The following is a 288,358-nucleotide window of genomic DNA, read 5'->3' as shown; positions in this document are numbered from 1 at the left end:
ACGTCCCATGGTATGGAATACCCCTTTGGCCAGTTTGGGTCAGCTGTCCTGGCTGTGTCCCCTCCCAACTTCTTGTGCCCCTCCAGCCTTCTTGCTGGCTGGGCATGAGAAACTGGAAAATCCTTGACTTAGTCTAAACACTACTTAGCAACAACTGAAAATATCAGTGTGTTATCAACATCCTTCTCATACTGAACCCAAAACATAACACCATACCAGCTACTAGGAAGACAATTAACACTATCCCAGCCAAAACCAGGACAGTAGGTTACAACTGCTGGAATATATTTCACTAGGAGCAGAACAGAGGGGCAGAGGGACTTTTTCAGGTTATCTAGTGAGCACAAGCATTTGATGATCACAAGCTAATAGCTCATACAATTCAGTGCTATCAATATATACATCAAATTCCCTCTTTGCTTTAGTTATGCTTGTGTTAAAAAGTTTTCCAGCATCCCACTTACAGCTCCTCCGTGTTTATCTCGCAATTTCCTGCAGTGATAGCAAATATACATCAATCCAGTTATTCTTTTATTCTTTACGTAATAACTATAGCTAAGCTGTATTTATATACATATCTGTAGTATATATTTCTCTTTCAGGAACTTATATATATTATCCTCTGGAATCTATATCAACTTTAATGATATGCTGTGTCTTCTGACCTCAGTTCCACAGGCCTGTTACTCCTTGTGTAAAGAACTACTTCTGTGCATTTTGAATGGGGGTCCTTCTAGCTTCATTTGATGCGCCACCTTTTTCTTGTACTGCAAGAGAAAAATGAATCTTTGTTCCCTTTTCATGACACTCATTGTTTAATAGATATCTATCATACACCTCTCTTCCCAGGCCATATTTTTCTCAGTTTTGGTAATTCCTTTGATGCAGTTGTAGGATCCCTTCACAAAAACAGCTGTGGTAATGGTTATCCAGTTGTATTTTCTATACTGCTCATTTTTTTCCCCTTGTTAGCCCAATAAAAACTTAGAATGCTAAATTCCTGCGTTCCAGGTTCCTTTGTGCTTCTTACCAGTTTCTGATAATTTCAGTATTTGCATTTATGTATTCTGATTTATTCTGTTCATAAAAAGAAAGCAAACAGCCAATGGTGTGTGTGTATATATATATATATATTTAACCATGGGTTAATCTGGGAATGAACAATGAATCAAATGAAACCAAACCATAAAACTCAAAATCCAAACAAACATTCTCATATGCCTACCTCCATTCCAAAATGCCAGTCCATTCTTGCGTACTTTCTGTATAAGCATCAGAAGATACAAGTAATAGTAGCTTCTAAGAAGACCAACAAATTCAGAAGTTTTCAAACTCAAGAGAAAATCAACTCCATAGATATTGCCATGGCACTGTCCATTTCCAAACCCACCATTTAGCTAAAACCATATAAGGGAAAAAGAGGAGGATCTGTTTGGAGAGGTTTTCTAGCCCAAACCCTGCCCTTACATTCAGAAGTGTAATTTCAGTGTCAGTGAATAGGCTCTCCCTGTTGTGAATTAGAAATCAGATTAAGAATCATTATCAGCGAGTGCTTAAAACTGGAGTATAAGAGAGGGAAAGACCTATTTCTTATTTGCCCTTTGTTATTTGAGAAGTGAATCCAAGTTCTTGAGCAAGTGACCCCCTTGGAAGAGCCAGCAGCTGATGAGCCTGGAGTTGGTTGCAGGCCCCACATTTTAGGGTAATTTCCTGTGGCTTTCGCAGAAGCTATGTTCTAGTGCTGCATTAGACGTGCAACCTTGCATTGCCTGAACTCTAGCCTACTCTGCAGAGGCTAAATAAAGAACTTGGAAAACATCGGGTGATTCAGCATTGGTTTCCACAGGCTCGTTTATACTTCAGATTCACTGGCGGGAGGGTGGGTTTAATATGTGGTTGTAAAAGTCACATCCTGGCCCAGGGCTGTCCTTTGGCATTTGTACTGCAGCAGAGCTGTTACAGCACTGTATCACTGAAAGTGTCCTCGACCTCTGGGATTTACAGCACACTGAAGTGTTCTTTTTAATCTCATTTGATTAGTCTTTTTAGATAATGTCTCTATTCTCCCCTCCTTTTCTTAGAAAGGAGAATTTAGTGTGATAATTTAAGTACTGCATCTGTGAACTCTGTATTATGGGAAAAAGTAAGCATTGCCAAGAGGCAACAACAGAGAATCAGAAAAGAAGTGTTGTGGCAAAGGAAAACAATAGCACAGACAGATTTATGCATTTTTGCTTTTTATTTCTGCCTCTTCCAAAAAATTGCCTTAGTCCCGTCACACAAAACTTACTCCCATGGCTTTAAGGAAGCAGAGCATAGGTCACTGCTGAACCACTACAGTTTTCAGTGGCAGAGATGTTATGGACCATAATGTTGTTGCTGCTAATAGATTATGATTAGCCATGATGGTAATTTTGCTAGTAATAATTATGAACAGATTTTGCCCTATGAAACCAAGAAATGGCACAGGACTTAAACCAGGATGGATTTTATTACTTATGCCTGTACTTAGAGGGGTTTTCTATTGCCTGAACACCAAACTGTTTGGTGTCTTGCCCTGAAGAAGACTTCCACATCCAGGAGATAACTAACTTTGTGTTCAGCATCAGAAGAGAGGGGTGCCTCGGAGAGGCTATCCAAAAAACTCGCACACCGAAGTGTCCACTATGGTTGACTTTGCCAGGTGTAAGTCTACCTGACACAAAATACACTAATATGGAGGAAAATAGAGGCTGCTTCTTCATAGTAGAATAAACCAACAAAACAGACACTTGAATGCACAAGGGATAAAGTGGCACTCAGGACAGAATATACAAGATTAAATAAATAGCCATAATAATAAGAAAATGGGGTGACAGTACAGTTTTCTTATGTCTGTTTTCAATTTATTTTTTCTTTTTCATATTAATATGTATTCTCTAAACATTAAAATTTTATCACAATTAAATTGTGTTCTGTTAATTTCATCTTCTTGCCATGGCGATGGTGAAAGAACCTTTTTGTCCAAAAGAGCATCTACTCAAATTAATAATGGGTGTGCAGAAAAAAATAGTATAAGAATACTTTCCTCTAAATTAATCATTAAATTTAATTAGAATTGATTAAATCATCACGTCCTGTTTAGAATGATTTTTCTTTTAAAACCTGCCAGAATTAACACTTTGTAAGAGCAATTGGCAGCTCCTGTAAAAATTGATTACATGCATTATATTAAATAACTGTAATTATAGCCAAATAATGAGTAGCTCTTTGGGCAAAGGCTGTTCTGGGTTTGCACAGTATCCAACAAGGAAAGTCTTATTTTATCTGAGATGTCTAGGCATTACTGTAATAAAATAATAAAATACAGTCAATGTTGCATTGTTTTAACATATCCGCATTGGAGTGAGAAAGTACAAAGGTAGTATGCATCAATACTATTTTCCTTGGGGAATGCTGCATAATTGTAAGTGTGTACTCACCTACCTCAGAATCAATGACATAATGTAGTTTTCCTGCAATATAAGCCTATATTTTTAAAGCAGGGTATATTAAAAGATAATACAACTGATTTTATTCTCTATACCAGCTTGTTCATTGTACCACTCCATCATCTGTTCATTGAGAAGAAAAGTGAAAACCAAAAGCTGTTTCACACTTCGAAGCTGGGGGCTTTCCGGCACCATAGGGTCTGTCAGTCAGTTTTTCAGTACACAATCAGTTCAATTATAAGATGTAATAAATTCTAAAATTACAGATGTTACCATCCTGTGTCGCTTTTAACTGCCAATGCCAGAGCCCAGCAAGGCTGTTTGTCAGGACAGCAGGCTTCATCAGGACGGCGGTATGGTTACACTTCATGCAGCGGGATGATAGTGATCCTTCACTGAATCCTTAATTGGGTATTCTAGCTATATAACATATCGATTCCTGCTTATATGACTTCCAGCATTTTATGTGTGTACTGTAGGCTGCTGAGGTCTTAGCCAAATTAAATTACTTTCTGCCCAGCTGTCCTTATCCTAGTCAGAAATCTGGGGTTTTGCCATTCTCTCTTTGTGACAAAAAACCAATGAACTGGATCTGAATCTCTTCTGAAACATTCAACTGAATAAAATAAAACATCACTGACATGTTCTGGCAGCCTGCAGTGGCAGCATTTACTACATCATCCACTGGGAATCATAATCCAAATCTAAACATTAATCAAAAACATATATAGGTAGTGCAGCTGATCCAGATACGAAACCCATATACACTAATGATTATTTTTGTTCTGCATGACCGCCTGTAGCAAAACCACTGAAATGTATAAATGGTTGCTCTTAACAAGTCACTAACATTTATTTTTTTTTCTGTGATTTTTAACTGCAGATTATTTGTGTAGAAAATAGAATATTCTTCTGTGATTTCTTGGTACAGATGTGAACATAGCGATGGAGGTTTTTGCTTCAGGTGATTCCTAGCTAAAGGTGGAGAAGTTGTTCAGATATAGGGACAATCATATTTCTGGGTAAAAGCATAGGAGCATAGAGAGAGTGTGCATATGAGAAAGCCTGACACTTGCAAAAATATTTTCTTTTTCATTGAAAGTTAAATAAGGTATAAATTGTGCTTCAGGGTTACAGGAGATGTTCGCCAACTGTGGACACAAATGGTAGAGTATACGCTTGGTAGCAAAGACAGGAATCAGTGCTTCTGAAGGCATGGTCTTTCTGGAGATGCCTTCCTTGCTGCAGTCTGAGACTGCTCTCCGTGCTGCGCTGCCTGGTTCCTGCCAACCCTAGAACAATGCAGAGGGTTTGATTTAAAATGTTTTATAACAGCATCTAGAATTAAAAGCAAAAAAATGGATAGCTCTCTTCTTCCCTGGATTGGATCAAGATAAAGGGAAAATCTGCTGCTTGATTATTCTCTATCAATCTATACAAGATTAAAGTCTATCCTCAAAGACATTTTCATTTCAAATCCCAATTACCAAGATTCTAAGCCTATCAGCCAAATTTGAGTCAGGATTGGAAACCAAACACAAGGGGTTTATTTTACTCTTTTAATTAGTCAAAAGGAAATAGATAACAAACTGTTTATGTATATTTTCTGTATGAAATACATTCTGAATTCCCAAATAATATTACAAAATAACAATACTTTGATGATTACGTTTAAATTTATGTATCAGTAACACTCACTTTCTTGAGGCACATTTTAACTACAAACCCAGCTGAATACCATCACCAGTAACCTTACAAGGTTCAGCTGTAATACCAGACAGACCATTTTTTGTTCTCACAACTACTGAAAGTAAATAATCCAGTCTACATAGAAAGCCATAGGCCAAAAGTAAAAGAAATTTAGGTCTGCCTGTCTGTTTGTCCCAATGTAGAACTGCAGCTTCGGTGGCTTAAAGTTGTTCAGACAACCAGTCTTATAATTTCTTTCCTTAGCTATTTCTCAGACATTTAATTGCATGTATTCTGGAATTAAATTACAAACACAGGTCCCCTTTTCCTTTTCCTCCCTCCCCATCTCAGGTCCTTATTAATATCTGAATATTACTAGGGTTATTCCTTTTAACAAAGTTTTCATCCTTAAAGAGATTTAAAGTATTTTTATTCCTGTTCTGTCACCTGCAGCTGGTTTGTGGGATAAGATCACTCTGCCTCACAGTCTGATGAGTGCAAAGAGGTAAACAATTCTGAAGCCCATTTATTTTTTCATACTCTCCCATCCATCAAAAGACTGTCCTCTAAGATTCAGTCAGTATGATTATTGCTGCCAGATGTTTTTAGAGATTTGTTTTAGACCTACAGCCTCTCTTTTCTTTGGTGGTGTTTTCCAAGTCCAGAAAATGTAAGATTAGGATGATTCACTGAAAGTTTAAAAGTGTTTTTTTAAGGGAATTTCATAGAAGAAGTCACTAGTATTTGTTCAAGGATGTACAAGGCAGAGAATAAAGACACATCCTGCCTGAAGGAGCTCAGTTTACAAGTCAGAGTGAAGAATCTCAGAAAAGCCTGGAAACCTTCTCATTTTAATTTTATATATCAACTGTCCAACTGCAATGTCTTGGAAACCTGAAGTGAGGATGGAGTTACGCTGCAAACGTATGTAAAGATAGAGTTAACCTCTTCGAATGCGAATTGCAGGCAGTTTTACCTGAGCTGCTGAAACTGCGATCTTGCTATGGTTGAAGGAGAGCAATAAGCACTTTTAGGGCACAAGTCCTCTCACCCTAATGATGAGTTGTCCTAATCTGAGACAGGACGACTGAATCAGCCCCCAAGGTGCCAGCTCCCTCCAGGAGCCCGGGCCGACTGCTCAGGAGTCACTTTTTCCACGGCTGCCATTTGAAGTTAGGTGAGATGAATCCCACCCCAGACTCATAGCTGATCCTTGCAGACAAAGTGTGGGAAGGGACACAAAGGCATAGCGCGGTGAGGTGATTCACCCAAGTCATGTGGGATGTCAGAGCCAAAGCCTGAAGGAAAACCGAGCTTTGCCAGCTTGCTGTTTAATCCTCTGGTAACTAGCCTACCCCGCAGACTCCACCTGCATCATTTGTTTCTCCTTTCTTGCAAGTGCTGGGAAATACTTCACTTTTTAAGAGGGGGCTGGTGGTGGATAGTGACTAAAACCATTGAATCATGATTATTTCTTATTTTCCATATTGCAAGAATCTTGACCTATAGATCTGAAGACATATTCCTCTTGCTATTTTTCATTTTCACCTTGGATTCTAGAAGAGATTTTACATGAGTCTGTACAAAGCAGAAATGTATATCATCTTAACAGTATTTGGTTATCATTTTCTGTACTATTCCATTTGCTTTTTTTTTTCCCCTTTGGCTAATCTTCTCCCATGCTTGCCTTGGAATATGCAACTGTCCAGTATAATCTCACCATTAAAAGCATCCCCTTTACGGCTTGCATTGCCTCCCAGTGAAGATAATGTAAATCTTAATAATGCCTTTGAGAAGAACCTTTACATACTTTCTCTTCAGATAATTTGATACTTTATTTTAAATTGTTTGCCTTCAGATATAAATTAAGTTTATATACCTGAAGGTTTATTGTTTGAAATAATGATTGTATCTGATTGTAATTGGATATGTTTAATTTCTTGTACCTGTAAATTTTATTTAACTGAATTATCTTGTGATCTCCGTTTCCATGAAATAGTTATAACCTCAATATTCTTTAAAAAATACATCGTAATTTCACCTGTAGCCATCTCCTAATTCCACACACTAAATAAAACTAAAATATTTGTCTTTGAGTGGAATGTTGAAAATGTACAGTTGGGCAGAAGAACAAACCAGAAAAAATGTACTCTATAATTTACTAGTTTGTAGTTTAAGTCCCAGTGAGATTTGGGTCAGGTCAGTAGTACAGTTTATGTTGAAAATAATTTTTATTACCATTTATGTTGTTTAAATAAGGAATTGTCTTGAAAAACACTCTGTAAGGACCTTAAATTACCTGTCCTAAAATGGCTTATATTGGTTTGCTTATAAAATACCCAGTAATGGTTTTAACACTATGTTATTTTTGATCTTCATCCTTACCAAGCACTTGCTAAAACCTCCGCGTTCTGCTTTTTTAATTGGTTTGTCACTATCCAAAGGTAACCTAACACTTTAAGCCTTACAGCCATACTGAGTCCTTTGGGAGAGGGACAATATATGGCACAGTTTGGAGGAAGAGTACGAAGAAAAGGGAAGAAAGGCAGGAATAATAGAATAGTCTGGGTTAGAAGGGACCTTTAAAGGAAGAGGGTCCTTGCCTGGTTTTGCAACCCTAGAAGGTACAGGTCCCTGTGCACACTTTTCCTCAGCTGGGACAGAGAGGTCACCCAGGCCCCAGCCACTGCAGACAGGCAATGGAAAACTAATTTCTTTTTCTGCACTCCTTTCTATGCTTGCCCCAGCGTGAGAAATGCTGAGGACTGATCAGGCACTTGGACAGCACGCAGAGAGCTTGAGCCCATTGGTAGGTCAGGAGCGGGTTAGTGGAGGAAAAAGAAGTTTTTCCCTTGTTCCACTTATTGCTGCAGGTAGGGGCTGTCTGCGTGGTGAGATGGGTTTTGTCCTGGACCACCACCCCAAGATACGTGACTTCCTCAGGGCAGCAACTGCAGAAGCTGTGCATTACTTCTTAGAGGGGGAGGTGGTGGAAAAGGGAGAAATCTCCTCGGTGGAAGATTCTTGTGTTATCTTACAGTCACAGGTGTCACCTATAAAGTGCCGTGGAGGCTGGGAGGAAACATAATGACATCATGGAGCCTTTCATAGGGGGAAAAAAGAGCTGGCAATGCCCAGTTCTGCTGCCTGCCAGCTGCCTGCTTTTATAGGCAGCTGCTTATATTACAGGCACCCTAAGCTGTAATTACATGTAAATACTTACTCATTTCCCATCTACTTGCACCATTTTCTGAAGGTTATTAATATAATCCATTTCAGTCCTATCTATATTAATAATGCTCTGTAAATACAAATGGGAAAATTCAATTTTAGAACGGCAACAAGGCTTTTCATATAGCCCATCTTTGGAAGGTTATTGCACATCTCAAGTGGTTGATGTCATACCGCCGTCAGCTTCAGAGCTCATAAACCTGCCAGAGCTGTGCTGTAATTATCTAAAAGCGCACCATCCGGAATTTCTTCTCGTTTCCCAACACTTTCACGCGCAGGCACCTTGGCCGCAGCTGCCTGAGCATCCTGGGCGACTGGTCCAGGGGGGCTTGTGGGTGCCTGGCGAGCAGAGGGCAGCCCGCCCCTCGTGTCCCACCGCACAGCAACGGTCACGCTGACCCCCAGGTTGCCATAGTGACACCTCAAGCGTCACCAGATAGGGGATCCGAAACAGTTTGCTCTTGAGAAATAAAGTTCTGGTGATGCCGACCTCGAGAAATGGGTAATTTTATTGCTGTCGTCAAGGAACTGTGCATTTTAGAGACAAACCAGCTGACTGAATTTCTTGGTAAGAAGTTGTAAGATTTTAAATAAATGCAGATTCAGGCATATCCCTGCTCTGCAGGGGTGGCCCATGGCCACAGCCCCTCAGGGATGTCCCTGCCCCAGCATGGGTCACCCCTGGCCGCAGCCCCCCAGGAATGTCCTTGCCCCCTTGGCCTGGAGTGCCCTCAGCAGGGTGTCTGCGGCCCTTCATGGCTGCCCATTTCTTTCTGAAGTTAAGTGTGAGCGGGGGCACTGCGAACACCTCTGGCTGAAGGTCAGCATGTGATGGGGTTTGTTTCTGTAGGGTGCAGACCTGGCCAGATATATTGGGTCTGGCTGAGGTGGAGTTAATTCTCCCCATAGCCGCCCTCACAGTGATGTGCCCTGCATTGGTAGCTAGAAAGGTGTTGATAACACACCAGTGTTTTGGCTACTGCTGAGCAGTGCTGGCACAGCATCAAGGCTGTCTCCCCAACATCTTGCCCCCCCCTCAATGGCAGGCTGGGGCAGGGCAAGATCTTGGGAGGGGACATAACCAGGACAGCTGACCTAAACTAACCAAACAGATATTCCATACCATATGACGTCAGCTCAGCTATAAAAGCTAAGTAAAGGGAGACGGAAGGGGGGCATTTTTGTCTTCTGGAGCAACCACTACGCGTCCTGAAGCCCTGCTTCCCGGGAAGTGCCCAGACATCACCTGCTGATGGGAAGTAGAGAATAACATCATTTGTTTTTCTTTGCTTTAGCACGTGACCTTTGCTTTCACTTCATTAAACTGTCCTTATCTTGACCCACGAGCCTTTTGTTATATTTTCTTCCCCCTGTCCAGCTGAGGAGGGGGAGCGATAGAACGGCTTTGGTGGGCACCTGGCATCCAGCCAGGGTCAACCCACCACACCAGAACAGCTCTTGACTGGCACCCACTAGATCATGACTTCTCAACCCACATCACAACTGCAGTCCCCGTCTACATTTTTTTCACCTTTACACATCACAAGTGCAAGGCTTTGTCTCCTTCCTCACCCCAAACATAGCACCAGGCTTTTGCCTTGACCTTGGCTCAGCCTTCTCCAGGTTCCCAGCCATGACAATCTTGAACAAGTTCTCAGGGGAGATTTCTTCTTGCAGTTCAACCCTGGGTCATTCCATTTGCAGAGCCACTCCATCTGAAGCCCTAGGATTTGTCAGCCTCCTAACCGTGACCCTAACACTAGTCCAAATCTGACTCTAATCCTAACATAAATGCACAAAAGCTGCACAAGAAAAGGGTGGGCTGCAGAAAGGTGTCTCCCTCGAGAACTAGTTTCTGAGGGCCGTGGCTGAAGGATTGGTGCTAAGGCTCAGCTGTTGTCAAGAATTAGATTTACGTGTAAGGTACAGTGAGAGCTGCAAAGGTGCTGCCAAAGGAGGGGATGGACTTCAAAGAGAAATCATTCTTGGGAACTTGACTGACTGTCTTGGGGTAAGGCTCAGCCACTGACATATCATAGGCTTAAGTTTAGGCTTAGGGTTTAGGTTAGGCTTGGGGTTTAGGTTAGGGTTATGGTCAGTACAGAGATAAAGCCCAGAGCTCCAGCTGGTGAGGGGCTGCAGCAGGGTTGCCAGGGGAAGGGGTGGGCTAAAGACAGAAATCATTGCTGACATCTTGTTCAGCACTATAATGCTGGGTGCCTTGGGCTAAAGGCACTGCTGAGACCAAGAGGCCTCCGGTCTTGACTGTGCACTATTCCGTAACCCACATGATACCGCTCCTGAGAAAGGTCCCAGAAATTATTTATTTTTGGACCCCCTCCCTTTGGCAGCCTCACCTTCACTGGAGCCTCAGGCTTGGTCTCTCACTAACCGTAACCTTCACCATAGGTCTTGTCCTTGGCGGAGCATTAGCCAAAGTTGCCCAGCCATGGTCCTGTTTAAGAAAGTTTCAGAGGGCTGCTGCAATGCTGTGCAGCAGTATTTCTGTTTTCTGAAGACTGTATTCAGGGTATTCAGGGTATTTTTAATGGTTTATATCTCACCATGCTATTTTATTTTGGCGAGCATAAATGAAGTGTCTCTGAAGACATCGGTGACCCCTGCATTCCAGTGGTGGAAGGATGCAACTTTTGGTGAATTTTTGCCTAGCGCAGTAATAATAAAATGCATAGCATTTCCAGAGCAGTTGGCAGCTTCACAGAGCCCCATAAAGATAAATCAATTGATATCTCTTGTGCTAATCTTCCTTTAATGAGATATATTTTAATGATTAATCTGACCAGCACTTTTGTAACCTGCACCTTTACTCTGAAGAACGTGAGCACAACTCCGCCACCCCTCTCGTATGCCAATAGGTCTCTTCAAGGTGCTGCTGCTGCTCTGAACACTGGATCTGCAAAAGGGCCATAGGTGTGTGGTGGCAGACGGAGCGGACAGTGGCTGCAGCAGCTGGACCAAGTCTAGGAAGATAGGAAGCAACTGGAAAGGGAGGGAGAAGAATTCCTGGATGAAAGGAGCTTGAGCATTTGCGGGGGAGAGAGAGGATCTGTGAGAGTCATGGACTCTAAACTATCTCACTAAGGTCTGGGCAGTTACATTACACTCTTGTTTCCTCTTACAGGAAAGTACTGGGTCTAAATATAGTTGTTTCTCATTTAAGTTAGGTATTTGTCTTCTTTCTTGACTAGGAGATAACATTTTTTAATCATTCAGTTACATTCTCTTTTTTTTTGTTTGTTTTGGTTTGTTTGCTTTGTGATTTTTTCGACTGTACAATGAAATATTTCTGCGTGTCTGCATGGTTCAGTCATTTGCTTTGCCCTGAAAGCAGATGATCACTTAGTGAAGCAGTGTGCTTCTACTCACACTTCTGGGTGTAATGCTTTGCTTCTGCCATATATTTCAGGAAAAGTGCCCTTGAAATAGCTTGAAGAATCATAGCCAATGGGCAAACATGTGTGATGAGATAAAAAAGATTATAAGCCAAGACAGGAGGAAGATAGAGGAAACAATAGTGAGAAAAAAAGCCAAGTGGCAAATGAACTAAAATAGGTTCATTCTCTGGAAAAAAAGAGAAGAGCAGAAAAGAACTGCGTGAAAGACACAAGTGGAATAAAAAGTACAGTGACTAGGTAGCAAGGGAGTGGGAGGTGAGGGAAGTACACAGTTGACAGAATAATCTAACCACACAAGACCAAGTAATGATTAAGAAACAAAGAAGAGAGACAGCCATAGTGATGGTGAAGACATTGCCAGGAAGAAATTATTTAAGTGAGAAAAAGTGATCACAGAGAAAAGGTAGATTGATTATTATACTACCAAACACAACTTTTCCTAGAGTTGGACTTTTGCATCATCATCTTTGAGGTATTTGCATAAGAACTGGCCTTAGTTTAACTTTTATGCGTATCTCAAAAATACAGTTCTTATCTGGAAGTTCTTATGTTAGATTTTTATATTTGTAGCAAAGTCATAAGAGAAATCGGGGCTTGCAACTCCAGTATCAATGCTTACAGCAGTCTATTGTTTATACTTGCCATGTGAGGGATTTTAATGCCCAAGATTATCTCCAGTATGAAGCTACATTTTGTTTCTGGAAAGTCATACATGAAGCAAGAATATTCTCAGCCACTGATTTCCTCTTCCATTTAGAAGGGTAGGTAGAATGAAAAAAAACCCCACTTTCTGTTTCAAAGTCCCTTCCTGAGAAATCACAGTGCAGTCCTGTTTAGCTGACAAGATCAAAGGCTGCCATTTTTAAATGCCTGTTCCCAAAGTCCACAGACTTAAGTCATTAAAAACTGAAAGACACTGATAATTCTGACTATCTCACCATTTACTGAAGCTGCTAAAAACAAAGGTGTCTGACTTAGACTCCAAGTTCAGAAATGTCAACTTCATTATTTTTGTGCTTATCACAATATTATAAATATAATGCTGTGGCACATCCCTGTGTAAAACTAATTTAAATTGAAGCAATTTCTATACACCAAACTGCGTTTTATCAAGATTACTGCACAGCAAAATAATTGACACATATGTATACACTGCATTTATGGACAGATTACTGACACAGATCAATAACTATCCTGTCTCAAACCAAATTATTTTTAGATTTATCTTGTGAATCCCTTCTTTTATAGAATTAGTATTTTAATAAAACTAAATTCCTGTAGCTAGAATACTTTGTATTTTGATAATCAATATTCTCTCTTACTTCTTCTATTAATCTGAACTCAAGCAGCAGCTAAACCCAATACACATCTTAAGTCTAATGCAAGATCTTAACAAGTTCCTGTGTGACTGTCGAAATTTTGTGATGAGATGTACCCACAGCTCTAGCTCTGATGATCAAATTCTGCAAAGCAGAGTCTTCAAAGAGTGTGTTATGTTTGTCTCAAATACTTGTACATGGTTTGACACTTTTAGGAAGCAGTTAAGTGTTTTCTGTGGCTGCTGAGGACTATTCTGGCAGGCTTTGCACTGAAAACTAGAAAGTTAAGTCAGACTGTGCACAGCTCAGTGCTGCTGCAGCAAGAACGTTTCCAGCACATGAGCTGTTTTGTTCAAAGCTGTCTCACACATCTCTGTTCTACCCTGCGGCTTGCAGGATTAGCACTCTCCTAACTTCACATGGTAAAGGAAAAGGAAAGGAAAGAGGGAATGTGTGTGACCTTCTGTGAATGTGACACTGTGGCAGTGAAAGCCCGGGAACAGTCCTAGCACAGAGGAGGTTTGAACTAATCATCTCTTCTGTTATCTTTGTATGTTTTATTAACAGGTGCCAATAAAAACTGAAAAACCCAGATGTCAGGAAGTGAATGAGTTTGACTTCAACCTAACATGTGATCCGTGCTTGTAGGTTTGGAGGACTGCTTGAATTATTGTTCCTGGACTTTTCCAAATTCAGCTTTTAAGATATGAAACCGAAGAGAACCTGACATGGGTGATGGAATAGCAACAGCAAGTTTACTGAAAGCTATGAAGCAGCTGCAAATGTTGGCTTCAGTCCTGTAGAAACAGGAGAAACTGTTCCAGCAACAGATGGTCTAGGGGCTTTCATTTATTCGGCGACTGTAAGTGTGTTAGTACCTGCCCATTTCTGTCTGGAGTGGAAGGATGTTGTGAGGACACAAGAACAATTGTGCTGGGTCAAAGATACATCCAGCCCCGTATCCTGTCTCCGACAGTGGCTGATGCTATCTCAGAAGAAAAGCAGCAAAAGCAGTTCCAGGGGAAGAGCCTTTTCTCAGTAACCTCGATTTTGGCTGTGCCTGCTGCAGCAATTTGCTTTGAATATTTGCTGTCAGTTCACTCTACCATCTACATTACTCCAACTCTTAAAGCAGCTTTCTTGTGGACAAGCATGTTATGTTCCAGTGCAAAACAAAATGGGTCTTTATGCTAACTGCCCTTCTACACCAGCAGAGATGGTAGTGCTGAATCCACTTGTGACCCCTGGACTGTGTAAATGACCACCTGTGAAAAAAACCTGTGGATCTTCAGTTATCATGAGATACTGTAAGTGCTCTGAGAAGTCGAAGAGTTTGCCCACCTTAGCTATCACCCCAGCCAGCTTCCCAGGAGATGTGCAGCTTACAAACAAGGATGCAGATCTTACCAAGCCCTTACATCTGTTCTTGAACTGTACTCAGCTAAGGGTGAGCTGACACAATTTCAGTTGGTCTGACCCTGTAAGTACTACCCTGGAAGAATGAGAATTGTAGAATCAGATGTGTAAGCTCCCATTCAGCCAAGCATTTAAGGAAGAATTTGACTTACATGAGAAATAAATGTGTGTTTAAGAGTGTTGCTGAACAAAAGATATTGTTATCATTAAGTTATATTCTACTTTCAAAATTTGAGAGTTGACATCCATTGACTTGAATGGAAATATGGGTGTGGGTTGAGCCTACACTGAATAGTTTTGATCACCAGTCTGAAAAATATGTAAAAAAGATAATCTACTGCTCTTCAGAGTGACTTGCATACCCGCACCATAACCAATATCTCTCTACAGCAGCCTGTTTCATAATCATAAAATTGGAAGATTTTCAGCAGCTTTTATTACCATTTTTTTCTTTCAAACCACAAAAATACTTTGTGTTACATTATCCTGGTTTAGCCTGAAGGCTTTTTGTTAAATACTAGTTATTAGCAGTCTCACTAAATTGTAATCCAAAAGAGTGCTAGCACTTGAGCCACTGAAACTCCTGAACACATAGTTTTACCTAAGGTTGCTGCTGATGGCTGAACATATACGTATTACCAAAAGAACAACATGTAGACAATAGTAATAGATGTCCAGAATAAGATGTATAAGTGGTTTCAAAACCTACCCACTATTTTAGACACAAAGATAAGAAAAATATGTATAGCATCCAAGAAGTTTCCAAACATGGGAAAATAAGTGAGTTACAAATATGGGTACATTAAAGCTACCTTAAAGTCATTCACTCTATTCACTTACGTTGCAGCTCTGCAAAAAACCCCATTCATCTAACTAAGAAAAATGTAAGTTTGTGTGGCTGTTTGATTACAGCCTTGCTAACACTAAAATTATTAATAATATCATATTGTGATATGATATAATAATGTATTATTATATCATATCATAATAGCATATTATCATTTATTATATTTATAAACCTTTTTTTCATAGTTCAGCTCAAAGTGGGTGAAACACCTTATAAAAAGCTGTGTTGCTTCAAACTCAGTCTGCAGAGAGCACCTGGTGAAAGGGAAACGCAGGAAGCACTCGAGCGTTCTGCAGTTGGGCAGCTTGCAAGAGCCGTGCCTCTCACGCAAGACAAGCAGGGCAGTAAACCACCTTCAGGGACTAAGAGCTGTTGCCTAGAAAGAAGTGGTGTAGGCAGCTCAGCTCACCCTGGGGTGGGAAACTGGTGTTGCTGGTGGACAGCCAAGCAGCCGTCGGGACCGCGTGCAACCTCTGCCCGGTGAGGTTCACCACGCCAGCCGGTGAGATGCCTGCCTGGCGTATAGGGCATCCTTTCTGCCACTCGCAAGCCAAAGAGGTCGTCGTGCTGGTCCCATGTGTGGGCCATTAGTTAGGCATCCTTCTATCTGATCTGTCTGTAGAGCAGGGCAAAGATCCCTTGAAGGACCGTGGCTCAGCGGCAAAATATTTTAAATGCTGGGCAGAGTGCCATGTGTTTGTAGTTAATACTGAACAATTACCAGGACAACATCCCGTGAATTATCACTAACAGCTTTTCTCAGTGTGGGAGCTAAACAGCAGAGGAGGAGACTGGCAAGTGACCTAACATATATTTTATGTTTTATGTAATTTTATATAATAATAATTTATTGTCCTGTATCAAGAATCAAACACAGGGTGGAACCAATGGTCAATAGGCAAATTCCTATAAATGCAGGGCTATGTTGTCCAGTTAAGCTGTACTGGACCCTGTACTGGATAATCTGGGCTAGCGTAGCAGAGGGAGAAAAACAGAAGGGAGCAGCTGCTGTTCCTGTGCAACTGAGAGGATTTCTAAATTACTGTAATGAGGATAACCCAAATGGTGGTGTAATCCTCACCCTGGAGTCAAGGTGGTGAAAGTCATGCAGAAGGAAACAAAAAATCATGGAATTATCAAAGGCTGAGACTGTGGAAAGCTAAGTGGTTTGCTAATTCAAATGTCCCCATAGTATCACTGCTACAGTATCAAAATAGGCAGGAGGTTTATTTGTCAGCCCTGTTATTAAAGGAGCTGAGCAGCTCACAAACCAGCCTGATACTATCAGCTCTACATACATCCTGGCCCAAACTGCTGATTTAAGACAGAATTTAGTTTCTCTTCCTCTTGATGAATAGTCTTATCCCAGGTTGAATCCATTGCAAACAGCTTCTGGATAGTGGTAACCGCTTTTTTGGGGTTTTTTTGAATTTTTGGAGGCTGACAGTTTAACACACACATCAGCTTGTTAATTCTTCTGTGTCCTGCCTAACCCACACCCTGTGCATCCTCTTCTACACTTGAGAAACATAACGACTCTGGACAGCTTCTGTACCATCCGTTTTATCCAAACCTCTTCTGGTGCCTTTCAAGGTTATAAGACCAGTTCTGCTCTAACTGCACTCCTTGGGTGTGGTTCAGGTTGCTACCAGAATACGAAGATGTGGGTGTATGCAAGCAGGTAGCTACAGATAAACGAGGTGGCTAAGCTCCCCCACTAGATGATGGAGGTGATAGAGTCAAGCAGGCGGTGTAACTTGGAGGTAATTCAGTTTACCCAGAAAGTTTGCCCATTGGGTGTTCTGACAGTAGACACCTTGGGGCTGGTCAGATGAACTGCTCTCTGAAGAGGAAAGAATGAGCAGAGAGTTAATCCATTAGCTAGGTGCCATCCATAGATTTTGCTGTGCCTGAATAGGGTCATGACAGAGGCATAACCTTTCCTGTTACAGACCTTTTTGTCCGATAGGAATTATGTCAAGTACAGGTTCACCCTCAGGGTGTTCTTTCAGTGGATTCAGTCGCAGCACCATCCCCCATTCATGCAAACGCTACACTGCCTCTCACGTCTTCAGCGTTTGCTACATGATGTGCTATTCCTGCCAGATAGGCTCAGCCAATTCAACGTTTAGATGACTCTAGACAAAGATTTTTTTCTATGTTAATACAAAACTTTACAAGTGCAATGCTTTTTTTGGCCATACACAAATGCTTTGCCTGTTTTAAAAGTACATGCTTTAAATTAATCACATCCCTCTGAGTAATAAAAGGTTTTAAAACTTTCTCAGCTGCCCTATTATTTCTAGCTCATTCTATGATATTTTATAAAATATTTGATGGGAGAGCAAGGACTCTTGGCTAATGATTAGACAGGATAGCAAACATGTTTTGGGGGAGTAACGATGTGTTAGGAGTAGTTGGTGCCTAAATGTGGTTTACTGGAACCAGGGCACAATGACAAATACTGTACTTTCAGGTTGAGCAGTGGTTATTAATTTGCTATACCTACTTATTTTAAGATGCCTCTGGTGTATGAATATTGCTGGTTTTGTAAATCTTCCCATTCTTTTTCAAAGTAGCTTATACCATGGAAATAGCAACATGTGGTGGGGTCAGTACACCCTCATTTATTTTTATATTTTCTCTTAACGTACATTGAATTTAAAAATATTTGTTCTGGCTTCCATTGTCTATAAATGTCATGCTGCCCCTTAAAAATACACCATAAGCCATTTCTTAACCTTCTTACTCAAATCTGCCTGATACTTGTTCAGTACAATACATAGAAATGTTTCACTACACACAGTTCACATTCATGAGGGACTACTGCAACTTCTAGTGTGACCTGTATCATCGTAAGCCATTAAGTTTTGTACAAATATGCTTTTGTAAAGACTTACACAGAGTAAAGTTGCAGTCTCTAGGATGAAGAACAGTGTGCTACTGGCTGACAACATGAATGCATATGGTACTACTAATCTGGGGCATCTAAACAGATAAACTGTGTCTTGCTCATCACAGATGAAGCACAGAGGAAAATAAAAGTACCCCAAGATCTCAGATCTGTGGAAAGAATTTTCCCAACCCCCAAACCTAACAACTGGTATAAGTTGTTATATCGATGACCAAAGCTTAGAAAAATGTTTTTAACAGAGAGTTTAACAAGCAGTGTTTAACCTCAGGTAGCCTGCACACCCACTTGTGTGGATACACATTAGACAAGGAACTTCTTCCAGAATAAGAGTTTTCTAGAAAAATCTGACCTTATTTTAAAGGTTAAGTGGTGGTAATTTCACCATCCTGGTCTTATTCTGTATTTCTAGGCAGTACTTCCTGTCTTTGACATCTACCAACAGCATTTTGTGATGCCTCAGTTATGTTGAAAAATCCTACACAATCCATGGGAAAATACTTATAGAGTAGGATCCAAACCATTTCTCAACCTTCTTTTCCAGAAGCCAAAAAATATCATATTCTTCAATCCTTGCATTGGTTTCATGGCCCTCCTCTGAATTCACTCAAGCATGTGGACATTGGCTATATGATCTTCTTCAGCTTGAGTAGCTTTTCTACACCTGTTGGAAAGGAAAAAAAGACAAATTTACTTTTTCAAACCTAATTTACTGAAAACAAATCATAGATTATAGATGAGATGTACAGCTTATCTGTACAATAAGAGAATGGAGGTGTTCATGGAGTTTCTGCATGTCCTCAGTTTGGTCTGATATTTTAAGGGGTATTTCCAAACATATACTCTTGTTATCATTTGTGTTATTTATTTTTTTCCTTCCAAATTAAAGCAATACTGGAAAAATACTTTTACAGTTTAAACTCAATTTGTTCTTTGAGTTTCTTAAGTGATTAGTTGGAAGTAGTTTTCAGTTTGTTTGCCAATGTGAATGTATTGGTTTGCTTAGGGAGATTACAACAAGGTGGTTTATTTTATTTCTCTTGCTTGTTTAACAAGTTTAAAAAATAAAAAGTGTACTTACAAAAGATTCTCCCCCCACCCCCCACTTTGGCTCTTGCAGACTCCTGAGTAATTTAGAAAATTACACCAATAATAAAGTACATACATTTATATTATGCATGTCAGCTATCAAATGTTTGTTTTGAGATGAGTCAGGCTGTGTGACCTTTCAGTCTGATTGCAATCTCATCTAGTGACAGTTTCACTAACACTACATACAGCCTTTTCCCAAATTTCTGCCTTCCAAAACCAAGTCTTCTAAAACTTGAAGGTATAAATTGTGTGCTTAGTCTTCAGACATTTTATCTGACCTCTCACACTGAAATGCATTTTTTTGCATGGTCACTGTTTAGACAGTAGCATAACGCTGCTATCTGCTCTGTTGTCTAGTCATTTCCAGCTAACCTCTCCCAGTCTATCATGGTTCTGACAGCTGCTGAGCAGATATCTAGTACAATAACATGATTATCTAGTTCCTGCGTGGTTTCTGCTTTCAACGTTTGAATGTATCAATATGTGTTCCTGTTTCCCTATGTGTATGACTTGGTACTTACGTACAATGAATTTTGGAGGGTGGGTCATCTTATCCTTTTTCATATAGAGGACTCCTTCTTGAATCTCTAACTATAATCTCTCTTGGGAGGTGCCCAAATTCCTGGATTCTGCTGAGTTCAGAAGCCAGCAAGTGCTGAGGCATGAACATGAGGAAAGAGAATAGCTCCAAGTTGTTATGAAATAAAAAGGCCTGGACACTGACAGTAATAGAATAAGTCAGCAAAAAAGCTTATTCAGTTCTTAGGTACAGCAGTCTACATATCCAAACTACATTAGAGCACAGACATCTTAAATTTAGTATAGCTGTGATGCCAATCCTTTACTTTGCCATTTCCCCAGTCAGAAATGATAGACCTGTGTTATCTCAGATTACAATGGTGTATCTGACGTTGCTTTATCTGTGGAGAAGTGACTCACTGATTTTCTAATTTATGAGACATCAAAATGAATGCATGCATCAACTAAGGACAGAGTGATTTCAAAGACCTTTGCTGTGCAGAGTGAACAGAAACAGGATGGTTGTGCTTAATCTCAGTGTTGGGTAATCTCAAAGATTTTTCAAACATCTTCAAGAGATGCTGAAAAATATTACCAAGGTAAATGACAAACGAATATTTTCTTCTTTGTTGGAGTTTTTCTTTTCTTTAATGAAAATGAAATTGTGTTACTTATCTATTCTAACTGAAACTGATCTAGAAATGAAAAAACCCTAACAAAGTAAACAACTGTTTCTCCTTCCAAATCTTTACAAGGTTGTTTCAATTATTTTAAAGTTTTAAAATACTTAAAAACTTTCAAATATAAACATAAAATTCAGAGGTTAGGTAGGCCTCCTGAACTGAATTCCCCATGAATCCTCTGTTAGAGATACAGTTAACTACTTGTGCAGTAGCATCTACTGAGCAGTCACTTAGAAATTAGGTTTAGATCCCCTAAAGGTCATTAGGTGGGCAAATCTGATTAGCTACAGGATATGTAGTGAAAAGGCAAAAGTACATGTCAGTAGCCAGGAGCTGATGAGTCAAGACTGACATTAAGGTTTTACTGGGAAAAAAAAAAAAAAAAAAAAAAGCTGCTGTTGTCTCCAAAAATAAGGCAGCCATTGTCTGTTCATCCACTTTTGAGGTGAAAACCAGATATACAGCACATTCTCCAGTCCTACCTTGTAACAGATGAGGGTGCTGCATACATCTCTGGAAACTATGTTTTGCCAGAAGGGGAAATGTGAGGATGGAAGCTGTCTGCAATGTCTCACGGAGCAAGACCTCTCTGGATGCAGCCTGAGTCATGTCATCTCGAAAGGCAGGGCCTTCCTGAGCCCCGCCGGCTCATTACGGTATGAAGCCAAAAGGAGTGTGATGGGCTCACAAATTGGTAAGTCAGACACAGAAGGAAGGCTTGAAAGATGTTGCAAAAGGCCTGTGTGGCAGTACCATGTCTTGTGTATGGAGCAAAACACAAATTCCCCCTGGGAATCAGTCAGCCAGCCCTGGCAAACTAATTTACAATGCAGTATAGTTATGGATTTACCCAGACATAAGTAAAATGGAATAGCAGTATGTAAGTAATGTATATTTAAAGGATAGCAGGGCTCAAATGAAAAGATAGTTTTCAAAAAGATGTGCTTTTCATAGATCATGTGGTTGGAAAGGCAACGGGAAAAGAGATCAGGAATGGGTCTTGTCTCCCTGTGCAAACAGATGGGCTTCTGTCAAAATGCAGGCATTGCACTCTGCTTGTAATAGACCGAGGTACTCGACTCTTTGGGTGCCTTGACTTTGCATTTACAACCAGCTTTACTTTCATAGTATAGGTGCTTATAGTCGTATAATTAAAAATAACACATTAAACCAATGAATTATAGTGGCAGCTCAGTTTTCTGAGACCATATAAATTAATCGCTTTCTCATCCTTCTCTGACCTTGCTTCAGTAAGTAGGTAGGATGAATTCATTTGACATTTACTCTTTGCCAACTTCCTGAACATCCTCTGCAAAGCAGCAGATTAATTCTTCAGGGTTAAAATGTTATGTAGACAACACAGTTGTACAAGAGATGAAGAGGACAAGAAACCCTCTTATCACACGCTCTACCATCCACCAAAAAATTAGCGACGAGACCCAGCAAACCTTTTTCCTGCCACCCTTGATCAGATAGGAAAAGGGATGACAGCTGATTTCAGTTCTGTCCCTGAAGTATCATGGCTTAACAAGGGGGTACATTCGGCAGCACATTGCTGCTTTCCTCCCCGTGGCTTACTTTGGCGGGGGACAGGGTGGCAAGGGAGGGCAGTGCCTTTGAAGGATCGTGCAGTTATGCACAGGTTAGTGCTCAGCGCTTTCCCTAACCTCGGAACAAACACTGTTCACATGAGCATGACTTGAATACAACTTGAAATAAGAAAAAAATGACAGAAGAGGATGAATTGAAACCATTCTAACAAAAATAGCATTTGGATGCCACTTTAAAATTGTTGAGACTCATCATTTTGTCTTTCCAATATTGCTTTGGAGAAGAACTGCAATAGGTAATAAACTATTAACAATATGGAGGAAAGAAACAACACCCACTCTGTCTGATGTTTTGCCATGAGGATCTACTGGCTACTAACACAAAGCTTTTCAGGTCACTGTGTTCTGTGTTTTCCTTGTGAAATGTACTGTGTGCTTCGGTCACTTGAATAGATCTGTGTATGCAGTTTCCTAATAAATTTTTTATTTTATTGCCTAATAAAAGGGACTTTAAAGACCATGCCGATCTGTAATTGAAGATTCTAGGCTTAAAGAGAGAACAATTTCATAGAAGCACAAGGGACCTGGTATTTGTTGTGAGAGTAGAGCCTACCCACATCATAATTTCTGCGCAGCAGATGTGGAACAAAGCGATGCAGAGAGCTGCTTGGAGACAGACCCCAGCTAGCCCTGGATCGGTGCAGAAGGAATAGGAACAAAACTGAGTAGAAGGAGCCTGTCCCAAGTGTTGCTCTGTGCGAGGCCAGCGTCCCTCCAGCCCCCTGCTCACTGGGTCACCCAGACCCACCGGTCCCTCTCCCGCAGGATGAGCTCTGCTCCCAGCTCCCAGCAGCTGTGTCAGGGCAGCCCAGGCAGGTCCCTCACCAACACCAGCCCAGATGGCTCCTCTCAGCCTCAGCTTTGGCAAACTGAGCTGAGCAACAGCTTAAAGCTTTGCCGTGTCCCCCCCCAGGTGTGCACCTTCACCCTCTGGCTCCAGCAGGGAGAGAAGGGGGATCTGTGGGAAACCTCTGGCTTGAAAGCGATGCCCTGCTACAGGCAGGCTGATTTCAGGGGCAGGGCTTGACATGACACTGTTTTGGAGATGTGAGGTGCCTGCCCGAGTGAAGACGATGCTCTGCACTATGTTTTTATAACTAAAAGGAACAATGCTCCCTCTCTGCATCCTGAGGGTCCCTGCGGAGGGCGGTGGGTTCTCCACACCTCCCACTGCTGGGCAGGGGCTTTATTCTGGCCTTGGCCTGCCCAAGGCAAATGCTTAAAAAAGGATATATTTAATCATGGCCTGAAAGTGTGTGAACTGCAGAGTTCATGTGATATATTATTTTTAAAAAGGCATCAAAGCCAGCCCCTACTGGTTCTCTTCATTTACAGGCTTTCAGATAGGTGTTTTAAAAGTTTTGCAATCCAGTTGAGGCTGGTTGACTACAAAGAGTAGTTGATTGATAAAGTATTCCTCAAGTAATCTTCTGTCACTGAATATCTAATTTTGCAAATTAAAGCGTACTACACATGCCTGTGACTACTGTAAGAAGGAGAGTTAGTGTTGTTTCCTTTTCAGAAAATGGTTTGGTCTATAATAACTTTTTTTCCCTAGTATCACACTGTGCCATCTTGTGTTTAATTAAACCAATATGGACATAGGTACTTTGGGGAGGGGGGTAGATTTATGCCCACAATCATACATAAACAATACATTTCTTATCAAATCACACTTTGTTAGTTTGTATTTCTCCAAAATTTCCTGATCCAATGCTTTTCTGGAGGAATCCTGACTGATTTACCCTCATGGGCTAAAAGATCACAAGTTACAGCTTCAGAGTAACTTAAATAAAATATGTTGAAATAGGAAAATTTCAGCTAGATCTCACTTTTATTTCAGTCAACAGTTCAAAAGAAATATTGGAAGGGAGAAGGCTGTTGTAATCTCCTCTGCATCAAAATCTGCTAGCCTGGTAATGTTATCCAAAATCAAGATGATACAGTATCACAAAGCCAGCCTCTAATCTGGAAAAGATGGAGATGAGATCATAGATTAGAAAATGATCAAGAACTAACTGAAGTGGAGACTTTATGGACTAGGCATCAAACAGAAATGCAAGATTAAGGAGGACTAAAGGTGAAATTCTTGAAGGAGCTATTTTAGGGTTTTTTATCAATGTCCTGAATGATTTGTCATATATAAAATGTATGTATACAATGTATACAATATAGGAGGATAAATATGTGAAGTAGTACCTTGAGGACAGGAAGAAAATTTACTAGCAGAAAAATACAGAGTTGGGCATGAAAAGGTGAAGCACACAAAAATTTGCTGGAAACTAGAAGTACATTGATTGGAAGAGGAGGGACTTCAGAATATTATACAGTCACATTTTACTAATTCATTAATATGTTTTGATGGCATAGAAAGCAAAGGGCATTCTAGAGCATATGAAAAGTAGAAAACTTCAGTATCAGTTGAAATGTGTGTGCCAGTGTACAAGGCACTGCTGTTATCTGGGATGAAAACTGAATTTTCATCATGACTGGAAAGGATTACGAAGCTGATCTAGAGAATGGAGACCCTTTCGTAGATCAGAAACTAGAAGGGATTCATTTTTTTAACACAGTTAAACAAGTGCTGAGGGAACATGTTATATTTTTACAAATACAGTTTGGGGAAAAAACAAGCTAAATGGCAATATTAGCACAAGAACGCATAGGCATAAATTCACCAAAAAGAACTATAGTCTTCAAATTAAAGGAATGTTTCTGATCACAAGACCAGTGAGGATCTGGAATAACCTGCTGTTTCGAATAATGGAAACAAAAGAATATACACACCTAACCATTTTAATGCTATTTTAATAGATATTGTCCACTATCACCCTCAGTAAGTGAAACTACCTTATCATCTAGAACGGTATACAACTGCTTCTTTCCAGGACCAGAGCAAGATTAATTACTGGGTGTTTCCTCTTTTTTTTTTTTTGGCATTATTCACTACTGGCTTTTTCTGACAAACATTAGCATTAGGATTTCTTCTATCCCTTGCACATTTAAAAAATCAACCTAGGTTGTACTCAGCCCTGCCAGCACATTTTTCTACCTGATGTCTTGTTCCCCTTCATAATTTCTAGTTCAGAACAATCATGACATTTATTGTGTCATATTTTATGGACTGGGTTCTCTTTTTACTTTGCACTTGGCTGAAAAAAGAATCCCCAAACCTCTGTTTTGGTGATCCACTTTACTTCCTAAAAAAATAGACCAACAAAACTGTAAAAGTGGGGCAAGCTGAGTGGGGCAGAAGGAGGAACAAGCAGCCAGAGACTGGAGCTTCTTTTGCTAACATCACTCTGCAGGTGGTATGTTGTAAAACTATTTGTGGTTATCGGTTGCTTTTACCATGAGTTTTCTCTGCTTCTGTGCCAAGGAGATGAATTAAGACAACAAACTGTCTCACCTTCGCTTGCCACTTCACAGCCAATCGTAATGCCTGCCCAAGCACTCAGAAAATTAACATAATTCATGTCAAGTCAGAATAACTATTTCCAAACTGTGCTTGGGGTGAAAGTCACTGCTTCTGTTTCAGGCCTGACGGAGTCCTTGAGTGGATGCTTGTCTGTATTTACTGGCTGTAATAATTGTTTAAGTACAAGTGTTACCTCCCTCTACAAGCCATGTCTTTCTTAAAACTGTCTCTGGGAGCCTTAAGAATGAGAAGGCAGCCAAAGGGAGCAGAAATGTATTTATGTGCGGCTATGCAAAAAACCAGACAAGAATCAGCACTTAAATAAATCAGCACTGGCTAAAATAATTTGCTGGTTATCCCACCTGCCCTGGTTCCCTATCTTGCAGCTGGCAATGCTCTAATGGTATTTTCTAGGTCCCTGCTGACATAGATTGCCATTTGCAGTGATGTGCCCACCTTCCTCCCTTCGAATGAGAACAACCCAAGCTGCAAAGACAATTTTGACCCTATGCATGGTGCATGGGCTGAGACTCTATAGCCTCACACTGGGTTCTGAAAAATGCCTGTGATGAAGGACTAGAAGGATAGCACCACTCGCACATATTTAATGCAAGTTGTCCCTAGTGCTGGATTCACCTGTGCCTCTTTCTTACTCACCTGTGCCATTTTGCCATGTTTCATGCCAGTAGGAGTCTGCAAAACAAATTTGCTCAGTCTCTCACATAAAGTGCTTATCTGCACTGCCAGTTTCAACATCTGGAGGTTTTCTCTTTAAAAATACTCAAGTCGTTCAGCCTGACACCATCAACTAGTTTAGAGTCATCCTACAAAATTATTCTCCAAAACCCAGAAAACTTGAAATGCTGAACATGAAATAGAAGAACCCTTAAGAATTTCTGTTCAAGGAATCAAATGTAACAGTATGCTTTGTCCAGGTGCTGTAAAGTCACTTGCCCTCAGCGAAACAAGTAATTTGGTGTTGCTTATGTGACTGATTTGCCAGCAAGACCATATTATTGTCTCTGCCTAGTGAGCTGTGTGACATCAATATGGTGAGCCAAATGTGAGGGACCTTGCAAAAATGTAACCCCTTCAACTGAATAATCTGTGAAACTTTCCATTTGTTCATCTATATCCCTGGCGCATGCCATAGCTATAACTTACAGTCAATGATCTGTTTGAAGTGTTAAGCTGTACATTCAGGTAACTTGCTGTAGGGAAGGGATTATGCCACTGAGGCAGCGTGCCCAGAAGATATCTTGTGTGAAACAGATATTAATCAAAGCAATTCCAGCAGTTCCTGGAGGGCAGCAGACCATACTTCATCAAGTATTGCTCAAACCAATACTGGCCTGTGTACACTCTCAGCTGTGTACACAAGGGAGGCTCTTGCAATTTCAGCAGGTAAGGAAATGGCCAGCTGCACATGGTGACGAGGCCGGGGTACTCCGATAACAAAATTTCCAGTGAATTTCAGATTGTCAGAGATGTTCCTCTTTTTTCCTTCCAGGGGAAGTATTATTCAAAGGCAAAGAAAAATGCTTGAAATCATCACGTTATATCACATAAGACGTAAGGAGAATGTGGAAATCAGACTAGATTTGTGGCTCATTAAGTGCCACTGACCTTAAAATGCACGTGTTCCTCCCATTCTGGTTTTGCTGCCTGACTGTGCCTCTATGTATCACTGTCTGCCAGAGGATGAGCTTTCTGAAGTATCCATAGGACACCCGCTTTGTTCACTAGGCAATAATTTCAGAGGTTATTGCTCAGCAACAATTTACAGTAGTCAAATAAGCTAAGGAGCAATGAATGATATTTTTACAAGATAGTTTTTCACTGTCACTTTGTATTTCTGTGGCCTGTTATGCATTTGGCAAGCAAACATTTACCCTTAAAAATGTCTCCTCCACCCACAGCAGGACAGAATGATAAGGTTTATGGACTCCTAAAAATGCTGCAGTGAAGCTGTGAGGTACCTAAATTATCCTTATTTACACTCACCCTCATCCTTCTGCAGTAGTGTGATGGAGATGAGCATTGTTCAATAAAAGCCAACAAGACATGGTTTATCACAGTTTATCACAGTGAGGTACATGTGACTTACTCAGCTCTGCTCTTTTTTTGCCTTTTCCTGATTGTGTTCTGCATGGAAATTACAAAACTACTTATGCTTTTTTAAGTCCCTAAATTTGATTGTTTCATAAGGCTTTAGAACATTTAAGTACTTTAACAATTTGACTTCAGGTTAAGATGTATTTCTGTCTAGGTGACTAAAGATGTGTCTTATTCTTTGCCTTGTCAGTGATCAAGACACCAGGTGAGACCCCTGAGACCCAACTGCTACTTTGTGCAGTCTTCCTTGATAGCCTGAAATAAATCAGAAAGTATCAGGTGGAAGAAGTGCTGAGTTAACTTGTTGGAATCTTACTCCCACTGTAGATTTAAGACTTACAATTTGGCCCCTCAGTTCTCCACCCACTGGCATGGAGATATGCAAACAGAAGGCACCTTTTCCAGTAGGCAAGTCTCCTGATCACACCTGTCTTTGAGGAAATATTTATAGTTGGGGGGGATTAAAGTGTCACACCTGGGCCCAGATCAGTCAGTCTTTGGGGCAGATTGCTGCTCTATATTTCATCAAATATAAGTGCCCCACAAGAGGTAAAGAACAAAACCAGTGCCATACCAACTTCCAGAGATTTTTTTAGAATTTTTTCAGGCTCAACCACTGATATCATGACAAATAAGACCTGGTTAATTATTCTTGCTTGGCTGCCTGTTGCTCCAACGTCAAGAAATGTTGGATCTTCATTTTGTAGATTCAGCTCTGTAAGGCACAAGTTACGTCACGTTTACCTTTATCTAAAGATATTCTTAGTCTGCAGCTTAAATTTTTGAATCCAATATCACTGTTCAAAGGAAAAGGGATTGACCCAGAAGGAATTATATTGTTACTGAGCCTAATCCATGCAAAAACCCCACTGTTGACACTTTTTCATTCATTAAAATCAGCAAAACCCAACAATTCTTTTCTTAGCTTTATTTTAAGCTTTTCGAATTCCTAACTGAAGTTTGCAGTCATGACAAATGTAATGCCTCAAAGTCCACTTTTGAGATTTCAAGTATCCTGCTGCTGGTTTTGTCAGTCTAACTTTCTTCTAAGAGCTTCCTAAGTATCTTTTATTGTAGCTGCTCTGTATATATTTTTCTCTGATTTCCAGAAACTATGTCAAGCTAACCTAATCAAATATGAAACTGGATTCTTTGCAATAGCTCTCTCTGTTAGGAAAGTGTGCTAGAACTTTCAATAGGTATGGTTTCAACCTCTTTTGCCCTCAAATAAATTAAAGTGCTTTTTAACATGTACGCAGTGCCCTGTGCTATTGGGGTAGATGACTATACAATACCTGCCCCTCTATCCGTTTTTATCTCCACTATTACAGTAACTGAGTTCTTCACGAGCACTGAAGAACGCATTGTTCCTCAGAACACCCTGTGGCTTTGAAGTAGGAACTTCATTATGTCTGTGGGGAATGAATAGACAAGACAGATTAAGGGCTAAACCCTAAAGGTACTTAAGGCTTGCGACACTGAGATGAACATCTAGGGGCACTGAACCCAGGGTATTCTCGTCTCCAGGTCAGTCAGCCCTGGGGAGAATTAGGCACTCGTGGAACTGATCCTGAGAAACCTCTGAAGCTATTGAAGGTTTAATTTCAGAAGGAAGAGGCGGAACTTAAATGCCCCTGTGGGTTCCTGCTTTGGTAAGTATCTACACTTGGTGTGACAAAAACAATAGAAATGTTTGGAAGACATTTATTGCAAATACCTGGAAAGTTAGACTATACCTAAGGTATAGGAGGGGGAAACCTGGGTAGAAAGCACCCAATTAGACAGAACAGGGATCTAAACCAGGTTTCCTACATACCACACACAGATCTACCCTAGCTACAAGAAGACCCTTGCTTTCCCACAGTGCTTGCCTAGTTGTTCTTTGTAGGATTTTTGGTTAAGCATTTCTGAAGTCCATAGTAGCTCATTGGCTGTAGGATCTTATCAGTGCTTGTAGCACAGTAGCTTTGTACAGTCTTAGATATACTGAATGCTCAGAGACCTCAGGTGTTTGGGGACTAACCAGTGCTTCCTCAGATCATCTGTGGCTCCAACTTGGACTGTGGCCTTTGTTGCATAAAAAGAGATATCAGATGCCCCTTGTCTACAGGGACTGAACTGAGTCTTCTTAATGTGACCTGCCTTATCCCTGAGCACACTTACCTAATTATCTGTGCCAGTAGAGATCACAAAAAGGAAAATACAGTTTTCCTTGAATCTGTGGTTGTCTTTCTCAGTATTAATTGGTGTGAACTGGTGAAGCCATGATCGCCAGTTGGGTGTTTCTTCATTAAAATCTAAGACAGAAAGCTGAGAATAAGTTAATACTGGTACCTCTGTATAAGCCACCTGCTTCTATGTGCTCCATAGCCTTTAGCCAAAAATATTTTTCCCTAATCATGAAAGAAGATGATTTTAGAGATTTTTGTTTAAATAACCATTCTTTTTCACCAATACCTTTGATACCATGAATTATTTGCAAGTTATTCACACTGCTTTTGGTGGCACGTTTGCTGATTTTCAGTAGTCATACCATGCTGTCGAAGTTGAATTATTTTGTATCATCTGCTCTATGAAAGGATGACTTCCAAAGCTATCTTTGCCTCAGCAAACACTTCTGAACAGATCATCTTTGCCATGTCACATGCTCAAGCTAATGTAGTTACAGAGAGCCATTTTCTTTTCAGTTCAGCATATCCGTCTATATACGCATTTCCAACGCCACAGGAATAAAATGTTTTCACTCCACATCACAGGGAAATTGTATCCTAAGAGTTCCCAAGAGAAGTTTTCTGAGATGAGCCATCACGTGGTGGGGGCATGTGTGAGGAGGAAGTATTTCCTAAAAGTAATGCAGCTGGTGCAAAAGGGGTCCAAGGAGCAGAGCATCTGCAAAACTATACGTAACAGCTGGCACAAGTTATGCTGCCTAAATTGCCAGATCCTCTAGGTGCTTACCTTTAATTCCTTCTGACTCTGCCAAAAGTAAGTGAAGGGTAAGAAAACAGCAATCTTCTGGAAGGAGGTGACAACAGGGCAGGACCAGGAGGTAGCATGGGGGATGGTACTGGCACAGGTCCTGACACAGAGGAAAGGCTGATGCTGCAACAAAGATACTGAAAAAAGGAGTGATGGGAACATGCAGGTTCAATGCATGTGGGAGCAGAATAGGAAAGGTGTTGAAAATTAAGAGGGGATGAGGCAAAAAAATTAAGAATGACTGTTATTAAAGGACACAGCATTTAGAATATATACTTAAAACCAGAAGCTTCAAGCTTCAAGAAAAGTCTTACCTTTGTCAGTAGTAACTGTGAGATATCCTGGCAAAACCCCCTGGATAGATCCCTTTTTTATCTGCCTCAGGTAGCTTGTTATTCTCTGTCCATGACTTAATGAGTTTCCATGTGCACATGTGCATACTGTCATAGCAGTGTTAAAACCTGATGTGACACCAACTAGAAGACTGTGTATAACCTGGAATTTGTTTTATTTTTTTTTACTCAAGACTAACTTAAAATGTGCATGCAAAGTTGTACAAGAAACTTCAGGTTTGTCAATCACCTTTTGAGTATTTTTGATCCTAGAGCTTTAATATTCCTTTAACAGCAAGTTTAGTGACTAAATAGGACAGTTGGAGTGGGGCATCCTGTTGTCCTCAGGGCATTTGGCCAGAACCCAAGCAACACCTCCACGGGTTTCTCAAGGTACTCTGGCACAGATATGACATGCTAGCAACAATTCCAGAAACACGGAGGAATCCAGGCAGTCTCAAGGAGGCTACTAAATAAGCATTGATCCTAGAGTGTCAGTGCATTTGGATTCACTAGTATTAAAGATCAAGCATAGTAAAACCTAATCATCACCTGGTTATAGCCCTGTCAGCAAAATACCGTATCCATTCCTTGCAGAATTATGCTCTCTTTGGCTGCATGTGTCCAACAGTTTTTTGTAGTTTCTTTGAAGTCAGGCAGGGTATGAATGAGTGTAGAAACACAGACAGATAGTCGCATCAGCTTTCCTCTTCTGTAAATTATACAGCTTTTACATGAGAATAGACATTTACATCTATACTCATGACATTTCACTCCCTGATAGTTCTCAGGTATGTTCCTGAGCAGTGAAGCGTGACAGTACGACCCCTCTCATTTCCCAGACAACTCCAGTATTTATTTCCTCCCCTATAGCTTCACCTGGCATCAGCCACAAATATTTTAGTTGGCTGGTTTGTTTATAAGAAAATTAAATTAACCCTTGAACTCAAAGATCAATATCATGATTCACTGGAGGAATCACTAATCAAGCCCCTTAAACAAGTAATTTATTAATAGTTAGGACATGTCATAGACAGAACTTATTACTGGTAATAGTTATGGAAAACTTAGACATAAGCTTACAAGCTGAACATTTACCAAAGGGTTTGTCCTTTGCAAAGAGTGAGTCAGTCAAAGTTGAATTGCTTGTAATTCATAAAAATAAGTGGAGAAAAAAATGTAGAACATGTAGAGTTAACACCTAGCTAGCAGACACCACCACACAAAACCCAAACCCAAAATGACATACAAATCTTGTGAGGGATGCTGCCAAGCCAACCGACTAAAGCAGAGGGCCACAGAGGCCAGGGTCAGGCTTCCACACTGATAATAGAGCCAGTTCCCATCACAATAAAAGATGAAAGGCCTAAAAAACTCCTGAGGTACTGCTCTATGTTACAGCTGGAAAAAGGTAAATGTTAAAGCAGCACAAATCTGTTACAGAACACCTGTGCAACCAGGTAACAGAAACACTGAACTATGAAAACTATTTGTGGGTTTTTTCCCACCCAAAATGTGAGGGAATGTGAGGAAAACACTTCCTCACTTCCTCAGACTGATTATAAACATTTCATCAAGAAATCAGTGCATGATGCTCAGAGAAAGACAAAAACACAATTCCCACAGAGATCACGATCTGCTGCCAAATCGTGAATCCTCAAGATGGGTTGTAGGGGAACAAACACCAGCTTTGCTGCAAAGATTTTTCCTCAACAAATAGATCAGTGTGCTATATTTAGCTCTTCTTAAGTGATCTCATGCCTTAAATTACCTTTTTATTTTCTGTAGCAGTACTTGTATAGTCCGTTCTGCCAGTATATGATGTGGATTTGTAAAAAGCTAGCCAGGTTAGAGCTGTAACAACTTAATAGGGCTTCTGGCCTCAATTCAGGGTGCACAAAAGGGCAAAGTGATTGAAAAGTATTGGTAGAGACAAGTACCTTGTGCTAGTTCCCTTCAAGCCAAGTTGAATGGAGGGCACAGAGAAATAGTGTAGAACATGATGAAATAATGGCTCTAAACATAGCTTCAAGGAGAGGCCAGGCTATACTGCAGAAGATTACAAAACGTATTCAAAGGAAGAAAGCAGCTCAGAGACAACTCCACAGAGATGGAGCAATGCACACAACAGGCTTTGCAGCCCAGTGCAGAGTAAGTCATGCTAGGATGGGGCCAGTCAGTGGTTATCATCCTGAAAAATATAGCTGTTACCCTGCAGAAAAGCAAGAATCACAGAAGATGAGATGGGAGGATACTACACACAAGACAAATATGCACACAGCTCACACAACTTCTAGTGAGGAAAATGTTATACTGACATTGATACCACTGTCTCCTTTTCACTATTACTTCATCAGCAAACTATCTTGTATTCCATGTTCCCCCAACAGTGAAAGAGAGAGGGTATTGCGGTTTTTTATCTGCTTGCTGTGCAAGAAAATCATCTGTCCCAGAAACTGCAGGAAAATTGAGAAAGACCATGTATGAAATTAATTGGCCACAGCAATACTAGGGAAAACTCCATCAGTCCTTCTTGTGGTCACCAGTACTGCCTGGAAGAAGGCTCAGTGGCTGCTGGTTGTGGCTCCCACACTGTTTCTGCATCACTATGTTCTTCATCATCCAAAGGAGAAGGTAAACACAGAAGGTTATGTGCACTCCACCACTAAAGTCGTGGAGACAGCCTTTCCCCTCTTTGCCTATAGCAAATACCCCAGTCCAAGCACGGCGCTGCATTAGAAACTGCATGAAATGCTGCATTGCTGCTACTATCATGTATGAATTTCACAAATGAGCTCAGCAGTGGAAAGAAAAGCAAAGGGCTGATCTGGTGACTTTAGGCACCTGGTGAGCTCAGGCAGCAGCTAAGCAAGGATTTATGATAACAGTTTGGGATTTAGGAATCAATACTTCATCTTAATCCTGCTTTAGTATTTAAGCCTTTTAGGACTTTTCATGATGGGCTAAGAAAGAGATCTGTAGATGAGCAAATACTTTCAGGAAAGTGGATGGAGCTAGATCAGTTTGACAAATGAGAAAGGCTCACTTGGAGGGTGATGATAAATGTTATAAGTTTGTCCCACCATTTCTACTGTGCTGCTGGAAATGTGAACTCAAGCTGCTTTGAAAAGAGCAGCCTTGAAAGAATTCAAAATTTGTGATGTGTTCCCGCAACAATGCAACTACCAGGAGGCTTCTCAGGTGAAACACTGCCAATTAACAATGCAGTTATTAACAGTGCCTTGAAACTAGGCAGTGTGGGAAGGGATGGCTGCTATAAAGAAACTGCAGAAAATAAAATCTGGCCTATTTGTTTTTTTCAGATGTTGCTTTTACAAGTGATCCCTAAAATAACTAGAATTGAAACATATGGGGAGAATGAAGGAGAAACGTCTTTCATTTTTGTTTGTTTATATATTTGGCAAGAGTCAGACCCTGCTCCAATCAAGGTGGAACTAGTCACAAAAAAAATGCCTTTAATTTTAGTGGAGCTGCTCCGTGTGTACATAACTAGAGGTCAATGAGATAAGGGGTTCACAATCCAGCCTGGGACTTCATTCAGTTGGTCTCCCCAGGAACTGGTGTGCATTCCCAACACAGCAAAAAGGGCGGGGAAACCTCTTTAAAGCCAGGTAGAAGTCATGAAAACCTCAAGCAGCAAGTACCAGCATACACCACCATGCAAAATCACTATATAAATGTGTGCACACTGCTGCTGACCCTTTAACTTTGCACCAAATAGCTTGCCCACCTCAGCTGTGGACCAGGAGCAGGGCCAGCAGCAGATCCTCCTTCAGGCAGCCAGAGCAGCGACGGCTCACTCCAGCCTTGTAAGGGAAGCGAGGAGTTCCTTGGGTAAGCTGGACGGCAGCATCATAAGACCTCTCACAAAACCTGATTTATATGCAGCGAGCTCTGAGCCTGACAACATGAGGAACAGCAGGCCTCAGCTGAAGTCCATGGTGTTATATAAAGGAATAGCTTTGCCCGGACTCAGGAAGGTCCTCAGGCATCAACTCTGCAAAAAAGCAGAACATACAATTCAAGACAGTCCTTTCCCAGAGTTGGCAGGGACTGCAGAGCCACTAGAAGGCAGGCTAGATTCAAAATCGTGGGGACAAATTAGAGAAATGATCTGGGGAAAAGCCTAGACGATAGAATATAATTCAATTAAAATATGAGCAGAAATCTACATTTATCTGCAGATTCATTCTGGGAAGCAACAGACTAGGTAGAAATGCTGCCAAAAAAAGGGATCCAGGGGGTATAGTAGACCAGGAAGTAAATGAAAGTCACCTGTGACACGCTCTCAAGAAAAAAACAGCATAAGCTGAAGGTGAGCTTGTAAAAGAAAGTCATACTACAGTTGTTTTGTGTTGGCAGGGCCTCAGCTGGACAGCTACATTTAGTATGGGACATAAAAAATTTCAGAAGAAAAAAATCTGAAATGAGAAGAGTCTAAAACCCATGATTTTTAAGGAAAAGAATTGAAAGAATTGGTGTTTAGTCTGAAAGAAATGACTGAATTGGCAACAGTCCTGAAATGCATAGGAAGCTGTGGCAAAGAGGAAGAGAATAATCTGTTCTAATTCTCTATGCTGGGACAGTGTGGCCTGAAAATATAGCAAGAAAAATTCAGATCACAAAAAAAAAAGAAAGAAAAATCCTTCAGGGACAATAAAGCATGTGTATGGGTTACGGTTGCCGTGGAGTCACCAGCATCTGAGGCTTTAAAAGCAGACTGAGACAAGATCTCTATAAAGTTGATCCCATCTCAGGATGAGGGGTGGACTTCTGAGTCTATGGGTTTTTAAAAGATGAGCCTGACTCCTGGCTGCTTTTGTTGACCCATCAACACAGATAATACTTTAAAATACTTGCAAGTCTTTTTCTACCAGAATGCACTATTTTAAGGCAAAGCTGATTGGTAACACAATACATAATAAATGGGCGGGAGCCTGACCCCTTGGAACCAGTTTTTTTTAGTAGATTTCAAAGTTTTTTGCCAGTCATGTTCCCACTGAACTCTGCAGCAACTTGTGTGTGTCCTTACAGATTTCACAAACAAGGTAATGTTATTAATCTGAACTGGTAAAGATCCTAGAGGAGGTCTGGAACACTGGAAAACAATATTTCACTTTAAACACTCACATTCACATCTCCTCCTGCAAAGCCGAAAGGAAATACATGAACAGAAAACAAATTATAGACAGAGAAAACAAACCTCCCTCTTCCTGGCTTATGACTTCTTTGACCAGGTCTTGACAGAGATTGCTGGTGCAGCTGCCAGCGATTCCCTCATCCTAGCCCCAGCAAATAACTTGAAGCATCAAAATGACAAGAACGGAAGAAACATTGAAGAAGCCTTTTTGGCCAGATGGTTGACTTGTAACAGTGTTGCGCTTTATTATTTATTCCTATTTTTGTGGGTTTTGCTTGTGTTTTTCCAGCCCTATGGACTTCCATTTGTGAGACATAAGAAAGCACAAAATAAAACCGTTACTGGAGAATTTATAAGAGACAAGATGGGAGTGAAAAAGAAGCTATTGTTTCTCTCATACCAACAAGAAACAGGCACAGAAACATGAAGTCTCTGCAATTTTCCATGTGAAACCCTGCTAGTGCTTTCCAGCGAGTAGGCAAACTCCTGCAGCACACGGCAAGTCCACTGTGGCAACTTCAGGTTGAGCTGACTGTGGCATCAAGGTGTTTGCAGCCGGTGTGAGATACATCAGTACCTACACCTGCAGAGGCACTAAGTTTAGTTTTACCCTCTCTAGTTTGGAGACTATGATTAACACAGCTTCAGTAGCCGGCATGGCCTGTAACGCTCACCCACAGGCATGCTCTGGGCACTAGTCCATGCTGGTGTCTGCAGCAACCCGTCTGCCTTGAAATGTATGTTTATTTTAGCTGGATTAGCACAACACCTTAAACCTGAGCTGCACCAACAACAGTTTGCAATGTAGACACAGTCTAACGTGAGGTGGGAGGTCTGTGCCAGAGCTGGAATCAAACTCAGCTTTCTTTCCTCTCCGTCTTGCTGTGTAATCACGAGAGCATCTCTGCCTTTTTTATTTTTGCCTTTGCTGTCCTATTAATTTCTGTGTACTTGAAAGGCATACTGAATACAATATATGTTTGCCAGGCAATCTGAAACACCCTCAAACAGCTTAAGAACTGAAATATCTTTCCTGCTCGATCTATTTTCATAGCAAGTATTAGTAGATCAGCCATCTCTGCTTTTTTCTGTTTTGAAAATGAAGTTTTGAAACCGTTTCCATAAAAATCACCACAGGTAGTTTAATCCATAAATACATTTTTTACCCTGTGCTGGGAAGGGTTAACTCCCTGCATGGTTTTTCCCTAAACACTGATAACTTTGAGGGTCACTTACAGAATTTCTTTGGGCATGGCAAAGTGATGCTATGGATGTCACTGGGAGCTGACTGGGGAAAACTTTTTAAGACATTTTCAGAAATTACACAATATGAGCTTCAGACCAGAAGAAACCTGCTCCCACTTGATTTTTCAGTTGCAATATGTCTAGCAGTTCTTTTAGAGTAAGCTCAAAGTGTAACCTATTTAGTAACCAAAATACAGAAGCTGTGGCTGGTTTTGAAAAGTTAATGACAATTTTTCTGACAGCTTCAACCACTTTATATCCTGTGGGTCTCAGTCAGTTTTAATAACAACTCCAACCAGGAAAAAAAGAGAGACTTATTTTGACTGGAGATTTATTTTGCTTTTGGAATTTGGCCCTTCATTTGTGATTTATAGTGATGGATTGGGGGGGGGGGGGGTAGAATTCTGTTTTGTAACCTATTTAACCTATATTAATAGCACATGACCGTGGATGAAGTCTGTACAGCAATGGCAGCCCAGGTTTAGGAGTGCCAGAATCCTGTGAGCCAAATGTCTTGGTGACATTTTAGCTCTAGAAGACAGATATATGTTGCCAAACCCTTTACTCACAGAAGACTGAATTCATAGTTCATTTAGTTCATAGTAAAAATGGAAAATGCCTTCTTTTCCTGGGTCTGGATTAACCATGAAGTGAAAATTCTGCTAGTTTGGCATCAACAACCATTGAGGCAAATCCAGTGGGTTTTAATCAGACTATCATGCCCTAATATTTTAAGTGTTGTGGACATTTGATTAAATTCAAAGGGTGTGTTTGTATGTGTATGTGTGCAACTATGTATATGTATATAGAATTGTATGTATTTTATAAATTGTCTTTATATACATACAGATGCACATATACATAAATTACATTGTATAGAAACATATGTACAGAGACTATATATAGGATATGTTACATATTCACAATCTATTGTACATTTATTGCATATGCAAGTTTCTAAATATACAAACAATGTAAGAATATGGGAAAGTTAAGAAGGAGGTTTGGAAAAAAGTGGATTTTTCCCAGTAAGGAATTTGCTCTAGTGTAGCTATAAATTTATTCATAAGAAAGTAAAGTTTCTGACCTTTCCTATACAGAAGCAATAGGAAATGGTGCTAGTCAAGAGGAGAAAAGAAAAGTTTTCTTCTGATGAAAAAGAGAGATAAGAAACCTTCACTCTCCCATTTCAGCCTACTTTATCCATTTTCAGGGAAAAAACACACTGGGTGCTTCTAGAGCACTGGCAGGTTGTCACGCCAGTCCCTTGCTCATCATTTTGATAGTTTCCGAGGTCAAACTCCAGGAACTTTATGCAAAAGTGCAGTGAGTAATAATGTGAATTAAAGTAATACTGTTTTTCATGAAAATAGACTATCTTTTTGCCCTCCTATCCAATAAATAGGTCCAGAGCGAGGGAGTTGGGTGTGCACCTCTAGACCGCTTGGGAGCAGCCCATGGAGGGGCAGCTGGAGCTGGGGGGGGCTGACACTGCTGGGTGGGTTCCCACAGGCACAGGCTTCTCTGCTGGGGATCCTCTTTGGAGGTAAGGAGACACAGACCTCTTCCCAATGCATTCCTAATCCAAAAGGTGATCTCTTTGATGCTAGAAATCAGGCAGCCATATAAGCACTAATGACAGTAGAAGCTGGTGGCAGCACCATACCCAGGGCTCAATTCCAAGTGGAGTTTACGGTTTCCTTTAAAAGTAGGATACCTCTTCTGCCCCAGCAACGAGAGTCTTCTAATGCCCCTTATTTTGCTGATCACAAAGCACTAGCACCAAATACACACAAGTCTGCTCTATCTCTGGGTTAGGAGAGGCTACAGCCTTGCTGTTTATAGCTGTGGGGAGCGGGGCAGGGGGGATTTAGTTTTTTCTTACTGAGCATGGGTGTCGTGCAGAACATACAGTGATGAGGCATTCATGCTGTGATCCACCTAATGTAGATTAAAGAAGGCTTTTTTGCCAAGACTCAATCAGGCAAACTGGTTTGGTCATTTTTTCAGTGGGAGGACATGTCCTTTATCACATATTTGTTCCATACAACCCCCTTCCCTTAGAACTTGGAAAGCAGCTGTGCAGACCTTTCAGACAACATTGTTGCCTACCTGTTCTCCACAAAAACCCAGTAAAAACATTTCCCAACCATCAATAGGGAAATGTTTTTACTCTGCTCTTCTGAGTCCTCCTTAGATCCCACATAATTTCACAAACCTTCTTGTCTGCAGCTAAATACAAAACTTCTGGGGAATGACAACTCACAAAGTTTGCCAAAAGGCCACCTGCTTGGTTGAAGAATTATCACTAAAACTCTGAAAAGTCCCTGTTCCTTTCGGACCCACAGTGTGCAAATTGCAGCACCGGCTTTAGTGAAAATTACTTATGAAAAAAAAAGTGTTATAATGTAATACAGCAATAAATAGCTGTCATTTTTCCAGGTAACTAGCAGTTCCAGCTTACCTTGTAGCAGGCATAGAAAACTTGTGGACAATTTACCCACATTACTCCTCAGCCTGTCCAGGCACAAAAGCAAGGGAAGGAAGCAAATAGGCACAAGGCAATGTCCCCTAATCACTTTTCTGCAGAATAAACCCCAGCGACTGAGGTAATTCAACCCTCATGACCCTGCCAGGACTGGAGTGATGCCAGCCCCAAAAGGAGAAATTAGAGATCAGACCAATAAATGTAAGTCACAAGCACAGTGGACATTAAAACAAGATTTTGTATTTATAATGAGGCAACAGGCAGTCAATTAGCAGATGTTGAAATGCATGGATGAGAAATATAAATATACAGCCTGACAGCGCTGCAGTTTTCAGGGTCCACTATTGCAGCATGACCCAAGGAAATATATCCAGCCCAAAATCATGCAGCCTGTTCGAGGTGTGCCTCCGCTGTGGCTTTCTGTGATGCTTCAAGATGGTGGGACCGGTGGCTGGAATGTTTTTTTTTTTTATGGGTAAAAACAAGACAGCCTTTAGACCGTTCTGAAATGAGAGCCAGTGAACAGGTCTAACATGGGAGAGCCAAAAAAATGGAGCTGAGGGATATATTCTCACTGTCTCTGCAGGCTCAGCCACTGTAACGCCAGGGCAGCTGAGAAGGGGTGAGGAGCACCAGCCACCGTGTATGTGCAGAGCTGGAAGGAGCGCCGGCCCTGGGCTCGTGCTTTCTCCCTGGGCTGCTGGGGCAAACTCCCTGCTCTATTTTCAAAGCTTATACCTGACCAAAGAGGCCATTTATGCAAGGGCATCTATCAGAACCTCTGGCTCCATCTTTTTTTGAGTGAGGAAAATACAGCACAAGCCCTGTGCAAAGCTACAATACTGGCTGGCTATTAGAATTGGGACATATTTGCATTAATGAAGAAATAATGAATGAAAATAGAGATCATAGTAAATCATCTTTTTACAAAATCTGAATAAATCTAGTACAACTGCAGGAACAAAGGAAAGAAGGAATCAAAACATATCTCATACTTACCTATAACCTATTAAAGTTGATCCATGGCAATTAAAATACAAAAAAATCCAGCTCATTTGACCACCTTCTATAAATCCAGAGCGGGTTTTCCACTTCTCTCTCTCTTGGCTTTTCCCACCCTGAACAAACTCCGTCAGACTCCCACCTCCACCCAGCTGTTCCAAAATCGACATCAAACATTGATGACCAAAGGTTTATTGGAAAAAAATTGGTGCAAGATAGGAAACAAGAGAAAAAGAATTTGGAGTCATGTTTCTAGAAACAGGATAATATGAAAATAGGTGAAGTAGATTGAGCACAACCCATTTCATGCTTGGAGTGTTAGCCTTAGGAGTGACAGCAGATGTATTTTAAGACTTAAAAGTTTCCATGCTCAGGGATTTAAAACATTTATATTGACTTTTATCTGAGGTGTGACTTCTTTTATAGAGCTTCATTTTGGTGATACTATAAAGAATTGATGTAATATCTTTCTAAAGAACTTTTAAGACAATTTTCTAGGCAACTTTTTAACTCTGCTGCATCAGATTAGAATAATAATTTTTTCTGCTACATAAAAATGTTACATTCTGCAGTCTCCAGCCTTCCCAAGTCAGGATGGGCCCTTGTGTATTTGCCTGTATTGGTTTGTCTGCTTGGGGCTTTTTCTTGGCTGCTTGTTCCTTGCTTATTTTCTTTGGCTGGAAAAGTAAAATAAACAAATACTGGAAAATGGCTGTGTTTAGATGAAAGGGAAGTGATTAATCATAGATCTAGAAGCCATGCATATAAATGAATAAATTTCCCAAACTCACCAAGGGAAAAATGAAATGTTGAAATCTCAGAAGATTTCTTGCATCCCATCAATTATTGGAACACAAACCAGAGGCTTTACAAACGTGGCTGGTCCAGGATCCCAAATAGTTGCTTTGGATAAATACAGATAACACTTTCAATCACTGAGGCTTGTAAATGCATATAAAGTTATCCATAATATAATCAGAGAGTTATAGAATTATATCATAATTTAGTTTTGAAGGAAGCTCAATAGATCATCTGGACCAGCCTCCTGGTCAAAGTAGATCCAAACCCTGTTAAGGTGGCTCAAGGCTTCGTCCAGTCAATTTTTTAAAATCTCCAAAGATTAAGACTACACAAACTCTGTGAGCAGCCTGTGCCAGTGTTTGAGCATGTCTGGTGGGAAAATATGTTTCCTAATATCTAACCTGGATTTCCCTCTTGCAGCTTGTGTCCGTTGCCCCTTATTCTCCTCTTGTGATTGAGATGCATAATCACAAGTCTGAAATATTTTCCACAGCATGCCTTAGAGTGGTTTCACTGCAGGCGTAGTTTCACCTGACAGTCTGCTTTATAGGAAACGTTGTATGGAAATGCCCAAGGCACCGTAAAAATCAAATACAAAAGTCTGGTGTGCGTATGTATAATATATACATATATATAGTATATACATACGTATATATGAGTATGTATGTGAAGTGTGTAAATGTATATGTACATACGTGTATACATACAAAACAAAGTCAGTGTGTTTGTGTCAGTGTGAGCGTGTTTTCCCAGCACTGCTCAGTCAGATGAGGTGACAGGGTTTGGGAGGACTGTGGACAGTCAGTGCATCACCTGCTTTTTAAGCAAAACCAGGGAATTACTGCCCCAGTGTGGTGGATTGTGCTCTTGCATGTGCCTTTAAAATTTCAGGTCTTGGATTCATGGAACTTTTTCTCACTTTCGTCCTTGGAGCTTTGCCACATTGATACAGATTCACACAGAGTTTTGGTTTACTTTGTACTTCAGTTTGCCTGAATCTCAAGTAATAGGTTTGCTTTTTAATTAGGCAGCTCCAACAATGCCATACTTTGCTTTTTGTTTAAGAAATCATATACAAACTAATATACTGCAAATGAATATAAACAGTTCAACACAGATTGTTTAAAACATTTGTTGGAAGTGATGTCTGTGCTTGTGATTTCCTGTGGTTTGGTCAGCCAGTCACCTTGTGCCTGAGAGACCTGATGGAGGCACTAGCTCTAGTCACGCTGCATTTCCCCCCCCCCTCTTTTTTTTTTTTTTTTTTTATTCCTGGTGGAAACATGCTGCCATAGGCTCATATCACCCAAAGCACATGCACTGATATACTCTGTGCATCATTTCTGCCCTTAGATGGTTGTAATTCTTGCACCTGCATAGCTGGTAAGGCCTTACTGTACCTGATTTATAGGATTTTAGGCCAATTTATCTGTCCTGAGTGAGCCATATGGAGTCAAATGACGGCATTGTGGGCATTACAACAGTGACCTCAGGCCAGGTGAACATCATATTCCTATGTCAGGTCCATACACTCTTTAGCTAGGTGTAGTCTTGAACTTACTTTGAAGGTACATGTGGGTTGAGTCTCCATGCCTGGCTTTTTCTTAACACCTTCATCCAAATAATCTAAAAGCAAGACAGGTTTTAGCTTGCATTAAGGCTTGTGTTCATGCTTGGCAGGCAGGTTACATGCACACTCCCAGGAAAATAGAGCTCACAGATGTAGGAATAGAGGGAGAACCACCAGACCATCAGGGGCTGGTGTGTTTTATTTACACTGATGCCCAGCCAGGACATCCCTTGCATTCACTGCTGCTACAGCCTGAGGGTGCAGGTAAAATAGGAACCAGGCTATAAGGTTTGGATTTTATAGGGGTGCAACCTGCTGAAGGGGATTATCTATATTACAGTTGTTTACAGCCACTTGTAGTGCTAACAGTAACTTCTCCTAGTAGAAACCGGGCTTTTAAGGGCCTGTTTGTAATACTCAAATCCTATTACACTGTAAACAAGAAGAAATAATAATGAGGACAGTGGTTCTGATTTCCAGAATTGAGTTTGCTCAGACAAGTCATTTTTTTTGGTTTTTTTTCCCCTTTTTTATAGCAACATTTCTGGAAAGCTGATGTACCTAATGCAATTAGCCATGACCTTGATAAATGTACTGCACAAAGATAAGTAGGTTATATTATAATCGTTACTGAATCAATACATCTATTTCCTAACTGTACTTGTTAATGCAAACCTCTGGCCAGGGTATAATTATGTTGGCAGGGCCAAGGCATGGCTGTGGGAAATTATTGTTTTCAAGCTCATTGTTACTTAGGAAAAGAGTAGATGAAGGAACATGGAAATACAGTTAGGAAATAAAATTGTTAAAATATTTGCTTTATTGGAAAGAGAATGATACTTCATGTATTTACATACCCAGTTAAGACATTTACAGGGATAGACTTAGTAGAAGATAGGCTGTAGTGGAACTCATGTAGACGGTGTTAGTGCAACAAGAGGGAATGTAATTCTCGTAAACTGGAGAAAATGTGATATGCTTCTAGGCTACGTCAAATCCTCTCTTTGACGCAGACAGTAATTATATTTATTTTGGATAGCACTACGAAAAAAGTGTTGTTGTGACTCAGCTAAATTGATGGTCGGTTGTCAATGGTTCTTTGCCTGTTGTCCACATGTGGACACCCATTAACTCTATGGTTTTTGGCAGAGAAGGAATTACACATCTAACTCCCCCGAGATGTCTGGTGTTGTTAGATGTCAGAAGTTGTTAGAAGCTGTCTTTCAGACAGTCACTACTACTTCAGTTACACTGCAACTATCCTTAGTTTTTGCTTTGCAATTTTTGGGACCAGAAATTTACAATTGTTACTGAACTTTGTCATTAGAGATTCCAGAATGGTTCTTGCTGGGCCCTGGGAGCCCACCCACAGCCCTGCAGGGACTTCGTTGGAAATCAACCCACCAAGTCACCTGAACTGAGAAACACCTGAGATGACTGCATTTGAAGACTAGTTTCTCCAGGTTGTTTTCACTTTTGCTATTAGACTGAATTTACTTTGGACAAACAACCACAGATTTGAATTGCACAGAACAGCATGCATATGATAATTTTCAGTCCCATTATAAAGTTAATTTAACTTGTCTGGGTACACAGGAAGGCATAAAGTCTCTTTGCATAACGCCAGTGAAGTCACTGGGATGGATTAATTTGACTTAGGGCCTGCAAAGTCCAGAGTAGCAGCTCTGCTACAATGATGTGCCCTGTGAATCCAAACATAATTTACTTGCCACAAAGTCCAGGCTGTCTTCGCTATAGCCTGTTAAATAAGACGGATATCTACCACCTTCTGGTGGTCTTCTGGTACGCATCCTGTGGTCTGCAGGTACACAGAGGGCTTTACCTACCCTTGCATGAACTGATGCTATTTATTGTGCATGGAAGAAGCTAGCTGTTGGCTAGCAGCTGCTCACTATGCTACAACAACACTGTAAAATTTATACACATTGAAAATGATGACTTGAAATACATTTATTTCAATCACAGTTGAATTCCTGCCTAAAGGAAGTATGTAAACCAATAAACCTAAAAATAATTGGGTAACCTTAATAATCTACTTTTCAAAAGAAGTGTTAGAATAATTGAAGGGGTAAGTTTAACAGAAACAGTTTACTGGAGAGGCATGTATATGTCAACTTTGCAGTGACCAAGACTGCTTCCAAATTTTTCAAGTCTTTTGTTTGATAAAGTAAGGGAAGAGCTGGAATTATTTGTTCCAGAGCTACTGAAGTACACTGACTGCAGTCCCGTGGCTTGGGTACTGTTCTCTGTATTAAAAAAAAAAACAAAAGAAAAACGTGTATTTGAAGTCATTTGAAGCAAGCCTGACAACAGGAGCATCTGTTGAAAACAGTTCTCATTCTTTTAAATTATGTGTAACTCTATTCTCTCCTGTCAAGCTCCTGAGGACTATGACATGCCATCATCCTATGAGATACTCTTGGGGCAGGGAGGTGGGGATACCTCACTGGGATCAACACACATCCTATTCCCAACATAGTCTGCTCCATACTAAGTTTTGGCTGGTGACTAGAAAATTTACCTGCATGAAATAAAAGCACCTTGGTGCTTGCTTAATGCAACAATTGAATAATTTGAGGTTGAGTGATCAGCTACTAGATCAATTGGAACTGCTGGATTTTATGGTGTAAAGCCAAGTGTAATGGGGATTAATTTGTAACAGACACAAATAAATTACCTAAAATCTGAGTCTTACTAAAGTACATTGTCTGAAGCTGTGAAACCATCTGAACAGAAGAGCACACAGCATATTTTTATGTGCAACTGCCAGTTAGCTTACTACTTCCATGCAGACCTCATTGGTGACCCAGTAAGGGATTCCCATGTTCTTAAGATCTTGAACTACAAATGGATTGGGCCAAGGCTGTGGGGTGGGGTACTATAAGCCAAGATTTACCTCTGAAGCACCATTCAGGCAATAAAAGTCTGTGTTGAGTGAAGGTCCTGAAACAGAAGGTGCTGGTGACCTGCACTTGTTTTCACACAGACATTCACAACTAGAGTTTTGCGACAGTGGATGGGACTTACCTAAGCAGTGGAGAGAAAGAGGTATTTTGAAAGCATGTTTTGCTGGCATATTTTAGACATCTAAAATTGTGCCCTAGAATTTTCTATGTCTTTTCAGAAACTACAAGAGGAGCCTAGATGGCTTGCTGAGTTATCTGTATTGTGGGTATCTAAACCAGAAGAGACAAAATCACCAGACGTGGAATATTCATGGGTGGTTACAGGCAAACTTCAGACAGTGAAAGAACCGTAGGCTCTTTGGGAGTGATTTTCCCTTTATTTCCTCCCACGCTGATGCTAAGAAATTTTTCTTTGTCCAGCCAGGGCTTGGCTTTAACAGTCTTGATGGCACTACAGTCAATGGCCTCCTCTAGGGTCAGAGAGAAGACTCTGCTGAAGGGATGTGGCTCTATCAGGCAGATCAGTTTTCTCAAATAAAGTGCAAAGCAAAGTGTAAGGTCTGCTTCAGCAGGAAGAAACTCACAGCATTCTTAAATGATGCTGACAAATGCGAGCACAAGGTCATTTCTAGGAGAAACATTTTCTTTTGAAAAACAGAACCGCCATCTCAGGAGAGATCATACGTGCTCTAGCACAGCCACCCAAACTAGTCTTGAATCCTTTACTACCAACATGATTTAATAGCAACCTGATACTGTACCTTCTTTTCTGTTTGCCAGAAAGACTTACTCATGATGTATGGGTTTTTTTAAACAATTTACTCTGTCAGTGATTTTTTTCTCCATTCAAAAGTGATTATGTCATGAGCCAGCTGCAGAGCCTCAGTTTACCATGATGAGATGGGGACTGAGTAATTGGGCTACAGACAGGACAGGCTTAGTGAGTGTCGTATCTGGAATATTTAGAACTGCAGTTCTCAGGAACAATCCAATAGCAATGCCTTTTGCTGTGAAGACATTAAACTCATGAAGTCCTGTGTTTTTTCTCTATTGAAATGGATTACACCATTGGAGTTCTGGTATAGTTAATAAAAATCTTTTCTGGAAGCAAGGAAATACTCTCTTTGAGAAAGAATTGAGCTTTTCTCTTTTATAAATTCCTCAAAATACTTATTCGAGCAAGTTTACATCAGTTAGTATCATCCTCCCCTGGCATAAATGAAGAAGTTGAGGAACTGAGTGTTGAACTGGCTTGACAAAGGTCGTGGGAAAGTAAATTTATTTGTAGAAATCCATTTACTAGCTGTGAGTGAGTAGGTTTTGCCTACAATCAAAAGGTTTTTTGACTGGTTGTTCATATTATTTATGCCCTTTTTGACACACCATGCAAACCTACCAGAATATACTCCCTGTTGTTTATAAAGCACAATGAAATATCAAAGTGATATAAAAGTGTTCATACATAAAAGTGCATTAAAAATATTGCTATTAATATTGATAATGATTTATCTGCTGAACTGTACTTTGCATACTATATGATCTGATTTTTTTCAATTACTTTGATTGGAGGTCCATCGAATAAAGGAGCAAAGAGTAAACATCAAGAGCTGAATCACAGAATATTGAAAAGGTTAAAACAAAATTAGATGCTACTAAAATACAGTTGCTTGGACACATAAAGAAAGGACTGAAAGATTGTACCTTGTGATCCCTACTGCACTGTCACATTAAGGATGGTGACAAGAACAGAAAGAGGAACAGGAGACTTGGGTTTTGCAACAATAGAAATGAGAGAACAAGTTAACTATTTGAGCTACTCAAGGTCATATACACCAGGGAAGAGCAGTGTATCATATGGGATTCCCTGGCCTTCTCAGTGCATGGTGTTTAAGGTACACTCCACAGCTTCACCTAACTTCTTTTTTGATGAGCTCCTAAAGTACAAGTGTTTTTCCAAACATAAAATTTTTAATTTATGACTTCTATTTTCCACAGGCCAAATTAAAATTTAAGCAGGAACATAAGCGCTTAGAAATATTATTCACACCAGGCATTTTCTAACGAATTAAAAAAAGTGTTAAATATTTACATGAAAAATGAGCAATTTTCAACACAGGGACAATTTCTACTGTTCTGTAAATGAGTACAGTTGCACATTATGTAGTCTATAATGTATTAATTATAATGTTCAGCTACAGATTTCAAGCTTGAGGGAAATCCCTAAGAGGCAAATGCAAGATTTCATTGGACTAAACTGCGTTTTGGGACACTGCAGTCATGAGAACATGTTCTTAGTAAATTACATGATACGGCTGCTATAGCTGAAGTACTGCCAAGATCTTGATACTTATATTTGTATATTGTAAACTTTGAAGACATAATGCTGAAAATATATGCTCACCACAATGTACTAAAACATGGGATATGAACTTCTCTTTATCATAAAGCTCCTGGTTTATAAACAAGAATTTAATTGCCATGTGCACCATAAGATACAGTTTTTCTCACGTCTGGGGTAGATGCACTTAATGGGTATTTTCATTTATGCCTACCCACAGTTAGACTAATGAAGAAGGAAAAAACGTAATATTGCCGCAGAATAAAGAAGAACCATATTCATCATCCCTGGGGGACAAGCTGGATTCTTCTGGAGGTAGGTTAGATCCTGCCCCTCTCAATGACTGGCCTCATCAGTTCAAGCACGTCCAAGCAGATGAGCATTTGTGATGGTTCACGGCTCTGCAGCGTACTGCAGTGCTCATTTCTGCCAAACTGGGACTTCTCACGCTTCATTATAAACATTGCTAACAGCTACAGTGGCTTCTTTAGAGTAACTGGAGAGAAATGGTCGCTTCTACTATATGACTCACCTGAGATACTTGTCTACCTTAAGATGAAACAAAATCATGCCTTTGACCATTTCTATCCACGGAATACAAAGTCTAGATGAGCTCAGATGCAGAAGTCTTCATGGCAGGCATCTAAAATCAAATGCACCTGTAGATCCCACTTCTAAAACCAGTAGGATTCATTGGCTTGGCCTGGCACTGCTCTAAAATAGGGTGAAATACAGCAGATTTTAACCTGGAATATCTGAATCTATATGTGAAACCCTGTAGCTCTTACTCAGGACCCGTTACTGTAAATCCTGAGTACCTTAAGCTTGCATTGCAGCATTACTCTCTAATATCTGCAGTCCTCCATGTTGTATAAGGCTTCTTCCCAATAGTTAGGCATGATTCGGTTTCATCCAGAATAGTGGGAGAAACCCTTGGGCAAAGCTTTGTTGATTTGGTGATTTTCTTACTGCATTTTCTTCTGCTCAGAATTTCTTAAGCCCTCCTATATTTTTTAGTGAAATATGTTTGCATGAACAGAAAGGAGAATGTCTAATTAAGAAATATTCAGGGAAAAAAATTCTAAAGACAATACTTCTTCATAGTAGGTCTGGTTTAGATGTGGAAGCTGCTGCTACAGAAACTGAATTGCTGAGCTCAAAAAATTAACAAGATTTAAAGAAACAATTAAGTAGGTAGCAAGACTATCTTGTAACCCTAATAATTCACAAAAAAGATCTGGAAACTCTTCCTCATCAAAGCTATGTCAACCTTGTCTTATTAGAAATCAGGAGAACTATGTAGGATGCAAATTATCTGTTACCTACTACAGATGTTCTGAAACATCTAGCATCAGTCACAGTTAGTCACAGCTGACAAAATACTTGACCTTGAGTCTAATCAAGTATGAAAAGACCTTTGTTCCTTCTGCAAAATTTTGTTTGTACTAGGGTTGCTAGTAAATAAAAGTATTTTACCATATTTGTCTTGGTGTTATCTTCTAAGCAAGAGCAGCCAAAGGTTCCCAGCGAAGGACCAATGTGTTCATACAATGCATCACAAAGGCATTTTGAGTCTGGTACATTTAATTTTTCTATCAGAATAATATATTTGGTATTGTGCTCATTTTAAATACAACATTGCTTGTCACACTACATTTGGCAATAGACCTCTTCAAATATATTTAACAAATTGTTCCATGAGTAATAACTACATATAAAATATCTTCATTGAATTAAAAAAATCCATATGTATTTTCTTCATGAAATACAATATATACATTACGATCTTATAGTTTTAAGGTAAGTCAAAATTTGGGCTTAAACAAATTCACAGTGTCCATTTTACCTCTGTAATAAAAATCTTCACTTTAAAAGTGCCTGGATCTTGAACCGTGTTTATATATTTCCTTACTTGGGTTTATGGAGATTGAAGGTTTTACCACCATCTAGCACTAGACCGCAGATCCATATGGCACATTACAGTGACCTAAAATAAAGACTTTTGATTACTGAAAGCGAACTTTGACTGTCCTTGTTACCTCAAGTTCTGACCAACGGATTTTGCGAAGAGCTTGCCAAAGGTGGAAGATCTGCTTTGAGCAGTATGGCCTCCAATGCGGTCATTGGACCTGTAGTAGGCGCTCACCACTTCAGGAAACCAGGCCCAAAAATACTCAAGCGGGAACTCAAAATCAGTGGCCAGTCCTGGCCAAGGGAGATGGGCAGGAACCACCCAGGAGCCGAAAGGCAGTGAAGTTAGCGTCACACTGCCTTCCAGCCCGAGATCACCCCAACTGCCTTCGTTTTCCACACAATGGCTGACACAGAAACCGGAGTGTTTCTGGCAAAGACCAGCCAGTCGGGTCATCTCAGAGTCCGCAGTACGCCCTGTTGATTACCGCAGGAAATACTGCAGGTTATGAGGTAATGCTTTTTTGTGATCAAAGGCAAGTTAGGAAATTGGCTATTCTGTAGCTCATAGTTTTTCAGGCCAGCACACTGTGGTTTTGAATACAAACTGCTCTACTATCTCTGACAGTCTCACTTTCCTTCTCCTCCCTCAAGGGAAGAAGCCTTAAAAGTTTCTAAACCCTGAGTTCATTACGCCTGAGGCCCACAGGACATGGATCGTCCCACAAGCTCTGTTTGTGGATAAATTAATGGGCCAAGCAGAAGGCTGAGCAGTTCCCCCAAACCATGACAAACACCCTTGGGACAGGCCAACCTCCACACCGGCTTCCATTGCTCTCCGGGCAGGACACAGCCCCTTGCCTTCACCTGTCTCCACATGATTTCAAAACACATTCTAATACACTCTTTTTTTTCCCTGAAAGTACACAGTGATTTCACCAATAGTTTTTTAAAAAAGGACTATCAGTAGATTCAGCTAGAAACTAATCTAAACCCATTAAAAAATAACTTCCAGCCTAAAAGTGAGAGGTGGAAACATTCTGATACATTCCACAATAAGTTTCACAAAGCTAATTTAAAAGCAAATAGTGACAAGCCATTTTCAGCCTTGTTTCCTAAACAGACAAGGCTTCTATAGGTGTGTTATATATCTTGATGTTCCTGTTACAATTTTTCACAGCCCTTTCACTAATTTCAACCAATCTTAAAGAGGAGCAGGGATCCCCAATGTAATATATGCTTCTAACAGTCCCAGAATTGGTGATTGTCAGAAGAGTGAAATCCAAATTACTGTATTAACTGAACGAAAAATTAGATGGAATTTAGCCTGTATCTATCTGGAGAGACAGAAACCAGCTGACTGTCCTACAGAGACATATTAGCTACCAGTCACACAACTATCAGCCAGACATAGCACAGGCTACCTCTTCTCCAGTGTAACAGAAGGAGACATAGAAGAACTATTGCAGTGGGCAGGGAGGAAGTGTTGGAGGCTTGTGCTGATGACATGGAGGGAAGATTCTTCACTGAAGGAGTCCTAGGGAATACAGCACAAGAGCTGAGCTTTCTCCAGTGGAAAAAAGGACAAGGGATGTAAATCCACAGAAGATGAGACATCATGAATTTTTGGAACAACATGGTTTTGTTTGCTAAGGATAGATCTGAACAAAATTCAATGATTTAAACAAGTTTAGCTGTGGGGAAACACGGTCTCCAAGGCATGATGTTCCCAGAATTCAGAGAGAGGGTTTGCACCCAACATTTTAGTATCTTCCACCTTAAATAAACATGTTGCCAGCTTTACATTCAAAACCCTACCCTGCAGTTTGCAAGTTTTAGTTCAAGATATAAAAGCTGGAGAACTTGGTAATTCTGGAACAGATTAGAACTTCAAGGATTAATTATTTTGGGTTAAAGAAGTTTTCTTCAGGCCTCAGCAATAGCTTTTCAATAAACTTGGTGAAAAATATTTCTTTCTTAATGCATTAACTCCCATTGGAAACTAGGCATCTTTCAGGATAGTCCAGTGGTGACAGGGCTAAGTAGGGAAAAGTATAATACAGTGCACTGAGTATTCTGATATCTACCTCTTCAAGGAAATGTTCAAATAAATTTAATATCCTGCACATTTTTAAGAAAGGCAGTTAGCTTTTTTTTTTTGCTAGTTGGGAATGCTTGAAAAATTAAATATCTTTTGATATAAATATGTAAAAGCCTGGAATTTTCCTCTTTTGCTTCACTAAAATATATGTAAGAATGTCTACAAAAGGAAATTTGCAAAAATAACCACTTTATGTAGGAAAAGTTTAGATTTATGCTTTTAATCTTTCATGACTGGGCTTATCAAGATTCCACTGGAATTCTAAAAGACACAAATTGAATATTAAAATGATCTCAAATTAACTCTTCTTCAGCAGGTAAAGAATAAATAAGTATGTTTACTCAAGTGGTATCTCCTCCCTACCATAGACCCAGAGGATTTGCCACTGTGGTTTGTCAATAAAGAATTGGAATGATTTAATTTCTGAATATCTTGTAGAAATGTGAGCTAGACTTGAGAAAAACAGAAATATGGCTTTAAGTGAACTGTTAATGTTCTGTTGCATTTCTTAAACATTTAGGTTATCTCTTGCTTTCTTCTTCCTTAGAGTCAATTGACAGTTTTTCCCCAAGTTTCCTTATAAGTTCTGCCAGATCTTCAGAATTTTGAGATTTTTCCTCAAGGAGTTCATACCGGAGACTTGAGATGTCCTGTTTAATTTCCTTCAGTTCACCTGTAACAGACATTAGAAGATGACACTATTAAGAAACAAAGGAAAAAACCCAGCATATCCAAATATCTCATAGTTATTATGGGTTTTCTCTGGATTTCTTTGTTGAAACAGAAAAAGTGGATGTTCTGCTGCCCATTGGTGAATGGTGGCTTAGGGACAGGAATATGAAGATGCAGTTGAGGAATCAAACATATCTGAAGACAAAAGTGTGAGAGATCACATCAGTTCACAAAACTCAAATGATCCATTAGATGGAAGCTGCTGTTCTGCTGTAAGAGAGATCATAGAATCATAGAATCATTTAGGTTGGAAAGGACCTTTAAGATCATTGAGTCCAACCATTAACCTAATACTGCCAAGTCCACCACTAAACCATGTCCCTAAGTGCCACATCTACACGTCTTTTAAATCCCTCCAGGGATGGTGACTCTACCACTTCCCCGGGCAGCCTGTTCCAATGCTTCACAACCCTTTTGGTGAAGAATTTTTTTCTAATATCCAACCTAAACCTCCCCTGGTGCAACTTGAGGCCATTTTCTCTCATCCTATTGCTTGTTACTTGGGAGAAGAGACTGACCCCCACCTCGCTACAACCTCCTTTCAGGTAGTTGTAGAGAGTGATAAGGTCTCCCCTCAGCCTCCTTTTCTCCAGACTAAACAACACCAGTTCCCTCAGCAGCTCCTCATAAGACTTGTGCTCTAGACCCTTCACCAGCTTCATTGCTCTTCTCTGGACACACTCCAGCACCTCAATGTCTTTCTTGTAGTGAGCGGCCCAAAACCAAATACAGTATTTGAGGTGCAGCCTCACCTGTGCCGAGTACAGGGGGACAATCACTTCCCTGCTCCTGCTGGCCACACTATTTCTGATACAGGCCAGGATGCCGTTGGCCTTCTTGGCCACCTGGGCACACTGCCGGCTCATACTCAGCCGGCTGTCGACCAGCACCCCCAGGTCCTTTTCTGTAGATCATGCAGATTGGGGGTGCCTGAGTCCTGGACAGCAACAAGGCCTCTCACTGTCCAAAAAAGAGCGGTCCTTTCCTTTTCCTGCTACACTAAGTGTCTTTCCGGCACCAGAGGGGTGCAAACAGATGAGAACATTACTGTGAAGTGCATTCACTAGTGTCCCATATATGAATCCCCAGTAAGAACACATATCCACACAAGGAAGTATTCATAGAGGAGTGCTCCAAACCAGCTGCTGCACTAAATGCAGTCTCACCACGGGAAATGCATGGGCTTTACTAGAAGTAGCAACACTTTTCACAAGAATTCATCAGATCAGTGATAGTTTCTGATGGGAGAGTAAAGACAGAAAGCCACATCTCTTCCTAAACTTCAATTTCATGGTAATTTTACATCTTGCACTTGTAAACATGTCAAGTGTTTCGGAAACATTTTTTTCAAGTGGCATATGTAACCAGTTTAATTAGTTTGTTTTGATTCTCTGATTAGAGATAAACATACAATTCATCAACATACTCACCTTCATTGACTTCATCACTTTCCTTATCTATCTGAGCTTTCAGTACGTATCTTTTAATGAGACGCTTCATTATTTTCTGCAGAGAAGAAAGAAAAGAAGGAGTTTTATTAGTTGGATTTTCTAGTATTGCTATGACTTTTCAAAATACGAGTTCTGTTACCTTCTGTTGCATTCAGACATTTCAGTGTAGGACTTGCCAGGTTAAAGGAATATAATGTAAAAATCTCTGCTTTCATCTACAGTAGATATTTAAACTTTATGATTCTGCACATATATGTACATGAAAGTTAGAAAACCAAACACATCTTACAAATGTTATCATTCACGAAGCTTAACCTACTACTGGACTCTATGTGATTAATACAGTTGCAGCTTTGGTCTCCATGTAGGTGAAACTATGTAGCCTTTATTGCCACCAGAAGATGATAATGACCCTGATTAGCAGTACTAATTGCTAAACCCTTTTGCCATCAGTTTATTTTAATCTATTTTTATATTATTTTTTATAAGTTATCTTTTCCTAAGGAGAGGCTTAGAGAAGATGGGATCCACAATTCTTAAGAGTCATTTAAGCATCTCAGCTGGGACTCATCTAACCAAATACAGGTATTTTCTAACGTAAATATACATATCTGTGGCAGTCACCTTTAATTCCCTCTATGGATAGAAAAAGCAAGCCTAAGAGCACAGTTCATCTCAGACAACCAAAACTGATCAAATAAATCACAGCATTAGAATGACTACCCTCTCTGCTAATAATAAGGGGAACCTAGGCCAGGAAATTTAGATGTCAATTTTACCTTTCCAGGAAAAATGAATTCCGCCCCTGATTCTCCCATTAGTTTAAATTACTTGAATAAAAACAACATATCTAATTACCTTTGAGGATCTATCTTTCTATCTCTGGGTTTAATATTTTCATATGGTGTAACCCATGACAACACAATACTTTTTGTTTTTCACTATGAGATATAAAATATAGATAGGTTTATGCGTCTGCTTTTATCTCCACAGTAATAGACCTGACCAGAGGTGGTTGTGAGGTGAATTGTCCCAGATTAGTGGTTCCAGACCATCACTACAGTCATGCTTGCAAGGTCAGCAGCTGTACTGTTTATTCTAATAATCTGAGAATGTTTCAAATACAAAGCCACATATCCTCATGTTTATGGGATGAATTTGTAATCCTAATATCTGTCACTGCATCATAATGAAATTGGCTGTGAAAAAGGGAGATTTTAGAATAGACTTCTGCAGACACTGTATAATGCAAGAATGGAACAGAGCTAGCCTGCCCAAGGGGCAAACTTTTTTCTGTTTTATGGTTAAAAAAGGTATACTTGTTTTCTCTACCATTTTGCATTCAGATGTTCTTGTTCCATTGCCCAGGCAGCTCTTGCTTCTTCCTTTCCACCTGCTTTGTAGTCTTACAGGAAGAAAAGGAGCAGCCTCTGGACCAGAATAGCTGAGAATTATGTGGATTGTGCTGGGTCTTTTTATACTTAACTGCACAAAGGCTCATTGCAGTTGTTTAGAAGGCAAAGAATAAACAGACTGTATTGATAGCATAAAGGCTGAAAGATATTTGCAGTGCTTAAGGTATTAGTATATGGAGGTGTGGCACAATAAGCTGAGCTGCTTCAGTAGATGGAACAGGAAGATTTGGGGTTTCTTTTTGGTTTTCTTAATTCACACTGTGCAGTTGAGGACTCAACCTGTCTCTAAAACTAAAAGCATTTTTCAAGCGCTTTACAATATTGTACTATAAGGGTAGCATGAGAGAAAAACACCCTCAGATTGTACTGCAAATACCTAAATCATTGCATTTATGTCTGATATATACAAAGTCTGTGGATTTATTCTTGATTCATGCTGTTTAACATAAATTCAAAACTGTCCTCATGTTGTCAGTCTGCTTGTTCTACTACTTCTTGATTTTGTTTAAAAATTAACTGTTTTTTACCTGGTATTGCCTTGGAGGATTGTTTAAACTGTTTAAGTGGATTTCATCTGAGCTTCTTATACTTGATTGCTTCCTTTGACCAAGCTGAAATGGAAACATTATTTATAGTACAAAATAAATAGAAGAACAATATGGTTAAATTACCTCATGCATATATCGTATGACAGAACATTAACTGTTAAGCTCAATTTGCTCTGTGGTAACTTGAGTTACTGTCGTAAAGTCTTCTTTATGTGCAGAATTTCATCACAAGAGTTGAAACAAACCTTTCCAGACTGTGACGTCGGAAGGTGAGAACTGGGAGGTTTTCTCCCTTTACTCTGCCTCTCACCTGCTCCTAACATGCCCAAGGGACCAGAGCTGAGCAGCCGCCTCCCCGCAGGCTTTCCCCTCCTCCTCAGGTACACAGGAGGGGGATCTGCGTCAGGAGGAAGGCAGCACTGGTGCGGCACAGCTTGGTAGGCAAGGGATGAGCGAAAGTCAGGGCAGGGTGTGGGAGAAGCCAAGGAAGAAGGAGAGGTGGCAGCATTACCCCTTTCCTTCTGTTCATAGCGCTTGCCCATAACTAATGTGACCTCCACTACCACTAAACACACGAGCAGTTTGCTTCTCCCCTCACTTGCACTAATGGCTGAATGTAATCTGTTACACAGTTTATGGCATGGACCACAAAATTATCAGCTGACATTTCTGACTAGCATCTTCTTTACTACACATGCTGAAAGGAAAGGGCATCACTCCCTGATGAAACACGGACGATGCAATTTGCAGGTTTCATTACCGATTTACATCTTTGACAAAGACTAAAGCATCACAAAATGGTGAACTGAGACTAAAGCTGAATGACTAGGCTGCAGTAAGAATGAATAGCAACTGTCAAAATGAAATGAATGATATTACTTTAGATTGATAATGGGGCCAGTTCAATGAGTAGTACTGCAAGAAATAAAAAAAAAAGTGATATATAAATCATGATTGATCTGGATGAGGAATAAGTGGGACTGTCACTAAAAAGTCAGTTCTCTAATTATACATGGTGCAATACAATTTTTACTGTTTTAAAGCACAGGGCTATCATTGCAGTGTCTCAGATCCTGTGGGATCACACTGTACTTCCAGTAGAGGTTCTCCATGTTGGCTATCTCTGTGTCTTAATGCATCAAGTACCTACAGATAAGCAAACTGGGACACTCTGAGGACTGGTAAGTAATATGTCGGATACGTTGGGATACAGCATGATGGGGAAGAAGGCAGGGGAGGGTTAGATGCTTATGCAGCTGTACAGGCATGTCACACATCAAGGGAGCCCGCAACACAACGCCTGACGTTAATGAAGGCCAAAGCCTTCGTATAGCCATTTCTCCTGCAACCGAAATCACTATAAACCTCTTGAGGTATAATGGGAAATTCCCATGGCTGAACTTTGATAATAAATGGAAGTAGGAATATGGAATTTGTGATAAATATTCACCAGATGTCAATTAGAAAATGATAAAAACATCTCAGCAGAGAGCTTTATTGGGGCTTCGTTCTAACATACATGTACTAACACAAAGACTAAAATAAAAAACTTGGGAATTGTATAGGTATAAAAAGGCTGAATGAGGCATCAGATTCAGTAGTTTAACCACCAATGAAGTCATCAATTAAAATTCTCAATTCTCCCAGCTGCTGCAGAGCTTGTTCCTTAAAAGCCTTCTAGTTTTCTTGCATTCCATATAACTTTATATTCACTTTAACAGTAAAGCAAATAAGTCTTCATGAATCTGCAAACAGGGAATAATTTCAATATTTTTAGATTTTGTTTAGCTTTTCATAGAATCATAGAATGGTTTGTGTTGGAAGGGACTTTAAAGATCATGTAGTCCAACGCCCCCTACCACAGGCAGGGACATCTTTCACTAGATCAGGTTTGTAATTTGATATTTTTTCCTGAAGAAAAGATTACACTTATTGGTAAAAAATATTAATTTGCAATTAGTATATAGTTTACACTTAATTTGGAATTTCTTTTTGTTTTTTAGAAAGATTTACAATATCTATATACACATACTTTTAAAAACATTATATATCTATTGACAATATGTTTATTTAACTACGCAAAAATAATGATAGAAGATATAAAGTAATATATAAATATATATATAAATAATTAACATTTATCTCTAACATAGTAACCTTAATTTGGATGGAAATTTAATTAAAGATGTATAAAAAGGGCAAATTATTGTTGCTTTTTCTTGCTACCTTAAATGTTTTGAATATATATTAGAAAACATAAGTTTATCTAAACATTTTAACTTAAACTATGTACCTGATTTATAATAAAAAATAGTGCCTAGTGAGTTTACATGAATGTGTAATCACTATGTCTTTCAGGATTTTAGAACTAATAATACTCTCTTGGGCCTTACCTTTATTACTAGATTAAAAGAGAAAAACAATCTTCCTGCTTTTTCAGCTCCTGGTTTCCTAATGCACAATTTTTGGAAATAATGTAGTAGAATAAGAGGAAGAGTATACTTCCTCTGCAGTGGCAGAGGAAAGTCGCCCTGGCCAAGCTGCTCTAGTGGTGAGCTTGAGCTCCAGCTGCGTGGTTGGTGTCCTAGCCCTTCTGGATCTCTGACTTCTTCTGCAGCTGATACCATTCATGATCCTGTTACTTACCAGTTTACATATAATCTACAAATGCATTTAATTTTATTATCTATTTTTTCATATTTATTATGTATTTTATTATATATTTTAAATGTAATCTGTCATGCCAATTAGTTTCAAATTTATGTTACATTGGTTCACTTCAAAAGTTAATGCTTAACTAAAACTTGATTTTCACTTGAAATAGCAAAATCGGTAATACATGGTGAAATAAGTGAGATGCTGCAAACTTGTAAAACCAGACACACCGTAACATCTTTACCTTAATTGTGACCCTTCAGCACTCTGCATTTTTTGAACACTACAATGTACTTTTAATTAGTTACTGACTACACCTTGAAAGTTGGCAGGTAAATCAGAAGTGTTTAACTTCATTAAACCTGGCTACGTGTGTTGTGGTTTAACCCCAGCCAGCAACTAAGCACCACACAGCCGCTCACTCACTCCCCCCCACCCAGAAAGGGTCGGGGAGAAAATTGGGAAAAGAAGTAAAACTCGTGGGTTGAGATAAGAACAGTTTAATGGAACAGAAAAGAAGAAACTAATAATGATAATACTAATAAAGTGACAGCAATATTGATAAAAGGATTGGAATATACAAATTATGCACAATGCAATTGCTCACCACCCACCAATCGACACCAAGTTAGTTCCCTGAGCGGCGATCCTCCCCGCCCCCATTCCCCCCAGTTTACATACTGGGCATGACGTCACATGGTATGGAATACCCCGTTGGCCAGTTTGGGTCAGCTGTCCTGGCTGTGTCCCCTTCCAGCTGCTTGTGCCCCTCCAGCTTTCTCGCTGGCTGGGCATGAGAAGCTGAAAAATCCTTGACTTTAGACTAAACGTTACTTAGCAACAACTGAAAACATCAGTATTATCAACATTCTTCTCTTACCTAACTCAAAAACATAGCACTGTACCAGCTACTAGGAAGACAATTAACTCTATCCCAGCTGAAACCAGGACAATGTGTACCAGTAACAGGGCAGAACATCTACTGTACGTTGCTGAATGACCACTTGGTGGCAGAGATTGCCAAGATTTCATTATAACTTCATTTTTACACAAATTTTTAAACCCTTTTTAAGCTTCACACCTACAGGTTTTTCCTCTCCCCAAAATTACTACTAAAGTCAGCCTGTCACATTAATGACTGAACTAGAATTCATATTTTTAAGTTAATATCTATTGAACATCCACATATGAGTAACTGAAGAGGAAAAAAAATGTAATTTAAATAAAACAGTGATAAAAACCCTATCAAAAATAACTCTCCTACAGGAGTGTTGTGTGAAAGAAAAGATGCAGCATACATGGATCATTGCTCTTAGAAAACACCTCCTTTAAACTTGCTTCTCATTTCATTGTTCTCTAGTATTACTTAAAATTCAATGCAATCAGAATAGTAATGTAACTACTGCAGTTGTTTTGTGTAGCACTTTGTTAATGTCTTAAATCCCAGTTTTCAGAAGCAGCTGACAACCTGGAGCACCAGTAAATTGTACGTGCTTGGACCAGAAAAGAGGTTCCCAGAAAATGACTCAGTTTGCACTCTTATAACAAGAGGGCACTTATGAAAATTTCAGAAACACTGTTTTATAGTAGAAGTTAACATATTTTTTATTGTTTGAGTGAGGGTTTAAAACTATTTCAATAACTAGTTGTTCCTTATTTCTATTCTGAAGGGCCATGTTTTAAGAAAAAGGCTTAAATACATCATCTGTCACTATTGGGTTTTAGCTCAGGAAGATGAACAAGTTCTGTAACTCTTAAACCATAAACTTTCTCATTTACAAGGCAATTTTTCAATTTAGAATAAAACTCAAAGCAGGTTTCTTTAAAACTATCCTTTTTCTTCATTTATTTCTCCCCTTTTTTGGTTTGAGTTTCTTGATTATTTGATGTTTAAAACAACAATTCTAGCCTGAAACAGAAGAAATCTGAAAGTTTTAATCAACAGCCTGAAAGAAAACATCTTCACAGCCTTTATTGTTATATGTAGATACATCTCAAGAAATCAGTTTCTGGTGTGCTACACTTTGAACACAGCTTTGTAAATCACTTGCCGTTTAGCACTGATGGCACCTGGCTTCGTTTTCTGCCAACCGTAATCAGGGCAGAGCTGTCTCTAGGGGCAGAATTTCCCCCTTCCCATCCTAATTCTTGTCTTTACACTCACCCGGGCGCTGCTGCCACTTTCGCACCGAGAGGACGCAGGCTTTGCAGGAGAAAGACCCCCAGGCTGGGTCTGAATCAGTAAACACAAGCGTGTGTCAACATTTCTGGTACTGCAATGCAGTGTCTTCCATCAGTAAACTTTTAGTGTCCTCCCAAGTAGGACTTGCACCAGAGCAACTGTGTCTCTCCCTAGGCACAGTTTGGCAACTGGAATGGTCTGGGGACAATACCTTGCAGCAACCCTGCTTTGGGAGGAAAACTACTTGAATAGGGGCAAGCCATTCCTGAATTGGCCTCAGTGCCCAGATAAGCTCCCTGTCGCATTTAATTTACTAGCACAGCCACAGCCACTGAGTCTTGGGTCCGGTCTTGCCAAATCTTATCTTTGCACAGCTCATTGCCTTTATAGTAGCTCCTTGCACAAGTAGCTCCTTACTCAGCTGTCACAGCAGCACCAACCTGTGCAGCACAGGATGAGTCCAAAGTCAAAACCCAAAAAGCCTGAGGATGCCATTGAGAAGATGCCATAAAACAGCCTCAACAACAGTGAGTCATCAACAGTGGGTCAAAATGTGACACAAAAACATTTTAGTTACATTTTAGAAGTGCGAAGGATCTGACAGATTCAGATGAAGTCAGCTCCACAGTATGTGGTGGTCCAAAAGTTAAGTAAAAATGTAATCATTTGGCAGTATCAGTCACCCTGCTGGAAAAGCTGAGGTATGAATAAATGTGACTCAGCTGCTTTATATTTTTCAATGTAAAAGTTTTTTTTTTAAATTTGATTTGCACTTTTATAGCTGCTTTGGCTGGGGAGTAAGCACATTTCATTGAGCATTAGTTATACTACAATCTGCAGTGAGTGGAAAGCATTAATATTTCAAGACTAAAAATTAATTCAGGGTTAGGAAAAAATCTGATGATCGATGGTTGCATCTTTACAGCTCTCTTTCAGAGGGACTGCTGTAAAAGCAGACACAACTGTCACTGCTTTATCTAGAATTGGTAATTATTACACTTTGCACCTTTCCAGCCATCTGAATTGCTAGATTTGAATATAATTTTGCAAAGGAATGATAAAAATCTAGCTTCTTTCCTTAGGGTGTAAGAATGGGATTTTTAAGAGTACCTGTTTTATGGGAACATAAATTTCACTTTAAAAAGTCATTAAAAATAAGCTTCTTACTCACATGCTTTTCAAAGCCACAAATTAAGTGAATTAGAAAAAAAACCTTTTGATTTGTTGTTTCTCACCATCACTCAATTTGAAGTTTATATGCATCTCCTTAAAGTCATGTTTTTTCAGTGATGACTTTATCACTTATGGAAGTTGTGAAATCGATTTGCATCAAGCAGCTTGACAAAAAGTTTTGCAAATGCCAGAGTCATTAAAAACTTGAGCAAATGCAGTATCACCTCTGTTGGGTCTTAAATACATTAGGATTAGATTTCCCAAATAAAATGAAGTGAGATCTGTGAAATGCTAGAAAAATTACCAGTAGCACACACGAGACATCTAAAATTAATAACAATGTTGACTTTGGTGATAGTGTTTGTAATATCTGTGTTTGTTTAGTTAGACTACTATGAACTTAACCAGAGGCAGAGGCTTGTCAGAGGCACAGTATCTTTCCCTATAGCTCCATTTTTTCCTTCTAGGATTGTAACCAGTTTCTTTTCTCTTTTACTCTTCAACTGATAACTGTGATGGAAAAAGCGCTTCTCACATTGGTGACAGAGAGCTGACAGATGCATGTAAATACTTTACTGGCATCCAGACTAATGACTCTTGACTACAGACTCAAGAACTCCTAACCTTGAGCAGGCCTCTGCTCGGACTACTGCCTGTTTTAACAAAGATGCTGACACATTTGTTTCTGCCACCATGACAAACCTGTAATTTCTTCTTTTGTGTGAATGTTACCATATGCTCACCTTTCTATTCACTATGTCTGACCAGTTGTCTTGCAAAGCTCTTCTTCCCTAATGTGTTACAATACTTCTAGTCTTTACACTTCCAATACCACCTAATACTATATGCTATGCTCCATGTTCTCCTAAAGCAATTAATTTGATTTATACCAAGACACTGCAGGAAAAACAGACTGACTACAAACTCCTTAAATAAGACCTTGAGATACAGGAATGAATCAACTCAAGTGCTTTTCACTGCACTTGTGTAAATAAAACAGATAACAGAATACTTTACAATAAAAGCAGGCTGCATTCTTAGTGGAAGCAGAGAGAGGTGGCCTGGTTTCATCTGGGATAGAGTTAATTGTCTTCCTTGTAGCTGGTAGGTATAGTGTTATGTTTTGGGTTCAGTATGAGAAGAATGTCGATAACACACTGATGTTTTCAGTTGTTGCTAAGTAGTGTTTAGACTTAAGTCAAGGATTTTTCAGCTTCTAATGCCCAGCCAGCAAGAAGGCTGGAGGGGCATAAGAAGCTGGGAGGGGACACAGCCAGGACAGCTGACCCAAACTGGCCAAAGGGATATTCCATACCATGTGATGTCATGTCTAGTATATAAACTGGGGGAAGTGGGGCGGGGAAGTTATTTTTTCCAGAGTGCTGCTCTGGAAATAACTGGGCGTCAGTCGGTGAGTGGTGAACAATTGCACTGTGCATCACTTGTATATTCCAAATCTTTTATTACTATTATTGTCATTATTATCATTATTAGTTTCTTCCCTTCTGCTTTATTAAACTGTTCTTATCTCAACCCACAAGTTTTACTTTTTTTTTCTGATTCTCTCCCCACTGGGTGGGGGGGAAGTGAGCAAGCAGCTGTGTGATGTAGTTGCTGGCTGGGGTTAAACCATGACAACAGGTTACAAAGGGAGAATCTGCCCAGGCATGTGAGGGTGATGTTAGAAAAGCCAAAGCTCACCTTAAGTTGACATTTGCAAGGGCAGGAAGAAGAGCTACTCCTGCTACAATAGCAGTATAAGGCTGAACAAAGAAAATGTGGGCCTGTTGCTCAGTGGGGCAGGGGATTTAATGACACCAGACTCAGGTAATGCTGAGGGACTTGATGCCTTCTTTGTCTCAGGCTTCGCCAACAGTCTCTCAGGCCTCTGTGCTTAGTGAAGGGATTTGAGGAGAAGGAGAACGACCAGCTGTGGAGGGTCAAGTCAAGGGTTACTTGAAAGAATTTGACCCAGGCAAGTCCATTGGAGCCAATGGGATGCATCCATGGGCGCTGAGAGAGCCGATGAAGTCCCTGCAAATATGCTATCATCTTTGAAAGATCATGGAGATCGGGAGAGGTCCCCAAAGGCTGGAGAAAGACAAATGTCAAACCCATCTTCAAAAAAGGTAAAAATGATGATCTGGGCAACCACAGGCCACTCAACTTCCCTTCAGTAACTGGCAAAATAATGGATTGAGTCCTCTTGGAGCACATTTGTGGGCACATGGAAGAGAAGACTGTGACTGGGAAAAGTAAGTGTGGATTTATGAAAAGTAAAACCTGTCTGACCATCTGGACAGTTTTCTGAGATAAAATGATTGGATTTGCAGATGAGGGGAGAACTGGAGATGTCCTCTACCTTGACTTTAGCAAGGGTTTTAACACTGTATCCTAGAATATTCTTGTATCCACATTAGGATGTTACTGTCTGGATGGGTGGACAACTAGATGGGCAAAATCCTGGCTGGATGGTTGTGCTTAGAAGATAGTATAGGGGTCTTGTCCTGGGACTTGCCCTTTTAAACATCTTTGATAAAGACCAGGTGTCAGAGGATGTGTTGAGGCACAATCCTGTCAGACAAAGCCAAATCTGGTGAGGGCAGCTGATACGCTTGAGGGCAGGGATGCCATCCAGGAGGATAGGGCTGACAGGAACCCTGTGAATTTAAATACGGACAAATGGGAAGGAATAACTCTTTCGACAACACAGTCTGGGGACTGGCTGGCTGGGGAGCAGCTCTGCAGAAAAGGACTTGGCAGAAAATGAAAAGGACGTTAAAAATCTGCAGCAAGTTCAGCAGAGGATCACCAAGATGTTTGGGGCTGGAGCACTTGCCCTGTGAAGAGACACAGGGAATATGGGCTTGTTCAGCCTGAAGCAGAGGTGGCTTCAGGCATACCTAACAGCAGCCCCCAGTGCATACAGGGAGGTCATTGAGGAGATGGAGCTGGGCTCTTCACAGTGCTGCAGGACAGGAGGATGAGAGACAATGGACAAATTCAAACAAGAGGCAGAAGAAGCAACTTTTTCCCCATGATGGACAGGCGAGTGGTGGCATATGCTGCCCAGAGAGGCTGTATAGTCTTCATGCTTGGAGGTTTTCAAGACCTGACTGGATGAAGCCCTGAGCAACCTGGCCTGACCTCAGAGTTGACCCTGCTGTGAGCAGGAGGTTTGACCAGAGACCTCCTGAAGTCCCTCCCGGCCTGAATTATTCTCTGATTCTGTGACAAGAAGCAGGAAGAACTGTAAATTTACAATGGTATTTTTTGACTTAACTGATTACAGATGTAGACCAATATTTATATTAAAAAAATAAGTAAGAATTTCAGCCTGTACATAGTGACTGACTTCAGTATGGACTAAGTATGTTGGGAAATTCTGGAGAAAAACAGGCCAACAACAAAAATTAAGTTAAAATTGTTTTTATCTTTTAAAATTAGCAGTCAGTATACACATTATAAAATTACCTTGTTCATCTCTGCATCTTCCTGAAAGCTTTTCTTTTGGCACAGAAATGGTTTAGAAATACATTTTTTGATTCTGAGTAGGAGATACAACAAAGATTTGGGGCTTGGCACTAAGTTGAAGGGTACTGGAAGAGTTCTCCCTTCTTCAAAGTATGAAAACCAAAGTTTAGCCCTTGCAAATTTCCATTCTACATCAGCATCATCCTGTAAAACAGAAACACGTCTGTTAATACACTGTTAATACCACCTTGACTATTAAAGATGCTCTAGCTAAACTTTATGTCTGTTTTGAATGTAATTGGCGGAAGTTAATTTCAAACACATCAAGAACTTGTTTATAATTTGTGAAAACCAAATTTCAATGAATGGAACTGTTCTTATTAATCCATTTAAAATAATGCAATTACAGAAGAACAAAGTGGATTTGATTTAAACACTGGTTACTCCAGACTGAGTGCTAATAGTCTCCAATACTGCATCACAAAGACAGTCCTCTGTTTGGTGCTCTTTGTAAACACACTGATAAGAAAAAAAGCTCTGACTTAAAAGCACACAATACAATGCCCAAGTTAAAGCTTCATGGCAACACTCAAATTCATCTGCTAGGGCTTGACTGAGTAGCTGCTTGCTTGGAACACTGTCATGCTCAGTAAATAAAATGGAAAAATCCTATGTTAATATATATAAAAAAAGTAAATCTCTCAATGAGACTGACAGCTTTGATTTCTTATCTTATTGGTCTCTTCTGTAGCAATTAGTCTATTATCTTTTTTGTGAAGAAGACATAGTATCAGAATTTTAAATTAAAATTATTACTTTAAACATGAAGTTAAAAAAAGATGAGGTGATTCTTGCCTAATTGCTTCCACTCACTGGAATATATGATTAAATCAGGTATGCTGTCATCACCATGGTTTCTGTTTAGCATTTACAGTAGCCAAAACACTCACTTTATTCCTCCCTGTAAAGTTCAAGAAGGTTTTCTGCAGAGAGGACTGAATATTGCTGTAGCTGTTTTTAGAAGCTGTTTGTATCCAGTCACCATATTTTTGGATAATAGCCTGGTTTTTATTGCTCTGAACTTGATAGTTTGTTCTGTGGCCTCCTGAGTCAGAAGAATCTGAACCTCCCTAAAGAACGTGTGTTGCTGTTGCTCACACTGGACAACACCAAAGCCCCAAACCAGAACCTGGAACCAGAGCGGTGTCAAACCTGAGTCTGCTGCTCTGTGGCAAGGGCATCACCTGGGAAAGGCTGAGATGGCCTAGCTCCTGGAGATCTGCTTCCTTTTTTTCTAAACAATGATAATGATTTAGCCCTTTGTTTTCCATGGCATGCAAAAGTTCATGCTGATTTTCAGTAGCCCTGCTGAATACTTTGTCAAGTAAAGTTTTGTTCACTGCAGAGGACTAGAGCAACAGTTGTTTAAATAAAAGAAGAAAACAGCATGCCATAGACTTGTTTGCAAGGTCAAGGCATAGGAATGAGTACATCCTTGCAGCAAGAGGGACACTACTCAAATAATAACTACAAAAGAGGCAAATGAAAGATTCACAAAGTCACACAATGTAGCCCATCCTCTTCAGGAACACAACACAGTTCAACACCAGTTTCTTAGTCCAGTCTAGTTCTTACTATTGCAAGCACATGCAGCTGGGTAATTTCCAGGTATTTTATAATAAAAATGTACAGTGAAATTAGTATTTTCTCCTAATATATTCCAAAAGCCTATGTGTTATTTTTCTTAAATAAGAGGTTACCAAGGAAATTTTCCAGGAGATTTAGACAATTAGCTATAACAGTAAATGTCATATTTCACCATAAATGGAATTTTTACCTCAATTTCCTGGAATGAACTGTTGATCATTGCGATAAGCATGTTCAGTAAGACAATGACCATGGTAACATTATAGACTCCATAAAGGACATAACCAATATTTTCAATAAATTTGTGTTTATAGTTGATGACAACTGATTTAACTTCTGAAAGTCCAAATATAGCCCAGAACAGTGTCTTGAAACTTTCTTCAACACTAAAAGAAGAAATTGAACACAATGCACATGTTACTGAAGAAAAGCTTTAAAATCATATTGTATAAATTGCCAGTTACCATTTTTATACAGTGTACAAATTTTTCCATTATCATAATGTAGAACTCTACCATAGTGATATTATGCAGAACAAGTAGGCTATCTAATTTCATAGGTACAGGTTGTTTCATAATATGAGATTCCTAATATTTAGGACTGATTCATCTGATTCAGTTTAGGAATTATATATACATCCTCAAAAGAATATTACAATGATTCACTTGTTAACTACTTTAATCTACATGCTACATGCTTGCTGGTAATGTGAATGTAAATAACAAAAAAAATTAACCTGTAAATACTTTATTTTAATTGCACCATTAGTTCATTTAGTATGAATTATTTCACCATTAATATGACTAACATTCTGAAACTGTGAAGAAGACAGGATGTCTGACTGCAAATCAGCATTTTTCAAAAAATTACTCTCACACACCATAATCCTCCAGTTGAGTTTTCACTCTTCCACAAATTCTGGGTAAATGTAATAAGCCATGGTGTGGGGATACTGTTTGGTTTTTTTTTTTTTTAGGTCAGTTGATTGAAATACATGTGTTTCCTCTTAATCAGTTTATATATATACATAAACATAAGTCCAAACCTCTGAGGAATCTTTTCCTATCTATTTCCACCTGCAAAAAAATTTCTCTTACTTTGATGAAGAGATCTCAGTACCCCATGTCCAAAAATGCAGTAGTATTGCAAAGGACATTTTGGATTTTATTGAATTATTGTTATGAAAAGCAAAGTTAAAAGAACCTTGTAATTTTTAGTTGTGAATTTACTTCTCTGCTTATAATATTTTATCAGTATTCCATCTGTGAGTTGTAGTTTTAGGTACTTTACCAATTGTGTGAACTTATAATACTAAAAAAGTAGCAACAAATTTTTCCCTCTTGGCCAACTTTGCTTCCTGGCTGAGTATACTTCGTAACAGATATAGCTTGAATATCATCACAGCGAGAAATTAAGTGGGAAGGGCTGCAGAGCATGGAAAAGAATGACTTTCCACTCAAGTGATTTATCTTAAAATCACAGCTAGAAATGAGAGGCAAGACAAATGTATACCAAATAACTCCTGACAGACAGAGTAAATTCAGAATTTCTATCCTTATGGCAGGAGAAGAAAAAAAGAACAGCCAAGGAAATAAAGAGTCAAAAAAAAAAGGGGGGGGGAGGCGGAATGTATTTTTTTCCTCTCAAGATGGAATAGGTTATTGCCATTGGAAACTATGGTGAGCCAGAGCTTAAAAGAGGGATTAGATTTTAATTTTTTTTTACTATTAAGAATATACAGAGTTGTCTGAATTAAATTACAAGTATTTTGTAATGCATATTACACTGTAGTGATTAGCCCGCTTCAATTGCAGACGACAGTGGCACCTGATGGAGGAACCGGCCTTGCTCCCACATGCTGCAGGGAGCTGCTACGCTGCGTGCTGACTGCCCTCGCAGGCAGGATGCTGTCCTGCAGGCCTAGGGTCTGACCCAGCCTATGGCCCGAATCCCCAAACAACCCTGGGAACAAGCCCTGTGCATGGAGTGCTATTACAGATTGCACTGCCAGGTCATCTGACCTATGTACAGGGCTGTGTAAGGGGCCTGAGGTACTTCTGGTTTTTTATAAGCCTCCCCAGCCTAATGCAGCCCAGGAGGCTGCTGGTCTGCTTTGCCACCAAGGCACGTTGTTGGCTCATGGTCAACTTGGTGCCCATTAGGGCCCCCAGGTCCCTTTCTGCCAAGCTGCTTTCCAGCTGGTCAGCCCCAGTCTGTCCTGGTGCCTGAGGGTCTTCCTCCTCAGGGGCAGGACGTGACATTTCCCTGTGTCGAACTTCATGATGTTCCTGTCAGCCCATTTCTCCAGCCTGTCAAGGCCCTTCTGAGTGCCATCACAACCAGCTGGCCTATCAGTCACTCTTGTTCATCCATATAGGCTTCCTGACACCTTTGCTTGATATCCTGCCCATTGAGTTGGACCAATCGTGGGTGATGAAAAGGCAATTCTGAAAATCCATCACCTTCCCTGGACTGCCCTTCTCTTCAGGGCCTTATCCCATGAGATTCTTCCCTCCCTAGCCTGAAGTCTGCTCTCCTGAAGTCCGGGGTTGTGGTCTTGCTATTTGCCTTGTTCTCTCTTCTCAGGAACCTGAACTCCACCGTCTTGTGGTCAGCCAAGGCTGCTCCGCACCTTCACATACCCAACCAGTTCTTCCTTGTTTGTAAAAGTCAGGTGTCACAAAGCTTCTCTCCGCATCATCTCCTCGATCACCTGTGTCAGGAAGTTACTGTCAGTGCCCTCCGGACACCTCCTGGATTGCTTGTGCCCTGCTGTATTGTCCCTCCAGCAGATATCAGGGTGTTTAAAAATCCCCATGAGGACCAGGGCCTGCAAATGTGAGGCTTCTTCCAGTTGTCTGAAGAAGGCCTCATCTACTTCGTCTTCCTGATCAGGCATTCCAGAGCAGACAGCCACTACAATATCACTCATGTTGGTCTGCCCTCTAATCCTGACCTATAAGCTCTTGCTGGCTTATCATCTATCCCTAGGCAGAGGTACAGGCATTCTGGTTGCTCTGTTGCATAAAGGACAACTATATCTCACCTTCACAGCCTGTCTTTCCTGATTTATCATAGTATTGTTGGTATCAAGAGCTCATCCTCTGATTTAAAATATATCCTTTAAGCACCAGAACAAGAGAGAAAATTACTACTTAATTTAAGACGAAGGAATTTCAGAGATGCAAACCTTATAAAAAAACCTAGTAAACTTAATACATATAATGCAAGCAACCAACTTTCCATAAAAATAGCCCACAATCATTACAGTTTAATCAGTTGTACTTACGTTGTGAATGCTTCATTTTGTTTTGCCCCCAGATAGTAGGAATAGAGATTAAACATGCCTATCATGAAAGCCACAAACACCATGATAAATATCACCATGAACTTGAAGATGTCTTTCACAGTTCTGCCAAGTGATATCTGCAGTGGTCCAAAGCTTTCATTAGCTGGTAAGATGTAGGCTATTCTGGAGAAACTTAATACTACTGCAATTGCATACAGGCCTTCAGATATGATCTGTGGGTCGGACGGGTCCCAGTTTATTCTGGCTAGAAACAAAAGATGAGAATTTCTGTCAGTATTTCAAGATATCTGTACAGATCTATGGGAGGTCTTTTTGGAACAGCAGCTGGAGGTGAGGGAAGAAACCCCAGGCAACTCAAACAGCACTAGTCACTTCTGTTTAGCCAATTGAATTGAGCCAGGTAGCCTAAACCCATTTCACAGCTCCACTAACTGTATTGATTAGATCTCCATTGATTACAAAGGTGAGCTGTAAGATCACCGAGGTAACTTTTTGGGATTTGAATCCCAGCCTATTAGAGAATTTAAATAAAATTCATCTTACAGTGTCAGGTGATGAAAACTGAATAAATTAAATCAGAAATGTGATTTGTTTGAGCTACCCAAAATGAACTGTTTTGATGTGGGGATCTGCAATCATTAAATGCCATCCACAACTCCAAAACTGTGGGACCAATAATGTTTCTCTACTTTTTCTATTTACTCCATCTTTTTCCTAATAGTGGAATGGTAATGGCCTTTCCTGGCATACACCAAACACCCATTTCCATCACCTTTTCTATCATCATTTCTATCAATCTGTTCTGTTGAAGCTAATCCACTTGTGTGAATTACTTGAACGTCGTTTTGATCAACGAGTAAATGTGACACTGCTGTTTGACAGGGAACACATTCAGCTGCAGAGGAGAACATTCAGGTTCAAACCTGTCCTTAAAGAAATATTTACAGAAAAGTGTCAGAATAAGAAAACCAAATCAATACCCTTCAGAATACTTCCCTGATGGAGATTAAGGCATTCTTTGATGACGTGGGGGGCTTAAATTCAATTCGCTATTGTGCTTCAGGCAAAGAGAAGAGGTTAACCTGGGATGGGTTACCTACATCCCAGGAGAGCATTGTTATCTGTATTTACACTACTGTAAACCCAGAAAATGAAACAAATAATTTATACTGCAATGAAGGCAATCGCTGGCATTTGGAAAAATACTAATTTGAGCTGTTAACTAACACATAACCATTTAATAAAGGTCAGTTGTTTGTACACTTTTATAATACATCTGTACCCAGTGACGCTGAGCATTATTCAAAACATCCTTACATACAGAAAATTATATTCTTCAAGGAACTTACTGTGATGCTAGTATTCGTGTACCATGACAAAGTAATGAATGACTCTGGTTTTAGGCATAACAAGGCTCAGATAGCACATATTCATTGTCTTGTTAGCTGCTGTGTGTTTCTCGCAGGTATGTGCATATTCTTTTGTTTATAGAGCTCTTCACTGTAAAGCCTACTACACACTATATTCAAATGAGAAAATGCATGGCAAAAGACTGCACATTTTCACAAAAGCTGACATACCTATGTTAGCTCTACCTCAGATTTCATGGATAACTAAAATCAAAGATGGCAGATATTTCAGTATGGGCTAGTAGCCAGATGTCTTTTAGGTTTCCAGACAAGCTGTATTGTCATAGAAAGTTTGAGGTGGGAAGGGACCTCTCGAGGTTATCTAGTCCAACACCCCTACTCAAGCAGAGCCACATAGAGCTGGTTGCCCAGGATGATGTCCAGATGGCATGTGAATATCTTCAAGGATGGAGATTCCACCACCTCCCTGGGCAACCTGTGCCCGTGCTCAGTCATCGTCACAGTAAAAAAGTGTTTCCTGATGCTCAGAGGGAACCTCCTGTGTTTCAGTTTGTGTCCACTGCCTCTGGTCCTGTCACTGGGCACCACTGAAAAGAGCCTGGATCTGTCCTCTTTGCACCCTCCCTCCAGGTATTTAGAGACATTGATAAGATCTTCCCTGAGCCTTCTCTTCCCCAGGCTGAGCAGTCACAGCTCTCGCAGCCTTTCCTTATAGAAGAGATGCTCGAGTCCCTTCATCGCCTTTGTGGCCCTTCACCCGCCCTTCTCGCCAGTACATCCATGTTCTCCGTGGTACCGAGGAGCCCAGAACTGGACACAGCACTCCAGCTGTGGCCTCGCCAGGGCTGAGCAGAGGGGAAGGATACCCTCCCTCCACCTGCTGGCAACACTTTGCCTAATGCAGCCCAGGACACCACTGGCCGCCTTTGCAGCAAGGGCCCATTGCTGGCTCATGTACAACCTGGTGTCCACCAAGTTATGTTTGCTAGCCTATGATTAAACCTGTGGCATTACATATTCACTATTAATATTAACCATGTTAGCACTACCATACATAGATGTTCTCCAAGCAGACTTCTGTGTACATGCACACACTAAAAATGGCTAAACTTTGCTTAAGTGCATAACAAAGTCACAACTCATGACTGATGTCAATGGAAACTGCCTTGCTAGATGATACAGTATTATACAGCATAAATGAGTTATAAGACTTGTGCTTGTCATACCCAGAAACTGTGAACATAAACAACAGTCCCTGTTTGCAAATTCTTCAAGTGGATGTTAACTGAAAACCGAATTAATATTTAACTAGCTGCTTTTATAACTTATGTGAAATTTGTAACTTTCCAATAAAATTTATAGGAGTACAATTTAATGGGTTTCAGAATATATATATTAATAGCTCTGCTTTTTCTACAGCCTGGGTAATGAAGAAATGCAACCTTATCAGAAATAGTATTTGAGGCATGGAATAGAGATAGAAACTGATGTAATTCAGTATCTAGAGAAAAATATCTAATACAGGGAAAAGAGATGTGATGGTGTTGAGAGTGAACACAAGTAAACAGAGTTTAATTTTTTCTCATTTAGGCAAAATAGCTTCTACTCACTTCTCATATACGCCAAGCAAGTTTATTAACATTTTTCTCTCTCACTGGTAAAGATTGTGGATTGAGAAATATTAAAATAATATAACAGAGTCTCTGAGCAAAGAATATATAAAAGATATATTGGTTATGTTGGCAAAGCAGGTTTAAGAAGCTCCTGCATGTCATTGCTTAGTTCTGCCCCTGCATCACGTACATCATGTTCACAGTTGCGCCAACACAAGTGTTTGCATGATAGCATTGTTTAAGTGAACAGATGAAATGACCTGGATTAAAATAATCTTCAAAAAGGGTGGGCTGACAGTGAGGTTATTTCGATCTTCAATCATTTCAGTGCCTGATGTCTAGAACAGTCCCCCAAAAGATGCATGAGCATAGCCAAGGGAACTGTGATCAAATAGTGGGGATGAGAAAGAGAAGAAGGGGTGGGAATTTCTTAAGCAGTACATTGAGGAACTAAAGTATTGGAGACTTATTAACAGAAAACCAATTCATCTTGGCCCAAGAGGTAAATCTTAATCATGTTCAATGAACTCACCCAAGGTGTAGTATTTTATGTTGGGCTCCAATGTTGGACTTGTCAGATCTTTCATATTTGCATCAACGAAGTTCTGGGCTCTGGATGCATGCCAAAATGCCATAAACCTTGCTATGAACGATGCTGCAAAAATTGCTAACATACCAAAATCAAGCATATTCCATAACTCAAAAAGGTATTCCTTTGGACCTTGAGACCAAATTTCTTTACATTCAGACCATATCATGCCTGTATGAGACAGAACAGAGAAAACAGTGTGTTCTTTTACCTTCAAGTTTGTTTTATTTGATATTTTATTATGTATAGGATATGCTCTTGTTTGCAGTCAAACTCAAAAGAATTTTGGTCAGTGGAAGTTTGAACACAAACTAAAATCCTTGAACCTGCCAGTTCATATACCTTCCAGTACTTCTTTCTCATGAGAGTAGTAATAATAATCTTGCATAGTGCTTTTTCCTGTGCAACTACAACAGCTTTCAAAGAAAAGAATGGGATGTGAGTATTACCATCTATTACAGACACAGGAAGAAACGGAAAGAGCAGAAATGCTCTGGCATGATCATATAGCAGTGGTAGAACTAATAGCAGAACTCACATTTTCTTATTTGCAGACTACACTGGGTACAGTCTCTGTTACTGAAATTGCAAATATATGTAACAAATGAGCATGAAAGTAAGAATCAGACCTAATGCTTCTTCAATAGGGAAAAGGTATCTGTTTGATTCCTAATTATTCTCCCTTAATAATAAAATTTAGGAGTACATTATTAGTTATGGCATGCTTTTTATTGAGCAAATCCTTCTCCTTTTCAAGATAAAATTTATTTAATCATGAACTACATTTCTAGGATTCTAAAGAGAGTTAACAAAAAACTGTATTGGAGTAACGGCACTGTTTTTTGCACTTATCACATTGTCTGCACTTATCACATTGTCTGAAGGAACTTTCATCATTTTCAGATAAGGACAACCGTAATGTTAACTACAGTAATTAAACTCAATGCTACTGAATCAATTTTTCATAAACCGTCTTATGCATGACTAAAATAAATAAAAATAGATTAAATTAGCAAACTAGAACTTCAAATTGGGAAATTACTATTTACTCCTTTGTTATCAGATGAAAACATTGATATTTATAGAGTATTTGAAAATCTAAGTGCTATATTATTCCTGTAATGCACAATTATATTAATTTATAAACAGCTTTAAGATGAAATAAATAAAGATTGTCAATGTCTTTTAAAGCTATAAGAATCAGCTGGTGTACAAATGGCTCCAATTTCAATCACAAAGACCTCATAAAAGCAAAATATTTTAAATGCATAAGCTCTTGAATGGAAACAGATTTTACTTCGCTTGAATTTAACTCTCCCATACTACTCCCTTAACTAACAACCAGAACCCAAATCTTTAAAATATTTGGGCACCTAACCCCCATTGGAATAAATATTAGATTTGTAAATAAGAATCAGACAGCTAAAATATTTTTGAGGGTCTGGGCTCAAGTTCTGATGCTGAATAGTATTGCATCACCAAATTGAACAGGTCAGCTCAGAGTACTATTCATAGAATTCATTTCATCCCTATGTTGGGATGGAAAAATCTACCACTGAATGTTCAGGGGTCTATATTATTCTTCTATTTTGTCAATAATACATTCAGCTATACACTATTAATTCTGCAGGCATTCTTGCAAAATAAGAGAATCTTAGCAGAAAGAAACAATTGGACAGAAAAAAACCTTGGCCCATGATGTGGAAATCTTTCCCCTTGGGAGCTGACACAGCCTGACTCAAAAAAAACCCAGAAAACTGGCACACACTTTCCTTTGATATTCATAAAACTGAATTAACTGATATTCAGATGATGTAGATTTCACCTAAGTTCTTAACCTGAATGTTTGTGATTAACTAGGCACATGTGAATCCTGCTGACGTACATACAGTAAGAAACATGAGGCCAATGTGGGAACGCAGCCAGTTGAATAAACTCCCTTTGTTGCAATTTTTACACATAACATTAAGAGCAAAGGATCAAATTGGGTCCAGCTTCACTGAATTCATAGCAAGGCAAAGTTAAGCAAAAATTAATCTTTACCTATTACCCAAGAAATAATGAGCATCTCCATCCATGAGAAACAGGATGTTTTCATTCTAAATAGTTGTTTTACATTGCCTGTTGTTTCATTAGGTCGGAGTTTGGTGCCATCAAATCTGTCAGCTGCATTCATGACAAGCAGACCAAGAAAAATGGTGAAAGAGGCTGCATGGGCTACAAACTTCATAAATGGTCCACGCATTATCCTCCCCAGCTGCAACAGAGGTTATGAAACACAAGGATATTGCATTGCCTTCTTCCAAAACAAAAATGTATAAAAAGAACAGTAACACAGAGAAAGATATATTTCAGTAACACAGAGGAACAAATATTTGGAAAAAGTTGTATACTATGACACCATGCTGACATTCACCTTTAAAAGTTTCTACTTATTTGATATTTTCAGAGGGATACTCTATCAGTTTCACCATATACATATTTTTAACTCAGTGTTTTGAAATGATTCTGTAATTATTTTGGGGCATCTATGTCTACAATAGGTCATCAAGAGAAAAATTTATTATAGTTGTTGAATTTCTTACATGATAGTCATCTTTATGAGGCAACAAAGAAAAAGAGATTTTGACACTTACTAAAAGCATTAAATTATCACCAGAAGTGAATTATGACTAAAGAATTCTGTTTCCTGGCTGACATGATACTCAGTTTAGCACAGTTATTGTGCAGTTTTCCCAACTTATTTTCTTTTTTTAAAAAAGTGATGGGGCCTCAAAAGGTTATGTTTATAGTTCTGTAGTGTCTTAGTTTCCTTCCTGACTCCTTTAATAGAAATGTCCTCAACTTTGTCATGACTAAGAACAACTTTAAAATGGTTTAGTGCAACACTTAAAAAACCTAGAAGTTCCATACAAACTCACAGAAAGCTGAACTTTTAGCAATTATTTACTTTCTTTTTTAGAGTGCCTGTATTAATAGTAAAAAGCTTGTTCACTTAGTTGGCAGCTGCAGAAAAATACTTTTTTTATTTTAGATGAAGACAGTATCTGTATCTGACAAAAATTCATTGGAAAGAATTGAAGCAAGTGTCACGGAGCTCAGCTGAAACATATAACTATCTGTGGTCTGGAAAAGGGAGGAGAAAACAGATAAGTTACTGGTATTCATATTTTTGCTATACTTGTTTCAATATCAGTCAGAATTTTGCTGTCCTTAGAGTCAGCTTTTACAGAAACATAGAATAAGAGGATGCAGCTGAGGATGTGATGGTAAGGTCTCAAATACAGATAACATTAAGAAAACTAGACAAATGTAAAAAGAAGATACTGTTGAAGGAACACTGTCAAGGTTAGCAGGCATGAAATTTGATCTTCTTTCTCCTTTACATTATTTTGCAAACCCATGCCATTCACTATGTTTCTCACTCAATAAAATTAATTTATCTTTTATTAAATAAAATATTCCATCAGCCTCATGAGATGAACTTCAACAACCAATTTTTTTGCGTGAACTACAAAGAGAACAGGTAATCACCATGGGGAAAGATTTTATTTCAAGCTAGGAAGGAACAGTCATAAACAACACACAATAAAGCAGAGCTGGAAAATTATAAAGTACCTTGACAGTGTCCTTTTAAATGCATTATTCTTGTGTTCACAAACGAAGATATGTTAGGATACAGATGCCAGAAAGTGACATAGCCAGAAAAGAAGAAAAAATACTGAAGGAGGTAATGTTAATATATCCCTTGATCAAAAAATATAAAATTTAAAAGACTGAACTCCTAGCACCCCCCCCACACACACACTCCTTCAAAAGAGACAGAAAAGTATTTTTTACATATATATATAGTAAAATCTCCCTGGAAGCAGGACTGACTACAGTTGAACTGATTACACAAATGCTGGAAGTTATTATTGCATTGCCATATAACAGTGATCCAATAAAATCATGAAATGACAATTTTAAAATTCCGAATCTCTTTATGGAGAAGATATAGGTCAGAAAATACAAATCAGGGAAGGAAAGAATGACATGTAAAGACAAGGCCACAATCTTGCAAATTTGGACTTTTCTATAAGCTACAGTCCCTCCTTAATATACTTTCACTGTGCATTTTGACTTAATAAATTCCCTCCCATTGCACAGGCCAAGGACATGATCTTCTAAATGCTCTGAATCTCTTTCATGATTTAAGTAGTTTTGCTTTTTGTTTGGGGTTTTCTCCTAGTTTCTGATCCTCTGTGTTATGGTCTTCAGTTTGCTAGAGTTTTGGAGAGTGTTTTGTAGGTTGGTTTGGGTTAGGACAAGATATACATGTATTTGTCCCTATACAGGGTCATCTGAAATGTCTGGGAACTGGAGTCAGTGATTCACATTATTCCTCCCTTGTGAATCTCCAGAAACAATCAGTATAGTAACATTATGGAGAATGGCCTTGATAAAGAAATGATAAAATAGGACTCCGGGTATCATATCTATCACATAGGAGAAAAGGCCTGATAACAAAGAAGACATAACGCATATACATTTTTAGGAAGAACAATTCCTAGCTCCTCATATACTGGACATAATGTTCAATTTCTTTTCCTTTACCACAGTGTGAAAGAGGAATGTGTGTAGCCCTCAGAACATGCTTCTAGAAAACATGTAGGGACTTATCAAGTTACTTCTTTAGAAATGTCAACCTCAGGTGGCTGGGAACGGCCAACGAAGACTCAATTTCAAATTCAGATCCCCTCATCTTGGCTGACTGAATTGCTTATGAATTCATAAAGCTAAAAATCTAAATTCTATTATTAATTAGAGCTGAACAGCACAGACATTAGAGATTCTTGGAGATAACTGAAAAAAGCTTTTACTCTTTCAAAATGTCATGTAATAAAATAGTATTCAAGAAGTTTTGGGTTAATTATGTCAGCAGTTACATTGAATTATCTATCAGAAATGCAGAGCAAACAGTTCACAAAACTTTAAAGTGTATCCATGTGGATTGCTGGCTGAAACTCAAATAAGAGACAATCTTAATTCCTTTTGGCATCTGACGCTAGTGAATTCCTGCCAAATCAACAACTTTGTCCATGTATTTCTGTGAAATTTCTTCCAGATCTGAAACTCTCAATTCAGTATCTGTAAGCTCAAATTAACTTTTTCCTAAAGAGGAAATTGGTCAGCTATATGGGTAACTGACTGAGATGTTGCAAACGTCATAAAGACATTTTTGCCTTTCTCAGAGCCTGTATTGGGTTCGCATGGCAAAGTTTTGGTAGCAGGGGGTCTACAGGGAGGGCCTCTGTGAGAAGCTGCTAGAAACTTCCCCTATGTCCAATACAGCTAATGCCAGCCAGCTCTAAGTCGGACCTGATTCTGGCCAAGGCTGAGCCAATCAGCAACAGTGGTAGCACCTCTGGGATAACAGATTTGAGAAGGGGAAAAAGTTGCTGCAAAATTGGGCAACTTCAGCCGGAGAGAGGAGTGAGAACATGTGAGAGCACCAGCCCTGCAGCCCCCCAGGTCAGTGCAGAAGGAGGGGAGGAGATGCTCCAGGCGCTGGAGCAGAGATTCCACTGCGGCCCGTGGGGAAGACCCTGGTGAGGCAGGCTGTCCCCCTGCAGCACAGGGAGGTCCACGGGGGAGCAGATCTCCACCTGCAGCCTGGGGAGGACCCCATGCCAGAGCAGGGGGATGCCCGAAGGAGGTTGTGACCCATGGGAAGCCCGCGCTGGAGCAGGCTCCTGGCAGGACTTGTGACCCTGCGGGGGACCCACGCTGGAGCAGTCTGTGCCTGAAGGACTGCAGCCCAGGGAAGGGACCCACGCTGGAGCAGTTCTTGAAGAACTGTAGCCCGTGGGAAGGACCCATGTTGGAGAAGTTCATAGAGAACAGTCTCCCATGGGAGGGACCCCACGCTGGAGCAGGGGAAGAGTGAGGAGTCCTGGCCCTGAGGAGGAAGGAGAGGCAGAGACAACGTGTGATGAACTGCCCCCAACCCCCATTCCCTGTCCCCCTGCACTGCTCGAGGGGAGGAGGTAGAGAAAATCAGGAGTAAAGTAAAGCCTGGGCAGAAGGGGAGGGCAGGGTGGGTGGGGAGTGTTTAAAGATTTGGGTTTATTTCTAAGTATCCTACTCTATTTGATTGGTAATAAATTGAACTAATTTCCCCAATTCGAGTCTGTTTTGCACATGATTGGTGAGTGATGTCTCCCTGTCCTTAACTCAACCGACGAGCCTTTCATTATATTTTCTCTCCCCTGTCCAGCTGAGGAGGGGAGTGATAGAGCAGCTTTGGTGGGCACCTGGCATCTAGCCAGGGTCAACCCACCACAGAGCCATGGCATAAAAATATAAAGAAAGGTGTCAGAATAACTCCACTGCAAGCTGTTATTTTCACCACAAATACCATGAGTATTTTCTCTCTCTTCTGTCACTGTTGCCTATAGGGCCAAACCTGGAAAAAGAATGGGTACTTTGTCTTGGTAGGAGGAGAAAAGATTTATAAAATTCCATCAATTTATACATAGAATGGACTCTGTTGATACAAAAACATTCTATATTGAAGCCATCCTATCCTGAAATTAAACAGTGAACATTTTTGTCTCCAAAAAACAGAAGAACCAAATTTTGAAGTATGAGTGAAGCACAAGGTAAGAAATGGCAACTGGTCAAAACGGTGGATTAGATTTTACATTTGCAGAATATAATGAAATAGAAAGTATCCAACATATAAATCACATGATGAGACAATTAAATAGCGACAGAGTAAGTGAAACCTTAAAGGATGTTTTCCCTTGAACCTTGACAATAATATCTACTCTGAAATAGCTTTTTTAGAATGTACAATGGTTCAAAATTACTTTAAGATCCAATAAATCATTGAAAACGAAAACGACAAATAGATAAATCACTGCTATAGCTGAAAACCAATTACTGAAGTATATTGAATCTCAAGGCGTGTTTTAAGACAAAAGTATTCATAAAAATCCTAGTCACTATACAGAAAAGTGAAAATTATATAACTGGTTTTTATTGTCCAGACTGAAAGAAATGAAAAATATGGCAAAACAAAAAAGGCCCACCTTTCTCCTCTCAGAGAACAATAAAAAAAACCCACAAAGACCTCAGTCCTCTCTTTCAACCTTCCTCTTCCCCTTGAATCATTGTATGTGCACAGGATTTGACCTGCTAAAGTCATGGATATATTATCTAAGCATGTCAGTAATTTATACTCATGCTTCACCTTTGCCAGACAGGAATCTACATACAGGTGATACGCGAGTTAATAAAATGCCATTACAAGATTTCACAGACTGACCTTACTGCAAGGAGCAATCCAGTAAGCCATTGAAAGGAATGGCAGTCCTACCGCAACAGCAAGAACAACCAGAAACTTCACTGCCATGGTCTGCTGCCGTAAACCCGACAAATTCTCATACCATATTGAGAGAAGTTGTTGCTGGCAGTTTGGGTGTGCTACAAACTGTAACAAAAAGAAGCACAAAAATAATATTGCTATGAGAATATCTTTTATTAAAATAACAGCTATATGAAGCGCATTAAGAATGTTGGAATAGCAACAACTCAGCTTATATTCAAAGGAGCATTAACAAGGATATAAGAAAAAGTTTTTTGATGAGCAAAGTCTCCGAGCATGCAGGCATGTTGCTATCAGCAACAATAAATCCTTTAGTTTAAAAAACTATCATTTTACTGACACTGTGTTCCATCACAAAGTATTAATTTCCACCTAAGGGTAATTAAACATAAACTTTATCTGGGCAAACTCTACTTGTTTCTGACATTTATAATTTTCAAGTTACTACTTCAGAAATTCCAAAACTTTAAGTCTTTCTGTTCTGCAAAGGATGCTAGTCTTTAGTTATGAAAGAAAGAATACGCCATATTTTTGCATGCTAACACGGAAAATGCCATTTTTTTCAGCTGGCATAAGAAAACAGCTGTCACTTTTGCAGAAAATCAGCTGAGGACTATTTATAACTAGGTTCTGGAATCTCTTGGACAAACTCTGCAAAACCAAGAAGTTTAGCCCATAACCCTCTTTTCTGTCAAAACCTCTGGAGAGTATAAGAAGCATCTTACAAAGGTAGATAATAATTAACAGTGGATTCTTGTGCACTGTCAATTTTTAAGTCTAGACCTGGAAATACAATTAAAAATTTAACTGAATCTAGTATTTTTTTTCTAGAATAGTTCTCTATATTTAAAGCATGACTGGCTGAAGGTGCAAGAAATGTCTTTATTCAGGCAAGAGAAAGTGTTGAAGGAAGTTCACATCGAAGGAAGGATTAAGACTCAAATACTATGAAGGACAAGGTCAATGTGATATCTTCTCTTCAAAAGTTGATTCAGTTCTCTTTAGTGACTGTAGCTTGCCAAGTGTTTTGCACATTTTTGTTTGTATGCTGGAAGGTGCTCTTCAGTCAAAACGGTTTTCTTCTCTTCCCTTCATGAACACATAAATACTCCTCACATATAAATGTTTTAGGTGTCCCCCAGAGATGTGAACTCAATTTTTTGAAAAAATCTGCAAATCTTCCCTGATAAACTAGGTATGTATATTCAATCCATACTGGATTTTTAAGTATCTTTTTTTTTTTTGGTTAAAATAAGATATTTTTTATTTTCACAGTGTTGATCTGATCCATTTCATTATGTAGGAAAAGTTTTATCAAAGGTCTTGCTGCTCTGTCAGGAGATAGCTCTACTTTAGGCTAACCTGCCTTTGAAGTATATTCCTGAGCTGTATCTTCTTGATCTTCAGTTGTACAAACTTCATCACACAAATAATTTCTCCCTGGTTCACGCACATGTCACCTAGAACTTTGAAACCTATATTATCCGAGAGAAGTTTTCTGGGTGATTCAAAGGTCTTGGTGCAGCTACTAACTCAGCTGGTTTCAATGAGCTCTTTTCAGATGCAGACCAGAGTATTAAACTGACAGTAGAAATGAAAGTAAGCCAAAGAAGGGATGATATCTTCTGTATTCGACACTGGCTGGAGCCTGCTGTTCTTCAGAAGTGAGAACCACAGTACTATTACTCCTAGATTGTGTCTCTGATCCTCTAGACAGACAAATACATGTTTTCTGAGAGGCATGCAGTTTCACTGAGTTTTCTCAACTTTCTGAATAAGACACAACAGCTTGACAAAAATGTGTATCAATATTTGTTATCATGCAGTGCACAGGACTGCTGTGCAATGCTCTGTTTTTTATTAAATCTTACACTTCTCCAGGCTGCAGAAGTAGTGCAAATTTCTTCCATCTTTTTTTTTTTAAATAGATTAAAACTAAAACCAAGTAAATATCTACAAATTTTGCATACAGGTACACTTTTTTTTAGAGCCATTTACTCTCATACTCACTGTGACCAGTATCCACCCTGAATATCTGCTTCTTGTTTGTATAGCAAGCTATCTGGGGCAAGGATTCTTTTGTTTGTAAAATACACTGTGCAGAAGGGCCCAAATGTTCATTTAAGTGTCACAGGCTACCAAAACATAACCATTTAATAATAGCACAATTTACTACCACTATCATGACATGTCTGATCAACATAATTGCTTACTTTTTTAACTTCATACTTAATGGCAAGTTTTAAGCGGCTAAGGCTGGGGCGACCATGTTCTCCATTGTTATGGCTCATCTCTACATCACCATTCAAAATAGCTTCCACTTCTTCTGTATTTCTGCACAAATCAAGGAGTCCAACTACAAAATCCTTGCATTGCATAGACAATTTCTTGTAATCATTCTAGAAAAGAAAAGAAGAAAGAACACAACTTGCTGTTTAGACTTAACACAGGAGAAATAGTTCTACATCCCAGCTACACATCTGTAGGCATCAATAGTGTGTTTGCATCTTGTTATGTTTTTTTCTGGTAGATTAACAGCACTTTGTTATCAGGCATCTACTTCCCCTGAACGTTCAAACAGTAGGATTCATCTCATCTTGGTTACCTTGGACATCTACATTATCAATTTTTACACCTGAGTAACTTCTCTAGACTTGCTTTAGAGCAAATTGAAAGTAAAAAACCACTTTCAGAAATACTGTATGACATATTTTAATGACTATTTCAAGTTGAGATGAATAGCACAGGGAATATTTTTCCATTCACTGACTGTCACAGAAGTCTAGATAACTAGCTCAGATGTAGACAGTCACACTGTAGAGATCTCAATTAGACGAGTATCCAACAGAGAACACATCTAAACAACTTCCCAACTTTCCTGAGAATTACATAAATATATTAAATTTTCTTAGGCCTTGAATTACTCTTGTAAATCTTATCTTTCTCATTTTCAAACATCTCTTTTAGCTTGAAAACACGAGATTTGATTGCTGTTTTCCAGCAACAGCGTCAGCAGTGCTACATAGCATGGTGATACCACAACTCTAACTTAAACTCAACACCCTCTAGCTCAAATATCTCAGGACAGACTTCACCATGTGAGCCAAAATGTTGATCTACAACTGCAGGTTCAGTTGCTTATTGCTTTAACTACCAAATATTCTTCTCAGTCACTGTTTTCCAAAAGGCATTAGTCAAAACAGAAAAAAATATTTTGATCATTGCAATTCACAGTTAGTTAAGCACTCCTTACTTGCAGCTGTGTTTGGGTCATAAAAGATGAATATAGCTACACCGATAGGGAGTTAGATGGATATAGATGTAGATGTATAGCTAAAGCTAAAAAATGTGTACAGATATATTGCCCCTGGCCTAGATCTTACAAGAGATTTACTCATCCATATGTCATAAAATTCTGGTATTTTTGTGATCTCTGCTAACTTTAATGTCTTAAAAAGATGAAATGACTGTAGAATTTTCCCCAAACAAAAGAATGAAAAAAACTTCAACCACCCCACACCATACAGGACTGCTCAAGAAGTCTCTATTTCATGTTCAAAGTAACCATCTATGAATGCTTTTATTACAGTGACACATTTCCCCCTCTTCTGGTCTGTTCTTCATAGCATTCCTCCTTCTCCCACTCTTAGTCTCTGTTTAGTCCCTTCTTTTTAATTACTTTCTTCATACTAACTGCCATCTAATGTACACCCTGGAAGAGAAACTGTTATTTTGATTATACAGAATACCCTAATTTATTTGCCAAGGGTGTACTTCATCCATGTTTGTGCTTTATTACCCACAATACCACAATTCCAGTTTATTACTTGGATATATTAAGGGATTGCATCCAAATTTTACATTTCACTTTACTTAGATGGATGCAAACATTCATAGACAAATAGTTATAGACACTATTGTATGTCTACATAAAACTGCTAGTGATTTATTTTTTTAATAATGTAACATAAGCAAGATAGCTCAGATCTGTTATAAAAGAGGAAGGAACTTTAGTGTCATTTCTCTACAAAGACAACAGAAGCTAAATACCAAAACTAACCATTTCAGGACATGCTGTATAATTTATTATTGTATTATTTATTTTCCCTCTCTTCAGAAGAATAACAAGAGAGATTAACCAAAATCCTGATTTCTTGGTACTACAGAAAGACAGTTTTTGAGAGTAATACATCACCTTCTGTTTGGCTTTCATTTTTGTAGCAGCAGCTAAGACAAGATTCAGTATTCAATCATTTTAACACATAAATGTCCTCTTCAAAATGAAAAGTAGCTATTTGAGTTTCACAGACAAAGGAAAATCAGTCACCCTATGCACCCTTGTACAATTAGGTACCACGAGCTGTTCCAAACTGATATCTGATCCTTGAACATCAAATGAAAAAAGGAGTAATTTTCAACAAATTTAGGAACAAAATATTTTGGCCTTCAAAAATAACTATTACAAAATATTGTTATATATTTGTAATATATTGGTATGTGCCTATTTTCTGGTAGCAGATACATATATACATGCATACTCACACACACTCTTCATCAGTATTTTCCAGCTCTGGTGACTGAGACATGACACGGGTTTTCAAAACAGTATGTGAGGAGACCACTACTCCATGGTAGAGTCCAATGCCTTTGGGTAGTCTCAAAATAAAAGTCATACATGATAATTTATTCTAATGAAGAATATGATTTTTTTCTGAGTGTAGTCCTATTTACCAAAATGAATACTGAATGAGCACTTTTTAAAATAGCCAGATAGCCCCATTCATGCTTTGCAGAATTATCCCTTCTGAATTTAGGTTTATACATGGTATCACAGTATATATTAGCACCCAGTAAATTAATCCATAAACTCCATCAGTTTATTTTCTCATTTGCAAATGCAATAAACAAGCTTCCCCTCCTGTGAAATACTGCCACAGCTGTGATCAGTGGTGGTTCCTGAAGTGGAATGTCCTCAGCAGTCAGGTTACAGCAAACAAGCTTTGGGGAATTGAGCGGTGCCCAGCATCACCACCTCTACCCCAGCTGCAGCACAAGATGGTAGTAACACAGCAGAGTGAGCTGAAGGCAACGCACATCCCTCCTCCAGTTCAGTTTGCTGTCTTGAGATGTATTCCCTTATGAAGAATTTATCCTTTCAGGGAAAGTTATGGAGGACAGATGGGATGATAATGTCTTAAACCGCTACATGAAGATTTGTCAGGGTCTGAACCCAGGGCAGGTAGCTCTAGTCACACAGCTTTGATTCTGAGAAATCAGGTGTGTTAACTTGCAGAGACTACTGCATGGGCTGCCTTTTGTCCCTTGTCTCCTTGGTCCACTTAAATGTGTAGTGACAGCAAAAATGATTAATACACTCTTCTCATGTCTCAGTGTCTCTCTGTCACACATGCACAGAAAGTTCCCCCTCCTCCAGAGTCTCACAAGTCTCTTGTCATTAATGCGAGCCAAGGGAACACGGTAATTTGTTTGACTTATTTTTGAAAATGGCCAAAGGCACATGGATAACTCCATGAGTTCTCCTTTACTGCAAATTGTAAACTTAATGAATTAAAAAAGCAGTCCTGGGAGACTTGGGAAGGTAGTTAGCAATTAAATTACAGTTGGAGGCTCTAAAAAGAATCAGCCCTTAATTCTGAAATAAAGCATGCATGTGCTTTATTTTACACGTGACATTGGTTCAGGGCTCCTCAGCAGTTTAGGAGAAAAACACTTTTGCTAAAATTTGCCACACCAAGGATGATGGGGCAGCACTGGCTGCTCCCACCCTGCACATGGAGGGTGATGATTTGGGGTGAGCGCTGGGGGGGGTGAGGAAGCAAGGGAACAAGATGCTGGTGGCAGAGGAATGACAGGAGGGGTAGGGGTGACAGTGGCTGCTGCGAGAGGGGTCACCTGCCCTTTCTGCTAGGAGCAGCCATAGACTGTCTTGGTGTCCCACGTAAGGGAGCAAGAAGGCCACGGTCACTCTGAAAACCTGAGCTGACTACGATTTGCCTTACCTCTGACCGTGTGAGCAGGAGAGCATGGCCAGGAGAGCAGGACAGCATCACCACAGTCGTTTCTCACAGAAGAAAGGGGCCTTCTCCGGGCAGGCTCCTGTGACCAGCACAGGCTCCTGCTGTCCCCCAGACTGTGCCCGGGATGAAAATGCTCTCAGGACGGAGACTGACGCCGAACCCCACAGACGAGACGGAGCAGTGCTCCAGACCGCAACCTGGCCCTGCTTCAGGAACCATAGAGGCCAAGACCAGAAACACAGGTACTGCTATACAAGGATTTTGGATTTCAAAGTGCCTTGCGAATATAAGTGGGACCTAAATGTTCGATTTAGGCATCATCTTAGTAGGTAGGTAAACACATAATTCCCCTTACAAAGGTGGCTCTTACTCCTTCAGTGCCTCAGTTCTTCTGCTCTAAAAGGTGGTGTTATCTTTTCTTTAAGAAAGCTGACAATAGCCATAATGAAGACTGGGATCTGATTTCTGTAATGGGGATTGTGTAAACGGAAACAAACAGAAAATCAGACTTTGAGGTGATAAATTGAATTTTGCTTCTCATCAGAAAAGCAAACTCAGATGACCTTATTAGGGGTATTAATTTAAAGCAAACAGTAACATACCTATGTTTAATTTAAAAATACATTTTCCACTCCATCCCATTAAACAATAAACCAGTCTGTTGCCATTATAGCTGCAATGCACTTTATACTAAATGCAAATCGTATCCATTTTGAACAGCAGTGGGCCACAGCTGTCCCTCTCAAAACTCCAGGTCACATCTCTGCAGGACAACATTTGTCAGATATCATCTACGTCCTTAGGGGCATAGTAGAGATATTAGCTCTAAGGTTGGCAAACAATTTAGATGACAGAAAATATGAGCACAATACCCCAAAATAAAAATATTATATATAATATCAAACCTTGTAAAGCTGGACACGTAGCCATGTCATAAAAAGCTAAATTAATGGCATTCAGAAAATCCTGAAGATCTCAGAATGACTCAGGAAGTCTGAATTAGCTGTTTGCTTGGTACAGAAATATTGCTATACTGTGCTTGACACATCTGTCCAGTTAGTCTTCCTTCAGAAGTCATCTACCTTTTTCTGGTTTTACTCCTAATAAAGAATGATCCTCCAAAACACTTGTAAAAACAATACCTGCAACCAAATACAACAGGCATGTAATGCTAGATGATACCACTACAGAGGTTTGAAGCAAAGAAAGGAGTTTACTCCAGAGGATAGTGGTTTCTGCTGATTATGGCATTTCCTATTTTGTGTGAATCACAGTTCCATGGTCAGTGTTATCTCTAACACTAACTGATGGTGTAAGATGGGAGAGAGAAGTAATTTATAAGATAGTCATGAAACAACTAGCATCACAGTTGAGAATTAACCCCTTCCATTGCCTCTGAGGAAGACCTGGGAATTATCTGGGGTGTTGGAGGCACCCACTAGGGAGCTCCCCTGCAACAATACCCCGTCAGCACTATAAAATAGGTGACTTAAAATAGCGTATTACCAGAAAGTTCAGTTTTCATTTAGGTAAGGTTTGAAATACTTTAAACAGCTCAGGCAAACCCTAGGTGGAGCTAAAGCTTTGCCATGTCCAGCTAATCTATGTGCTAAAAATATACTTTTTTTGATTACACTAACATGTGTAACACATTTTTATGAAAACCACATTTTTATGCAGGGACTATACCATCTTCATAATTGTAGCAAACTCCTGAAATAAAGCGAGGGTAACAATTTTTAGATAAATTGCTGCAAGTAGGGATATGAGCTTGCAGGAGCACAAACAAGCCCAGACTCAGTAAAGATGACAGCGTCCATTTCCTGCAACTCGTACACACAACCTTTGTACTGAACCTAAGCCTGGTACTTCTCAGTCAAACCCCCAGCCGGTCTAGATATGGTAAATGTTAACATTTATCAATAGTGTAAATGTTAACTCTCGTCAATGCACGTATAAATGTACTCCATGGTCTTTAATATTTATCCAAAATGACCACATGATTTTAGTACCTACAAAAACATTCCCCAAAGACCTTATGTTGCCAACTGCCTGCTCCTGGTGTAACCTTAAATTAAGGGAGAGTTAAATTTCCATGTTGCCTTGTGCTCCTGATCCTCATTGCTCCTATTCACCTTCACTATACTCTAAAGATTATGTACGTCCCCAGTAGACCTTGGCTGATTAACACTCAGCAACATGGAGCTGCTCTGTCTCTTGTCTAGCCTCCTGTTTCTGCTGCAGGACAGTATCTCAAAATCTCTGTTGCAATTCTTTATACAACACTACACTAGAATGGAGCTCTAACTTTAGAGAAGGCACAGAGACAAAAGAGAAACTAAAAAACCATAAGTCACTCAGAGATGAGCCAGGTCACGCCGAGGAAGGATCTCCTCACAGCACTTCAAGGGAAGCTGCAGAAGCTTGGTCTCTGAACCAGCCCACCTTTCCTCACCCGTGTGTTCCATTCCCTGCCCTGGCAGCAGCAGGGGCAAATACTGCGCTCCCAGTTCATCTCACCAGTTGCATACTGCAGCATACATTTGAAGGACACTTCTTCCTGACTGTTCCAGATGATGATTTTATTTATCTTTATAATAATCTTAGCTTGTGTCGCTCCAACTGCGGTAAACGGAGCTATACAGTCCCTACAAATGAGACGTGCTATTTATCTCAACATAGCTGTGAACTTAACAGGCTGCATTTATGGTGTATAAAAAATGTTTTTCTGTTCTGTTCTAAATTTACTCCCCTTTAAGTTAATCAAGTGCTTTTGTTCACATCTTCAGCAGCTGCTAAAGAGAAAGAAACAAGAGTATGTGGTTAAAATACTCTTCTCTGAACTGTACATGAAAGCAGTGGATGAAATATCAGATTTCTGCTAGGGACTTCATGGGGCAGACATTCATCCTCTGCATTAAGCTGAAATGCTCTTCCCAACATTCTGTCTTATTGATACAAAATAAAAATTCTCCTCTGCTCCTATTCCAGCTGTTTAGCTGCTGTTTTTAAGATCCCCTTACACATTCCTCCTCCGTCTTTTCCCTCTCCAAGAAATATTTCAGCTTCTTTCAACAGACTGGTGCCACAAAGATACTCCTATAAGCACTAGTGAGGAGTAATTCATTCAGAATTGCAGCATGTCAGCTCAGGCTGGCTGAGCAGAAACAGGTTCACGGCCTTGCGAACTGTGTCACTGCTAAGAAGATTAACATTAAATATTGATCATGGCAACTTCGAACTCTTCCTAACACAACGTTGGAAATTATTCTATTACTGCTTTGGAAGGGGTTTGATCTCCTGCTAGTGAACTCTACATATCTTGCTCTTTCACAGTAGTTATCATATAGTAGCATCTGCTTTCAACAAGGTCCCATAAAGTAAACCCAGTCCAAGGGATTTTAGCTAATCTAAGTCATAATTAATACTGCCAATGTTTGCACAAGGCCTGACTTTGCATTTACTCAGAGCAGAAAGCTTACATTCTTACTGTCTTAAGACAAATAAACTGTGATAAATGTTTTTGTAGGTTGTGCACCATTGTATCTACATAACAAAAAAAAAACCCAAACCCAAAGAACACTCATGCTTCAAGGATCTAAGGGCCCTTGAATCTCGGGGTCTCAACTATTAAGTTTTTTTTCAAAATCATGCATTTGTGAAACATTAAAAATTCTATATAACACTGAAAACCTCTTTAACTTCACAGAGTTCACATACAACTAAGTACAAATAAGTAAAAAAGAGGAACAGGTGAGTAGAAATACCAGACAAAAGCAGAACATTAAAAAAGAAAACGAAGGACATTATTTAGAGTCCTTTTTGTGAATAAATGCAAAACATTACAAGGAGTGAAAAAGTTTTCAGTCCAACAACGAGAAAATAATGAGAATGCATGAGGGTTTAATAGAATCCTGCAATTTGTCTTGCGTAAGTGACCAAACTGTATCACTTTAGTCTCCTCTTTCCCTTGTCCTAAGCCAGCTTCACCCGTGGGTTTGAAGGGCCTTCTTTACTATCCTGCCTGATAGAAAGTGGAAAACGAGTTCACTGCCACATTCTACATAAGCAGTGTGAATTACAATCAGCACACAGCAATAAGACATTCCCAAAGATTTAAAGTTTCCATTAATTAAACAATTACATATTTTCCCATGTTATCCTGCTGATTTATGAAGATGATCCTGGTCTCTTACTGCTCAAGGAATGGGAGAAAGACCTTTGATAGAACTTTGCAATTCTGTGTCTGTCAGAATCAGTATCCCTCTACTCACCTTAAACTCTTTTTCAATGTTGGCAAGCACAGCCAGCTCATTGCTGAGCTCTAAGGCAGTCATTACAGGGTCCTCACTGGACAAAGACAGATAAGCAGGGCTGGCCAGACCTTTGTAGGCATTGATTCTGGATCTAGAATGGCTGAAAGAGTCATGCTTTTGTTTCTGATTGCATTCACTGCACTTGCAGAAATAGTCATGTGGCCTATCGATCCGAGCTCCTTTTCTCAGCAGAGTGTGGACAATCTCATACTCATGGCAGTGAGCGGCCAGAATGATCGGCGTAACGTCATGGGAGAACCGTGTGCCATCTTCATCGTATGCGTAGAAGTCATCGTGCTGGAGCTCTGACTGGCTAGGACTCAATGCAAGCCTCTTGCCTTCAGCAAATGCGGGATGGTTTAGGATGGCTTCTACTATCCGAACGTAACCTTTGCTAATAGCCAAAAGCAAGGCATCCCCAACCCGAGACAGGTTCTCCCTCTTCAGCAGAAGTTCTGTGATCTCCAGGTGCTCATTGGCAACTGCCAGCTGCAAGGCATTCTGCCCCATATAGTCCACACAGTTCACATTGAGTGAGGGACATTCTTCCAGCATTTTGCGAATCACTGGAATATTTCCATATTCTGCTGCATCCAAAAAGCGCTCCTCCTCAAGAGAAAGACTTGTTGAGTGGTCATTAAACATATATGCTGGCCCTCGACTGGCCTGCCTCCTCCCCTTCTCCCGGAGAATGGTCTGTCGTCGTAGCGCTAGTCTATTCTCGTTGCCTCGGCTGTGTGGAAATAGAGAAATTATTAGTTCTGTTTTATGCAAGGGCATATCCATTTTACATAATAATTAATAAAAATATTTTAATCATTTTTCTGCTGCGTATTTTTAATGCAGCAGGGACACCCAAAACCCTGACTTTGATGCATTTTGTAATCACTGTACCTACACAGCCCTGGAATCAGTAGCCAGCTACACTTTATTTCAAGATGAAGAAAAAGCCCTAGTCAATCATCATTTAAGACTACACTTTTTTCCCTATCTTGTCTTTCACTGCTTTTGCATAATTTTTAGTGAAGTTGGATTGTAATTCATGTTACATTGGTAGCATAACAGTTTTAAAGGTAAGGTTCTTTCTCAGCTTTCATAGACACCCCCTCTCTGCTTTTCCAGCACTCTTCTATACAAATTTCTCATCATCATTTGGTATCCCACACATCCCTCTGATATGCATGATCACTTCATGAAAAAAGTGCTTCTTATTTTAATCTAGAAAAGAAGAAAGCATTATAACATTTTCACATGCTAAGATTTCACTTTCTGCTTACAAGAACATGTCCAACATTCAGCTAAGTTTGAAAACTACTTCAAGAGTGAAACTACATCTCCTCTGGATGAATGTCCTCCTGACACCTTTGCTAGATCTAGCAGATATTTTGAAGGCCTTCACTGGAACAGCTGGGTATCAAAAAAAAGAACATCAGATCTCCAGTTCATTGTTTAAATATATATTTTAAATACAAAGATGACCTGGAGAATAGTGATGACATGCAATGACTGCCTCAGCCCAGAGACAGCTGGAATCAACAACACAAGGGAATGAGAATAGCCCACATCTGCTCAGCTGGTAGGAGGAGTCCCAGTGACACCACATGAGCCTAGGTGCCCTCAGGTGGCCCTTCTGAAAGCCACCATCCCCTCAGAGTGCCATTCATCCAAAGCTCTTTACTTGGTCTATGTTGGTGCCAAGTCACAGCTCAGAGTGAAGACAAGTCATGGCGTGAAAGGAATCAGCAGTCATGGGATGAGGGACAAGGGACTGCACAGGACAGCAGGGCACACAAACATGGGAACGGTCTAAACTCCCTTCTGCCTCAGAAAAGCAGGCAGGCTGACTTCACTTGCTCTTATTATTCTTACCCCCATCACTACTTCAGCAATTATCTAACTTACATTCTGGATCTGGTTTTCTCCTCCTCGCCCTGTTGATGTTTTTCTGACATCTATAATTGAATGCTCAGTCATAAAGTGAATCTGAACAAGATAAAAGCATATCGACTACACTGTACAACATCCATTACTCCCCATCTCCACCATCCTTTTCATTACTACAGTTCATAACCTTGATATCCTATTTATTCCTCCACTCAGTGGCTTGACTACAAAACCTGCTGATTCTTGCTTCATGATAGCGCTGAAATGTTGTCCATTCTTCTACTTCTACTACTGAAACCCTTAGCCATTCCTCACCTCTCATATTAATGAATTACCTCATTGATTATTATTAATTATTAAAATATAAATTGAACCATATCAAAGCTAAGTTAGCTGAGGGATGTTACAAAATATGCTACGTGCTCTTTAACAAGAAGAAAATCTAATTCATTACTCTATTATTTCAGTCAGCTAAGATTCCAATCCTCAATAGAAATTCAATTGCAAATAATTTTATCTCCTAGAATTACTCTGCTAAACTACATAATATTTACTACAACTTCATATTTTTTTTCTTTTTGAATGGTAGCTTAATGATTCTTTACATACATATCCTCAAATACACTTCACTATTTTCAGTATTTCCCACAAAATAATAACGATGAGCAATATTTTATTCATTAAATACTAATGAATATGAATTTAAGTATTTAAATGACAGGAAAAAAACCAGTCCTTTATGACTCAAAATGTCTTCACAAAGAGTAACATTACAAGATATTAATTCTTCTAGATTGTTTATATTTAACTTTAGTATACATTTCCTTTTTGTCTTTTGCCTTCTCAGTTCCAGAGATACAGTCCTCTTCGGCGTTGGAAGTGCTTAAAATTGCCAAAGTCTTAAATCTATAAGGACAATTTTTTTGCAAGATAATCACAGGTATGTAATGTGGAATATATAAAAATTGACAACTGTAACATCGTTCAATATGCAGACAGTACTAATACCATGCTACAATGGCAAGTTTACAGCCTTAGTTTAGACTATGTCTATCATTTCATGATATGGAATAAAGTTAGATTCCATCCTCTTCTCCTCCTCAAGATCTCTACAAAGGTTGTCTCAGTTACTGTGGGTTCAAACCATATCATAGAGTGTGGATATATGCTAATGTCTTACAGGTGAATATGCTATATGGCTGGTTAAAATTTTTCCATACATATTTCCAGATATTTTAAAATTAAAAAAAATTACATTTGTTGAAAAAACAGCCTTTGGAGAGGTTTCAAAAAAACATGAAAACTGAAAGAATGAAAATGTTACCGGCATTAGTGACAATATTCGTGCCAAAACCTGAATTTCACTAAACGGAAGACAGTCTTTTGATGTATCTACAAGTGTTTTACCGTAAATGCATGTACTAAATTGGAACAGGGATGAAATGATAGAAAGGGGATATCACAGCAGAGAAAGCAAATGCCAGACTCTCCAGTTTTGAAAGTTATACCTTAAAGGACTGTAATGTGGTTCTGAAAAGCTTCTTCAAACATGGAATATGAGATTGTATTGGTAAGGTGAAAATCAGGTGGGAGATGGGAAAGAGAAGGAAGTTAAAGACAACATGAGGGGGGGAAATGAGAAAGAATGTAAGGGAAATTTTAAAAGCTGCTGAGTTTTAAGATTTCTGCACTGAAAAACTCTTAAGAGATGACCATAGCAAGACCATGGGGAGACAAGTTCCTTAATTTCCACAACAGAGTTAGTTCTCAAAAAATGAAGGACTTAAATACCCTAATTAAGTTAATCCTACAGTCGAGGGTTTTAATCAGGCTACATTTATAGCTTCCTGGAAAAAAAAAAAGGCTCAGTGTAATAATCATAAAATTTTGAGAAAAAATGTTTAGTTGATTCTGATCAACTGATCAGAACTGGTTTTCATTCACCATTGCCTTTGTATATCCAAATTGTGCAATGCTTGGAAAAAAATACATTTTTATAGTGAAATGAACTAGAGCTAAGGTAAAAACAAACAGTACATAGTATAGTTATCTGTCTTGTATATTTATGCTTCAAATTTAATTAAACATGGTTTGCTTTTAGAGCTTAACTCATCAAAATTAAAGTTTCTCTAATGTAAAAGAACAAATGTATAAAAAATGGATACAAAAACTTTGATTGTACTGCTTTTAAGACTTACTACAAATGTGACGTCATGGGAGTTCAGTGAATTGTGAATTGCTACTCTTTCTTAGTAAATATTTAAAAAACAAATATATTTGTGTTGGACAGTTGTCAGTAAGATATAGAAAAGTTGTTTTAATGATTCTTTTCTTCTCCTGAACTTTTAATGAATGATCATATTGTTTCTTTGAGGCATACTGCTTTGCACTTTTTCTATTCTGTAGTTGAGTGTATAAATGCAAGAAACTAGTAAAATCATCATAGGAGGCAGCCCTAAACAAGTAGGAAGAATAAAGCATGATTTGGTCAAAAAGAGCATTTGCAGATGACATACAGATAAGAAAGGTGACATTTAAAAATTATTACTTTAAAAAGGAATACTTTTGAGGTGGTTTTTCAGTTTAGAAAAATATAGCAAGCTTACATGATTCAACACATCTATACAGGAAAAGTAGGATAAATATAAAATAAAAAGAATATAGCTTTTTTTCTGAGCTACACTTCCACAGTTCATAGGATTTCTATTTATTACTAATAAAAAAGTTTCTTTTCAAAATTAATTTACACATAAAACTAAAGAATGCCTTGCTGGCATTTAAATATTGTTGTTTGAAAGAAGACACGTTTCTCTACTAACGATTTGGAAAAACTATTTATTACAAAATACCAAATAATTAAATGAATTATTATATGTAATAGTTATATGTAGATATAATTGCGCTTGCATCATTTAGATTGCTTTGATATTATATAGTCAACCTCTTATTTGACTTATATTTGACTTGCATTTCATTTTTCTACTTCTTTCACAGTAGGAGTAATAATGCTGTTTGGATTCCACAGGGCTAAGCAAGTTTGCGTAGCAAAAGGGGAAAGCATCCACCTCTATCTGAAAAGCCACTGTGCAATTTAGCTCTTGACTTGAATAAACTGTTACAATCAGGTTTTTTTGGAGTTGCTCAGTTTCTCTTTAAATTTTTTCATCTGAAATGTAACCACCGTCACAATAATAAAATGCAAGTTTCATTGTTCAAATGAATGGTTCTTCTTTTCAGTGTTTGCTATGGAGTCAGACAACTCCAGCTGAAATGCAATAGCAGGACATGTTCTACAGCAGGTTAACCACGTTACGTAAGTTCAAGTTCCCAGCCCAATTAATGAAATTAAACTAAAAAATTCTATTATATCCTGATCAGTTCTGAAGCTATGCAGTATTAAGCCCCGTTCATAGTTCTTTGCTCTGTTCAATAAAAGCCATCACAGGCGCTAATATTTTCTCAATGTGAGTTTTGCAGCTGACTCAACTGGCAGCAGAAGCAGGCAATGAGTAAAGGAACCAGTGTCTATCATGTACTGATCTTTAATCTACTTCTTACATTTAGCAAAGGAAAGGCTTTGAAAGATTTGAATTAACACAAGCATATGTCAGCATATCAGCTGCTACCAGTGTCCTTATCTGTACTCCTACTAACTCTCATCATGGCTACTGCAATTTCCCCCTCCAGAGTCTCTTCAGACTTTAAGATGTGATGACCATCTTCCAACAAAAGTCATTGCAGAATCTCTCACCTTAGAAATCCCCAGATCATTCATGCTGCCTCTACCTTATTTCACAATTCATTCTAAAGACCCAAACCACTATGTTTTAAGAAACATTTGTTGTTTTGCTCCAACTGCTATCATGGGTCTATCTCCCCCAATTCTTACTCCATTAGTTTCTTTCCTATTCCTTCCATATGTGTAGTGACTGTGTACATGAAAGCTCCTCCTGCTAATATCTGCTATCCAAAAAGCCATGTTGCTGGATGCTGCCAACGGACTGGTGGACCCAGTGATGAAGGACACAGGTGAGCCTGAGGTACTCAATGCTTTCTTTGCCTCAGTTTTCACCAGTAAGGTCTGTCCCCAGACCTCAAAGGTCCCCAGCAGAGTGAAGCATTACCTACATTGAAGGAAGACTGACCTGGGCTACAATTAAGCCAACTGGACACACAATCCTTAAACCTTGCATCCAAGGGTACAGAGGGAGCTGGCGGATGTCATTGTAAGGCTGCTCTCTATCACCTTTGCAAGTGCGGAGTGACTGGGGGAAATTTTACTCATAGGAAACAGGTTTTCCAGCTTTCTTAGCTACCCATTGGCTTCTCAGTTTTGAATAAACTAATCATTGAATTGCAGTAGCACAATAATCTGAAATGCAGAAACTGTCCTACTGAGCAGCATGCTGGCAAATTCCGTATCTATCTTGAACTGCTTCCTTCTTCATGATCTGTGCAGCAATCATTTACTGCTAAACATCATTTAAATAATTTATACTGAAGTTATTTGAACAGACAATAAATTCAGTCCATAAAAAAATAAAACAATAATTTTTGAAAACACCTTCAAAAAAATAAAAATGCATTCAGTGTAGCTTCAGATCTTATTTAAACTGACAGTAACAATATCATTGATTCAGAATACATATCTTTATGCACCCTGCAAAACTAATCCAGTATAAAATTATTTTGCTACCATTTGATCCTTATACAAGGAAACAAACCCTTCAACAGGATCACAGTCATTAAGTTTTCCTGAGATGTTAACAACTTCAGTTGACCAGCCAAAAACTGCAGTTCATTAAATACTTTCTCCTTCATTTTTCAAATAACAGAAACTGATTATATTTCTATTCCAGAAATACATTCAGTATGATTTATCAAAACAAAGAGTAATCATTGCTAGTGAAGAATACTTAGAATTAGCTTGTTTGTCCAGTTTCCTCTTTCCTTGCCTGTATTTAGAAGTAAATAATTGCTTAAATGGGAGATCAAGTACATATGTTCCCTAGACAGCTCATATTCTGGAGTAGAACTTATTACAGAATGAAATAGAAGATTTTTGCACTCTTTGATGGACTGTAGAACATCTGATGCAGAACTCTAGAATCTCAGTGTAATCAATTTTCCCTGCATCAACATACTTTATATGTATGAAATAAATTTCCTGTTTTGCCCATTTGCAATTACAGTTAATTAAAGTTAAGGGTCTGTAATTAAAACTGGTTCTTGCAGCACAAGAATCTAAGTAAGTTTAATAGTAACAGAGAACGCAAATTGTTCTACTTCATTATTTCTGCTTAATTAGATACACACAGTAAATATAATTCAGGAGTTTGTTAAGAAGAGTGTAAGATACTTGATTGCCTCCAAGAACAGGGAAAGGAATCTGATGATCCGGAAGAGTACGTTCAGTCCTGCTATGTTCTGATGTTCTTACATTTATTTCACCATTACTATGGTCTTTTCAGTCCATTTTTGTCAAAAAGAAGCCCATCTTAGCACCTATTGTCACAGATGCTGGCCACATAAGTTTTAAAGCCATTTGAAACCTGAACCTTCCCAGACTACTGAATAACTGTTCATTGCAACAGACTATTAATGCACTTTGTGGGAAATGCGATCTAAATGACCATACTTATTACTACTTATTAGTAAGAGCCGCCAGCATGGCCAAGCCTGGAATACCATCATCATTTTGGACACCATGTTACAGGAAAGAGTTCTACAAAATAAGAAATTAAACACAAGAGAGCAGCAGGGGTCACACAGTCTCTACCATATTCTCCAGTTTAAGCTTAATAAGGTTGACTTTGTGAATTATATAGGGTGGTATTCTATTCATCTCACTTCTACCATAGGAACAGTAGGATTCTAGTATAAAATAGTCATCTTCACCTACTCTGTAGATACAGGAGAGACAATTCTCCTATCTACATTTAATATTTATTTTAGGATAGCATAAATTTTCATGTGGAGCACCTGCATTTTTCCATTGTTTAAAAAAGAATCCTAGCTGATAAAGTGAGATTAAGGCCTCCTTAAATGTGTATAATTTAGTAGGAACATAGACCACCAAAGGATGATGGAGTCAAGTCCCTTACAAGTACAGATACCGTCTCAAACAATTCCCATTAAAATATCAGACTCTGCCTTAAAGGAAATTGCTGTCTTGCTGGAATTTTATTTTCTCTCACTAATTCCACTGAAAGACTAATCCAGAATTTGATTGTTCTAGCAGTTAGAAACTTTCATCTAATTTTCAGCCTAAATTTAATAATGGCCAATTTATTTTTTTTTCTTTTTTTTTTTTGTTCAGGAACCAGAATTGTATTTCAAATTAAGTAGCACTTTCCCCTGACAATGGTTACCTGCACACACAAACACATAGCAATCATATCCCCTCTTAACCTTTATTTTGCTGAGCTAAATCAAACTCATCTCATTTCCCGCTATGTCCATGCAGTTAAATCTCCCACAGAACAAAAACCTGCTCAAGTGCACCTTCCTAAACTATACAGTAATCCCATGTGTCAGTGTTTGCAGTAAAATGATTAGCAACTATTTTGTGTTGAAATGTACATCTTTGGCTATCTCTCTGGTGCATTTATATCCAATAAATTGTTTAGGCATTACATATTCCTCTGTGAGCCAGAGCTAAGTCTTCTGCCTTCGCTGACTTCCCTTAATCAGGTGTCAGACAGTGAGTCTCTGATTTGTGAACTGAAAGAACTGTGTTGAAAGATCTGACTTCAACCCTCAACTCCCTTTGAGGACACAGACTTTCATTACTAAGAGTTGTGGAGCTGGGAAAGTTTGGGCATGGGAAACAATTGTGAGCATCCACAGCATCATAACGCAAAGTAAAAAGCTTTTTAGGAGAGTCTGCAATAGCTGCTAGAGGTCGAATGACCTTGCATAGTGACAGGATAGCCTCCTCCTCTTTTTTCCTTTACTCAGGTAAAAGGGTTTATTATACTCTAAACTTACTGTGTAAGAGTACTCTGTTATCTCATTTAAACTTGAGGTTTGGCTTACCTTCAAGAATTTGTTACCTCTGGAAGAAGACTATACAACTTCTTAGGAAATGAGAACATATAAACTCACAAAATCCAATTATGCTTCTGTCTTCATGACCATGCTTTAGCAAGAGACACCACATTGAAGTCCCTTACTTGTATATATTAATTGCAAAATCAGACATAATGTAGTTCTCATGAAAAGAAAATAAATGTGTACTCATGTATACTGCCAGCAATGCAAATCTACATGGAAGCATGTCAAGGAAAAAAGGGGGCTGAGACTGCTGGCAGCATCCTAAAGAAAAATGTTAAAGTCATAAAGATAAATATTCTCAGAGCAAAGTAAAGGGAGAACATAGAGTTAGGTTGCCACACTGCCTTAATCACAAGCTCCTCAATATCCTGAAGTTAAAGAATTTTGAAAATTGGCCAATTACTAAACATGACAATAGTATCCACTGCTTGTTGAAACACAAGTAACTATCTGAAACAATGTTGAAACCATTAGTAATCACCTCTGAATCACCTCTGTGGGTGAGCTTCCGGAAAACTCGAAAGGCCACGGATCTTTTTCTTAAAAAAAAAAAAAAAAAAAAAGCCAACGTTAACTAAATCAAAATCAAATCCTTTTCAAATTCTCATATGCTGTTGGTAAACTGTCAATAATTAGTAATTAACTAGAAGATCAGATAAGAAGTAATACCAAAGAAGACCATCAACACCAAACACCCAAGAATAAATTTTCTTGAAACAATCTAATTCCCTTCTGTGAGAGAATAAGAAGCCATGTGAACCAGGAGGGACCCAAATATATGTTACAGGTATTTAGTAAGACTTTTTATGCTGTCACACATGATATTCTAACAAGCAAACTAGAGAAAGAGGCTGAATGAAATTATGAAGAGGGACCACAGTTGGTTGGAAAACTGTAGTTATCAATCCAAGGTTATAAAGACAATTTGCTCAGAAAATCTGACTTAGATCTTGTATTATTTAATATATTCATTAAATATGATGGATGATGGAATAGAAACTTCATGTTTTACATTTGCATAGGAACTTAGTCTGAGAGGAACTGAAAACAGGATGAAAGCAAGGCTAGCATTTTGATTGGGCCTGACAAGAACTGATCTGAAATAAATGCTATGCTATTTGAAAACAAGAAGTAAAAGATTTTGCACCTAAGTAAGAAAAAGCATGCACCCATTAAAAGATGGGAATGGCCTAGGTTAGTTTGGAAGGGGTAACTTGTGGTCACAGGCCCTGCACTTCGAGAACAATACGGACCAACTGCAATTAGTCTTAGAGTTTGGCTATAGAGTTGATCAAAGGTCTGGAAGACATGAAATGAAGTACAAGTAGGTTTCATTTAATCTAGACAAGACTGAAAGAAGATAGTGTTCAAAGCAATGGTGTAAAAAGAAGGGAATAATTTATCTCTATTCAGGTCTGGGATTGGTAGGCAACCTGTAGCTCCGAAGTTCCTAAAACCTGATGGTGAGAAAATAATTCAGGGGAAAGAGAATTATTTGAATGTTCTATTCTTCTACTTTTCTTCATCATATACCTATATAAAAAATATAACAATATATGTAGTATATAACGTAATAATATATGTAATTTGCAAGCCATGTATTTTATAAAATTACATATTGATATATATAAAATATATAGTAACATGTATAAAGTTAAATAATATATATTTAGTCCAATCAGAGATAGGATGTGAGCTTAGACAGACACATGGTCTGAACCTCTATGCAATGCCATGGTACAGGACAGAAAGTGATAGGCTGTAGAAATGAAGATTAGATTAAAATTCTAAAGGTAAAGACAGTGAACGTCTGGAAACAAATATCTGAATAAAACTTGGGTTGTCCATTACCAGAGATCTGGAAGAACAGCTGAGAGAAACAAGTGGTAGGAATGGCTAGGGGACAGCTGACTTTGCTTGGTGGAGAGGATTTGGCTAAGATGTCCATGTCTCTGCTAGCCCTACTGTCTAAAATTTGATGCTGAAAATTATTAACAGGGACGTATCTGTCTCATGAGAGAAGACAAACCCCTCAGAACCTGTTATTCAGCACTCATGCTTCTTCTGCAGTTCTCCGTTATCAGTCAGTCGCTAAAGGCAGTAACAGTCCCACATCCTTTACTACTACTACAAAGCACAGGCATGCAGCTCTCACAAGATACGTCTCTCTCAGGAACTTAGTGACAAACTACAGACCATGACAACTCCCTGGCTTGAATCTCATCATGGAAGTCAGAGCCTGTACAAACTGAAGGTATGCAAAGCGTTGAGTGTTGATAAAGGCCCATTTCACACCGAGTCAGGGCGCTGGTTATTACGGTCCCCAGGTCTGAGCTCAGCACAGTGCAGACCCATACAGCATCAGAGAGAGGTTTGTCTTTTACAGGTGGCAAGATGGCTTCTTTTTCTGGTGTTTTTCTAACTGGAATGATTTTTATCATTAAATAGATCAAGGAAGGATCAATGGGAAAGGCTTCTTAATAACACCCACTTTGGTATAAGGATCCACAGCTCCCCCGTAACCCTTAGAAGCCAGTGCTAAATCATAAGCAGGCTAGAGCTGAAGTGGTCTGTAAATAACAAGCCAAAACCAGTTGTGGACATTTCCAATAAAATTTCCAAATAATCAGTGACAATGACTGCATTAGAAGTGAGAAAAGTCCATAATGAACATCCCTTAAGTATTTCATTTTGCAGCACTTCAAAAGTACAGATAAGAGTATTTCTACTTGTGTGGTGTTTTTTTATCAGAAGATGCACATCTAGCACCAAGTATGAAATACATCATCTTTAAGACTGTTATGTGAAATTATGGTTGAAACTGATGTGTCTTCTGGGACTGCCCTGGAGGCACTTCTGAGACCTGGACTGTCACACCTTTTTGTTAACATACTGCTGAGAAGTGTTTACTCCAAGCTGATAGGTTATGTTGTGCAAATGCTTTTGTACAGAAGCAGTTAAAACCAATTTAATTTTAAAGAGTACTTCCTTGTCCACAGCTTGGTGAAAAGTTCACATTTGTTGATGTGAACCTGGAACGGTAATGGTCTGAGAAACATTTTCTTCAGGAAATAGCAAAAGATTTTCTCTCTCCCTGAAAAGTAGTTCAATGGCTATTAAATGGTTGATGGAGAGAAAGCACACAACATAGGGCAGCCAACCATTTCCCAGGCTCCTCATTTCATTTGTCATGCCCCCAAATTTCTGCCCTGTTCTTTCACTCCAGCAATAAAACCAGTGGCTCATTATTGATGAAGCAGTTGCCCACCACTGAAACAGGAATGACAAGTAAATAGAAGAGTTTAGGGAAATAATTAGGAAAACAGTGTCTGGAGAAAAATGGCCCAAAGAGGAAAGGCAACCTGGAAAACTGTAACTGAGTCTGTTTAAAGGAGATTTATCAGGAACAACAAATAAAAGGTTAGAACACTCTGATTGCTTGAAGCTTTTAAACACGGGAATGGGATTTAAATTCTTTCCTAAGAATGAAAAAGGAGAGAAGAGAGTGCTTTACCAGCCCAGAACCTTTTATATATCATACTTGCAAGGCAAAGAAAACAGAGCAGATTAAGCGGCATAGGATGGTAAGGCAGGACAGATGACACAGAAACGGGCTGAGACTGCTTAGTATGGAGTGTCAAAAGATAGCTTTTTATTTTTATCATCCTTTTCTTTGAGGATTAGTGTAATTTTAAGCTTTAGAAGACTACTACGGAACTGGGTTTTGTAGGTCTTAAGATCCTGAGCACATGCATAATTTCATGCTGGCTGCTGAAAACTTTTGACAATAAGCCTTAAATATAAGTTTGACATCTAATTTTAGGGTCGTTACTAAAAAACTGAATTGTTATTTTCCAGTACTTGATCTTTCTCAGAATGGTGTCTGTCTATATCTGCAAAACTAGTTCCTTTGTATCTAATACATACTTGCGCAAACATTTTTCCTCAACTATAAAAAAAAATGCTGAATGCATTCACCGTTTAAAACACACTTTAACTTAAGTGTAATTGCCTAGTTTCACAGATTATTTGATCAATGTGCTACTCTGAGGTTGTTTAAAGCCAGGAAGAGTTTTTTTTCCAGACTTTCTTGCAGAAGGTGGCAAATACCGGTGTGCGCCCACCAGAGGGAACTCCTCACTAAGTTTGGCACTTGATAACACCAGTATTCCCCTCTACAGCCAACTTCTCAATAAAAAATTTATAGCTCCACGTTCCTTACATGTTTTCCAGGAAGTACCTTTTGGTGCCTACTGCATAATTTTGTTACATCATTTACCCTTCTGCAAACAGATCTTCCAAAGTTTGTCAGTTTCAGCAACAGTCAAACAAAGATCAAAAAGTCTTAATAATTCAAATTAAGGCTAGCATTTTAGCTACAAGACTGGAAAAAAAAAGTTAGAAGCAAATGGAATAAAAAATATGACTTTAGCATAAATTTAACAGCTGGCTACTTTGCTAATTGGTGTTTCTTATATGGAATACCTAAAGTACATCACAGCCTTCACTCCCATGTGTTTATAGAGACATTACACCTCCAGCATATTCCAAGGGATATGCTAAATTCTGTACCTATTCCTACAGTCTTATGCATAGCCATTTTGAGATGAAGTAAATCATTCTGCAATTCCAGAGGTATCTATATGCCTTTGGAGTTGAGGCTTAAACAATTTGTATAGGTCTATCTGAGCTTTCATGTTTTGCAAGATTGAATGTCCTGCACCTTGTTCACTCCTCAGTCACCAGGCAGTGTCTAACTTTGTCACTGCAGCTGATGGTTCTTTTTGAGGTTCCTTCTGTTAGTGCCAGAAACTATTTCCCTTTTCGAAAGTACAGTCTTCTGGTCAAGTGCTTGCTGTCCAGTTCAAGCCACATCTTTTAAAGACCTACTAATACTGTACAGTATATGTGCTATGCAAGCAGTCTGCTGTGCTCACAATCTCCAGTGAGTTACCAGCTTTCATTACTCACCTCACTATGAGATGACTATTAGTAGATGTTGCTATCACAAAGACTACTGTAGGTAACAATTGCTAGGTGACTGGCTGCCTCAAGCAAGCTTCTCCTCTCCATTAATTATCGCTGGGGTTTCTGTGTTAATAAGCTACTGCAGTTAGCAATCTAAAAATTCAAGGTCTGACTTTATGTGAGATGGCAATTTAGGATCCATTTATTTACCTAGGTATGAGCCCACTGAAAAGGTCTATCTAGGTCATATTAGATCCACCACTGAAATTGCCCTAACTCTCCTAATGTCACTTCTTTCTATTACTATTCTCTCATTATTACTATCATGAGACTATTCTTGATGAATTGTAGACTAAATCACTAAAGCTAACAGGTGATGTTTTTTAAAATGAAGCTAAAGAATTGTCCAGTTAGAACGATCACAATCAATATAATGGTTGTAACACAAACACAGCTGGCTATGACAAACATGCCTCTATAAACAGAACATTATTACATTAGTAATGAAGTAGCAGACGTCAACAAGATAGCCCTTGTTATTTTCTCAGCATTCCTTAGGAACAAAGTGACAAGAAGTTCAAATAAAAGCAAACCCCACTTCTCATATAGATCTCTGGAATGTTATGCAACCATGTAGTATGTGCTTTAGTGCTGTGTCCCATTGCTTATAAATAAAAGCACTTAAAATAGACCACTTGTACCAAAGCTAAGACTGTATACAAACAAAGTAAACTTCTATTATATACAAACAACTTGATCTTGGTACTCCCCTGTTGGAATCTCTAAGATTCTTAAAGAGAAACTGTCTTTCAAACTATAAATTACAGACAAGGTTCAGTGTTTCATCTCTCCAAATCAAATCTGGTGACACAAAAATCTTGATCCCATACAGATGGAGGGACAAATACAATCTTTTTTATCTTCAAAAGGATTAAAATTGGTTTCTATTCAACTAAACAGGTTAATTTGTATACTGTCATAATTTATACGGTGCAGCAGTTTCACTAACTGCTTAGTAAATTAGGTCAGGATGTTGTTTCATGTGCATTCTTGCAGAAACACTCCCAACCCTCTGCTCTGTTTTGGCAGCTCATTGCTATTCTCACACCATGCCATATGTTACTCTGATATAAGTACTGGGGCATCTCCAGGCTGACCCCAATCAAGGAGCTTATCTAAATGAAGATTAACATTTCTGGGGAGAAAAAAAAAATGCTTACCCTAAGCCCAGCTCTCCAACCCAGTTTATCATACAGATGCAAACACTTGTGCTGGCCCACGGCAGGAGGTAGCATGAGGACAGGAATCAGTGGCAGGGAGTGAGGAGAGAGGGAGACTTGATTCTTGTGGTGACAGTGGTTAATGTCACCCTTAACGTCACATGTTAATGTGTGTGGAAATCTATAGACTAATGCTCCTTAACAAATACCTACAGTAATACCGGTCTGTGCCACAAAGACTACTGTCTACCAAATTGCTTAGTACAACTTCATTGTTTCCTTGTGCTCTCCTTCCATCCATTGCACCACCCTGTTTTGCCTCATATTATATTTATATCGTGAGCTCTATCAGTCAGAACAATAGCCTATGATGAAAAAAATAGGGATTTTTTTCAATCAACACTTTGTATTCACTCATCAAGTGAATAGATAAATGATCTACCTATGATGATGATGAATTGAATAGACAGATAATCTAAAAGACAGGTGAAAAGCAGAACAGACAATGTAATTTCATGTGGATTTTCTCTATCAAACTCTGTGTTGTGGTTGCCCACATCGCAACCACATAAACAGAACCTGGGCATATTATTCCTATTTAAATAAGTAATAGTGGTCCTTCAGCTGATCTGCATTAAACCCTGAAAGCAACTACATCTCTAGTTTTAATGAATACTAAACAGAAAACAGGTTGAAACCTATGGGTCCAGAAAGACCAGGTTATTTTCTCAGTATTTAATGCTTTACTATCCACTGTCTACAGTTCAGAAATGGGATGCTTGCAGTTGGTCCCCTAATCTGATTCCCTGCCCCCAGGACTGGTCACGCACGACTCTCTTGCTCAAATCTCTGAGTCATCATACGGCAACTACTGAACTTCTGCTACTGAGAATCCAAAAGAATGGTTGGGACCCTAGAAAGAGCAAAGCCCTGTTTACACACATACATACACGCACACCTTCCCTCTAGAAAGCATATGCCAATGAACTGACAGAACAACGTATTTAAAACTATCTGGCAACACAATAATGCATTTCTATAGCATGTATTTTCCTTCTGTCATGTTCGTGATTTTGACCACACATAGGCATGTTTTTAAATAGCACTTGGAGGGAGAGCTGATGACTTATACTGCCTGTTCTCCCTTTTTTTTCGAAGAACAAGCACAAGCAGAGCCTGTAACTCTTCCCTACAAAGGAAGTTGAAGAAAATAGAGCAGTAAGTAAATTAGCAGATAACTGGTCCAAAACAAGTGAAAGGAGGTGCTCCCTTATACTGTGCAGTTAGTATGTGGAACCTGCCACACAATGCTATGGGTGCTAGAAGTTAACAATAGGTTCAAGGGGCAATGAGCTAAATTCAGCAAACAGAAATCCACTGCTGGTACTAAATACCAAATTTCTGAGGTCTGCAGTAAACTGCAGAAAGCTAGGAAAGTATGGCTTCTTGTCTTCACTAGTCTCATAGCGTTTTTTAGACATTGCTTTTGGCCCATGTTGGAGACAGGATACTGTGAGGTCTGTAATTTACACCTTTTATATATATTTTTATATATAAATCATGTACATACCTAATCATATATATAATTGTATATACATGCCTGACTGAAAAGGTTTTCTTGAACCACAGGTAGAACTGAGGAGAGGTACTTGTTCGCCTTTTGAATCCTTTACACTGAGTAGAAAGATTCAGTAAAGGTACTCCCAGATGTGTAGCTGTTTATGTAACCCATAGCAGATTCCAACAGCTGCTATTATAATCTGTTCTGATCCCCATTCCAGTAAAGAGAACTATATTGGGTTTGCATGGCAAGGTTTTGGTAGCAGGGGGGGCTACAGGGGTGGCTTCTGTGAGAAGCTGCTAGAAGCTTCCCCCATGTCCAATACAGCCAATGCCAGCCGGCTCCAAGACGGACCCAACGCTGGCCAAGGCTGAGCCCATCAGCGATGGTGGTAGTGCCTCTGGGAGAACAGATTTAAGAAAAGGAAGAAAAAACCTGTGCAACAGCAGCCAGAAGAGAGGAGTGAGAAGATGTGAGAGCACGAGCTCTGCAGACCCCCAGGTCAGTGCAGAAGGAGGGGGAGGAGATGCTCCAGGCGCTGGAGCAGAGATTCCCCTGCAGCCCATGATGAAGACCATGGTGAGGCAGTCTGTCCCCCTGCAGCCCAGGGAGGTCCACGGGGGAGCAGATCTCCACCCGCAGCCTGGGGAGGACCCCACGCCGGAGCAGGCGGATGCCCGAAGGAGGCTGTGACCCATGGGAAGCCCAGACTGGAGCAGGCTCCTGGCAGGACCTGTGGACCCATGGAGAGAGGAGCCCACGCTGGAGCAGGTTTTCTGGCAGGACTTGTGACCCCACAGGGGACCCACACTGGAGCAGTCTGTGCCTGAAGGACTGCAGCCCGTGGAAGGGACCCATGTTGGAGCAGCTTGTGAAGGACTGCAGCCCGTTAGAAGGATTCACGTTGGAGAAGTTCATGGAGAACTGTCTCCCATGGGAGGGACCCCACGCTGGAGCAGGTGAAGAGTGAGGAGTCCTGGCCCTGAGGAGGAAGGAACGGCAGAGACAAGGTGTGATGAACTGACCCCAACCCCCGTTCCCTGTCCCCCTCCGCCGCTGGGAGTGGGTGGAGGTAGAGAAAATTGGGAGTGGAATTGAGCTGGGCAGAAGGTAGCGGTGGGGGGAAGGTGTTTTTAAGGTTTGGGTTTATTTCTCATTATCCTACTCTGATTTGCTTGGTAATAAATTAAATTAATTTTCTCTGAGTCAAGTCTGGTTTACCCATGACAGTAATTGCTGAGTGATCTCTCCCTGTCCTTATCTTGACCTACAAGCCTTTCATTATATTTTCTCTCCCCTGTCCAGTTGAGGAGAGGAGTGATAGAGCGGTTTTGCTGGGCACCTGGCATTTAGCCAGGGTCAACCCACCACAAGCACATCACAGTGGCATGTTCTCTAGGGTTCTGAGGCTGTTCAGCTTACGCTGAGAGGTGAACAGCTTTCCTCCGGGTGTCTCAAAAACAAGAAAAGCAGAGGAACCTCTTCAAAGGACTCTTTCTTTTCTCATTCATTGACTAGGACTTAGAATAGCTTTGGATTTACACCAATAATTTTAATACTTGTAAGTATCACATAGATGTGTGCATGCTGTAAAAATGTAGCTTAATAAAAATTCATTTCTGTATGAGCATTGTGTTACATAAACTTGAGTATGGATAAAGATTATTAAATTAGGCAACAGGAAAGTACATCTATATACTAGAGATAAAATTACATTTGCATTGCTCCTCTGAGTAAAGCCGCATCTATCAGAGAGACATGGAATCTGATTTAGTATAGTGGTAATTTAAAGTTAATGGATTCATGTTTATAAAATCACTTCATGCCTAAGAGAAAAATACACTGAAGAGATTAGTGCAAATAAGTGTAAGGATTAGAAACTGGCCTGAGTTAGAATTTTTCTTTAGAATTTGAAGAACTCAAGTGTTCAGACAGCTGATGTTGATTTAGGTTCCTTTGTCTTAAATATCAATGTCTGAAATTAAACAACAGCTTTAAAAGACACTAACATCTGAGTACAATGTATCAGAAAGACAGGGAGATCCACCATTAATTCATTAGCTCTGTAGCAGTCCATTCTTCATCAGCAAATTCCAGAGCTGAAATGTCAAAGCTGAATGGCATGAGCTCTTGACGCTGCAGCAACAGCCAATAAACTCTGCAGCAAGACTGATTTACTATATCATCATCTATCATCTTCTACATCCACCCCTTCTTGCCTTTCAAAACCTTATACAACTATGGCTCACAGCTAGAGAAGAACGCTGATATAAGCCTCATGATTCTGATGATGAACTTCTACCTACAAGAGTAATTAACTGTAAAAAAAACAGCTGAGGAAAATTTTCCCCTGTGTTCTCCAAGCCTAGTGTGAAATTCAAGTCCTTTAAAATATCTGACAGCACAGCTCAGAACCTTTTTCTAAGAGTGGTTACCCTCTTCTGAACACACAATAATGTACGAAACGTACTTTGCATAGCGTATCTTGACCTTTAGAGAAAAAAAACCACAAGATGCAATTACATGGGGTTTCAGTGAGGTACTTTTAATCCCATTTAATAGCACTTTACTACTTGTAAGGCTTAACACTGCTGGGACCACGCGACCTTGAAATAAAGGCAGGAAACCTCAGATACCTAATTTGGAATAACTGGGCAGTTCATATTTCGTGGAGCTACAGTTTCAGGCTGTCTGGGGTCAGGGAAGTGACACCATTAGGAGTCACTAGCTCATATCCACAAAGCAAAGAGTAAGGGCTGAAGAGGTAGGACTCTCAAGTACAGTTCTGCATTTATGAGCTCCAGCAAAATCCCAGCTGTGAAACCACAGGGGCCATGACTCCAAATGACCACAAGTGAACACTGTAGGTAGGTGCAGCATGTAAAAGATTGCCTAAATCTGTGAAATGATGGGTACCCCTAACTTAGCAGCCTTTAGTAACAGCATCTCATGGAGTATTCTGTTTGGTTGCTAGGATAGGCAGATCTGTGGGAAACTACACAGAGGGACAAGAAAAAGTCCTGGTTGAATATTGTTGATAAAAAAAAAATCAAAAGGAGAAAGAAAACTAGAGCAATGCTGGGGAAGGATATATTTAAGTTATGCCTCAGATATGAAGAGATGTCCTATTATGGTCCTGAGGCATTAGCCTTCTGATAACAGTGGAGTTGCATGTTTAAAGATTAATTTCATTTCATCTTGTAAAGCTGCCACATTTGGGAAGACATTTTAAAAGCAGAGAAACTTCACACTCTTGCTGGTATTGCTCCTCTTCAGTTTGTTTTAATTGTACCTTTCTGCCCTTTACCACAGTCCTTGTGCATTGTGCTGGAGGTTTGGGGTTTTTTTTCAGAAACTGAACTCTGCTTATTGACGTATGTGATAATTAACCTCATTTGTAAAATGCTTCTCTCCAAGCACTTTCTTAACTCCTTCATTTATTTTTAAACCAACACTCATTAGAGACAATATTGTCACCTACTTTATCCATATTCAAAACCTGCCAGCAGATATTAATAAATTGCCTGGAAATAATAATATACAATAAAATTAAAATACTAGAACAAAAATTGAAAAACAATGCACCATGCTTCCCAATCCTTTGGGTTATCTGTTTTTATGTATACAATGAACACTATTTAGGGCAGCGATGGGCTGCACTTCACATGGTTTGAGCCTAGAAGATAGCCGTTAATAACAATCAACCAAACCAGAACATGCAGAAAAGGCACCCTACTTCAAAATTCCCCAGGGAATACACAGAGGGGGAAAGTTGTGCAAACTTTGCACAGAGATACACCAGATTCCAGCAGACAGATAACTATCTACCCAGGTAAACAGGGCTTAAATTCTCTGGCGCTGTAGTTGTAAGAAATAAATGTAGAGATTTACCCCTAAAATCCAACAATCCCAACCAGATTATATTTTAGAAAAAAAAAGCCCATCTACCATTTCCATTTCTGATTTTTGAAATACAGAGGATATGTTTACTCTCCCAGAGCACATGGTACAATTTTTTTCAGGATGTAGGACAGCCTTTATCTCTCCTCTCTGTGCTGTTATCAGTCTTCAACTGTCTCCCACCTGAGATGGGAAGAAGCCCAGCAGTATAATAAAATACCCCTTTTGACAGGAATAGGCTGCTGGATTATGCCATTCTAAGCTCCTTTCCATTATGAAAATATCCATCTATGGCTGTTCCTTGGTTCCTGGGAATTAGCCAATATCCCATTTCATCTTTCACTCAACACCGTTTTACCACAGTTCATAATCTCCAGCAAGGAATCTTGTCAAGTGATTTTAGAAAACATAAATTTGCTCTCTCAAAGGAATATCACTTATCTGATGCAACATTTTTATGGTACTTAAAAAGGACTTCAGAAAATTGACATGGCATGCTCTCTTGTTTTCAAACTCCCCTGGCTATTGATGGATAAACCATCTATTTTCAGGGATTCTCTGATCCCTCAAACCATAGAAACTTCAGAGTGTTCACATAACAAACAATTTATCAAATTAAAATATTATAGTTATATATAGTGTATACAGTTGCTTTGCCATGAACCATTCTTTCCCTTGGAACAACCCAGCAACAGAATGAAAGATGGCCATTGAAGTACAAGAACTGGAAATAACACAGGAGGAACGCAAGCTGTATGTCTAGATGGACTTGCCATACAGAGCTTGGATTAATTTTCCATTTTCAAGAATGCCAGATTTCTATTCACACATTTTATAGCAAGCAGGGCTAAACCTGTACAAAGAGCAGGTCATCTTTTAGTGTTGCTGACCATTTTTTAATAACATGGGTATTATATTGAGCCTAGACAATCATTGCTTTCTCTGCAGAGTAAAAAGCAGGGAAAAAAGAACTGCAATCATTATTCTTCATTAGATTTACTAACCACCTCAAGCAATTAGTTCTGAAGATTGTTTAATTAAACTTATAAAAAAATGCATCCACTCCCTATTCCTTTTAAAGCATTCAATTTTCCTGCTCTTTTTTTTTTTTTTTTTTGACAGCTTTCACAGATTACTGGTGATGCAGAGGAATCAGAACATGACAGGTCCCTAGTTGGATCTTCCTGATGCAAACTCCTGATTTTACTTACTATCATCACGAACATACTTCATCGACATGCAACTCTAATTGATATAGAGATGAAATAGATATATGGAGACTGAAAAGAATCAGTTCCACATCACCTCTGCAAGTAAAAGGCACTCTAAAGTACTTCAGGCTGTGCAAGCTTAAACTGTACTTGAGAACAACTAAATATTACTGTCTGTCTCCAGCTCTGTTCTGCTCAGTAAGAGATTTCCCTCTGTATTACACTAAAAATCTGTCTCACAATACAAACAATAAGTCTACTTAAAATCCATGTGAGTCTTGATCTTCCAGGAATAAAAAAGAAAAAGGTGAACTTATGCTTTGGCCAGTTCTGGTAAAAAAAAAATCCACAACTTAAAAAAAAAGAGTAACAGACTGCCATGAAGTAAGGTAATTATGTCCACACAAGCTGTCATCAAACAGGGTCAAATATTTAGAAACCTTCTGTTAAGGAGAAGAGCACCACAGGTCTAGGCCAATCCACTCAGAAGACTTTGCTGGAGCAGAAGCCAGTGGAGTGGCCACTCCACCTCCTTGCTGAGTGCTGAGCTTTGACTTTCATTGGTTCATTGGTACATTGGTTTCTGTAGGCAGAAAAATCAGTGGCTGCAAGATAGTCTGATATGTGAATAATAAAGCAGAATACAACTAAGAGAGAATGAGAAAAAAAATCCTGCCATTTTACTCTAGGGCTTTGTGCAATGCTTCAATTCCACACTGATAAAGAATATTAAGCAAACATATTGGACAATTTTAGAAGGTATCTAATCAACATATTCAACTGCTTATTCAACATTAGTCAAGCTGTTCACCCTGAATTGCTTTTTCTAGCAGTAAGCAGAGAAAGCAAACCGTCCCAAAGTCTAAACTTTAATTTATTATGCCAAAAATCAAAATCTCCTCACATACCACCTGCACACTGCCCAAAGAAAACCTTTATATAGAGACACCTGATATCTCCACATACAAGACAAGCAACAGAAAATGATCTCTACTCAGAAAACCAAAGTGAAAGCATTCCAGTACTTAATACTAAAGAGAAAAAGAGTATCAAAAGATCTCATTTGTGGAAGCAGAAAAAGTAACTCAGATCACCTAGAATTTTGCTGAATTTAGCTGAAAGAAGCTAGCATTTGGTGTAACTGTTACAGTCTTCTTACCTTGCTACAAATCTCATTGCAGCTTGAATATAGAGTGGTATCTTTGCAAACACAGCGAGTACAACATTTCCTTATCCAAATTTCATGTATATTATATAAAATTTCCCACTCCCTTCTGCTTATGTGACCTAAATAAAGAACTCTTGTAAGCAAAGAATGATCTTTTTCTTTTTTCTAAAAATACTTTACATTTTACCTATAAATAAGTAATAGTGATATGAAGCATCTGGGCCAAGTTTACTGTACAAAAAACTAGTTCAGCTATCCAAAAAAGTGAATAGATTCATTTAATGCTACCTGTAGTTTCAGAATGGATGAATTTCTTACTGAAGCACCTTTTGCATCCCCTTAAAGCTGTGCAATGCCTGGCACTAACAGAAGTTAAAAATAAGGTGGATGAACTCAGCTCTTTCTTTTTGAGGTCTGTGTGCTTTCGGATATTGTGTTTTCTATTTCTCAAAACATAAGACAATAATGGAAAAGACTACTGGGGAAAAAGGACAGGCATTATGAGAAAGTCTGAGAAGAAACATGCAGAAGAGAATAGACTTCTATCATCCATTATGAGAAAATTTACACAAACAGTTAAAGAATTAAGAAATAAAATTAAAAATAACTTCAAGATGGAATAAAAGGAAAAGATGAAATAAAGTAGAAACAGTGGAAACAATAGACACAGAGAGATGACTATTCAATGTTTCTTATAAAAACTCATTCAATTTTACCTTAATCCTGATTAATGTATTTTATATGGAGAACAGCACAGTGCCCCAGAATTACGCACTAATACAAAATGTAGGGACCTTGTTCTCAGGTCTTCATATACAAGTTGTACTATTTCTTCCTGTTCTCTATTCATCTGTTTCTACATCGGTCTCTAACCATGAATCTCACAAACCTTCTGAAAATCAGGCCAAAGATTTTAATTGAATTTGTTGTATTTCTTTTTAGTTTATTCCATTCGATAGACAGGCCAGTAATAGCAAAAGTATGCTTATATGCTGTGTCAGCCTCATCTTTTCCAAGAAAATCAACGTGTTTTCATTGCCATAGCAGGGAGAAAATAAATTTAATATGCTAGATTCCCTTTGTCTGCGTCATCAACCATAATAGTCAATTTATCATGGCCTAACTCTTCAGTGTTCCTTTGCATAACTTTTCATGTATACTGTACCTCTGTTGAAATTGTTGCTTACTGTAATTGCTAGAGCAATCATGACAGCTTTACAATAGCAACAATGAACTTGTTGAAAGGATGCAACTTACTGCAAATTAATTAGAGAAGAAAAACAATCCCAAGACAGAGACTACATATCTCCTTTCACTTCTTCTGCCTCCAAGGAGTAATTTTTCAAGTTTTTGACTCATTTCAATTAACAAAAAAAGAGAAGCGATCATTAAAGTAAGGCAGGGAAGGTAAAAATATTTTTAAATTAGTTAAAATCAGAAATAAATAATCAAAATAAATAATATCAAATAGCAAACAATATCATTGAAACTACATCAACAATACCAGCCTTCATTGGAGATTTTTTCTTAGAGGGAAAAAAAACCTGAATGAAGTCTGACAGAGTCTTCTGAGTAGGACTTGCTGGACTGGCCCATAAAAAATTGGTCAAATGACCTAAGAGGGTTGTGTTATCATTCCACAGCTGTATCAGGAAGCACTGCTAACAAGAAGGAAAATAATGTAGGAAATTTCACTCATAAACATACTTCTCCTGCTGGCACCTAGATTATTTAAGGCACTTAAAAAATGTCAAGATGGCAGTCAGTTGATCCAAAGGGGAAAAACATTCTTTAAATAGGCAAGAGCATGAGAAAATTCAAGAAAAAGTTAACAATGAGGACCTCAGGTCAGGAAATTACTCTAGAATACAAACTCAGTTTCCTGAAGCAGTATATGACCTTGGATGTTTCTCTACAAAACTAAAATCCATGGGTGTCAGAGACAGCCTGGATTTGATCATACACACTCCAGGAGAGTGCACTATCAGGCCCCTTCTGGCTGCATGTCTCCCTTTTCCTTCTGCATCATTAAATCAACATTTGTCCACAAAGAAAGAAAAAAAGAAAGAAATAAAAACATGCAGGTCTGCTCTGTTCAAACTCTATGTTCCTTGTTTTACTTGAAGAATTCTTGTGCCCTACAAAACATTTCATTGGATTTCAATGCCAGGGAAAGTACCCTGCCCAAACTCATCACATCTGCATATTCAGAGAGCAGAAAATCCTCACGCCATACCACCAGAGATGCATAGAATAATAAAATCATCTTTTGTATTCTCCATTCCTGGAAGTACAGAGACTAGCGAGGTGGTCTAAATGTGCTTCTGCAGAACAGTGAAAGATTGATGGATCTGATGACACACATCTTTGAAATGCCACTCCCCAACAGCTATGCTGCACAAGCTTGTGTATAGGAATCCTTGTGGACAAATGGACTGCAAGAAAAGAAATGAATACACAGCTCACAGCTGTACTGCTACCATTCAGGGTCTCTGTGTGCAGCATAAAAAGATCAATGAAATAGCAGGTGGTGAAGCATTTTGGTTATTATTTTCACATGAAATCATGGGCAACATTAATGACACATAAGGAAACAGTCTGAACATGTTCTTTTCTTAGATTGCCAAAATTCATGTTACCTTGTGCCTAGGAAAGCCTTCTTACACCTATTATCACTTCCACAGAAACACTGAAAAACTGCAAACTGACCTCCAAGGGGAAAAAAAAAGTAAGTAAATTGCAAGAAAGAAACTTGCAGATGTCACTACCTGGAACTTGGAACTGACCTGGACATCTGTAATCTATTTGACTTTTATATCTGTTAGCTGATTCTGTTTCTCTCAAAAAAGTAACAATTTAAGCTGATTCTGCTTCCCTCAAAACAGCAGCAACTCAAATCCAAAACCCACAGACAACAAAGGAAAAAATTCCCATTGATGTTAACACATTTGGGATAGGACCAAAGGAACTTAATGGATGAAGCAGCTTATTTTCTAGGAGTTCTTTTTTTGTCCTGAAGTTCATTAGTGAGGAGATGAAAGGTTTCAGTGACTGCAGGCATGGAGCAAAACCTGAATATTAACTTGGGATTCTCTGCAGGCCTATCAGGGATTCTCTGCAGGCCCATCAGTGCAAAGTTTAAAAAAGTCTTAAGTGCTTTGGTCAGCATCAAAAGGACACATTTCAATCCTGATCTTCAAGGTCACAAGCTAGTTGCCAAATTGCCATTTTTGTACCTTAAAAGGAAAAATAAGTCTTGTGTTAGCTTCTCCTACTTAGTGTTAGCGGCCCTGACATGTAACAATCAATTTCTGCCTGCTTTCGCTTCTGGAAACAATAAAATTGCGTCACCAGATCCCAGACCAACAGTATGCTTTTCTTCAGGTTTTGCAAAAGCAAAACCATTAGACACTGAATAATAAATATCATAAAATAAATTTAGAGTAAAATGCAACCTCTTACTTCTATGTGGCAGTAGGCATTGCTATGTCTAGAGTCTTTTTGCTGAACACTGTCAGAAGCTAAATGATGTTCCCAAATCGCCTGTTTTGCTAGGATTAAAGAACTATATCCTAGTGCTGTCCTTGGTAAAGAACTAATAAATGTCCTTTGTTTTGTGAAACATTCGCTTTTCATGTTTTATCTCCTGAGCTTCTGAAATTTGCTTTTGTGATGGGCATTCACAGCTCTTTGCATGAGGTACCCATACGTGGTTATGACTGTGTACACTGAAACTGCTTTTGACACTATGCCAGAACAAAAACTCACAACCATCTCACGTGCACTGAATTCAATGACGTGACAGAAGTTATTTGAAATGCTACACATAACTAAATAAATTTCAATCATTTTATGGAAACGTTTTGCCCTTATGATCATTTACTGATGTAGCATCTAAAGCCTCCTAATTCTTATTTTGCTGGATGCTCCACAGACACCCAGGAGGCCTCAGAACTTAGAGGAATCTTGATCTATACCTTTATGAACACCTTCTGTCATGTTAACATTTTTTCAAAGATGACAAACTGGCAATCAAAAGCAGCCACCAAGTGTCACAGCTGTCACTGGATTCTCTTTATATGCCCCATCACCTTGATCCATTTTACGGCAAGGCTACAAGCAAGCGTATATACGAAAATACAGGCCTCCTATGATTGTTAACTACCTTGCCTCTCTGTAGGCTTCATTTTCACATGTTTCACAGAACATTCTCTCATGATAATGTTTTATCATCTCAATAAGTAAGCAGCTCAATTTGTGGCTCAGGTCATAAAGGGACAGAATTCCAACCGCCTGCCCTACTCCTGCTGGGACGACCTGCCTGACCGAGCCCTCCTGCAGCGGTCACTGACCCGGCCCGAGATGCCCCAGGGAGAGTCAGAGCAGGGGAGACGTAATCCTCTTTGCAGACCTGAAATCTCCTTTAATTACATACTTCTACTTTTATTATCTTGCAGGTGTCCTTAGTATTGTCTAACTTCAGAGAGTAAAAACTGGTTGTGTAGGTGCATTCCTGTGTGAGCACCTGCCAACACAGCACGGGGCAACCCCACCAGTATCTCTCTGCTTAAACTTCTCTAAATAACTTGTCAAGCTGTTCATCAGAGGGCATTATAGGCTCCTCGCTAAAACTACCATTTACAAACATTTCAAGCCACAGGAAACTTCTGTTCACCAATGGATTCCATTTCATTCCTTTAACACCTGTATTTGAACCTTTTCAACTTTTAGATAGGGGAAATGAGCAAGGCAGGGAGGTGTATGCATTTGTGTGTTAACAGGGTGTGCAGGAATCAGGATGTGAAAACTGGTGTCTAAGGAACAAGGACTGTAATTGTTCCCAATGCTGACATCTAGATACTGGGCAATAACTTGGGAGAAATACCTAAATATGTCACCAAATTCAAGTCACAGATTTAGGAGAGCTTGCTATGATTAAGTCTATAACTTTTATTTCTAAGTTAATGCTTTATCTTTTAATTACAACTCAACAACAAGTTCCTTATCACGTCTTTTTTTGATTTTAATTGTTAAGTGTTCTTAATAGAATCTTTAATCACTTTTCTTTGAATGATTGCAGAATTTTTGAAGGCCTGTTTGAATGCCAGCAACTCTGCCCAGAAGGACTAAATTAACCTTTGGTCCTCACAAGGTACACAGAAGATTTCAACACACCTCAGCAGAATACCCCAAACATTTCCAAATACCCCCTGAAAGGACTCAAGACTATGACTCATTCACCTTTCTACTACTAATGAAATCTGGAGGGAGTTCTTTTGTCAAGCATGCCCTCTCCTGTTGTGCATAGTCTACATGACTACACTAGGTCTTTCTGACTTAAGCTGCACAAGAAATCCACGACTAAGAAACATACTGTATGTCAGTATGGTCTAGTTTTCTTCACAAAATTTAAACATTAGTCATTCAGCACAGTAGAAAACAATCTGACAGCTTTTAATGGGGTATACTCATGTTGACACCAGAACTGACTTGGAAAATGAGATAATGTCTAATCATATCCATTATGTGTGACACAATCAGATGCGATTGATTTGACTAAATATAGATGTACACAATGCAGACATCTGCAACTGAGCTAGGCACCTCAAACCTCCAACACTGTTGATGGACAGAAATAAGCCCTTCCACAGCATGATTCATCACCCCAAGTAAACGTCTAAATTGAATTGCACATTAGAAGTGCCTACTTATCTACACTGATTATAAAATAAGCTAAGCATGCCTAGTTGAGATGTAGATACCTACATATACTTCACTAAAGTTATCTGAGAAAATTAATACTTTTTCCTGTTCTGACTTGGGTCTACACTAATTAGTCCAAGAAAGGTATCACCTCTATCCACAAACCTTATCTTGCCAACATCCTTAAATCATTCTGACTATAACAACATTACCTCTGGAACCTGAAGCATACTAGTTTTTCAAACTGTGCCCCTTTACCTAGAAAGCAGAATACAGAGAATTATGCCTGAAGTCATACCAGAAATTAAATTTAAAGCATGGATCCCAGAGGTTTATATAAGAACCAATGCCCTCTTAAAAACATGGTTTTCTGATATTCACTCTAAGCTCTTCCAAAAGGTCAAATAATGCTGTGAAAATTCCCCAGGCAGTTGCAGTTGTACCATGTCAGCATAAGCTAGATAAAGCCAAACATCTCTTTGGATCTGATCCAAGTGTTACTGACTTGTGTGGGAACTGGTCTGGACCTTTAATGGTCAAAAAGGGTCTGAAAAGTCCTGAGATGAGATGAAGTAATACTATCTATCTGGAAGAGATGAATCACTACTAAAATAAGCAGCCATCTTACTTTAGTTACCACACTACATTGGAACATCAGTGTTAAAAAAAACCCCAACAAACAACAACAAAAAAACAAAAGTGAAAACCCAACAGGGATAAAACTCTGACTCCATCAAAGACAATAGAAGTTTTGCTGCTCACTTTAATGAGGCTGGGATTTCACTGTATGACTTGGCAATGATCGAAATTACAACTCAAAAGGCAAATGTATTCTGCTTTGCTGCACTATTTAAAACATAAGTTAATTTATGTAAATTGAGAAAAAATTTTGCATATCACATTTTGGTAGAGGTGCACACTTGACTTTAACCCTATAATTAAGATATAAATGTTCACAGATGGGATCCCAGATAGAGAGAATGAAGCTCCTTCATTTGGTCGACAGCCAGCAGTGTGTCCAGGTGGCCAAGGTGGCCAACAGCATCCTGGCCTGTATCAGAAATAGTGTGGCCAGCAGGAGCAGGGAAGTGATTGTCCCTCTCTGCTCAGCACCTCGAATACTGTGTTCAGTTTTGGGTCCCTCACTACAAGAAAGACATTGAGGTGCTGGAGCGTGTCCAGAGAAGGGCAACGAAGCTGGTGAAGGGTCTAGAGCACAAGTCTTCTGAGGAGCTGCTGAGGGAACTGGGGTTGTTTAGTCTGGAGAAGAGGAGGCTGAGGGGAGACCTTATTGCTCTCTACAACCACCTGAAAGGAGGGTGTAGTGAGGTGGGGGACAGTCTCTCCTCCCAAGTAACAAGTGATAGGACAAGAGGAAACGGCCTTAATTTTCCAGGGGAGGTTTCAATTGGATATTAGGAAAAATTTCTTCACTGAGAGGGTTGTCAAGCATTGGAAGAGGCTGCCCAGGGAAGCGGTTGAGTCACCATCCCTGGGAAGTATTTAAAAGATGTGTAGATGTGGCGCTTAGGGACATGGTTTAGTGATGGACTTGGCAGCATTAGGTTAATGATTGGACTTGATGATCTTAAAGGTGTTTTCCAACCTTAATGTTTCTATGATTCTATTTCTCTTGCTTTCATCTTGCCATACTGTTTTGTTCATTCACACATTGTGATCTCATATGCCAGGTGCAGTGAGTTGCTGGATCACAGGGAAGGCTGATGAGCTGCCTGTGGCACACTGGGTCCTGAAGAGAATGATAGGCTTCAAGTGCCTGCAGTACAAGTAATTTCCCAAGAAGATATAGACTCCCCCCTTTTACTATAGGAAACGAGCTGAAATAATTGTTTTATGCTTAGAATGGGACACATTATGTAAGGCTATAGAGAAACAGAATGGCAGGTGTTTTCTCCTGTGTGCTGTCCTGGTCCTGTCCCTGTCCAGACTGAAAACCTCTCTGGAGCATGCTATGGTTGCCTTCCAGCCAGCACACTAATTTTTTTTCTTTGGAAGCCTCAAGACATGGGAAGGAAATCTGAAGAAAATAATGAGTTCTTGGGTCTTGTTCTGACATGGAGTTACGAGTATCAGTGGGACACACATCTGGGAACTGGGAAAAGCTCTAAGACCGTATCTGCACTAAAAAGTGAAGTGTGCTGGCACCACTGAAATGAACTGGCACTGAACAGCCCATGACCCTTTATTAAACTCTGTTAGTTACCAAAACAGGATGGCAGCATTCAGACTATCTAATGGAAATTTTCTATGGCCTGGGTTAACTCTTGAGCGGTGCGTGGGAATGTTTGGGAGTGCCAGCCGACTTAGTCCAAAAACATACCAGGGACCATGCTAACAATTTAGCCATACAGAGGACAGAGTTCTGCTGCCCAGGAACATTCCCTGGCACTTACTCATCTGTTAGTACAGACACAGCCTAAGGACTCTGGCCATTGAAAAGAAACCCTTTGTATGAGATGCTGTCCAGACACATGAGAAAACACAGGACCTTTGTGTTAAACAGGTTTATGAGGGAGACAAAAATATAAATTTCATTTCAATTCGTAGTACCTACTGATTCGATTTGCAGGTGTTTTGTGAAACTCCTGGGTACTCAAAAAAATTGAAAAAGGCACACTGGGTCCTGAAAGAAAAATGTGGAGAGAGCAGATGCCCAAGAATAACCCTAATAAAGCTCCTGTGTTTCCAAAACAAATAATAAACCTTGCATATCCCAGGAAACATGGCTAGCTGAATGACAAGATTCCCCCCCCCCCAATATTTCCAAGGACAAGCGATGAAACAAAACAAAGAGGAGGAAACAATGCTGTGCAGCTATTGATGGATTTGAGAGGAGAGGGACACAAAAAAGCCTGAGGTCTCTCAGCCATTACAAATGTATAATATTCCCAAAACCAAAGAAGTCCTTTCTACAAGGCAAAGCAGCTTTTTTCCTAGTCTTCCTTAATTCCTTTTTAATCAATTCAGATTTACACCTATTAGAAAAAATTTAGCTGTCTGTTTTTTTCTGGACATGCTGTTTGCAACGTAAAAATGTAAATATTGTTTTACAATTAAAAGATGGTTGTAACCTAATAAAAGAAAGGAGGGATCTGCACTAATACATACATGAAACTTGTAGATTCTGTAAACAGGAAGGAGTTTGAAGAATGGAAAATTAAAACAACTGAAAGAAACTGAAACCTCAAGCAACAATAATATCTCTAAGGCTAAAATTGTTAAATAATATGTTACGATATTTTCTAGAAAATGAAACAAAGTGAGGAAAAATCACCCAAAAAGGACAGCACAGCAATTTAATCCTAACTAATGGCCATGTCAGGATACTTCGGGTCTTTTGAATCCTCCTATGTAGGTAATTTGCAATCTTTCACCTGTTCATGAAGGTAAGCACTGAGCTGAGTGGAAAAATAGAGCAGTAAGAAGAAACAAAGGCTTTGAAAATGTTCTTAAACGTGAAATCAAAACAAAAGTGCAAGGAAAGGAATGTTTTGGTGGGGGCAAAAGACTGTAATCCATACATTATTGATAAGTGACAGTTCAATGCCTTAATTACAGTTAAGGTAATGGTAGAAGAAGAATAGATCGTACACCTGTAATCACTGCAGATTCTCCTTTCTCCACATGTAGTAGAAACAGCCACATTGAAGTTCCTGGGCAGATACATTAATGGGCATCAAAAATGACACTCCGGCATCTGTATAATCTTTGCCTGCAGGCGAGCGTTCATTCTGCCGACTTTCTAAGCTGGCCTGATGTGAACCTCCACCAATGGCAAAGCTGAGTAACCACAGCTAACCCAAAAGTTCAGTCTGAGCCATCTGCCTTGAAGCTGAGCTCGCAACCCAAAGGCTGCACCATACCAATGGCATTTATGAGCTAAGAGCAAGTTCAGGCTAAGAGCAAGTTCAAGCTGTCATCCACGTGTAGAGGATTGTGTATATAGAACCATGGAGAGGTTCTTTGTGGGAACAGTAAGCCACCTATAGCATGCATATGAAATACCTAATTTTGTAGACAGCCAAAAATATTAAGTGCATATATGCTGACAGTACCTGTGGAATAAAAAATGAGAATGCCAACTAATTTCTTATGAATACGGATGAAGAGGCTACTAATAATTTTGAAGTTACATTCTTGAAGTTCCATGAAGTATGATGTTTTTAGCTAGGCAAGGATTTTTCCATTTTTGATAGCATAGAGTGGATTTGAATTGGTTATATAGAAGTATAAATCCTTTTATCCTGTCACCACAGAATCTCAGTGGTGCTATGTAATCCTCAGGAATGGTTTTGGGGAAGGTTCAAGAAACCTGCCTTCACTTTTCAGGTGTGAATTTGCTGGAGGAGGAAAAAATTCTTAACTTTCTCATTGCCTCATTCTCATGCTTTATTGCAGTGCTGCTTGTTCTTAGGTTACCATGAAACTTTGGACATATTCAAATCCAGCCTCATGTAATAGAAGTTATTTATATGAAAAGATGAATCTTGAACAACTTTATGATTTAAGTTCTTTATACTTACCTGCTGAAACCAGAGTCCTAAGATAGTCAACCACAAATGCCTACAAAAATTGTAAACTAAAAAAACTACTTTTGAAATCTGGTTTGAAATTGAAGAAGATCTTTAACATGGTATCAAAGTATTTCATAAAGTATTTGAAAATCTCTTCTATAGGGTTTGAAAGAGGGTATTAGGTGGCTTCCCATGTTGAAGGTAATACAGTAGTGACAGAAAGTGAGGGGCTTTTCAAGACTCACCATTATTTGTCTAGCAAGTTTTTCTATCCTCCAGGATCAATTAAACTTTAGACTGCCGAGCCTTGTTTCTGTTACTATTTGCAGACTTTAGCTATGACCTGTCTTGACATCCCCTTTCAGAATATTTTCTGGTTTACCTGTTTTTAACAAGGGGAGTGTCCATACCACACAAGAGTAAGAAGATCATCTGTGTTTAAAAGGCAAAAATTCCAATAAGAAACTTTTGCACAGCACAAAGAAACATTTATGAACCTTATATGCATCTTGACCTGTGGATGATACTTCCTTCAGTCATGATCTGGCTTCTACTTAAATCTTCAGGAAATCTCATTCCATGATCCTTTGCACAGAAGCAATTTTCATTTTCTGCAAACCAGTATTTCTACAGAGTTAATACAGCCAACCTCCCATTAGCAGCATATCGGCACCTGGGATTACAAAGATAATGAAAAAGCTGTGAAAATACACACAGCGGCAGTGTGCTGCAGAGACATACAGCTTGCACTGCACAAAGCCAGCCTAGAGCTACTACGCTGGAAAGAAACTGAAGTTATTGAGTCCATAGGAGTCCTGCAATGTTCCAGCTCTCTGGGTTACATAAGAAATGACTGACTCCAGCACTGGAGCAAACAGGGGCCAATACATACACATCACACAGTATCCAGCTACTATGTCTCTCCGGCAATGCCGACTGGTGACGAGATGGTCATTCTGCAGAAGCCAGCTTTGATCTGTCCTGATTCCGGAGCTCCAGTTCAGTAAAATTCATCCAGAATTGGGTGCCCATCACTGCACAACTACATCAATACACAGATTTAAACTTCAGCACTACAAATGCAAAAACTTTGTAAGTAGTTTCAATAAACTTACAAAGAAGGTACCATACAGAGGGGTACTGTTTAAGAAGTACCACACAGAGGAGTTCATGGAAGTAAAACATCCACTGGAAATACTGCAAACAGAAAAAAAAAAAAAAAAAAAAAAAGGTGAAAAAAAAAATCAGAAATTCTACCTAGAACACTGTGAATAACTTTTCAATGAAATACTATCATACAATAAATACGTTTTCCTCACGCCAATTTCTCTTTTTTGTTACCATGACATATTTTGATTTTATTAGAAGGATTCAAGAACACATTTACACTTCAATTGTACAACTATAAATACATTCCCTTTCAGTGTATTGTCAGAGATTATTTTTTTCAATGGTTACATTGTGGCTCTAATATGCACCTAAATTAAACTGTCATAGGAGATTTATTAATTAAGACTAAGTCAAAATTCAGCATTGAGTGAACTTCAGAGAGTTATGACTTCCTCCCAACCTGCATATGGGAGTTTCTTTCCTATAAAACCAAATGGAGACAGGAGGTGTGTGGGGAAGATGGAGGTAGGGAAAGGACACTGTGATCCTGGAAGCTCCCAGGGCATGTTTTAGATGCAGGGCTTTGGAAGTGTGCATGGATCAATTTAGACAGAGTAAAAGAGTATCAGCTGCTCCAGGCTTTCCTTCCAGAATCAGCATGGAGCAAACTTAAGTCCAAAGGAAAACTTTTGGCGCAAGGAAAACCAGTATAGCAACAGAGGCATGGGGGGATCAGACAGACCACTCATCCCTTACCAGCAGCAAACTCTCTATTTGCAACATTCCCAGGTCAGGACTGGGTGAGTGCTTGGGGACACACACACACACACACACACATTTATATTTCTCTATCATTTTTTCTGTATCTTTCCCCTTTTTAGAGCTAAAGAAAGTCTGCTTTTGCAGAACAAATAAATGTCTTCTTTTCATTGGCTCTAGCTGGTACAGTGTATTTCACAATTTTAGTCAACTGCTTACATGGCAGGCCTGTGAGACTAATCCTCAGCTATGTCTACACTAGTAAAAATTAATGTTTCAGGCCACTAATGCCAGCTGGCATCTAGTAGCCCACAACTATGACCACTGTGCTCAGCTCCAATAAACTCTCACCGTTGAAAACAGAGCGGCTGCATGAAAACCATCAACTGGGAACAGTTCCAGCAACACTCTTAATTCCCAAACTGTGAAGAGAATTGTTTGGGAGACTGTAGATGGCTTAGGCAAAAAGCATGCCAGAGAACTTTCCAACTTGTTACTCACAAAGAATCGGTTGAAGTCAATGACAGCCTTGTCTGCAGGGAATGTGACGTTGTGCAGTTCCAAACCCTTAAAGAAGGCAGCAAGACAAACAGCAGAATTAGAGCCCTGGACTTCAGGAGAACAACTATGAGCTTGACAGCAGCATCCTGTAGGAGGGCAAACAAGTCAAGCACTTGTTGATCTTCAGGACACCATCCTCAAAAGTATGAAAACAGTCGTTTGTGATGTACCAAAAGTCAAATAAGCATGGTAGAAGGCCAGCATGGATGAACAACAAAGTCCTGACTAACCACAGGTGCAAAAAGGAAGCATAGGGATAGTGGAAGAAGGAGCAAGCTATTTAAGATGGAGTTAGGTAAACTAAAATTGAGGTAAAGTCAAAAGTAGCAAAGGATGTGAAGAGCAACTAGAAAGGCTTTTACAGATACAGTGGTGAAAAATTAAGGCTAAAGAGAACATGGGTCCGTTACTCAACAGGACAGTGAACCTAGTGGCATGAATAAATCTGAAGTACTCAGTGTTTTCTTTGCCTCAGTCTTTACCAGTAATGTTTGTCATCAAGTCCCTCAGATCCCTGAGCCAACTATCAAAGTCTGGTGGAGTGAAGCATTATCTACATTACGAGAAGATTAAGTTGAGCCAGTTGGACATACTTAACTCCAATGGATCACATCAGACACTTCCAAAGTTGTTGGGGGAGCTCGCCAATACCATTGCAAGGTTGCCCTCTACTATCTTTGAAAGGTTTTGGCAATCAGGAAAGGTTCCTGATTCTTGATGACCAGAAAAAGGCAAATGTCACACCCATTTTCAAAGCAGTGCTTCCCTGGAGGTAGGATATGCAGAGCTGTAGGCAAATCAACCCAATCTCAGTTCCTCAGTAAAGTTATGCGGCAAATTCTCCCAGAAGACATTTCCAGTGCATGAAGGATAACAAGGTGACTGGGAATAGCCAGCACTGATTTACTAAAGGGCAAATCATACCTGACCAATTTCAAACTGTTCAAACTCAGCTGAACAATGCCATGAGCAACATGATCTAGTTGGACCTTCTCTGAGCAGGGGTTTTGTCTAAATGAAAGGGACACAAGTCCCTTTCAGCCCACACAGTTCTATGATTTGGTGACTCTATGAACAATTTAATAGTATAGATGACTGCTCTCCAGTACCCAGGAATGTTACCAGAAGCTGTTTCATTTACCATTATAAAGGTAGCCTCCCTTTCCACCTCGAAAATTAATAAATAAGTGTATTTTGGAAGCACAGAAATGTAAGAAACAGGAACTGTTTATGAGACACAACTCCTTTTGCAAATGATTGAATAGGGACCCAATCATCACTGGCAAATGTGTGGTAATGAATTACTAGAAGTCAAGAAAACAGCTCTTGAGAAAAGACTGAAGGAACTCGATTTTTTGTTCTCAATCTGGGAAGACTTTCACTATACAAAAAAAGTTTTCAGATATGTAATGCTTCAAAGAGGAAAGGAATAACTATTCCCTTGGACTAGGCAAGGAGTTACATCAAGGAAAAAAGTAAAAGTTAAACATTTGGAAACCAGAACTCAACACTATTGCCTTCCACTAAACCAATTTCTTCAATTACAATTTTTTTCCAACTTAACAAGTAATTTCATATATGATATTATATCAAATACTTTATTGAGTCCTGGTAAATTAACTCTATTGTCCTTCCTATTCATATACAGTCTTGTACTAGCCTGCAATGCATTTTATTTCATTTTGTCTAATTATTCTTTCCTTCAAATTTTTTTCTAAAACTTTGTGTACTGTTCTTAAAATGGGGTTAGTACACCTATCATTCAGCAGTCATGAAATATCACCCCTATTTGATAGATCTATTAAAAACTGAAATGGCAAAGGAAAGACTGCCTTTAGAAACTGAAAGCTTCTGCTAGCCTTGGAAAAAATGATCGTAATATTTTCCCTATTCCTTTTATAACATGTTTTGAATCAACTTTACCAACATGAAATTTCATTTTAAGAGACAGTCTTACAGTTCTTCTTCTGAGCTTCTATCTTACTGAAACATAGCTTATTTTTTATTGATTATATTTCATAAATTCATTTCAATCATCTATCCAGTTTTTTGTTTACAAAACAGTTGAAGAGCAACAGGAAATTAATTTTATGTATTCCAGATCAAATTGCCTGGGTCAGGAAAATGAGAACCTTGTCAATAAATGGAAAAGGAAATTGTTGTGGTTTAACTCCAGCCAGCAACTAAGCACCATGCAGCCACTCACTCACTTCCCCCCCCACCCAGTGGGATGGGGGAGAAAATCGGGAAAAGAAGTAAAACTCGTGGGTTAAGATAAGAACGGTTTAATAGAACAGAAAAGAAGAAACTAATAATGATAATGATAATACTAATAAAGTGACAGCAATATTGATAAAAGGATTGGAATATACAAATGATGCACAATGCAATTGCTCACCACCTGCTGACTGACGCCCAGTTAGTCGCCCAGCGGCGATCCCCCCGCCCCCACTCCCCCCAGTTTATATACTGGGCATGACGTCACATGGTATGGAATACCCCGTTGGCCAGTTTGGGTCAGCTGTCCTGGCTGTGTCCCCTTACAGCTGCTTGTGCCCCTCCAGCTTTCTCGCTGGCTGGGCATGAGAAGCTGAAAAATCCTTGACTTTAGACTAAACATTACGTAGCAACAACTGAAAACATCAGTATTATCAACATTCTTCTCATACCTAACTCAAAAACATAGCACTGTACCAGCTACTAGGAAGACAATTAACTCTATCCCAGCTGAAACCAGGACAGAAATGGTTATAATACAAGAGGGAAGTATAATGGCAAAACAAAAATAGTGGATTACAGCAGGATATATTTCAAGAAACAGTAAATAAGATCTTGGAAAAGTCTCTAAAAGGAAAAGGAGTTCACAAGAATTAGCAGATGATTAAAAATAAAGCCAAAATTATGGAGCCAAATATAAGTTTTACTATCATGAAAGATAAAAAGGTTAATCGATGATCTTGATCAAACCATGGGCCTTTCTGGATACATGAGGGGAAAATACTGGAAACAAAAGTGACAGCTTGCTAAGAAAGAATACAAACACAGAAAGAGAATATAGAAGCAGAAGGCATGGGAAAAAAAATGAAATTCAAACAGTTTGAAGGTGCCTGAAGTGTAGTCAGAGATTATTCCAAAAACACATAAACAGGAAGCAAGGAACCAAGACAAGTCTTGGTCCACCACTCCACCACAAAGGAGAGCTACAGTGGATGAATCTAAGAATCCCTAAGCATGTACTGCTGGCATCAGTCTTCGCTGACCATTAATTTAAAGATGATGATAAAGGAATAAAGGGATCCTATCACAATTAATAGTATTGAAAAAGAGAAAAAACTAAATTAGTCAGCAAAGATTCACAATCAAAATGCAAAGATATAGACCAAAAAAAGGCTATGAAGGGTTAATTTTGGAACTGATATTGCTCAATATGTCTCATTTTAACTGACACAATGGAGTAAAAAATGGCAGAGCTGAGCCTCTCATAGGTCTTGTTCTGCTTGTTGAACATACTTTAAGACATTCAAGCTTGTTTGAAGATGAAAAAGCTTCTAATTTTAATGGGCTCCCTACCTGGGTGTTCTACATGTCCCTTTGACATTTCAATACCCATATGAAAACGCGTTACAGAGCCTTTCTATTGTGAAGTGGGAATAAATTCACGGACATTCAGATACTCCATTTAATTTGCCTGAAAGATTAATTTAAACACAACTAATGTATACATTTGAGTGTTATACCACCACTGAGATATGCTGTGCTCTGCATTTCTATACAGCTACCTAAATAACATATACATAGCAAGTACAACTTGGAAAGGGGCACATGAGCTAGACTACATGCTCACACGGTAACTGACAGAACCAGAAACCCCTGGGGTACAGCTCACCTATTTTGCACTATTTTAGACATCTTAGAGTTTTATAATCAGGTTGATGTAAACTGTGCACTAAAAATTACTATTTCTCTCTATTGATTATGAAGGGACCTTAGGGTAACTCCAGTGGTCTAATCAATTATATCAATGATCAAGCATACTATGTACAACACACTGCAAACTGTTTTTTTAAGGAAAGTGATGACAAAAGTGATGTCCGGTGATGATGAAAGCTCAAATCAGAGAACTGCTCTTTGAAGACACCCATGATTGGTTTTATAACAATTTAGCTCTGCTATTTATTACTGTATTACCATTTAAACAACTTTTGGGGACTCCTCAATGTAGCACTTCAGCATCTCTAAGTAGTTCACCAAATGATATAATTAATATTGCCAGATACACTTCACTGTCTTTCACCTTTGTTCATAGTCAAGTTATTTGATAACTGTTGCAGATCTGTCAAGTTTCATGCACTGAGCATGACATTCATGCCTTGACTCCACTCTCAGGCTTCTCCCAGGCACTGGCTGATGAGGCCACTGACCTCAGAAGTCTGTGGGGTCTCTGCCTCTTCCAAACCCAAAGTCCCTGAAATGCCAGTTGTATTTGTGATGCTTTCCAAGAAGCTCACTTAAAAATACTGTACCTGACATCTTAACTGGGGAACAAACAAACCTTTTGCCCAAGTATTACACTGGGCATATGTTGGGTCTGGGTCTTCCCAACATAAATAAAAGGATCAGAATCAGCCTTGTGAATGAGAAGTAGGACCTATTTTAATTGAAAGTTGCCCCAGTTTCTTGCAATGTGGGTAAATATTGTTGTCCTGGTTTCAGCTGGGATAGAGTTAACTGTCTTCCTAGTAGCTGGTACAGTGCTATGTTTTGAGTTCAGTATGCGAAGAATGCTGATAACACTGATGTTTTCAGTTGTTGCTCAGTAGTGTTTAGACTATAGTCAAGGATTTTTCAGCTTCTCATGCCCAGCCAGGGCACCTGACCCAAACTGGCCAACAGTGTATTCCATACCATGTGACGTCCCATCTAGTTTAGGAACTGGGAAGTGGGGGCGGGGAATCGCCGCTTGGGGACTGGCTGGGTGTCGGTCGGCGGGTGGTGAGCAATTGCCCTGCGCATCATTTGTACATTCCAGTCCTTTTATTATTGCTGTTGTCATTTTATTAGTGTTATCATTATTAGTTTCTTCTTTTCTGTTCTATCAAACCGTTCTTATCTCAACCCACAAGTTTTACTACTTTTCCCGATTTTCTCCCCCATCCCACTGGATGGGGGGGGAGTGAGTGAGCGGCTGCGTGGTGCTTAGTTGCTGGCTGGGGTTAAACCACGACAATTGTAAACTTTAAACAAATGCCAAATGTGGAAAGATACTTTCACACAGCATATAATTAATTAATCCATTTCTAATTATTGTGTCGAGTGAGATGATGCCTTAGGATGATGATGATGATAGGCCCTAAACAAGAGTTTTGGTCATACTGAAATGTACATTTTAGAATAAAGAAAGCATAGATAGTACCTGCCTCACTACACTCATGCTAGGTTAGGCATGTCAAGAGTATCCATTTGCCCTGAGTTGAAAAACTTCATCTATTGCAGAAAAACAAATAATGATCTCTGTCTGGTTCAGAAACCCCCAAAATCTAAACTAGATCAACTCACAGTATAGAAATCCTTAATGAAAGCTCACAGCTTGTAAGTGTATTACATATCTTGAGAAGTAACTTCATAATAGAGAATGTTTCAGTGTTGTTCACACTTGAAGGTCACCATTAACTTTCAGTGAAGTTGTTACACTTTTAACTGCAAAAATATAGCTAAGAGAGTACTGAATTGCTGACAGACTAGTACTTACGGTTTTCAGATTCAGGATAAATTTTGACAAAATGCACATAAAAAAATACTGCCATTATCATACACAGGCAACTGTATCAAACTTTGAAGCTCACATTAGCAAATTCATTTTTAAGTCTCAAAATTAGAAATCTCATAAATCCAGTGTCAGATACAAAAAATCAAAGGCATTTATTTTCACAGTAGTTATAATTGCCCATACAATAAGTTCCTCGTTCTAATAGTGATGTTACAAAAAAACCCATCCATAATCAGAAAGACTAATCTTCATAATTATAAAAGAAATTCACTATTTGGAGGGCTTTTCATGTATGAAAAAAATGGCTTTTTAAAGTTCATAATAATTTTGTTTTCAAATAAAATGTTTCTCAATGTTGTCCATCCATATAAAATTTGTTCAAACACTGCTCCCTTCCCCAAATCAATGCCAATCAATAAGGGTGATCTCCGGATAGTGTAAGCTGTTACAAAACCACTGATCTTTTCCCAGTTATGTTGACATGCATAAATGCCCCATTATCACCATAATATTTATCTGTGTCTCACTTCATTGCATTTAGGACATTGCCTGAACCACTGTCCTAAGGAACTGTTTTTGTAAATTGACAGGAACTCTAAAGATAACCATAAAGATGTCTGAATTGTCATTAAAGAAAGTGGATCACAGTAGTTATTTTTTTGTAGTTTTGCAAATTACAACACCACCCCTCACAATACACACACACAAAAAGCAGTTTAATCAGGAAGAATGCAAGTTATCCGGTAATCGGCAATTCATGCAGATTTTCAGCCTACACAACAAGATGACAACTAGTAAATATCTCGAGAAGTGCAGAAAACAAATCACATGTTTTATAACTAGAAAAGAAAGTCTTGCCCAAGTACAGCAATACTTGATCTGCAATAAATAAACTGAAGAGATGCTAGATGGCTAAATTAAGCTGAAACTTACTTCTCTAGAACCTAAAGCACAAATTTCAGTGTGACTTCAGGAGAGCTATAAGGACTACAGCACTGGTGTTCCCATCTTCGCTGTCTGTTGTCTATAAGAATAGCTGAGGTTCTAGCAGTAGATACTTCAACAACTTGACTACAGCCAAGATGATACACTCTGTTTTTAAACACTTCCTCAGATATATTTAGGTTTGGTTTTTAGCACTTAAGCACTCTCATTTGCTCTTCTAAATTAAATGAGTGGCTGATTTTTTTTCCTGTAGTCAGCAGTACTCATTTTCAAATTCTTGTTCTTCAACTAGGCATGAAATAATGCGATTCTCTCCACTGACTCTACTGTCAGTTAACACCACTACTCAGTGCTGACATGTTTAAATTGTCTCAGGTAGCAAAAAGAAAGCATCAGTGCTAAATTAATTCTCATTCTAATACCTTACAGTAGATAGAACCTCTTAGCAGATAAAGTCCTACCACTCATCTATGCCAAGTCATCTTTCAATCTCTATTTATGCAAATTAACTCATGTTTTTAATCCCCTTTTAAATTTGCAAAACTGACAAGAGCTTAAAAGCCTTATAACATGCTTTATAAAATCCACATACAGGAACAGATTAGTTCAATATATGTATAATACCTCTTTGCCTACCCATCTTTCTAACATATCATATGAATGTTGTTTACTAATGTTAAATACCAGAACTTAAAATTTCATGTCTTGCAAGATTTCTAACTCATATTATCATCAACTTGATTAAAAGACTCATTCATATTCAAATAAATACTACAGAAAATTTAATTTATTGCTTCCTAATGTAGTAAACCATAGAAGAAAAATTAATATTAGCATAATTTAAATGATTTAAAAGCACAGAATGCCAGAATCATGTTCATGAATGTGATGTAAAATATACACTAGGAAAATTAAAACCGTTATTTTAATATATTTAACACTGTCTTTTTCTTTAAGCTCTGTACAATGAAAATACCATGTATGTGAAACCAGAAAAAAATAGTTTTGTAGGAGCATAAGAGTAGTAAGATATCAGAATGGGTTCTTTCCATTTCCTCTTCTGTAGCTAAAGTCTAAGTTCATAAAAGAAGCTCTGGTTTTCACTTAAGAACACACTTTAGTTCCATTAAAACCATTAAGACTTAATCACAAACTCAAGTGCTTTCTGAATTGGAGGAGTCTTAAATGTGTGTTCAACCTTATGGGTAGGCTTAGATAATTTACATTTTCATATTAGTTCCACTGCTCCCCACCTTTTGTGTACAGATGAATTCAAAAGCAAAAGAAGGTTCCACAGAGCTGTGATTCAAGCACATATAATCACATTTGTCAAAATAAAGTAACAGTTGTTAAGTGCCTTGTAGTCATCTCATTTTTAAACTACTAACAACAATCCTTTCATGCTTTCCTGGTCAGAAATTAATCACCGTTCTGCTTGAAGGGGACCCCCACTCAGAGACAGCCTCAGAAGAGGCAGCAGCTTCTGTAACACTGCCTGCCCCCTTCCCAGGCCTGGGGTTTTTCCTCCCCAGACAAAAAAATATCTCTCTGGCTGGCATCTGTGGTTAAGCAGAATGCAGAAACTGGGGCAAACCAGATGGACAACTGTGGCACCCTCCATTGTAATGTTTGCATTATAAAGCTACTGTTGCTTTTGTCAAAATGGATTTCATGGTATTCTGCAGGATTGCATCTTCAGTACTGCAGTCCCATGTTTAGTACGCTTTCCTTTAAAAGTTCACAAACCGCATCTCTCATGCTTCAGTTGCCAATCTCTTCAACCTACATTTCTTTTCCAATATTTAAACAGTATTTAACTGCTCTCCCTATTAATGTCATGACCCACCAGCAGTAGGTGAGCTCTGCAGAGCACTGTCTTTTCCTAGACATAATAACCTGGGGAGTTGTACAGATAACATCTTGTGTTTGGCAACTGCAACAAAGTGTGAAAATATTAGCCAGTATACACTGAAACAGAGGAAATAAAACTGATTTCAGGCTTGCAAACAAGATGCATCTGTGACAACACTTGCTAGGACTCTAGCTTTTCCCTTCCCAACTTTATGCCTGGTCAACTTAAAAACCCAAGACTCTTCTCTTTTTTCCTTCCAGACAACAGATTAAGATCAAGCAGTAAATATTTGTGTCTTTAGCTCTTGTTTGAAAATGCCATACTCTGACTCAACTTCTCTGCCTATGTTCGCAATCACTCACCAAATGCTAGAGCACAGCACTTAGCCATATTACTGCAACAACAAGTGCTTGGGCACCGAGAAGACTTTCTGCTTCAGACCTTCTGTAAGATTGTATTTAAAAGCTGTGATGCTAGGACACACCAACTCAGGTTGTCCAAGACTTTAAATGATGTCAACTGGCAATTAAAAGATAGGAATTGGCATGCGGTGGCTAACATCACATTTCAAAAACTAACCCAGACAAAACAGTTCTGTATGTACCAGGTGCAAAATAACCCTTGCTCTGCATCCCACAAGGCTGGCTACCTTGGCCACCCCTTTTACGTACCTGTGAGACAGAGACATGATCCTATCTTCTCCCTGACCCTCTCTGCATCTTTCGGTAACCCTGCCAAAGGGCATCCTGGCAGCAGTGCCAGACAATTCCTTAGCTCAGAAGCTACAATGCCCCTCAGGAGTGCCGTGGGACAGGGAGAGAGAAGAAACTCCTGACTGCCTTCACACAATTCATAGCCATGTAAGGTCCAGCCACCATCTATCTACTCATGCAACTCTTCAGCAGATGTGGAGGAACCTGACACTATGTTGACAGGATAACACAAGCCTGTGGTGGTGTTGCCAAGAGCTGTGCTGAGCTCTCGCTGCCTTGATCATTTAATGACAAGGGGTAATTTCCTTTAACTCCATTTAACGCCACCTATTTTCAAAAAGGGGAAAAAAGGGAATGTATATGACTGTATGCATATATTATATACATATTTATAAAAGGAGGGAAAACAAACACATATCACACAGTACAGTTTAATGAGCTCATCCCAGCTATTGAATGTATCCAAATTCAGTCGTAATACAGCAATCCAGGGATTGCATGGGGAGATTCAACACAGGGTGAAACACTGGCACAGAATTCAGACCAAACTCACAAGGTCACCTTTTCTTCCTTTTCCCTGTTCTCCTAGTGGTATGAATTATTTCTGGCATGAGTCGGACACAATTTTCACCATTACCTTTAGCACAATTTGTTATACAGAGTTCCAGGCAATAGTGTACGGTATCAGCAAAAAGGTCAGAGAAACACAAAAATAATCTCCAACAGAAGAGCTGGAGACTATTAGAAAAAGGATGATAAAAGTAATGTAAAATGCCTTAACAAGACAGCATTTCAGCTAGCAGCTTCCTCTGCTACTTGGTCAGAGAAATGGTGCCAAAGGTAAGAAGTCTAAATACAATCCTTTCACTTTATTTTTGTAAACTTTTATTAATTTTTCCTATTCACATTCTTTATTGCTTGTCCTAAACTGAAACTACTGGGCATCTTTCAAGAAAAACATGCAGAAAAATTAAGATCCTCAGTAGAATAATTCTTATCCTCTATAGCACAGAGTTGACAATAAAAACCCATCAAGTTGCAAAGTATGAATTCTAGACAGGAAACAATGTGGCAACTAAAATCACCCCAATATTTCCACATGCAATGCAAGTAAAGATAGAGAGAGTGGAAGAAAATTAAAAAATAGTTACTTGAATTAGGGAAAATACACCTGCATGGTTTATCCTTAAAACCTATAGTGTACAACATAAACCAGCGAGCCCGTAACAGGGATATGGCAGATCAGCATGCCCTCCAGTCAGCACTGAACTAACACTCTAACATAGGAATAAATTGTGCTTTAATCATACTTGTCAGCTTCTGGACTGTAACCAAAAACTGAGTAATTCTTTTACCCCCAGGAGATCTATTCAGTCTCTATTTATTTCTTGAAAATCTGACTATTAACATCAAATGTAGCTGAAATCAGTCTAGCCCACTCATCACTACCATTTATGATAATTGTGTCTGATGTTTTCAGAGAACTGCAGCTATGAAATATAACAATCCTAAGTTGTCATCAAATAGCATCAATTTCTAAGTATAGTCCCTAAAATTCAGAGTTCTTCATGCTGAAATATTATTCAGATCCTACTCTTTTTAAAAAATATCCTTCCAGATATCCTCCCTTGTATATCTCTCACTGATCTTGACCTCTCATGGGTGAGGGCTCTGAACTGAAGAAAATTGCCAATAAAATAAGGATGGGAGAAAAATATTGACTTTAACATCATGGATCCTCCATGCTGAATACAAAAGTCTTACATGATTGAAGGAGAACTAGACTAATATGGTAAGTTATGAGTGATACCAAATGAAAGCTATGTAAACAACTGATTAGGAAAATGACAACTGACAACCTCAGGACTACTCAGAGTACAGGAAAAAGCACTAAAGGTCTTTTAAATGTCTGAAAAGGAAACAGCAATAGGACAACCTGTTGGAATTAGATGAGTGACTAGGGTTTGGTGACACAGAACTCCCTTCTGCAGAAGCAGCATGGACACATTCTGCTCAGCCTGAAGAAGAACAAAAATAAGTTGTCCGTGCTTTGCAAAAAAAGCAGAAGAGGATATAACTATACTAAAGACAACAATTAACCTAGAGATAATTGTGTTTCCTATAAAACAGATATGCAATAATTTATCAAATACAATTCCAAAAAGGTAATGGGATGATTATTCTAGCAGTCACATTTGACTGATTAGGGACCTTAACATGTTTATCCATTTGTTCATTCATTATACTCTGTAACACAGTGAAATGTGTCCATCAGCTAATATGAGTGTTGGTCTAACCAAGTATTTCTACAAAACGAAAATCTCCCAGAAAAGCTTCATTTGTAACTCAACCAATGATGAAATGCTGATGCTAACTAGCAACTCTATTTTTTAATAAGATCAGAGAAAACAATAAATCTAAACAAAGTTCTCCTTCTTGGATAAAATAAAGATTTCCACAATAATTCCAGTGCCAGTACAGGAGACATTTTTCTTTTTCCTCCTTTGTTTGTGGGAAAATAAGGGAATGCGCGTATCTATACTCTTCCTGCATCTATGTTGGGAAGGAGTCATTTTCATTATGTAAATGTGATGTATTGCTAATTAAATGGAAGAAGCAAGGCAATATGATAAAATTTACCTTAAAAGTGCTTAAAAAAACAAAGTGGTATTCAACAAAAAGAACAGCTGAGTGGTGTTACCCAAAAGAAAACTAAAAACAGTTAAGAAGCATGAAACTGAACTCCATGAAAACAAGGAGGGAGCAGAGTTATTTCTGTAGATATTACCCATTATCTGCTGCACAGCAGGTTGAAGAAATATGCATTCTGCAAAAAAAAAAAAAAATCCACTAAAAATCAGTGCAATATAGCTTCAGGATAAACAAGAGTCACTGCAAAAGTGCTTAGCATTTCAATGTATGCTTACATAAAAGGGAAAACAATGTAAAAAAAGTAATTACTTTAGTTTACTTCTAATAACTGTAATTACTGTTATTAAAAAGTAATTTCTTTATTCTTGATTATGATGTTTATTGTTCCCTGCTATGCACAAATAAAGTACTTAGTATCCCGACCTCAGGAACACTTTTAGTGAAAACAGAATTGGTGGCAAGTCACAAACGCAATTCCAGCAGGAAAAGATCATTTGCCTTTCTCAGACCTGAGAAGTAATAATGATTCCAATACACAGCACAATGTAAGAGAGAGACCTGGTTTGATAGATCAAAGACATAAAATGAGACCTTTAACAGTTACTGTTACTTCATAATTGCAGAATATTTTCCTGTGACATTTGTAAAATGTAAAGAACCTTCTGCCCCCCACCACCACTCAAAAGTGAGTAAAAAGCCCTGGCATCAACTGAACACTGTGTTGCCTTTGATCCCACAGAATAGAAGAAATCCCTGAGCTAGTATATTTGACAATATCATTAGTCGTTGTAGCTGTCCAGTTAGGTAGTAATAATAGAATACATAGGGAGGCTTTTACAACCACTTGACAAAGACTGTTACTATATCTAAATGGAAATCAAGAGGTTCGCTTTCACAGTGGAAAAACAAAGTTTCAAAATGCACTGAAAAAACCTTGAGACCATTATCTTCAAGAAGAAACCCAAGGAACAGACAGAAGAATGGTTCCTACTTGCTGACATTTTTTTAGGAGGTAGCAACTGTGGATTGAGATTTCTGTTCTGCCCGAGTTGAAACAGGTCTTGCAACTTGGTCTTTGACACCCCAGAAATGTACCTTACTGCTAAATAATTCACTACGGTACAATAAAGAAATAAGAAATCTTCCGAAGGGGTATTTATTCAAACTGACACATAAAAGCAGATGTTGGAGCACTGACATTGTGGTGCAACGGTAAATACCAACCAAAACCAGTTCTTACTTAGTTCTACTTATTATCAAATTATACTGGTTTTGCAACTTACCCTAGAGAAGAATTATCATATAATTAAAAATTTTAGTTACATAGAAACATCATCCTTTATCACTTAACACTAACAAGCACAGAATTTAGTGAATCAAAGCAGAATAACAATGTAAAGCATTTTTTAGTGTGAAATCGCATGTATGCTAGCAAAATTAGGACCCATACAACATCAGTTCTTTGGGATGAAAGGAAACTCTTCTGCTGGAGAAATAAACTAAACCAGGAGAAATGAGAATCAAAGTGGCCTTTTCATTTATCCAGTGGTGAATACAGGTTTTGAAAAGGAAAAACTTTCAACAGGAATCTTTCTTGCTTGTCTAACTGTCTAACTACACTTACTAGATTTTAACCAAATATATTAAAATGAAGGGGAGAAGGGGAGCTTGTGTTACTTGGATCCAAAACTTAATATTGTGGAGGAGAAGAAAGCATTCATATGGTTGCTTTGTAACTCATCTGAAATGTACCACTTTGCATTGGCTCCACAGAACAATTAACTACGTGTTCCTAATGAAGGGAGACAGAATTGTAGTTTTGGTCACACTTGCCTTGCCTGGGCTGGTCTCCTGAGAGAACGCCACTGGCCGAACACAAACGCACAGATACACTCTGAATGCTGCTGCCTGCCATGGGAGTAACGTCATGTAGGCATTACAGGAAAGAGAGTTCAGCAGAGAGCTGAAACTGTCCTCTATACAGTCAGCTGGGCAGCAGGGAAACAAAAAGAGTTAATATTGAACTGATTCACGTATGATTTAGGGTGTCTCCAACAAGTCAGAGTTAAACATTCTTATTTCAGACATTGGAACACTTTGGATCAAAAAGTAAATCGTGAATATCTCTGAAAACAGTGTTGTCAAGATTTATTTGGCAAAAAAAAATTAAATTGTAACTTTTTTAACCAGTAACATTCCATGTGAACAAAAATTCCAAACTTACTTAGCTTTCACTTTTACATAGGACTTGGGAAATTGGGAACACAGTGTTCATATATATTCTCTATTGGAAAAATGAAATTGTTCTGTTTTGCCAAGTCTATGAGGTGACATCTCAGAACAAGGCAGGGGCAGGGAAGAAAAAACCTACACACTTGCAGAGTTTGACTTGCAATTTTTGTTCATTTATAAGTTTTTTTACCCCATGATCCTATTGTAAGTGTTATACTACACACTCTATGGAGCAGCAGTAAGCCTAGAAGAGTGAGGAACAGAAACAATCTCTGGGATATAAAGCTAGTCTAGTCAACATATCGTTTCTCTAGATGCTGCATATAAAAAGTGTCATGAAAATAGTTTCGCGGTCCCTCTCCCCGAGTCTGCAATGACCAGTTCCAGGGCATGAGAACATACAGCAGCTTCAGATGGATTTGCTGTTTTCTGGAATTGACCTTGAATTTTTAGGAAGATATTGATTGATGATTGGAGACAGGTGGCAAAAAATCATTCTTACTTTGTACATCCCTAACTTTCTGCATTCCTTTGAAACATTCCTTCCAGTTACATCATTTTTAGCACCTTGCCTTTTTTTTGTAAGGTATTTAGCGGTCAGAATTTGGTATTTACTGCCTCTTATGTTCTCAGAACTGATGCTTTCAGGTATACATAGCAGCAATAGATGCTTTCTTGTTGTCTTCCACCTTGTGTCTTAGTCTTGAGCTCAGGGGTTACTAAGCAGAGCAAGAAGTAAGGTGACCCTACTCTTCAGCCAAAACTATTAAGAGTTTCCCAGGTTGTGTCAAATGGGATTATGCTAACTTATTCAGAACTTCAATGGGATCTCTAGTTTTCAGTTTCCCATAGGACAGTAAGTGATGAAATAACATCTTGCTACACTGATGCTAACAGTTCAAAAGTTTAAAACCCCACACCTCACAACTGAAGGTCTCAAATCGTTCTTAAGGGTGAAGTCTGGTAGGTTGTCAGGCGATTCAGTCTAGTGCTGAAATGTATCACCCCATTATTGCAAATACTGCAGTGGGTATCACATTCTACTAATGACCCATTGCCTATGTTCAGGACAAACACTATAAGTATAGCAAAGTGTGAACATGCCCAAGGCGCATCACAGAAAAACAGGCTTACCTAGTACAAACAGGTGGATATTATGCCAATAAAGTTGCAACAATCTTGACCGCTACCATTACATAGTAGGGCAGTACAACCCCAGCAGGTACAGAGGCAGGATCCAAACTCAGCCATCCCCAGGCCCCTTACAAGCCAAAGAGCAGCAGCTGCCTGCTGCCAAGTCCAGCTGTGAGCTTGCAAAGAGGGAGGCAATTGAATTTTCAGGTGGCATTCAGCACTCCAAATCTTGTTTCGTATTTCTTAAAACAAAAAGCAGCCAGCCATACTGTGCCGCTGTCCAGGGGCTGTCTGGCTGGTAATTCATATTTGGGACAACATTCCTCCTCTCCCAACATAATGTTGATGTATTTACTCCTCTCCCAATAAAAATATTCCAGATAAAGTAGTAAATACTCAGAAATTACCTCTCACTCAGAAAAGACATTTTGCTGCTGCATCTCTCATGCAATTTTGATTCTCCAAAACTGTCCTCATGTTTCTAAATGAGACTTGTATTGTTGGTGTCTTTCAGCCCTGAGGAGAAAATGGCATGCTACCCTATGATTAGTAGTGGCCAGGATCCTTCCTTAAACCCCAGGGACAGTAGCTAGCCACTCGAAACAAAAACCTATATACATGTAAATAATTTTTGAATAGAGGAAAATAATTTTGGGTGAACATGCAAGTCATAAGATATTGAAAATGCAGACTTCCTTTCATTCCTGAACAGAAAATGATCCTATTTTCTATGTAAACTTTATGCAAATTTTATGCAATTAATGTTTTACAATTTTAAATAATTGCAGAGCAAAATCTTTTTTACAACTTAGGTACATTCTCAACTTCAGCCTGTACTAGCCTGCATGCAGACTGCAGAAGCATTAAATTAATTAAAGGTTATGTCAGTGAGCCATGCGTGTAACTCAAGAGGACAGAACACGATCTGACATTACAGAATGTAAGTAAACAGCCTTAATTGTAAGAAATTCTATTTCGAGACAAAGTTACATCACCTACTTACAATACTACTTTATCTATGCCGACCAACTGAAAAATCAGGAAACAGGAACTGAAATTCTGCAAAATCTTTTGTGATGCTTACGGACTCTATCATTACATTTTTAAAATAATCAGATTTAATACTTTTGAAAATTGTAAGTGAAGCTTTTAATGAAAATGAAGGATTACACTCTAATTGCTTAGCTCAGATTTTAATTTAAGATCTGAAACAAAATTCCTTTTGTTAAAAGATAAAGCTGTTAGGTCTATATATCATGTCCTTCTGCCTGCTTCTGTTCACTAATGCGGTGCAGATGATTAACATGCAAAATATCCCTCCTAATTCTCTCAAAATTTTCTCTCAAAAAAATTAAGTCAATCCAAGTTTTGTGTAGTTCAGTAGGCAAATGTCAGAAAAATCCATCCATATATATATATACATATCAGAATTTAGCCTTGGTCAAAGAATTACATGCTGATTTTCACTGTCTATCACTTATTTCTCATTTCTGTAGTCTGTTTCTGAAATCCATCATCTTTTCTTCCTTATTTAAACTATCGATTATTGATAGACACTACAACACAAACAGTGAAACTCAGGACAAAATATATATTCAGGGATATTAAAGACTGATGATAATATTCTCCACAGGCATATGAACACAAATCCCACTGAAGTTAGCAGCAGTGCATCTGTGTGTTGTGGACTATAGATTTGCTATTCATCAACAATCCTTCCACAATATTTTAGTCACCAGCATGATTCACCCAGTTCTGAAACAGATCTAATGAACTAGCCCCTCAGGGGGCCTGTCTCTTTCACGCACTACAGAAGGAGACCAGACCACGAGGTCAGGCTGGATGCTTCATTTCAGACAAATCCCTCAGCCTCTCCTACATTTGTTGCCATTCCTGCCACCCCAGCAGCAGTCTTCAACTAAGGCAAAAGCTTGAATACCACGACCGAGATAAAAGCAGGTATCAGCAGGATTTCCACCTTCCAACCTCAAATTCCGTGCCTAAATCAAAAGCAAAAGAAGATGGTAAAGTTCCTGACATTTTTGCTGAAGGTTATAGGATTTGAAAACAAACCATGGATGGATGTGGAGTTTCTGTCAATCCTACTATGCTTGATCCACAATATGCAATATCTAGGACCTGATCTAGAAGATCAAGACTCATGAAATCAGGAACTCATAAACTCAAGAATATGAAGCAATCAGAAGTTGTTCATATTTTACCAACACTAGGAGACTTCTCAAGTTCCTGCACCTTCCTGCATGCATCCAGGCGTGCTGTCTTTGAGGTGATACCTGGACATGCACCAACCCACCCACCCCACACTCGAGTTTCAATGAAAAGGAAAACCAGATGGGAACTGCACCATATCCACCCACAGTGGGCCCCCCTATTTCCCCTCCTCCTCGCTATGCACCTCCATGCCTTTTCTGGCCTTCTGGAGGTATCAAGACCTGCATGCTGGGAGTCATTCAGTCTTGTCACAGCCAGAGGTCAGAAAAAGCACACAGATACCCAGCAGGGCTGCTACTCCTGTACCAGCACCTCCCACATTGATTCATGGAGACATGTCACAAATCCTGCACGAACTGAAGCTGGTTAATCCACAAAGGATATTCTTTCCCTTTAAGGTGTTATCAATGTTCTCACTGACAACTAGGGAAATTTCTGCTGTTTTTTCAGATTTGATGTAAAAATCAATAACTTAGAAACCTCAGGTCATTAAAGATCCTCAGACAGCTTTGTAAGACTAAGAGGCATTAGCCTTGCTGCCTCTGTAAATCCCTGCCTAGATCCTTTTTTCAGTTTCCCTTCCAGTTATGTATTAAACGCAGTTGCTGATTTTAGGCTGGAAGTGGCTTTGGGGTAAGAAATCCCAGAGTATATTTTATATATCAGCTTGTTAGGTAAGATCATTATTATTTTATCATACAAAGCAGTGCTGAAATTTCACTATCACATCAGTTGCTGTTTACCTACCAATGTGCTCACATCAGATGTTGCTAAATGATTAAATAGCTTTCTGACTTAATCCTCTAAAATTCTTTTCTGAAGAAAAGTGGAGAACATTAACTTCTACCGCTTTGTACTGTAGGCAGTGGTTCATCCTGCAGACTTTCTGGAGATACTGCTATTGCTGACTTTTTTGTTAGCAGTGCTCTACAAAATGTTTTAAATAGAATAGACTGTATCTTCAGAAACTTACGTTCCTCTCCCCCTCCAATTTTTCTTGTTTTACTTGTTGCTCAGATGTCCGTTCAAGATACACCTATTCTTCCTTCACAGTACCTGCCATGTTGTTGTAACTCCTTAGCCTTTCCTGGACAGCAAGAGGCTGGCACAGACTTTCACCCTCACCGACCTCCATGGGACTCAGAACAGTAACACAGACTGCAGCCCAAACTTTCCAGTGATGTTGATGTTGTGTGCTTTTAGTTTTTAAGACCATGAAGTGAGAATGCTAATGTGAGGCCATACAAAATATCTAGTATCTTTGGAAAATTCCATCCCCACTACCAGAAAATGAAGTTGTATTAACTAGCTTCTGTTAGCACTACCACACTTCGATCCCATTTTTCTTAATGTTCCTTGCATTCTTCAGTTCAGATACACTTACAGAAAGAGATTAAAATAAAACAGTACATTGTAAGGGGAGAAGTATGATTCTAAGACTCACTTGAGAAAACTATGAAAACAGCAGTCTTCAAAAACTGTCTTGAGAAATGAATAGGAAACTTGTTCTTAAAGGGAGAGGAAAATAAGAGCTACAGAGAGGAAGAGTCATTGCTACCATCCAGCAGCCTGCTCTTTGCATCTCATTTGTCAGATAATTTAGTGAGAGCAGGACTTGTACATCTCATGGAAATTTTAGAAGTTCTACTGCAAATGTCCTCAAGCATCCCAATGCACTGGAGTTAATTTAATTTCACCTCCCTGGTACAGTAGAGCATGTTGATCTTATACAGAGCCTGAACCCTCTGAGCAACCATCCTAGTCCATGTGCTCCTACAGGAGAGAGGAAAGCAAAAGCCAGGCAGCAGATGTGGTATAGTGTGCTGGTTTTGCTGGGATAGAGTTAATTTTCTTCATAGTAGCTAGTATTGGGCTATGTATTGGATTTGTGCTGAAAACAGTGTTGATAACACAGGGATGTTTTCGTTCCTGCTGAGCAGTGCTCAGGGCTCAGAGCCAAGGGCTTTGCTGGTTCTCACCCCACCCCACCAGCGAGGAGGCTGGGGGGGCACAAGGAGTTGGGAGGGGACACAGCCGGGACAGTTGACCCCAACTGACCCAAGGGATATTCCAGACCATATGATGTCATGTTCAGCATATAAGGCTGAGGAAAGAAGGAAGGGGGAGACATTCAGAGTGATGGTGTTTGACTTCCCAAGTAACGGTTACAGGTGATGGAGCCCTGCTTTCCTGGAGATGGCTGAATACCTGCCTGCTGATGGGAAGCAGTAAATGAATTCCTTGTTTTGCTTTGCTTGTGTGGCTTTTGCTTCACCTATTAAACTGTCTATCTCAGCCCGCAAGTTTTCTCACTTCTACTCTTCTGATTCTCTCCCCCATCCCACTGCGACGGAGGTAAGTGAGCAGCTGCGTGGTGCTTGTTTGCCGGCTGGGGTTAAACCACGACATGCAGGTAGATCCATGAGCATACAGATTCATCCTTCACTTCTGAGCTAAGAGAAGCTCAAGAGTTCTCACAGCATGGGATTTCCCTTTAAATAAGTGCCACTAGTATTATATACATTTATATTCACTTCTGAAAAGACTCCTCTCCCACATGTGCCCAAAATAAAGCTCTATAACCTTTAAATTACCATTTCAAAATCTTTCTGTACTTAATATATTTGCATCATAGAAGGTTTACTGGAATTAACTATAAATTAATAAATCCAGCAAGAAAAAAAAAAGAAATATATCTTCAACTCATGTATAATCCAACAAACTTAGCAACTGCAGGTAATAAACTAGAAATTTCTAGTACATGTGATATTTCATTAATAATTTTTAAAAAACACTTGAAAATTGAAAGTAATTTTGAATTAGCTTAAGGAAATAATGCATAAAAACAAAGATTAGCAGAGTGGAACTAAACTAATATAGAAAATAAATTATTGCATTGCAAAACAGAAGGGAAAATTAGTTTATAGTGTTCAGTCATGAAAAACAGTTGGTTAGGAACAATTCTCGAAGAAGGTCACTGTGTTTTCTGAAGGATTACCAAAAAAAAAAAAATCAATATAATGGTTCTGATCCCACATAAATCACTAAACATGGTTAGAAACTCACAGAATGTGACCGTAAACATTGGCACATACTGCAAATGGTTAGAAAAAAACCCCTACAACCCACTATTTTAACTAATATCTGGATCTTTCATGGCGTTAAGCTCCCTGTGTAGTGAGACACGCATCTCTCTTGAGCTCAGCTGTTTTGTGTGGGATGGACGCAGGAGCCCACTAAGTGATCAGACGTATCAGACACTGTCCCCATCACAAGCCCCCACTCATAAGTGGGCATCTGCTACGTGTTACTTGGCATGTGTGTGGGCACGTGGGGAAGGGAAGGCACTTTCCCACACCATGATTAGCAGAGAAATGGTAATCGTGACGTTCACGGCATGAGTCTCAATGGCACAGACCTTCAGAGCTTTGTGATGCCAGTTCCCAAAGCATCCTCCCACAAGCTCTACCTCAGTTAGAAGTATCTCCTGGATCCATGCTGGTGTGGTGGTACCACTGTTACATTCTCCTGCAATGTGCCAGGTGCTGTAGAGGTGTTGAATTGACACAATCCGTGATTTAAAACACTGCTGTTGTAAGAACCGTGCTCTCTGTTGCCAAGCACCCAGTGGCTGGAAGGCTGACAGCTGGACTATGTGCAATGCGTCCGTTTGCAATGCACTTCAAGAGCCTTAAAATAAGCACCAAGTATTGGATTATTACCACTTGGCAGGCCTAAGATGTGTACACAGAGCAGGCCTAACAAAGTTTAGCAGTCTGACCTGGCTACCTGTTCTAAAAAGGGGAGAAAAATCATGTCTAGAACAGCTGAAACATGTACACCACAGGCAAAAATCTTACAGAAGAGAAAGAAAATATAAATCACTCCTCAAAGATGAGGGAATCTTCCCTTTTGAAAGGCTTCTAAGCAATCAGTCATCATTCCTAAATTCAGTCAATGCGCACGACAGGAGAAACCCAGACTGGGCCAGGAAGAAAATCCTTACAACTAAGCGTCCATTTGAACTAACGTAAGTGCTGACAGAAGAAGATGGGAGGCAACAGACCAGCCCTGTAGTCCAGCCTGTCAGTCTCCTGGGCACATACCTATCTGCTAGTCGAGCTGATCAGGATGCATAAAAATAATGTTTCAGGAGTAACCAGGATGGCTGTGGCTGCCAAGTCTTTTCGAAACCTCCTCAGTCTCCAGCTAGTTACTGTCTAGCTCCGAGTTAGAGACTGCCTGCTTGCACGTGGTGGGTCCCTACACATCATGGTGAAATCAAGGTCCTCTCTTTTCAAAGTAACAAGTCAACTGGCTCCATCGTAGTTTGCCCTTATTAGCAGCAATTAACCAGCATCTCATTAGAAATATATGAGGTCTCCTGTGCAGCTCAGGGATTAAAACCTTCCATGTGCACAACTGCTGACATACCACAACTGAGCCAAGCGTAAGTCTGTTGGAACAGCTCTTTGTGCACGTGGTCAGGAGGGCCTGTTGCTGCTGGTCATTTACAACTGAGTCAATTTGTAATATGAACTTGCTAAACACCTGGGCTATCCAGCAAAACTCCACTACCTTCAATAGACCAGGACTTAACTCAAAAGAATATGAGGTGCCATTTGTAAGAGATGCACTGTTTCATTCAAGATTTGGTAACAAAGCAGCAAAGTTTCATGGAAATTCTCCAGTCTGAATATTCTGTAAAATTGCTAGCGCTGCATCATACAGACCTTGTGATCTGTACTCTGTTTTCTGGGGTATTTTTAAATCCAATTTGCATCAACCATGATCTTTTGGTTCATGATCCTTCTTTCTAACAGCATGGGAAGGCCTCACAGGCACCAAATAATTTTAAAAAACCCTCAGTTCTTTAATTTCTTAGCTAAGGTAAATGCTGACAGCAAACCCAGTATTTAATCAATTTCTAAGGGCAAAAAAGAACTCCAGTCACGTTCTTCTGAGCTGGCAGTGGGCAAGGTTGGTGTTGGTTTTAATTAATGATGTATAAGGGAGAACATTAACAGCAATATGACTGAGGGCACGACTGAAGGAATGTTTGAGCAAAGAGGTGGGCATCACATCTACTTCTTAGTGATTCATGAGTATTATTATTATCACTATTTGTTGTTTTTATTTCATTACTACTATTCCACGTTAAAAAAAGTGGCCCATCCACAACAAAGCCAGCAAATCCACATCCACAACACTGCCATTTTGTCAAAATTAGTAACTTTTTTTAAACAAAATGAAATTATATTGAACCCTTGCAGAAAAGAAGCTATCCACATGCCCCACATAGCTTTGAGAACCCACCTAAAATGACAATTCTTAATATGTAGTTCCTCTTCTACTCCACTTACTTGGGGTTCTTGTACCCAGTCTCACATTTCATTCCTAATGCCAAAGCTTACTTTTTAATTTTTTTTTTTAATATTGACAAATGTTTATTTAGATATGTTATGTTGGGCAGGACAATAGAGCTGTGCTGTCAATTGTACTAACGGTATGAAAAAGTGTAGTTATAGAGAAATGTTATAGAAAATAAACCCAAACTTTAATTAGTCATCTTCACATTATATTCAATAACTCCTATTTTGCTAAAAATATTATACTTGATTATGTATGTAAGTTGTCATTGCTAAACAAATAATAGCCGTTCTACTTCAAGATAAAAATGTTAATCCATTCCAGAGAAAACTGCATGTAATTTAATTATCACTAAGCTTTTTGTCCACATTTAATTATCAAAACTTACATTTAAATACTGCTTATCAACGCAAATCCTTTAAGCCTCCTGTTGAGTAGGCTCTGAGCAAGTGTCTACACTCACAAGTATGTGCGCAGACATGTATGTAAGACTCATTTTATGCACTTTAAGATTGAAGCCCTTTGCTAAGTCATTGCCTTGCACTGCATCACAGTTTGAGGTATGAAACCAAGTTATAAAGAATTTGATGAATGTAGTTTAACTGCCAAAATTTTCTTTTGCTCATGTTTGCAGAGCTGGGAAGTCTAAACACAGCATGATGAGGTAGACCCACCATGCCAAGTCACCTTTATTTGGGGACACTGATGGCTGGCAGGAATTCTTCAAGTAGCCAGTTATTATAACCTTCAGCTTCTGTGGTGGCAAGTGCTGCTGGGAGGGTGTTTGACAAAGAACACACTTGTTATTAACATTTACAGTGAAAAGTATGCCATATACATCCCACACATTTCTTAATCGCTACTCACCTTCCTCATGCAAATTTAACAAATTACTTATATTTACATGGAAAGCTTCCAGTTTTATAAAATTAGGTCCCACAGGGAAGTGACTTTCATTTGTTCGGTAACTATATAAGAGTGATCCACAAACATACCCTTTTCTTAAGAATAGGTACAAATAAACCTACAGAAATACTGCAATGGGTCAAGCAAAGTTGATTATGAAGTATTAGCATAGGAAATCATTCAAGTAATATAGCTGACCAAAAGAAGTTCACTTTCAAATTAGTGAGCATATGCAGTGAATACAAAAGTGCTTAACAACAAATCCTGCAAGTCTTCACCAAAACTGAACATATGTGGTTCAATTCACCTTTAAGAGCTAATTTTTAGGCTGTGTACCAGTTTCTGCATAAACTCACTGTTTTTTCAAACAGCTTCAAAGCATAAAATGATCTGGTAGAAAACTGCATCTACAGAATACTAAGTCTGCTTCAGGGATGTGCCAGAACAGAGCATATTGAAGACCACCAAACCAGCACCTATCCCCGGCCACTACCATGCACTTTACTGACTGAGCTGCACGGGTAAGCTAGAACAGTACTCACTAGCAACAGACCTCAGCTTACCAAGGTGAAATAAATATTGCCAGTCTGCTCTGACAGTCTTTTAAAAGAAACCTTTATTGAATGTCTTACCCCCAAAAAACATGGTTATGGTTTCTTTTTTCCTCATTTCTGATGAGGCAGGAAACATCAGACCATGTGACCAATTTTTTTTTACTAATTAGCCTGTCAGGCTGAAATATCAAAATAAATATATTTTCTTTTTGATGTAAAACAAAGTATTTGTTATTCTTCATTCAGATTAAAAAAATGTATTTAGGGGAAAAAAAAAGCAGAACTCAACATTGAGCATATCTTCAGTTCAAAGTGAAGCATTCTGTTCTAGATACTTGTAGGAAATGCAGAAGGAACTACACGCTGGATTTTCGGGGGCTTGGTAATAATGGTGATGTTCTTTTACCCAAGATTTGGGGGATTAAATTCAGTCACCCAGAATATGAGAGACCCAGACATGATTTTCCTGTGCCCTGTAGGATGTAGGTCCATTAGTCCTAATTCATAGGAAAGTATTCCATCCACTAGGCTGTAAAAGGAAATGACCCCCCCTCCATACTAACTCTTGTGCGTTTTTGCTATCAACAAAACTATTGCAACATATTTTCAGAGGACATAGCATCTCAGCAAAGAGACTAGCAATCTGAAACACAGCTGCCACACTGCACAGTACTCCCTGAAGAGATTATGTCTAATGAAGAGTCTGGAAGATAATTTTACAGGTCATTTCAAGCAAGATAGTTGAGGCTGGAGATAAAAATGATGTTACACCAACAGCAGAAACTGCTGTATTGCAGTGAGGAAAGAAATTATTAAACATATTATTTAACAAAGAAATGGTTTTAAAGTATGTATTGGGTTTGATAGTGCTGAGAAACACTTGATCTGAAAACCACAAAAGCTGAGGAATAATCTACGCCTCAAGGCAGTTATGCACATCAGAACCCTTTTTTCCCCTGTTTTCATCTGATAATTTGTGTGCCTCATTTACTTTACAACTGACATTTTAATGCATAATTATCCTTCCTCACGGGTCTAAGAAAACATACTTACTTTTCAGCATGCAAAATATTTGAAAGTATAAATAAGCAATATAACCAGATGTCTGACTGAATTAGTGTATTCTCACTAGTTCAGTAAGCTGACAATCTGTTCTTCAATAACATTTTTTCAGCAGGGAAGTTTACATACAAGTACTATCACGTTCAAATCCCACTGCACATCAGCACTCAGATTTGGGCTTAGACCTTAAAATGCACTTTCCATCTTGTTTTAAACTACAAAACCGGGCTCTTTGCCAATGAAACACTTGTACAAGAGGAAAAAAAAAATGTATCCACATTTTTGTACTTCTGGAGGCAATCTTCTGACATGTATGTCACAATGTCTTTTTTGATACATTAGGGGTGAAACTTGATGACTAGATGGAAGAGGACTCCTAGAAAGAGTTTACTTGCTTATCATTTCTAATATACAATTATTTCATTCTTAAAAAGTAGCCTTAACTTTTGGAAACCATTGAATTACAAATTCTGCAGATAGCCTGAAGTACGTTTTTCCTCCCAAAGGTTCTGAATTCAAAAGAAAAGCAAGAATTTTCAGCACAAAATCCCATTAGAATTTCATTTTGCACCATACCGCAAATAAAGGTAAGAGTCTTCTATCCACTTACTGCCAAAAGACTGTGTGACCCTACTTGGCACGGCTGACGAGCCCAAGGTACCTTGCTGAAGTCTTGTTTGCAACAAAGGTAGCAGCTACCTCGGACACAATAAAGCTGTTCTTCAGGAAGAGTGGTACTGAATTCACACTCATTTCATACAATGCACATTGTTAAGCACGAGTACTAAAACTCAGAGCCTCGAATATATGAGTAAGTCTGTCAGGTCTCTCGCTACTCACAGAGTCAGTTAACATTGACAGGTTAGTATTTCAAATGTTTTTCCAATGTACAGGTAATTTAATATTTAAGCACACTATACTGTCTCAGCCTAAATATAACAGAATAACCCAATCAGTGCTGCTGAACTCATTGACACAACATCAAGCCAGCTGGGCTGATCACTGACAATTATTCTGATTTTTAATGTGACCATGCTATTCTGCAATTAATGAATCATCTGAAAAATCACCTGGGGTAAAAAAAAAAGTAAAAAGGCAAACTCAATGTCTTTTATTAAACAGACAATTATTTGCTGTTATAAAGGGACTGGATATCAAGGGTGAGGAGTAACACCACTGAACTAAAGTAGTAGTTTGATGGATTAGGGCTTTATTTACAAATACAAGAAATAGTTCTCTTAAAATGTGTTGGTTTTTTTTATTATTAGCCAGCCACTAAACCATTTAAAGGCAGTCACAAAGCAACACATGAAAAACATGTTCTACAAACAACACATGCAATAACATCAGCATAAGCACTAAATCGCCACTTGAAGAAAACTATTCCTTGGAATCAGACTACTTTTCAAGCAACAGTCACATGCCATATTATACCAATAAGCGTGTTACCCTCTCAGTAATACTTAAAAGGAGGTACACTTCAGCTGTTTTTGGACATTAGCTGTACTCTGCCTTACTGTTTTGCATTAATCACCATCACATGAGATGTCCTTGGGGCATTTTTGCACATGCAAACAAAGCCTATCGTTTTCCACTTAGTTTGAAAAAAATACCCTTAGCAATTGGAAATACCAAGAAATACTCTAAGTGAAATGTAAGTAGCTTTAGTCGAAACATTTTAATACATCAAACAATATAATCTGGAGGGTTATTTTCTTGTGTTTGCATTTAAGCACAGAGGTACCACTCGATCTCAAAGGACACGTAGCTCTATCTCAGTGGACAGACCCACAGACCCCATGGTTTAGACTCGTAATCCAATGAGCACCAAAGATTCATACAAGGACTTCAAGAAAAAATATGGCATCCAACAGCATGACCAGCTCCACATTTTTTGAGAAGTAGCTAAAGAATAAACACTGACAAACCATGTATGGACAGACTTGCTAAGGCATGCACACTGAGTCCAAGTAGATTCACAGCACATGAAATACTGATTTTACATAATTTATCTGTCAGGGTAATACATGCCCTTCATCAGCAGTATCCTCAGGATCTCCAGAGATCTTATGACTCTACAGATACAAGGTAAGATTCATACATACTCTCTACCATAATAACATCAGGAAATACTGGTCATGTGAGGATTTTCAAATACAGTAGAGAAAAGTATTCTTACTGCATGTAGATGACAAAGATTATAAACAGTATATCCTAAACATGGGCCATCTGATTATCTTCTTGGCCATATGAATGCCACTAGTAAAACTAATGATTTCTGTCTGAAAAGACAGATCTGCAAAATGTACCTAAAACATGATGTAGGTGGAATTTAGGCAGCAAAATTCAAAACAGTGGTTGCGTGTAGGCATTGTCTATAATGCCTGTCTACAATTGCCTGTGAAGCGGCTCCTTTCCACATCCAGAGAGGTCCCAAAGGACAGCTTCCCCATGCCTAACATGCATGTAAAAAACAAGCACTGCCCACTAAAGCACCCTTTTTAATGGTGATCATATAAATTTGGGAAGGGGCACTTTCCTCAAATTTATACCCACCACATGTATTGGGTAGTTTCTGTCTATTCTCTCAAAGACTGATGGAAACACTTTCCATCAGGGAAGGACTCCAGGGTCCTGGACCTACCTGTACCATAGAATCAGTCATCTAAGGCCTTGACATGGCATAAATGGAGATAAATTCCTGCATTTAGTCCTACCTACCCTGGTTCTACAAAGCAACTTGATTAGGATGTAGACTTTCCTTATAGCCACTGTGAGATGACGAGAAGCAATCTCCACACTCATGTGCTGGACCAAGAGCCACTAGCACAGGCTTATACTGCTGAAGTGAAAATATTAGCACCCCACAGACCTTGCAGTTTTTGTTTTAAGAGATGCTTTGAATCACTTATGCAAGATATATCCTCTCATAGCTGCACAACCATTCTGAATGAGTACACGGCAAAGGAACTTCAGAATCACGGTACTAGTTCAAAGCTGAAGTCTACTAGTCAGAACCAATCTCTGAACTAACCATCATGAGTTTTTTTCTTCAGAAAGCATTCATTAGACAAATGCATTCATCTATTTTGAGATGGGGTTTAAGTCCAACGTGCAATAATGTATACACTTATAGATAGACGAGCATACTGAATTACCACTCTAAAAAGACACTTAGGAATAGCAATACAGCAGTGAATTCTGAAAACTCTGGTTGTTCTTAGCTGAGTTTATAAATAATCAAACACTGTGAGTGTTGCCAGTTTCGTTGCTGTTATTCCTTTTCTATCTGCAGGTAGTTGGCAAGTGGCTGGTAAGTTTCTCATAGATAAAACAGCAAAAATTAGGAGAGGTTGATAACTGGAATTTACCAGTTAAGCAATAAAACACAATTTGTACAAAAGAAAATACACATCTTCTGGTAATCACCTGAGATTTTAGGACTCATATTGCATTGCTTAATACCCATTTTCCCCCTCTGTGGGATAGCTTCTCGTCAGAAGCATTAACAAGTGGTAATTACAGAAGTCATGCTGACAACACATAACCAGAGGGACACTGTCAACACTGAATGTCAATTGACCTGGATGTTAAAAATTGCGGTTCCTGGAACCTTTATAATTTAGGTTTCATTTAGTTTTTATTGCATATGTCTTACACCCTACTTTAAATGGTAACTATCTGGCAAAACTTGGAGAATGAAATTAGCCGAGGCTGGATGATTTTGACAAAATGCAGCAATGAAAGGATTATGGTTTTATGAACGCCCCGGTAATGGGCACTCTCTCTGTGGGAGCAACTGATGGTAGCAGTTCAAATTTCTGTGACTGCATTAAACCCACTAGGCACCGTTAGTTTTAAGTACGAGCGACGCCTCTCGCAGCTCTCTCGGCAGCGAGCTGAAGCCACCCTTCGCCTCCCTTACGGCGGGGCAGGCACCGCGGTCTGCGCCGAGGGAAGAGACCCCAGCCAGCTGGGCGCGGGGGTGCCGCTGCTGCTCCTCCGTCCTTCCCCGACACCGTGACCCCGCTCCTCCGCCGGGGAAGGCGAGGAAAGACGACCGAGTCCGAGCCGGCTGCCCACGACCGGGTCCCGCCACGGGCTCTGCCCCAGCCGGAGCGCAGCGGGCGGGCAGCGGCACCTCCCGCCGGCCGCGGCAGCCAGCCCACCCCAGCCCCGCACCGCCGGTCACCCACCCACCCCTGCCCGCCAGCACCTGTCCCGCCGCCGCCGCCTCTCCCCCTCCGGCGGGAGTTAGTGCGGCGCCCGGCCCGCTCCGCGCCCGCGCAGGCAGGGAGGGACCCCCCGGGCCCGGCCGGCGGGACTCACACGGGGTAGAAGGCGTAGGGCGGCAGGGCGCCCTCCTCGCACGGCTCCGCGTCGAGCAGCAGGTAGTCCTGGCTGTCGTTCCGCCGGGCGCCGGCCGCCGGGGAGCTGCTCTTCCGCGGGGCGTAGGGCTGCGCCTGGCTCATGGTGTCCCGCGGCTGAGGCGCCCGGGCGCGCAGCGGCTGCCTCGGGGCGCCGCGGAAGCAGCGCGGAACCGGCCGGGGCGCGGCACTGCGGCTCGCTCCCCTCACAGCGCCGCGTCCCCCGGCGGAGGGGGGGGCAGCGCGGCGGCCCGGCCCGGCCCGGCTCGGCTCGGCTCCCCCCGCGCCCGCCCCGCCGAGCCCGGCGAGGGGTCCCTGTGTCGGCCGGCGCCGCCGCCCGCCGCGCCGGAGGCGAGGCGCAGCTCGGAACGGGGGGCAGTAAAGTTTGCGGCGCGTCAGCTGGCGCGGCCGTCCCCGGCCGGCGGGAAGGAGGCGGGAGGTGGGAGGGCGGCGGGCCCCGCTCGCCTCCCCTGCGGGGCTGCTGTGCCCCCTCCGCGCCGCCCCCGCCGTCCCGCCGCCCCCCCCCCCCCGCCCCGCTCCGGCCGCCGCCCCGCTCCGGCCGGCCCCGAGCCGCTCCCGCCCCGCCCCGGCTCCCGCCGCCACCGCGGAGCTGGCGGTCAGCGGCCGCCCCGGGGCCTCGCCCGCCGCCGCGACACCGCGTCACCTGCGCCCGCACGGTGCCGCCTTCTGAGGAGAGGCGCACGCACCCGGGCCCCAAGGCAGCCCCCGGGAAGAGGGGCGATGCTCTGAGGGCAGCCGCGGCGGCGACGGCGCTCACCTTCAACCTCTTCGTGCGAAGGACGGCCCGCGGCGGCCCGAGAAAAATCCCGCGCGACTCTTCCCCGAGGGATCTGGCAGGACTGCGAGCGTGCAGCTGGCGGTGAACTCCCGCTGTTGGGAAGCAGGAGCAGGTCTTACTGCTTTGTTTTGGCTCGGAAAGAGCGTGTGCTGCGCTCGTGTCCTTCTACAAACGAGGTCCATCGGTTCCACAGCAGGGCTTGTGTTTATCACCTCTAACAATTTCAGATAAGAGAAGGGCGAAATACCACCTTCCTTAGCAAAAAATAGTTGCGCAGTAATAGCGCTTCAGCAAAACCCAGTCCACTTGTATTTCTCAGTTCCGCTTCACTGGCAGCACCTTGTTTGATGATATTCTTATTTTACTTACGTAGATTGAAATAGCTTACGTATACTAGAATAACTGCAAACTTTTATAGGAAAAAATGTCAGGCCCTGAAGAAATAACATATGACCTATAGACGTCTTTTGCATTAAACTTAACAGACTTGCTATTTCATAAGGAAATATCTATAACTAAGTGTTGTAAATGTACAGTTAAAAATGAGTGCATCCAGCTAAAAACTCTCCCTCATCCCCAGCCATATTCACACACTGAAACCATTGCCAGTGTTTGTATTTGAATAGCACACAGCCCTTTGCTCTTCAGGCATGCACCCCTTCCCCTAATCTGGTGACACGCTGAGAAACTAGCTGGGCAAACCCCAGCACGATCATTTGCAAAGCATGCAGGCAGGCTGACGTTGCTCGTGGTCTCCACCAGCCTTTGCCAGACCATGGTTTTAATGACTGACTGAGCCACTGAGACTTGTTTCACCTACTGAACTGCAAGAGGAGGAGGTATATAAAGAGATTCACAGCTCTCTGAAGTTGTAACAGTATTTACGTGGTCTTTACGTGAGGTTCAGAAATACCTACAGTCAAAGGTAATTCCACAGGAGCTCAAAGTTGCTGAAATTTCTTTTGTCCTCATAGTTACGGCTTCTAAAATTAGACTCCAATGGGTTTTAGAAATCTTCCTTTCTTTGCAAAACATTTTTTTCCTATTAAAGAATATTTTATTTTAAATAGGAGGTTTAGTAGCAATGTTACCATGTGTATTTCATAGTTCTCATGCTAATTCTTATTTCATATTACTATAAAAACAGAAATTATAAAGCTATGTGCAGGCTTTGCATGTGAGAAATATGTTGTTGATAATACCTCATATTTTTATTGTAAGAAAATTGTTTGCCAGTAACAGAGTACTTTGTGATGGGAAGGATTTTAATGTGTTCCACTGCTCTTGTGCATAGCCATTTCATTTAACTTGTCCTACTCTTTTATGAGTAGGTTATGAAGATATAGTGCTTCTTCACTTAGTCTTTTTTGGATATTCTCAAAATATTTGCAGCTATTTTTTTATTTCTCCATTTTATTTCAACTGCTCTATTTGATACTAGACTGGTGTCTCAAACCCTCTCTTCTAGGTCCCTTTTTTTTCCTCTCTGTTCTTCCTTGCTCACCCTCTGATATATTTACTTCTTTTTTAAAACTAATACCATCCTACTTTGCTGATGGGCTATCAGATCCTTTGATTTCAGAGCCTGCTCAGCCACTTTGTTTTCTTCTGCTGCTTTCTTCAATCCTCTGCTTACTGTTTGAATGCCCCCAGGATTATTTCCCATCTTGCCCATGAAACTTGTGCATCTCTCTCAGCTTCCAGGTGACATTTCTCATTTTCTCAGGTGCTTCCCTTCCTAGATCCCAAGCCTTCCTCGGTCTTCATTCTTATTTCAGCCTCATAAGCTCTGGTATCACCCCAGGCACTCTTACTTTCTCACCTATCCCAAATCTTCCATAAATTCTGAAGCCACACTCATAAGTAGCAGTGATGACTCTTATAGTTTGTTTCAGATCATATTGCAACAGTGGCACTAGTGAAAAGTGAAAGAAAACAATATGATGTTCTTATTTCTGCGTGCTGTAGAACTGATATACCATGAGACTATCAACCAACTTTGACAGGGAAGCCTACATCAGTATTTTTAGTCACTGCTTACTGAAAGTTAACCACAAACAGCTGCTTCTGAGTATTTGATAGCTGAGAAACATGGTAGCGTTGTGAACTCTTCCAGTTCTTGGTCATCTCACTACAAGCTGTTTTTATTATTTTAGATTAACAGCATGTGATGGTCGTGGTCGTTACTTCTGTGATACAGGTTGGTTGTTTTGGTCCTTCGTGTTTCATAGCAGTGCTATCAAAATGAACTATAAAAAGGAATCTTTACAGAGACACAACTCTGGGCAATACATTTTCTCCATAACAGAGAAAGTACCTATTATCTTGGGAACAGTGAAAAAAACCCTGTACTTATATTGTCTTTTTGTATTCAGTCCAGTGATAAATAAAATATCTATGCTTTTCCATCCCTACATGCTTGTCAAGTATGAATTAACTCTAGGAAACCACCTCAGTATGGTGCAGTTTTGTTTCACTTCATCAAGGACTGGTAGGACTTGATAAATTAAACAGCTGTGCAATTTTCAGAAACATTGGGCAGATCAAGTCATAGGAACAAAAAATGTTCATCACCTTTGAAAGAGAAAAAGATGCTGAGCTGAAATTCTGAATCTTTACAACCTGATTTATTAAAAAAAAAAAAAAAAAAAAAAAAAAGAGTCTCTTTCAATGTACTACAGCAACTGACTGGTCTCCATTGACTGGTTACAGAGTGAAAACATGCAGCACTACAGGAGTGGACCATACTTCTACTAGCTGTTAGGTAAGCACACATCTTCTGAAGTCAATGGATATTCCAAGAGTCACAAGATGATGGAAACCATGGCTGAAGGTGGTGTGTCCTGTTGCACTTACGGTCCTTTGGATATATTTGTGTCTGAACAGTTCAGGATATAGGAGTGAACTTGCATCTATTTCCTTCTTTGAGTAATAGTCATGGGATGATGATCCATTCGTAAGTATCTGAAAGCTAGTGAGGTTACACAGAATTACTTTGGAAGGCAAAATGCTGGGATGAAGAAGCAGGCACTGGTCCTTTCCTTCTGTGAGCGGCAAGAAAAGAAATTCCTATCAGAGAGTATGACTTTAACTATTCATTGTGTTTCTTTCATGTCTTTCCAACATCAAAATGAAATGTATATATTATTCTGGCTTTGCGAATAACTTGGTGTTTCTGTTGCAAAGATAAACAACATATGCTATTTTTTAATGAATTACCCATTATTGGTATTTATGCAGTGTTTCGTTAGACATTTAAATTGCAAATCGAATTAAAATGAAATTGCTGTACATGTTCTAGAAAAAGTTATCAGATCTTCACTGCAGTCTTTCCCATCCAGATATACATTTTAAATCAGAGTGAATACAGGACTAGAAAAAAGAGCTAGTTTTTCTGAGTCTTTATCTGACTTGTACGCGTATTAACCTTTCATTCTTTGAAATAAAAAATCTATAACCCTGACTGATGATACAAAAATTGAAATGTTTTCCCGCTTAATATTTCCCTTACGTGCACCTTTTTTATTACATAATCTGAAAATACATCTGTCTTCTCAGATAAAAAGAACTGATATATTTAGTGTGAAATGGAAGTGTTAGTTTAGGGCTGGCTTAATTGGTTTTATTACAGACAGCAAGTTACAAACTATTCCATCGTCATTCACTCAGTCAAGTATAGTGACTGAGATATTTCACTCAGAAAGACGAAAAACAGAACTGAAAGCTCCTATTCCCGATACAGGGGAAAGGATGAGAGATGGTGCGATCTCGCCTGACGAGTGACAGGCACATTGCTTAATGCACTACTAGAAGTCACTTGGGTACCATGGCAATGAAAGCTGCAAAAGAAGCCATGCAGAATAGCACAGCACCATGATTCAGCCTCACTGAATAACTTACGTAAAGGTTATCTCTATACAGCAAAATATAGGTGCAATTGTATTGCTTACTTGCAGACTAACCTAAACCTGTTTAGGAGCAAAAGGCAGTGGCAACATCAACCTGTACTTGTAGTCCGGAAACTTTCAAGGATTCATAGAATGATATTTAGTTGTTCATGTTTAACCAAAGTCTTGTTGCGTGAGCTGGTTAGATTGCACTGACAAAGGTACTCCAGCACACACCACAGTCATGGTTTCCTGGTGCTCTGTTCTGCACTGGGAATACTGTCAAAGATACACTTGTATAAACCAGGAACGGGGCAAGTCAGTGTAACTGAGCCATGGCTGAGCACTCTCACTGCTGTGGGTGTGAGCATCACTTGGAAAGTAAAGTGTGCTGTACACCGAAGGAATGCTGGTTTCTTGGAGGTGTGAAAGATGTGTAACCTGCCTGCTGGAATTCCTTCCTGCTACATAGTACAGGACTCAAGACTTGCTTTTTATAAAGCCAGCAAAGTGAACTATTGCTACTTGGTAGTTTTGCTAGTTCTCTCCATAAAAAAAATGAAATAAGTATTGTCAACTACTATTTCTAATCACAACTAGTCTCTGCCTTTGCCTAAATCTGAATGAGGACAGAATCATGTTGTGCCACCAGGAAATCTTCCCTGCGTCTAAAAGTCTTCCCTAGTATAGTGCCTTCTGGCCATGCTTCACATTTGGCGCTCATACCTGTACTCCTTTTCTTCCCACAGAATGCTGCAAGTGTGAATTTTAATCACTGTCAGAAATTACAGCTGGGCCTTTTTTCTGCAAAGGAGAGCTCGATGAGGAGGTGGGCTCAGATGGCTAGTGGATATTGGCACCCGGAGGAGAGCACTAGGACTGGATCACAGAAACAGTAGAAATGTTTTCAAAAGCTGTCCAAAATGTCCTGGCTAAGAAGGCCCTGGGGTGTTCAGGGGAAGGAAATACTGAAGAACTTTTGCACTGCAAGAGAGAGGGGAGAGAAGTAGGGTCTGCAGTGAGAAGGAATGAATTTAAGGATGTGTTCCTACCTGGACATTTATACTCAGGACTCTAGTTTGGGGAGAGACAGAGATTTCTAGGAGCATCATTATTGCTGGACTGCCAGGGATGCTCCTACCACCATCACTTACATATGTGCATACACACACGACTTGCAGGATCCCACTCAGCCATTATCCTATTTTTTGCTGTCAGAAACATAAAATTCTTCTCTACGCACTTTCACACAAGGTCTGTCATGCTACATTTGCCCTGGTTTACATGGTATAATTAATTATTGTCAATTAGTTTTAAAAATCTGAAATGCACTAACACCCACCTGTACTGTATCTACACTGTAAAAGTCAGTGCAACTGAAATATGTCATTAAATCCATTGCAGTTTCATTACACATAATTTTGTGGGTTTTGGATAAATACTGTGGTTCCAACCCAGTAGTCTGAGCCATGCTGCTCAAAGATAAAGAACACTACTAGTCATCAAGCCCCTATTCCCATTACAGATAATGATACTCCTTCTCTAATATAAGTGAGTAGGAGGATATTTGAAATCAAAACTAGATAGAATTAAGTGGAAAATACCTTGCTTGTTTCCAAGGAAGTGGAAAAGTATTAACTTTCCAAAAAGAGTGTATATGTAAAGGCATGTTAGACCAGAGGTCGTGTACTTTGTGAAAAGCAAGAGTAATCTGACAGAAATCAATAGAATTACAGCATTACTAAATCAGTATAAGTGAGATCAAAATTAGATTTTTTCCTTTGTCTACCTTCTGTCATTACATAAAGAAATAAAATATTTTCAATAACCATATGTCCTTTTAATGACTAACATAAGAGCTTTTCTATGTGGGTTCCATGTTAACTCAAGATAATGTATTAACTTCTGTGTCTTGCCCAAGTGGTTCAAAGCATCTCCTTTTGCTGCCTAATTTTATCAAAGAAAGAAAGGAAGTGATACATTGAAACCTTTCATGTAAATACTTAACAGAATCAAAATGTGATACTCATCTTGGAGATCTGATATTTAGACCTACCAGTGTATAAAGGATAAACAAGTATCATAAATAGTGACGAATAAATTGGAGCTTTAGCAAAAGGTGGTTCTTTAAAAATTCAAATAACTATTGCTGACATTTAACCTTTACTGGCAAAGAAGTGTGTTTGCACAAATGAATTGTTTAGCTCAGCATGATCACACACTGCCATTAAAGTGATGTGGTTCATAACAGTTGAAACATTTTCTGTTTCCTTTTCATTTTAAACTAAGTGATCTTTATAAGCTGAAGGTGTGAAGCTTCTAATAATGAGAAAAGTATGGTCATCTTTTTCTGGGGAGTACTAGCAATCTTGGGTTAGCCCTGTCATTTTAACATTCAGGTTTGTCTCTACGCCATATAAAGAGATGACACCAGTAGTTACTCTAGTTCTCAAACCAAATACCATGCATAGGGATATTATTTTATGATTTTGGGAAGGGGGTCCCCATGCTTATTGATGATACTTGTATAACAGTTATCAGTTATCTGCACAGCGTAACACTAGCAATTTTCTGCCTCCTTTGAGAAACAAAAACACAAATTGTGAAAAATGTGTTGACAGGAGACCAATAGAAGAGATCTGTTATATTTAAAAGCAGACTAACTGTAGTGAGTACCTCCGGAACATGTCTCACTGCTATGTCAACTTCATCATTTAGGAATTCTGACATGATGGATATTAGTGTTGCAATGCTGCCTTCAGGATGGAATTTATAATCATTGATATCTCACTGATTTCACCCTGCTGTATTAAAAATCTGACTCAGAACACTTTATCTGTCAAAGATATCTTTTCTAAGTTATCCACAAATGATCTCTTATTTATGTTTTCTCCGAATTACATATGTGCATCATGTTCCTTTATAGAAGATCAGTTTCTACCCTAAGTTTCTTGTTAACAATGCTCTAAGAAATAAAATAATCTAGTGTGGAATTATATTCCATCTTGCATTTCTGTTTCTTTTGCTACAAGTAGATGCTGCACCATCTTATTCAGTGACTTCAGTAGTAGAGTAGAGGGCTTTAATGCTTCTTGGCATTAATTTTTTGAAGGGATTCCACCTTCTAAAACATAAGATGCTGGGGTTTTTTTCTTGTCATTCTAAGGTCTAGAAAGCATCAGTGTTACTGAGAAAACATAATGCAGTATCAACTGCCATCAAGCTGAGAATTTCTTTGAACTCAGACATGTCCTTTTATTTGTTTGTTGATGCTATACATCTGCCAACTATCAGAGGGACTTTCCCTGCTGGTTCCTGCAGGCAGGCCTCTATTTTGTGTATTTGCAATGTAGTTCTGTCACCCTATCTTCTATGTGTTCTTCCTACGGATGATTGGCCTGATCTGTTTTGTCTGGAAATCAGGGAAAAGGGAGTTAGGGAAAGAACGTTGTGTTGCATGAAGGGATGTGCCACCGAAAACAGCTCCACCTGAGGACCATGAGCTTTCTCCCATTACGTGGTGCACCACCAGCCTTCCCATCTGAGTGACTTTCTGGTTCCCCTACATTCATGGCTTCCATTATTTGCCATTCACATATTTCTAGATTAGTAAGGGTTTGTTTGTATAACTGATTTGAGAAAAAATTCATGTCTGTCATCACACATCAGCAATTACACGTGGTCGAGATTGTTCAAGAAAAGACAGTTACTTTACTTGCTGCTGTTATTTTCCTTTTTTTTTTTGGAAGTTCCACCATGCATTCATAAAGAAGAAATAATATCATAAAACTTGGATAATTATTTGCTTAATGTAACTTTAGAAAAAAAAACACAAAACCAGACTTCTGGGATGAAGTTTGTTTACATACATTAATTGTTGAATTCTATTAAATAAATTATATAATATAACATAGAGTATATATAATGTAGCCATATATATATCTTGAGGAAGAAAACATAGATATGATATAGATACGATATAGAAAATGTAAGACTGTCTGCTACATAGTGGGTTTGTCACAAACAATTTGACAAGTTCTACCCAACATTCTGGATAAGATCAAGTCTTGTATAAATATATTCTCTTTATGTACATCCTCCATCTGACAGTTTGAGTTGTGGTGGCATCTGCCAGGACATGCTTTGACAATCAGTTCTATCCATCGTTATTTCGGACCTCAGTGAGCTGTCACTCTGTGTCCTGCCACCAGGCAGTACAGTCAGGTGTTTAATTACATTTTACCTGTAGTTTAGGAAACTTAAATTGCATGTGGCATCAGCGTGTGAACTAGCAACTGTGATATGGAGCACAGGAGATTTTCATTTCATTCCTTCCCTTCAGTTTTATGTCATAACATTTCTGTTCATGATCTCTTTTGGGAAATTGGTTGGTTGCTGTAGTAATTAGCCAAAGAAAGAAGGGTCTTGTTCACCTCATTTATTCTTAAAGTGCTAGGCTTGCTTTCTAAAACCCAGATAAATACAAACTCTGGAATATGAGATGTTAAAACATATTAGATGCTACTGGTCTCTACAAAAGTGTTGGACTGTTACAATATTGGTTTGGGGGAAAAGTGGCATGACTCCAGGATAGAAAACGTGTAGCATTTCTGTAGATTTTGTTTGCTTGGAGTCATCACGGCTGTTTGCAATATTTCCCTGTTCCTGGGATGACAAATCTAGCAATTAGTGCACCTCTGGGAGGGAAACTCATATGCCTTATTCCATGAGTGCCAGCCTCACTGTTTTGGGCATTCCTGAGACAGCGTAAGTGCTAGTGAATGGGCACTGCAGGGCTGCCAGGTGGTGAAAGCTCAGTCTTTATAATCAGAGAACATTGCTATCCTGACAGCTGAGTTTTTAGTTAAATGCATTAATACCAGTTTTCACTAAGCAAAAGGATATTAAGTCTGACTCCAGAAATGCTTCTGAGACACAACTCACTGGACCTTTAGGGGAGAAAAAAAAAAGGGGGGGAGAGATATAATTTTATGTTTGCCTTATGTTTGTTTTATGTTTGCACTGTCTTTAGGCATCTATTACTGTCAGATGCAGAACACTAGGTTTGGCAGATTACTTGGTCTTGTCAAACATGATTATTCTTGAAATGCTAAATTATTACCCCCTTCAGAGGTTATATCACTGACATACACAAGATGCTTATTCGTTGTGTCTGGCTATGCCACTACAGTGTCACAAAATATACTGTTGCTGTTTACACTGTTTTAGTAATTCACAGGTGTCACAGGCCTCTGGTTTGACTACACCATGATACATAACATTTGGCTACTATTTTTAAGACATGGCACTTCAAGAATGATGGTCACTACTTATACAGCTGGTGAAATTTCTTTGATCCAGGCCAAACCACTTAAAAAAATTACAATGACTCATACTCCTTTGTTAGATACAATGAAGCTACTTCCACTGCTGAAGTGTGTTATATTTTCTACACTGATATTATTAGCTTAACTGATGGATAGATTTAAGCTTGCTACTTCCAGTTTTGATATATATATGATGTTATAAGCAATGGTAAAGTCTAATGGTTTGAGGATTTTCTTCCATAATATTTCCAAGAAGGGCAGAGACCATAAAACAGACTGTGCTTTAACATAGACTTTTCATTTCCACTTCAGGAGACAAGACACGTCTTTTCAACTGGATCCCTACTCTTTTGTAGAGAGGACGTTTGCTGTAAGAAATTTGCTGTTATTTGTTCTGGGAAAATTCTGATAGTATGGAATGATTTAGATAACACCATAACATAGAACTGAGAAATATAAAGCATGTACAAAATTATTGCAGTCCATGGAAAGCTACAAGAAATATATTCATTAAACACAGCATCATGTAAATAAAATCAATTTCAATCTAGAAAACTTAAAATATGAAACAGGTCATGGCACATCTGCAGTTGTCTAAAGAAAATTTTCCTTCTGAAGGACTGTACAAAATGCATCGCAGTGTTCATCTGCCTAATCCTTTACCAAACTATCTGCAGTATCAGTGAAGTAATACTGGCTGGGTGTAGAAGAAGGAAGGTATGTTTGGAGGCAGAGATACATCATTCTTGGGCTTTTAAGAATAGCACATGGTTGTGAAGTAATTTTCACTTACCTTTAGATGTTCACAAAATAGGCATATAGCTATTTAGGCTTCCTGTATAGGTAATTGTTTATCCGTTTAGGTTAAGACTAATTGCACGCTGCAGGCAGAAATTTCCCCCCCTTGATCTCCAGGGAAGCCTAGATAATTACCCCATAAGTAGATGTTTTACACTGCAAATGTGTAAAAATTAAGCAAAATAAATTCTGCTCCACAGTTCAGCATTCACCTGTTACATTTTAGGCCCCCACACAATAGTCATCACACAAAACTTAGACCATGTTGTAGTAATAGATACATGCACGTCTCATGAAATAATGATATACAAAACTGGGAAATGTGTTAAACAGGAACATTTGCTTCCAGACTCCCCTTTTGCAAATGGCAATGACGAGGTATTATCTGTATTTCATGCCATGGTCACTTAACCCTCAAAAGAAAAAAAGAAAAAAACCCCAAACAATTCTAGGATTTAGTAGAGACTCTTTTTAATGTAAAATTAGGCCACTAAAGGAGTGGGGTGAGGTTAGGGCAGAAGGACAGACACAGCAGCTCTAAGGAATACTATTTTCCCTTTCCAATTAAAAATATTCATTAAGAATTGAAGAAAGCCTACATCTTTAGAGGTTTTTTTTTACCATTTTCTTATGACAACTGATATGCAGTAAGAAATCTTTCCAAAATACTAATCTCTTACATTTGGTAGCAATAATTAGTAAAAAGGCAATATTAAAATCTGGTTGGATACTTTTTGCCCAGGCTTTGCAAAATGTCTGTATGGTTGGTGTATTTGTAAATAATGCTAGCAAAAAAATAAAATGTGAAAATGAATGCACTGAATTGTTATGCTCATTTCCTTTTCAATAAATATGCGGGGATCTTCTTTTATCCCCTGAGACCAGATGTACCACATGTAATGAGATTCTGCAAAGTATCAATATGCACAAACACCACAAAAGGAATCTGGGGTATTCAGTTCATTCCTGACAAGTACGATTAATGAGGAATGGATAAATATGTATGTAAAAAGCAAGACTGGATTGAAAGTTAAGTCTTATGGACATGATCAATGTTTAAAAGGGTACTGATGTTCAATACATTGAAGAAATTCTCCCAGAGAAAATTTCTCGGGGGAAAAAAAAAAGGTTAAAAAAGTAATTTTGAATAAACCAGGCCTACTGAGAGACAAGCTAAAGTTATTCACTCAGTATTTCCAGGTAAAGTTTAAGAGATTTTTGATTGTTTAGTCAGCAGGTCTCTGTGTTTTCTTCACCAAGCTGAAGTTGCAAGACAAGTTGTAGTTGCAAAACATCTTGTCCCAGCCTTCACAGTTCTCAGCTTCTCACCAGTCTGCTGGTTCCTCAATGCTTAAGAAAACAGACTGAAAAAAATACATTAAATGTATGCAAACTACAGCAGTGATCCACTGCACACAGCTATACACATATCAGTTATGTGGAACAGTTTGTTCTGCACAGTTCATCATGATTCTGAGATGGTTTTTTACTGAATCAGATTTTACTGAGATCCAACGGGAGTACATTTGCAATAAAAACTCTGTAATTGTCCTGCACAGACTGTTAAGTTCCATGCCATCTATATGAAGCCACAGTCTTATGATACACTTTTTACCTTCTCTGGGTCCTCCAAACTACACCATGGATTAATCTCCTCTTTTGGATTAGAAAAATTCTGCTCATTGATATAAACAGATGAACACTGTATTTTTAACTCTATATGGTGTCTTTGAAAATATGACTAACAGAATATTCTGCTGTTCTCCACAGGATCATTTTGGTACGTCTCTTAGCTGACAAAAAAATGTATAACAAGGACAAACCAAACACTTAACTGAAAAAAATAACACCCACGAAACTATCCATTTTGTGTCAAGTAGGCAACACTCTTAGTTTTACTTCATAATATCAATTAATAACAACAATAAACTCATACAAAAAGGGATACATTTATTCTGTCAAAGCAGTTTGTGTCTCTAGCAAACAATTCTAAGAAAAAGTCAGAAAGAAAGGATATTGAAGAATTAAAAAATACATAAATACTGAATCTTATCCAAGATACACAAGCTAACCTGCATGTTAATTATATCCTAACTAAAGCTGATGAAACTTTTCACACAAAACTCTTCTCTGTCAGTGTTCAGCAGATCCAGTGTCTCCAAAATGTTCAGTCATTGCTTCACAGGTTTTCTTTGTCTTGGAAAGCAATTAAATCCCCAGCTGAAAAACAGCTATTCTTGATCACTTCAAAATGTATCCCCTTGATTTTTTTTGTGTGTTTTTTATTTCATTTTTAGTAATTACATTTGAAAATTTGGAATCAAAATGAAGTACTTTAAATGCTCTCCAAGTGAAATACTTCAAGAGGCCAAATAAACTTGATTTTTTTCCCCATCAATTAAGCACTGGAAAGTTTTTATCTTTTCAGATAGTGACAGTTAGTTTGAATTATTTGAATTACTGATAAAGAAACAAATTAATGGTGTCACCCTCTGTAGACAGTCTACCAGAAAACTAACTATTGATATGAAATTCTGATCTTGCTGGAATCCATGGTAATCATGCCATCGACAGACTATAACAGAACCAAGAGTTTATCCCAAGTATTAGCAGGATTGGGACAAAAGCTTTAAGCAAATCTCAGCTGTCTGCGTGAGCTAGAACAGTATCTTTGTGTTATTAATAGTTCATAATAATATAAAAAACCCTCCCACAACTATGAGCCAGCCCAGTGGAATTCCATTTTATTGTTTTGGCCTTGCTTACTGGGAATTGTTGAAAATTACTTTGAAAATTGTCACTGTATGAATTTATTTGTACTTGCAATATTATATTCTGTAATATCATGAATGTTTGATGGATGCTTTTAGAATCATCAGTCATAAATCCAGCCAACAAATTCCAGAGGACCTAATAGGTCTCTATATCATGACCTTTTACACCTAGTAATACCTGAAATCCTGCAGGGTTTTTTAGGTCTGTGTAGGCAACCTTGTTCACTGTGGTGGCACTATGCACATGCTTAGAGATAAATACATGATCTTTGCAGGACTGAAGGTCTTTGGAATTGCTTTCCAAATCCCATATTTATTAATGGATTGTATCAATTTTCTGTGCTAACGTACATATAGTGGATAAATGTTTAGAAGTCATTTCAGCTATGATACTTTTCTGAGAGTCTATGTTGTTCCATTGGAAAGGAACATATGAGCTATAAGGCTGGAAATCGGAAATCTCTGCAAAAATGAATCCTCGGGTTCTGTCCCCTTCCATTTTTTTTCTGAAACACTGAGTTTTCTAAGAAGTAATAAGGTTGCCAAGACCACAATAGCATTCTAGAGAGGATTTTTCAGGCAGCAGTTTGCTTGCTTCAGAAGTTTGTTTTCACTGGAAACAATAAATTGTTGTGGCTTAAGTGATTTATTTAATAAATTCTGGGATAAAACTCCCATGGAACTGCTTTTTGAACCACAAAACTGCTGTTATTTGTCTCTGAGTTAAGAGTTGCATCTTGAAAATTGCTATTTAGAAACTTGAGTCTTAAGGAATCTGCTTGTCTTCTTCACTTACCATCACTTGGGATCATGTTAGTTGTGTGAGGGTTGTCACTGAAAAAAGCTTCTACTCCTCTGGGTTGCAAGGACAGACTTGAAAATAAGAACGCACTTCATATTCCTCTTGGGATTAATGTTAAAAGTAAATTGGGGGTTTTAATATTAGAATTAATTTTGACCTCAAGCAGAGCAGGAATTGGTTCCAGTTAGAAGGAAAATAAAAGCAGTAGACCTCTATTTTGGAGACAACAGTTCTGGGAAGTTCGCTATGCATGTGTCCTCCATTCTTACCCACTAATGCAGCAAAGAAAGGGCCTTTCTATCCCTTTCAACAGTACACCAGAAGAAGCTCTTTTTTTCACATAGGTTAAAATTAGCACTAAATTCCACTCAGTTATGAAGTGCTGTGTTCAAAGTAAGAATACTTCTTCAAAGCATATCTTGCAACTGAGAAGAGCTGAGATGCTCTTTTGACAGGTTTTGGGATTTAAATCAGAAGGGATGCATCTCCAGTTGTGGAACTGAGAAGTCTTAAACTTGGTCCTTGACAATCAGTCATAACAGCTTTAGAAAATCTATGCAGTTTATCAGTAGTAAATACCATTATACAGTTATGTTTAAAATTGTACGTTAAGCAACATACAATGCCATCCTGCTGAGAAAAGGTAGTGGCTGCTCAAGGACAGAGGAAAGTATAAATTTCCAAACACAGAGATATTGCTACATTGCATAGGATGCAAATGGGATATATAAGAACAATATACAATGTAATATTGTGTTTGGGATGCCTTATGTCTCTGACGACTGGGTAGTCCACAATTCATATGTTCCAAATTCTGCTCTTAGCAGTACTAGTAAATATTTTTTCCTACGCTTTTGACTTCCATCCTGATTAAAACAGAACTGTAATAATGTAGTCCAGAACTACTTTCTAGGGGAACTAAGGGGGCAGCAGCCTCTGTATTTAGCACTGACTGGTGTCACCAATGCTCTCATGCCACAGCTGTAAGGCTGCACAGCCTCCCCTGGTGCCTTGCCTTCTCTTGAGTAATTGAGAGCAAAATTCACCTCTTCTAGAAAATGGATATGGCCCAGAGAAGCCATAAGCAGAAAGCGGATCAAAAGTCTGAGGCAATTCCTCCCAAGCCAAGGAATGAACAGAGCTATTACAACTATGGGATACGTTCCTATAGTTATGATTGCCTTGTGAACACACTTTTACTTGCTTGCTGTCTTGTAACAGTTACCTGAAAAACCCTAATAGGACAGGTGCGACAGCTTTAGTCCCGACCTTTTGCCTGGACACTCACAATAAGTGCTAAACTTGCATTTCAAGCTGACGTGCCTTCTTTGTGTTTCTGGGATGTTTCTGTGTCCGGAGTCCCTGCTCACAGCCCATCTGCTCTGGGCTCCAGTGGCAAAGACAGTACCTGATGGCTTTGTAGTAGCTTAAAGGTATCCCTAGGGACAGGTACTAGCTAAATCTTTTCACATCAGAGACTTCTAACACAGCTATTGATTCTTTTGAATACCATAAGACCTGGTGAAAACCATTTAAAAAATTTATATCATTCTTTGGCATCTGGTTGGATGTCCAGACCTCTTCCCTATACTTGGGTTTTTTTTCTCCAAATGTATGTAGTCTGAGTGTCTGCTGTCTCATTTGTCTTGCAACCAGCAACCAGTACTGTCTTGCAAAAAGTATTTCATACCACAGAAAGCCAGCTGAGATTTTTTCACAGATTTTAAGTGATCAGGCTCATCAGTTGTTCAAAATCCTCACTAGGTGATTCAGCACACGGTCTTGTTCCTTAAATACCTGTCAACATTCTAGATCTTCATTTAGAAATATATTGTATTTCCGGATAGCACTGTTCAATTTGCAGTAGGTTTGAACTGGTTTCTCACTACCCCACCCATGCTTCTCACACCCCAGACCATTTCCTTGCTATCTTCAAAGACAAGACCACAAAAGACAATGTTAAAAATTGGTTGTGCAACTGGCGGGGAATTTTTTTGGTGAAAACCAGAGAGTTTTACCCATTGAAACCAAATTACCTTTTTTTTATTGGAAAATAGAATTTGTTAAAAATGAAAGGAGGCGAAAAGGAGAAAAATATGAAAAAGTATGTCAAAAACCACAAGTCCCTGTTCTAAACAAGGGGTTTGAATATAATTTTCAATCAGGAGATGTAAAACTGTTTTAATTTACTTTTTTTCATTGAAATCTTTCAAAAATTTCATCCTGAAGCAAACAAGAAAATGTTGGAAAACTTGAAAATCCTCAGAAGGCAGGAAAACTTCTTCCTATCCATCTTTAATATGGAAAAGGATAAGAGCACTGGCTCATAAAATCAAACTGGAATTTGCAAGCTATACAAATTCTACAAATTGATGTAATGGATTTTGATAATGCTGAATCATAATCATAACATGCCCACATTATAACAGCAAAAAGGACTATAAATATTTAAAAAAACATGAATCAAATTTAGCTATTTAAATTCCAGATGCCAAAATTATAACACCAAGAAGCGGTTGCAACAGGAAGTAGAGTTTGTATGAAAAAGATGGAGAAGAATTACCGTTTTTGTTAAACAATATATCATCACTGATGCTTGTGTAGCATGTTAAATGCTACAGTTCTGTTTGTTCCAACTGATTTCATTCTTGCACATTAGCAGAACTTACTTACCTGTTGATCTTTTTCTTTGTCATTTCCCAATATGAAGGAAATCATTATTATTCTGTCACCCAGCCAGATTACAGATATTATATATGACAATATCTGTTGGTATTGATATTCATTTGGGTTATAGAAGACAAGGAGCTTGCAAGCTGGAGAGCAAAGGGAACCAAAAGATGAGAGCATCTTGTCATCTGTATCTACAAAAGTATTTTCACAGCCATCTACTCTGATGGAGGAAACATGAAGGGAACTGAGTGCCCAGGTAAGAGCGCAGGCTTTGGACTAGGCTGTGAAAGTAAGCTGGTGTCCCTTGGTATTTTGATGCTATCTGTGATGAAACTCATGGTCTTGTCTTGTCATCAGTATCTATGTTAGCTTGGTTAAACCTAGCTGAGATGCTATAATCCCATAACTCAGCTGCAGTACACTTTAGCAAGGTGCTTCATGAAGTCACCTTTCCCAGATTTGTTTTTTCTGTATTTTAAATTTGATCCTACTGCCACTATAGTCACAGTTCCTTTCCTCTTCTCCTGCTGCTCCTTATATATATTTCTTAGTTCTGTTTTAGATGTAATGTGTTGCTTTGCTGAAACAATTGCCCCTTGTGAGAAAAATCAATATGGTACTCATGGGATTTGGATGACACATCAGGAATTCTCTTTTGTGTCTTGTCTCCCTCCTGCATAAATAGATCTTGGAGAGATTTTCAGAAGTGGTGAACTGACTGACTTAGATATTCAAGACACAATTTAAAAAATGATGTATATATTTTTGAGCCCAAGTCAAACTGAAGGTAGGATCAATTTCTGTGCATAGACCAATGCATGAAGGCATCCTGATCTCCTAAGGAACATGTACAGATCAGCCACCTATTTGATGACAGAATAGTAAAGGACTACATGCATTAGCTTTAAATTAGTTCAGGTACCAATAAAGGTACAGTCATAGGCTCATTTGCCTTGCTGCTTGGCTTCTGAAACTAGATGCTTTTGAAAATTTTACCTGAAGTGAAATATTCTATATTTCACATTTGGAATTGAAACTTCCACCTGGAAGATCTCCTGTAGCAGTTCTTCCTGAAGCAAAGGGGTGAGTTGAACAGGCATATGGCAGCTCTCCAAGCTATTTTGATGGTAGAGTTGGTTTTCATATGATTCTTCTGAACACCAACACCTTCCTGCCTTGTGACTCTAAATAATGCACTCATCTGGGGAATGACAAGTCATGACAAGGCTAGTGACAGGTTGAATCAAAAGAGAAAAAGGTCATGTCTACAACATTAATATTCAGCTGCAAGTACTGTAATTGCCTCAGTACAAAGGGATCTCTGACTACCATATTTATCCTTCTTTTTCATGGGATGCACAGGACCTCATTTACTGCCATAGCAACAGAGGGATTACAAAGCCTTCATTCAGGAGAGTTATGGAAAGGATTCCCGTTCTCATCTTCAATCCCTCTCAAGCCGTTTATTTGGATTTCACAAAAGGAGTTCAGTAATAGAGGAAACACAATCTATTGGGTTGAACACTGGCTTGGGACCTATTGGCACCTGACTTGGGAACTGTTCCTAATTCTGCGTTAACTGCTGTGTGATGTTAAATTGCTTTGTTTCTCTACACCTTAAATTCTCCTGTATGACACAGATAACACTCAGGCATGCAAAAAATAAATGCTGAAAAAGAACTAACTGGTTTTTTTCATCTTATTCAAGGAAAGAAAGGAGGTAACAAGGTTTATCTGAATAAGAACTCTTAATAAATTGAAATACTGCTAGTTATTTCCTTGTGTCATTTAGGCAGAAACCATTGGCAGTTCTGAGGGTGACAAAAACCTAGAAATGTTGGTGGTATTTCATAGCACCATACCATTTCCTAAGCATATTGACTGGTTTTTACTAGGTTATTAGATGTCACTTCTGGTATACAGTAGAGAGTGAACCAATTCAACAGTCCTAAATAAGTGAGTTCATGATATATGGTATTTAAATAAGGCAATCTAAGTTCCTGATTAATCACCCATTAGCAGTAAGTCATCATTATACAATCTGTTTCTGAAGATATTGAAACACAGTATTAAGCCATTATTATTATTATTATTATGCACTCCTTCCTCAATGTTTTATGAGTCTGTTCCAGTGTTTCATGACACTGCATCACAATTTACATATACACATTAAAGCTGTCATGTTAAACCCCTAATTCCTAATTACTATTAAGGTATTAGAAGAACAGCCTGGCCAAACATTAATTTCCCTGTGAAATCCTTGGATCTGAGAAGTTTTAAGAACTTTGTTTCTCCTCTCTTAATCATCAAACCCTAAGCAAAAGATATTGATTTTCATCTAAACCTTCTTCAGCTACTGCTAAGTCTTCACAGAGTGCTCGAGTCTGGCCCTCACTCAACAAAGTTTCCACTAAGAGTCTCCTGTGAGAGTTTGGGCTGAGTGAAGGCTGAGCAAAGATCTCAGGGCTTGTCCCAGAGGATTTAGTACTCCTGTGTAACACACAACAAGTTTTGTTGTGCATAGCTTTATATTGTTAAACCTGAATAATTCAACCATCTGTGTTAAAAAATTAATTTGGGGAATTAGCATTTCAGAGATGTCTTGTCTAAAAAAATTTCAAGTCTATTGAGCTATTATGTTTAACTTTCATCACATAAAATTACTTGCTTGACTTTATATCTGTGGTTTTGTACTTTACAGTCCATTCTCACACAATCCAAATAATAAAATGGCCCACAGTCCTACACTCCTTGTTTTGATACCTGATAAAATGCACTATCGCTGAACTTTCCCCCCCAGGTTCTACAGGGTCCAATGTGTATTTTTTCTTTCATGACAGCACTTACAAATTACTTCAGCTAAGGACTTTAATTACTACATGAACATCAATTAATTAATGAATCTTTGAAGCAACTTCGAGAGACAGGAATGCATTATGGATATATGAAGACAGAAGAATTTTGACTTGCTATATTTCAATAGCAAATGAGGAGCAGAATGAAGAACAGCACTGTCTGCATCAAGACTCCTAGTTGTCTTTGCGACTCACCCAAATACATTTTCTCTATTTCTAATACGAATACTCTTCCCCTGTTCCTTCCATTTCATGATTTACCACTATTGTCCATGCAGTATTGAAATCTTTCCTGTAAGGTAAGGGTCTTTGCCTGAAAAGCCTCTCAAAGGCCGCAGTCCCCAATTGTATGTAAGCATGTTCCTGCTGGGCTTCCTGAAACTTGTCCCAGTGATAATCTCTTTCATGATAAATTCATAACAAAATATTAACTGACATGCCAGTCCTGATTCTCCTACAAAGAGCCCTTCCCACCACTTCAGCAATGCAAAACTCTTTGAAAGGGGCTGCAAACGTCATTTACGTCCTTCATTTGCATAGCTAAAGCGCAGTTGCGGGGGACAAATGAGAGTAAGGCTAACTAGGTATGGAATAAAAATACACTTTTAATTGGACTCTGACAAGATAAACGCTTGTAAACCTGCAAGAGTAACAGTTTGAGTGACCTTGATGAAAATGACAAGCTTTCTAAGAAAATTCTATGCAGGTCTGGATTTCATTTCTTTAACTAGTTTATGCTTCACACCAATTTAGCAACCCTTTGGCAGTACAATCAATGGCTTTTACACTTTTCAGTCTTTGTTGATGCTAGCTGGAGTTTCCCTAAGAGCCTATATTATTTCTGATCTATTTTTTGTGTGAATCCACCTCCCTGCTCCCTCTGAAGTTTCCACAGTGGAAGGTTGAAACTGATTTGAGAGGTGCTTCCTTTACCAGTGTACTGATAAATGCCTATAGAAAGTTTGCAAACAGCAGATACAGGCACTTGCTACCACATTTATAATTATGCTAATTAAAATAATAAGCAACACATTTCAGTCAATTTTCAGTCTATTTTCCCTAAATCTGAGAGTCAAGGAGTCTGCAAAAAATGTAGTCATCTACATAGCAAAAAGATATTATTTTAATAACATCATAATAATTAAACAAATACACTGAAAAAAAAAGATTTAATTGCCCTTTCACAGCCACTTAGGCTGTGGAGCCAAGGAAGCTGTTGCACACAAGCACTTTTGCTAGCTCAGTGCAGTGTAGTCCATATGCATGTATTTAAATCCTTCTTTAGACAAGCAATCAATGCTTTACAATATCTGGATAAAACTAGTTGCTTAAAATTATCACAGTTAAATTCAGGAGACCTACTCTGGTTAGCAATTAAATTCTATCTGTTTTCTGACAGAAAAAAATTGTTCTTAAAACAAAACAAAATAATCAGGTCAAAGCCATTCAAAATTAACTCAATTATCAATAAACTTATTAATAAATAAACTTCATCTTCTTGGTGTTGAGGAACAGCACAATTTAGCTTTGGGGAATGAGACTCCAACCATATTACAGCCATATTTGGCCTACTGAAGTGAAGGCCTCAGAATTAATCCAACTGAAATAGTGAAGCATTGAATCAGATTCTGAGGTTCATATTCTGCTTTATTCCATGTCCAGATGATTGTGCAGCAGGCATCCGCTATGTGAATATGGTCCAAAGCAAAGACAAGGGGGAACAAGCCAACATTTTGCTCTTTGCTTCATTTTGACCTTTCCACAGACCTTTGGAGACATCTAAATCCACCACAAATCCAGGGCTCTCGGTGTTTTGAAGTCATTAATCCACAGAGAGCCTGCATCATTCCTCCTTCCCTACCAGAATCACAGAAAAAAACCCAGAAGAGTTGAGCTACTTCTTTGTGAATCTGTTTTTCTGGTTCCTCTGAAAGTTTTCCAGGAAAACTCTGGCATTCAAACTGCCAATACGTTGGATGAGGGGCTAATAAAGAGATGTTTGGTCCCTGTGCATGTGGGTCCTGGTGGGATTCAACAGCATCATCACAGACTCCAGAGGTGCAGGGAAAACCCTTAGGGAATTCATCTAAACAGAACTATATGTTTCATTTGTTTCTCTTTCAGGCTTCCACCTAGGAATAAATAGCAGAAAAGCATGAGATTTAGACCATTACTCTTTCAAAATTTTCTTGCAAATAGGCATCAGTGTATTCAGTAGTGAGCTTTTGAAAAACAGAAACACTGCTTATCTGATGCTGTATGTGTGATTTCCACAAACCAGGCATCTGATTGAGAGAAAAGCTAAATTTTCCAGCTGGGCTGTCTGAGATTGTAAGAATCTAAAGCTGTTGCATATAGACTCTTTCAGATTTATGTTTGTGATTTTGAAGGGTTGCTGTCACCAACTGTCCACCCCATCTGAGTCTAATATATTAGCAAAAATCATAGAATCATAGAATGGTTTGGGTTGGAAGGGACCTTTAAAGGACATCTAGTCCAACCTCCCTGCCATGGGCAGGGACACCTTCCACTAGACCAGGTTTCTCAAAGCCCCATCCAACCTGGCCTTGAACACTGCCAGGGATGGGGCAGCCACAACCTCTCTGGGCAACCTGTTCCAGTGCCTCACCACCCTCACAATAAACAGTTTACTACTAATATCTAGTCCAAATCTACCCTCTTTCAGTTTCAAGCCATTGCCCCTTGTCCTATCACTATATGCCTTTGTAAAAAGTCCCTCTCCAGCTTTCTTGCAGGCCCCCTTTAAGTACTGGAAGGCTGCTATAAGGTCTTCCCGGAGCCTTCTCTTCTCCAGGCTGAACAACCCCAATTCTCTCAGCCTGTCCTTACAGGAGAGGTGCTCCAGCCTCTGATCATCTCGTGGCCCTCCTCTGGACTCACTCCAACAGGTCCATGGCCTTCTTATGTTGGGGGCCCAGAGCTGAACGCAGTACTCCAGGTGGGGTCTCATGAGAGTGGAGTAGAGGGGGAGAATCACCTCCCTCGACCTGCTGGTCATACTTCTTTTGATGCAGCCCAGGGTACAGGTGGCTTTTCTGAAGCCAAATTATGCTCAAGTGCAGCACAATAAGAAGCAGTCAGCACCACTGGATGGGGCTTTGAGGGGGCTGAGATGTTTTTTAAAAGTCCTGGGTCAGTCTCTAAATAGTAATAGACTTTAGAGGTCTACCTGTTCTGGGAGCTGCTGAGCATGCCTAGGAGATTTGCCATTCAGATCAAATGTGTCACTAAACTTTATGGCTGTCCTGTTTCAGATGCCTGTACAGAGGCTGACTTGAATAATGATTCCAATCTCAAATCTAGGTATCTAAATTTCTCCTTAGTCCATCCCAAGCAGGATAGTAGGCAATTTCAATGTGGACTTGATTTTCAGATCAGCTAAAGAATTCTGATTCACAGCATCCATCTTTAAAATAATAAATTAACATCTAATGTGTAGCTGCTGAAAGAAGAATAAACCATCAGTTAATTTCAATGTTTTGTATACAAAATAGTTTTTATTTGGAGGTGTAAAGGTACTACTTTTTTGTTGCAGTCATATGGGAGGGTTAAACACATCACAATGTATGTTCCAGTTATTTTGTTTCAAAAATTCAGACCATAATCAGATAATAGTAACACTGTGTACTGGGTCTGGCTGAGATGGAGTTAATTTTCTTCATAGCAGCCCAAATGGTGCTGTGTTTTGGATTTGTGAGTAAAAGTGTTGGTAACACAGCAGTGTTTCAGCTATTGCTGAGCAGCACTCGCACAGCGTCAAGACTTTCTCTTTTTCCCACTGTGCCCCAGCAGCAACTAGGCTGGGGGTGGGCAAGAAGCTGGGAGGGGACACAACCAGGACAGCTGACCCAACTGACCCAAGGGATATTCCATGCTACATAACGTGCTCAGCAATAAACCCTGAGGGAAGGGGGCTTTGTGGGAGGTAGCCATTGCTTGCAGACTGGGCATCGGTCTGCTAGTGGGAGGTGGTGAGTGACTGCTTTTGCATCACTTGGGTTTTGCTTGTTTGTTTGACATTTTCCTCTTTCTGTCACTTGTTAAACTTACTATCTTAACTCATGAGTTTTCTTGCTTTTGCTCTTCCTATTCTCTCCCCTGTCCAGTTAGGGGTGGGGAGTGAGCAAGCAGCTGAGTGGGGCTTAGCTGCTGGCCAGGGTGAGCCCACCACACACCATCACATTATCAGAATCTCACACTGCTACAGACAGAACCAACTAATTCCTGAAGATAAAAGACAGGAAAAAATAATTGAAATATAGCAATCGATCAAAATGTCAACCTATCTTATCTATGTAGTCTAAAGGTGTAAGTATATATGAGCAGGACCTGAAACCCATGAAGCCAAGTAGTAAGATTAAATAATACCAAGACATATGAAGATTAATAATACATAGACCAGAACAGCAAAGTCATAATAGGAGCAAAGAATTGGTGCATTTCATCAAGAAGCACTATGCTGACCTACTGAAAGAAAAGCAAACATTGGTGACAAGTAACTTTTAGTCAATAAGCCTAGAAAGCAGCAGGTTGTAAATGTCCCATATTACTGAGGTATAAAAAGTAATACCGCGAGGTCTGCACACATCCTGCTCCCCCATCCTGCTTTTTTCTGAAGGATGCTGGAGTCTCTGCCAGAACAGATCAATCTATGAGCACTTTGCAGAAAGTAATGTGCAGAACTCAGATATAAAGTAAACATCTATCCAAATTTTTAATGTAATGGCTTGTTCAATAAAAGCTACAGCTTTAGATTGTTTTCTTCAGAAAGACTCTCCTTTCCTATTCAAAGGAGACATATTGGCACCTCTTAAGCACTTCTAGCACACTGCCTCTTTTTAAGCAACCAGCGCCTTGAGAAAGTTCTCCTGTGCAGAAGAGCAATGTACTTTTTCTGTCACGTGGAAGACAATTTGAAGCCAGTGCACTAGGTGCCCTGTACACTTAGCAGCACTGAAAACAGGTCTTCAAGCACAAGATACTCATTTCAGAGATTTCACAGTTCTGGGTGTGAAAAGGCTGAGAAGGAACCTCTGAGCTTTGTCTGTGTGTTTATGTGAGTGTCTGTGCACACAAGCCCGTGGACATGCACAGACTTAGCTAAACACTACCAATTCCTCAGTGCTTAATAGGACACTGTACATTTTTTTATGTTTTATTAAAGGAACTTTAAAAGTTCATTTTACTAAGAAAGAACCTTTAAATAGTAAATCTTAAAATTTCGTTAAAGTATTTCTGCTTTCTCCTTTGGGTGGCCTAAGAGCTGCAGTCAGGCACATGAGGATTAAGATTGCTCTGTTTCCATTGCTTTTTCATAGCTCCTTTCCTCTCGTATATTGATTCTGTTGCTGACACTAGGCAACTTGCACAGACCAGATAGTTGAGGCTGAATGAAGTGAATCCTAACCCAACAGAGAGAATAGCAATTTTTCCCTGGCTGGATATCCACTATACAGTGTAAAACTACTTCTTAAAAGGGGAATCCCACTTCCAGACAGACTTATGTGTCCTCTAATAGGATACACCTTAATGCTTCCTTATCACCTCCCCCTGGTCTCTGGCAGAAAGGCCTGCACTGGTCCCAGCTGAACGTCGTCTCTACAGCAGCAGGAACAGAGAATTCCCTTACTTGGCTGATGCAGAAGCTCAGCCCCGTTATTTTAGCACACAGACTTGTTGATGACGCACCAATGCAACAGCAGCAACTCAAGCACTGAGTGGTAAGAACACATTTGTTTCCATTGATTTTATGCAACAATTCAGCTTTCCGATTATAATATTTTACAAAAGTCCGATTTAACTAACTATTCTTTATCTTTGCTCATTTTCCCAACTTGATGAAGCATTCAGTGCCTTAGAATAATTTTCAGCAGATTTTACAACATTGCAGATATTCTCATGAAAAGAAGAATAAAACTTGAAAAAGCTTTGATTTTTTTTAGAAAATATCATCATTACATGAAAAATTAATGTGAAAAAACATCTGCTTCCATGTGACCTTTATCCTATATCTACTTTTAAGAAAGGATTACAAGGAAATATTTCTAAGCATGTCAAGTCTTTATGAGGTCCAGATTATCTACAGTCTCTAACCAAGAATGGAGAAAGAACAAAGTGCTGTGATTTACCCATGATTAATCAGGAATGTCTCTGGCAGACATATCCTTCCTCCTTCTGGTTGTAGTGGTGCCTTGAAAGAGTAGCAGGCTACACTTACATTTCAGTTAATCATGTGGTATTTTGGAAAATTCAAGCGCAATATTTCCTTTCTATACAAACATTCCCAAAATGAGATGTTTCACAAGCTGACAGGAGCTTCATTATGTTTGAATTTGTTTTTTTTTGCTTCATGAAGCGCTTTTTCACCTGACAATTTAAAATACATCCCATGGATAGATATGTGAGGGCCATAATACACATAAAAAGAACAGAGCCTTTAAAGAATGTGTTTGCCTGTAGAGGAAAAGAATAGAAACTGAGAGATATAAATCAAACTGTTGATCATGAAAATACTACAGTGAAAGGTAAAACTAACAAGAATAAAGAAATGTATGAGGCTGCTTCTATGCATCACCAGCCTCTGTTTGCTTGAAAACCAGACAATAAACAATCTTTTCACAGAGTAAGATGAAAGGCTGTTGCTTTTGAGCCAAATTAACTATGCATGTACTCCTATCCAAATCATGAAGTTGCAGAGCAAGATAAAATAAAGAAAATTTATAATATAAAAAATAAGGAGGGCATTAGTAAAAACTCAGTGTAAATCAGTTGCTATTTGCTGCTTATTTAGCTTGATTTCCCAGACCCATACCTCAGGGGAAAAAAAAAAGTTTAATTAAGTGCACTCGAAGTTTTATCTTCATAAACTACTGTAATTATGCTTTCTTCAGAGAAGGAGCCACAGATGACTGCATGTTATGCCAAAAGCTAGAAAAATGATGCAGAATCCCATTTGAGCTATTTGTGTGGCCCAGAGTGAGTCTTGTAATCTCTAGGGATTTCAGGCGTTCCACCTGCAAACCCAGAGATACTACTAGTCATCTATCCTGGAAATATCATAATACTCAAATTCTGGACTATTTTCCTTGGCTTGGATTTTATAAACACAATATGATATAATGTTTAGAAAGGATTAGAGACAAAAGTCTTTATCCTCAGTGATGGTATGTGCACTGTAAAATATACAAGTGACTTACTTAAAATGTACATCTATATGAATAATGCCTCTTTAGTTCAGTGCCCAAACAAAGGGGGGGGGGGGGAAGGGGGGGGGAAGAACAGCTGAAACAAAGTTGGTATGAAATAGGAATATTTTAGCACTTTTTTAAAACTCCAGAACACTTCATTTCAGATCAGCCCAAAATGTTTCATTCTTCTGAGAATGCCTGATTCCTGTTCAATTTATGTAAAGAAGTCATCCTGTTCCACAGACAATGTGCCACATCCTACTCCACCCAGGGAGGACAGGCTGAGCCGAGCTGAGGGGGCTGAGAGTGCCCACCTCATGCCTCTGGCAGTTCTGACAGAGAAATATTTTGCTGAATCATTTTGGCAGAGCTAAAGAAATAGTTGCACAAAGAAAGGAACTTCTTCAGGCCTGAAACAGGACAATATTTATCCAGTGGGACTTTATCAGGTAAATCACAGTACAATTATGATTTTGTTCTCCATTCGCAGGAGCAGAGTTTGCCTTTAAAAAAAGGCAAATTGACATGAAAGTGCTCAAGTCTGCAATGACATCTGAAAAGTGGAGATTATCTTCCCTGGGGAAAAGCCAGCTCTGTACTACCACACAGCCCCCAATACCAAAGCATACTTTGAAACTCTGCTAGTTGGCAATAAAAACTCTTTAAAAGGATTAGCAGTTCTCCTGCCCTGCCTGCCTACAGTTCCCTCACCGTGCGCCACTTGCCCCATCTCCACTGTGCTTTTTACGTTTGTGGAGACTTTGACCTGAACCAAGGGACAGGACAAGTCCCATCCCCACATCCCAGAGCTTGTTGCAGGCCCAGCAAGACAAGGCGATTCCTACCTTTGCTCTGTTTTATGTAAATGCACCTGGATGGGGGACCCCAAGGCTATCTCATTTCATACCTGTGTCACGTGTCATTACCAGCCACTTTTGCGATTAATTTCCTTGGATTTCTGCTGAGCACATTTCCAAGACAACCTTACCAAAACTCCTCAACACTACATAAATCAGCAAATGCCTAATGAAGGTTAAAAAATATTATAGCTTGGTGAAGCTGACCAGCTATTACAAATCTGTGCCTGTCCTGAAGTTCAGTGTTCATCCTCAGGTGTGAAGAAAGGCTCATGAGCATACATGCATAACTTTTTTCACTACTCTCAGTTGAACAACCCTTTACGACCTTCTCTGCACAAAAATGATTTCTTAAAAAGTTCTGTGATAGTACACCCTTATACATGACTATTCAAAATGTAATAATTAATGCTTTCCTGATTTTTAGCAAAATCAAGCTAAAATTATTGTCATTTCTGCCCTTCAGAGCTGAGCCAGGAAGTCTGCTTTACAGCATCTGTCAGGTAACTAGACACTGCTGATCATTTACGGCAGCTTTGCCACATGTCTGAACTTTCTTGTTCAGATGCAGACAACCAAAGTCATAAATCCAATTCTGGGCATGAACCATCTGTGTCACCTAACTCTAGATACTGCTTCATGAAAGGGGATGAGCTAACCAAACTACTCACTGCCTCCAAGCAGAAGAGTCTCTGTCCCTCATCTCAGCTCCACACTCCTGCATCCCCTTGACCTTCTCCTTGCCTATTGCTGGCTCTGGCAACTTGCGCAGATCCCTCTGCGAGCTGATTCAACCCAGCAGCCTGGCAGAAAACTAACCCATGTATAGATTTCTGTTGGCTGAATGAACTGAATCTTGCATCTTGTCATATGCAATAGAGGTAAAACACCATCTACCTCAGAAATTAGCAGAACAGGGAAGACCTTTCCCTAAAAGTCAAGCTGAGTAAAAGACCAGTTATGATTCTACTTTTTAGAACTTGTTCATAAGTCTTAGAATGAAAACAAACCCCTGTATTTTCCCTAAAATATTCAGTTCTTAGTGTGGAGCACGAGTGGCATTTCAGAAGACAGAGCACTTCCTGGGTTCACTCAGTTCCTGCAAGGCAGAATGCGCCCATCGCTAATTCTTAACGGTCGCCTCCCAGATCCAGGAGACATGGCTTTCACTTACTCCTGTAGTCCAGTGTCTTTGGCGTGCCTCCTGATATTCTGCTACCTTCCTTTCTGAAGTGCCTCCTCTTTATTTGGTTTCCTGTCCTAACTAGTGTTAGCAACACTTTGTGGCTTAGCATCATCTCTGAATTTTATTGAAGTGCTATTGACTTCATCTTTCAGATTAAAAATTACTCAAATTAGATAATACTCACTCCTTCTAAAGCACCTCCCGATAACTTTTTAATTGTTGCATGTTATAACATTTTATTTTCAGGTTTTCATTCACTTTTCACAAGCCTGACAAAATGTTGTAGCTAAATTTACTGTTCATCAAATTGCAGTTTCTATTATTAATATAAATTTGTGTCTAATGCCTCATATAATTTTGATTCTCGTACAAAATTAGTCTCCAAATTCACAGAGCTCCTGCTCAAAGATAGTGGGATCTAGTCCTAATTTAAAACATCTAAAATTAGATGTGTATATGTAAGTGTCTACTTTTGAGCTACGTATCTCAGGATTGCTCCCATTGCAATCAGTAGCAATATGGTCATCGTGCTCATGAGAGACCTGGATTGCTCTGAGATCTTTCTCGAAGTTGCTCACTCAGCACTCTCTAGGGCCATTTGAAATAGCTCATTATGTCATTCATGGCCTCCAACTGTCACTCCAGAAGGATACAGCTCTCCTGTTGGACCTGCATTATATCTGCCCAGTCTCCCACTAATATGAAGGATGCAGCACTGAATTCCTCTGTAAAGACAAATTAATTACTCTCCAGGCTCCATTGGTTCCCTGTTGCCTACACATCCCATTGATATGAACCTAGACACCTAAGTCACATGTTGGCACCTAAATTAAGGTGTCAGACTCACCTCTGTGTAATGCTGTCCTTTTATTATCCTACAATTAAAGGTTGTAGCACACATTCACAATATGGGGGACCTAGGTTCAATTCCTTTTCTATATTTAAGAAAGTTTACACTTTCTATCATTTATGTACATCTCATCATCAGCCAGTTGGGTATTAATTTCAATTTCTCTGCTGGAATGGTTCAGATTTTTTTAGAAAATGCTCAGGGGGAATAAAAGGTGAATGATACTTTATCCCAGGAGTTCAGACCTTGCAGAAGTGAGGTACTTGGATCCCAGTGCCTAGGTAAGTGCCCCAGTGAATGGTTAACTGTTCTCAGACAGTGGAATAATGTCGACAAAAAGCACAGAAATGTGAGTCTCATAATAACTCTGACTCTTTGACCACTTTCATAGGAGAAGGAAGATACTTTTAAGAATACCTTGGTAAATGAGTTAAAATTGATCCTACATTTTTAACTTTCTGTCTTATTATTATGAGCAATTGGGCCAAACAGGAACATATCCCTTTTTGGTGGCTTCTTTTTTTTTTTTTTTTTTTTTTTTTTTTTTTAATTTAAGCAAGGCAATTTGTATTGAATGAATCAAATACACTTTGTTTTTAATTTTACTGAAAATCTGAAATATCAAATGATCACACACCTCTGATTTTCCATACTTATACTCGTTCTACAAGCTTTTATGCTATTATTTCAGTTCAAAAATTCTGATTCCAAAGAAATCCATTGTCAGAAATGGGTACGTCAAAATACTGGTGTTTAATAGAAAGTATATTCTAGCAAGATTCTGTGATTTTTCTACTCAGTCTAAAAAGTGAAACATGTGCCAAATAATTACTCTGCACATCCAGTTTAAGCCAGTATTTAAGGGGTCCTGAAAGGTAAGATAATGTTTTTGGGTTTACTATGTAATGTTTATCCTTGTCAGTAAAAGACTAGTTCTTAAAGCCTTCAGAAAAGTAGCAATTTTCATCTACTTGGTATCTTTTAAAAGAGAAAGAATTAACCACCGTAAGTGATGATTCTGCTGTCAGCCAAATGCCTAAAAGAGCAGTGCTGACACTCAAGGGGTTTAACGCTGTTAAAATGAAAAAGAACATCTGTTTTTATCAGGATAATATTCCTAAGTGCATCTTCTAAGAAACAAAAGTTACTCAAAGCCTCAAAATGAATTAATTCAAAAAGAAACTACCAGATATACTCAACCATTCTTCCGAACAGAACTTGGATGAACTATGATTAATACCATAATTTACAAATATATAATTCCCAAATTATATGTATCATTATTATAAACACATATGGGGTAATGTGATCTTAAAGAAGTGGTCATACTATTAATTGCTAATTTTCCACCATGAAAAACTGGACAGCACTGAAAACTTTAGCCTGACAATGGCAAAATGTTACTTCTTGATGTGGTGAAGAGCTCCTAAAACATATATTTTGTACTGATTTAAAAATAAAATAAAAACATTCAGCATTGCCTCAACAAAGCAAAATTATTTGTTTAACAATTCCCAGTGCATTCAGTGACATTAACAGAAGCAGAAGTGGAGTACCCTGAAGAAAACCGTCAATGGGTGGGTCAAGAGCAGAAAGAGATGAATTCTTCTGCTGTATTTGTCTAAAACTAGATTATTCTTTTTTTGCCAGAAGATCTGGGGAGAACATATTGTTGCAACGTCCACTAGACCTGAAGAAAACTTGTTCTTTAATGAAACCAAAATATTTCCCTGAAACATATAGTTTTCTGTTCAGAAAAGTTTTATGACATCTTGGATGAAAATTCTGGTCAAAATAAGATAATGGAAGTGAGAGAAAAAAGGGAAGTGAGAACGAACAGCAAGACACACTGATGTAACATCTTTATAAGAGTAAATAATCCAATGTTTATCCACTATAGAAACAAAATCTAGGTCCAAATCACTAGTCTAAATCATCCACCAGATCCTAATTCTCCGGTACTGCAAAAAAATACTAAAGATTTTTAGCTATGTTAGGCTTTCCTTGGATTTTTTCATTAAAAAGTGAAAAAAAGAGATTAATTCCATTCTGTTACAGAGTTAAAACCAACTATAAGTTCTTGATATATGTGGCCCCACAATATTCATGTTTTACAGTCAGCCCCAGGCTCAGCCCAGTGACCTCTCTGTGAACATGATGTTTAATAACAATCTGCAGGACTGGCTCATGGCATTGACGGTGTACCAGTTCACTGCAAGGCACCTTTTATTCTTAAAAATAAGAACTTCCCTTTTATTCTTAAAAAGCTTTATACATTTTTGCGGAAGGATAAAGCCACACATTTTTCTCAGTCCCCATCTCCATCCCCTTCCAACAGTGGTGCTCACCTTCACGGAGGCCAGTCTCTGGCTCTGCTCTGTGCCAGGGAACATGTTTCCCATTTTACAATATCTCTGTGTGTGTGCGCTTTCATAGAAATTCTGTGCCTTGATTCATGTGCAATTATAGCACTGGAGTGACTCAGCCTGGAGCGTTCGTGGAGTCACTTGAAAAATCACCACAATTGCAAATGCAGATTAGCCACACAATTAACTGCTCTCATGGTGTATAAAATTATTTTAAGGTAATTTATGTGTTTCTGTCATTTTTAAGTGTTCTGGATATAAAGTAGATCAATCGATCAATCTAGATAGATAGGCAGATGGGTGTTTTCTTTGTGTGTTATTAACATCTAGTAGTGAGGAAAATTACCATGAAAAGCATATTCATGGCAAGAAAACTTAGAATCGTTAAGAAGATTCTTAAAAGTAAAGTCAATGCAACTTTCTATAAATTGTCCTCTGCATTAGTCTCAGAACATACAAACAACAACTAATACAGTCCTGAGTGTGGCAGGCCTAATTGCTTAAAAGCGTTTCATAGTCAATATGTGGGTGATGCAATAATAGGTCATAAAAAATTTTTTTCTTCAATATTGACTGTACTGACTAAATGTCGCTGCTTAACATTATTGGAATGAATGGTGAAGTCCTGAACCACATCAAGGCAGTAAGTGTTATATGTACAGATAATACATGTCTGTCCCATGATACTGATCATTACTAACCCTATTGCAACACAGAGAACAAACAAAAAATATTGTTACACTGCCAAATCTTTCAAAGTCACTCAATAGATTTGAAACAGTGTTTTTCAATCAGGGTTATAGTTTTTAACTTTTTTTTTAATCTTAATTCCTCTTCTTAACATATTTAATCTGCCTAAAATCAGAAATGACAAATTTTGTTATCTGTAAGAATGGAAAAATTTCTCTGTATTACCGATCAGAAATTAAGACACTCATTTAAGTAAGTAGGAATTGAGCTGTAACATGATACATCACATTTTTGTATGTTTGCAAAAATTGCCTACAATGATCTGCATGTCAGTAACACAACCTTCCAAGACCTTATTTTCTACAGAAAATATCAAAATTAATTCCTAGAGCTGCTCACGTTTCACACACTCCAATGATTTTCAATCACTTTTTTCTTATTAGTAGTCAGTTGTGCCATTTCATAGGTTTTAAAGCCATATATCATGGAAACTTAATTTGATCTTCTAGGTAACTTATGACACACTATTTCACTCAATAATTCTTGCACCCACTTTAGCAGTTCATACTTAAATTAAGCATATCTTCAAATACATTTAATCTCAATTTAAAGATTCCAAGTTATGAAGAATTGATCACATTCTTGACAATCTGTTGTAAAACAGTTATATGCCATTGTTTCCATTGCTCAACCTTTTCTGACTTAAATTGCTAGACACTGTATCTCAGGAGTACTTTGTGAGATTAAAAGCATTTTCTAATTTAAATATCCTTAGCGTGTGTAAATTATTATGGGCCACAGTCATTTTTTTCCCCTCCTCTTCTGTTTTACAAGAGAATTACCTTGAAAACCTGAATGTGTTTATCAAAGCTGAGATTTCCTGAGTATGACCAGAGACACTTCAGTGCTGATTGCTACAATCTGGTATGTGTTGCTGTGGCAATCCACAAATAGGGATCTCTTTTGCAGAGCTCACTTTTGCAGGCATTTCAGAGCTTCTATTTTGTCAATCCACAATCCACAACACACCAATTTCGTATCTACATGACTCTATAGTAAAATATTCAAAAGTTTTATGCAGATCCCACCTGCATTTTTTATGTCAGAGTGTGGTTATTTTAACCCAGCATTAGTCTGCGGTATCCCAAATATGTGTTAAATGAATAGGGGCAATCCCATTTGAATGAAAATCTATTGATTTAATAAAAAAAATAAAAAAAAGTCAAGAATAATGAAAGCACTTAGTGCAGAAGAATGTCCGTTACTTATAACATTTTTTTTTTCATATTAACTACCTTTAATCTCCATGAAAGCAGCTATTCCAGCTATTCAAATACCTAGTATACCAGCAGTCGGGGGCTGCTTGCTAAGAAAAAGCCTATTTTTTCATCACCAACTATAGAAGGATGAGGTTAGTAAATCCATTAAATCCTACTGTAAGAAATGTGAAGACCAGCTAGTATATGTTCAACTAAAATCCATGCTGATATGCTTCCTTCATGCTATTCCAAGAGTGTTATGGTCATGGGATATAATTCCACTTTATCTTGGGTTTAGTACAGGGGCGATACTGTTGCAGGCTTCTGGAGTAAGGAAGGATCACATCTAGTAGTTAGGTTTTTACATGTTTGTATAGATACATAGTGAGACAGACTAAAGGGCTTTCCAAAATCCCAGAAAGCTTCTCATAGGAAGTCTGTAACAGAGCACAAAGTTGAATCCAGGACAATGAAATCCCAGGCTTGCTCAACATTTATGCAAGCATTCTTCCTTTAATGGGATGTACATGCAAATTAGGTTGGTTAAATACATTTTAATTTACTCACAGAAATGTTGGTTGGAATGAATCTCTGAAGGTCAGAGTTCACTCTTCTACTCAGAGTGGGATTAACATCAAGACTAGAACAGGTCAACAATGGTTTTATCTGCTTTATTTTGTGTATTTTCTCTCACCTTGATTAAAAAATAATAATAATAATTAAAAAAAACACAGTAGAAAAATTATCTAATTTTTTTTTTCAATCTTACATTTTCTTGATTTTGGAACATCCCAACATGTCCTTAAATTAGAGAGAGCCCAAAATATATTATTTCAGACATCTCCAAGAAGTTACTAATATTTCTGCTTTTTGGTGATACCCCAAATCAAGTCTGAGTTCTTGGCTGTAAGGTCATATGTATAACATGGTTCTTAATGCTATCAGAGAAAGGATAATGCAGATTTTCTCATACTTATATTGGCTAAGATATCATCAGTTCTAGTTAGTTCTTTTAGCATTAAATCATACAAATAATACTGTATTTTGAAATATATTCTGTTATATATAGACCATATAAATCTAGAAATATGTATCTAGGAGCTAGATACTTATAAGACATTGGAAGCACTAAGTGTAACATTGCAAAGCCAGATGTAACTCTGCAAGGCATGCAGATGTTTTTCCAAAGTAACTGTGACTATATTGCAATGCTACTCCTTCCTCCTTGTGCACCCATTAATTTGATATTATTTTAATTGTGTCAGGACAAATATTACGTAGTTTTTACCCATTTCAACAATAGATGGGCAGTGTGACTTTTGATTCCTTACCTATGCATGGTTCTATGCTGGTTGCATATTTTCTGTAGCCTTACTATCCTCAGAACAAGAATAATTACTAAAATTGCTGCTATAAACTGAAGTGTTCAGATAAAATGTTCTGAACAAACCTTTGCATTTCCACACCTCTATTTCAAAGGGTTGTCACGAGAACAACCAGAAATCTTGACGATAAAACATACTTTTATGGCACCCCTAACAGAAACTGCATCGCATAAGTATCCCATGAGGGTAAGATTTTTTAGGAGACAGGTGTGAATCAGGATCCCAGATCTCATTTGGACTTTCAATAACAAAATTACCTACTGTTCAGCTGAGCTAACTTGAACTAGTTCTGGTCCCAAAGGGAGTCACTGGTGCTGGGAGTCATGAGCTAGTGTACCCTGCCAGGATGGACACGCAGCTTCCACTATCCCACTAACCCATTTAGCATTAGTTCCCCTGCTATACACAAAGTTTCAAAAAAGCTACTCTAAAGCCTCAGTAAAGAGCTATGCATTTTTGCATCGTTGTATTAACGTGAAACTGCAGAATTAAAAAGTCTACAGCCATTACAAGTGAAGGTAGTTGAAACACTACAGCTTCAGATACTGAGACCAGTAGCCCTGGGACTATAAATGGCATCATCAGCTACCAGCCATTTCATAAACATGTGTTGTGTCTCAAAAAGCAGCTAAGCTGCTGCTTGAGTGCCGAATCCTGCAGCTGAGACACACACATTGAGGAGATAGTATGGATCCTGGGTTACTCGTTTCATGAAGGGGTTAATTTCCACCAGTAAAATGGAGATTTGAAACATTTAGCTTCAGGACTTCCATGTAGCTTTTCACTATTTGAGGACTTACCCAATGCAAAATCCTAAAGATTTTGTTATCTCAGGATGTTTGTTCTCATCTATTCCTAACCTTTCTCTTGGCAAACAGCAGGAGTAATCTTAGGGGACGAAAATCTCTGCTGTTACAGCAAGGGCACTACATCAAAAGGTTGCTAGGGCATCAGCACATGATAATTTGGCCTTTTTGTCATTTCTACTAAGCTTAATGAAAATGGCAACATTAACCCTCCCTACTTGAGGCATTTAACTTTGTGCCTAAGGTGGAAGCCTGTGTGCTCTGTGGAGCGGGGGAGTGAGGGAGGGTCCCAAAGCGGCTGCTCTCAGTTACACTCTAAAGGCTACCCTTACTACAAAGGGGCTCTGGGGTCCCAACACAGGCATCCAAGTCAAAGGTCTAAAATTATCTCCTAGCCCCGGTATATCCAATTTTTCTGCACTTGATAATGTCAGGCTGTATGCGACATTGTGATCAGAGCCACAACACACAAAGGTGCTCAGAGCCGCAGCCATCAGTTGCACATAGCCTATCGCTCATGGAAAATTCTGCTGCCTTGGTAAAATATAATGACCTATAATTGTGTTTGTGGAGGACTGTAATTAGCAATAAATCAAAGCCGGGAAATTGTGTAGGTGAATTACAGTTTATAGAATTATAGAGCCTGTTCTTTCTACCATTTGATTTTGTAGCAACAGAGCAAGGAAGCTGCTGCAGCTCCACTCTTTGCACCCCACTGAGCAGGGCAGAAACTGAATCTTACTCCATCTCCAGTTGGGAATTGCTGCTGCTCAGCAAGCACAAAACTTGGGAGAGGTGGAGAACGTCATAACCCAAGAATAACTTAAAGCTAGGATGTTTCCAGGGACAAAAGAAGCTTTAATTCACTTGGGTACAAGAGGGAATTAAATGTGAGGATGCCACATACTGAGCAAGTGCCAAGATATTGCACAAGAACAGCAGCATAATACTGAAGACTCAGTTTTAAAAGAAGTAACTGTTCCTGCTTCTGCTTTAGAAAGAAAGAAGAGGTGCTATCCCTGCTGAAGGATTCAGAGATGAAAGTCTCAAGTGGACAGAAGCACTTATCTACCACCTTGCATGAGGCACAGAATCATAGAATCATAGAATGGTTTGGGTTGGAAAGGACCTTAAAGATCATCTAGTTCCAACTCCCTGCCATGGGCAGGGACACCTTCCACTGGACCAGGTTGCTCAAAGCCCCATCCAACCTGGCCTTGAACACTTCCGGGGGGGGCATCCACAGCCTCTCTGGGCAACCTCTTCCAGTGCCTCACCACCCTTATTGTAAAGAATTTCTTCCTATATCTAATCCATATCTACCCTCTTTCAGTTTAAAGCCATTGCCCCTTGTCCTATCACTATATGCCCTTGCAAAAAGTCCCTCTCCAGCTTTCCTGCAGGCCCCCTTTAGGTACTGGAAGGCTGCTATAAGGTCTCCCCGGAGCCTTCTCTTCTCCAGGCTGAACAACCCCAACTCTCTCAGCCTGTCTTCACAGGAGAGCTGCTCCAGCCCTCTGATCATCTTTGTGGCCCTCCTCTGGACTCACTCCAACAGGTCCATGGCCGCCTTATGTTGGAGGCCCCAGAGCTGAACACAGTACTCCAGGTGGGGTGTCATGAGAGCAGAGTAGAGGGGGAGAATCACCTCCCTCGACCTGCTGGTCACGCTTCTTTTGGTGCAGCCCAGGATATGGTTGGATTTCCAGGCTGCAAGCACAGATTGCCAGGTCATGCTGAACTTCTCATCAACTGACATTTTCAAGTCCTTCTCCTCAAGACTGCTCTCAATCCACTCATCACCCAGCCTGTGTTTGTGCTTGGGATTGCCCCGACCCATGTGCAGGACCTTGCACTTGGCCTTGTTGAATTTCATGAGGTTCACAGGGACCCACCTCTCAACTCTGTCAAGGTCCCTCTGGATGGCATCCCTTCACTCCAGTGTGTCAGCAGCACCACACAGCTTGGTGTCATCAGCAAACTTGCTGAGGGTGCACTCAATCCCACTGTCCATGTTGCCAACAAAGATGTTAAACAGCGCCAGTCGCAGTACCAACCCCTGAGGAACGCCACTCATCACTGCTCTCCACTTGGACATCGAGCCGTTGACTGCAACACTTTGAGTGCGACTGTCCAGCCAATTCCTTATCCACCAAGTGGTCCATCTGTTAAATCCATGTCTCTCCAGTTTAGAGACAAGGATGTTGTGCAGGACAGTGTCAAATGCTTTGCACAAATCCAGGTAGATGACATCCGTTGCTCTTCCCTTAGTCACCAATGCTGTAACCCCATCATAGAAGGCCATCAAATTTGTCAGGCACGATTTGCCCTTAGTGAAGCCATGTTGGCTGTCACCAACCACCTCCTTATTTTCCATGTGCCCTAGCACAGTTTCCAGGAGGATCCACTCCATGATCTTGCTGGGCACAGAGGTGAGACTGACTGGCCTGTAGTTCCCCAGCTCTTCCTTTTTTTCCTTTTTAAAAATGGGAGTTATGTTCCTCCTTTTCCAGTCAGTGGGAACTTCCCTGGACTGTCACGACTTCTCAGGTATGATGGATAGTGGCTTAGCCACTTCATCCACCAGTTCCCTCGGGACTTGCAGATACATCTCATCAGGTCCCATGGACTTGTGCACCTTCAGGTTCCTTAGCTGGTCTTGAACCTGGTCTTCTCTTACAGTGGGCAGTTCATTCTCCCACTCCCTGTCTTTGCCTTCTGTGACTTGGGCAGTGTGGCTAGAGCACTTCCATCTCAGACCTGGGCAGAAATGGCATTTAGTACATATCTTATTTTTAGTGTTTCCCCACAGGCTGATCTTAGGTGGCTTCTCAGTCAGTGCACTGTTTTACCTGCTCTCATCTTTGGGCACTCTGTTTTGGGCACCGTTTTTCCTTCACAGGCACTTTATGGGGACATTAAGCATATAGGCAGGTATGGGGGGTCTCACTACAACAGTGAAGCACCTGAACATTTGATTGCACCAGCACCAGAAAAAATTAAAAGTCCTACTATTTTCCCATCTCATGAAGGAGAACACCATTGTGAAAGTCAGAGCATTAAACACTGTGAGGTGCTCAGAAAGCATAATGATTAGGGGCTGTAGAAGAGCGCCATGGCATGATCAGTTGCAACTCATTTGATTTAAGAAGCATCTGAACTGGCCTATGCCTAAAGTTACTGCAGCAGAAGTTTTCTGTGTCAATGCTTAGCACCCAAGAATTCAGATTAAAGTTAAATAAGCAGAGAATACTGTGGCAGTCTTCTTCATTTAGATGTTTAATATTTTTTAATTATGCGTGTTAACCAATAACTTATATTTGATTTTTCTTATTCACCAATTGTTTTTCACTAGTCCTAGTTTCGATTACAGCTTTCTAAATACGGTTCTATGTCATAGCAGTATTAGAGACCAAAAGCAAAATTTTCCCTGTTTGGGAAAAAATAGTATTGTATAACTGATAATTACTCCTCAGGCATAAGGCAGAGAGACCTCTTAACTTTTTTCATGGGAGTTAAAGTGTCAGTCATTTCAATGCATAATTGGAGATATACTGGAGCTCTATGGAGAACATGAATTCCTATGATTCAAATGTTAGCCTTTTTTTCAAGCTGTGAAATGCTTATGTGAAAGAACATTATTATTATTATGAATATACGTGCTTGAATTGTTAAGTTCTCAGGGTATAATCTCAGAGTTTGGTACGCATATATGAGATAGTGATACAAGAACACATATGACTATTGCTTGAATAAACAGATGATGAAAGTAGTGATTTACTTTTCATGGTATTTTTGTCTCTTAGCAACCTCAATTGTTTTCATCATAGTGCTTTTATGTTTGAGTTATGCATCAATTTACAGCACTTGAAAGTGGCTATTACTATAATCTTTCAGGTTATAAACTGTTCTTTTGGGCTACAAACTAATTACAAGAGAGACTGCCACTTTCTATATCTTTTAAATGTTAGATCTCATCTAAACTTTTAAAAATATTATCAGATCAAATAATTCTCTTATTGGAGTATTAACAGGGCTGGACAACCTGAGAGACATCTTTCCCAGAGATTTTAGTCTCAGACCTCGAGCCTGCATAAAAGAAACACATTCTTAACTTTCACATATGCTTTATGCATCATCTTTGGATCTGAATTGCATATTTTGAGCAAATATGTTTCTTGGTTCTATTTATTGGATATGGCCACTGACCACTTCTTTGCTTTGGCCTTCTCTACAAGTTCTTTTCTTTGGAGATTTCTTATTAATTTACTTTAGGAAGATTAACTTGACATAGCCTAGAAGATCTACCAGTTATATAGGAAGCTCAGTCATTAAACTTCTTATGGGATGTTACAATAATCAGCTCCATCACAAAAACTGCAAGAGATGGAAAAAGAAAAGGCAGTGCTGGTAAAGATTCAGGTTTACATTGGTGTCCTCTTCAAAGGACATATGCTCAGATGACATCCATAAAAATATGCTAGAAATATGAGAACTCTTAGTTACATATCTTAATATTTCTTCTTTCCTTATTTTAAAATCATGCATTACTTTTTTTAAGTGTGTAAATTATTAAAATTATACAGAAAAAATATCTCAGCTTATGGAAATGGTTATCTTGAAACAAGTATGGTCTTGCTAAACTGGGAACCAGAAAAAATTTTAATACAAACAATTTCAGTAACCTAAAAGGGAACATTTCTGACTCCAGTAATTAGGTCCAGATCACTGAGAAAATATTCTTTCCTTTCCTTCTACATCCATAATTACACTTCTTCACACGTTTCAGTAACAAAAGCTTCTGAAAGATTAAATAAGAAGACCGTTCGCAGAGTTAATGATCTGGTATCTAAACTAGACATTCAACTAATTCCATCTATAGCAATACAAGTTGACAACAAGGGATTAAAAAACGGATGATAAAAATCTGGGTAAATAAGAAACACAAACACATTAAAATATAGAAGTCCATGCATTTATCATGTGAAGAAAATAAAGTCCTGTTTTCTTCTTTTGCTTGACGATATAACATATAGACTATTTTCATTACCTTCTGCATTAAAACATCCAGTATTTTGCACTGTTTTTCATTGCTCTCTCTTGGTCTGGAAAAACTACAGAACCACACAATCACAGACTGGATGAGGTGGGAAGACACCTCTGGAGATAGTGTCATCCAACCTCCTGCTCAGAGAAGGGTCAGCTACAGCAGGCTGCCCTGGGGCCATGTCTCGTTGAATTTTTAATATCTTGAAGGATGGAGACTCCACAGCCTCTCTGGGTAACCTGTTTCACTGTTTCACCACCCCAACCATAAAAAAAAAAATTCTGTTTAAATGGAATTTCTTGTACAACAATTTGTGCCCATTACCTCTTGTCCTCCCACTGGACACCACAGAGAAGGGTCTGGCTCTGTCTTCTTTACTATCCCCCATCAGATATTTAGGCACACTGATACAAGCCCCCTGAGCCTTCTCTTCTCGAGGCTAAACAGTCCCACCTCTCTCAGGCTCTCCTCATTTGTGGTCTCTGGACTCGCTCCAGTATGTCCACATCTCTCTTGTACTGGGGAGCCCAGCACTGGACCCAGCACTCCAGATGTGTCTCACCAGTGCTGAGCAGAGGCGGAATCGCCTCCATTGACCTGCTAGCAATGCTCTGCCTGCTGCAGCCCAGGAGGCTGGTGGCCTTCTTTGCCTCAAGGGCACATTGCTGATTCATAGTCATCTTGGTGTTGACCAAGACCTACAGGTCCTTTCCTCCAAAGTTGCTTTACAGCCGGTTGTCTCCAGTCTGTCTTGGTGCCTGGAGTTATTCCTCCCCAGGGGCAGGACTTGGCATATCCCTTTGTTAAACTTCATGAGATTTCTGTTGGCCCATTTCTCCAGCCTGTTGAAGACCCTCTGAATGGCAGCACACTCTTCTGGTTTATCAATCACTCCTTCCAGTTTTGTATCATCTGCAAACATGCCGAGGGTCCATTCTCCTCGTATAACCAAGCCAGTCATCTCATCATAGAAGGCTATCAGGTTGAACAGTCGTGATTTCTCCTTTATAAATCCATGCTGAGTACTCCTAATCACCTTCTTGTCCTTAATGTGTTTGGAAATGGTTTCTGATAAGATGTCTCAGTAGTGGAACATTTTGCCAAAGGAAACTGCAGACTTGCCACCCCTGGATATGGCTAAAGGTAGTTCTGATTCATAGTACTAAAATAATATTGAAACTGAAGACTGAAACACATCATGTCACAGTTCAGACTGATGGCCTATCATAGATGTTCTTGCACTTCAGGTGGGATGTACTTAGGCAGTTCTCTCAATGCATGGACTGATTTGATCATAAGCACTTCACCACTAGTACAGAGTACTTGATTCAAAAAACATAGCTGTGAATATGAAAGCAAGTTAGCTGTTCATTAGTGTAAATGCATAGAAGAAGCCATCTCATCATGGGAGGTCAGTTGTTTTGCAAATTGAGAATATAATTATAATTTATTATCTAAACTCTTTCAGTCAAGAACTGTGTTTTCTTGTTTATTTTAATACACATTTTTTCAAAAGGCCTCAAGACTTGTTGATGCTTAAAATAGTTCATTTATGTAGTAATGCAGAAAGTGGATTAATTTTTTTATAGAGAGATTTCAGTTACATTCATGAACAGAATTTTTATTAAGATTTATAAAAGACTGTTTTGGATTGTTTAGAAGTGGCTGTTCAAGAAAAGTATTGACAAACCATAATACATAGGATGAAAAAGCATCAACTGCCTGTAAAAAGATCACGGTTTATAGAAGAGGCACTGCAGAAAAAAAGAATAAAAAATCTGCAGTTGTAAAGTTAGACAGACATGTAGGGAAGAAAATAGAATTTAATCTTCAGCCTTTGCTTTCATGTAAGAACAGCAGTTCCTCAACTACTGATGAGGCATGACTATCAATAAGTGATTAGGGTTAGAAACATTGAGGTAGTTCTTTCTAGTCAATATAATCGGTAAAAAGATAATAATAGAATCATACAATCATAGAATGGTTTGGGTTGGAAGGAACCTTAAAGATCATCTAGTTCCAACACCCTGCCATGGGCAGGGACACCTTCCACTGGACCAGGTTGCTCAAAGCAATTTCTTCCTAATTTCTAATCGAAATCTACCCTTTTCCAGTTTAAAACCGTTACCCTTTGTCCTATCACTACACTCCCTGATAGAGTCCCTCCTCATCTTTCCTGCAGGCCCCCTTTAGGTACTGGAAGGCTGCTATAAGGTTTCCCTGGACCTTCTCTTCTCCAGGCTGAACAACCCCAACTCTCTCAGCCTGTCCTCATAGGAGAGGTGCTCCAGCCCTCTGATCATCTTCGTGGCCCTCCTCCGGACTCGCTCCAACAGGACCATGTCCTTCTTATGCTGGGGGCCCCAGAGCTGAATGCAGTACTCCAGGTGGGGGTCTCATGAGAGTGGAGTAGAGGGGGAGAATCACCTCCCCCTACCTGCTCGTCACGCTTCTTTTGATGCAGCCCAGGATGAGACTGCCTTTCCCTGATAGGATGAGAGAAAATGGCCTCAAGTTGCGGCAAGGGAGATTTAGGTTAGATATTAGGAAAAATTTCTTTACTGAGAGGGTTGTCAGACATTAGAACAGGCTGCCCAGGGAAGTGGTTGAGTCACCATCCCTGGAGGTATTCAAAAAGTGCGTAGACAAGGTACTCCAGAACACAGTTTAGTGGGCATGGATGATGGGTGGACTCGATGATCTTGAAGGTCTCTTCCAACCTAAATGATTCTATGTTTCTATGATTCCAGGCTGCGAGAGGACATTACTGGGTCATATTCAGTTTTTCATCCACCAACACCCCCAAGTCCTTCTCAAGGCTGCTCTCAATCCACTCACTGCCCAGCTTGTATCTGTGTTTGGGATTGCCCCGACCCATGTGCAGGACCTCGCACTTGGCCTTATTATACTTCATGATGTTTGCATGGACGCACCTCCCAACTCTGTCAAGGTCCCACTGGATGGCATCCCTTCCCTCTAGACTATCAACCACATCACTCATCTTGGTGTCAACTGCAAACGTGCTGAGGGTGTACTCAATCCCACAGTCCATGTCCGTGACAAAGATGTTAAATAATAGTGGTCCCAATGCAGACTCCTGAAGGACATCACTCATCACTGGTCTCCACTTGGACATTCAGCCATTAACCTCAACTCTTTGAGTGCAACTATCCTGTCAATTCCTTATCCACTGAATGGTCCACCTGTCAAATCAATGTGTCTTCATTTTAGAGACAAGGATGTTGTGTGGAACAGAATGTAATCAAATAAAGCAAGCTGTTAAAATAGCCTAAGTAGCATGTTTATTTAGTTGGAAACAAAACCCACAAAGAGCAAAAGAAAACCAAGATAGGTAAAAACATCGTGAAATGTCCTGGATAAAAAGAAGACAAATCTAAGCAGAAAGAATAATAAATGCCAAAAGAAATTTCATTTTGGGATGTATTGGGTTTACATGGCAAGGTTTTGGTAGTGGCGGGGGCATGGGGGGGGCTCCTGTGAGAAGCTGCTAGAAGCTTCCCCTATGTCCAACAGAGCCAATGCCAGCCAGCTCCAAGTCAGACCTGATGCTGGCCAAGGTTGAGCCCATCAGTGACAGTGGTAGCATCTCTGGGATAACATACTTAAGAAGGGGAAAAAGCCTGTGCTACAGCAGCTGGAGAGAGGAGTGAGAAGATGTGAGAGCACCAGCCCTGCAGCCCCCCAGGTCAGTGCAGAAGGAGGGGAGGAGATGCTCCAGGCGCCGGAGCAGAGATTCCCCTGCAGCCCATGATGAAGACCATGGTGAGGCAGGCTGTCCCCCTGCAGCCCAGGGAGGTCCATGGGGGAGCAGATCTCCACCTGCAGCCCGGGGAGGACCCCACGCCGGAGCAGGGGGATGCCTGAAGGACGCTGGGACCCCGTGGGAAGCCCGCGCTGGAGCAGGGTCCTGGCAGGACCTGTGGACCCATGGAGAAAGGAGCCCACGCTGGAGCAGGTTTGCTGGCAGGACTTGTGACCTCACGGGGGACCCATGCTGGAGCAGTTTGTGGAGGACTGTCTCCCGTGGGAGGGACCCCACGCTGGAGCAGTGGAAGAATGTGAGGAGGAAGGAGCGGCAGAGACAACATGTGATGAACTGACCACAACCCCCATTCCCCGTCCTCCTGCACTGCTGGGGGGAGGAGGTAGAGAAAATTGGGAGTGAAGTTGTGCCCAGGAAGAAGGGAGGGGTGGGCGGAAGGTGGTTTAAGATTTGGTTTTATTTCTTATTATGCTGCTCTGATCTGATTGGTAATAAATTAAACTAATTTCCCCAAGTCAAGGGGAAGATTTCCTTTGGCCCACTATTTGGTCTCCAATAGTTGTCAGTAGTGGAACACAAGGAAAGAGAATAAGAATAAAACAAGCTTGTTGTGGAATTAAATGTTGTTGATAATGAACTATCAGGAACTTTTTGATATGTTGTATTTAAGTAGGAAATAATGTATTTAGTAGCCCCAAATGGATTCTTACCCATATTTTTGTGAGTCACTTCAAAATCTAATATAAAATGTTATCATGCACAATATTACAGGGAAACCTGTGCCAAAGCTTAGCTCTATACTGGATGAAGAACTACTTTGGTCCATTTGTTTAGAACTTGCTTCCTAATAGTTTCACTTGGTGCCTTCTAGTTATTGTATTAGAAGAGTTATTGATCAGTCATTGCCTATATCTTCTCTGGTCCACTCATGAGCTTGTATTTCTTCTGTAGTCTTTATTTCCAAGCTCAAAACCTTAGTCTGTGTAATCATTCCTTGTACATTCATTCCTGTCTCCAGACCCTTTTCACCTTTTCAGTTCCTTTCTGCTATGTACTTCCTGAAATGGAAAGGACCAGGACTCAAATAGTTCTCAGGTTGTAAGTATATCATATCATTAAGCAATGGCATAAAATTTTTATTTTCCTTTTAATAACTCCTAATATCGTATTTTCTTTTTGGACCATTGTTGAACTTTGAAATTATGTTTTCATGAGAGTATATACTTTAAAGTTAGTGTGTCAGTCCTGAGTGGCAAGATTTAGCTTGGTATCTGACACTATGTGTGAAGTTAAGACAATTTCTCTCTAAGTTTATTGCTTTGCCTTTGTCTGCACCGAATTTCATCTGCCACAGTATCTTCTAGTCACCTGTTCCACTTTTTTTCACAGTTGGCCCTCACTGTTCTTTCTCTGCTTCAATGAGTATCACCAACAAACTTGTTCACTTTACACCCTCTTCTCCACATCATTTAGTTGATAGCTGCAGTGCCCAGTACTCTCTGAAAACTCGGCTGAGTCCATTTTTCTCTGGCTTTTAACTTTTTAAACCATCATATGCTATGTGAACGATGTCTCACGTCTTTTTCCTTCCTACAGAGAACTGACATCTTGAAGAACCTCTGGTGAGGATTACTATTGATTACCTCTTGGAATAGACCACGTCAAATAAATCTCCCTTGTCCACATACATGCTGACTTCTCCAAAGGAGTCCAACAGAAAAATGAGGCTGTACATCTCCTTACAAAATCTGAGTTCCTGTTTCACAGGTTACTCTCTTTATCTATGGCCACTAATTCTATTCTTTATCTGGTAGGTGCCTGGGTGACCCCTGAAGTCTTAAAATGTGGTGGATTGTCAGCCACTTTCTAGACATATGATATCAAAATTGGTTTAAGCTAACAGCTGAAAACCATAGTTATATAATTTAGGTATTTCATCTTAGCATTCCTCTAGATCTCTTGGACATGTAACATCTAGCACTGGTGATAAGTTACTGCTCATTTTGTCTACTTTCTCCATAAGATCAGCCAATACCTTGATATGAAACAGATCCTCTGACACACTGTCTGCAGAGAAAGGCAACCTTTTTGAGCTCCTTGGCCAGGAATACGAACGCTAAGAAAAACATTTTTTTCCTCTTTCTGCTTTATCTTCTTTGAGCGCTTTTTTTGACACACTGCTCATCTATTGATGTGAGATTGAGAGACGTAGTCTTTTCATCTCTCCTAAGTTGTTCCAAAGGCTCTTTGTTTGATTCATTGTACTTTTGTATTTAGCCAGATTTTTCCATCATCTGGACACAAATTTAAATTTTTGAAAGATATCTTCTTGCTTTTAACAATAACTCTTATCTTAGACTTTAGCCATATGAAAAAATCTTCATAATTTCAGGACCACATTTGCTTATCCATCACTGATTTTTCATATTCTGTATTTTACAACTGACAGCATATTTTCGATTAACTTCAATACAAAATTAATTTGTCAGTTCATCCCTCCACCTGAAGCACCCAAATACTGTGAAACCAAATGTTATTTTTAACTAAGCATGTGAGGTTATATGACTTTGATGGAAAGACAGGTTCTCTTAGATTGACTTTATTAGCTAGAAATAGCAGATATACTTTGCTTACTGATGACAATTTATGAAAATATATTAACACATATTCACTGAAGTCAGCTAGTGTCCTAAGCCAGAGCTCTGTAGCTCGTCTTCACAAATTTGATTAAAAATAATTGCTTGGTCAGCTGATCTGCGAACACGTATTTTGACTGGTTAGTGAGCCAACAGGAAGGCATGAGCACTCATATTGTTCATTTAGACATGAGCAAAGTACACACAATCCTTGGCTCTTCAGCTGAAGAAATGATTTCAAGAGCTAGGTGACCAACCCGTAAGAGGAGATGTAAGCCTGCTACAGAGGTAAAGTAGCTCTGTGATGTCATAACCATCAGGAAGTTTGTGCCCAAATGAATCAAGCTATCCGGGCAAGAAGGACATATGTTGAAATCATAGACCTATTACTGTAACACAGTTATGTGCAAATACTTGTGGGGAGGGCAGAGAAAGATTTGTTAAGAAAGACTATGCTATTGAATGGAAAAATTTAGAACATGCCGTAATACACTACATAATATTACTAAAGTACACAACCAGACTAATCTGACACTTCTTGTTTAGCTAAATTATTTTCTAGACAAAAGAAGCATTGCAGTTTTGATTTATCCAGAGCTTCAGATAAGTATTTGATAGAGTATAAATGGGGAAAAAAATATTTAAGTTGGAAAAAATAAGGTTTGCTGTAAGAACTAAAGAAGAGATAAAAGACTGAGAGACAGCAATTGGATTGTTACTGATTAAGTCACCTTAGGAATGGCCTTCAGAAAAATTTTTAATATTTTCACCTTGGCTTAAAAATTGTCCCCTTGAAATTTCCTGATGAGAAAGTTAGATGGCATTGTTAATGGGAAAAAGGCCTGGCATATCAGATATAGGAAAACCAGGTCCTTTGAAGATGAGGGTATTAAGAATGGAATGAAATGTTGCTCTATAACATCCAAATAATGAACAGAAGGATTAATAAATGTGATTTTCCTGCAGCAGCGGAACTCGGATGGAATTTGACATGTAATAAAGAGATCTAATTGTCTCAATCAAACTTTGGCATGAAGGTGAGTCACCAGTCTTTATAACCATGACAGATGAAATACAATTCTAGGCTATAGCAGTCAAAGTGTTTCCTGTAGAGAAACAGAAGTACTGATAACTGACTCATTGTGGGCTCAATTCAGTTGCCTAAACTCGAACAGTCATTTGCAATGCACTGACATATCAAAGACATCTTCATGAGGATGACATTTTTGATAATAGGCCATGCCTGACCTATGAATGGCAATGGGAAGCTAAATAAGAAATCATCTCATATTGCACTTGTCACAGAGGTTTAGGCAACTGAAATGCACCCTGGGATTTGTATCTGTTTAGTTTCATTGACTATAATAATGAAAAGAGAATGCAGTCCAACAGAAGAACATGTGCCTTCAACTTGGTCTTCCAAAAGAAGTAATGAAACTGTTTCTTTAGGCCCCCAACTTTTCAAGCAGTTCATTTTATTACCATGCAACAAGAAGTTTTACTTTCCTCAAAGTAAAACTTTCTTCTAAAAGCAAAGAAACAATGTTTAATATGTCTTATCAAAGTATTTTTGGCTGTACTTAAATGAAACTACATCTTCTCAGGGGCACTCTCCATCCCATTAGCAAGTGAAAGCATTTAAAGCTCATGAATGTTGCTTTGATGTTTCTTTTAATAAATGGAGATATGCCAAGATGAACTGAAATATAGTTTATATTGTGTTTCATGAGCTGGTTACAGCTACACTGAAAGCTTCAGCCAGACTTTTGCAAGAGCATGGGAAAGAGAATACAAACCTCCTACGCTTTCCCAAGACTTAACTTGCCAAATGCCAGTAATGTCCACCATACATGCTCATACTCAACCACCACAAACATAGGCTGTTTATTTGCACATCCAAATGAAGACTGCTTTCATCAGGATATCTGTCTTTCCTTTTGTCAAGTCTTCTCACGTTGAAAATATGAAACTCAATGAATTTATATAGTTATGTTTCTAATATAATTTCTTGGAAGGACATAAAAAAAAGAACATCCACAGGACAGCCAGCTTTTCACTTAGATATATGCTGATGTTTGGCATTCCAAGTCAGCCTTATTTAGGTGTTTTCTAGAGGAAGGACAGACTATATTGGCTATTCTAGGCCTTTGACGACACATCTCCTAAGGTCAGAAATATTTTTCATTGCCAAAGAATCTCAAGTTTGCTATACATAAGGCCAGTGATGTGGAAGGAAAAGACAGACAATGCCATATTTGGTGAACATATTGTTTCATATATTTGAATGTCTGCTTTGGAGCAGCTGCTATACTTCCTCCTGTTTTTCAAACCCCGTAGAGTATCATTCTGCTGAAGGTCAACTGACTGCAGCTGGCCTGTGAAAATGCCACTCCTTGTTCCAATGTATAAGCAATTCCTCTCCAGTTTTTGCCTCACTTTTCCCAGAGCTAGCCCAAATCTGCATATGAGTTCATGAGCTCCCTCCAGACTCCTGTTCTTTCTGGAGAAAATATTCCTCACCCTAAGGATCACTTCATAATTGTGAGAATGTTGAAAATGGAAAATATGGAAAACAAGAAAAAAGTCTGTAAAAGTATTGTTTTCAATATGAACCTAATACCCCAAATTAACAATGAAATCTGGTCACGACAAATTTTACAGAGCCACCATAAACTTGTAGTGTTTTAGCAGAAGGACTTCCAGAAGAGGAGAGACACAAGCTGGTGAGAGAAAAAGCACTACCATTCTTTCCATGAAGTTCACAGATCTTTATAGCCTAGCTCTTGGCTTTGATTCAGTTTGAATTGCCATAGTTTTTCACTTCTTATTAATGATTTTGTTTTGGTGGTCATGCCTCAAAGCAACCAGAATGAAAGCTTACTGTGCTGGACACTATACAAAAAGAAAGCCTGGATGGCTGTGGAAGGATGCTTACACCAAGAAGGCAAACAGAAGGGGAGCTGAAGACAGAGATGCCAAGGGGGAAAGGAAAGTCACTATTACTGCAGAAAACCCTCTAAATGTTCAAAGACCCCTTTGATGACTCCCACATCTACTTCCACCAGCTGATGTTACTTGCTGATTTATCTTCATGACAAAACCCCAACCAAACAAACCCCCAAACTTCCACTATATTCTGATAGGAAATGGGGACAAGAAAGGGTTTCCCCAAGCATGAAAATGGCTCCCTTGTGCAGTTATTTGTCTGAGGAAGTCTACAAGTAATTCCTTTTTAATTGGATATAATGTTATTGGAACAGTGAATAGCGAATGTAGCAAATTAAATAAATAAAATCAAACTACTTTCTAATTACCTTCTTACAATCTCAATAAGGAATTCAGTTAGATTAGGGTGTTTCAGGCAATTCAATTAAAGACTTCCCAATGCAGAAGAGAATCCAGCTGGCACTTGAAAAGCAATATTGTCTTTGCAGTGCAAAATGTAACATGCTCCTGGTTTTCTTTGCCCTTTTTTTTTTCTTTTAAGAGGAAGGGACTAGGAAAGGAAGTGTTAGATCCTACATCAGTACTTCCTAGTGCAAGTTTCAACCCATGGCACATGGCAAAAAAGTAACTATGTGAATGCAGAACCCATTTTTTTCTACACTGCCAGTCATCATTATAGCTGTAGTTGCTCTGTGTCCTGACAAAAACTATATACAGGCAGGTTGTGATAAAATGCAAATAATGTTGTCACACATTCATTTTGCAATCTATAACTACAGCTTAGACTGAATGGAGTAGAGAAGGAGCATTCTTGATAAATGTCAGCCTAGGATACTTAGAACTGACTAAATCAGCCTTAGAGAAGTGGCTGCTCTATTTGCAAAGTTGTGGAGGATAGAGAAAGAGGGCAAACACAATGCCTGTCCTTAAAAAGGAAGAGTTAAGGTTTTATAAACTAATCCACTTAGTTTATCATAAAAACTCTGCTAAAAATAATTAAATAAGCACTTAACTGAAGTCATCCAAACATAAACTTGTTATGAACAAATACTTTGAAACCAGCATGGCTTTTCCCATGACTGCATAACAGGCAGAAGCAATTGCTTTGACACAAACACTTGATGTGCTTGTCAAATATCGTATATAATTTCATAAGCAAAACAAGGATTAGGCTTCTGTTTTCTAAAACATAACACTGCCATGGGTTGGACATAACATTAGTTAGAAAACTTCATTCAGACAGTAGTCATCTGTTGTTGGTTATCAAAATGGAAGGATGTACTATTCAGTAGGGTTATGTCCTGGATCCAGTACTATTCAATAACCTCTTTACCACCTGGGTTACTGAATAGAAAGTACATGCTATTAAATTTGCAGATAACAAGAGGCTGAGAAAAAAATACTGCCCTGGGTGACAGAATTGCAATACAAAATGAGCTACTGTGGAGGGCTCTGGAAAACAAGGACAAAATTCAACAGGGATATGTACAAGGTATTTATTTAAGGATATTGCATTTTATAAATGCCTAGGGAAACAATTCATTAGAAATATTCTGTTAGAAACTCAAGAAGTCATGGGAGATCACAAACTGAAAAGCAATTAGGAACATCTTAATGTTAAAAAGGGTGTATGTATTAGAATATGCCCTGCAAGACACATGAAGCAGTCCTTACTCTCTGCACCCCACTGGTAAAGCCTTTGCTCTAACAACTGTGCGCCAATTTTAAAACTGCACTTTAAGGAAAACCACTGAATACTAGGGATAGTTCAGGGAAGAAATTGATAAATGGTTTATGAAAACAGAAGTAAAAAATTGCTTTTCATGTCCATGCCCAATGATTCCAGTAGTAACAGACTTGAAAGGTTCCTGTTAGACAAGCTGGAAAGGTTCGTGTTAGATACTAGGAAAACCTTGCTAATAATGAGGCTCTCAACACTGCCTGGGAAATTTGGATGGAATAAGTGATTCTGGTATGGAGCAGGGGACCAGGCAAGACAATCTTGTTACATTTCTTTCAATTGTTTTTCTAAGATGTTCTGAGTAGTGAAACAAGACAATAGCCATCAGGAAAAATGTGTAGATGCATAACACGCTCTCATGCGTACACCAGCCTGGGCAGTGTTATGAGAGGGCCACAGCTTTTTTATTGTCCTAGCCATTCCTCACCTGAGGAGATAAATAAAAGTCTTCTCAGGTTGAAATGTAAATCATGCTGATAATAGCAGTGTGAAGCTGAACCAAAGTCTAACTTCAAAGATGAGATTAAATAACATATACCGGAATGGGATACACATACCCTACGTCTAGCAGAAAAGAGAGTGTGGAAATTCTTGACAGTGATTTATTCTCGGAACTAAATAACCAGTTTGAGATCTCTTCAGAATTTTAATCTATGGTGCATCATATCTCCAGCCAGCAGATAACACTGGCATATGATGTAACATGGAGATTTTACAACAGGTTGGGGTTTTTTTCCTTTGTTAACAGCTTTGGTCCTTATTAAGAAACTTCTCATATTCCATGTAAATCATCTCTGCTCTTTCAAAGGGACAAAAAAAGATACTTAAGTTTCTTTGGTGTAGCAAGAGCCAGAGTAGAGGCATGGCTAAAAATACTCGACTACAATACTTTTTCTTAGAACTACTCTGCCACAATTTTGGGGCAGGGGGTGCTGCCAAATGCCCTCATTATCTGTACACTGCCATGAAATGCATTATATTATAAATTTTTGAACAACTATTTAAAACTATTCAAAATCAGATGAGCATTAAGACCTGCAGAAATCTGTCTCTTAACATGCTTGCTAGTGTAAATAAGTATGTGATGATATTGAGGGTTGGTGCTCTATCATAATAAACCTTCCAGTTTATGAGAGCTCTTTCTAGGTTTGTAAAGTACATATTTGATAACCATATTGCATATCTGCCTAAGTTCACTAAAACTGACAAATCCAGTTCATTCCCATCTTGGTCATTATCTATAGCAAATTTTAACTAAGACTAGTTTACATACCGAATTACTAGAATTAGCTAAGAGCTGTTTGTTTCAGCTGTCTGAAGAGAAGAGCATTGAAAATACCCAGGGTCTCTCTCAAGAGACTCAGAGTGAGTGAGGTGACATGACAGATTCATGTGCTGCCCCAGTAAGTACAAAAAAACATGTCATGGTGTAGAAAAAGTGCTTTAATGGAAAGAATAGCAATAGTGAAGCTTATAATAAATAAGTATAAGTAAGTACGCTGAAGTACCAGAAGGCAATATACAGATCTCACAATAGGAGAATTACTGCTCATCCTCTTACAGCTGTAAAAAGAGCAAACAGGGCTATAAGAGCCTTCTAAAACCTCTTTGGACAAAGAAGGTAAATGTGGACTTAAATCAGGAGAAATACAAAATCATTTAAGGGAATAATGTCAACTGTTTTAAAATTCTGACCTCAATTTTAAACAGGAATTGCTTTTGAATAACTGTTTTTCTCTGATTTACTGCACCATGAGAACAAGATGGAAAAAGTCATGCTTGTGGTATTAAGCAGAGACATGGGAGATCTCATTTTCATTTATGTTTATGGCAGCATCTCCTTATATCAACACCAGCAAATTTTAATCTCTCCAGGTTTCTGTTTACCATACCTTTTACCAGGAATATGAACTCTTCCTTTCTGAAAGTGGATATGAAAATAACTTGGTAGCACAATGATAGGTAAATAAAGAAATTCAGAAGAAAATGAGTATTCTAACCATCATTGAAGCACGCAGAATTTTGGTACCAGACTGAAATTCAGCCAGGACCCTTCACTACTACCTACACAAAATAAAAAGTTAACTCAGTATAGGGCCCAAGACAAGACTAGGTGTGCCATGTACTACTTGCCTTTTAATCAATTATCATAGACAGCAGTGAACTAAATGGAATAATTGCACAGCAGACAATTATTCACTTGTTAATTGATCCCTTGCATAATACTAGAAGAACTTACTACTGTCATAGCAGAAGGCCACAGCATTCTTGGGACAAGACTAACCAGAGTGAAAACACAGGTAGACTAGTTTTACTAGCAAATAAAATAAACCTTGGAATTGTCAGACCAAGAAAATAAGGTTATTCTCATGAATCATGGTGAGCCTATGTCAGAAGAAAAATGAAAAAGCTGTAGTAGCATTTAAAATTGTCTGCATCCATTTTGCTCTCCTCTGCGGAAGTTAAATGGAAAGGTAGGCTCCAGTGTCACTGCCAGAGCACACTAGCTATTACTCATATTAGACAGATGGCAAGTGGCACCTTAAAAAACCCAGAAAATTAGTAGGAAATAGATAGAAGGTAAAAATGTCACCCTATGGTCCAAGTAATTCAAGATACAATAATGGACTAAAAAGGCCAAATGTACAGCTGGGCTCGCTCACTATGCCAGTTCCTATTGGCAAAGGTCTGACTGGCATTTTAAGAACAGAAAAAAATAAACATTTTAGATCTGAACTGCAGTTGTCTTACAGAGCAGAAAACATAAAAAAAAATACTCTAAAAGTCATTCTCCCTTCATTAAGCCATTTGAATTAAATTTGTCCACAAGTACAGTTCTTGTAACACAAAAGTCTGGGTAACCTTCATCTCAGGGAATGAAAACACAGATGATTTGCTCAGTTGTGGACTCGCATCACTGGGACCTGACTTTGAGATGAAAAGAATCTTTTTTAAACCAACATAAGCAAGAATGTGAAGAGGCCCAGGTAGCTCAGCTGAAACTGAAGCTTCTGGGACTGGAAATATATATAATATTTTATACTGTGGAATTAAACTTGATATTATCTTGTTACATCTCTATTCCCAGTGCCTTGCTTCCTGCATAGTCACCTGCATCAGTGAGGTGTATGTCTGTGTTCAAGCACTTTTTCTGGATCAAGACTTCTTATTTTGGTTTGGTTGGGGTTTTTTTTCACAGACTACCTCTTTTCTAGTACTTTTATCGATATAGTTTCATAGTTGCTACATTAAAACAGAATGGCTAGTAGTTTATAAATTAAAGTAGTATCTGTAGTCTGACAAGCCAATATCAGCTTTTTATTAAAAGGATTTAGTTTAATTAAGAATGAATGTCATTCCTTCACTGTGTAAAATTCTCCAAGTTGATAATTTATAACACCTGGATTTTTCATTGAAATAAACTACAGGTATGCTACATAAGCAATGCAAATTGCTTTTGCCACACATGAAATTATTTTTTTTAATATGTTAACCTTGGCTTGCCTCATTACTTAATCAGCCTGATGAAACTGCATTCATCAGGAGAGTTCCATTTAAGGTACTACTGTGACTCCAGCAAGAGCACATTCACGATGCAGAAGAAATCCTCCAGTTGGCGTTAACAGGATTTTGTATGATGCGCAGCAGCGCCAGCCCATTCCCTTTGCTGAGGAGGACAGAGCCACGATGTAGGCGAGGGACACAGTCATTCCTTCTGTGCCACCCAACGTATATGCTGTGCTGGCTGCCAGAAGGGGCCCAGGGGCAGCTGGGGCAAACTCCACACTGGGGACACTTTTGCAGGCACCGCTTTCCTCCTCTGCACCGACTCCTGCCTCCCTCCGACAGACACCACATGCGTATTCAGGGATTAAGGTAAAGAGAAACTCAGAGACAGCGTGAGATGGAGAGATGAGCGACATGACTAGCATGTTCCTTTACAGACAGGGCTCTGTCCAGCTGGCGTGTTTTCTGGTAAGACTACACCAGAAAGGGTGAATAGTAATCTAGATTATTTTTTTTTCATTTATTTTTGGGGTTAGGGTGTTATTCCTACAAGTTTTCTCACCAGCCTGTTTTGCTCCAGCCATCCAACTCCTGAGATATTAAAGACACTTGACCACTTCTTTAACACAGTTATCTGAGGTGAGACTAAAACACAGACTTTCCTCTCAGAGTTTTTACAATCTGCACATGACATTTACATATTCTTTTTAAGATGTTAGAGAAAAGTATTAAAAGTCTCTGTCCTGTAATTTTTTAACAGAATACCAGTATTGGCTGACATACAGAGATAAGATATTTTATCATGTTGTGCTAAGTGCCTGAATTTTTCCTCTGAGGGAAATCAGAACCCACATTTTGTCCAAAGGTCTTTCTACAATACCATGACCAGATGCTAGAGGCAGAATTCATTTTCCTAGCCATGGGTACATAGTGCCATCTGAGGTGCTCTAATGATATCAAAAAACTTCCACAAAGGACCAGCAAATTGATTCAGAACCCACTAGAAATCCATACCTTGCTGGTACGGCCACTGGAGGCTCAGTAAAATAAGCCATTGCACCTACAACGGCATTAAACATTCATGATTAGGCAAACCTATCTGGCCCAGTGTGTATCTCCTTTGGGTACTAGAGCCATTCACATGGGGTTTGCAGCTATGGAACATGTAACTAATCCATGTCTCACTGGAGAGGGCTAGATGCTTATATATGAGTAACCAACTTACTTGAACTCCAAATCTCTGTTGACTCTAATAGGAGCTTAGAAAACTTCTGGATAATCAAACATTTCCAGACTTCTTAACTGAGGTATTTTAATTGCAGCCTGAATCCCATCCTCAATGACTTTTATTGCTCTAAGGCAACGGTAGCATTCCTAGAGATTTTACCTTGGGTTCCTGAGCTTTTCAGCTTTAGTCTGCACAGGTTTTTTGTCCTGTCTACTGGTCTGTTCTCAGTATCTTCTTCAGTCACTTTAATGCCCTGCCAGTGGCTACACTTTAGATGAAACAAAGAGCTTCACCTTTATCTAACCTACCTTTTTTCCCAGCATTGTCACAGAACAGATTCTTTCCCAGCTGGTATTTACCTGTATAATCACATCCTCTATTGTAAGATCAATGCTACACAGCCCAGCTTTTAGCTGTTTATCTTCTTTGTAGTGCTAATATCATTGTTTCTGGCACAACTTTTGCCTGTTCACCTTTCTTTATCCAAATCAAAGTTCACAAATGTTGTGTGAGCTTTTAGGCTGCTAGTTTGTCTTTTGCTGCAGCATAACCTTTTGCCTCTAGGCCTAATTCTTTTGAATTAAGGGCACTGCTTCAATCCCCCAGTCCATGCTGTGCACACTGCTGTCATTTGCAAAGCCCAGCCAAATAATATAATCCATTGCTGATATTACTTCCTCTCCTTTCCAATCTCACCTCCCTACCCAAAAAAATTGCTCAACTAGTTCTGGAGCTACACACGGCAAATACATGCTGGCTCTGAGCTCTTTTTTTACCTTGGGTCATTTTTCTTCTACTTCATGTTGTCTGTTCTACCTACAGCATCAGAGCCCTCTCCATACCTCATCAGCTTCAGTCTGAAGGGACGGCTGGAGATGTCTTAATTTTCTTGGCAAATTCTAATGACTCTGAAGGGTTGATTCTATTTCCTAGTGTGAGTCTGCACATCTGCCTCTCCTGTTGGCACCCAAAACAAATCTAATGATTTAAGCACAACACTGTCCTGATGACCAAGAGCTGTTAAAAATAATTGTTAAAAATCTACCACCAGAAATGTACCTACCCTCAGACCTCTTGCTTTCATGCTGCAACCCAGTGGTTGCAGATTCAGAGTGATGTGTAAGTAAATCTTCTCCACATTTCATGAATATCAAAGCTAGCAGAGCTTTTACCCTCACAAGTCTTTCTTTCAGGGTGTTGTTTTCATCACCATAAAACTGACTCCATGTTATTTCTCATTGAGCAATGTTAGAAAGGCATTTCACTCCAGGAGCATGACTCATTTCCATCTAAAATAATTTATCATGAACATATCTCAAGGTATTATGTTGCAAAAAATTTCCAGGCTGTTGATTCCAGAAAGTACAGACAGAACTGCTTAAAAGCTTTACTGTGGCAGGGTTACACACCCTGTGAAATAAAGCACAGGTATCATCCTGTTTACATTTCTTTAGATCTGGTACAGTTGTAAGAGTTGAACTTCACCTACCGGTGAGTATGTCTCAGTTAATAGCAGAGTTAAACTACCTAACCATTTAACAACGGTGTTCTGATTAGCCTCTGCAAAGACACTTACCACTCACCCATGACTATACATCAAACTCCTAATTTTGATCCTCTGATGAGGATGTGGTAGACAAAGTGTCATTCCTTTGCATCCCCCATTTAGTATGCAAGTCCCGGTCCCCAAACAGCCATCTGTTTGCAAAAAGCTTCTCTATGTTGAGGCATCATGTTGCCAGTTTGAGCAGTGAGTACAGGAGGCAATAATTTGCCACAAGATAATCCACAGTGAAGTCTCACTAAAATATGTTTCTCATATTTATTATACAATACAGCGACAGAAATTAAAAATTCCATTTTAAACCCCTTTGGATATTTTACTCAGTCTGTGGCATGTGATGCAGATCTAAGATAACTATACTGGTGTTAATGGAGCCATTCATTATCAGCAGTATCAGTTCCTTTCCTTCTTCCTCTGTTATTTACAGAACATTTGACATTTTTGTAGAGTTTAATCCAAAATGAACCAGAACAATCAGTAAGCAGTTTTAAAAACTGAGCGTTGTGAAGATGTTCTAGGCCCTGACGGTATCCACTGGTCTAGATGGACATGTGCGTTGAGTCCACCTAACACTTCACTGAATCAATAATGCTTTACGGAACAGTAGTTAAGCACCTCCTTACTTCAAACCATGGTCTCTTAGTTCAGCTTACTTGACTTTTTCTGGTTCAGTTAGCCCCACTATAACAAGTTATACCAGGAGCAAAATAAAAAGACAAACACTTACAGAAATATTATCATCTTTTTCTTTGACTGAAATTAAGAATTAGTATTTCATTTACTTTGATTATAGCTCCCCCTGTTTGTTTTTTTTTGTGAGCAAACTTTATGCCCTAACATGACCTGTCTTGTTTTTGACTGTTGTCTGTTTGTCTGGGTTTTGACTGTCATGAGAGTTTCTTAAATTAGCAGTTTGCTTAGTATTAACAGTTTTACTAGTGTATTAACAGTTTTACTAGTGTACAAAGTATCAGCCATAGTGCCTGTATGAAGCAGTCCAACCGTCTTCCCAATATGGCATAAATCACCATCCATTAGTCATAGCATAAACATTTTGGCAGCCAGCATAGAAATGAAGACACTCTAGTGCTATTAAAACAATACATGCATCTAAATATTTTGGTATCACTTACACAGTCAGAATTTGGGAAAAAAAAATCATAAAAAACAATTTATAAAAACCTTCTGTTGAAAACATGATGGCAAAACTATCACTGGCTCTTCTGCCACTGGCATCTCTTGGAAGGATGATGGCTGTCCAGGCCTCCACATACTTCCAAGGTATCTGCATCATTCAGTTCTGAGTTTCAGAAAGTGCAGCACTTATCATCCCGTAAGATGATTCCCATTACTTTCTAACAGTTTATGCGTTTCCTGTTTGCTTTTGGGGGCAAACTGCATAGAAGCAGCGGCTTCCCCAATTAACTTGATATTCACAGCAAGTTGTGCAGCTGGTGTTTTCTAATAGTTTTTTAGCAAGAAATGAGGCCATGATAAACACACATTATCCAACCCTTGGCCCAACAGCTTTTTTTCACTTTCATCTTTACTGCAGGAATTCAGGTTTACTTATCCAGACATGGACTCTGTTTCCAGCTGAGATAAATGACATGCTAACAGCTTCCTTAGGGTTGGTGTCTTATTTGAAAGATTAAAAGGCCTCTGGTCCTTCTCTGGGGCTTTTCAGACATCAGTTCTTAGGAAAAATTACTCTCTGCTTCCTGTGTCGAAGTAGCATCTTAGAGCTTCAGACATCTGCAGGAAACACTCCTTTTGCACCTATTGCACATACCTTATGGACGATTCAAGGAACGATTTAGTTCGATGTTGGAAAAAAATCAACTACAGTCCTATTCAGGGTTCAGGTTTGATTTCAGTCCTCAACAGCAGAGTTTAAAGCATGCCTTTCTGCCCTGAGGTGAACACTATATATATTCCTAAACATACACGTATGCTAGCCCACTTCCCAACTTTTCCATGTATGTGTGTATAGCTGATGACTTTAGAGCATATGCAATTCATTGCTCCAGTCTCAGTAATATCCAGTAGTAACATTTCTAATGATGCAAGGACAAGGGCTGATATAATGAATGTTTCTTCCCCTTCTTTCTTTTTTTCCCCTCAAAACAACCTAGGAAGCAAAAAAGGTATTCTATCTTTGCAAAACCTGAAATATTTATGGCTTATTTGGAACAACATAATTTCCTTAAAATATTCTTTTAATCAACTGCTGTATAAATAACTGGATGCAGATACTACACAAATTACATATTCCTCACCATCAATGAGAATTATGTATGGCATACTACCGAGTTGTTCAATAAACAATTTTCAGAGAATACCCTTAATTCAAAACATTTGAAGTAGGCTTGAAGACGACCTCCTTAATCATTACACTTAGGCCACTGAATGCACCATGCCATATAACGCCCATTATAAATTTAATATTGAATTTCACCTAGAAGTATGTTCATTTTTTATTCCTCTCCTCACTGCTCCAGAGCTACTCCGGTGGTCAAGTTTAGGAAGTCTTTGGATTTTTAGCCAAAATTTAGTTGTTGCCAGCTTATTCTTATCTGGTTTTATATATCTGTTCACCTTACTCTCACCTTGCAGCATGTCCCTTGGAGGTATTTATAAACAGTCACAAGGGACTCATTTTCCTGGAGGTTACAGATAGATGGAGCGTGCATGCTTACTGTGTAAGAGGCTGTGTCTCCTTTAACATACTCACATAATTCATAGACAAACATGAAATAGTTTGCTACTGATTTACAAAAATGACTGACAGTGTTAGAAACTTAGTATAAAATAAAATCTGTAAGCATCAAATGCTCCTTTTTTGCTTTTTCTGTTATATCCTGGGTGTTTTCTCCTGGTCTGTAAACATCCTCTGCTCTACCCCTGTGACTGACAAAGATCTAGGCCAATATGGCTGTCTTAAGACTTTCTAAAATACTCAAACCAATAGATGAACACTTCCAAGGAAAAGGAAGCACATCTTTAATGAAAGCCTTTGCTCTTCTCCTTTTGCCAGTTACAGGAAGGTCTGTATAGTTACATCTGTTTTTTCAGTCCAGGCATCTGTTGGTTGACACTTGTTTGGGATTGTTGGTGGACCCAATTATCATCTGCCTAGTTATAGGGAGGAAGATTTATGAGAGAGGGAAATTGCAGCAGGCCAGGAAGTCCATCAATCCAGTTCCCCTAAGACCTGTATATACAGAAGCTGATGGCTGGGACTTAAAGCAATGGCAAGACCCCACATCTGCCTCCCCACCGATGAACCCAGATGGCAGAGGAGCCCTCAGGAAGAGGTGAACTCTTGGTATTTATCTGGTGGAGCAAAAGGAAGAGAAATGAAAGACTTTGATGGACAGGCATAAAACCCATGAATTTTGCACATGCTGAGGTGGTTACAAAGGCAACCCAGCTGGACTGCAGAGCAACCCAAGTTACAGCATTGTACAGGCTCAGTGTAACGCTCCCTTGCTGGGCATTGCATTAGGGCAACGACACCAGACAACAGCGTCAGCAACAGTCACTGCAGGGCAAAGCAAACAGGCCTTGCAGAAGAGAAGTGGAAGAAGGAATTTGAAATTCTTGTGGTGGAGAACTGTGTTTTGGTGGTGGTGCTAAGGAGCAGGCCTGTTAGCAGCACAGCTGTGATGAACGATGGTGGTTACAAGAGCAAGGAAGAAGAGGTCGCGTGGAGCAGGGGGGTGACACCAGCAACAACCAGCAGCACAAGTTATGCTACAAGATCAGAGTCACTTTATTTGTCCATCTCTTCAGCCTTCTCTTTTTCCCTTTAATAAAAATATTTGTTAAGCTGATTTTTTAGGACTTGTAGGTGAGGAAAACCAGCTCATTTAGTATCAAAATGTTAGTTTAATTTTCTTTTTTCCCTTTTGCTGGGAGGAACAAATCAGCATGTTAGCAGTGACCCCTTTCAATCTAAACCTGTCCCATTTTGCTTCCAGTTCGGTGCTGGCAGACAGGTTGTACACGGTATAATGAACCTTGGCTTTCATGATTAAACACATTCGTCTTCAGACTTACTCTTCAAGTAGGCCTGAACAGTCCTCCCTGCAAACTCTCTAACGTCAAACATACCTGCTTGTTCAGTCAGAAGTGATTTTTCATTAGAAGTATTACTGTGTAATGACCAATTTTTCCTATAATTTTATTCCAAACCAACTCAAGAAATATTCTAGGAAACAAATCAGGGGCATAAGTAAGGCTTTAGGAATATTAAGACCCCCCTTCATACCAACATTCAGCATGGGTACGTGTATATTGTCCAAAATGAGCTTTACTTGTTAACACTAGGAGTCCTTCAAGTAGCTTTTCAAAAAGCATGGATCCAGCACAACAGTGCTAGAAATATTAGTCACTGCAATTATAGCCCATTTCATATGCAGAGATGTCAAGTAGGAGCTGAATTTTTCCTACTTACTGCAGTGGTGGATGATTAATTCTCACCCAATTACTTCTTGCAGCATATGTTTTTGGTTTCCAAAGATCAGAAAAAAATTCTGATCCTGGGTTCAGCACTGTAATTTCTCAGCCATCACTGTTGCTAGGCACACAGTAAAAAAGATGGATAAATTTTATCATCCATCTCATACAGCTTACCAAAGTCCTATAATATTGGCTCCATTCAGCTTTTATTGGTGTGGTTTACCTCCTCCTTTGGTTACTCCATTTCACTCTTGCTTCAGACTTGTCTACAAGCATCATCTGGTCTGAAATTGGCTTGGAAATCAGCCTCCCAGCCCTGAACAACTTGCACCTGGGCAGTCTCTAATTTTTTTTTACCACTTCACTAGGAATTATGTTTTGAATTGCAGCAGCTGGCACAGAGAAAAGTCACCAGAAGCAAAAGATTAACAGCTAATATATTAAAGAGTAGCTTTGCTGATATGTGTAACCAGGATGTTACTGTGTTTTACTCTCATAGAATACAGCTTCTGTCTTAATCCACTTAAACAGATACTTAATGTGGATTCTCTTGAGGCCAATCCCTAGCTGCTCTGCAGTGCCAGGCTTAGCTGAGCAAGTGCTGAGGGATTCAGGTACTCTCTTAGCCAACAGAGTAAAATGGAACTTAAAGTTCTGTTCACCAAACAATTATATAGTGACTTTCTTTCCTACTACCTCCTAGATTGATATTGTACCCAGTTTTTCCAGAAGACTCAATGCCTCCACCAAGTATTTGCAGAATTGTCTGAAATATCCCCAATCTGCTCTGGGAAACTGCTAGAGAATTTTATGGAAGCATCATCAAAAATGCTGCAAGGATCAATGCTGTTGTCTCTAGGATAACAGCTCTTAAGAGTGTTCTGTGCTCTTGGACTTCAGTCTCCCTTATGAATTATTTCCTAGGCAAAAGTGTGTCTGCCCTCCAAAAGCCACTTAGATTGGTTGTATTGGCCTCCTGCAGGAATCTAGTGCTTTGTGGGATGTACGGTGAGTAGCCCAGTACTCCAGAGGGTTGGGCACCACCTTCATCCCCATATCTATTAAGCAGCAGAGAGTTCATGGGAGTACAGAGATGGGAGTGCAAGTGCTCTCAAGCCTTTCTTGGATCACCTGCCACAAAGCTTGGGTTTGGGGAACCACTGTAATGCCAGATGAGAGACAGAACCCCCAAAGTTGGTTTTAATTTGACATTTCCCTTTCCAGGAGTAGGGAGAGGGGAGAAGCTGAGGTGAGGTGGCCTTATGTTGTTCTACCCCAGCCAGTCATGGAGATCTTGTGGACACTGCTTGGGATCTCCATCTGGGAACTCCTACAACAGCAGGGCAAGCTAAACTGCCCGCTGGGGAAGTCCTCTGGGCTAGACAGCTCCCGGCATGGCTGGGGGGAACAAGCGGGGGGGGAAAGAGGTTATTTGGAACACACACTGCATGCCCATTTAATAGTAATCTGGGACAATTAAAATGTTTGTGTCTCCAATCTCAACCTCCTACTGGAAAAAAAAATACTCTGGAAAAACAGCAATAAGTATTTTTACAACAACGTTAAGCTTCTAAAAGGAAGCATATTTGAGATCAAAAAACCAAACTAACAAACTATTTTAAACACACAACCTAGTTAATCTGATAGTATGAAGGCCAGTGCTATATAAAAATGTTCTAACAGGACCTACATTTTCATTTATTTCCACAGAGAGAAATATGCAATATATATTGATTTTGTAATTTTTTTCTTATATACTCTATCTCATTCAGCTAGGCGAAACTTTTCCTCACGTCTTCTCTCCCTGCAATTTATTGTGCTGATTTACAGGGACCCTGCCACAAGTCCTGGTCAAGGCATTGCTGGTTGTCGGAAGCTACAGATAAGCTGTCATAATTTAGACAGCTACTTAAGCCTGTCTGAATTCAAGACTTCACTGTGTCTCTGCCACAAGACAGAAGTAAGGTAAAAAGGTAATTTTCAGTGATTTCCAGTCCCTCTTCAGGACCCTGAGGTTTGAATTTTGTGTTGTTTCAGTGAAAAGCAAAGGAAAATCACATTATGCAAATTGAATATCCATTGGGTTATTGACCTCCATCATGGCATTTCAGAAAACTATGATGTTATGTGCTGATTTCAGCTGATGAAAATCAAGTTGTCTTAGTAATTACAGAAATGCAGACCGCACTTTTAGAACCTTATTTTTTTATTTGGGTATTTCTGAAACTTTGAAGTGTATTTTATGAATAAATAGAAGTCTATTAGTAGAAAATTATAAAATACCGAAAGTGTCTTAGGGTTTTCTTGGAAGTAATCAATCGAAAATTGGTTGATTATGTTAGTTATCTGGTAATGATTTTTGCATAAGTGTGCCTAATGAAATTGATTTTGATATATTTTCTACATTTGAAACATTTTCTACAGTGGTTGTGTAGTAACTATACAACTTGGTACAATTGTATAGACTATAATTAAGAAAGGCCTTGCACCAAGGTTGGATCACTTTACACAGGGATGAAAACTTACAGATTATTCTTCATGTGTATGCTCTCAGACCATGCAAGTAGATTGTAAACAAAATAGCATTTGCAAAAACAGCTTGTGGTCACTTCAAAGGACTAAGATTTTTAGCTGTAATTGTTCGCACCGATGCTATGCCTACTGCTATCTGAGAAGCAGAAGAAAGCTTGAGTCCACCTTGGGAATCTCATTTCTGACACTGTCATAGTCTGTCCTTCTCTTTCTCCACAAATATAATTTACATTATATGAGAAAGCACAGAGCAATTCCAGATGTTCTGAAATCTGAGAGCAAATCCTATAAGATACAACCACTTCTTTATTTACTTTCATGCCTAAATGGTTTTAAATTATCCATTTTATCATTATGTTTATTTACTGTTAACTATTATTTATGATAATTTACTTTTGGCTGATTAAAAGCTGAGGTTTTCAAGTGTTTGCTTGGAGGTACTGAAGTTTAATCAGCAAGTAACATTTCTAGCAATAGTTTAGGATATTTCTGTCAATGCAAAATAAATTTCACTGCCATTATGGCAGCGTTTTCAATACTCCTTTTTGCTTGATGCTAAACTTAGCCATTTTACTGAAGAAAAGAAATTGCACGTTACCTGAGATTGCAGTAACTTCTTCATAGCACCGTTAGCATCTGTTAAAATCTCCTTTAAGGACACACACCTGAGTCACTGAAGTCTTCTCTGCAGCTGTGTGTGCAGTTAGGTGCACAAATGGGCTAGGGAAGTCTTCGACCTCTTGTCCGAGGGACTGGGAATGCCAACCAACTCCCCAAAATTGGAAACAGGTGAAAGGCAGCAGAAAAGGGACAACTTTATTTGAGAACTGATTGTAAACATGGTTAGGGAGAAAGAATATGCTCTAAAATGAGAGTTCTGCATTTACTACATCGAATTGTTGAGCAGTGCTTAACCCTCAGTTTCCATCTCCCCAAAATGGAACTTCTTAACATGTCTCTTTCTATATCCTAATCTAATGGTGCATTCTCTTTTTGTGCAACTCCTGAAGAGAAAACTTCATTGAGGGCTGCATGGACTACAGAATTCCTTTCTTGAATCTCTCTGCCTAGTTTTCTCTTTTGGAGAATCACGGACAGTATGCAAGCATACAAAATTCAGACACTTTACATAAAACCTGACACCTTGAGGATCAGCTGGCTAGCAGAGCTACTAACATAACTGCAATTTATGTGTAAATTGCTATATATGTCAGCCAAGTGTTAGGAAATGGATACAGCCTCTCTAAATGGAGGTACCACTCAGAAGTCATCTACTCTCTTTCACCAAAAAATAAACACCACAGTCACTGGAGTGACATGCCAAAAGGAGAGCTGTATTTTGTAGATGCATAGAAATTTTAGCAAGCAAGTACCCAGATGTTTGCAGCTATGTCACCAATATTCCCCAATGGTTTAGAGACCTCCAGAAGACCTCTAAAACTCTCTGGCTGCTTAGGAAGTTCCACCACCCCAGTCCCCATGCTCAATTCAGTCCGAGATTTGACTGAACTGTGATTCTCTCTTCTTTTTTTTTTGTAAGCATGAATAAACATTAGAAGGTCTAGATCTTTTCATTTATGAAGCCCACAGTCCCAAGAAGTAAGTTGATTATTATTTTCAAATATCATTTGTGATAAAAGCAGAGGCTGAAGTAATGATAAGCAGCATTGCTGCAGTGTACTTTGAACGCTAGTTCCAAGAAGTGATGAAATTAGCTTTTTGTGGTGGTATTTGAAAACAGCTCCCCCGGAGCCTAACTGTCACAGTCAATTGAATCTCGAATTTACAGGACAACGTACTCTGTAAATTAAACTTTATTTTATGACCTTATTAGGAAAGAAAACAAACAAACAAACATGACAAACGAGGCTCAATCCCCTTTGTACAGACTAGTCTAACAAGTAAATTCACTAATTCATTGCTTAATTCATGAGGTTTCTAACTCACAAGTTCTCTAATTCATAATTTGCAACTCATGACTTGTAATTTGTGCACCTACGAGCAAGTTACCTGGCTGACAGTGAGAGTGCTCATCCTTTGTCCTCTGTCATAGTGCAGTCCTCCCCTGGGTTGTGGAAGGTGGCAAGGCGGAGCTAGATGAGCACGTGGACCACACTCGAGTGAGACATAAACAGCACATGGCAATAATGGGGTAAGATTGTGAGGTTATGACAGCACAGGAATGTATATAAATTATAGAGGCTGTTAATATGTTTGGGGGGGCTTTAAGGACTTTGTTTATCTGCTTAAAAGTAGTCATTCATGGTAAAGCAGAACTCGTAGCTTGCTTAATGCTTTTGCTTAATGTTGACCTAGTCTCTGATTGGAGGAATAAGAAGATTTGGAAAGCCCCAGAGCCAGTTTGAGCCAGGAAAAGAAGACATAGTAACCACTAGCCTAAAAAACAGGAAAGAGACTTTCTCTTACTAGCCTAGAGATGAGACAAAGGACCCAATAAGAGAGAAGAAGACCCCAGACCCAGATATTACTATTGGACCAGATTATGGTGTGAAGGGCAGGAACTTAGATCATAAGGGTGTAATTGCCGAAGTATTAGAGTGTCTGGGGTCACTTTTCAGAGGCACCCAGCTCGAGCTGTCTAAATTTGTGCACCACAGATAGAATAAATCACACTTTTTATTTTGAAGGCCTTGATTAGACATTCTGCTTTGGGGAATCTAGGGTCAAGCTTGAGGGAAGAAGCAGTGCCCAAGGGTGAGTGTGTGTGTGTGACAAATCGAAAAGGGCACCCACCGGCGTGCTGGAGTCACCCACTGCAAAAGGAGTCCTGTCCTAGCAGTTAAAATCTCGGGTGGTGTGTGTCTGACCCCTGGACTGGTACATGAATGCTCGGGCAGCAGCTTCTCCCCTAACACCTGTATCACACCAGCAAGCTTGAAAGCCTCAGTAGTCCAGCTGCTGTTGGATCTGCTTCAAAAACTTTTGGGGTAAGCTGATGTATTTATGCCTTCCAGCTTGGAAGTTTGGTCTTGCAGGAGACGGCAGGCTGCAGGTGATAGTGACCTTTAGCCCTTTCTGGCCATCATGTCGTGCCTATGTGTTGTCCTTCCTTCGACCTAATGGCACTGCTGCCACCATACATCAGGCCTTAGTATGCACTGTGTATTAGCCAAAATCTGAGCAGGAGTTGAGTGAACAGTCACACCTAACTCACTTTCCCATTACAGGCAAAAGCCTTTGGCAGTTAAGTGACTTGGTTAAAATTCCTTCCATATGAATTCCAGGTGTCTAGGATATTCTCTTTCCTTCTTCTCATACTCTCTTGATTTGCCAAACTGTATACAGAAATGAGATGTTTGATTGAAAATATGGCCTTACATACCTGTTTTTGTCTGAGAAGAGATTTAGGTGCTATTTGCACACAGAACATTTTGCAGAATACATTCGCAATCTTAGTGAGAGCTACAGAATACAAAAAGGACTATTTTCTTTCAGTAAGCTCAGGGGAGTTTCAAAACAGTCACTCTGGCCTCTGTATTCTATAATACTTACTCTTGCTTTAGATGTAAATAATGCATTTACAAAATAAATGGGGGAAAGCCCAAATGTTTTCAACAAGCTAATATAGCAGAATTGATACTATACAGCTATTAGACCTGATCCTAAAGATCCTCATTCAACTCATACTTACAAATACTAGAAAGCCCACTGCATTCACAGGATTAAGAAATACAGTAACAAAATTTGCAATACTCTAGATCCCCTCCTTGGAATACTTCACAATTAAATACAGTTTAGTTCATTAGCTGAAGATGGAGACAGATTTTAAAGTCAAGGATAATATACCGGTGAGAAAAGAAAAGCAGTCTAAACATGGTCCGTCCCAATTCTGTCTCCGGCTGAACAGACACATGCCTGAGGCTTATATGCCTTATGTCTGCTCACATATGCACTTGCTAGAGCTTGGCTTTCGTCCTGTATACAAAATAATTCAACATCAGCCTCAGGTTTTTCTTCTGAGGCTGTCCCTGTAGCTTTCTGTAAGCCACCCTATCTTTAAGTCTCTTGTTCACACTACCTTCAGGGCTGCTCCTGTCTCACTTTCATTATAGAAGGAGTCAACGGCTCTCAGCTATGTCAGCTCCCGCAGAAAGGACTCCAGCATCTCACAGCCACTGTCCCTCTTTTCCCTCCATGAATTTTCTTACCTAGCACTTAAGCATATTAAGCTATTTCAGCTGCCATCTTGAAGTTTTTCTACCTTCATTCATGTTCCTGTAAATATATGCTTTTTAGTAGAATTTGGCAGACACAAATAAATTCTTTGCCCTCATTCCAGGCAAAAAAAAAAAAAAAATTACTTCTCCCTCAGAATTTCTTTTCTGTACTTTTTTCTATTTTAGCTGCATTAGGCAGAGTCATGTTTTGCCTTGTATAGCATGTACTGCCTTCTTCGTGCCTAAACTTCCCAGGCAAATAGGACCTCCATTAAAATGGATGATGAATGGAAGTCTTATTCTTCACACATGATGGAAAGGGAATGGTCTCAGAGACACTGTGCTGAGTTTGAAGTTTCACAAGAGGGCTTAGCATATCTAACAGCTATTACCAGAAGCTAAAGCCTGCATCCCCTTCCCCTTCTTTCTCCTCCCTTTCCAGTTCAGCTCTCCTGATTTCACATCCCAGCCCCTCCCCTGAAACCACTCTGGTCACCATCTGGATGAACCGATTCAGCTCACTAAATAGGCAAAGAACTAACCCAGCAGAAACAACTTAATTATTTTCTGCCAGTTTAAGGAGCTAAATCAGCTCATCACAGGATCTGACAACTGCCAGTGCCAAGCAAAGGAAGCATGGCCAAGAGAGGGGAAAGTTGTAGGACAGCCCCTTTTGGCAGCTGCAGGCTGTCAAATTGCTCCTTGAGCTAAAATGATTTACTCAAGGTAAGTCTGTGGCAGAGGAGAAATCTAGGTTTTGGATCTTTCATCTCTAGACCACCTTTGCTCTCAGCCATAATGTCAGCGGTTACTTAAAAAGTAAATAGAAGCACTACTCCAAACACAGTCACTCATTTTTCACCCCTGCTGAATTTCCTAGGAGGAAAACATCATGCAATAATTCCACTGAGGTTGGTGCTTAAGAGCCTTTTAGGGCTGGAGTCAGCAGGAAGCCTGTTTTTCTTTATATAGCTAGATAATACTGGGCCAAATAACAAGGTCATGTTATATGGCTTAGCTTTATTGGTATCTTTGCAAGAAAGTAAATATCTCAACAGAACCACCACTAACTTTGTATAAATACAGAAAATGTCTGTCATATGATGATGAGCAATTACTAAAGCAAGACAATAATTATCTGTCACTTAAAGCATCCGCATCACTACATAACTAGCAAATGAAGTCAATAGCTGACCTCTGATTGCTCAGTTTTTATTTTGAAGCTAACTTTATCACCTGTTAATCACATTTAAGTCCCTTACTAAAACCCCTCCAATATTAGTAACTGCTCACAAATATTAAGGTAGATTAAGTTAATCTCTAAATGAAGGGAAGAATCCACGATCCACCCTTTCCACTTCCAAGTGCCTGGCAGTAATTATGTGGGAGGCTTGTTATCAGAGTGCTTTCTCCAGTGCTGCTTTAGTAAAGCAAAAGGGCTTATAGTTCTGCAACAGTAAGACTGTGATAGCAGTACAAATAAAATTCAACCTGAAAAAATAAAAGCCATTCCTACCACAAGGGTTCTTAGCATATCCTCACAAGCTAATGGAAGGTTAGGAATTTTGGCAGTCAGATTCTCAAGGAGGTTGCATTTGCGTCCTTGTGTGACCTTCTTTAGATATGCTCAGGATGCAAGTAGCTGAGCATCTCAGCTCACAGCTTTCCCTGTGAGAATTTACACAGCTTTATGTTGCTGTTGTTACCAAGTGTATGTGCAAAATGGCACATGGCAGAGGCAATAGAGGAGAAGGGGGAAGCTGGGAAATGAGAGATGAAACTTCTGACTCCTTTTTATAGTGTGCCAGCACTCAAAATCCATTTCTTTGCAATCAAGGATCTCCCTAAATAAATAGGAAATTATGTTGAGGTTTTCATATAAACAATTCATGTGGGAAATTGCAAAATACTATTTTTTGTAAAGCCCTTGAGATCATGAAATGTGTATTTCATATCTTTCACATCTAATTTTATCAGACATCTTCAAAAAACAGTAAGAATCTTCTGAAAGGCTACATGAAGTAAAGATTTGGGTTTTGGAGTCTTCTCAGAAAGTTTTATAAAATTATGGTGTTCTGTCTCATGGAAGTTGATTCAATATAGCACAGTATAAAATTCATGAGAAAAAAAGCAGTTATTTCCCATGGAAAAAATGCTACATTTTTTACTGTCCAATTGTTTTAGTGGTTGCTAAATGACTTCAGTAATTTACAAAATTTAATTGTATCTGCTTTTTTAGAAAGTTGCTTTCCAATGAGCAGACAGGCTTTTGGAGCTATTACTATTTCATACACCAAAGTAGGCTAACATAATAACTGTAGGGCTTAATTACGCCAACGGTGAAGACAACTGATGAGAAATGTCTTTATTCTTGTCAGGAAAAATGACAAGATTGTGAGGTAGCTTCATGTTTTGAAATTGAGTAGAAGATCAGGTGGAGATTGACAGATTATTTTTCACAATGGAAAAAAAACCCCAACATAAAATTCCAGACCTAAACTAAACCACAGAATTTATTTCTAGCTGAGTACTATGTCTTAAAAGAAATTTAGAAAGAAAAGTTCAAACTTGGCTGGGTATTATAGCTATGTTACATAAATTGTGAGATAGGACAAAGTGTTGCAGGAATCAGTGTATTACTTTATCTATTAGCTTGCTAAAATTGTAATTCAGAAGTTTCTTTTTTATTGGGTGTGAGGAATGTGACAACTGAGCTCAAACAAAAATTGGGTAACCATTAAATGACTGGGTTTTGACCCCCAACAGTTGCTGCTGTGGCACGTAATACAGCACTATTCTAACCATAAATTAGCGCTCCTTCCTAGTACCTATGTCACCCATTCTTAGTATTTTACTGAAAGCTCCATGAGCACAGGAGCTTCCATGGACAGGGAAAAGGTTGAGTTTCTAGTTTGTTCTTCAACAATGGCTACCTTGACAATCTGAGCTCAACTCAGTTACCTTAAACACAAGAGCTGTGCTGTTTGAGACACCACAATTTTCTGAGACAGCCTTACAGAGCAGGCTGGTATTACACAGGACCTGTGAGAGCCCAGAGTCCTTCAGGAATGGTATCTGGCAGTCAAGCAGAAGGCCATCTCAAATACATCTGGCTAGGCATTGCAGCCTACAGTGAACTACACATTGCTGAGATTAATCTAGCAAATTTAAGGCTAGGTCAGACACGTCTGCATAAGCAGCAATCACAAAGAGAATGATGGAAACACAAGAAAAGAGGATCAAAATAACCTGAAGAGAAAATACAGTGTTTTAGCAGTTACCTGAAGCTTCCCAATTAAAGAGGCTGAGCCCATGGAATTCTCACTGATGCAATCCAAGACTAATAAACCATCTTTCCTGCAGATATAGATCCAGTGATCTATTGGCTCTTTTAGTCTTCCTGTAACACTTCGTCCTTTAAAGACCTTACTTAGTGATTCACATTCTCCAGTTTGCTCTGCATCAATTTCAATAATCTTTAATTAAAACTGAGCTGATCCCATAAAAGCTGCGGATATTATCATTAAAGGTTGCAACACTGATTTAGTGAAGCTGATTGCTTGCCTTTGATTGCATAGTTCATGAGATTCAAGGAACTGGTGGCAATTCATAAAAATTAATATGAGTGACCTTGCCTGTAGGCAAGCAATTCTTTACAGAGCCTATGATAGTTTCAGCTCAAAGGTAACTGCTAGAGAGGTTCTCACACCATCCTTGACATGCTCTTTGTTCTCCACCCTTTAAATGGATGACAGTGATTCATCTTTTTATTTAGCCAGATGTCTGAAAGCCTTTGAGATACATGATAGTGCCTATGGAAAGAGCCACATTTGACACTTCCAGTTCTGGCACTGACAGTGCCTAGAGGGTTCAAGAGAGAGTGGATCTGAAACTCTCTTTATATTTGTTTCCCAACCAAAACACAAGTAAAAGATTTAGGGGAGATACTGCTACTCTGGCATCTCTGAGCAGTGCATGATTTCCCTGAGAGCTGCACATCTTGCTCAAGAAACTGAATCAACTCAAGACATGCAGTGGGATTTAGCAGAATAAAGCTTTTTGTGTTCTTTAAATAGACCCTACATGCCCCAATGCAGATGCATTGGGCAGCATTTGAAAACACAGTCAATTATTGCCTCCTTACCTCCTCCAAAAAACACTCCCCGAGATATGCTTTCTACTTGCTACCATAAAATTGTCCCCATTCATCATGAATTAAATTTTTCTACACTCCCCGCAGCACAACCCTTTGAAAGTTTAAACCTCAGCCTTCAAATGATCTAATAACCTTCCAACAGTTCCTTCTCCCATCCCAAAGAGGGTAGCATAGGTCCCTCACTGCCTGCAGAGGAGCAGTGTCAGTGCAGAGAGGATGACAGGAAGGTATGTTCGAGTCACACTGCCACTCTCAGCCAACACCTTAAAGTTTACCCATATGGCTGGTGATGTTAAATGTTAACAGACCACAACCATAGCCCAATTTACTTGAATTCTTCCATATTTTGTCTAAAAAGAGTAGAAAAATCCTCATTTTTCAACCAGTTCTGCTGGCAGCAAACCATGCCATGCTATGAGGAGCTAGTGAATTGCACTTGGGTTTCTAGACATTTCAGTCCTGGGGCTTCCTGAGAAGCAATGACGATGGACCTCAAGGGCTACTTACTATCATGTGGACTGGGAACCTCTACTGATATACGGTTCAGGTTTTGTTGTTGGTAGATTTTTGTAGTCTCCTGATGTAACAATTTTACAGTCAAATATTAGTTATCAGAATCCAAATTCATTAATTTTTGAGAGATCACATTATTTTCTGACTTATACCTTCCAGGGTTTTTAATGGCAACTGCTCATTCAGGATAGGCAGTGACTATTTATGGACATGTTTCACTTGGTGATCAGGAATTATTGAAATTTAGGAAAGACTTGTCTATAAACTGGCAGTGCCAACTCCACAAATGTTTAGGGCCAAGCTAAGCAATGATAGCTTATATAAACCGTTACTGTTTTGTTTTTGGTTTATGTGTTGTTAAATCACTAAGTGGTTTTAACTGAGCCCATGCTTGAGAGAGATGTTATTTGTGCACTTTTTAAAAATCCATTAGTCCAGAATAGAAATGTAATTATTTTAGAGATACCTGGCTTTTACTGAGCCATCAACTCCATGCTATCAAACAAGAGATTCAAGACTTCTTTGGGGATCCATTTGGAGCCAGTTCTCACTGAGAACAGGAGAGAAAAGTTAGAAGGCTCTTATGGTACCTTTTGAGCTAAATTCTGAAATAATAGCTGAAGTAAGTCCAATGGAGAAAATAAGCAATATTCAACAATATTTTGTGAAAATAGATTTTTGAGTTTTTCTTCTGATGGGGAAGTACTGGATTGAAATTAGTTTATGAGTTCTGATAAAACTTAATAATAGGCAATTTAAATAACTAGGAATCAATTTTCAATATCCTTGAGTAAACTTACTTAAAGAATTAATTCCGCATGAGATTAAACAAAAGAATCCATAAAGCAAAATTAGAAAAGTGTTTTTCTATATTCTTGTCATCTTTTCTTTTATGTTGCTGACAACTTTGTTTGTTTTAGCCTGAGGCTTTGTTTATTGATTGTGGCCGACAGAAGGACAAACATGAAAAAGAAATGAGGACGCAGGCTAAACTCTGTTTGCGGATGAAGGTCAAATTCACATCATCTGATCTCAGGAGTATAAATTTCCCATTATCTCTAAAACAAAATATCAGATACTTAGGCTGAAAGACTTGAAATCTGTGCACTGATTTAGGAAATCTTCAAGTAACCTCTTACGTTTATAAGAGGAGAAATAATGACTGTGGAGTGGAAAGAAAAGAAAAAATCTGAGAAGACCCAGTTCCAGCCAGGTTTGGTGCCAGGCCTGTGCTCAGCACACACCTCTCCCCGGGAGGGCCAGCTCCAGCCGCACAGCCAGGGCGGCCCTGTGCCCTGGGGACGGCGGGCCTGCGCCCAGTGCCCTGGGGGGCTGCGGCTGGGACAGGCCCTGGCCCGGGCAGGCCCCTGTGCCTGGGGCGACGGCTGTGCCGCCAGGCAGTCCTGCCTGGGGCTGCCCACCGCTCCACCGACCCAGGCGCCGACCGGCAGGCCGAAGGCCCGGCCCAGCCGCGGCCCGGCGCCGTCCCCAGGGGGCTGCCCCGGTGCCCCCTGGCCTGCCTCTCCCTGAGCTTAAATACTGTTCAAATCATAGAATCATAGAATCATTTAGGTTGGAAAAGACCTTCAAGATCATCGAGGCCAACCATTAACCATGCCCACTAATCCATGTCCTGAAGTACCCCGTCCACTCGCAGTTTCGTTAGCCTCCAGTGGCAATGACCGATCAGCGTCTATCACCTAATTGAAGGCAACATAACACTTTGCAACGAAGGTGATAAATGAGTAGCAGCCCAAAAAGAAGAGTCATAGTTCCTGATCGTTTCCATAGAATCATATTAATTTCAGAGGGTCAGTGCGATTAAGAAATCAAACAATAAAAAGTGAGGCAATTGTTAATAACAAATTTGACACAGCAGAAAAAGAGCATCCAAATGAAACACCATACTGATCCACCCCAGGGCCCAGAAGAGGATGCCCGTCTTGTGGCTGGTCAAGTCAAAACTGGGTTTAACAGAGCTATGTGGATTTTACAGCAGCAGCAATAGCTCAGAAGTAAGACACTCTAAACTGTAATACTGACAGAGGCCTGCAGTTTACCTTGTCAAAGATTTGTAAAGAAAATTCATTTTAACAAATAGATTTCAATAAATTTATAAGAAACTTCTGTGTTACATACTGCCGCATCTCTGGTTATGAGCTGGATTTTTCTCCTGAGATACATCCTCAGGCTCACAATGTATCATTTATATAAATATTTACATTATTTATATTTACATTGGGGGGGGGGGGTATGTCTACAGGGTCTCATTTTTCAGTGACAGCCTCATTTGGCCTAGATGTTTTCCCACTGAAGTTTGTGGAGGTTTTACAACTGGTATTAGCCTAATTTTGCACTGCATTTATACCAGTGGTAAAGCTTCATCAGATTTCAGTATAGGCCAAAGCTGAGGTGCTTTGTAAATCCTATTTATCTGTAAACATTACAGAGGATGAAACAGTCTGCAGTGAACCATATAGAAGCTAATCTATCTTTTTTGTTCTAGTGTCCAGCTGATGTAGCACAGGACAGCCCCTGGCAACATCTTCAGCTCATTTCAGGGAAAGAAAGGTGCCTTGCAGTTCACACTGAAACATCCTCAGCTCTGTCAGATGCTCGTGGCTGCAGAGTTTGGGGCTGGGCATGTCTTTAACTCCAGAGGTGTGAAATAATACCTTCAGTCAACCTGACAAGCATTTTTCTTCCAGAATTTAGCCTTCAAACCCACAAATCTCAGCAGCAAGTACCACACAAATCTTTGATGTAAAATTGGGCAGCAGGTAAGACCTGCTGCTTAATTCTCTTTTAATCTTCGCTGAGCTGCTTTTCTTTCAATTGCTGCTGCAGCTACTTAATTTCCCTCCCCAGCATTACCAGTTGTTGGGGGTTGTGGTGTGTTTTTTTTTTTTAATTTAATTGTTTCTTCTTGCTTGAATGGTGGAAGATAATAGCTACCCTGTGGCTAGCTGGAACGGCTTCCCCAAAACGGATCAGATCACAGCTTCTGAACAGGTCTTATTTCTTTAAACTGCTTTGCAGTAGGCTTACAGAAAACTGAAAGTCTTCCAAGTCAGGATTAATGTGCCATGGCTGTGGAGAGAGCAGAGGGCAGGCATTAATAACTCAGCATGAGCATAGTCATAGATTGAAGTACTTTGGATTCCTCTCTTCAGAGTACTGTCTAAGGTGGTTTCAGGTACAGGAGAACCAAAAGGAGGCATTGGGGAACAGAGACCAAAGGGCTGTAGCACTCTGGATTAAATTCTTTAACTGAACTTCTGGATCCAAAAGCCAGAACTGCCTTTCCTTAGTGCCTCACTAATCCTGAAAGCACCAAAGTTTGTTGGGTGCCCCTCGCTTAACTTATAAGCATCCCAAACTGTCATTCCACATCAGCACACTGAACTAGGTTTCTGGGCTCTGAACTCCTGCCTAATAATAATCATTAGCCAAAACCTAGGGTCTTCTGGGACCCCTAATTGGTTTAGGCCCCTCACAAGATCCAGTCATTGCTGCTTTCTTTTTAAAACGCATTCACAGCACTTAAAACAGCCTAATGGCCAGTGCCCTCAGTAGGGAAAAGGGAGCCTTGAATTTTATATCCTTGTTAGCCTAAAGATTTCCAAACCTTCAGATCCATATTCTTGGAGAAGGGTGCTATTTTTGGCTACTTCCGATTCTTTTGGGTTTTCTTGATAACTCAAGAATATATTTTCTCCTTTTAAAAAAAAAAGAGATCATAATTATCTTGTGCTTTGCTCAGCCAGTGGATTTGGTTGGTTAATTGGTTTTGGTTTTCTTTTTTTTTCTTTTTGTTTGATTGTTTGGTTTTGTTCTTGTGGAAGTGAAAGTGGGGTTAACAAAATGTGGAAAAACAGAGGAAAATACTAGATAATTTGCTACAAAAGGCAAGCAGTATCAGGAGCTATGAGTTATGTAGGGAGAATGGTTTCTAACTAATGCAAATCTCTACAGTTCAGGAGAGAAAAGAAAGGGAAAAAAAGATAAAATGGGAAAACATAAGAAAAAGAAAACAAATCTTGCAGTGGAGGTTATTTTAGTCTTGTTTCTATAAATGCTATCCTAATATTTTTTTCACAGTATTAATTGCAGCACTGGAAGAAGTTAGAACTTAATCACACAGTAAAAGGGGAGATGAACTATGAGAGGAAACTGTGTTTAAGCACACCGCTCTATAGAACATATAAACTGAATAACACAGATTTGTGACCTGTTAAAGCTTACACAGTGGTGGCATCTCAACTATTGCAAAAGCATCATGGCAACGCTAAAGGTAAACCTTGGCTGATAAAAGCAGGGAACAAAAAATTTCAGTTCATCTTTAAAGAACTGTCACAATCACAAGCATGTTTAAAAATTAAGTCTGAGCCCAATGAAGAATTTCAGATACCTAAAGTGGCATTTCAGTAGAATCGGATTTTGTTGTTCAAACCCTTCAGACTGGAAGGCTGAGCATGCATGTGTTTTTCACCAGCAGATTCTGATGCAGCATCTACCCTGCTTCAAATCTGGCACTGAATGGAGAAAGAAATTGTGGATTACAGAAAAAAATGCCTTTGGGAACTAAGTCCAGACTGAACAGTATTAGCCTCTCAGGAGTGCCTAGACCCAGGTTAGAATCAGACTCCCTGTGTCTGTTCTTCCCCTGGCCCTGTGACTCATGTCCCTAGATCCCAGGCTCAGCTCCATGAGGAGCTGTAGGAAGCGTTCCCACTCCAACATCCCACAGTGCTGTGGTGAGAACATTTTCTCAGAGGTGGGAGAGTGAGTGGAAACCATGGACTGGGGAAAGTTGAAGGTGCTAGTGAGTGGCTTACCCACTAATGTTTACTGCAAAAACACATGTAGTACCTCTTCTTCCAAAAGTTACACAGACTGCAGACGGCTGTCTGCCTAAACCTGGATTATGATGGAAATATAGCCTGGAGATATGTGCTCATCCTTCTAGAGCAAGCACTTTGGAGCATGTTTGAAGAGCTAAAGCTAGATACCCAGAGGACTTTCAGGCTAAGTAGGTAAGTGCCTACAGGACTAGGTAGTATTTGAAAGCTGCCAGTCTAGGTTCCTGTCTAGGAGAAATGCAGACAGCTTTGATTTACGTGTCTATGTCTCAAATTAGATGGGATTTTGGCAGCCTGGTTCCTATCCAGAGTGAATGTAAAAAAATAATTTTGCCACCTGTTGATGTGAAAAATTTTGTTAATACACACTTTCTCCAATAGATTAAAACTAAATTATTTCCTGCATTTATAGGTAAGCCTAAGATAATAAATAAGAATAGATAGGTAAATGATAAATAAATGCAATGCAGATCCTTAATAGTCCTTGATCTTCTGTGTCCAAAGGACTATAAGGTCAGGAACAGTTGCAGGTATGAGTAAATGAGAGGCCAGGAGACTCACAGTTGCATCACAAGACCTGGACTTGTCCTGGCATGCCACATAGGCAAATCCTTGTAATTCCTTCTGAGAAATCTGTGTCTGTATGCGCTTATAGAATTATTCTGCGTTTCTCTAACCTAAATTATATTTCTAAGAGTTCCCAAAGCACCCTATATATTTTTCCATATTTTAGAATCTGTCTAAATTCTACTGCTGGTTAAATGTAATGCAATTTTCCTCTGAGTAAAGATATAGCAGCTCTCAAAACAACAGTTTCTATTAAGAGGTAAATACATGGACATAATGAGCAGGGAAGGAAGAAGTAGCTATTAGAACTAAACCTGTCTTCTCCCCAGACATCTTTGCAGGAAATATTAAAGCTAGTATTTCCAATCTTCAAGATTTAGACTCCATCTGACATGAACATGGAATTTTCATTAATGTTAATGGAACTTATGCAGATGCGTTAAGTGAAAAATAGCCAGCGACTAATGAAAGCTATAGCAGAGTAAAAACAGATGGCACCACACAGAGATGGCTCAGCAAAGCCGGTATTTAAATATGGATCTTCCATCTTCCCTAAAATGACAATATCCTAATCATTTATAGGAGATGCTAGGAACACTAGTTATCTGTAAAGATGCAAAAGGACCCAAATAATTGGACAACTCATCAATTGTTTGGTCTGTCCCTTAACACCCATGTTTCCAACTGTCCCCCAAAAGAAAAAAAAGCTCCTACTTTGAGTGTAGATGTTGCACTGTTGCTTTAACAAGACAGCACCTATAAGATGTCATTTTTCCCTTTCCCAATAAGAAAATTCATACTTCTATGTAAGAACTAATTTTTTTTATAAATATCCACTAAATTTCTTGGTGTCTTTCTGTATTTATAGTTTACATATATCTACAGTGGATTCTTACCTGACAAACCAAATTTAACATTTTTAGCTGTCTGAAAAGCTGAATTGGCAAATGCTCAACACAAGCAAGCTTTTTTTGAGCTTGGTGTCTTAAGTACTAAATAAGCCCAGTTTCTGAGGCTGGATAGATTCTTTCTATCTACTAGATATTAGTAAGTCAAAGGCCTCAAGATTCCTCTGCACACTTTCAAGGGGAAGCCAATTGACAAATTATTATATATAAAAAGAACAATTCTGTATTCTGGTTGCTCTTTGTAGCAGTAAAAATATCTACATCAACCAACCCAGTATTTTTATTAGTAAATTAATTCTGCATTTAATCACATTCCCAAATGGGAAGAATGGAACCAAAACCAGTCCTGTTTCTATGAACTAGACTTTTTTTTTCTTTCTGTTTCTTGTTCCAACTTTTCCAAAATGCTCCTGTGTTTATTAATGTTGCCTCTTTAGGCTGCAAAGTCATGATACAGAACTGAGTAGCCTGGAAGAAAGTGATTTTTTCAGAGGAAGATGAATAAAGAACTGTAAAAACCAGGTCTTTATGCCCGAGTCAGATAAGGCTTTAAACTCTAATCCAATTAGCAATTAAACTGGTAAAGTCCCAAACCTGTGTCCTGGCTCTCCTAACCTTGTGTTTCAAAACCCACTGCTCCCCTAAGGTTAATAACCTACCTGCATAGTGAGACAAGTGTGTCCTAGTTTAATTCAGGTAACTTCATTGTCCCTGTTTTCTACATTAATCTTTCCAGAGCTATCCAGTCCATGCTTAGGCTGTGGATTAAGTTTACAATGTGTTTGACAGAGACGATGGTGTAAGGTAGCCCATCTCCCTCTCTTCCTCGCAGCTGCTCATTCCCACCCTGTGCCTGCGACAGGCTTTAAAGAAAACCTTGAAAAATGTGTTAGGGAAAAAAACCCCACCACCACCATATTTGTTGCTGCTCCGATTGACAGAGCAGGCATACAAATGCTGGTGCTGACACCCCAGGCAGTCACAGCAAGGACGGAAGGGCAGCAGAAGGGAGCCCAGTAAGGGCTGTTGCACTGAACCATTTGTTCTGTAAACAGAGGGGCCTGATTTCCCGTTTCACAGGTGCTCATCCAGCCTTTCATAAATTGGCAAGTGACTGCACAAACACTAAAAAAAAGTGTTCGTAGATGTTTAAATGATCTTTTAGTAGGTAACAGGCAGATGGACTCTGCCTGCCACTGGCAGTGAGGGGAAGTATGTTAGCGATTGGTAAGAAGAGCTGGCTGGAAAGCTTTGCAGTTCTCCGCTCCTTTCCTGCTCTACACCATCACCGGCTGCATGATTGCCTGTACATTAACACAGCAATTAGCTGAGAAACAGCAGCTGGCTAACATCAGTTATTTTGGGACACTAATATTTTCATTGGGTAAATGATTAGCAACAGTCACAATAAACTGGAATTTCTTTTTTCTTGCCTCCAAGTTACAAATGTTCACTTGGATAACACGTGCCTGAATCACCTATTTTGTCAAGTCAGGGCTCTGACCCACACTGCAGAAGTAACGTGGAGTACTTCCCCAAGTTTCAGTCATATAGTCTTGACATTTTGTTCTTGTTTTTTATAATAGGCTTGGTGGCTTCACTTTGTGAACCATTATACTAATCACTTCAACGTTCTACTTTCAAGCCCGTGTTTTCAAGAATAGCAAAAAATATGACTCAATTGCTTTATAGTAGAGGTAATAATAATTAAAAAGGACATCTGAGTAGCTCTATGGAATGTCTATTCTGATGTTAGTGTTCAAAAGTTGTGTGATCTCTTATTCTTGTGTGGATACATGCTATGTTATGGGAAGGTTATAAGGCAATATGAGTGGTAATACTTGGAGCTTGTGATTCACATCATTTGAACCACTGAAGCTACATAAATACCAGGTAATACTGAGAGAATTTCTGAAAATCCCTTAACTTTTTGTGTCGTCTTATGGCCACAAGGCTGTAAGTCTTCATGTAATCTCAAATATCATCAGACACATGACATCTAGGGTAGCAGGAGAGCTATAGCAGTGCAAATAAGAAGCCTCATGTTATTGAAAACACATTTCCTGTATTCTGCAAAATCTGTAAACCCAACCATAAATAACTGCTCTCCATATCTGGCAAAGTCCTAATACCCTCTCATTGTTGACTGAGATCCTTCTGAGCCCTAAAAAAAGAAGTTTAACTTAAGCAAGTTTTGTTGGTTCTTCAATTGTAGTGGAGAGACAAGCACTTCCAAAACGTATCTAATCTCACATGTTTTAGACATCTAAGTTAGGATAAGATTAATCACCCCACAGAAATGTTTTTTTATCATCAGGGACTATACAGGAGACTAGACAGCTGGCTTAGACTAGTCCCCTCAGGTTTAGAAAGCTGTATTTAGGTGGAACAAGTCTCACCCTTTAAACTGGTTTTCAAAGATGACTTCATTTAGGGAAATATTTTTTTAATATTTTTTCAGTAGAATGATAGAATAACTTAGATCCCCAGAGTTCATCTAGCACAAATCCCTGCTCAAATCAGGTCCGATCAGATCAGGTTGCTCAAGGCTGTGTCCAGCTAATCTTGAACAACTGCAAGGATGAAGATCCCACAACCTCTCTGGGACACTGTTGCAGTACTGGAGAACCCTCATGGTAAAAAAAAATCCTAATATGTAATTGGAATTTCTCATGTTCCAACTTATGTCCATTGCCTTCTATCCTATTACCATACACCTCCAAAAAGTCACGCTCCATCTTCTCTGTATACTCCAATCAGTTGAAAACACTAATGAGGTCTTTCCCTCCTCCAGGCTGAACAATCCCAGGTGTCTCAGCCTCTCCCCACATATCTGTGCTCCAGCTGCCTGACCATCTTGATTATCTCTGTTAGTCTCACTACTGTATGTCCATATCTTTTGTGTACTGGGGAGCCCAGAACTGGACACGGAACTCCAAATGTGTCTCTCAGATGCAGAATAGAGGGGAAAGACCACTGGACCTGCTGGCTGCAGTCTTACTAATACAGGCTTCACCCTTGCTAGTACAGTTTTGCTGATATTGATATGATAGCCAAGCTAGAGTTGTACAAAGTTAGAGCATGGGAGATAATTTGGTCACAAGATGTTCATAAAGGTCTTGGTATCTATGGCATATCTCTACAAAGTTGTGTGAAGACTGCCAAGAGGGTAATTCCTGGAAACAAAGTGAAATTCAAGGAGGTAAAAAGAATGAACAGATAATAAGCAAAGAAACAAAACCATTTTTCTTCTGCTAGGTTTATTTTTTAACCATGTCATTTTTTATTTTTTTTTTGACTCAGCAATCTGCTATGTAAACAAAGCTGAGGAGCATGATTAACTGTGGTACAGCATAGAAACAAGAGGCTGTTGTGGGGGAGGTGTAGGTTTTCTTTAACATTTTTCCTGTTGGATAAAATACCAGTGCAACTACACCCTAAGGAAAATAAGTCTATACTATTATGGCCTGAATTTGTTAATTTAGGGTCCATAACTCCTCTGGAAAATATTATTGTTCCACTAATGAAAACAGATTGAAGACCACAGAATTAATAGAGAAAGACAGGAGGAGACAATTGACTCCAGTGAACTGGTTAAAGAAGAATGAGCCATTCTGGTTAAGTCAAATAGAGAATACATAAAGACAATGCACCATGTGCTTGGCAAGGTGCTTTTCATCAGATTCTGTTAGATTTACCAAATTTCATTGACTTCCAATTTCTCTGAGATACAATTTAGCATCCCAATAGAAGCTAAATCCTAACAGATATTTTCCCTTATCTAAACTTACTGTAGGGGTTGGATTTGCAGCTGTGACTGAAGTACTTCTGATGGAAGAAGGATGAGATTCCCACTATATACCAAATTGTATAACAGTCAATTGTTTTATGAGGACTTTTAGCTGGAGTGTGGAGTCCTCAGCTTTGGATGGGCCTTTAGCCTGATTTATAGTTATAATTATATTTAAATATACAAGTATAAATATAAGATTATTATAATAGTTACAATTACTACATTATAAAATGCTGGACAATTATAGTCACTAGTGACATGAACTATATGCTTTTTGAATTCCTGAAAATCAGGTCCATATTTGTACTTCTAAAAAAAATACCAACTTTTGAATACAACTCTCAAGATTTTGCTCATAATGTTGCTCTGGAACAATGTTGTTATGCAGCAAATCAACAAACTCCTTTAACTGTACATTTCTTCCTTCCTCCCCCTAATCCTTTTTTAAGGAGGCTACTGCTGTCAGTAGAGAAGGTTATTACAGCAAAACCAATTAGGTCCTCAATGGAAGAAACAATTTACTTCATATCTTAACAGTTTCTCAAATGCAAAGAAAATGGGGAGATCTACAGGCTTAAAGCAAGGAGAAAAAGAAGAGGACACTATGTCAATGTATTAAAAAGAGAACATTTGCCACTGACAAAATTTAAATTCACATCTACAGAGGATGAAGTAAAGAGAAGAAAGAGTTGATTCATTTGCTCTCCATCAGTGAAGTAAAATTCATTATGGAGATTGGTCTCACCTTAGTTTAGGCTGACTGATTGCATTTAATGTTAAACTGAAAGTGCTGACATGTTAACGCCTGATGTCTTCTATACGCAGAAATTATGGTCAACATACCCTATATTAAGAAGCCAGAATCTATGGAACCTGTCCTTGTACTGAGCAGCTCAACCATGTATCCATTAGAGGAAGAATCAAGCCATCTCCTCCAGTAATAAAAGAGCTACCAGCTTCATCACGGCACACAGCTCCATAGAAATGGAGCTGAGAAGAAGCAAGATTGGGAGGGCAAGTGTATTCTCTTTAGCTCCACAACATCATGAGAAAAATTTCATGCCTCTGCTAATGACTTACTTGAAGAGAACAAAGACAGATGTCCAGACTGATAATTTAAAAATGTATAGGTCAAGACTAGAAACCAGGATTTATGTGGCTATGTTTGTTCAAAACTTCTGATTGGCAAGATCAGGCCAAAAGTTGACAGCAAACACATTATCTTGTCTCCAACAGTGAAAAGCAGCAAATTTTGATGGAAAGACTATAAGCAACAGGATAAATATAAAATAATAATTTCCTTCATATGACTTCCCAGCTAGGATAATCTCACTGAAGAATATAACTCATGGAGAAAACAGTACATCTGAAACTGGAAGTTCTCCAGGGTTTTAGACTATTTCCCTAATCAGTCTGGGAAGGTAAGAACCTGTAACTTACAGTAAAAGCACTCACATATTTCTGATGAAACAAACATTTCCAGAAAACAACAATCCAGAGCTCTAAATGTTCTCTAACTCTTTCCTCCCACACTACAGAATATATAAAGGGAAATGATAAAGCCAAATAAAAATTATTTCCATTTTGTACTCATAAAGTTTAATAACCCATCTGAAAAAGAGAGAAGAGTCAAGACCCCACACATAACCTCCCTCTGCAATACCAAAACAAAAAAGACAGACTTTGCCAGGGAAGACAAAAAAGTCTCCTTGCCTCAGTGTTGATTGAAAGAAATAGGTAAAACCAGTGATTTTAAAGGAAAATCATTAAGAGATACCAATCTCCATTCAATTTTCTCTGCTGTCTATTGTATTATTTGCACACCAGGGAGCAAAGTTTGTCTTCTTTGAGTGAAATGTCCAGACTCAGTTCATACTCTTCCTTCACTGGAACTCTTATAAAAAATCTTTCAGTCTAAATCTTTTATACTTAGAATGGAAGCTGTAGCCGCTTGAATATGAGACAAAATTAAAGTAGCTGTATCTCACCATCTGAACATTTTTCTGCTGCAAACCTGTTTGTAAAGAAATTAAATCAGTCAATGGGACCTCTGGTATTGCTCACTCTTACAAACTTAACACTGAAAAGGTAATTTGGTCTATAGAAAGTCCTTACTCACAGTAATTCAAAATTTAAATTATGTGATATTACGGAAAAGTAGATCTGCATTTACAGAATTAATAGTGTTTGCAAGTTGTTTTCACTTGTCCTTAGTATTGTGGCATAAAAATATGATTCTGCTCTAAAAATAATACAAAATATTCACTGTTTTGACCACTTGTGAATTTATTTAACATTACTGTTTCATGTTGCATTATATTTAGGCAATTTGAATACTATGTGAAATATGGGCAATCAAATGCAATGTTGGCAGATCCTAGCCCATGTAACTTTGCAGTCACTGCACTCTGGGCTGCTTATAATTTTTGTAGTATTAGGTGTCTGTTTGTACGAACTGACTGCCAGAATTATCCATCAGAGGAGAGGGAAATAGGATCAGAGGATGCAAATTTGATGGGTTGCAAACCAGAGGTTGCCAACTGATTGAGCAACTTCTTTTCAGACACTCATGATAACCTTGTAATTTCCATCACTAGAAGATCACTGGTTGTTTTGAAACATTTAACTTTTCAATTAAATTTTGTTTTGGCCTTTACCTCTTTCTTGTTACTGTTGTATATGAGAATTTCCTTTCCCCAGTGTAACTTTTCGTTGTGTGCTGAATTACGTGTGAGTTTATATCCTCTTCTCAGCCCCCTGTCATTTGTGAGACGTGAAGAAAGGCTAAGTGAAACAGGTTTGTAACATGACAGGTTCAATGTTCAATGAGTGAACAGTATTTTCCAAGATTTAAGTCATAAAACCTAGATTCATCCTTTCAGCACAAAGTCTGACATACCTGCGGAGGTCACTAATGTGAGACCCTGCTGTGTCAATTCAGAGTGAAGAGATTATTGTGACAGCAGATTCAGCTTGTTCTGAATACGTAACAGAAATTTTACATCCTCCTGATGTTATGTGTGAGTCTGATCAACAATGTAGGCTCTAAAGGACTGGCCTGACAGCCAGGGTTGCTAAAAAACATAATCCTGATTAATTCAGTCTGCTTTTTTAAGGATGTTCTCTGTAGCCAGCTCTACTCAGTCCTTGTTTAAAGCAATCATTTCAGTAAATTACAGTCAGCTTCTTCGCACACAAGAACCTGTTGGACTCATGTCTCAAGTTTAGACTGCTGTTACCACAACATTTTGTGTAAATAGCTGTTTCTGGTTTAAATGAGCTGTCCTTGCCTTAAATATTTCACATAACTCTTCCTCTCTCCAAATCCAGCCTCTTATTAAACCAAACTCCTGCTACGTTGTGCTAATACCAATACAGTTTCTCTGCTCCTGCCAAAAATCCCCTTCCCTCTATGCAACACGAAACTTGCTTCTCCCACTGACTCTTCCTGACTCTTCTTATTTCACTGTAAGTTTAAATTCTTGGACACTATTTGAGAAGCAATAAAAATCTTTTAAAATCCCCAAACTGCCTGAAAATGCATGTGCTGCACCGTGACATAATCCTACTGCCATAACCCCTCATCTTCCATTCTTCACCAGATTCTCTCTCACTGTCATTTCACATCTAAAATGATGCTGCAAGTTTTTAGGAATGGAAACTTTGGTTTTAATCAATTTTTTGCAAACAGTAACTATAATAAAAATAAGACAAGTGTGGGACCTCTCTGTCTAGTAATGCTCTGTTCCCGGGGACAACCTCTGGCCTTTGTCTGAGTTCATATTTGCAAGATGCAAGTAGTAAGTCTCCGAATGTTGGATGTTTCTCTGTAGAAGATGCATGTCTGGCACTTTGGACCTGATGCACCCTATCAGTCTTATGATTACCCTCTCTGCCATCAAATTCATTCCCTTCTATCTACCAGCAAAACTTTACAATATGAAAGGATTTTCAGAGTGGTGATGTGGAGTGCAGTAAACATACATACAGGGCCATCCAACTACGTGCCTGATCCTAATTTGAGGCACAGTAGACCAAATTATATGCTGTCTCAGAAGCTCACTCAATCCCAGAGCTTAGTATTTCTCCCAGACGTACTGAATTCCCTCTCGCCTGTTAGTGCACTCGGAGTTTTCCCCCTTCAACTCACCCAGAAGGTGTTGCTGTTCAGCAGAACTTTTAGCAGCAATTTAAGCAGTTTTTCCCTCTTTGCAGAGGTGAATGAAGCTTAACGCACATGCCCTGACACTCCCAGTCCCCTCAGCAGTCTGCTAGAGCTGAAAGGCAGTGGAAGAAGTTTTGCCTTGGATGTCTCCAGATCTCACATCCGAGCAGCAAATTCAGTGCAAGGATCATAGTCCAACTTCCCTGATTCGACTTTGGTAAACTCGCAAGTGCTTTAATGTGATTAAGGTACTGCCGCCCAGCATGTTAAACCAGGACTAACCTATCATTTCTATGTAGATGTGCTTAGTGTCTTAGGCTTTGTTAAAAGCCTGTTTGGAGACTGGCTTATTTTCAGGATTTCTCACATTAAATAATGGGAAACTCACTGGTCGGAACCCAGGGTACCATGATCACATTAGGAAAAAACTGGAGCATAGCCAGACATCCTTATTCCTCTTCTCCCACTTAAAAACCTATGCCCACTTCTGGAGAGAAGGACTTAATGAGCTTCAGAGGAAAAAAAAAACCCAAACAACCAAACAAACTAGCAGGAAAGTAAAAACTGGAAAGTGGCATTGAAATAAATTCTAATTTATATTTCCTTTGTGACATGTTTGGGGGGATTTATATTTCCTTTGTGGGATGAGGGAGAAGAAAGAGTAGTGTATTGCATTGCATGAAGTTAATAGAAGCACTCTCATAATTGTGGACCTGACTCTGCTTTATTTGTGAGTCAAAATGCTCATACACATACAGCAGTGACCTGGGGAACCTCAGGCTGGTTCTAAGGTTCATGAGAAATTAGTGAGGCAATAGAAATATCATTTAGCCAGCCTTAACCAAACCATTTGCTGCATGAGAAAAGAAGGTTTACAGAGCAAATGCAGCATATGTTGAGCTATAATTAGTTCCTCAACTGTTGGGCAGGTTTTTGAGAGAATTGCTACAATCTATACTGCAATAGGGTAGAGAGCATAATGTAATCACAGATTATTCTTTAATTTACACAGTTCTCAGTGAGTATCAGGGCAAACAAGTTGAACATCTGGTAGCAGATTCATCTACCGATGAACTTAGAGCTGTGTTTTAACTCATGCAGCTGTCCTAGCTAGCCAGATTAAAAGCTTTTGTTACTCTTGATGTCTGCAACATATGTGTAAGAGGCTGTGGGAAAAAATTAAGTCTCACATCGTTTGCAAGCTCTTTTTGTGAAGGAAACTCTTCCTCTCATAAAATATGTATTAATTCAAGCTAAAAATACAGCTTTGTAAGTCATGTTCACATGACCTATGTACTAAGAATGTGCCTATGACATAGGAATAGTAAATGTACTAGAAGGACTGACAAAACAGTGATACCTGACTCCACATTGACAAAAGGTTTTTGTTCCTTTGTGAGCTTTTTTACTATTTTTCCCAGGGAATCAAAACATTATATATTTCTTTCCATTCCTTGAAAATGTAATGTATTTCAACTTGATCCAGGTTATATGCTTCCTGCTGCCCCACTAGAAGTTAATGACCTTGCACAGTGTGTGTGTCAGCAAATAGTTTGGAGGACAAATATAGTATGATTTATCCGTATTGGACCCTTGCACTGGTTTTGCACACGAGGACAAGATGACGGAGTAATCATGAGAATGTTTCTTCTTCCCCAGGCAGTGGGGGAATGTATAAGATAGTCTTGAATACATTGACCAGAGGAAAATGAGTTGTTGTGTCTGCTACCGTGATCTGGGACCTCTTGGTAGAACCAAATAGTACAGAATTGGTTTTATCTCACCAATTGCCTCGTGCAATGATTTTTCAGAGATGTGTGGTTGGACATCTGGGAAACCCATTCCTGATATACTTAAAAACAGCTCTAATTTTGTCTCTTTAAATTTTAAACAAGAGACATGAACAAACCAATATTAGAAGTCTGGCATTTTGAGCATTCATGTCCTTGCCAATATGGGGTTGCTTCTACCTGCAGGATATTTTGTCCAGCCTGGCTGTAAATGAAACACTTCATTGGGCTGTAGACATTTGACTAGAGTGTCCTCATTATATTATTCATATTTGTGATTGAAATGATTCCTCTCTATAGAGTCAGCAACCTCCAAAAATTGTCTGCTATCCTGAACAACCTTATTACCAATTTATTATTTGTGCTGCAGTATGCATCAGTGGCTCCAAACCATTAGTCAGAATCCTACTTTTGTAGGAATTATATAGACCCATAAAGGCAAAAATGGGTCCTCAAGTTTGTATTCTAAATCTACGGAAGCTCTAAGTAGTAATATACATAGATAGAGGGACTGTCAGGCAAAACATGTGTGATTGATAGGATTTTTTAAAAAATCTTAACAAAGAGCCAGTCAGACACCCTGTCAGCATGCAAACACTCTACACTTCTCCTAAGTTATGCCTTATCGATATGGGCTCTTATGTTGTTCAGACACTACATTGATTTCCAGGCAAGATGGGGTCTTCAGTAATCAAGCTTTACACCTGAAATTCAAAATGCATGGAATTTTATTTGGGACTGGGGTAGTAACAGCCTTGTTTAATAAATGCCTCTCTTGTGTTTATGGCAGTGTAATTACATATGAAAAAAAAGGAAAATTACTTTTTTGGGCTACCATTGCTGTGTTAAAGATCCTTCAAAACCAGTATGACTTTGTGCTTAGTACGTGCCATTCTGAACTGCATGATACTTATGTTCCTGGGAAGAAGATTTTAATATCAACAAACAGGGAAATTGTCACAGAGGCAAGACTCATGCAGCACGTAGCCTTATTTCAGGAAACCTAGTAACGTATGAGAGTTGCTGTATGTAGCTGGGTTGCTATTTGGGTACTAAGCTAAGGACAGCATGTTTAGTTAACAACCAATATTAATTTCCTTTTTCCTATTTACTAATAGGCAAGGTAAAGCAGAATGCAATTGCCAAGCATTCATATAATCCTGAAAAAAACACCTGGAAATCAACCAGGCTAATGGATGCAAAGGAAACTGTGTATTTCAGTAGTGCCTATGAATTGTCCAGTCGGACCCATGGTCATTCTCTTGGAAGCATTTGGTAACCTGAATTCTCTGTGGGCACAAGGGTGAGAGCCAACAGCCAAAGCTACACACAGTACTAGAACCAAGGCAGGATTTTTGGTGAGGTTTTATCACCTCTTGGAGGGACAGCTAACATTGTATTTATAGCACAGCTGAGAGCAGGGTTCTAGGATACTATATTTGAAAACAGGCATTACATGACCTTGTACTATGTTTCCTGCCAATTATGCTTCAAGGCATATTATACACTGCTGTGAAATATGCTCCAAAGCAGAAAGTTAAGACTTTTGAATCAAGACTATTTATAACTAATTACTGTGCTGCTCTGTTTTTTTGGTCATTCTTGGCTTTGTGTTATTTTCCTGTTTACCTGAGAATTCATAATTCTGTTTTACCATACATAACTTAATTCCCTGTAACGCTGCACTTTTACAAAGCATCCATTTTTTTATCGTTACCTGTACTGAGCAGTCAGTTCCTCATAATAATTTAAACCAGAATTACAGAACATCACTTTGATTTGAACCACTTACTTACCTGAAACATTAATCCTGAACTCTGCCACTCACTAGCAGCATGTTGATCTTTACCAAGTTCAAGAATATGCCTAAATTAATATAGAAAATTCTGGAAACAGACAAAAAAGCAGGCATTTCTGAGGTAACCCAAAGAAATTGCTTTATCAAGTTTCTTCTTGAATTAAAAAACAAACATAAGAAATTATAAGCTGAATCTACAGAATCTGAAAGGTAGAAAAAATATTAAGAAGCAAAATCATGGTAAAAAAATTAAAACATTTCTAAACAGTCCTTCTGTTAAGTCTGACAGTGTCAGTTCTATCCTTTTCCTGTTTAATAGTCTCTTCTGTGTTAATAGTCTTTGGGACAGACTACATAGGTGTAAAGATGGGAATGAGGGAGAGAAGATGGAATACAAGAGACTGAGATGTGTGGAGAAGCTCTTGGATGATGCAAGCTTCTTCTTCAAGTGAATGAATAAAATGCAAGACAGAAAGTATTACAAATTAACTCAGAAACTATGGACAACGTGGGACTCATACATGAACCTAAACTTAAAATGGGTGTGTGTGGATGAGAAGGAAGGATACATCAGTGGTCAGATTTGGGAATGTGAATGATACTGCTTTATAAGTATAACGATGCACAGAAGACTCTCCATAAAGATAGTCCCATAGTCTCCCCAGGGAACAGAGAATGTTTTTATCACCATATGCTTCACAGTGATACAAACTGATGTCTTGAATTAGTAGAGCAATTTGTTAATTTTAGTTCTGATTCATAATCAAGTATATCAGTGGAAGAGGCTAATGACTGTAAGAGATATCCAGCTAGAAATGTCTGAAACAGAACACTAACAATTCCTCATGCAATAAACCAATGGAAAGAAACACTATATGACTGTTCCTCTATAAAATCATGTGCACATGTTCAGGTATGTTAATAAGTATGTGTTTGACCAGGACAAGCAGAGTTTTAAGCATAACTTGGTATCATATGTTGGAACAAAGAAGAAAAAGGTTTGCAGATTAAAAAAGCTGCTTGAGAACCTTCAGTATATGCAAAGTCATACTTCTTTTGAGTAACATTACTTTAATTCTGCTTATTAGTTGACATAGTGATCACAGTTTTTAATCTCAGAAAATTCACCCATACTGGAAAATCTATTTAGTGTCTTGCTGGTTGACACCTGGGAACCAAATCCCAGCAAAATGTAGTCCCGCATTAATGTATTGGCTGAACTGCTGAGTTGAAGAATTTGTCATGGATGAACACCTGAATAAATGGTTAGCACTGTATTTACACATATGACATATACCTTATTACCTGCAGAACAATGTAATGATAATAGCTAAAATGAAAAAATGATGAGTCAGCATGCTGTGAAAGCAAATTTCTTATTTAAAACTTCAGGTTTTCACAGGGGATACTTCTTACAATTTTACCATAATGTGCCTATTCGGTTTAAGTTGAGTCCTGAATGCTTACAGTAATACATGCAGTCATAAACAGTGAATCACTGGCCTAAGTCAACCCCCTGACATTTCAGACATTTGTAGCTGGATATCTGTTATACTCATTACTTTTGACTAGAGTATTCACTGGCTTTCAAACAATCAACACATCTCTCAGAATGTCTTGTTAGTGGTTACCAACTAAAATAGAGCTGTATTTGTTGCATTATTTATTCTGGTTACCAGTTCTAATCAGGAACATGGTCGGCCCTTTCTTCTGTAGAGCAAAGCTAAGTACTCTGGCAATTTCTGATGGCTCTGGTTGCTGGGTAGGTCAGGAATACCATGAGAACAGCTCCTCAAGTTGTATTTTGAACCTTCCCTTTCTTGTTTTGCTTAGTAAACAAGATGCACAGAGGTAAGCAAAACAAGTCACAGAAAAGTACACAAGAGCTTTTTCAAGATTTACTTTTTAAAGTTTCAGTCTCAGTTTGATGTGAAAGTTCATGGGACTTACCCAAAACATTTCCACCCTATTAATAGCCTTCGTTTAATATAGGCACAGAGCAAAGGCACTGTGAAAACTTCCCCACATAAATCTGTTAATGCACTTCAGGTTTGAGTTACATAATTGCTTTTCTACTTCTAGAACCTCTTCAGAAGACAAACTGTATTATGCAAAATTTAAAGTCTTCTATACATGGTTGAGGGCAGTGCTGAATAAGATATTTCCAAGCTAGCAATGAGAAATCTAAGATACCAACTAGTTCTCCACCAGGTTAGTATTGTGGTGTTCACCAATTCACATGGGTGCAGTACTAGTGAATTTTTCCACAACTTTGGGAGAAAGTGTCCATAGGGAGGTAGTTTTTCAAGCCTGGCCTTAGCTTTTGGAGCTGCAGATGGTGCTACTGAGCTATGAAATCTTTTGAAAATCTGGCTCTTAATGGAAGAATCAAATTACTTGAAAAAATTATCAGGCATCACCCATCATACAGCTGCCTCATGTCTGATGTCACTCTTGATCTCAGTTTACCAGACACAGTCACTGCTGGGTTTGACAGCAGCAAAGATGCTCAGTGTTTTTTAGTACCCAGGTATGCCTGTGAGGTATTCTGAGGTTTTGGCATCTTCTGAATGGGGATAAAATGTTTTAAAATTTGTGAGAGGTTCTAACTCTCACAAATTAATTTAATTCCCAAATTAGTAACTTTTTACTCTGAAATTTTATTCCAAATATTCAATTTTGTAAAAGGGTAAATAAGCTCATTAGCTTTCAGCATCTATTAAAATACAGTGACATTCTCATTTATTTCAACTTTTTTTTTCAAAGATCAGTGCAAATTCACCCCCTTAGGCTTTTGTTCCAGCCCTCCTACCAACTAGGGAAATTAAAATAGGATTTCAGTTTGCATTCACAAATGTAGGTAGGTGATACTCCTGGGTGGGGACCAGGGCACCTATGGGACAGGGAGGGCAGCCAGAACAGGAGTCCTCAGGCACCCACCAAGACCAGGGGTGGGGACAAGGGAGACCCAAGGAGCAAAGTTTAGGGGTCAGCCACAAGATAGGAAGGGTGTGGGGAGGAACTATGTAGTAATGATTCTGCTTTGGGCATGAACTGAATTGTAGGATGATCTGGTAATGGCTTTTTCAGTGATTAACTGTCTGGTTTAACTTTCTGACTACTACTGGAAATGATAATGGATTTTTTTTTTTCAGTGGTTACAGAGAAATAAATGATAGTGCCAAAAAATGAGGAATGCATAATGAACTTAACATCTGTGAGGCTCTCAGTGACAGATGCTCAAAACATGTCTTCTGGGGACATATGATTCCAGTGACCTTGACCCACAGTAGTCGTCTCTTGGCGATGTCCTGTAAAATGTTGTTGTTATTCACAGAAAAGAGACGTATCTGAAACACACTGTCATGACATACAAATAAAATTGTGTTACAAAGGGTCTCATACTGGGAGGAGGAACCCAGAATTTGTTTTCATTCTGAGTAGGATCACATTTCATGATCTCAGTTGCAAAATAACTTAGTATACAGCTAAGAAGATGAATCAAGCACCTGATTCCACCACATGCTGGAATACTATTAATCCTGGGAATAATCCTATAGGATAGATCACTTCAAATTAGTGTTAAATCATACTGTATTTGAATTTTGGTGAGAAAGGCTCAAGTATGCTTTATTTTTTATTGCTTTAAGTATTTTTTGTATAAACAAAAATACACCTTTTTAATTTCATTTTGCATAATAACAGTATTGATCTCCTATAAAAACTTGTAGAAATGAAAGCAGACAATACTTCTTCAATAAATTTCTCTCCTTATCTCATGGCAAAAATATAATCAAGAAATGTGAGAAAGTTAAACAAACCACTCTTGATTTGGGGGATAAGGCATAAAAAAAGCCATCAAAACTCATAAATAATAGTTCTGACAATAGAGAAATTAACAGACTATTTCCTGATATACTGCCTAAAAATAGGCAGAACACTAGGAATATTAAATAAATCAAGGGCAGCAAAATATTCAAAAGTTTTAAAACAAACATTAGAATATAATAAAAGAAACTTTAAAATTGCAAGTGTGTTATAACAACCAAAGAATTATTTTAAATGCTGGTACATTGCTAAATCCTAAATTCTGCCACTATTTTCATCTGGGCATCCCAATTAAAAATAACATCTTAGTCAGCAGTTCAATATCACTCAACCTCTGCAAGCAAAGTGAAATACTTGTGAGGTCAGCCTAGATTAGTCTGCCTGTATGTAGCCTGTCCTTAGGTGCTGTAATCCTCACTTGGAGGTGTACCAGCTGATTTCCTCCTCAGATTTGGATGGTTGGAAGCAGTAGTAGGTTAGCACCAGCCAGGCCAGCTATGCACCACTCCTTCACTGACCCAGTAATGCTATGGGAAACCTTAACTGGCCACTTTCCCTTGTCTTCATGCTCATTTGTAATACAAAAACTTATACAAAGCTCACAGACCTCCACTAGAGCTGGGGGGCTCAGATATATGACCATTTGAAAGGCTGCAGAGATATCACATTGGTTTAAAACCTAACACATTGGAAAGAAAACCTTCAGCTAACAGGAGAATAAAGGCCAGTGATTGCTGCATTGGAAAGCAAAGTGTCAGCCCTTTTCCCTGTTACTGTTTGGAAGCTGTGGCACTGGTACATAAAAGTTAGCTCTAGGCAGTTAATTCAGGCATCCACATTGCAAATTGATCTGATTTCCTACATGCACTGTCAAAAAAGTGAGGCATCACCAGGTAGGCATACAAAGGAAGGCACCCCAACTTTGAAGTGTAAACTCTCCCTTGTTTTCTCCTAGAGAGCTCCATAAAGACTGTTGAGTCTTTATTGGCCCCTGAGCTCCCATCATGTTTGCTTAATAAAAGATCATTGAGCCCCCTTAAAGAACCTCTTTAGGGAAATCATAGAAAGAAAATTCCCAAGGATTAGGAATCTGTTCAGTACTAAAAGTTAGCTCCTTCATACCACAGACCTTCACACCAATTTTTTATACAGAGTAGGAGGATGCATTTGAAATGACAACTTCTCAGTGACGTGGCTGTTTATTTTAAGGCTGCAGTCATATGGGAGGCTTAATAGAGGAAGAACCAAGGAGGTGGAAACAGCCTTCATATCCAAACCTATCTATTGCAGTGACATTTCTAAGAGGCAATAATTAGGAAAATATGAAGAAATTTCAGAGAAATTCTTGTGTTTATTTGTTTAGTTCTTCACCTCAGGGTTTAGATCCAGGAATCAGCTATAAGCTGATATGATCATAATTAAATATTATATTCCTCACATCTAATTCTACTTTCATGGGCCTGTCACACTAAAGCAGGAGTAAATACTATTCACAGTATGTTTGGGGTTTTTTTTAATCTTATAATCTTTAAATAAGAAAACATCTTCAAATGAAAGTGTTATAACTTCCAAGAAAGAGCCTTTTAAAGAAGATAGCTATTGCAAGAGCAGATCAGAAATTATTTTCTGCAAAACAGAACAATTAGTGGAGTTACAAAACTGAGCCTCTGCCTGAGTAATCAATTCTGTCCATATTCTCTAGCTAACATCAATTTACAGAATGTAATACCACATGTCTTTGGAAGACAGTTCTGTTTGCTCCAGTTTTTTTGATTGTTTCATGGTCAAGAGTAACAGAAAATAAGTTCACTATAGTTAACTGTTCTTCAGAAAGGAGAAAACATTGAGTATATTAGACATAAAAGCATTTAAACTATTAGTTTCTCAATGACAAAACTCATCCTGTTTCCTAAAGCAATTCAGTCTTCATAAGAGACCGCAGGGAGAATCTGGACCTTTATATAGTGGTGCTGCTCACACAGCAAGCATGGAAGATGCAAGCAGAAATGTAAGAGATATGCAAGCAACTCTGAAACACAGACTTTTTGTTCCCACATGAAGCTCATTAGAGCACAGACTGAAATCTACTTGCCCAGTACCGATTTTACTACTAAAACATGACTTGATAAAAGACATAAAATGAATAGGACAGGCTCAAAGTATGTCACAGGTGACCAAATTCTGGAATTTCTGTTCTGTGTGGCCATTTAGTTCTTCAACATTTCCTTTTGACAGAAATTGAAATAAAATGTCAAAACCTCCCATGAGGCGAAATTTCTAGAAAAGTTCACTTCAGAAATATTGGATATTATCTGGATTTTCATTTCAATAAATCAAAAAGGCTTTTCTCACTAAAGCTTTCCATGGTAAATCATACTATAAAAGTCAACATGATAAAGGCAGAACAAAGCACTTCAGCTTTATCACAGTACTCCATGAAGAAGCTACTCACAGCACCTATGAGAAAAGGCAGTTCCTGCAATTGCAATAGTGTGATTTAATCTGATCTTTGCTTTTCAAAGAGAAAAGCTTTCAGAGGTCTTTAATACAATAATACACACATATATCAAGATTCTCAAACATTCTCAGAAATTTCAAGGACTGATAAGACCTCTAAAAGTATTTTTAGAAGTGTGTATTATTATCCGCAGAAGAATAATTTGTCTTCCTCTGTCTGTGGTTAGTTTTCCTTGATGCTCGTTATTTTTCTTTTTTTCTCAAAAAACTTTGCATGACAGCAGCTGCTTTCCTCCAGTCCCACAGAGCCCCACAGCACAGCTGGCAGACACCACAGATCATGCAGCCATTTCTGGGCTCCATCCACTTTGAGATCCTGTATGTCTTCTGGGAACTTTTACTGAGACTGTCAAGGGACTCCTGGGAACCCTTTGAGGAACACCAGGGTGCCTGCTGCTGCCGGGAAAGGTCGGCTGCGAGAGGCTGCCACCACCCGTAAACCCTTGCAGCGGGAGGAGCCCAGAAGCCTGCACAGCATCAGGGTGATGAGGGAGAGAGTGGGTGGATCCTTTCTGAGACCTGCAGTCTCATGAGCTTCAACCCCAGCTGCACCGAGGGAGGGTCCAGCAGCATCTCTGCTTATTGGGTTGGGAAATGGTAACTCCCCAATGGGAGCTGGTGAGTTGGCCCACCAGCTCTGGCCAACCAGAGGCCAACTGGCTGGGAAGCAGATTTGCAGAGACGGCCCTGGAGGTCCTGGCAGAGGACGAGTTGACCATGAGCCAGCAATGGGCCCTTGCAGCAAAGAAGACCACCGGCCTCCTGGGCTGCGTCAGGCAGAGCATTGCCAGCAGGTCAACGGAGGTGATCCTTCCTCTCTGCTCAGCACTGCTGAGACACATCTGGAGTGCTGTCTCCAGTGCTGGGATCCCCAGTACGAGAGAGACATGGACATACTGGAGTGACTGTAGTGAAGGGCTATGAAGATGATTAAGGGCTCGAAGCATCTGCCATACAATGAGAGACTGAGAGAGCTGGGTCTGTTCAGCCTGGAGAGGCAAAGGCTCAGGGGAACCTTAGCAATGGATATAAATACCTGGTGGTGGCAGTAAAGAAGAAAGAGGCAGGCTCTTCCCAGCGGTGCCCAGTGTCAGAACAAGAGGTAATGGGCACAAACTGAAATACAGGAAATTCTATTTAAACATGAGAAAAAAAAATTTTACTGTGAGAGTGGTCAGATACTGAAAAAGATTACCCAGAGGGTCTTTGAAGACTCCCTTCTTGGAGATATTCAAAACCCAACTGCACATGGCCCCGAGCAACCTTCTCTAGCTGACCCTGCTCTGTGCAGGGTGGTTGAACCAGACAGTCCCCTGAGGTGCCTTCCAACATCAGCCATTCTCTGTATCTGATAAAACTACTTTCAGGCTATAATCATGCCTTTTTCATTGCAATATTATTGCTTTGTAAGAAAGAAACTACATATGGTGTCAAATCCTTTCTCAGTGGACTTCTTTTACTTAGCTTTCTAGCCCTCATCTCCATATGAGTGCTGTCTCACTGCCTTTGTTATCTCCACCCTATTCACTGGCAGACAAAATATGTTTGATTTCTCTGAATTGTTGAATTTTAAATGAGATTAAAATAGAATCAAATTTGAATAAAATAGAAAAAAAATCATAGTTTCATAAGAAGTTTTAAAGTGATTTGAGTAAATTCAAAGATCATTACATATTTTATTCCTTTCATGAAATTCATCTGACATCAACCTGTCTGTTTGGCCTGATTTTTGTTTGATTGGTATTTTCATGGTTTTAAGAGAAGAGGAAATGGCTTGACTAATATTTGCTTAATTTCTGTAGTTTTCTCTCCTTTTTTTCTTTTCTTGTACCTTACATACATTATGGGTCATTTATGTTAAAAAATCCTATCTTTTAAAGATGGGATTAATATAATATCTGTGTTTTTCTTTAAGAGACTACTGGACATCCTGCTTCATGCTTTAGGTGAAGAAGTAACACCAAGCAGTGACACAGCTGTTACAGCAGAATGAAAGTTTAAACAAGGTAAGAAACAACAGAAGAGAAAAAGGCTCTTCACTGTCAGCAGGAAGGATGAATTAGAGGCTTTGTGTGATGCTTATTCCTCCCCAGCAGTATGCTTAAATTACAGCTTATCCTTTGGTCTTTCAATTTAGACCTCTGCGCCCACTTTTCTGCATATACAATATAAATGTAATTTTATGCACAAAAGGTGAGTTTCCTTCAGAACATGGAAATGGCTGTACTGAGTCTAACAAGAAGCCCATCTAGACAAGGATCCTCATTCTGTTTGTAAGTCATTTTCCGCTGTTAGAAAAAGAACAGGATATTCATATATGATGCTTCACTCTAATACTCTTCTGATTCAGTTCTCATCTAAATTTAGACGTACACAACAAAGATGTCTACATCTGAGAAAATCACTTTGGGAACCCCGTCATATGGAACATGCATTTGGTGAAATTTGCCTGACCTACTTTAAGCATCACTATCAGGATGAGATAAATCATGCTCTAAAAGTAGTTACTTTCTCTTTTAACTATAGAGGGAGCCAAGCAAGATTAGCTCAGACATAAGTGCCTTTGTAAGAGACAGATGAAGCTATCTGAGATTAATCTCATTCAAAATACCTGTAGTCAAACTTGGATTTGGGGTTTTAAAGTCAAGACTTATGGACTGAGGTTTAGACCTGTGCTGTGACCCACACCTGATGTAGCTGTCCCCCAAGGGAGAAGAAATCTTGCAGTGCCGAGATGTGTTCAGCAAAATGGGAATAGCAATAGCAAATGTGACAAGAAACAGCAATAGAAACAGTGTTCAGAGGCAGTAAAAGGAGCAGCAACAGGATAGCAGGCAAAACAAGCAGTAGTTTTTTGAATGAGGTAGTGAGCTGACTTGGAGCTGGGCAATGAGCACCTAGTGCAACATAAACAGGGAAGAAGGGCTTGAACCACATCAGGAAACCTCAGTTGGAGGAGTACTCATTTGAGGACCGTTACCACCATTTCTTCAAGAGTGCCAGTCCTTCCCACTTGTAACTCTATCAGCTGTTTTTCCAAGATGATATTATAACCCTACTTTCCTTCCCTCAGATGGAGAGGGACTTTATCTTCCTTAAGGCCTTTACAAACGTTATATGTGTGTGAGTGCTGTCCTTTCTGAAGCACCCAGAAGGGGCAATTTAGTATCTGGAATGGAGCATGAGCTGCAGTTGTTTTAACTTTTTTTTAGTGGAAATCCTTAGAAAATGAACCTAGCCTTTTTTTTTACTATTTAAACACATGTGACAGGAAGGTTAGGTCAGACTGAGATTGACTAGTGCTTCCAGCAAAGGAATTGCACAAAACCGCAGCTTCACTCTGTTACTTTCATGAAAAACAAAGCAGAAATACCTTCAAAAGCAAGAGAGAATGATAGAATGATTTTTCTTAATGAAACCCAACAAAATTGTAATAAAAAGCAAAACTAAACAAGGACAAACCTAAGGAAAGAATTCTAAGAATCAAAACAAATTAAGAACAAGAAGAAACAAGAAATTCTGGTAGGTTAGTTCAGAACAAGCAAAAAGCAAAAAATGCATCTAGACAGTCATAGCACCAATATTTCACTTTAATCTACTCAGAAAAATGAGACCACAGCCTCCAGACTTTTTTCTCAGATAGTATTTGAAATTCAAAGCTGCCTTATGGCAAAATAGATTGGCTAAAAGAAAACTACCAAGGATAAAACACAACTTGGTTATCTCAAGAAAATGTAGTGTTGCCAACCTTCTATGACACCATAAAGGTGTTTCTTATTTAAGCTTGATGAGCATAAACTTAGCATATGAATGAGAACATTCAGAACAAAACATAACTTTAAAGCCATTCTCATGAGTAAGGTCCTGTTTCATCATTGTTCAATATTTGGGACTGGAAATATTGGTAATCACAAGCCACAGAATGGCTGTAGATAAAACTTTCTTCTTTTAACTGAGACTTCTCTAACCACCCTTCCCACTGTTCTGCTTTCCAGACTTAGACCTTTCTTTCTGCTGGTCTTAGGGAAAAAAACACTTTTGCATGTTAGATGCATTGTTATTTGCCAAAAAGATAACTGCATTTTTCCTTCCAGCAGTTCCCATCCTACAATCATACCTTCTGCTGTCAAACTAGTTTACTCTACAATGACTCTTGAGGTTACTTTTCACTCAAGAAGGAAAAAAATTGTAAGACTTGTTTCCCAGCTTTCATCCTCCTGAAACTGGTTACTACCGTGTCTCTACTGATTTCCCTGTGCAGTGGAGCATCAGTGGTCCTGCCACCAAAGGGTTTAGCTTTGATATTGCTTCTACTAAGCCTAGCTGTAAAGGTTTGGGGGTTTAATGATGCAGAATCAGGCTCGTGATCTTATTTGCCATTCAGAATGAAATTCCCTGTGCAAAATCACACTGGAATGCAAAGTGCTAGCAGAGTGCAGCCTACCACAGTACTTCTTGAGTAATGAATCTCAAGCAGAAAAAAAAAGGATTTGTACATATTTTTCATGCTTTAAGTGTACAAGAGTCTTAATTTTGGAAAATGAAATACTGCACATAGGATCTATTACCATTTTTAGAATCAAAACAACTTCAAAGACCATCAAGTTCATCTGCAATGATAATATTTATTGTGGGTTTTCAAGAGAGGCCATGAACAAGTGCTCTGAACTTTAAAAGCAATCATGACAAATAATTTAAAGCAGAGATGCCAAGTGTTTTGACATCCAGGCCACATGGCATTTACAAATAGAGACTGTGAGCCAGAGTGGAATTGCTCCCTTGGGTTATATGGTCTTTGTTTCCACGACCTACTGTGATCCTCTTGTTCAAGTGTACTGTACATTTCCTTTCTATGTGAAACACTACTATTTCCAGTTCATAGAATGATTTAAAAGGTCACTATCAAAGTGTGTTCTAAAATCCACAGGCTTAGTCAGATTCTCTTGAAGTTTTTTGTGGCCTGTGGCATAAGGTTAATGAACCTGAAATTGAGTCATTTGAACAAAATGCTTCCAAACTGCTTTCCACAAAGGAGGCCAGTATAAGTTCAACAAGTTCTCCTGACTTTTTTACTGTTACATGGAGCTTGAAAAATGGCCCAGATCAACAGCGCTCCATATTTTCAGGAAATAAAATGTACAATAGCTGTTAACCAAAATTTAACATTTTCTTAACAAAGGCCACACTTGTATTTGGAAGAACTGTACCAAACAGGCCTGATACTTGTCTAGTGTCAAACCCAGAGTTTTCTCCAGAGGAATGCTTCTACATTTTACAGTGTCTTCACCTCCCACAGGTACCTTTAACCCATGCACTTAAGAGGCCATGGAGCAGAGCACTCTGCCCTAAAACCACCTAAATATCATTTTAGCACATTCAACAAAAGTCAGTACTGAAATAAAGTAAATCCCATCCGCCAGGCTGTACACAGATTTCTACCCTTTCACCCAAAATATGGGAGGAAGAGCAGGGAGCACCGGTAAGACACCTCATCTCGAAGGACTCTCACCACCAGTTACCTGCTATCTAAAGTCTGGGACACAGGAAAGTTTTCCCCAGTTTCATAAACTGCTGTTCATCAGCTGAGCTGCAGTCATGAATCATGTTTATATTCTCAGTTTTGAGAAAACAAGATAATACATATTGATGAAGCAGATTGTAGCTATTCCACATTAGCTCACATTTGCAAAGAGGTAAGAGCATGCATGCAGTCAGATATTGCTATTCTGTGATGCACAGTGACGTGTGTCAAAAAACCCATGAGTCACAGCTAAGGCAATCTTCTTCAAGTTACCACTCCCTTTTTTCTACAGCCACCTGGGAAAATTCAATGCAACCATGCTACATATGGATTATTCTCAATTACTCCAGTGGCTCCGTAACTCAAGGGCTTTGGCAAGTATCTGAGCTCTCTACTATGCAAATCACAAAGCTGATTACTAAAGGTTTCTGGTTTGCCTTGTGTCTACATTCAGCCAGTGTTTCAAATAATTTATGAATTTTTAATACTCACAAAATGAACTAAGACATTTCTGAAAGAGGAAACTCTAGCTTTCAACATTACAAGGATCAGTGGCCCAGTTCTCCCCAAAATTTAGTTTTTCCATTTGTCTTTTCACTCCTGTTTTTATCCCAGTTATTTTATGTGGGAAACATTAAATGGTTATTCTGTGATCAAATGAAAGGTAGCTCTTCATCTAAGATGTAGCAAACTAAGCAACAGAACTGAATTTAATTACAGGACATGTGGTAAGGCCTGTCAACACTGCTTAAATATCAAAGCCTAAATCCCAGTCACACTGAAACACCTCCCCAAAATCTTAGGAAATTCAGGAGGCCAAGATTATACCTTTTGCATTACTATGTCTCTATTTGCTATTTATGGAGCATCTAAGATGGATAATCAAGACAATACATTGCTTAATGGGAAGCCATTACTTAACAAATCACATACAAATCATTAAAACCAAAAAGGTGACACTAATGAGTATCCAGAAAGATATCTGGTTTATATTTCACCAGCTCTTCTTACATTCTGTAAAGACAAGACTTGTATTGGACAGAATCCCTTCTCTGACCTTTTCCCAAACTAGCAATGTTTTCACGGAGAAGCAATAGCAGTTATTTTCTGTTACATGAGAATCCACTATATCATACCACAGACTATTATTCTTCCTAAGTGAAGCTGGAATTAAATCAGAGGAAAAGAAATCTCATCCACTTAAAGGGGACTTGACAGAGTAAAATCCTGCGTTTGATAAAAATAAACATGTATTGAGTGGTAGGAACACCATGTCTGCCTTCAGCTTCACATCTAGCTGCAGATTGTGAGCAGTGAAAGATCTGATGATTCAGCCAGAACTGACATACAAAGTGGGTCAGAGAGAAATGGGTCAGAGGAAATACTCATTTATAAGAAGCTTTTATGGCTCTTACACTAATACAAAGAAGACATTTCATGTTGCAGGCCACTTGCCCCCAAAGACCAAGGATGTTTTGTTTAGAGTTATGGGCATAGTATTAATTTTGGCTGGTCTACATCCTAGTCACAAGAGTTTTGCTGTTGACCACAGGGCCCTCAGGAGATAACCTGCCAATATCAGTATGGTTGACTTCAATCTCTACAGTCTTCTCACAAATTTCCCTTTAAGAGATATATTCAAAAAGAGCACTGTGGTTTCTATCACATAGACTCTAGGAACTACAAGACTTCTGTATGGGTTTTTTGTTCCCTGAGGAAAAGTTAAATGTTTCCATGTGCACAAACTGTTTTTAATACAAGTGCACAAGTTTTACGCAACAGATATATAGAGTGATTGCTCCACAGCTTTATACTGGGTGCTTCAGAACTGGCAACAGGGCTCAAAGTGGGTCAAATCATACTAAACTAAAGAGGCAAAGACTGTCTGGAAAACCACCCCAAAAGATCCAAAGTTAGCACTTGATTCTGACTTTTAAAAAAACACATGCTGCAGACTTGCCCATTGCTCCTAGTCTCCTTTAATAGAAGACAAGACAATTCTGACTGGTTATTCTTTTTCTCCCCCAACAGCATTGCCTCTGCATGAAGAAGACATTGATATGGTAATTCACAGCAGTCATTCAAGTCTTTAGATAATGTAAATCATGAAAGTTCATACTGCAGAAGAGTAAAATCAACATAATAAAAACATAGAATGTGAACTGGATTTGTGCTTCAAACTGACTCATCACATGAATGGTATTCTAAAAGTGGAATGTATATACAACAATTGATTAGGAAATTTTCAAAGACTGCTTTTTGTCAAAAAATACCTCTTCATTTTAGCCATGAATTTAATGAAAAAAATGGAAATAAAATTATGTTGTCTTTCTGTCACCTAATGATTTCATAATTGTCAGAGTGACCTGTTTTCCATATGAAGAACTCTGATTTGAAGTCAAATCATTTCCATTATGAAATCTAGTATATTCTAAGCTAAAAAAAGTTAAAGTTTTAGAATAAGTATTAAATTCAAAGCAAAAGTTTCTACTGACCAAAACAGACCATGTTTTTAAATCTAAGTCATGAAAACATTGAGAATTTTAAGGATAGTTTCAGACAGGATTCAATTTTTTCAAAATTTGCTGCAAGGAAGGAAAGTAATTTCCTCCCCACTCTTAATTTGTAACCTGATTCACATTATTCATGCTGCATTTCTACAATTACTCTATTAACTGCAAGACCTTGATTTTCTTTTCATGCTACCTTTTGTAACAGATGATTTGAAAGTGTGCACTTCATGGAGCTGGTTTGTTTTCACTTAAATTTCTGTAAAGGTAACCATCAATTTCTGGGGAGATATTTTATTCGCTGCTACAAACAAGGTCAAAATCAGAATTCCTTCCAAGTCATGTTGTAACAAGTTATATCAAAGTGGTTTTATCAAACATTTTCTAAATCACATTAACTAATCTGAAGCTGCTTTAACAATGTTATGGTATTTGAAATTAAAGCAGCTGGCTGTAGTCCAACTCAGCCTTTTTGGTCTGCTAAGGTTCTTATTAACAAGCTTCTTGTTTTATTTTACATTGACTGAAGTTTCACATTTGAATGTAAGTTCAAGCTAACTTAACTTAATGGTTTTCCAGTGTTAGACTGGTCAGTAGTGAATGATTTGAAACTGGTTTAAAACAAAGTTGGTCCAAATCCTTAAAACAAGTCTATTTAAGCTTCGTATAAATCACATTGGAATAATCCAGATTTTTTGTTTTAGACTTTATTTCTGCTGCTGCACATGAACTATAAAAAGCATTGGATTCAGTTGTCATGCCACTGCTACTTTTTTTTCCATATAGTGAAATTACTGATTAAACTGATAGGAGAAATTCCACTCTGGCTTCTGAGTTTTGTTATAAAACCTATTTGGAGAGGGAAGTTTGCTATTCTTCAGACAAAAAGAGGAGAAAAAGATGTTCTACCCACTTTCCAGCTAGAGAAATATAATATAGTTGTAAATCTATTGTCTTTAATGCTCTGATGTGCAAGTTCTGTGTCTGAGAAGAAAATGACCAGAAAAATACTGAGGAGGTCATAGCACACAGGCCTGTTATTGTTTTAAGATTTTATACCTTGCAAAGTGGTTTCTTCTTGCCCTGAAACTGCAAACAGCCTGTTTATTCAAGTCTTTCAAAAAGGAATTTCAAAAAACCCTGTAAATGGGTTACTGTAGAATAACCAGCGCTCAGAAACAGCACAAAGCAGCATGTAACTGCATCCCCTTCTGGGAATCCTGTATTCTGCAAGGCCAAAAATGATGCTTTTCCATTTTCAGAACACTTTGTCAGCATTTTTGGGATTGGCCCCAAACTGGTGGATTATTTTCACTTTCTATAATGGAGGTTCCAAGAGATAACTAGAAAATTTGGAGGAACACCCTCCAAGTTCAATGTAATATAGAGACAGGTCATGGGAAGCAAAAGCTATGTTCCTAACTAGTGAGTCACCCAGCTATTCACACTATATCTTTAGACTTTTACCAAAATGAAGGTGTCCGTAAGTACATTTTCAGGCAATGATGTTGTAATGTTAAAGTAATAAATTAGTAGCAACAGTATAGAATAAATTTGTGTAATAATTGAACGTGTGGCATTACCAATTTTAATATGTTTAATATTGTCTGGTATCTCTACTGCATGATTCATCAGGGACAAAAGAAATATGCAATGCAGGCACACAGGAAAGTGAGTGGTATGTCCATGAAGCTTTAATACAAAAGTACATGCCAAAAATCTAGCTTTCAAATGCAAAAAGGAAAACTTCCAACTCCCACCTTAAAAACCATCTGAAAGACAAGCATATTTTCTAACCTTCCAGCTGCTGAAGAAAAAGGGCATCAGCAAATGCCCGTCACCCAGCTGTTGTTGTTCTTTCTTTTATGAAGACTCACCCTTTTCCTGGATTTTGAAAGAAAAATACTTATTTCCAGAAAAGGTCTTGGCCTGCAGTTCTCAGGCAGACGGAGGCTGTTGGGCTGAGCACAGCCAACTGCTCACTCCTGCCCTCCCTGTTGCTTCTTCTGTGAGTCCTCTCCCTGGTGGGCATGGGGACTGGGGTTGCTTCATGCACTGGATCCTATCCAAAGACTTGCCCTACATTAAAAAGCAGTGCAGTGCAATGGAAGTGGACTGGTACAGAGGGCCCAGTGTGCACAACAGGTGCACACTGGGAGGTTTAACTTCAGACTAGAGTTAGTCTGGTCCTGGGAATTTAACACCCCTTAGCAGGCAGAGTGCATAGGATGAGATCTTGGACCATATCTCCCAGTTTAAGTTTCTCCAGAAAGAACCGACTCTGTGTGCTGTGAGACCAAACCACAGTATGAACTGACGCACAGTAAGTATATTAAGACTGGGATTCACTTCTGAAGTGTACTCCTAACCTAAATTAAGATGCTAGCATAGATGCACTAAAAGTTGCCTCCTGCTCTGGAGAGAGACGTGGTGCTGAGTATAACATTACTAATTCAGAGTCCAGCAGCATGAAATTAGTTGTATACGGTGATCAGAAGTCTGACAACAATCAGTTCACAGAAGTTTACCAAAACCAAGTTGCCTTTGGTCTGATCTTAAGATAGATTTGTGCTAGTCAAAATGACCCAGTGTATTTTATTAAACTGCCACACCAGCCAGTCACAGTGATTGCTCAACCTTACATGCTGCGAACCATGGTTCTACTCTTTATAGGCCAGGCACAGTCCATTTGGCAGAAGCAACATGATATCAACAAAAATAATTCAGCTCAGTGGTTATCAAAAGCTTTTAGCGTTCAACATCACCATGCAGCTAGTGAGTGTTTGAAACAATTTGCTCACTGTGTCCTACTTTTTTCTCTTTCCTGTGTTACCTTTACTTTGGAAGCCAGTTTCCAAGCAGTGTTCACCAGTAAAAGCCATCACTTGCTATTACCATTTAGAAATTAAATCCTCCTCTAGTGACTCAGCCTGCTGGAAAAAGCCAGCTTTTGCTTTCCTACTAAATGAACTAAATTAACTTCCAGAAAGGACGAGGGCCTCACTCTCCTGCATATTTCAGCTGCTGGCTCCCAACTGAGACTTGCAAGTGCTCAATTCAAGATGTCAGATAATTTGGGCTTCTCAGGAGCCTCAAAATAAAAATCTTTTTTAAAAGCTATACAGTGCCTCGTCTCTAAACAGAAACATAGAGAGCCGAATACTCCAGCTACAATGTCAGAGCATAGAGGGTGAAGAAGAAGGACAGAAGTTTATTTGCCCTGCAAAAGGAGCCTGTGGCAGATATCTTTGAACTGCTACAGCACTGCTGGGAGGACTGATCAGTGAAGGTCCAGCTAAAGGTTTGCTGTACTCAGGCAGTACTTACTATTAGTACTGGCTCTTGGCATACGTGTTTAGCTCTCAGTTGCAATATTAGGCTAATACTGAGTGACTGTGTCTATACTACATCCAATCTGTATCAGCTCATCCTAAACCAGTTTGAGTGCTGCTCTTCCATCCTGCTGGCAGCAGGGTGAGCCTGAACTAAACTCTGACTGCTCTCACCGATGGAGATATATTCCAGCCATTCCGAGCCCAAGAGGCACAGAGCTGGCTCAGCTCCTGACAAGGTTCACACTCAACATGACTGCAATGACTGCAAGTGGACCTCTACTGAGCTACAGCCCACTTGGGCTGTGTCTCACACACGCTTATCAGTTAGCAGAAGATGGGCAATCATGCACCTCTGCTTTGAGAGGACAGAGAGAGAGCACCTACTCACTTTGTTGCAGTATAGCCCTGTATACTGTCACCAGCTAAACTCTGACCATGGGACCTCTGGAATTCCTCCTGGCCTCTGATGTGAAGACCTCATGTCAGCAGTGCTCACACAAAGCTGAAATTTTCCAGGTGCCCATTGGACACCCCTACTCACTGCCAAACCTAGCAATATGTGCTAGATGCATACACATACAAATGCAGTCATTAGGGACCTGCTCCCACTGAAACTAATGAAAGTTAACTTAATTTGCATCAGCAGAGGCTGTACTCAGTACCTTATCAGAGAAAATAGAAGGAGCAAACACAAAAGAGATACAATACACTTGCTAATGTACCTAGTACTGGCAATAATACTAAAGCACAGCCCATACAATACCACTTACAGCTAGACAATCACTACGTGCTGGGAACCCCAAAACTCAACATAGCATTACAGCCATCATTAACAGCAATGAGATTTCATGCACACCCCCTACGAGTCCCATTTGATGCACTGACAGGAAATATCAAGCCAATAAGCTTGTGCATGTATCCATTAATGCAGTTAAAAATGCTTTGGAATGAACGCCTGATAACAGATTTAGCACTTTAAATTAGCTTAGAGAAAACACCAGCTGGTAAAGCCAAGGCATTATTTCAGGCTTGTTATTTTAAATAAAGTTGATAATAATTATGTTTGCTTTTTGCCAGTCTATTCAAGGCTACAGATTTGCTGCACACCAGTCTCCAGTACTCTTGTTCGTGCAGCAGTCAATTGACCTTCTGTTGGTGTTAAAAATGGAGTAGGAGGCAAATGAAAATACCGTATATTAGGAGGGAAGCTTTTAGCCTTTGGGGCATTGAGACACACAGCCACAGTAATGCTGACCTCCGAGAGTCAGGCTGATGGCTGAAGCAGCTAAGAACAGAGCCAGCACTCAGTAACACTAAATACCAGCTCGCAGTGTTTCCCCAAGTTATCCCTGTATCAATCCACCTTCAATTACAGAAGCGATTCAATCACCCGTAGGAATCCACCATCAGAAGGATCCCATCCAAATGAATGGAGGTTGATTGTCCCAGAGTTTTTATACTGGTGTGGAATAAAGAGGGCAGCAATTTTCCAGCTCCAGTTGTGACACTGATGGCTTGGTTGTGTCCAGGTCCCTGTCATCCCTTCCCTGCTGAAGATGACTGTCCCTACAGCTTCCCTCAAAGAAGTGATTCATGTGGATGGTCCCCGGTCTATTTGGTCAGAACAATCCAGATCCTTTGTTACACTGTTTAAAAGAGTTTTTCTTGAAGCAGACTGCAGGGCTCGGAGATGAACAACTCTTCAGGAAAAGCTGTAGGGGCAGTAACCTTCAGCAGAAAGACAGACATGCCGGTCAACCCATGAAGATGTTTGGTGAATTAATATCTCCCAACAGCCCTGTATTCTCTTCCTGTAGGTGTTGGTGTTCCAATATAAAATGATTTTATTTAGAGGTTTATCATTTCCAGGTGCAGGTATATTAGTACTTTAGATTTGCTTGTATAACTCAAGTGAGACAAATAATTGAAGTGCAGACAAGTTCTCAGCAACCACTGCCTCTTCTTCAAATAACAAGTAAACATCAGAGGTGTGCGGTCTCCAGTTTCCTAGGGCTATGGTGTCAATGGACAGAGACACATCAAAATGGAGTACCTGTAATGGAACAGCTCTTCAAGGTACACATGCTCTTGTTTTATATTTTTTTGAGTACTTGGTAGACATAAATTACTTCTGTGTATGAATTTCTTAATTTTCATTGCCAGTTATTTACAACAAAATATTGGATATGAAATATAAGAGTACAGAAAAGCAGAGGCTAAATAAAATTACATGTTTCTGTATTTCTGCTTTTCTTCTTCTACATTTTTCCTGCTTTATGTTCACCATTTGATTCTCAGGATACTAAGGCAGCTTTTAATGTAGCATGTTTTGAAAGAGTTGTAAAATATGGAGCAAGTAATTTCCAACTGAGATGAGTTAATAACAGTAATAAAACAACAATCAACATATTTCTCAGCTGAAGATCTCAAAACATTCAGATTAACACATAAAGTGTCACAGACTTCTAGGAAAACGTTATAGCTAGGAAAATTGAAGTATGAAAAGATGGTATGATTAAAGCACAGCACTAGTGAAACTGGGAAAGTCCTGATTCCTCTCAATTTTTACAGCGTTCATGGGCAAGAGTCTGTATGGAGGTATGCTTCAGAAGTACAAGCCAAAGGTAAGACAACTATTTAACCCAAAAAATCTCCAGGAATTGCATCATTTCCATCATCTGGGAACAACAAGCTTCTCTTCTATTCCTGCAGCACAATCCACTCATTCTTCTTTCCCCATTATCTACTCAGAAAAAATATTGAGACACTGCATGTCAGTTGTCCAATTCAATAGGTGTCTCTGAATGGCAGGGGATGTCTCTAAAATACTTAATATTGTTAGGAAAAGATGCTGAGCATTATTGAGAGCTTATACTCTTCAAGTTCCCTATTTGGAGAAGTGTTAAAGACTGGGAGCTCGTCTTTACGCATTACACCTCCCATCAAGAAAGGATATTGTTGCAATTCTTAGTCATAAATGTTTTAGCCTGAACTGCAGAGCAGTATCAGTTTTCCATCCCTGATGACCAAACAAACATTTGGCTGAGTCATGTTTGACCATGTACTCTAGTGCCACTCTTTCTGCAATGCACATGTTGTAGGAATCGTCTGCCTCAAAGTTGTAAGTTTCAGCTCATTATATAATGGAAATAATTTGGATGGATTGAAACCATAGGATTCTTTGGAATTCCATCGACATTTTGTATTGCTTACCAAGGGAAAAATATTACAGGCATCACAGAAAGAAGACAGAGGCCTAGAGGAGATTTCTCTTTCACAGACATTTCTCAAATGTTTTGTTTCTAACTGCAAGCTCAGATCTTTTCTCTAAGATCTTCAGTGTTCTTCCTCAGGCTGAGAATATACTTTTCAGTTAACAATGAAAAATACTGCCAGTCTTTACATGTTTCCTAACAAGATGTGTTCTCTTCCCAGTCAATGTTTTGTAAATGCATAGATTTTAGAATACTCATCAAGGAAGGATCCTGGGGGACATGCGTGTAATTAAACTCTACTTATAATTTGGAAAAGTGGAGCAAGGTAATCAGCAATAAAATGGCTATTTCAGGGTTCCAGCTGCTTGGCAGTCCCAGATATAGAGTCAGTCCTAAAAAAGTATTCTGGGAAAATGTCTTATAGAAGATACAGTGAAAAGCATTAATAAGAATCAGCTAATCAAGGGATGAAGTATGTGTGCATGTTTGTGTGTATGCAAGTACATACCACTGTGGTACAGGTACGGTACAGTAAAAAAAAAAAAATACAGTGTTGCACAAAGGATGTTCAGCCAAGTTCACATCCATGAATATTTCTCAGTGGCATCTGTATCTGACGGCATGCATAAACTCTGGCAGTAAAAGTTATTTGTTGGGGAAAAAATAAAAAACAGGGCAGAAAGAGAGAGAGGGAAGGGAAAGGGAGAAGGAAATGCCAGCCAGTCTAGACTCATTAATTTCCATGCTGCAAATCAGCACAGGGTGTGGCTAGCTTTCTCTTCCAAGGACTTAATTCAACAGATAGCTTGGCCATTTAATGTAGTAATTGAGGAACTTAAGTCCAACATTATTACTGCAATTTGTCTTACCTAACTTTAAATATCAGGGGTTTTGACTCCTACATCTGAACTAGACACCTGAGCTAGTATTTGTCTTGAGCCAGTGAAGAACACCACCTCACTTTTCGAGTCTAGTCCCTGGTAGCCAGTCACAACATGAACCTCTTAGCCTGGGCAGCTCTGATCATGTATAGCTGCAGATGCATAGAGGCAGAGTTCACCTGCCCTGAGATAGGTTTCTATGAAGAGGTAAGACCCCTGAATGAATTGATCCACTAAGGCTGCTCCTTACATAAGACACTTTTGACAGTTGTGGTGTCTCTCTTTCATGGCACTAAAAGCACTCATCCAGATTTGAGTTCAAAGCCCTGAGCGTAAGGTCATCATTCTGCCATGCATAAGGTAATAATGTAAACCAAAATACCACAGGTTAGGCTATGAGAGAATACTTTCCATCCTCTCTGCTGAAGTTGGCCATGACACCTGTATTCCTCTGTAGCAAGTGATTATGGTGTTCAACTACACATGTGAATGCTGAGCTCAGTCCTCTTTACCTGGACCACTTAAACATTTTATCTATGGAGAGCTTAATTGTAAAGGGTCTGGATGCAGGCACAAGAAAACAGATCTTTCACTTTCTAGCATTATAGACCTAGGTGTGCATTCCCAGTTCCCACGAATCTGGTAGTCATTACTGCATAGCCATCCAGCTGCAGCAGGAGGGATGGAGAATATCAGTCCAGCCTTTTTCTTCACATCCACAAGAAGTCTAATATCCCGTTTCAGCAGTCACTATATTTGTTCATTTGTAAGAATGAAGCCAAGAATATTTTAGCAATTTACAAAGTGCTCTTGTTTAAATCTTAAAATATTGTAAATAGTCTTTGGGGTGGCAGTTTGCTTTCTTTTAAATAATTACTGGGTAGATTCCTATGGCTAGATTTTTATTCTTCAGCCTTATATTCTTTTACCTTACTGATATAGCTATTCTATCATACCAGCAAATGGCTATGGTTATTCACGCAATGTCTATGCTTTCACATAATTTTGTAAAAATTAAAACAATACCAATGCTCAGAGTATGGCAATGCTCAAACTATCAAGTCATGTTGAAACCAAACAGTAAAGTCAAAACCAAAATACCATGTATTTCCCATTGCTGCACATTGCCTAAGGTGTTTCAACCTTCTGTACTGCTGAGGGCCTTCTGCTGCAACCCTACAGTCTGCTTTCAACTCTCAGCCCTGTACAGTTTCACGCAAGCTGCTGGAGCGGTGTTGCCCAGAGCCTCTGGGGCAGTGTTTTCCCCTGTTGTTCTCATGGCTGCTCAGGACCAGTGCTGGCCACAAAACATAATATAAGCCCCATCAGCAACTTCTTACTGGGACTTGGTGTCGTTTGACTAATCCCAACAGAGTGTATAAAGTTCTTGAACTTTGGTCTTGAAGATAATGCTGAAGCCTTTCTCCTTACCTCTTAACAAGCTGTGATGGCAGCGTAGTGGCTCTCTGCATTTATATGAAATCCCATTTAGCAAGGGCGACTTCCTGAGCTTGAGCTGGACCCCAGCAACAGCTCCATCCCAGGTAAAGTAGCCTTTTTGCACCAAATCCCCAAGGACTAGCGATGAGGAACTGAATCTGTCGGGCTCAGATCACTTGTTCTGAGGGTCTGCTGTTCATGATTCATCTGAAGATGTTTGTCTCCAACTTCTTCCTTCCCCAGTGCCATAGCTTGCAGCCCCATTAGCTGTGTTGAGATAGCTGTTTGCAGAGAAGCTCTGGAGAAGTCATCACTGAAACAAGTTGGCACATTGCTACTGAGAGCAATGCAAAAATCCTGGTGACTGAAAAAAAACACAGAGTAGGGACCAATGCAGAAGCGTACTGGTATGAAAACTCCCTAAGAGCCATCACTTCTCCTCAATCTGTCCAGATGTTTTCTTTGGAGAGCCAGCAGTAAGAGAAAGGATGAAAACCAGGATTCCTCCTCTCTCTGGAGAGTCCCCATCTGCCAGACCTGGGAGCCAAGCTTCCTCTTGTTTGTTCTGTCTGTCTCTGGCACCTTAAATCTTTCCTTCCTCTCTGAACAGTGGCCCGGCCATTTCAAATCAAGGGGTTTTGCCAAAGGAATGAAGGTTATGCGGCAGCAGGGCTAGACATCTCTTGGGGTGACTCAGGAGTTCATCAGAATATTGTTCTACACAGTGATCTTAAGAAGAATGTGAATAAATAATAGCAGGAGATTGCGTACATCCACGTGATCTTTACTGAGGGAATGGCTAATTAATGAGAAGAATCACGGTAACAAATAGACATAAGAATCATAATAACAATTAAATTTTTATCTTAACAGATGCCAGATTTGTATCATTGGTGTACACATACACTAAGAGTTTACTTCTAATTCTAATTGTGTGCAGTTGATTTTTACGCTATGTCAGTATTGTTCAAACATTTGCACAAGAGATTTTTCCCACAGCATGCCTCCATTTCCTGTTTGAAATCCAGTGACCTTAAATACTGAGAAACTCTTTAAATAGCTTGTGGCGGGTGATACAAGCTCATGTTTTTATTTTAATGAGAAAAGAAGCATATCTAATGAGGACTGTCTATTCATGCAATATGAATCACTGGAGCAAAAATGTTCCAATTTACCAACAATACAAAATGAAGTGAGTCAGGTCTCATGTTAAGAAATTAAATCCCTTTTTTACTGTGATGGGAAATGTATAGTTTCATAATCTTATTCTAATATGTCAAAACCTAACCTCAGTTTTCTTCATCTACTCTCTGTTAGCTACTAGAGCTCAAGATCTCTGGGTAGTACATAGCAAGGTTTGCTTTCTTTTTTTTTTTTTATTCCAATTGAAAAATCATTTACATTTTTACAGCTTTCTTTCCATTATGCATAAAATTAATAATCATTTCTGCACTAGTGTCTACCTATAGCATTGAGTTCTCATATCTGACATTTTTATCAAACAAATGGAAAGAGGGATCCCGACTTGCCAGTCAACTGCACCAATCTTACATCAATGTCTCTTCTTTGAAACTGATGATGTGACACCAGTGTAAGATCAGGATCAGCTTCTTTCATGTCATATGCTGAAAGTTTATGACAACAATAGAAAACCACAGAAATGATCAACTGCATTCCTATCACTAGATCTGTGCTATGGAGACATGGTGCCACCAGCACCCATAGAAAGTGAGAAACTGCTGTGAGACTGTCTTCTCAGTAGTGAATTCAGCAATGTGATCTCTGGCCTGATTCTCCACTGCTCAAATGATGAAATCACAACAGTAGAGATTTTTTTTTAAAAATACCAGTTGCCAGGCAAACTGGCCACCCATACTATCCTCCCCGTGCACCCACTGGTATTGGACATTGGGCAAAAGTTTCAGTAGAGCCAAAGAGTGATGGGAAAATGGGACAGGCACATGTTCAACAATGCTGCAGTTTGCCTGAAGAGGACCATTGCCCCTACAAGAGTAAAAGCGAATAGGAACTAAGTCCTTTAGTCAAACATGAAATGATTGCCCTAAGTTCGGCTGCAGTTAAGGTACATCAGCATGCCAAGAAGGGAGAGATGTTGTGACAGGAAAAAAGGAAAAATGTGCTGTGTGTAGTAAAAACATAGCAAAATTCCTCACAATCCTCCTACACCCGCCCTGTCCCCTTCCAGGGCCTTTTCCTTTCCTTCATGTTTTACATATGTTCCTCTTGAGGAAAATTCCTGTCTGGCTGTTTGGCCTCAGAAGTGCTGTCATTACTACGTGGCTCACTCGGCTTTTGTTTTACACTCTTTTCTCCGCCTCTGCATAGAGTTGTCCACCCAGGCAGGCGTTGCCACTGCTCCGCCTTTGTGCCCTGCCCAAGGCCTTCCCTGGCTGGGTGGGTCTCCCGACTGGTCTTGACAGCACGCACATTTTTGGCAAGTCAGTAGAAAATATCTTTCAAGCAATGCAATTCTCTCATTCTCCATTCTTTATTTTACACGGAGCACGAGATTCTTTGTCTGTTTTCTGTCAAAAGCACGTTAAATGGTGACAGTATGCCAGATGGCAAGAGGCCATGCCAGCACCAACATGTATGACAGTCTGTGGCGTCTTATGGACGACAGTCCTACTAATGACATAGACATTAGACATCACGATAAGACTTGATATTTTACAGTGGTGTCACACTGTTAACTCGTATGTAGTTAGTTTTTCTAAACAATGCATCCTGTTCTGCAGTGTTGGTGCCCATCTCTTCTTTGTGCGGGCATGATATTTAACTGTCTAGACCTCTGTCATTTTGCCAGTCGTCTTCCCCTTTCTTCTCTCTCTGTCCTCTGAAGATTTTTAAACCCATTGGTCAACTTCAGTCAAATTCAACTGCAGTAAGAATCTCACATGTATAGCAAGCTTAAGCAGCCAGGGAGATAAATTGTATTAAAACTCTCATTTCTATAAGAATAAGTTCTTTGTAACTTATTTGAATATATTAGGGCTTCTTAGAGCTTACTATAACTCCCCATTTCCCTCTGTTGAGGGAATGTCTCCAGGGTCAGTCCTTCTTACAAATCTGAGGACTTACACAGGAGCTCAACCTTCAAGCACAATTTTGCATCAGTTCCAGCATTCATGGAAGGACCTTTTTGTTTAAATCTAAGTGTATAAACCAAAACCTACAAGTAAGCTGAATAAGTAATCTGGATTCAATGAAATTGTGTGAGTCTCCCATTCTCTGGGGCAAAATCAGGTCTGATGATCCAGTGATTAAGGCATGACAGTGAATCTGGAAAACAAAGCTCCTGAGTCCTTATTGTTAATCAAAAGTTTCTTTTGAGAAGGTAGGTAAGGCCATAGTCAAACAGCTTCAATTCCCCACGACTAATTTTCTAGCTGTTTGGCTCTAGCTGGCTTGATGGCCTTCACAGACATCCAGCAGATGGTACTAAGATCAGAGATCTAAGAGAAATTTAAGCCTTCTAAATCCCTGTGTTTGCTTTTTTTTTGTCATGCAACTTCCCGGTTGGAAAATTGTAGACAACAGTATTCCTCTGTTTTACAGGTAAGGAAGACCATATTAAAAACTGCAAGGCATTCAGATGTTACCCTAGCGAGGAGGGCCATATAAATACCTATAAAACACAAATGGTATTCCCAATACTAACACTGGCTTAGTAGTTCGATTCACTGTTTTGTTCTTCTGCATTAAAATCTCCCACCCTTCCCCAAGAAAGAAAATGTAGCATTTAAAAAATAATATTAGATACCAAGTGATAATATGTTTGTTGTTATAACATCAGTATTTTTCTATTTGTGATGGAAATACTGCTATCTACTTGTTACAATTTATCTGTACAGTATAGCTCTGTGTGTTTGCATATATATATACACACATATATATGCACATACATATTGAAAACATTTCTGTCTTCAAGAGTCAAAGCAATGTTACATAAGAGTTTACTCAGTTTAAACTCACTGGTGGTATAGTCTTAAAGAATAACAAGATGTGGATATAAATAAATTAAAGATGTCCTTCTGGAGCAATTTTTTCTTAAAAACTGAATTACTCTCCAATATTCACTCAAGAGGAATCAAAGACATCTGTTAAGAACCACTATTTTTTGTGTTGCTTCCAGCCTTATGTGTGCTACTGTTCTGGGTGGAAATAAGACAAATCATGATACTTGTATACATCATAAAGTAATTCACTGTAAATCAGAGTAGGTGTTATTATGCAAAGTTAGAAATTACCCAGTTTACTGGATACCAGTCTTCATGAAATTACACTATTGCTACTCTTGTCAGGAAGTAAAAGCAAAGAATAATGCTTTGTAGTACTAATTTGGTATATTCAGGAACTACTTAGCAAGAAATGGTGCCTCATTAAGGCATTGACTAAATTTGTAAGCGCAGTTTTTCATAATTATGATGAAATAGGATAGTGGTTAATCCAATCTTGTTGATTGGTTAAGTAAAATTTATAGAAGTCTGAGATCACTAGAGTTACTCAAGAGGAGTATTTAGAACATTAATCTGATGAAGGTGACCTTGTAAAAGTTAAAAGCAAGTAAACAGTAGGGTGATTTTTTTTGGAAAGAGAATCAAATTTTATCAGAGCACAAAAAAACTCTCAAGACATTACCAGTAATCAAATCCTTCGTTTTCCAGAGGTCCAGTAAATGTTTTGTAAACCTTTGGTAGTTTAGCCAGTAACACTAAGAACACCAAGAGTTGTTCTTACCTCCCCATTTTGTAAGTTTTAAAACCACCTCTTTTACAGTAAGAATAAATAAGCAAAGGATAGGATCCCCTAAGTATTATTAATTCTCCTTTCTTATTCATACCATAGGAAGACTGTGGCAGCAACACTAAGAACTATGAACTTAAATAACTGTAAAACCAACAAAATTCAGAATCATGCCCGGTGTATTTCCTTGGTGCACATTAGCAAACCATTACAGTAGGAGATCTATCCAGTATAGGCTACCCTCAGATGCTTCCTCCACCTAGTTCACAGTACAACGTTAGGCGGGGCAAAAGCTGGATCTTTCACATTTATTTTAATGGAAATTCTACTTAAAGCCCTCTCATTGAACATCTTATTTGTCTAAATGTGTTACTGATATATTTACTGGGGAGTCGGTACTCTGTCCCTAGAAGAACTGGTTTAGATTCTTACACAAGGAATTGGTATTTCATTTTCAGTTGGGCCAGTTCAGCTGACCAAACACCAAATTCAAGTTTACAGGTATGTTTATCTCTGTTCTTCCTTTAAATAAGTTACCAGGCTGAGCGAAATCACTCATACACTAAGCAACCAAAAGCTAAATATTGTCTGTCCCCACTGAATGTCATCTACATTGTCCCATTCTGCAGCAACAGAACAGTAATCAAACAATGTAGCAACTTGTTCCCAAAACTATTTGAATGTCAAGGTCCACACAGAGTTAATCATCAAGGATCTGACAAAGATCTGTGCTCCTGTTGTAGGCAGTAATGATGTGAGGCCCTAAGTAACTTGGAGCCCTAAGAACCTGGACAGCCACTGTCTCTGGATGCATCCCACAGTGTTCCTGGATGGTCTCATCCATGTTTAGGGATGCTTATTAGTGACTACAGTAACTTGGGTTGATTTGATGATAAAGTGCACGGAGAGCAGAAGGGGTAAACGATTGCATCCCTGCATCAACTTACTGCTACGAGCAGGATAAGGACCTGCACAGGTGGATCCTTTTACAGGTTCCAGATACAATGAACTGAACATTACCGAACATCATTAAAGCAACCATTCAGCAGCATCATTCCTAGACTGGATGCACATGGATTTGCAGTCCTTCTGTGTTACACAGTTATTATAAGGCTGAAGCAGTTTACATAAATTGTTTATGTTTAGATTAAGTTGAAGACCCTTCATCTGCATTCCTTCTCTAAGTCTCTGTAGATGGCTGTCTGTTTTGCTAAGATACTGTCTCTCCCTATGAAGAACATCTTATATTGGTGAAATTTTAAATGAAGCTTCTTTCTTCTGTGACTACCACATCCCTGATCATCTTATGACTCCTTCCTGGTATTTGCTTGGAAGCCGCATGGCTGCCATAGCCTCATTGCAAAACTTGGCTTGGAGGACTTTGTGTTCCTCTCATCTTCTACAAAAATCCCCTTGCCAGCCAACATTTTTGTTGCAAATATTATCTTTAATGAAGCAGGATCCAGTACGAATAAATAAATGATGTCATGAAATTCTTTGGGATATTTACAATCATCTCTACTATTCTTTCTCATTTTTCTTTGTTTATTTCTTCCAGAGTGTCACCCCACTCACCTCTACCTACTTGTCTAGTCTGGTCTCTATTGTCTGATTTACCATACTTCTGGATTTTGTGTATGGGAATACCGATCACCTACTTTTCCAAGTGCACAGACCTACACCATCCTCAACTGGAGAATCACAATCATTGTTATCATCACTGCCATACACAGCAGATATTCAGAGCAGGAGCAATCTCTTGGGTGACTGAGTTCAAGCTGAAACAGAAGGTTTAATGAAATATGAAATGTTGCCTTTGCGTACATCATCAAACTTAATTGTGCACCTATGGAAAACGTAAGCTTGACTCCTCTCAGGCTGGAGAGTGCAGCCCACTTTCTGGAGCTCTCCAATCACTTGTTTCATCCTGTAAAAAGCAGCTGCCATTCAGAAAACAAAGTATGAGCTATCCGTCTACAGTTCAAAAGACAATTAAAGCACCCAAATCAGGGATAGGGTTTCAAGCTGTGACTCCCAGTTGGTCTCACATGGGAAAAAGAGAAATAGTCAAGTCCTCCCCCTTTCCACCTCCAGGTTCTACAATCCTTCCTCCTGGCTGGTCTAGATATACTCTAGAGAGAGGACTCCGTCTCTGAATGCACAGGAGGGAGAAGGCATCAAGGCTGGGCCAGGGACGTGCAGTAAGAGCCCTCCTGTTTCTAAGAGCTTGTGTCATCCACTGCAGATGCTGGCTGAGGAAAAGTGAAGCTGGTCTCAGAAATCAGCTCAAAGATTGCCCTGAAAGACTGATTTATTCCTGAATCTGCCTCTGAATGCCAGTTTGATTATGCATAACTAAGTTAAGACAAGATTTTCATGAGGTGTAACTAAACTGCATGCTTCTTGTTTTCTGGATACCTGACAAGCAGCCCCAGGGTCTATTTTTCTGAAGCACTGAGCATTTTCATCTGTGTTGTATGATACAAAGTATTTTGAAAAGGCTTAGTCTTTAGTAGACATCTCCGTGTGCCTCGGTTCCCAAGATGTGCAATGGGGACGAAAACAGTCCTTCACCTGACAGTATTTTTGTGAAACTAAATTAGTATGTCAGAAACTCTTATATTCCCCATGATGATTGCCATGGAAACACCACAAGGAAATGATTAGTTTTATTTTCAGAGAAGCATGTAGTAAATAAAGGACAAGGCCATAGCTTGAACAATGAATATAAAACAAAATACTGGCCAGTGTAACACAGTCAGTCCACCTTGTGTACTGAATGAGGCAGTATACCTCTGCAAAGAGAATACGTGATCATGTCATGAAACATTTAGTCATGCACATGTGTATTTTCAAGTGCTTTGCTCTATAACTTTCCCACTCTGATCATTTGATAAATATATTTATATATATACAGTCATGCATAACTATATACAGAAGTGTGTACCTATATATACACATACACACACACACGCATATATCTATCTATACATATATATAGGAACACTTCACAAAATCTTTGCATTAATGACTTTTAGCATTAAAACCTACCTGCTCTTTTTCCTGTCCTATAGCATTGCTAACTAGTATATCAAAAGCTTCCTCTGCTGGAGCTTCTGTACATGCAGTGGTATTTCTGTTTTTTCCATCAGCCCTGCTTTTCAGGGGAGTTCTGAAAGCATTTCTTTTATTTTTTTCTATAACATTTGAATAGTCAAATGGTGGGAAACAAACTTCACAATTTTGCTGTTTAATGACAAATACCATATTAAGACAATCTTTTACTGAAGCACTGTTGAAAACAAAGGTGAATTATATGAATTTGCCTAGTAATTTTTAAATGCAATAAAAATTACATTCCATTTTTTAACTTCTTTGCTTCAAGGACCTGCTGCTTTTAAGTTGCACAGTCCTTCCACTGATGTTGCATTACTTGTTTGAGTTAGGAATGACTCACATAAAGTAGAAGTATCTTCAAGTTATCACTGGCATTTCAACAAACCAGCATTATTTGGAAAGTCTTTAGCAAGATCCTCTGTTCACATGATCCTACTGTCTGGGGAGTTCTGGGATTTGATGACAGGTTTTGTTCAAGTAAATGAGTGAACATATAAAAGCTTTTACTCACAGCAGGCATAAATCTGGTGGACAGGGCAGAACAATCCCTCGGGGAAAACAACAGTGGCAGGAAACTCCCTCCCATTTGTGCAAAGTCAAACAAGAACTCATGAATATTTTCCCAGCCTCAATAATTTTCAAAATGGCAACTTGTTTTTCTATAAGAAAAGCATAACAGGATATCATTTAACTCAGCATGTGTATAACTGACACTACTGTATTGCTTAAGCATCTTCCTGGCAATGCATTCTTGCTAGCTAAGCTTTGTTGACAAAGACAAAATTTGGTTCTCTCTTTTCTGTAGCTCTGTGAAAACTTCAATTTAAAAATCAAAACAACATCCTGCATCTATCTAACCACAGCTACAAAAAAATACATTCCTGCCTTTTTCCATGTGTCCATTTTTGCCACAGATTCAAACTTCTTGACCACAGCTTCTTAATTCTTCAGGGAGGGTGCTGCCCATAGTCTAGTTTCCAGTAGTGCCTCATCCTCAACTTCTCTCCATCTCTACCTTCTGCCCAGTCCTCTCCTCAACTACCTCTGCACCTTCTCCTGTCCTTTGTACCTGTTTTCTGCCAACACATGGAACGGATTCCTAGCCCCTCTCCATTAGGTAATTTTCTGTTTCTCTATATTAGTTCCTTAAAAATTCACTGTCTTGCCTTCATGACTTGGACTCCAAGGTTCATGATAAGCCCCTTATGATGGTCTGACTTCTGTCTGTTCAAATGAGATCATCAGCTCAGGGCAGGGACTTCTCTGTCATGACATTAATCCGAAAGTGGACATCATCCAGAATTAGCCAGTTTCTGGGCTAGTCGCTCTGAGAGGCTACAGTAGAATACCTGAGTATTGAGAGTGGGGTCAGGTCAATAATCTTGGAAGGAAAAGCCTGCCTTACCTCACTGACATAAATATACACATTTCTCCTGTGACTTTTTCTCCAGACACCTCCTCCGTGCTCTCCCTTGAGCAGGGACTGGCTTTGGGGGTCAGGCTGAGATCAGAAATGAGCTAGAAAGACTTGACAAGATAGCAAAGGCAAGAAGCGGACCTAGCTACCAGTAGGAGATGATTCTCCTGATGTGGATTAGGTGGTTCCGACATCTGGCAGAGCATTGAGGGGACAGAGAGATGAAGAGGGCTCCTCCTGGGACAGATACATGCTAGGTATCTAGTGAACACAGTTTCATGCTAATGCAAACATTTTAAGGGAGTATGCTTGGCCAAAGATAAATATGACATGTGAGAAAGCGGGGTTCCCTGACCCTGTCTGGATCAACAAATTGCTATCATTTTGCCTTCCTTTTCCCCCTCCAGATATATCCATGCCAAGTTCTAGCAAATCTTATCCTGCCCCGATTCAGCCTCTCCTCCCCAAACCTTCTTCCACAGGAAATACTGGGGGTGGGAGGGACATGGGGTCAAATTAATTTGGAAAACAACTGCAAAGTCAGCATTTCAGAATATCCTGTTGAGGAAAGCTATTTCTGCAGCAGGGGCTGGGAAGGCATGGAGGAGTGCTGGCTCCCTGAGCCCCCAGAGCTGCCAGGGGACAGGGACACATGGGGATGGGGCTTGGCATGGGCAATGGGGCCACACACAGGGAGCAGGGCTTTTGTTTAGTCTCAGCTCTCAGCCAATTCCTCCTGGGGTACAGCTAATTTCCTTGGAGCAGAAGAGGTGCTGCAGGCCCTGCTCGCTACTGCTGTGCTTTTGCTACCTCTCAAATAACTGCAGCTCCTGCTCCACATGCCAAGGAGATTTTTAGATCTCCTGTCAGGTCCCAGACCTCAGGTCACACTGAGCTTCTGAAGAGCGACTGAAGAACCCAGCTGAAAAAGTAGCAAATAAATAGAAACCGAGATATCAAACAAGCTTCCGATAGCTTCTAAAAATGACATTTTTCAGTAGAAAACTGTTGGTCAGAAAAACTTCTGGCCAGTTCTACTGAATTTACTTATTTATGTTTCCCCAGCTGCAAAAGACAATTTTTTTTTTTATTTCTCTACGAACAATGTACAGAGGTTCAGCTACCAAGAAAACACCTTAAAATGCTTTCAGTATTTCTGGAGAAAATTGTTGCATAGGTGTGCAAATTCAGAAACAAGGAAACATCCTGCTACCTCAAGAATGTAAGCAACTCATTATACTCACAGCTGTAAAGACTTCAAATGATGGATATTTTGTAGAAATGCCTTCAAAAACTTACATAATACTTTTGGTGTTTCCTTTATATCTAAGAAACTTGAAATTTCCTAAAGATCAGCCTCTTCAAAAAAGTCTTATACAATTTACAAATATACCTGGTCCAAATGGATCAGCTGAGGTCTGCCTATCTAGCAACAAGAATAATCACATATTTTTACAGCAGATCTATTTCCAGAATAATCCTGACTATTATGAACTACAGTCAAACATACTCTACTCCCAGTTAAAATCTTTTTTGAAGGCTTTCTTTCAAAAAAGCCCCATTTCTTAATCTAAGATTACATGCTTCAGTGCACTTCAAGGCCCTCTACTTTTCCATTCAGGAAGCACAACTTTTATCTTTTTTTCTCTCTTTCCCCAGAGGATTTTCAGAAGAGATCTGCATTGCTCTGCTTCACTTGTCCATAATTACAAGTCTTCAGGAGTATCGTGTGAGATCACAGCTTTAAACTAAGAGCAGTAGGGAAGGGAGATGACAAATCACTACCAAGTGAGGAATTACATGGTGTCCTGGCTTGGCAAGCAAAAGGAGCAGGTTGACATGGACAAGAGAGACCTCATAATTGGCAAAACAGGGCTGAAGGGGGCCCACCTCAAGTGTATGTACACAAATACAGAAGTGGTGAGATGATAGGATAATGGGGGAAGCTCTCACACCCTTTCTGGGAAATCAGGAATAGTGGGCACCTTTCCAAAATGCATCGATTTGTGAAGGGGAAACCATGCTTGAGCAAGATCATAGCCTTCTATAAGGAGATGATTGGCTCAGTGGATGAGCGGAGAGCCATGGATATTGTTTATCTCGACTTCAGCAAGGCTTTGGACAATCTTTCCCATCGCTGCCTCCTTCAAGACAAGCTGAGGAATTATGCACTAGATAAATGGACAACAGTGAGGTGGATTGAAAGTTGGTTGAACTGTCAGGCTCACAGGGCTGTCAAGAACCTGTTCCTGGAACTGCTGAATGCATATAGTGGTAATACACATACATACATTGTACGCGTATGGTATACAATAAATACATATACATACACATGAGGACATGGAAAGTCCTGTCCTTCCAATTTCCCAGTGCAGAAACAAATAAGCATCTGGGAGAAAATGCAGCTGGCTCCAGGTAAACCCAATAGGTGTATCCCAGGAGGATGGCAAAATAAGTTCTAGCATTATTAACTGGAGAGGTAAAACAGCATTTATCAGGCAGAAGCATTTTAAATCAACAGGATTTATTAATTTGGATGAACATGTCATAGACAGTTTCAATGAGGAAAAATATGACTTACTAGTATTAAATTTTAATATATCTTGAAATATGAGGGGACTAAAGGTCTGCAAAAGTTGTACCAATACTAAAAAAAAAGGCAAGCATGTTGCCTGGCAGAATGCGATGACAGATTTTTTTTGCCTGATGTCAATCCCAGGCTAAAAAATAGCAAGTTCTATAAGGGATCTGATTAATACAGAAGAACAAGAATAACAAAATACCAGTCTGCATGGCTTTAAAGGAAACATATCTCATCAAATGAACTAGATTTTCTTTCATGATCAAACTATGAACCTGATTTATGCAGGCAGAAGCAAAAATGTAAGAGTTTATAAGGCATCCACTTTGCTACTGTTTAATATTGCTAAATAAAAACTAGGACTCTAATATGTCATTTAAACAGAGACTAGCTAAAAAGTGGGTGTAAAATCTGCTAGATGATAACTGGAGAATCATTCCCAAATGTACATATTTCTGTAAAGCTTTCTCAGTGATTAATATTGATTCACAGATGTTCTTCATGCCCAGTGAAAGGACAAGCACGAACTCCACTTTATTCTTTGCCAACATCTGTCTGGAGGGGGTCCAGCCCATGGCTCAAAGTAGGTAATATGCCCTTGTCCTTCACTGTGTTTCCAGAAAAGGCTGTGATTTGGGGTTTCCCTGTTGTCTAAGATCACATCAGCTACGTCCGTTTCTTCTCTGAGATGCAAATCTTTTCCCTAAACTAAAATCCTTGCAGATTTGCCTATTAATATAGCTTCATGAAAGGAATTTATTTTTTATAGATTATTTTTTCCATGGACTTCAATAGGCTGTGGATCAATATCCAGTGCATTTCCTGGACATACACTGTCCTTTCTTGCCCTACCTCTTTAACACACATGTCACTGATGTCTGCAGGTGTACTTGCTGGCTGCAATTCCATAGCAGGCCATGTCAAATGGCATCTCTGCTCTCAGCAAATGTAAACTCAAGAAAGTACTCTAAGAGAGAGTCTGCCACAGTGTCACTCCGACACACAGTCTCAGATAACTCAAATACTTGGTGGGTCAAAAGAAACCTGGTGACAAAATGTCTTCATCTACTCCATCCACTACTTCTAGGAGATAAAGACACAAACCAGAGGAAGGCCTGTCTCATAACTACAGAAATTGTTTGGGTATAACATATTCCTCCTTCTCTGCTTCTAAATCACAGGAAAGCAAATATCAGAAAATAGAGTTAGTTATATCAAAGTTGATAGGAGTTTCTGAAAACAACTTCGGGTTCAAGTTTGAGGAAACTATTAGAAGTGTTACATCAGCATGACTGAAACAGCATCTCCTCTACACTGGCTTCACAATTTCACGGTTTTCTGCCACCAAAGGAGTAACAATATCAGAACACCTTAAACCATGACAGAAGCACACAGTGTACTATAGATAGTGGGCATAAGTGTGTTTTGCACAGTATTCATTGGCCTTTGAGAAAAGAAATGCCCCAAATTAGTCACTCCGTTGCATATTGTGCCATCAGTTTACTACAAGTTGACGGTGCATTCAGAGTCTGTCCCAACCTAGAACTGCCACCAGTAACTCATGGTAGGTAAACCCCAGCAGGAGCAGAGAAAGCACAAGCTGACAGATCAGCCAGCCCCTGAATCTAGTGTGCAGTGACGGATGAAGGTTTGGGGTGGCAGAGGAAGAGGTGTCATCGCCATTGCACTGAACCCAGCTGCACACACAGCTGCAGCCCCCAGCACGGCTGTTGCGGAGTGCTCCGGTGCATTCCTGAAGCAATGCAGATACAGCTCTGAAGTTATTTAAAGAGAAAAAAAAAAAGCTCTGCAGCAGGGGTTTGGGCAGCAAGCAGTGTTTTCCTTCCGCCACCCCACCAACAAATTGCTCCATGGGTCTCTTCCCCTCCCTGCCCTGGTGCCAGCCTACAGCTGCCCAACAAAACCTCACCTGGTCCGTCCCGCACCAAGTCCAGCCAGCAAGGCCTGAGTCCGCCGTGCAATGTGGCTTAGGCACAGCACCACTGAGCGCCACAGCACTTGTCTGCAAGCGTCAGGCCCCCCTCTAAGATCCCACAGCCCTGAGTACCTGCCTACGCGAAGCCCCAGCACGGCAAAGTGCCTCCAATGCGACAGTAGGGAGCCCGTCAAGGAAACCCTGAGAAAGAGGGCATGGCTTAGACCTGGCCCTCCCCTGGCTTTCCTCCTGATCCTGAAAGCATGTCCCCATTCTCCAGGTTCCACTCAGGAGTGGCTTCCCCAGGAGGTCTGCGAGTTAGTTCGGGCAGGCACATGGCACCTGCTCAGTTTGGGGGCATTCTACGGTAGCTAATTTACATGCCTCTTTAGTTGATGTTTTTATTTTGTGGATGCTGCACTCACATACCTAACTTCTGCCAGGCACCATGGCAGGCACCAGGCACTTCTGCCTAAGGCAGACTCATATATCCCTCCTTCATATCCTTGACTTAGAAAAATTCTTTACAGGAAGAGTCCATATTCCACAAAATTTTTTCCCATAACTCTAGTCAGGAATGGTACATATTTGGCTCAAGGTTATGATGCATATTTGTGAGCTTTCCTTGCTCCTGGGTGGCTTCTAAAAAAGTTGAATCTAGATTTTGAGCACTTCCTTTTCTGATGTAATCTGA

The 288,358-nt window shown here is 39.3% G+C and overlaps 1 protein-coding gene across 1 annotated transcript; it reads right to left on the bottom strand.

The window, feature by feature from the left end:
* Nucleotides 1–49,584: 49,584 nt before the first annotated feature.
* TRPC6 (transient receptor potential cation channel subfamily C member 6) lies at nt 49,585–158,252 on the bottom strand. The gene is made up of 12 exons (XM_075050047.1): nt 157,861–158,252; nt 92,435–93,209; nt 84,336–84,521; nt 82,063–82,227; nt 76,794–77,007; nt 74,694–74,921; nt 71,158–71,422; nt 68,059–68,254; nt 66,222–66,425; nt 56,717–56,800; nt 54,754–54,829; nt 49,585–53,264 (listed from the first exon to the last, which is right to left on the bottom strand). The coding sequence occupies exons 1-12, from the start codon at nt 158,001–158,003 to the stop codon at nt 53,113–53,115; spliced, it is 2,688 nt and encodes an 895-aa protein (XP_074906148.1). The 5' UTR covers nt 158,004–158,252; the 3' UTR covers nt 49,585–53,112.
* Between the last annotated feature and the right edge of the window lie 130,106 nt (nt 158,253–288,358).

The sequence above is a fragment of the Buteo buteo genome, chromosome 18 (genome assembly GCF_964188355.1).
Source record: "Buteo buteo chromosome 18, bButBut1.hap1.1, whole genome shotgun sequence".
NCBI classification, from domain to species: domain Eukaryota; kingdom Metazoa; phylum Chordata; class Aves; order Accipitriformes; family Accipitridae; genus Buteo; species Buteo buteo.
This window is presented reverse-complemented; position numbering and strand designations above follow the sequence as displayed.

Excerpts from the sequence above, each read along its gene's own strand:
- TRPC6 (XM_075050047.1), bottom strand. The coding sequence starts at position 158,003 with ATGAGCCAGGCGCAGCCCTACGCCCCGCGGAAGAGCAGCTCCCCGGCG. Across the intron at positions 71,423-74,693 it reads CATAAAATACTACACCTTGG|CCAGAATAAACTGGGACCCG; the intron begins GTGAGTTCATTG and ends TTTTGTTTCTAG. Across the intron at positions 66,426-68,058 it reads GTTCATTCCAGGAAATTGAG|GATGATGCTGATGTAGAATG; the intron begins GTAAAAATTCCA and ends TCTGTTTTACAG.